This window comes from Triplophysa dalaica, chromosome 19 (genome assembly GCF_015846415.1).
Source record: "Triplophysa dalaica isolate WHDGS20190420 chromosome 19, ASM1584641v1, whole genome shotgun sequence".
NCBI lineage: Eukaryota > Metazoa > Chordata > Actinopteri > Cypriniformes > Nemacheilidae > Triplophysa > Triplophysa dalaica.
The window spans coordinates 10,097,730-10,381,020 of record NC_079560.1 but is presented as its reverse complement, the minus strand read 5'-3'; the positions used below and the strand labels follow the sequence as shown (position 1 = coordinate 10,381,020).

The window sequence follows — 283,291 nt, the reverse complement described above, 5'->3', positions numbered from 1 at the left end:
AACGAAAACATTTTGGTTCCGTTATTTTTTTCAGGTTCTTTAACCCGATGAAGGTCAAGGGACCAATATGTTGCTAATATTATAATAACATTTTTATTATATTTCCTGGTTATTTTTTTGGCAGTGTGCTGTAATCCTACTCATTTATTAATGATGTGTGCTAGGTAACCTGTTCTTTGATCAAAACGTTTCACAAAAGATATCAGTTTTTTTGTTTAGTTTAAAATAAGAAATCTAAAGGTACTGTTAAAAAATAAGAGCAAAGTAAAAAGGACTCTGTAACCTGTGAACTTACAGAGTTCCGCAAAGATTAAACATCATTTTTATCGTAGAACTTACTGCGCTTATATCTTATTTTCTTCTGCCATGGACACATTTTGTGTTGCATAACAAGTATCTGTTGGCCATTTTAGTTTTAACCAATAATACTCTTCTCAAACTTAAAAAATTATAATGGCCAATGTACACTTCAAGACTGTCCAGGCAATACAAACATGTTGAATTTAGTCTCAGAGTTTTTTTCAAATAAATCACAAAGCCAATCCTCAGTGTAATCGTGGACAGAATTTTCCCCAGCAACTAAACAGAAATATCAATATTTCAACAGAAACAAAAGCTCACAGCAGCATCCAGGAAGCACCATGCAAACACAAGATAATGTGTGAGTGTTTGCTGATTCCCTGCTGTGGCTGACAGCAATAACGCCTGACTCATCACAATAGAACTTTGCAGCGCTGATGTTTACAAGAGGACATCTTGGAAGAACTTGATGCTTCCAGAGAGGCAAAAACAGGCAGGCCAGAGAACATAGACTCACGTCTCACGTCTACAGTTTGTCTATACAAGGAAAGAAGGGGAAATGTAAAGAAAAGAAGGCTGGCAGCAAATACAAAGGTTTAGGGGTTCAGGTCAAGAGTGGGCAATCCGAGAAGCTCTTCATTCCCAAGTTTCGTCAGAATGGACATACTTGTATTTATCATGTGCAGAAGTCAAACAGAAGTTTTTGCTGTATGCTGTCCAGAGGAAAATTGACTCACTAGATCATTTTTTATGACTTTAAAGAGAACATTTGGTTTTGGAAAAAGGTAATCAAAAATACAGATTTTTTTTAGTTCGTATTACATGTGAGCTAATCTACTGTAGCATAACTTGAGCCTCTGTTACTAGCATCATTTCTTAGGCCAAACAGATACAAATGTGTTAATTTGCTTGTGATTTAATCACTTGGTGTTTTGGAGAAACAGCTGATATATTAAGTAGATCTCAAGCCAGTTATTCATGCCAGGTCAAAAAAAGTATTTGGACGAAGGAAATAATATAAAAACAGATTTTTGATTGTTGTTGTTGGTGCTGAATTAAAAACAAGAAACGCATCTGTTGTTCCAACACTGAGTTATAATATGAGATTTGGAATCACCGCACGGCATCATTATATCCCAAATGTCCCATTAACTGGATAACTAACCTTGAGCAATAATTAAGCTTGTCTGAAATGGCCTGCTCTCCATATTTCCCAGTTCCTGATTACAGTCATTAGAGAACAGGGATGAAATTGCATTCCCTCTGTCCATAGTGCATACATTTGCTCTCTCCCACAACGTTCACCCACTCGTGTCCCCACACTTGTTTAATAAGTTGGACACAACAAGACCTATGCAGAAAGTGAAGAAAAGTGAAAAAACAATTAACAGAAAAGTTGAATCGCATTTATTGCATTTATGTGAAAAGAATGACACATTTTTGGATATGTAAGGAAAGATAACAACACCATTTTTATTTAAAATTGAATTAATTGTAGACTTGACACAAAACTTTGACTTTCATTCAGATTAAAGTTTTTACAAAAGAATGGCACATCTATTTTACCATGCAATTTTTAATAACCATTTCTGAAGTGGGTATTCATCTTTAGCCAAGCGTGTGAGGCAGGTGTAATGTCACTTTTGTGTGTTTGCCCTTTTCTTCATAAGCGAATCCCTTTTCAAATATTTAAAAAGATTCAAAGCTTGACAGATTGGTGTCAAAAATGACATATTGATGATGAGTATTTATAATGGCAATATGATGCTGACAGACTGTGGTTTACTGTTTAATCTCTTCAACTTGTTCAGGACAACAGCAAAAGATAATTCGATTTGGTGAGTTGTGTTACATGGCCCCAGGATGTTTGTTGATTGGCTCATTGGTGACAACAGCTCCACCCACCTGTCTGTTGTGGCTATGAAACATGTGGCGTAGGCTTAATGTCAAATGAATCACATGTCGATTCGATACACTCCTCCTCAGCTCCCTTTCAAGGTGATGAATTAATTTGAAGAGTTTTGTAGAAGTACACAATGTGAAATGTGTCTGATGTGTTGTATACTTTATTGGTGTTATGTTTTAATTTTCAATTTTTCTTAAAACATACATTTACTATTTATAGGTGTTAGATAATCATTTTTGTTTCATTCTGTGAACCACTAACAATATTTCTACCAAGTTTTAAAGAAAAATATTGTTTCTATTCAGATTTATTTGCAGAAAATGAAAACTGAAGAAACAGGTCAAAATAACAGAAAAGATGCTCTGTATTATTTTAGACCTCAAGTACTGCAAAGAAAACAAGTTCATATGCACTTTTAAGCAAGACAACAGTAATATTTGCATGTATTTTGGAAAACAAATCATGTAATAACCTCTATTTTATCACAGTTTTTGTGTCTTGTCATGCTGTCAGTCTTTTGATTTTGTTGAAATTTAAACATCTAGCCACAATACATTTATCATTAGAAAAACATATCCTTACCGTTATTATGCATTGCATAAACAAGAAGAAAATGTCAAAGTTGCTGTGCAAAAATGCCTTTTTCTTTTCCTCTTGTATGTGCTACTGTCCCTGTGGGTTTAAATGAGCATTAACTGTGACAGTGAGCAACACTGGCAAAACTAGTCCACAAATGTTCTGCTAAATATGGATTTGGAGAATGGGCAGCACAGGAACATATTACTCATTCAGTCGTGGCAGGAAATGTTGCTGAGCGACACTGCATCTCTTGACACAACAAAACACAGGGAGCCCCCCTCCATCTGTGAGCAACGCCGGGACGCTCCCGAAATATTCAGAACGGCACCTTGGGATTATTTGTCATTATATTGTTAAATTTAGCATTCGGATGGTTATTGGCAGGTTCGGAACTTAATCTCCTCGTCTGTTTATCGTGATCTTTTTGGCTGTCGAGAGCTTCGCTGTCCTCTTTTACTTCTCGCTTCTCCTCGGACAGATTTTCTGAGGGTTGGTGATGAAGATGTGTCATGCTGTCAGCAGATGTTCCATTTCCTGTTATGATTTCACTATTTCTGACTTTCCATCACGGGCTTGACGAGACGGACAGAAAGCTGACTCAGCTCTGCTTGAGAAACAGCCAAACTTCTTAAGCTTGAATTTCAGAGCGATTTTATGTGCCACATGCTGCAAGAATGCCAATCGCGTAAGAAAAGCCTGGGGTTTCAAGCCACTTCATGTGCTCCTTAGCCCACACCTTCAGCCAGTGGCCTGTACTTTTAGTAAACAGCAGACCAGTCTTGACACAAACTGTACCAATGACCTTGACATTGAAAGAATCCTGCTTAATCAGGTGGTCTGATTCAGTTAAGGCAAAGACAATTTCAGACAGTTTCTTCGAAAATATTACATGTTTGAGCACGTATAGTATAGTATAGTATAGTATAGTATAGTATAGTATAGTATAGTATAGTATAGTATAGTATAGTATAGTATAGTATAGTATAGTATAGTATAGTACAGTAAAGTACAGTACAGTATAGTATAGTATAGTACAGTACATTATATACAAATAATATACAAATACAAGTAGCATTATTGCATAACAAAAATACAATATTATGATCATTTGCTGTAATTATTTTATCTTTTATGATGAAAAATGTGTAGCATTTATTTTATGTGTTACAAATTCTTGATTTTCTATAATTCCGTGTTGTTCAAGTCTGGACGTTTGTAAAATGTAAAATGGCGTCATAGATCTTTCTTGACATTTGAGGTCGAGTGTTTAGGGCTCTACTGGGGTCTCGGTGGGGTTATAAGCGTTTGCTTTTCTGCATGTGTGCCACATTTTTGCTGTGAAAATTCTTTCTCAAACACCTTCCACATTACGATTCCTTACATTTCACCTAAAGCAGAAATGCACACACATCAGTGTTGGACAGTCTCTGAAATCCAGTTAGTGAACAGTTATAGTATTGAGAATATAGCACTTAAAAACTGAATCTTGTTGTGTAGTTAAAATAGCCCTTACGTATATACAGTAAATATAATTATCAATGATTATACCCATATGTGGCCAATTTACTTACGTTGAGCAGTTCAAAATGGTGACATTAGATTTAACTTAAATCACTAACACTTTCTTTATTGCTTTTCTTTTGTTTAAGATGAAAGTTTGCATCCTTTTTGCAGTGCAGAGCTATATCAGTTGAAATGAAGCGGAGCATGATATGGCCTTCACACTTCTCTTGCTTCATTTATCTTTGAATGTTTGGTAATGGGAGCTTTCTTTGTAGTTGTACTCGCTGTTTAAACACGACCGTGATGTTGGTCACACCAGGGAATGTAAATGGCACGATTTGCAAGTCAGATCTGTGCAATTTGAATTTTGCATGTTAATGAAGCGACAAGGTGTTTGAAAGTTGGGAGTTTAGGAGGACGCGCAGGACAGATTTTTGTGGACGTAAACAGCCAGCGAAAAACAGCCAGATAATGGCAGACAGCGATATGCTAAGAAAGTCCTTGACATCTTTCATTGACTCTCGCTCTGTGTTTGGCACATTTCTGGAACCTCAATAATTGTGAAGAGCTTTTATTTATTCTTAAGTGCTGCACTTGCTTTAAATGTCACACACAGAGGTTGAAATCTTTAGCATTTTGAATGGAAAACAACATCTTTTAAGGTTCAGACTGATAAATGCAGCATGCAGAAATTCACTCAGAGATTACGCTTTATATGTTTATCATGATCATCTGTCAAATATAATTATTGTGAGTGTTTTTGAACAGTCTGAATCGCTTTCTGGAAGACTCACTTCACCATGAAGAATGCATGTGGGGCAGGACTTTGAAGTTGTACTACCTTTGTACTCCATTCAACATTCCCTCACTTAAAGTGAATAATGTATTAAGTAAATAATGCATTTTCTTGTGATTGCTGCAAAGTACACAACCCTGAGTATGTGACACAATACTTCCACAATCATATATGACATAAACAACTGGAAAACATCCATTGTACTGGTGCATGTGTCATATCAAAATGAGATCGACCTAATATGCAATGATCCAAATAATTGCCCGTAATAATTTACATGTTAAATCCGTCTCATTCTTTAAAATGTCCTTTTTTTCCAAATGATTCACAGTTATTTTTAATGACATGGCTTGTTAAGATCAGAGATGATCTTCTCTTCGTGTTCCCCAAAAACAAATTCAGCCAAGTCTCATGGGGTAGAATTGATGTAGGTTAAAAGACTCACTATGTTATTCCTAATAAACTCACCTGGGTGATGAATATGGTACAGAAACTCTGTGAGAGGTATTTTTGTCCAACTCATTACATAAATGGTCAAACACTTCTTTTACACTTTATTAGAGACTAGAGAGCAATATAAACAGCTCATTAAGATTAACTTGAGAAAAATGCCTGATTCATCACTGTGATGTCCATCCCAAAGAGACCAATCACAAATATCAGCCTGAACCCTTAGTTTGCCGACCTACTTTTTCTTATAGAGCTGGAACTATAACCTCCTAGTGTTTAGGTGCTGCGTGAATGCAGATAAGAAGTGGCACATTCCCATACAGTGTGGGCTGAAGATTATCCAAAAATATACAAATATGAAGGGTTTCCTATTTTGTGACAGTAACATGACCAGCTGCCAGAAATCTCGAGAGAAATGTTCTGAGAGGCAGAAGTTGGCACACGGTTGTGGCTCTTTCGTTTGGCCAACTTTAGAAATAGCTCTTTTATTGGCACATTTATGTCTCCAGATGGGAAAGACAGAAGCAGAAACTATACGTGTCTCTGCCCAAATTGAAACTGCTAAGTTCCGAATGGTGCTATTAGCGATAATGACATAATTATTGGCTAGATGGTAAAACAGATACCTTTGTGAACACACACGGCGAACAAATTATCACCCTTCCTACACATCTTAAAATATGTATAAGCGTCTTAGGCAACAGGGCCAGTGACTTGATGAATTCAGTTTCTCTTAAACACGTTTCAGAAGTTGTGTGATAAAACAACAACCGTGTATGAACAACAATGGTACATTTCCAAATTGATAGGAATATTGATAAGCAGCAACATTGTCTTACTATAGCTCACAATAACATGTGTGATGGAGCAGAACCCTGCATGAAAATCCTGAATACCAGCAGGTTTTCTGTTTATATCGGCTTTGTTTGGGGTTTGCGTTTCTACTAATGGCCAATGGTCCTCCCCATTGGTCAGAAAACTGGCATCCATAAAGAACTCATTGACTATCACATGACAACATGTGTTATGACAGGATCGCATGACAGTAGCCTGACAACACATGACCTGACATCCTCACATAACACAAGACATGAGAACATCACATGACAACAGCCTCTGACCATCAACAGTCCATGTTATTGTGGTTCATGTTAACACGACTTCGTGGTTTTAACAAAGGTCTTCTGAAGTGAATCCATGCATTTGTTTAAGAGAAATATCCACGTTGAGAATGCTATTAACATTAATGTCTAGCTTCCGTTATCCCTCGGCTGCGTGTGAACCAGAGGCTTGTTTTTCCGGAAAATGACGGTGAAGAAAACTCCCGCGCAAAGAAGAAGGCGTCCTATTGGAACAAAACCAAAAATACCGTGTTCGTCACCGGAACTTACAATTCGTCACCGGAACTTATGACTTATGAGCCTCAGGTTCACGCACAGCCGCTTCAGAAGACCTTCCTTAAGACGACAGAACCGTTTCGAGACGTTCTCTGATCAATGGATGCATTTTTTGGAGCTTCAAAAAATTGCCCCCCATTCACTCCCATTCAACCGCTTGGAAGAAAAATGGTATTATAACTCTGACTGCATTTTATTCTTCAAGAATAAAGTCAGATTCAGTCAGATACCTTGAGAGTGAGTAAAACATGGGGAAATTTTATTTTGCCTCTGAAATATCCCTTTAAATTACCATTAACCTGATTAAATAAAACAACAATTTATATATTTTTAAACGGAGTCCAAATCTTTTTTTCACCTCATGGTGGTCATGTGGTTATGTCATCCCGTTGGTAATTGTTTAATTGTTTAAATTGATTGTGTTATGTTACAACACCCTATCTTCAATCTTATGCATCATATTTTATAGAATTTATGCAATCATAATGCAGTTTTTCCATTATAACAAAATTAAAACCAATCAATTGCTTTCAATAGCATTTATCATTAGTTGCCAGTTTCTGAAGTGGGCTTATGATCCAATCTGTGCATACATTTAACAAACACATGATTCCACCCAACACTGGCAAAAGACTAATAGTCTTACGTTTAAATTTCTGCTTTGCCAGTTTCAGTCAGAGAAGTGAAGTATGACCCAAAGCAATCAGAAGCATCACATTTGTTCTTGGCACGCACGTAATCTATTTGCCAGTTTGCTTACTCTCCCTCATGTGCAGGGGAAATCATTTGGAGAACATCCTCTTTGGAATTGCTTGGTCTGTAGACAATTTCACACAGGCCTGATTTTGCTCCAACAAAGCTATAATCTTGTTGCAATCGTGCTTTGCTGTCTGTTTCTCTGTGTGACTTGGCTAAGTGAGAGCGAAAGAGAGAAACTGCTGACAATAGTGAATGGGGGATCAAAGCAGGATTTCTTCCTAAATATTCCAGCGGGAAATGGACACATCTTTTTGATCTTTGAACAACAGAGGTGTAATTCCTTCATGTGGGTTAGCATGCGAGATGACAATGAAGTTGTGATGTAGTTGAGCTGATGAGAACAGACACTTAAATGGCTCTGTGAGGAGCATGTATGTCGGTGGAGAAGATTTTGTAATGGAGCAAATGAACTAACATTACATGTACAATGAGACTATCATAAAATAATAATCAGTTTGGAAATACAGTATTATAGTATCATATTAGCTTTACCTTGTAACAAGGTTCAATTAAAAGGAAGGAAGGAGACGGGAACCGGCAAACATTTAAACATTTAACAATGAAAACAAAGTAAAAGGACAGCCGACAGCCGGCAGCCCCTCACGGAAGACTGCCGGCGAATAAAACAAACCACAACATAAACCCAGGCCTGGTCCTCCGTTCTCTTATGCTCCCGATCTCCTCTGTGATACAAGACCGGTGCGCGCACAGCTGACGCTCATTAACACTCACTTACCGGCCTCAACTCACGGTCTCGCTCCGCCTACTCCACTACATGCCTTTTTTATGTTAAGGGTTTCAGAAACCCCAATGCTGCATGTGTCGCATTTTTTATTTCCTTGAGCATCCCTACAATGCAACATTGGCTCAACCAATGATGTTTCGGTATAGGACTATAATACAACCGAAAATTTGGTCAACTAGTGACAACATTTCTCCTAAATTCCAAATTAAGCTATTGCTTTTTATTTGCATTTATTTTCCAAAAATTTAAACAAGACAAACTGGTCAAATAATAATTATTTGCAGAACTTGAATACTGCAAATAACACAAGTTCATATTTATGTTTAAACAACACAATAATGATGAGTTCAAAATGAATATATAATGAAATAAGCCAGATTTCCACATTGCTGTTGGGTGACTTTATATCATTCCTGAGGTTTGTTTCTGTTGAAATTAAACAGACACGATAACCACAACATTTGCAGAAATGCATATTAAAGGAAAAACTGGAGTGGACTCTTAAAGGTCCAGTGTATGAAATTTAGCGGCATCAAACAACGGCTCACTCTAACCCTACCCCTCTCTTGCAAAGCACTACGGGGGCTGACACAGGACTTAGATGTTGTAACGTTTTCGTGTCTTTGCCGAAGGAGATAACATATTTATGAAACACGCTCTGCAGAGCAGTTTGTCAAAAACATCATGAAGAATTCCATGTTTATGTTCTAATGTATCCTTTTACGGACAAATTTAATTTGTCTTTGTCAACTTCTTCTTTCCCTCTATATGGAAATGCGCTAGAGTTATTCCTTTGTACAAAAGTGATAATATATTGTCACCATTTCAGTTAGGCCTGCACGATTAATAGTTTTTAAAGCGAAATCGCAATTTGAAGGGGTGCGATGTTCAAATCGCAAAAACTGCGATTATTTTGATTAAGGGTTTAAATAGGATCAAATGCACCTACAGTTGCTTCTGCAATTTTTCGTTTAACCAATAGGGGGCATTTTAACACTGCACCTGCTATTGAATTAGCAAAGAACGTCATTTGGAAAAGATGAGATGGAGCAGCAGTTCAAATTTGCAACAAAGTAACGTTATGCCTGCTGAAGTCCAGCAGACCACTTGGTACCCAAAAGAAAAAGCAACGCTTATGTTTGGACTATTCTATGATGAATGCATGGCCAAAAAGTCCACAGATGAACCCAGTTGGTCGCACAACCACCACAACTGACATCAAAGCAAACTTCAATTGCTCACACGTTTGAAAGCAGCACACCCTATGACAAATCTTCAAAAAGGTACGGCGAAATAACAGACGTTATAAGCTACCTTACTAAAGATATGGTGCATTAATTCCCCCGTTCTGTTTGGTAATTTTAGTGTCTCATAAATTCCAAACTTCAGTTTTAAACAAAGACTTTATTAAAGTTTTATTCAGTCAATATATTGCCGAAGAGACATCTGTGCTCTTTAAACACCATATAAGCCGATCTGCCACAGGAATATGAAAGCTCAAACTCTACATCTGTATAGCTGCCAACCCACAGACAAGACCAGCTGTTACCGACACAATGCCTGTTTTTCCTACTGTGTTCCGGCAATAGATTGTGTGAGGAGAATAGGACACCCCTGTGGAAGATGCTTCATTTTGAAGATTCTTCAGTAAGGATGTCACATGCCAATTGTAACGTCTTACTGTTTCCTCCTGTCTATCTGTGACCGGCACTGTCCGTGGTGCTGAATACAGCGCTGCTGAGAGCAGATAGCGCTGTGCTTGGCTAAGCTGCGAGGTTGAATCGTTGTAACAATGCACTGTGACTGAAAGCCCACTCAGCTCCGGCCCACATGCCTGTGCAGCATGGCTTTCTCTCCCTGGGCTTCCGCTCGGAGATCTGACTCAAATCAGATACAATCCGTACACGCTTTTTAGCAGGCCGACTGCTGCTTGTTGTTGTCTTGGTAGGCTTACCGTTGTTGGATATTGCAGAGTCTTTTTTTAAGCTACCTTGATGTTGGCTTTTAACATCTGCTTCAAAGTTTGATAGACAGACTGGGAATGTTGAACACAAGATTCAAATGCGTGACATGAAGCTTCTGTATTAAGCAAATCGGGCTTGTCAGAGGTAGACACGGTTATCACGCTTGAATGCAGACGGATTAAATGAAGGTGACGTCAGGTTGATGAGCCAAATAAATGGATAAAAGACATGCTCTTTACGTAGCGTCATCTTCATATACGGTGAATGTTTCGGTCCTGATGGTGCCTTTTAATAGGGTATGGCAGGTATTGTTACGTGGTTCCGTTCAGCCCAGTGACATAAGAGGCATGTGAGAGGATGGAAACTATTACCTTGATAAAATTTACTAATTAGGTTTCTGCTATGAATAAAAGCTAAATTAAAGTGGAAATTTATGCACCTCATCACAAACAGTCACATATGAACAAAACTGTTTTTACTTTGGTGGTTAAAGATGGATTTTATTCAAGAACAGACTTTGAGTGAAGATGCGCCCTTAACCTAATTTAACCAATCTGTTCCAATAACATCTGTTTAAAGCTGACAGATATGAAGGCATCTGCCTCTCAAATTAATTTTCTTAATATGGTTTGACAGGCTTTTCTCTCAAATCACCTTGTTCTTTATGCTAAACAACCCGTGTAGGATGTTTAATCCAACACTACTAACCAAAATCTATATTCAAAGGGCACTGGACAGATACCAGAGAGCATTGAAATCAGCATTTGAACAATTTAAAAAACTTTTACACAATAAATATTCAAATAAAAAATTGTCTGAAAGTGGCTTTTTTAGATAAGCATAGCATAACATTAAAAGTCTATTTTAGGAGAAAACAAGGTAATACAACAAAATAAATACATAAGATGTAGCAAAATGAGATAAATGCATGATAAAGCATTTGAAAGAAAGTTTTAATGTGGCTATTAAAGCAATACTACAAAAAGAAAAAAGTTTGAAAAATCCCTGGAAATGAAAATGCTTTTGGTTGAAGAAACATCTTAAATGGAATATATGTTAGGACAGGATATATTTCTGACACACTATAAACTATTGAAGTTAGTAAAAGTTGAGAGTCAAGAAGAAGAGGGGAAGGGTAAAGAGGAGCTCAGCATGTCATGGAGCCCTGCTGAAAGGGCCACAGCTGGAAGGATCTTCTGCTCTGCCCTGGGCCTTTCCTGAAGCAGTCAGTGCTGCCTTCACAACACACACACACACACGCACACACGGCACTCAAAAAACGGAGTTAGCAGAAAAGTGCCTTTAATTCAGCACCAAGAGCGCTATTCAGTGAGAGCTAATTAGAGTTCAAAGCACAATTCACAAAGCTTCAAAAGTTCTAGTTTTTCTGAGGTCACCACTTCAATTCACAGCTGACCATCGCAAAGGTTGATGAGTGAGTCTATATTTAAACCGCTGCAAACTTCAATTTCCACAGGTTTCTGTTCTTAAAAATTGGAAACCAGGCAAAAACAGAAGTCTATTATACTTTTTTATTTTAAACAGGGATGGCGTTTAATACTTTAATGGGTATCATGTGGTGTATATTACAGCATGCTTGATTATTCTGGTTAATGAGAAGCTTTAAATAAACCATCAATGATAATACAGCGGAGGATAAGGAGATCAGAGAAATAAGATTTAAGATTGGTGAAATATAAACACATGACAGATTGTACAACATACAGGGCGGGGAAAAAAAAGAGATTCTTCTCAAAAGATTTATGTTCTTCTCGTGAAACCCTGATTGTCGGGGTGTGTTCATGTTTTTTTATTGTAAATATAGTAGAATTTTTAAAGACAAATTTCAGTTTTTCTAAATGTATTTACAGGTATGTGTTTAGGTAAAATTATAATTTTTGTTTTATTCTGTTAACTACTTACAATACATCTACCAAATTAAAAAAAAAAGTAATGTAATGAAAAAATTGATAACCTCGAATTTTATCACAGTTTCATGTGTCTTATCATGCTTCCCATCTTTCACATTGCTGTTGGATGACTTTGTCACTCCTGAGGTTTGATTTTGTTGAAATTCATCAGAACTGGATTAGAACGTAAATGTAATTGTAGCAGTAAATGCCTCTATAGCAGAACCGTCAAAATTCACAGCAACAAACTATCTGTTCTCTTTTTCTCTTTTCGTTGTCTCGAGCAACAAAACCTAAACCGTTTCTCAAAAAGCAGCTGCTTGAGACGGGTCCTCCTCCTTAGTGTTTTTTTTCTTGTCCACATAGTGTAGAAAAGCTTTAAATAAATAAAGGAACAAGATAACTTCGTTTGTGTTGCCCTCGTTTTCATCGTGCAAATTGAATTAGATTATACATAAAACATCAGGACATGGGAACCTTCCTTATTGTTCTAAAAGTGCAAAATGTTCCCAATTTTCATCATTATGTAACAGTTTTCATAATCATAACACGAGCATGTTTTTAAAGTTATGGTTTCTCTAATAAAATAAAGCATGTTTCATAATAAGATATGAAAAATTAATAGATACAAAAATGTTTAGACCGAAAGCTTTTTTTAAATGTCACTAAATGTTTGCAAAAATGTACTCAGGAAGAATGCAAAAGTGCAAACAAAGCATGCTCTGTATAAACAGAGCATATAAAGCTGTTATGTGTTCAACCGTAGTACCATTCTTTGTGAGTATGCTCTGTTTAATGTATAATGCATTCACACACTGTATTATCTTCTGTTCTGCATCCTCTGCAAATGTGTGAAAGATACTCTTGAAGACACATTTCACCCATGTTCTCTATACCACCTCCCCAATAGGTTGAAAGGAAGCTTTGATGTGCATTTCCCATTTACATGGAACTTTCTTGAGAGCCCCCCTCCATCTCGCACGAGCTGCGCAAATTTGTTGCTTCATGAATAAAATACCATTAAAAAACATAACTTCAACATGGCCTTCATCCTCTTTCAACCGAGAAACACATTACTAATTGTCAGATTACAAATTATTCATCACGTTATTTAATGCATTATGCATCAGATTTGCAAGTTGAGCAAAAGTTGCTGAGAGGAACCGAGGGGGAAATGTGAGGCTTTTACTGTAGGTGTGCCCGAGCCTATCTCTCTCATGGACAGGCCTGACAGCTTCGCTGGAGGAGGTTGGAGAACTAACCAAAAAAACTCTCAGTAGTGCCATCGCTGGGTTTCTAATTGGACTTACTGTAGGAGACTTAAAGTGCTGTTCTGTATCACTCCCTAGAACTAAATCCCAGAAGCATAAACGCCTGCAGACAGACCAGAAGTCGCCTTGACCGTTTAACTATTTTTTTTAGTAAAAGACTGTTCGTTTAAACATAACGGTGACAGACTTAATGACGGATAACACTGACTAATTACATGTGTTACAAAGTCCATGACTACATAATGGCCTGTCAAATAAACTTTGATAGTTAAAACTAACTCTTGACATTCTCGGTTTCATAACACTGTCTTTAAGCACTATGCTTTGTGCTAATGGTCCAGAACTGATGATTATATAATGATGACCCCTTTAAAGATCTATTAAGCTGGTACACACCATATGTGCCACAGCAAAATCATAGTTTTACACTGCTGGAGTTCATAGAACATTTTAAAGGGGTAGTTCACCCAAAAATGAAAATTCTGTCATTATTTACTCACCCTCAGATTGTTCCAAACCTGAATCATTTTCTTTGTTCTGCTAAACGCAAAGGAAGATATTTGGAAGAATGTCAGTAACCAAACAGATTTCATGTCCCATTTACTGCCAAAGTAGGGAAAATAATAACTATGGGAGTCAAGGGGGGATGAGATCTGTGTGGTTACTGACATTCGTCCGAATACGTCCTTTGTGTTGAATAGAACAAAGAAATTTATACAGGTTAAATTATGACAGAATTTTCATTTTTGGGTGAACTATCTCTTTAATAGATATTTGAACAATATGCCATCTTTTGGAGTTGCTACTAACCATGTCAGAGTTATTTTGCAATTTTAAGCCCTGTTTTACAAGTGGGGTGATAAAAAGATCCTTATTTTGATATAAATGTTAATCCACTTATTAAATTGTCATTAAACATCAACATCAATTATAAGTGGAGTACAACAAAAATGAATTGTACATTTTGTATGGTTTACTATTAATATTAATATTGAAAGTGTTGAAATGAAACGTACAGACTCAGTGGAAACGTGCTTACTGGAACTGTCATAAAAACTTTTAATGGCGTGAGACCAAAATGATTCTATGGCCCCAATGTTGTCTGTTACCAGCATTCTTCAAATTATCTTCTTTTGTGTTCTGCAGAAGAAATAAATTCATAGTTTCAAATGAAATTTGGGTGAATAAACAATGTAAGAATTTTCGTAATTGTACTTTAAGTGTTCTTTTTCTGTTTCTTTATATTTTAAGGTAAATTATGACCTCAACATGCTTAATCTTTGTAATGGTAACTCTAGTGTTGCCCGCTCAGCTCTTTTTCCTGCCAGCAAACCACACCTGAGCTCACATCTTCATTTAAACTTGCATTAATAAGCAGTGAGGGAGTTTGTGAGAATGTGCGCGTGCATGTAGTAATTAGTCTGAAGCAGTTTTCCATTTGCTAATCATTTTTTAATATGATCCATCATTCATTGAATTAACCAAGCTGATATCTTAACACTGAGGAAACTGCTGACTCTCTTCGCAGTATTAATTACACTCTAATGATATGCAATGAGCATTGGGCCTTTTGGACTCCAACCAGCACTTATCATGCATCGCTTTGTAATATTTGTTGTAGGCTTCCATGGTCTTTAGACAAATGGTGGGGCTTAAAGTCATCCTGGGTTTTCTTACTTTCTCTATTGCAAGTGTGCTTCTCCCTTTACCACAAATCTGTATGTCCAGCTACCAAATAAAAAGAATGTGACTTTTCAAATGACATCTTTATTGCCTCTTTCCTCGCATTCTTCCACACGCGGCAGTTGTTCTGCTCATTCATCTATGGCCCCTGATGTGTTATGCTTGTGTTCCTGCACTCCACAGTCTGTTTGTGGAACCATAAAGCTGAGAGTCATTACCCCCCACCCACACCCCAGTTCAGAACCCACAAAAGAACTGCACAGTTGCTATGACAACTGAAATAAAAGCAATTAAGGATGATATAAGTGGGAAAGGCAGATTCAAGTTACCTCATACCCCCACAGTTCTATGAATGCTAGATGTCGATTTTGAACTGATGTTGTATATTATTTCTTATACTTGCTGTTTAAAAAGACGGTATCGCTGATAAACGAATAAGGTTACCGTTTTAGTGGCCTTGTGCAAATATAAAGGAAGACAGAAATGATATAATGCTAAAATGAAGACACATTCTGCTAAAACTGATTTCAAAATAGGTATTTCAAATGAATGGTGAATAGCTCAGATTGAGCCACATTCCCTTTTCATTACCATTTTTCCATTTCAAGCAAAACCAGAAATTGTTGTGAGAGTACATCTGAACATTAGTTACAGCTGCTGTATGTGCTTTTGAAATACATATAAATAGCCCATAGTGCTTGACAGGTTTCACAAAAATAGGTGAGAACAAAGACTGGACAGCTAAAACAAGTCAGTCAGCCTTTTTTATCACAAAACATAGTCAATCACACCAAGAGTAGGCAAATAGAGTACATAGAAATAGAATAGATATTTGGGAAATGCTGAATTGCATGATCATAGAAATCATGCATATTATATTTAGGCTCCAAAAATAATAAATGTTGTTTAATTTTACTGAACTTTTACTGAATTAATTTTAGAAATTTTTTATTCCACATATTTTTGATATACGGTAAAAAGCTGTCAAATTACAGAAAAAGACTGCAATTTTATGTCAAAATCTGTTCTTTTATGGTATTATATGTGAAAAACTGTTATTTATGGTATTAATCTAGCACCGTAGCTGCCAGAAAGTCATTTTTACGCGATTTTTTTTACAGTGTTACAGTACAGTTACCCTATTCATTCATCATATACCCCAGATTGACACCTGTCTTCCTCTACAGGCTACTGGAATAATGCTGACAAAGCTGCATGTGTCCTATTCCATCAACCATAATTTGATGTACAGTACTTACTCTCCTGTTAAGTACACTGTCATCCCTGCTGACTTGTAAAGATTAAAGTGAAGTTTCTGAGGATGTTGAGTAGGTACAGAATATTCCAACAGGAAATTAAAGCATTTACCATCTAATAAGCCCGCGAACTGCTCAATATTTTCCGACAAATATTGCTGCACTTGAATTCTCGTGCAAGGAAAGCCTGGTCCATTATTCTTTTTTTTCTTTTTTATCCAGCTTTAGTTTTGCAACAAAGGTTGAGAATGAATTTTAATCAGCCAATTGTCTTTGATGGCATTACTGGCAGATGTTGTTTTCTTTTTTTATGTAGGAACTAACTCTATTTTTCTAATACTATATAGACAACATAACACAATCAAAGTCTGTTTCATTCTGAGTCTTTGTTCAGAAAAGATTAAAGAATCCCCTTTACTCTCTTTGAGTCAAACACTAGCAACTTCCCTCGACTTAAACGAAAACAGAGCATGACAGTTAAGACACACTGGCAATATTAATTCGAAATGAATGGAGCCTTTCCCCCTCTCTCTCTCTCTCTCTCTCTCTCTCTCTCTCTCTCTACACAGTTTTGTTCTGTAATGATGGTAATGGCCTCAGTGCTTCCTGTTAAAAGACCTCTTGTTCCACTGTCTGCCCCTCAAAGGTGAAAAGCTTTTAAGTTATAAAGCAGACGCAAACGTTACTTTCCAGCACTGCTGAATTAGCTCTGCCTCATCACCTTTCATAACTAATGGAGGATAAAAACATCCTTAACTTTCAGAATAGGTCTTTCAGGGAGGACACGCTCCCACACAAGAACGCAAAATGACAATCAACCACTTTTGTATTAGTGACTTTCAACCAACCTAAATTTATGCTCCATTGCAAAATGTTTAATGAACGTGTAGTTTTACGTTGTAATTGATGGAGACCAACTACAGCAATGGAAAAAAAATGTGTGTATTGCATGTCAAGTGTGTTAAATTTAACAGAATCAAACCTCAGGAGTGACATGGTCACTCAAGAAAGCTGTGAAAAAATTGCTTTTCTATATATGTTCATTTTCAACTGATCTTAAAGTACTAAAAATGTAAACCATATTTTATATATTAGAAAATTAACTTGTTTTCTTTACAGTATTCAAGATTTGTAACACAGTGTAAGTTTGCATGAGCAAACTGTTGAATTTTTATTTGACCATTTTATTGTATTTATATCTAACATTTAGTCATCAAGATGCATCAAGTTTATAATCACAATCAGTTTTTTTACTTACTAATGAAACATTGTTATGTTCTTTAAATAACTTCAGTCAGGTGACTTTCTGAGAAGACATTCCGAAAGAGAAAGAGATGCCAAAGAATGTTCTGTTCTAGACGGAGGACTGTAATCTAAGGTTTAGAGGTATTTGACTGTAACACGATTAGGAAAATGGCAGCATCTTGGATTTAAGCTCTTTTTCAGTGCATATTTTTAGCCTATTGATGTTCTAAGATTTAGAACATCCAATGATTTTCTCAGAGGGAAAAATCGAAGACAAGCAGCCAAATTTGTGCCCGCACTTATGCGAGAAATAGGATATGGATCCTCTTGTAACCAGAATGAATGGAAAGCTGATTCTGAGGGAGCAGGCCCATCTTCACACATCTCAGGAGCGTTTTTCTATTTCTGCCTAATGTAAATGCAGACTTGTAGCACCTGTACGTCCTCAATATTCATATTCATACTTCTCTATACATATAGCATTAGACTTCTACATTTTTGTGCATTATAAATGATAGCCTGCAGGAGCTTTCAAACGATGAAGATATATTTCTAAAGACGTTCAGATGCAGTTGCACATATCACCGTTTTGTAAAAGAGGACACGTTCCTCAAAGCTTTCAGATTCTGAAAGCCACTGAGTTTACAATCACACCCATAGACAAACCCCACTTATTTTATTTAGAGTATTAATGTATTATTTATGGATGCTCAATTATTCATTCATTTATGTTTTAGCTAACGTGCGGTAACTCATGTCCCCAGTCCCCCCAAGGCATTGTCTTGGCACTTACCAGTATAACGTAATAAAGCGTGAGAACACTAGAGAAGTTCCTCCTTCTCTCTTGGTATGCCGTAAGGGACTTGAGCTCCACCACACTGTAATTGGTCTGTGACATGGATGTTAATATCATTACATCCTGAAGTTGCCATTTGTGCTATCTTAATTATACAGGCCTTTGTCACTTGTAATGTGAGCTAATCTCAGTAGACAGCACTCATCATTAGCCCAATGTGATGTTTATATTAAACTACTGTAATTGAGGAGCAAACTTGCATAAATAAATATGAATTAGGTGAAAAAAACATTATATTGACCAAAAATTTGGACAAATTGGAAAAAGAAAAAGTATAACAGCAGCAGTTCTGCATTACAATCTACTTAATAGTGAGTTTACATAGTTGTATGTAGTGGTGTGTTCACAAAGTGCTGAGAGTATTAAGTCTGTTATGCATTACATGTAATATAGATGTGAATACCAGACGCATTTATCTTTTATCAATGTATGGATTTGCGTAAAGACGCAAACTGTGCAATTCCCTGCTGAAGCAATACAATCAAGTTTTAAATCATTATTCTTTATTCAATGAAATAGAAAATAGAGATGTACGGTTAATGTGATTAAAACACACTGACTTGTGAAGAAATAAGCATAAACCATGATCTTGGGTGCGTTGAAACGCATCTCAATGAACCGTAATGACATAACTTTTGAGATTAAACATTTTAATTTGTTTTATGCAGGTTCCTCATGCAATTCTGTCATTAATAAAAATGTATTTAAGATGTTTAATGGAAACGTCAAGAGCTTACCTGTGCTTAAATCGAACTAGATTTAAGGACAATTTTCAGTTTATCTCGTTCGCAACTTTCCCAAAATTGTTTTCCTGATAGCTTCAAACAATTAATCGTTATACTATATATCACTTATGTATATTTATTTATTATTGTAAATAATTTAAAACATAATGCAATTTCTAATTGGAGGGGCAAACATGCTTCTATAATGGTACAGTCTGCGCATGGGTTTGAGTTTATCCTGGAATTTGCTCTTCTACTCTGAGTAGCGCGACTACTGTGCGGTGATGCTTTCAAGAAAGCGCTTAAGATGCTTGTTTTTTCTCTTGCTGACACTGCCGACTCTCTTCATTCGTAAGTAGCGCTGTCGGAGACACGTTTATATAGTCGCTATCGTTACTTTCGACAGGATCGAGTGTCCGCACAGCAGCCAGCGCGGCTCGGATGCACCGTGCGCTCTGCCGCCTTACTGCTATGGGCTCTGTATGAACAAGAAACAAAGACTTTGGGATATATGTTTGGAATTTGGCTTTTCCTCAGTTTTTCAAATGCAAACGGAAATATGCGGCAAAGCTTCGCCTTGGTCTTCACCGGCTTGCTTGGGTTGTGTTCATGCTCAAGTTTCCCAAGTAATATTAATATAGGTAAGTAGGCTACTTCGCGTATTTTCTCCACATACATGTCGAGAGAGTGATTTAAAGTTCCCCTCCTGCAAGTTAAGGTACAATTAGCAAACCTTTCTCATCTGACACCGAAATCACTTGTTTTTCCACTCGACAGGAGGTTTGTTTCCGACCGACTCCCACGAATATGATGTGTTCCGTTTTGCGCTCTCTCAACACAACGATGTCCCCAAACTGGTACCACAAGTGGACATGGTGGACACGGGGAGCAGTTTTGCCATGACATACGCCTGTAAGTTTTTTATTCATTTATACATCAGAGATCTGTTATTCTTCCACAAAACCCAAACCTCTGCAGTGCGCACTCGACCTGTTTCCATCTAGCTTGTTGCTTTATTGAATTTCACTTCGACGACTCTGCACAGATGATTTAAAAAATCAAAACGTGGGAAAACGTTAGACATTTTTTTATTGTTGTTGTAAACGTGTTTTCACGTATACAGTCCTAAACCCAGCTGGATAGCTACTGTAAAGCATAATGTCTGATGTCTTATGTCTAGCAATCAAACGTCTAGAAGCACTTGAGGTTGAGCTGTACTGTGCATTTTTGCATATTGGCATATTTTCATATTTATGATTATGCCCTGTTACATTTTTAAATGTAGACAAAATAGATCTATGCATGCATTATTTCCCATTCGTGCAAAATACTGTATGTATATATATATATATATATATACATTATAGATCCGCTATGTTGCTAGCGCAAACATTTTTATTCAATTCAAAAACACCTCTACTGCTGGCTCAGCTGGCTGTCACTCAGAAATGTCTCCCCCTTTGATGTCTCAGATTGACACAAACAACCTTTCCATATCTGTCCTAACTACTGTCTCCATTAAATGCAGAATGGTTTCTAATGAATTAAGAAAAATATATATTTCAGATATTTACTGGGATACTGATCACCATCATGTTTATGAGTCATAATGGCTGTAGCATCTCCAAGAGAAGTATACATGTGACACAGGCTCATCTACACATCAGTGGTGCCCTTTTATTTGATCTACAGAGCCTCAAAGCGAAGTATGAGGCTGGGGGCTGAGCACAGAAACTGGGACTGTTTGCCATTTGCTTGGACTCCTGTGAGGCAGTTTTATTGGGTGACAGACAGTACAGAGGGTCTTGTTAGAGGTACACTGTCAAAGCAATGTACAACACACAATGCCTGTAACAGAAATTAGATTGAATGTAAATGTTATTATAAGAAGCTAATTACATCTGCAGATCCATCTTACATCTGAGTCCACTCATCAGTCTGATTGTGCATAACTGTTGTTGACTCATTCTCTAATCTGTGTACCTTGAAGCGCATTCCGTACACCACCCAAAATTGAGAGTGGTAGCGTGCCACAATATACAACAAAATACAGAGCTTGATTGTGATTTGATCATTTCCGTCCGCTGTTTCTTCTTTGTTTTTTTTTGATGAGACCTCGCTGCAGGCAACAGAACTGAACTGCTGAACAATGAATGAGGCTTTCAGGAGTAACAAAGAAAATCAGTGTTCATAACGGGTGTGTCTTCAGTGGTTTTTTATTTGGTAAAAATTACTCATCGGAAAAAGTATGATTAGTAAAAGTACTAAAAGTTTCTACTTCAGCATTTATTTGCTTGTATTCAATTATTAAATTAATTTACCAATCAGAGAGACTTTAAAATACATCATTGGTATATTATAATATTTACATTCATGCATTTGAAGGACGCTTTTATCCAAAGCGACTTACATTGCATTATCCTAAACATGTGTTTCTTAGTTTCTGGGATCGATCCCGCGACCTTGGTGTGTTGTTATGCTCTTACCACTGAGCTACAGGAAAGCTATATTATACTATATTAATAACAGATATGTAACAGATTACAGATGTTATATATTAATAAAATATTTATATCTATTCCTTTAGCAGTTGCTTATGTGAAAGGCGACTTACAATAAATATATAAATCTTGATGAGCATACAATATACAGCTTGATGTGCTGTAAGTACAAATTAAGCAAAAAATGCCAATAAGTATATAAAAAAATACTGTACACAGCAACTTATAGTTTACATTATAAAAAAGTCCCGTGGGAAAAGTTCCCGTGTAAAATTACAGTTTTTCTGTTTTCTTGTAAATTTGCAGTCTTTTTCTGTAGTTTGACAGAAAAAACTTTAATATATTGTAAAATTACAAAGTCAGTAAAAAATTACACAAATTCTGTAAAATTACATTTTTACACTGTATAGCAAAGAAAAAAATAAAACTAGTTTTTTTCTGAATTTACTATTTATAAAAGCAAAACTTCTTCTCAGCTAATATTTGTGCTGGCTATATTAACAGCACTGATCACCAGATTAATTTTGTGTTTAATTGTGTTAATGTATATTACATTTCTTCAAACAAACAAACACACACCTTATCTGTTAACTGTAGATCACAGATATTATACACAAGTAATATTTGCGTTTTTAGTTTCTTATATTTTTTTCTAAATAAATTAAAACAAAGACAAATAAGGAAGGTTTCCCATCCTTGACCTCTGCTTTGTATTTTTTTCAATTATACACAAACTGAAGACGTACATTACATAACAGAAACGGCATGCACACAGCAGTAATGTACTGTATCTATAAACAGCAGTTCAGCCCCCTGTGTTTTCTTAGATATGAGCCTGAACAAGTTGCCAAAGTTTCCTCGTCTCTGAGGAGCTACAGTAATCGTTTAGCGCAGCTCAAACAGATTCATGTAATCTATTATTCATTGCATCATAGCCAAAGTGATTATTTTCTGGGGTTTTGATGTATGCATGTGGGAGTAGCAACACAAAGGGGGGATAGTGAAAAATCCATTATGTGGGAGGGAACTGACAATATTTAGCTGCTGTAGGACAGGTGGTCACCTGGGATTGAAAATAGTGTCCCATATTGCCACATGGAGGGTAGTAAGTTTTAAAGAAACAGTTCGACCACAAATTAAAATTCTGTCATTTATTCGCCCATTTTTAGTTCCAAGCTTTTTTTAGTTCGCAGTTCAAGACAAATATGACAAGTCAAGAATACCTCGTAATGTTTGGTGGCAGTGTGCTAAATATGAAGAGTGCAAGTATTGTTTAAAAAGCGCCTTTCATCCTTCATTTGCAATGCATCACTGTTTTGCAGAATGTTCACAGTGTACAGAACATCTTCCTCAGCTCTTTTTTCAGCATCGGCAGGGCCCTCAGATGTTTTCAAAGGGAATATAAGAATGCGAATATTGCTATGCGATAGTAATCTTGACGCATTGACAAAAAATGCATCGACTTTTGATTTGATGTTGAAAAGAGTTGTCAGTTGTGCAGATAAATACCGAGCTACATGCGATACGCGTCCCCTCCTGGAGACGGTTCAGATAACCAGCCAGTGCCTGTCACCATGCAATTTGTCTTGTAGTCTCTCTGGTTTAATAAAACTTTATCATCACATCACATCATATTAAATTTAAACAGGCGTTTGTTCATTATGAATATATTGCAGATGATATACTGTATCTTCTTTAATGGAAAAATAATACGATTCCCTTTTTGTTTCTGCAGTTACACAAGCCTATATGACAGTCTGTTCTGGGCATAAATCCCATCCGCCCCTCGGTCCTACTTTCATCGCGTATCAGCGCTTTCATCACGTTGACATGCAGTTGGGCTGAATGTCCGCAGCATGTCAATCAGACAGACTCCAAAGAGTCCCATTGAAGCTCGTGTCAGCGTGAGTTCAAGAACAAACAGTTTGTTTTGTATGTTCGTAGACCTCTGAAGAGCTTCTACCTGTGTTGTTTCTTGATTTGAAGCTTTATATACATGTGACGGAAGCTTGAATATCAACAGAAGATTGTTCTCTGTGATAGCTGGTAGTGTAACAACAGTGCACTAGCATCAGCTGTATAGCCCATAGCAAGAACACCCAGCCCTTAGACACATTCACAATAAAGCAGTGTCAGATATGAATGTTATATTTGGCTCTTGATAGCAGTTAGCCTCAAATGCTTCTTTGTTGATTATAAATGACAGGAATTAAATTATTTCAATACGCTATTAGCTGAACAGGACTCATTTCAGGGGAAATATTAAAGGTGGCTGAGAAAGGTGATTTCAGGATACGCACCTGTGGGGTTACATGCTGCCCGACCTTTAGTGTGCTTGAATGAAACAGGGATAAAAAATGTTTCTTATCAGCTGTATCATTTTGCAAAGACTGTGGCTTAAAGGACACTGGGGACATAATCTGTAATCTCAGAACTGATCTTTTTGTCCTTTTTCAGGATGAAACTTTGGGTGCTAATGCTACTGGATTCAGCGACAAGTTGCAACTTCTTCGATTTTGGTCTCAATTTATTTGAAGTGTAATTATTTGTAGCACTTACAGGTGCTTTGTGTGATATTTAGTAGGATCCACTGACAGAAATGCAATATAATATATGTGCTATGTCTTCAGAGGTGTATAAAGGTAATATGTTTTTAATACCTTAGAATGTGCTATTTCTGGGTACATACAGTAGTGTGACCATACGTGCCATATCCCTCTCCCAACCACGGACACATCCTGGAAAGGATTACGGGTGTTCGGAAGGCACATGTGTCCACTGCTTACGTCATCAAGGTTTAATTTTTCATGTTTAATAAAAAAAATCAACTGTTCTATTTAAAGGTAAGAATTAAACTACAATGATTATGTGTCTTAAAAGATATAAATGTTAATTTGATCATTTTTGTTCAACTGAAATATAAGAAACCTGTGATCTCTGGAGGATGCACCTGAAAGCCTGGCCAGGACGTGTCCAGGGAAAAAAGTCACATATTGTCACCCAAATATACAGCGCGGAATACCTTACATAGAATTTGACATGTTGTTTCTACAGTTACCCTAAACTGACAAACTGCTCTACAGAGTGAGTTTCGTAATACGATATCTCCTTCGGCAAAGAAGCGTACGGGTGACAACATCTTAGTTCTGTGTCAGCCACCATAATGGTTCGTATGGAAGGGTTTGACTGAGCAGTTGGTTGAAATCCCCAATCTCAATGCTTGATGCTGCTAAAATCTCCACATTTCTCCTTGAATTAGTGTAGTTGAATAATTTGAAAACTTTTTACTGTTATTTGCTCATAATTATGTTGTTCCAACTCATTGTTCTGGCATACACTCTTTAAAATGGGTTCTTCAGAGCGATGGCATAGAAGGACAATTTTTTGTTCCTCAAAGAACCCTTTACTCAAAGATTCTTGTAATATTAGTTTCTTTCGAAGTTTTTTTATAATTTTTAAAATCGAAAGAACCCGGTTACACTTACCTTGAAGCATGCATGTATAATGCATTATAAAAAGTAGTTTTAAAGCATTGTAATGCTCCTTTTAATGCATTGTTATGTCTTACAAATAACTATTATTACAGTTAATACATTATAACACTTAGCAATTCATTGTTACACAGCACATTATAACTTGGTTATAATTCTTTACAACTACCAGTGTTGGGTGTAATTAGTTACTAAGTAATTAGTTACTGTAATTTAATTACTTTTCCCTTGAAAAAGTTAAGTAAGGGATTACTCATATGTTTTCTGTAATTTAATTACAGTTACTTTTGATGTAATTAAACTAAATACTTTGTGAAATATATGCGTGTGCAATAGTGGAATTGACATCAAAATTCAAAGTCTTATTTTAAAATCTGTGATTTTATGTATAATTCTCACCTTTGTAATACTTTGGTCAGTTAATAATATTATTTATTATTAATTATTATATTATTTCATGTCTATCCTTGAATCACTTAACTAATCAAGGTTGATGTAGGATATAGAAAGTACTTAGTAATGAGTAACTAAATACTTTTTGGACAGAGTAATTTGGACAGTAATCTAATTACACATATTGAATATGTTATGAGTAACTAGTAATTAAACCAATCAGAAGAATTGTAATGCATTTTCTCCTTTAATAACTCTTTAGAATACATTATATATACATGGTTCAAGGAAAGTGTTACCAAAGGTTCTTCTGATGATAAAGGTTCCTTATGTAACCATTCAGCCACAAATAGTTATTCTATGGTATCTTGAAGTACCCTAGTTCACCCTAGAATGACATTTTGCCATAATTTACTCACCCTCATGCCATCCTAGGTGTACATGTTTTCTGGCAAACACATTTGGAATAATAATCCAAATCCTGGCTTTGTAATGCGAATGGAATGGCTTTGTAATGCGAAAAGTGAATGGAGACCCATTGGTGCAAAATCTCACTTTGCATGTATCCATCACAAAAGTAATCCACACAGCTCCAGGGTAACATCGCCATGGTTAATACATGTCTCGTGACATGAAATGATACAAATGTGTGCAAAAACGATTCATGTTTTGAGCTAATTTAGTCACGTTTAGATGCAAACAAGATTATCACTGTTGCACTCAAAAGGACCACACGCAAGCTCAATAGCCATAGATGAAAATGATTCCTGTCACCCCTGTATGCTGGTCACACTGGTAGGCAATGCTTGTCTTTTCAAGAGGATAGTTCGATGTTTACAGTGATGTGCTGTCCTCCCTCAGGAAACTTTAAACACTATTTGACTTCAGCTCCTCAGTAGCCATAACCAAAGGCAAGTGAAATCGATACTAAAGACAGGATTACTCACACTGGACCCACCTGTCACAAACATCCTTCGGCATTGAAAAAACTTCAGACAGAAAACTTGTTTCTCCTTCTCAAACCCACAACACATTAATACACATGCTTCCAAGCAAAGCCCCTACAAGAATCAAACCTCAGTTCTTCCTTCAAGCAACGCTGCATACTAATTTCGTCCCTTTTTTCTTTTTTATTATCTGTAGTTGGCCATAAAAAAGCCGATAAAGAAGTTGCACACACAGAACTCCCGCGTTATCTTTTCAAACGACCGAGATAAATGCATTGTGTGGCTTCACATTGCCGTTTTATCGGCCGTTTTTAAAAGATGCATATCTTCAAGTGACAGTAGCCTACATTTGTCAATCCTCACTAACAGAACTGCGGAGGGAAGAATGATGGTAATTATAATTGGAGAATGAAGCTTAAACCGTGCTGGATGTTGTAGATGAAAGATACAGAGAGTGAGGATAGAGGACCAGAGCGGCGAATCTGCTCTCTGAGTTATTCACACAGACACGAAAGGCTTGTTTTCTGAGGTCGGTTTTAAAGTTTTCTTGCCTGAAGGGAAGATTTAGAGTTGAAGTATGTCACAACTGTGACACATCTTTCATTCACATACTCAAAGGCCCAGGGAATCAACATGTCTGAATGCAAATAGCACACATCTTCACTGGAATGTCGTCCCCAATAGCCTGGTGGTTAGTTTAGTTGACATATCGCCATAGTATGCTCGCGGCGATGTTAATGTTTAATTAATCTTGAGAGGCAGAAATCGTTTTCGCGATTAAAATAGATTAATTGATCAACGAACTTGCAAGAAGATGATTTTTTTCCTGTGTTGACATTTTTATTATTGAGGCGTAACACTCCAAAACACCATAACTTCTATTTTAATTTCACGTGGTCTTTCAATTGTCATACATCTGAACCTAGCTTGCATTCTCTCTCTGACAAAGTGAATCTAATCACGTTCTGTAAAACCAACTCACCGGATTTAAGAAATCAATGAATGAATGAAGTTCATATGGTCCCAGCCAAACAGGACACTAGTAATCCTCATCATGTTTAGTTTAAACAAACACAAATACTACTCCACAGTGCTGTTTCAATGCTATAATGCACAAAATAATTTATTGTATTAAGACAGAAAATCGGGGGGCATGGTGGCTTAGTGGTTAGCACGTTCGCCTCACACCTCCAGGGTTGGGGGTTCAATTCCCGCTTGCGACCTGTGTGTGTGGAGGTTGCATGTTCTCCCCTGCCTCGGGGGTTTCCTCTGGGTACTCCGGTTCATCCAGGGTGTATCCTGCCTTGATGCCCGATGACTCCTGAGATAGGCGCAGGCTCCCCGTGACCCGAGGTAGTTCGGATAAGCGGTAGAAAATGGATGGGAATGGAAAGACAGAAAATCAGCTTGCTTTGTTTTCACAAACTTGCAAGATCATGGCAACATTGTACCATGCGACCGTATACGTGTACATTGTATCTTAGAGTGTAAGTCCAGGTGAAAATATAGGATGGCAGTGTTGTTCTCAGGATTGCTGCGAAAAATGTAAATACACTCGGAATTGACTAGTCAACACAGAGTATTCTTGAGCTTTTCATGTTGAGACTCAACATTGACACTTTTTGAAGCAAAGGATTTATATGGAACAGGTTATGTCTTGAGTACTGCAATAAAATCAATGTCCATATCCTTAAGCACATGGGTTTAGCTGGCTGTGAGGGGGCTGAATCAGTAATGATTGGTGGGTGGATGTTTCACTGTCACTGTAATTACAAAGAAGAATACGGGGCACAAGACACACTGAGGTCTTGTTTTTTTACTGGAGGAAGTGCTTTGGGAGTAATCATGAGATCATTTTTAATGGCGTTGTATCGACTGCTGCAGCACTATTGCATCAAGACTGTTTATTGATTGAAGATGTTTGTAGTTCTGTCAGTAAAGATGAAATAAAGCTCTCAGGTGTTTTTAATATTGACTTGATAACCCGTCAAGCTTCATTGTAGTTGGGGCCGGTAACAGCTGTTACTGCAGTACATCAGCAACAAATGCAATTAAATTAAATGAAATCATCTAATAAATTAAAACTGGTTTCAGTTCATGGGAAAGCTTTTCTTCCCGGCTGGCCTGATTTTAAAATATAACTCAACTCTCTCAACTCAACTTTATTTATATAGCGCTTTTTACAATTTTCATTGTTACAAAGCAGCTGTACATGAGACACATTGAATACAAGAAAAACAACTAAAGGCATATACCTGTAAAAACAAGAAAAAGGTGAAAACAACAAAAGACAGACATACAAATGCTCCACACACACAATATGCATACATACTTACACACATTGACATAGACACACACTCGCACACGCTCACAGTGAAAGCACACATGGGAGAGAGAACCACAGGTCAAATATTAAACGGACTGAAAATGCTTATATGCAATATTAATTATGTCTAACTTCTAAATTCTAACTTCTAAATTCTCGGTCAGGCAAATAGTGCAAAACAATATGCAAACGGTGGCGAGGAACCCAAAACTCCAATCGAGAAAAAAACCTCAGGAGAATCCAGGCCGAACCAGGGGATTTCAGTTCCCCTCTGGCAAAAGCTGCTGCCTCTGCACAAGCTCAACAGTGCTTGCACAACAAGGCTAAATAAAAAATAAATAAAAATATTTTATTATAAAAAGTAAAATAAAGAAATAGTATTAGTCTTCTAAACAATTTTTATTATTATTTGGGATCAAAATTAATTTGTACACAGTAAAATAGTTTTGTCAGATATTCTAAAAACATAGGTTTACTCGATAAACTTTTTAAATATAAAGCATATGTTAGTATATACCCTGAAAATAAATCACTTATGTTATTTGTCCGAAGCAACATTAGGTTAGGTTACATAAACAAAATAGGAAGAGTAAGACCTTAAGATTATACGAATAATTTGTTTGGCATTTTCACATAAATACTTAAATATCGTCACTGTGCTCCGAAACCTTGCACGTCCAAATTCACGTTTTTTCAGGAAATGGAAAAAAAAGCACTTGACAAGCACTTTTTAATACATTTTATTGGTTAGATAATTGCAAAAAACAGTTTCAAACATAAAGGATAACTAATAATAATAATTTATGGCAAAAAATAAAAATCACAAAATATGGAGACACACGGTTTCAGAAGGACATCAGCAATATACACTCACACTTAATCTTTTTTCTCTTCTGCCCCTCACAGTTTGTTCCCAGTTCTCCAAAGGAGTCTACGCCATCATTGGCCTGTATGACAGGAGGACCATGAACATGCTCATGTCGTTCTGCGGCTCTCTGCACGTATGCTTTGTGACGCCCAGCTTCCCCATCGACACCAACAACCAGTTTGTGATCCAGCTGAGACCCGAGCTCCAGGATGCCCTCATCGCCCTTGTCGAGCATTACAAGTGGACCAAGTTTGTCTACATGTACAGCTCAGACTCAGGTCGGTTTAATATTCCGCTAACATGCCATCTGTGAATTTTTGAGTCGGTCTACCACAGAAAAGCAACTCGACAACACAGATTGGCTACTGTAAATATTTTATTATTACTTTCTTTACCGGCATTGCAACTGTAGCCATAAAAAAGCAGTAATACACTATAAGACAGTTCAAGATGTGATGAAGATGAATTGTGGGTGATCTAGGGATTTGTGATTTAGGGGGTTTAGAGATATTGCTGTTATAGCTTTCTCATGAGGGGAGATGTGATGTATTTGTCTAATCCTATTGAGGCGCTTAGCTTGGCTTGTAATGTGGTTATATTTTGACACTCCTCGTGCCTCAGGTATAGTAATTTTACTTATGGCTCCCTGATACCGGCAGTTTTTTTTATAATCTATTTGAAGTCCAGTAAGATCTTGATTTGTGACTTGGTTACGGATGAGCACTAGCCACATCATATATCTCCAGCGAGTGTAGACACTTATGTGCCAGTCTGTCATATTTGCCATATCTAATCATTATCAAACTGTCATGATGTCATCCGAAGATAACAGGAAATCATTAAGGCACTGCTAGAGCAATATGCGGCAAATAAGAACATTAGAGTAATGTTTGTATAATGTTTGTCTATTGATTCTACAAAGTTTGTTAAGGAAATCAAACAGTAGACAAGAAACAGACAGGGTAATGAGCATTTCATTGATTCGCGTACCTTATGTACGCTTCGATGTTGCTCAACTAATAACACAAGGTTGCTTAGTGTTTCATACACACACAAACACAACAACTGCCTTAAGAAAGCCATGCTGCTCTCTTGTTGCCTGGATACGGCACTACTTAGTATCTAGGTTATTTTAAACCTTTTAGTAATTCCTCTGTGCGTATATGTGTTTGTATGTGTGTGTGAGGGAGAGAGAGCTTGTGTGTGAGATGTTCATGTCATATCATGTAGAGCTTCTGTTCACACATTAAACCTCAAGTTCACAGTTGATTCAAAAGCAATACAGACTAAATGATAATTAATGTTTAAGTCTAGTGCTGCCATGAAGTTATTTTGATCTTATGGCAGAATTTCCAACCTGATCTCATGGGAATTCGTAAGTATTTTACAGTACGAGATAGCTTATTTGCATAATTTCGTATAATGTGAATTGTACAAATTGTACAATTATTAGAAAGAAGCTATATTGAAGCCCCTCCCCTAACCCCACCCCTAAACCAAAGATCACTGAAGTGAAAGCAATCGAAAGTGTACTTAAGCGTACAAATAAGATCGTACAAATTCATACACATTAGCCACCTCGTAAAATAGTTACAAATACCTGCGAGATGTTTTGGAATTTCTGCATGTAATGTCTTAAATTGTCAATCAATTATAATTTTAAATTGAATGAATTTCTTAATATTTGGATTAAGTAAGTGCATAATTAATATTTGCTTAGAAAAAAAGAAATGGATTTGGGGGATTGGTTAATCTTTTATTCTTTTTTCATTATTAAATGTAATTTACTAATTAAAATGTATTAATATGTATTTGGTTAATATTTTAATTACCAGCTGCATTCATTTGGAGGGACCCAAGAACATTTTGGGGGGGGGGAAATACCAATGAGCTGCCCCAGAATCCGGCTCTGAGGTGTTGTGCTTTATTTTAAGCCATGCCGCACCACTTCTACATTTACATTTAGTCATTAAGCAGACACTTTTATCCAAAGCGACTTACAAGTTGGGTAAATAATGGAAACAATATAAGTACAACAAAAAGCATAAGAGTAATAAAAACATGTCTCACAAAGCCTACTACAGTGTACAGAGCCAAGTTTAGTTTATCTAAGCATGGTTATTGTTATTTATTTTTCACCTACCTGGTCTAACACTACAGTGTTTACTGGAACATTTGTCAGGTGTGTTCAGAGATATCATCTCAAAGCTGCTACAGATGGGTCGGGCATCATCTGTGCAGCTTACAGCAGTTTAGTGGTCACAACCCACCAAATCTGTCCTTGCCAACTCACACAGATGTTTACTGACTCAAGCATAATGAGATGAGCACATGTGCACTCTCCTCAAAGACCCACATAACACAGTCAGGGCCTTTTGAATACAGAGCCAGTTGTGTTGAGACAAAAAGGGATTCGCTGCGAAAAAAATACTTTGATTTTGGAAGAGACGGAAATTCAATTTGTGTTGTCGTGTGAGATAATTGTAGAATGTGTGGCGAGTTGGATTCACAGGTGGTTCTCCTCTTCCAATACAATCCTGCACTCATCTCAGTACCGATTCCTCTCTTATCACCAGTGCTGCAGTAGCGGCAGGCAACACTAACGGAGAAAAGGACAGAACGTGGCATCCGTCTCTCTTCCTGTCTTATCTGAGTTTTAGCACCGCTCAGTAGGAGATAAAGCTGGTTTGCTCTCCGGCACGAAACAGTTTCACAGCAGCTAAGACGGGCTGAGATGCAGGCAACAGGAGCGGGCAAAACATCACCATGGCTAAGGGTGTGGAAGCATTTGTAAATGCAATCAGACACAGTATTTTTAATGAATGCCAGTGAATGGCTCGTCGTTCATTCTTTGAGTGACAAACCTAACTTCGGCATTTGTTATCTATTCTGTAATTATTCTTTTTTTTATTGTACGGAGAGGTGCGGCAAAGTCACAAAAATGTTTCCTTTTGACGAAATGACTTTGAAATGCAAGGAGATTCTTTATTGTGTAAGTTATGTAAAATAATGGACTTTCAATTAATTGTTCCTCTTGGACTTTTTACATTTGCTACAGTCCAGATTTTAGTCATTTAATGATACGCATTGTTAACGTTTTATGCAAATAGAATGCGGCGGGCCAAGACGAGTATCTATATTTATAAGCTTTTAGTCTGCTTAATTTAGACACAGTTGACAATTTGGAAGAATTCATGATAAAGCTCTAGTGTTAACAAAAGTGGAAGACTGTTTTGATACATATTTTGACAGAAGAGCAAAACTAATCATGCATTTTCTTACACCAAGCTTCAGTGTAAGAGACTGGGTAATAATGTACGAGTAACAAGTGTTGAGAGCTCCAATTATGAGCCAAATCTACGACCGAAGGTGCAATCCAGCATCCACAACAAATGCAAATTCATTTAAAAGCGCAAATCGGTATAATCATGTTGTTTTACATTCACTTGAGTTTGAGTTTCAGAGTTTCCGAATAATTTCCTGACCCATTTAAACGTGTCTGCAAGTTTGCATTGAAACATCTCACTTGTTTGGTTAAATTGTGACCGGGCAGTCTGGTATTATTAGGAGGTATGATGAATAATGTAGCGTCAGTATTGATCTAACATTTGCTTTGAAGGCAGCCACGCTTTTTGCCTGAGGTTGGAGATTTTCTGTGTCTTTGAAGTTCAAATTTGCCCGCGTGCAGAATTCCTCCTTGTTGACCGGCAATCTTATCATAGTATAGCACAGGCCAACATTGATTTCTGCATTAAAACGTCACAGCTCCATTTAAATAATGCACAGGCTTTGATCTTGTTTCTCAAGGTAAAGCCTGACAGGCAACTCACCTTGCGTGACTGAGCGAGATTGTCTTTTGAAGTTGGGAAGTGCTGCGTGATCACCCACAACACAGCGCAGTACTCTTGATCGGCATTTTACACACGACTCTGCTAAATGCTGAATATTAAGATTTAACATAATTGTTTTGCCAGTGTTTATTTATTTGAATATAATTAATATACAATTAAATATTGATATCAATTAATATAAATTAAATATAATATAAATTGTTATATGACTGGCCACTAACTAGATCGATAAACCAGGTGTTTATCCATTAAAACCATCTATATATAGCTGTATTCATTCGGATGGGAATTCGAGAGCTGTGAGTTAAATTGATTTCCATACATGAATTTAAAATAAACCTGGAAATGTGGCAGATAACAGTCTAATAAATGGACAATGCATTTTCTTTTATTCTTATTTTTGGCCAACATCAATATACTTGAGAAAGCTATACATGTAGGAAGGTACCGAAAAGATCATTTTTAATTTAAACTATTTACAATGGTGTGTTTATAAAGAGTCATCCTACAGCCGATACATATACAGAATTACAGGTACAGTAACAGGTACCTTGATCAATTGCTCGATGGAAAAGTGAAATGATCTGAAACTGTGTGTTTATTCATACATGCATTTCATCTCTGCGTGGCAAAAGACATCCAATACAATTGGCTGTTAGTTTCTAATGAAATTCACAGCAGGCCGTCCAGAGCAGTAAATTTAACGCCGACTCTCAGTAGAGTTCTGTCTATTAATATCACATTGTGTCATTTTCTCTTTTAAAATTTAGCCGTTCAGTTAATATATTTGGTGGTAAGACTTTGAATCTAGCAGATTGTGAAAGGCAGCATAGTTACTCATTACAACATTTTGTTTTCTTTGAAAAGATAATAAGCACCATAGGAAATGTATACCTGGAAACTAGATGTGTGGTACAGATGTAAGGGAGCTATTGGTGATGGAAGAATGTTGTTGAGTGTAAAAATAAATGCCATCCAGTCTTCTTCTACAATGGTCCTTCAAGAATCTGCTAAATCTGTCATATTAAAAGACTTGAAACACATCCTATAAAAGCAGATGTTGATCATAGCTGAAGCAGAACAGCAGAGACCCCCTGCTGAATATACAGATAGAGCAGGAGTGAACGTGTTTTTTTTTGTTTTCAAGACTTTTCTTCAAGCCACACTAAAGATGCATTTCTACAGAAAGAAAAATAAGTTTGACACATTGGGTGAGATTTGTAGACCTACAGTAAGATGTACAAAGCAAAAGAGCATCAGTATATCGTTTTATATGGGCAGATTGCCATGTAGCGCTTGACAAATTGTTTGCATGGTTCAATGCACTTGGGAGACATTTTTCCAGCTCATAACTTACATTATACTGATATTTTTTTATCTGTGAATTTATATCTGTAAATGTCGCCTTTGGACTCCAATAACGCACACACATAAGCAAATATGCTAAAATGAAAGTGTGCACCAATGAGCACAATGTCGTAATCTATCACTGCTTACTCACCCTCATGTTGTTTAAATCCTTAAATAAGGTAGTTTTTTGTTGTACATTAAAGTAAAGACATTTAAGAGAACAACAGTGCAAGTAATTAAATCATTACTGTTTTAAAATCACCTCTTGTGGTTGTCTTCTTGTGGTGACTGCAAACTGATACTGTTTGGAAAAAGCCAGAAGAAATCTTAAAGGGATAGTTCACCCAAAAATGAAAATTCTGTCAACATTTACTCACCGTCTTGTCATTTCAAACCTGTATGACTTTCTTTATTCTGCAGAACACAAAATAGGATATTTTGAAGAATGTTGGTAACTAAACAACAGTGGTACCCACTGACTTGTAATAGTTTTGTGTCCATAGAATAGAAATGAATGGGTACACCACTGTTCGGTTACAAACATTCTGAGTTTTTGGGTGAACTATACCTTTAACAAGTTTCTACCTTGTTTAATAAAAAAATAGCAGTATAAATATTTAGGGCGATGTGAGGGTCGGTAAATTATGACAGATGTATGTGAGATATTTCTGATATTCATACAGTTGCATCACTTTCTTAAGGTAATGAAATTCAGACACAGATGCTTCAACATATTGTGCTGAAACCAATGTGTATCCCTGCAAGCATCTGTCTGTTATGAATATTCATATTGTATAAGTTTTCGTCTTCTTTTTTCGAAGGTCTGACAGTGCTACAGAAGATTTTGGACACGGCTGCGGAGAAGACCTGGCAAGTGACGTCCATAAACTTTGACACTCTGACAGAAGCGGCGTTCTTGAAAGTCATCCAAGATCTGGACAATAAAAAGGAGTACAAGATCATTCTGGATTGTGAGCTGGAGAGACTCATCTCCATTTTAAACTTGGTAAATACTTTGCAACGAGATTGAAAAATGTATAGTGTATAAATTCAAATCAATCAAATCCCTTTATTGTCACGTGACCATATACACAAGTGCAACAGTAGGTGAAAAACTTGAGTGCAGTTCCGACCAACATAGCAGTATGACAGATATTAATGTATAAGTTGCATGTTTTTTATTATAAAACCTCTCAGTCGCTGTTCAACTGACAAGATCTCGATCAAGTCCAAACTGAGTGAACAGAAATCACCATCAGACACAAGTTTAACCCTTTCAGTGTGCTTTCCAGGAGTCTGCAGGTGTTCCTGCAGTCATGATCTATATAAAGTCATTAAACCCTGAAATTGGACTTCCTATGGTGACAGATGCCAAACCGTTCATTCCTCCCTTCCATCACGCGTTCCGATTACCCCTTCTGATCACAGATATTCTGCGCTCATTGAGCTTTTGAGGGTGTGCAATTAACTCCTGAATGATAGAACCTATTCATTGCTATTTAAAGAAGCGGCCTTAAAATTATACTCTGATTAGCTTTGAATGAGAGAGGGCTGCCATTAGAGACAGCGAGACAAAGGCATGAACGTTTCTACTCACCTTTCTGTTGCCTTTGTGTCCTCTAGATAGCAACGCAAAAAAAGAACCTGAAGAACTACCACTACATACTGGCGAACCTGGTAAGTGAAGCAGCTAATGTCCTACAGCCCTCTGTTGGTCTGCACGAATGAAGCGTGAGCCTTGAGGCTACTTAGGCACGTATTGTTGGTTAATCTGCTGCACATTCACTGAAATCACGATAGAATGCTCAGAAAAGTCGATGGCCGGAGTTTGCGGTGTATAGTTTTTCTTTTTGAGTGGTGAGCATGCATGCTTTTAAAGGCAACAATGCAGACAGACTGCAGATTATCCTTAAACGTGGGAATTAACATTTGCACTCGATCTTAGGCATTAGATGTTTTTTGTTTTTGCACCTGTAGGGTGAGAGTGAGGGTTTGCCTGGATGTGTTGGTCTGGTTTAATATGAAAATGTTATGATGTAGTAATAAATATTGCAAGCTCAATATATAAACGAAAAAACTTTTGCTAGCTCAACAAGCCAGTTTTCATCATTCCTTGTATTCAAGCAGTCTACTGGAGTTACAGAATAATTGTTGCACAGAAATAATAATTGGCCGTCTGTAAAAAAACACTAAACTGTGATTTCACAGGATGCATCGTACATTTATAATTGGGCTGTAATGAAAAGAAAATAAGATATTCCAAACTGCAAGACTCTCTTACCAGGCACATAATCCAATTCAGCAATAATGAAAAAGATGTCATCCCATATTAAATTATAATAAAAACTGCATGAATGTAACAATTGTGTGATGGGACCCCTGGGCTTCATCTCAGTCGGAGCTGGTCACCCGTCTGAACATACAAACACACAGATACAATTAGCTGTTATCACACTGTTGCCCAGCATACGTTACTGGACGGAAATTATTGTATTAGTAAGTCTAATATTAAAGTGTCAAACTATGCACATGACTTGTTGCCATGTCAGCAACTACTTCAACATTATACTCAGAACTGTATTGGTGTTATAAAGCACTGTCTTTTCTTTAGAAATATTTCAAGATTTAGTCTAGGAGGATATAATGATGTCTGAAAAGTATTCTGACTATAATTAGGGGTTCATGTGGTGTTCTGTAGCTGTATTTGACAAAGCCCTGTACTATTTTTCTGTTGAGTTCATCCTGCTCCTGCATGGTGAGATAGATTCAGACACACCTTGTTTTTTTATTTGCTGAATCTAAATTATTCAATAATATTGAAGTTAAAATTGTTTTATTAGATTTTTTCTATGTAATAAGAATATGGGTTGACAAATAAATGTGTAAATGTGTCCTTTGTTGTGACTGCATAAATGTACAAAATCTAACAACGAAAATAATTACTCTTATTCTATTCTATATTGTAAATATCCATTTAACTAATATAAAATAATACATTATTAACAGTTTGTTTTCTAAATTTTTGTTATGTCACACCATATGACACATACAATATATGGTATATTTTTTAACTACCCATATACATTGTACATGTATTGTTCATTTTATCGGTTTTCAAATGCACTTTAAAGCTACACTTAAAGTTCTCTGGGTATGTTTGTTATGTTAGGTTCAGAAGACGTTGTAGCGGGACATATCGATAAAATTAGATTTTGATGTGTTTACTTTTAGGGATTTATGGATCTTAATCTCACAGAATTCAAGAAGGGAGGTGCCAATGTGACTGGCTTTCAGCTCATGAACTACACAGATCCTGCTGTCAGCCGAATGATACAGGAATGGCTGGAGTTTGACAGTAAAGACTTGAAAAGCCCCAAAAGGAGACTGAAGGTAAAGCGAGGTTGTAGTCATCAAAGTATGATTTTTATGATGGAATTTAAAACCCTGTTGGAAAGACCATAAATGTATACCTTTCCAGGGCTATACTGGTAGTGTGCTGGCATTGCCACAATGTTCTCTAGCAAAAGTGGACAGTGCCAAGGTCATGGGTTTAATGCCCAGGTAGCATATGGCTTGATGTGCGATGAGGACCTCTGCTTTGGTCTTTTCAGCAGGACAGACTAATGTTTTCATGTGTTAAAAGAATTTGAATTGCTACTCTTGCCTTCTCATTTGAATCTTCATTGAACTCCTTAGTACACCGGAGCTCTCACGTATGATGGGGTTACCGTCATGGCAACTGCCTTCCAAAACCTGAGAAAGCAACGCATCGATATCTCTCGCAGGGGGAACGCAGGAGAATGTCTTGCTAACCCTCCTGCACCCTGGGGCCAGGGCATTGACATTCAGAGAGCCTTACAGCAGGTAACCTGTGCATTCACTGAATAAAAAGCCACACCAGGCTTCGCTCTGTAACAGCAAACGTTCAAGAAATTTCAAAAATAAATAATAGAATGAGAATTAATATAAGCCTTTGTTTGATGCATGCAAATATGTCACTTCTTTATGATGAATAATATAATTGTGATTCTGTGAATAGGTGAAGTTTGAAGGACTAACTGGAAATGTTCAGTTTAATGACAAAGGGCATCGGACCAACTTCACTGTCAGCGTGATGGAATTCAGCCCAAATGGACCCAAGAAAGTAAGTAAAGTGTTTTTATATATTTGTCAAATACCTGTTTGGAATTGCAACAGTTAATATACTGTAATTCAAATGACTAAACCTCTTGCTAAAGTGAGGTCAATAGTTAAAATGGAAATCCATAAACAATACTTGATAATAAAGAAACCATCTACTGCAGCTCATACGTATTTACCAACATATTTACCAACTTATCTAAATTGATTTAAAGATGTTTGCTCAGCTGGTACATCAGAACAGCCAGAGTGAAAATATGTGAAATATGAAAGTCACTTGAGAAATATGAAAGCAAATATGCACCATTTTTAAATGCGACGCAAAAACTTAATAACTAAGCATCAATTATCATGGTAAATGCTTTAAAGTCCCACTACATTCAATTATTTTTATCACTTAAAACTCATCTTTAAGAATTAAAACAGCATATGTAAAAAAATGATTGTAACTCTACACACTTGCTACACTTTTAGAGGTGGGATTAGGCCTTTAAGTAGCTTTTAGAAACATACCTACTTGTGTGCTTTTTAATACAACACAATGGCAATCAAAAATACATCCGTGCAAGTTGTTTTAGTTTAAATGGCTCTAACATTTATTTTAGTCTAGGTCATAAGCCCTGTAGTGTAAACCACCCCATATTTACCAATATTAATACTAATTATGATTTATTTTCTGAATTGACCTGTCTTTGACAAGTTATTTTGGACAGAACATAGCAAAACTGTCACTTTCAACTTTTCTAGCTTTCACATTTTGTTACACAACTGTGCTTGACATTCTCTTGACATAAATGTGATTGGTAATGATTAACCTGAAACTGCACCTGAAACACACTGATGAAATGGAATGAAGTGTTAATCACAGGAAGCTTTAAAAGCTGTGCACGCATTTCAAGTGATTACAGCTCCTCTTAAGCCATCAATGTGAATATTTAACATTCTAAAAATAGTAAGTCTGACATTCCTCTCCACACTGCTGTGATGTTGCTCTTTCCGTCTGCAGGTGGGCTACTGGAACGAACATGAGAAATATGTGAGCACAGCTACATACACCAGCATCCTCAATGAGACGTTCGGACTGCAAAACAGGACTTACGTAGTCACCACCATCCTTGTGAGTTGATCAATACTTGTATTGTTATTTGTTCATTTCAGAAACACTGATCACCAATAAAAGGAATTCGACATTTTGAAACAAAGGCAATGCTTTTTAACGCCACTTCAGAACAAATACTGTATATTGAACATTGTGAAAAGGCTGGAAAGTTTTAGAGATGCATTATTTTAGTTATATTGCTCAACCTGGTTGTGATTTTTATTTGTTTTTCCTTTGAAGCACAACACAGATTTTTACTATGGCCATAGTGCCTTTATATCTTCTCTCTTTTTCTAATTTTTCCGTTCTGCTGTTCTTGCAAAGTGTGAATTACAAGTCATCAGTGTTGACAAGAAAAAATGCTGTGTGTTATGTGCATGCTGTGTGTTTCTGTACACACCGGACTAATGATTGATAAAGGCGCTAATGATTCAGAGGTGTCTGACATGAAAAGTTTATCTTCCTGTAGTCAAATTTCAAAACAATTTTATTTGGTTCTAATGATGCGCATTTTATGTATATAATACATTGTCACCACAAATCAGTTATTCAGAAGAGGAAGAGTTCTGTGGGGAATCACCGTCCTCTCAGAGGGTTTATAGGTAGAGCGGATGCTTTGAAACCTGCTGGTTTCACTCCTCTGCTCATTACGTGCACAGTTTGCGGTCTCACTCGCAGTTTTGAGTGGCTATTAATCTTACATTACCTGAACTCCAAAAATCCCACAATCCCTAAGGCACGTGGCCTTCAACTACTTTTCTTTGAGGGCCAGATTCCAAAAGTCTAAATAGGATGCGGGCCAGCTTTTTCCCATATCCTAATTTCTTCTGTTATTTTGTATTTCCGTTATTAATTGCATTTTGTTCCTTTTATACTGTTTTTGTTGCTGTTTCTTACAGGTCATATATTAAAACATGTACACAAACATTGCATTCAGTATGTAGCTTTTCATGATATTTATTTAAAAGGGATATTGTCTTTTTAATTGTATTTTATATTCCCTGTAATACGTTGAATGAAATTGCTGTAAATTTAATCATCCCCACTGCCCCGGTACTTCCCAGATGTGGGTGGTATTGTTTTTTTTCAATAAGATATTTATGAAGATATTGAATAATATAATCCCTGTTAAAATGGCGTCTAATAAGGCGAATCAATCGATCTGAAAGCTATTATGGAATTTTTGGGTGAATTCCAATCGCATTCATGTGCCCCACTCACTTACAAGGGCAGATCCTTTCAAGTGCAAGTTCTGAAGGAGATGATTGTTTACGAAAAAAGCTGTTTAAATCATACATAATGAATGCACTAATAATCTTTATTTCCTTATCTGAGACAACAGTTCACGTGGTGTAGTACTTTTCCTGCAGTTACTTTCAAGGGCACAAGATGCCTTTTGGAACTGCCAAAGTTATGCCAAATTATAACATTGCAAATACATAAAGTTTCTTGGACAGACCGATCAAATAGCTTTTAAGACGTCAATCATTATGAATTACTTTAATATGAATACAGCAGCGTTTTGGACTTTCAAAGATCTCAAGATGCGCAATTCTTTAAGCAAACCATTCTCAAAGTCTCTCCACTTATTTAAAATGTTAAGGCAGGCCAGGGAAAGATGATTGGTGGGCCACATTTGGCCTTAAGGAGTCTTCTTTGACTGGGATGGTTAGTTAGGTGTGATATTGACTGGTCTTTATAGCAGAGTACAGCGCTAATAAAACACCCATCTTCTTCATAGCACAGAACACTTTAGGTGCTTCAAAAGGCTTCCTTTGGCAGAATGGTCTTTTGTGGAATCAAAAATAGTTCTCCTATGGTATCGCTGTGAAGACCCTTTTAAGCATCTTTATTTTTAAGAGTGAATGCTTTTTCATGTGAGCACACACAATATAGACGTTTTACCATAGAGATTTCATACATGCACATATATTATTTCATGTTTTTGATGGGTTTCTCTGCATTCTCTACGATTGATCACAAGCGTGATGCTTTTAAAATTTATGAGCTGAAAAAATGCTGGAAGACATTTGATGTAGCTGATGCAAGGTTTTCATACAAGCCCCTTCACGACAACCACTCTGAATCATGCAGTTGTCAAACCATCCTCTCAACCAAAATGAGCCTTCACTAAATTACGTTACGTTCGTCATCCGTAGGAATCTCCGTATGTGATGCTCAAGAAGAACCATGAGCAGTTACAAGGGAATGACAAGTATGAAGGTTACTGCGTGGAGCTGGCTGCAGAGATCGCCAAACATGTGGGCTATTCCTACCGGCTAGAGCTCGTGGGGGATGGAAAGTATGGAGCCAAAGACAGCGAGACGAAGATGTGGAATGGAATGGTTGGAGAACTGGTGTATGGTGTAAGTAAATACTAATACCGTTCGAAATTTGATGTTATGTTTTATGTGTGGTGTATTCAGTTCGCATGAGCCATAGCGTACATTCACTGTTACTTTACCTCAAGGCTGCATTTTCTGGAACACTGACACAAACCCTTTTTAAAAAAGTGCTGAAAAAGGGTGCAACGTGATTTAGGACAAGACAGCGTGTCTAAACCTCAACGCCTCAGGTTGGACAAAAGTTGTCACCTATCACAGATTTTCCCCACTGCCAGGGCATGTCAGAACAGGAAGGATACGTCAGTGACATGTTCGCTTTTAAACAAAACAGGGAACCGTATTACTCAGCTAACAAACAAACACATTTACATGTTCAAGAGGAAAACTGAGGTGAATAAGCAAGGCTTTGTGCAAGCACTCCATTTCCTATTCAGAGCATTCTTATCCTGAGGCTACAGCATTAGTGGCTTTAGAGCTAAGCAGTGTCAGTAGTCTATCTTCATTGGGCTAAAAATGAACATCTCAACTCGGTTCTCAAACGTCGTTGTTTTTTCCGCTCCTTGAAGAAAACATTATTATGAAGGACGGAGAGCGTTGCTGTGAGAGAGGTTCTTTTGAGGATACAGTTGAACTGACTCTATTATAATTAACAACTCTTGAAGTTATTTATATGTTTAGCTGCTTCTGAAATTAATTTTGTATTTAATTTGTTATTTTAACCTTGTTTTAAAGCTAAAATATATTTTGTATGTAACCAATAAGGTACATTAAAGCACTGGCTTCGGATACCTTATCGAATACCTTATATTGCCACAATACAAATCGCTACTGGCCTTCTGAAACCTCCTATCTTCATATTTTGTGATTTTTATTTGTTACCATAGATCATTATAATTAGTAACCCGCACTGCAAATTTGGTTTTGGAAGGACAGCAACAAAGATCAATAAAAATACATTTAAAATCAGAATCAAGGACTGGAACTAAACCTCTGACAATGTTGCGTTGAAGGAAAAGTTTTCCCCAAAATTAAAAGTCTGTCATCATTTAATCACCCTCAGGTTGTTTCAAACTTGTATACATTTCATTGTTCTGTTCTGGCAGATTTCAGTACTGGGACATTATCCAACATAATAGTAGAACAAAAAATATTGTATATCTTTTGTTCTGTTAAAAACAAAATGAGAAATTTGGAAGAATGTAAAGCAAACAGTTCTGGGGCACCTTCGACCACCATTTCACTATGGTAGTCAATAATGTCTCGAATTGAAAAAAATTCACATTCTTCCAAATATCTCTATCTGTGTTAATCGGTACTAAGTATTTAAAAAAAGTATGAAATGAGTACATGATTATCATTTTTGGGTGAACTATCCCTTTAATGGTGTGATCATGTTGTCTTTTAGAAAGCGGACGTGGCTGTTGCTCCCCTCACCATCACTTTGGTCAGAGAGGAGGTCATCGACTTCTCCAAGCCTTTCATGAGCTTAGGCATATCCATCATGATCAAAAAGCCCACCAAGTCCAAACCAGGTGTCTTCTCCTTCCTGGACCCACTGGCTTATGAGATCTGGATGTGCATTGTGTTCGCCTACATCGGTGTGAGTGTGGTGCTATTCCTGGTGAGCCGCTTCAGTCCGTACGAGTGGCAAGCGGATGATGAAGAGGACGGAACGGAACAGCAAAACCAGAATCAAAACCAACCACAGTCGCCGGACCACAACCAGTCACCGAATCAACACGGTCAGAATCAGAATCAGCGAGATGAGAAGCAGGAGAAACAGCCGGAGCACACTAATGAGTTTGGCATCTTCAACAGCCTGTGGTTTTCCCTGGGAGCCTTCATGCAGCAGGGATGTGATATCTCACCAAGGTAGGCGGCAATGACAAATGAGCCTTTTGATCGATATTATCATTATTAGTGATGTGAGTTTTTTGTGATTTACGCCACGCTTTCAAATACAGAATTTGTAAAGCAGAGAATGAGTTAAACAGATCTTAATTTTCATTCTACAATACAATACTATACATCTTACGTGTTGGCTAGAGCTTTTTATTTAATTTAAAGAGACTGGTTAAAAAAGATTGAATGGTCTTATCACTGTATAGGAAAATAAAGTTCAAGGATCAGGCATACAGTATGTTCAAAGAATATTGTTTAAGTTTATAAGAACAGCAAGATATGTTTGTCGTAATAGCTTGAAGTTGATAAACACTGGCAGTTCTGACTCTGTAGGTGGACACATGCTATGGCATGGGCAATAATATAAAGAAAAACAGAACCAAAATATTCTACAAAGGTAATTGTCACAGGCCCCTGACAACCGAAAGTATCGTACAGCAAAGATAAATAAATAAACAAGCAAAATCGTTTTTCGATTTTCTCACAAACCTCTCTCGAGGTCTTGAATTTGCCAAATCCTTCCCCGTTTGTATCACATTGCAGGAAGAGTATTGTGGCTCTACATTCCCTGACCTTTTTACTCCCAGCACCTTATTTCAGGCTTCTTTGACCAAACTGACACTCGTTCACACATTTTTCATTAACATTAGTCATGCGGGAATCACAGGTTGGGCGCTGACACCACTGATAGGGTCTTCTGGCCTCATTATGTGCAAATAGGCCCTGAGCCTCCGGGTGTACTGGCACTTCCGCTAGTGTTTGACATTTTGGTTGGACATGTATATCCCTGACTTGAGGGAAAGTAGCAACATGCTCAAATTAGATTACTGTGCCAGGGAGCTTTCCATGACAGATGTGATTGTCTACACCGGAGCACTCAGCTCGTCACGCGTTTCTAGCCGAGATATATTTTGTGGAAATCTTAAATCATGTTTCCCTTTAAGCTAAAGTTCTTGATGAGCATCATTAAGTATATCACTATTCAGTATTTTGTGTGTATTTTATTTTTTCGTTGGATTTCCTGTTGCTCAGTGGTTAGAGCATGGAAGAGACAACGCCAAGGATGTGGGTTCGTTCCCAGAGGATTGGACATACTTATAAACAAATGTATATAATAATGTTATGTAAATTGTTTTGGATTAAAGCATCTGCCAAATGCATAAATGCAAATAAATGTCATATAACTAGTGAGTCTGTCAGAAAATGCATATGGTTCCATACATAATTAATTTGTGTAATGAATCATAGTTCTTAATTATAATTTGTGTACCTAAATAATGACATCATATTTGCAGTATGTTGTTTTTAAAGTTTTGCATAGCAGTGCCTACCCTGTCAAACTGAGCAGAATGTTTTCTTTTCTATTTTTGTGCAATAATTGCTTTTAATGACCTCCCAGGTTCAATTATCCACATACAAAATGGAGAAAACTAAATTGGTTAAATTGAGCTTTTTCTGCAAATTATTTGACAAAAAATGCAAAATGTTGTGTACCATGACTTTTTTCTTATATCGTCGCTGTTCTTCCAAAACATCAGATGTCCAAATTTACTGTTTTTCCTGGAATTGACAAAATGCTGTTCTTTTTATATTAATAAATAGTGTGTTGTCAAAGTTAAAAAGCTTAAAATACTTTGTACTGGTTAGATATTTGCAAAACCCAGTGACAAACATAGAGATGTGAGTAATAATAATGATTTATGAAAAAAAATCACAAAATATGGAGACTGAAGGAAAGCAGCTAACAGGAAATAAAACATACATTGACCACAGTTTTATTAATAAAATGAATAATTAATCAAGTATATTTAAGTATTTAGTAAGTATTAATATTTTCTTGATTCTCTCATTTTGTCAAAAAGCCATTCTCAATTACATCTATTCTATATTATTATTATTTATAAAAGTATTGTTTGTGTCGTCTTTGTCCCCTACCACATTTCAAAACAAAGTTACGCCACTGGCCACTTCTGTCTGAGGGTAACCAGAAATGCTGGACTCCTCAGGAGAGAATGTTGGTGGGCATTTCTTGTAATCCATGTTTTATTCGTAATACTTTGAATGCTGTAATGTTTGTACTTTTTGTACTAACTTTTCTGAACTTTGAACTTATTTGTCAAACATCTCAGAGACCACAATTGCCAAAAGGTTATTTGGGATGAGTGCTATTGTAATGAGGACTGTGTGGGCCAGAGAAACGACAAGGGTCTGCTTACAGTATTTACCTCTGACAGGAAACTTGTTTGTTCTCGACAAATGTCAACGCTGCCACTCATAGCTCACATTGATATTCACCATATCTCATCTGCTCCGTATGAAACTCTCTCTCCCTGTTACTTCAGCTGGCCTCCCGATTCTCTGATTGGTTTCTGATGAGGTGCTTATATGGATGTCATTAAATCATTGTTTCTCACAAAGGTGCAAGAAACAAAGACTCTTTATTGTCGCTCAGGACAGATCACAAATAGAGAAGCTACACAGTACTGTGAGCACACAGGCAATCAAAGCAATTATCTAGGTTGGAGTGTTGCAGTAATCTGAAGTCATTTGGAGATGGCACAGATGCCTCAAGCTAGTCACATAACGTGAGCAGAGAATTACTGAAGCACAGCAGTCTGACGTGGCTCCGATGGTATACAAATTATAAACTCAACCCACGTCTGCACTTGTTTTACTTACTGGATCATCCAGCAGTGGAAGAGGCGCATTATTTAGTATCCGTCTCACGTCCACTAGCATCACACCATCTCCTGGCACTTTGGAGCGCTGCAGATGAGCATTTCAGGGCACTAATAGGATTTTAAATCTTTAGAATGGATTTTCACGATTATGCAATTTTGTCATACAAATAATTATGAATAATAATTGATACTTTTTATATGTCAATGCCATGTCGTTTGACACTCCAAATAATGTAAGCACTGTGATTGAGTAACTCTCAAAACATTTAAAGGTGTCATGAACTAGCCTATTATATTGTTTTATACTGTATGAGGTCTACTTATGATATTTTTACAATCAAAAACAGGAAAATCAATAAGTAATTATTAATAATTATTAATATCAATAACTATTTTCTGCCCGGGTTTTGAGACCGGTTTGACAAACGCTCATTTTTACAGGGCGTGCCGCATTGAAGACTTGGAAGGAAATTCCGACTACTATGATTGGATAGCAGTTTGCGTAGTAAACTTACTTGGAGCCTGTTTTGAATTTGGTTAGACACCTGACGTTAGGTTATACATTATCTGGACATATCAAGCGACCTTGACCTTGACCTAACAAACCAATAGTGATGCATAAAAATATGTTTTACTCACATAAGATTGCTGCGCCACTCCTGTCGGATCCAATATTGACGGCACAGCATCGCTTTTTGAGTTTAGTCTCTCTGCAAACGCAGCTTCGAACTGGGCCTTGTTCACAAAGGAATCTGCGGTGAAATGACATGAACAAACGCTCAATGATCTACCCACATGAGCTGGAACTTGTTTAAAAGTAAACTTCAACCACGGATTATTAATGTCGGAATCCGAAGGAAGGTTATGCAGTGACTGTATTCTTCCATAACCGGGCGCTTCACATTATTTTTCGATCTTTAACAACAGGTTTATTCCTTTTATCAATCTATCTGGTTCCACCGAACTTGTGCTAGATTCCGTGAGACTGTAAGGGTACACCGGTCCGTGAGTTTATAAAAGTTTTGCGTAAATGTGTGATATGAATAAAAGGTGTTTATAAACGGCTGTTTATATAGTCGCCTAACTTGAAACGAATGGATGCCCGCAAACAGTGTTCCTTAGGTCACAACTTAACAAATTGATTGCAAAACCCAGTGTCCTGAGAATAACCTCTTCTTAATCTCGTGGTATCAAGAGGTCAGCAGAAAAGACGACATGGATGTGACTTCTGGAAAAGCCATCGGAAAAGGCCAGTGAAATTTTAAAATGAGTAAATTGGCCTGCAGTCAAGTGATCTGTCTGTTCTCACCTGCTGAAGAATAATCAGAGAGCGCTTAAGGATCTGTGTGTGTGTGTGTGTTTGCGCATGTGTGTGTGTGTGTGAATGGGGGGTCAGACCATCAGGCTTACAGCGGGTATGACACTTCAACCCCGGCGCCGTGGTGCCCCCCTCCACCCCCAGGCTTTAAAGTGTCACTTCAGCTTTAAACAGATTCCCTTGTCCCTGTATAAAAATACTTGTCCGTTTACAAACACTCACATACACAATGACACTAGCAGGTCACACACGTCGCATTTGGGTCACAGCGACATCAATGTAATCTCACAATACAAACACACATGCAAAGAAGCCTCCAGGGGACTCTCGATCGGGCCTTTCGCACAGTGGAGGTGACCTTGCCGTCTCCAGTGCACAGAAATGTTGTGCATCCTTTAATGGAACTGTGACACCAGAGTGGGAAAAGATGATCAGCATGTCACAACGTTCCCAACAGCTCCCATCGGAAGGGCTATGAGAGAACAGACGTTTTGCAGCACTACAGTATGAAATAACAAGAAGACTTTTATTTGTGTCGCAAAGAATTGTCTCCATGGAAATGTGATCAAGTGTGTTTGAAAGGATCCCTGTGCATTGTGAGAAACTTACTTTTGCTTGGAGTTTAGGAGTGACCCATATTCTGCGGATTAGTTTGATAATTCATCTTGGTTTATTCATTAGGGGAATAAATCTGCCGGGCAGCCTTCAAATGAGCGAGTTATGTGCATTCAGATGCTTTAAATGCATTGTATAAGAGTTTCCAGGTCTTTCTTGACCCATTAAAGAGAAAATATCCTTTAGTATTTTTTGTTTTTGTCAAAATGTAGTAAAACATAAAGGACATAAACTGTCTGCGGTTCTTCTGAAAAATGTATCAATCACAGCACTTACATCATTGGGTATATAAATATACTGCATTTAATCACGATTGCCACTTTATGTTAAAGGTCCAGTGTGTTATTTTTAAGAGGATCTATTTACAGAACTGCAATCTAATATACATCACTATGTTTTCAGAGGTGTATAAAGACCTTACATAATGAAGCGTTATGTTTTTATGACCTTAGAATGAGCTGTTTTTATCTACATACAACGCTGGTCCCCATACACGGTATGTTGTTTCAACAGTAAACGGACAAACTGCTCTACAGAGCGCATTTTCTTGGCAAAGAAGCGAAAATGTGATGACATCTTAGTGCTGTGTCAGCCACCGTAGTGCTTCAAAAGGGAGGGGTGTAGTGAGCCGTTGGTTGCAATTCACAACCTCACGGCTAGATGCCGCTAAACACTGGAGCTTTGGCACCACAGAGATATGAATATCAAGTTTGTATTGATAAATCTGTTTGCAGTGATTAAATACTGCCCGAAATTATAAAGGTGTACTCAGATCCCAAACTCCTTCTGTCGACTGTATATCCCGCTACTAACAGCTGAGTCTGACGAAAGACAAGAGGGAGAAAATGAAGACTGAGACAGTCAAAGAGAGATAAGCTGTAACAGAAGGAGAGAGATACAGTTTCAGAAAGAGGATTGAAATAAACAGACCCTGCTGCTGTAAACACCAAAGGTTGAAATCGTATTCCTCTTAATTTCGCTGGTGTTGTTGTTTCTGATGGGATGTTGCATCGCCCCACCGTGTATTTTTTCTATTCCACTAATGCATTCATTGTATGGGGGGATTGAGGATGAGGAATAGTCAGTTTCTATCCTCATCTGATTTTCATGGTTCTTGCATTTGAAAATAGGTTGATCGTGGTGATTATGATCTACTTGTCAAAATATAATAATGGAATGGAAACCAGTCAGTGGGATGGCAATGGCTTGCATTTTGTAAGTTTGTTTTTAAACAAGTATGTTTGATCTTGTTGAATTTTTACCATTATACTATATAATACTAAAAACTTTTATTATGAAATCAAAATTCTGTTATAGATTGTTATCAACCACACTCGTTGTTTCAACTCTTCAATGAGACATTTTGCTTACCTTTTACAATTCGGAATAGTTTATTGGCCCCTTTCATTTTACTGATAATATCATTGGAAGCTATGAGGAGAATATATTTCCCTTGAAAGAGTGGGAGGCTGTAGCGACGCAGCATTTATTGGAAAGTAGAGCATGCAGAAACTTTAGTGCAAACTTGGCAGAATGGGATCTTTGATTAAATTTGAGAGCTTCATTGAACTCAGAGGGATCAGTGAACGAATAAAAAGGTTTTCAATGTTTGAGGACACCAAGACATACAAAGAGATATGCATAATGTGAAAGATGAAACCTGCTCAGATCTCATTGAAAAAGAGCTAACGGGTTATAGAGCAAAGTTTTCTAAAAGTGTTGAAAAAGTTTTTCTTCTTTCATTTTAAAATCATTTTTGTCGTACAGGTTTAGGCAGGCATGCCTGCCTGAATTTTATGAGCAAGCTGTGCACATCATTAAAATGACTTTCGATGATGGTGTTATTGCACTATTTATTATCTGTTCATTTTCTATATCGCTCAGCCAAATTACACATAACTATATGAAACTATTTCTAAAATTGACTGTCAAATTAGGTAAACGCATTAGCAGTAGATGTAACTTCCAGCAGTGCCAGAAGCGTACATCGTGTTAAAAAGAGACAATTTATTATGAGTCTGACTGCGGTTTTTCAGAGTGGTTTAACCACCTGCTTTATTGCTGTACTTCTTTCAGGTCTCTCTCTGGTCGTATAGTTGGAGGTGTGTGGTGGTTCTTCACACTGATTATCATCTCCTCCTACACAGCCAACCTGGCTGCATTCCTCACAGTGGAGAGGATGGTATCACCCATCGAGAGCGCGGAGGACCTGGCGAAGCAAACAGAGATTGCCTACGGGACTTTGGATGGAGGATCCACCAAAGAGTTCTTCAGGGTAAGAAGTGGCACTTTTGAAAGCAGAGAAGAAATTAGCAAAGATCAAAAATGCTTGTCCTGAATATCCCTAATCCATGCCCATAGCTCAACTAACATGGATATTTTTTTTAACAATAATAGATATCATTATATCCACAGAGATCAAAGATCGCTGTGTTTGAGAAGATGTGGTCTTACATGAAGTCGGCAGAGCCCTCTGTATTTTTGAAGACAACAGATGAAGGTGTCGTACGGGTGAGAAAGTCTAAAGGGAAGTATGCTTATCTTCTGGAGTCTACTATGAACGAGTACATTGAGCAACGCAAACCGTGTGACACAATGAAAGTGGGAGGGAACCTGGATTCTAAGGGCTATGGAGTAGCCACCCCTAAAGGATCTGCCCTGAGGTAAACCTGAGCCTCCTGATGCTCCAAACAAACAAATGCACTTTTCTGATAATTATAACTATTCTTTTTAAAAACTATGAGAGGTTACATTGGAGAAATGTGAAGGATTTTGAAATGACATTTTATGTTTTTAATTAATAATCATCAAGTGAGTAATTTCATTTTACATATTGAAATCTGGACTTGTTTAACTTTTATCTTTGCCTCACAGGTCTGTAGGAATTTGTAAAGATAAATCTTCTCTGTAATCTCTCTTTTTTATGTGTTAATTGAAACCGTCTGTGTGTATGTTCTGCACATCAACCCTCATCAAAACTATTTTAATTTGTTAGCTCTGATATTTTCAATTCATCTTTTTTGATGTTAAAGGGATAGTTCACCCAAAACTGAGATTTCTATAATCATTTACACATGCATGGAACACAAATGTTAACTTTTTTACATAATGAAAGTAAATAAAGTTCAGAAATGACAAAAAAGCATGACATGTTCGCAATATTTGTAGGCTTTTTGAAGTCATATGATCGCTACAATGACTCTGTTTTAAATTATTTTAATACTGTGTACAGACAGAATAATTGAGTTTTATAAACAGTATACATATCAATTGCTTTAATAGCACATATGTGACCCTGGACAATGAAACCAGTTTAAAGCGCCAATCTTTCGAAATTGAGATTTTTACATAATCTGAAAACAGAATAAATAAGTTTTCTATTGATGTATGAGTTGTTAGAATACGACAATATCTGTCTGAGATACAGCTGTTTAAAACTATGGAATCTGAGAGTTGCCTTTGAAGTTGTTAATCAGGGGCATTCTGGCAGGCCATTCACTTCCTATTCATCATAGGAAATTTACAAAATATCTGCATGGAACATTATCTTTATTTAATATCCTAATGATTTTTGGCATAAAAGAAAAATCGATAATTTTGACCCATACAATGTATTTTTGGCTTTTACTAAAAATGTTCCCGTGCTACTTAAGACTGGTTTTGTGATCCAGGGTCACATATGTCATTTTAAACTTGACAGACCTGGGCCAGTTCCCTTTCCTTTCATATTAATATATACGAAAGAGCAGATATTTGGGGCTCAAAAAGAAAACATTTTGAAATGTCATCTTTGGCTGAACCAATTCCTTTCATTTGTGAATACCATGATTTTCATGTTACATTTTTCTGCGCATCTCACCTTAATAACATAATAATTCACAACATTTAGAACTTCTCAAAGAACACATCGTTGTGAATAATTCTGACAGCAAGTATTGTATGATATAGAAACCTAAGTATTCAATACGGTTTAGGACAGATCGGAGACGGATGAGAAGTGATGGATCAATTTGATATGCACCTAACCTCCTGAAACTCTGATACAAAACAAACTTTTTATTGAGTTAAACACCTGTACTGTATGTGTAGTGTTAAAACACTGTTTTACAGGTAAATGGGTGTGGCCATGTTTCCATGCATACCCAAAGATTAAATCCTGCAGGTGCACCTGTTTCTGTACACATAAAAAGTTATTTTTGTTAATTTAACAAAGAGCCAGACGCATATAAAGAATATTCTGGCTATAGCAAAGAATGATATTTTAAGGCAATTGTTAAGTACAAACAATAACAACTGTACTTCTCTATCAGCAAACAGAGCAGTCTCTGAAAAGAAGAACATCAGAGTTCCTGAAAGTATAGATCAATTGTAATTTTACCAGCTTTTCCTAAAAATCACGTAACACCCTGTCTGAGATGTTCTTCCCTTATTATTTGTTATGTCATTGTTGTCTTGTGTACCCTGTAGATTTCAGATTAATGTTCATGGATGAAGTATGGCTTTGTTTTAGTCATCCATAAACACACAGGCCTCTTTCATCCCTCTTCTCAGGGGTACAGAAAGAAGCCTGAGGTTTTACAGAGAAAGACACTGGCGCACAGATGAGGACGGGGCTTATTACATATGCTCTGGGTTTGATGCCAGTCCTGGAATTCCCCAAAAATATGGAATGTAATAGATTACATGGAGCTAATCTAGAGTAATATTAACTTAATCTGGGAAACCTCTTACACAGGCCAGTCGATGACAAATAGTTTAAAACTTACAGCATCGCTTATTCGCCTTCTTTCCTCATCCACCATCTGTGTCTTTTCTGGTCAAATCTCTCATTATTTGCTCACAGTGCATTTTCTTAACACTTTAACGCAACACAAGACAACTAATATCACCTCAACAAGCCCAGCATAGCCAGGCACGCAGTCAGATCAGTTTTTTTGTTTTTTATTTACTTTCTCTACAATTGTTCCAACTCACTTTTATTTGACAAAGCCTCTGCCTCGCCGTATCATATCACCAATGCTGACACCGATTATTTTACTATCGTTTCAAGAAACCCAGTAAACCTGGCAGTGTTAAAACTGAACGAGCAGGGCCTCTTGGACAAATTGAAAAACAAATGGTGGTACGACAAGGGAGAGTGTGGCAGCGGAGGAGGGGATTCCAAGGTCAGCCCCAAAAATGAGCTCTCTAGCGGGTAACCCCGACCCTGGGGGGGTAACCGGCAACTACTGCTAACAAACACCTCGGCGGCACCTCTCTGCTATAAACAACCTTGTACCTCCTGCTCTTAGACGTGAGGTTTATGTCCATGCTTTCAATGCAATCGAAGACCTAAATTGTTGACGTTGAATACGATTGAGTCCAAATTTATGCAAATCCGAGTGTTTCCGACTATTGCCGGTTACCCAAAGTGATATAGTAATACACATCTTGCAGTAGGGAGAAAGGCAACAAAGCTAGATGGAGTATTAATGCATATCACTTTTGGCACTATTCAAACTCTGTGACTGTGCTGTTCTTTGTTTTTCTTTGTATTTGTTTTCTATCTATCTGTAGACATATATTATAAAGCACATCAAAACATAATTATAGGTGTTTGTCTGCTTAAATGCTGAATAACATAAGATAACATGGGTAATGTTATTTATGTTATTTTCCTGGTTTAAGAATCCCCGTAAACCTAGCGGTGTTGAAACTCAATGAGCAAGCCGTCTTAGACAAACTGAAAAACAAATGGTGGTACGATAAGGGGGAATGTGGAAGCAAGGACTCCGCAAGAAAGGTCAGTTCACTCATTGGTCCTTCCCCTCACTTAGAGAACCAGCTTTAGCACTTTACAGAAGGCCCTGTCCTCTTCTCTCTGAAACCCACAAGCCAAGCCAACGCTCTGTCTCCAATCTGCCATTTTTCCAGAAACACACTGCACACTGTCATCATGTTGCTGTCTAGCCTCTATTACTTCCCACATTATAAAATAGACGCGATGCTTGTGATATATTTATAGATATGGGCAATGTGGGTTTTATTCTCACTTTAGTGCTTCACTATTGGTGTGTTGCATGCTGCCTTTCTAAATTATACTTTCCCTCTCTTAGCTGCAATATTTAAATAACATATATATTTAATATTTTAAAGGCTCAGAAGTAAAATATTTTTAGTCTTTAATCTAATTAGTAGTAGAAATAATTTTATTAGTATTATTAACTTTATCATAACAAATATTAACTTGATATTTTTATGTATAATATGTATTATTATTTTTATTAAACGTAATATTAATATTACTTTCATTATTTATATATTAACTATTAATATTTATTTTAAGAAATATTATATACAATATGTATTACTGTTTTATACAACATTTATTCATGTTTATTCTTAATGTCATTTGTTAACTTTAATTTTGACTAGAGGTAACATTTAAAAAATGAAAACTTCATGTTGGTAAGTTTCTAGAAATAAATTCCCCTTTATCTCACATTTTTATCTTCACAGTGTCTGGTTACCCCATAACAACAGCAACACACAGTAAAGCTTAATGACATCCATCCTTCTTAACAGGAGTAAATGACAGTCTGGAGAGATAAGCGTTGCTATGAAATGCCACCTCTAACTGGATTGCTTTTCCCCTTAAGAGCCCTTTAGTTCTGTCTTGTCTCTGTCCAAAGACAATGCGCATGCCAATGGATGAAGCCTCAGTATGGTCAGCAAACAGATGCATGTCACTACTCCCACAACCCCTGGAGTGATGTCTCCTCAACCAGAGACAGTGAGAGACCAAAGGGTCTCTGTTATAACCTTTGGACGAGAAATCTTATGACATGTTAAATAAAGACATTTCATAAACAAAGCAAAAAATGGTTTATACATGTTAAACAAACCACAGGGACAGATTTGACTAAATAAGTAAAATTTATCCAAAGCTTGCAACTTAAGCATGAACTTGCATGACTTAGGCCGTTTTAATCTTACATTCATTAAATGTCTCTTTTATTGCTGACTATTTTTTAATTACGTAATTAATAATCTAGTTTATACATTTTCGTTAATTAACCCACTGTTGAAGAAAGTGTAGTCTATTTGTTGTGACTTACAACAGTAAATGTTATTTTGTATTCAGTGAATATTGTGCTAGCTTTAGAAAGAGATATTTTGTGTTTGTGTAAAATTGTATTTGTGTGAAAGAGCACGTTGCAAGTATTTGACTGTCGTCTTTGATCTGCAGGATAAGACCAGCGCTCTGAGCCTCAGTAATGTGGCTGGAGTTTTTTACATTCTGATCGGTGGGCTGGGGCTGGCCATGCTGGTGGCCCTAGTTGAGTTCTGTTACAAATCCCGAATTGAGTCTCAAAGGATGAAGGTGCGTAAAACCACACGGCAATAAACACGTACAGCCCGGAGCAAAGCGAAAAAAATAGCTCTGTCCACATTTCATTAGGGGTTTTGAATTTGGCACTTTTAAAGTAAAGGCGCTATCTTATACTGACCTCACTTCCTCTGGGATCTGGCAGGAGCATGTACTGGCAGTAAAGTGGTAATTGTGGGTGGGTGTAAACATCATACCGCCCACCGTGCCTCTCTTTTCAATCCAAGAGAGCATTGCTCTTGAAAGCTTACAGAATTAACAAGAATAAGGTGACTTATATAGATTTAATTACCCACAAACCCATGCGGTGACTCATAATTTTCATTCTGTGTCCTTTAAAGGGATGTCTGAAAAGGAAGCGTTTGAGGGGTGTTTTTAAAGCTTAACAAACAGCATCCGCGTGCAGTGCTCTTAAAATCGAATAGATCATCATGTCATAAAATCTATGACACGTTCTCGGTTATTAAAGTGTTGTTTCAAGTGTTAAGGCATTACATTGGTATAACAGCCACATTTAGAGTATCACAGCAACAAATCGCTGCTACTAGCTGGCCAATTAGTCTGCATCAACCCGAGCAACATAATCCCCGGCAATCCACTGAAGTGTGCTGGATTTAAATCATTTATTCGTCAAGGATGCACAAGCCAACATCCACATCATTAGCTCCAGTTTCAAGCCTACAGGGTTTCATTATGTAAAACTGCAGCATGAGAGAGTGGGCTTCCAGTTACTGTGCCACTTTTCTCATCGTTGCTTCACTTGATGGCTGATTTTTGTTTAAAAAATCCTTACAATGAAACAGACCGGAGCGAACCTGACATCATGAAATGTGTTTTGGTGATTTAGGGTCAGGGCTTCAGTTGGATTTGACCTCTGTGATGTTTTTCTCTTAGCAAATCATTGACGCAGCCATGCTCAGTTCCAGTCTGACCAGGATGGGCAGCGGAGGTGAGAATGGTCGTGTGATGGCACATGATTTTCCCAAGGCGGCACAGACTCTGCCATGTATGGGTCAGGCTGCTGCCATGGGCCTCAGCACCACAGGGATGTAAAAGGGCATCAGCTTTTAAATAAACGGAAGACTAAAAGGAAGAACAATGAGAAAGAGTGGGAGGGAATGTGAGAGAGCAGTGCGGTATAGCTCACCTGCCACTGAAGTACTGCCAAATGGATTCATTGATAAAACACTCTGGGCTCCAAAAGAAATTACACAAGGAGGGAGAAAAGTTACTTTTTGTAATATTAAGATGTGGTTGTTTTTTCCAGCGCAATAAGGAGGCCTGTGAGGTTTTTTGTATGAAAGCGTAATTTTTATGTACCTGAGAACACCGAGAAAGCTTTTCTTCACTTTCACAAATTAGTGACAATTGAACTACGCTGGTTCTTTAATGTCTTTTTTCTCCCAACATCACTGATTTACTGTTATGATGTGCATTATGTTCTCTGTGTTGTCTGCTCTGTGCCATATCTTTAAGAGAAGTTACAGTAGTGACAGATTATTATCAGATGGTTAGGTGGATAGTTGACCAAAACATAAAAATATATTATTGTATTTACTAACCCTCATGTTTTTCCAAACCTGTATGAATATTTTTTTTACAAAGATAATTTGGAAACATACAGTATATCATGCTATGATGGGTTCAAAAGGGATGAAAAAGTACTATAGAGGTACAATAAATGTAGTCATGATTTGTGTATTTCAAGTGTTCTGATGCCAAATGATAACTTTGCATAAAATAATGAGTCTGTTATTTAAGTCTGCACCTTGGCTACAACCTAAAGTCACTATGAAATCAAAAAAGTGAATTCTTATTTTTTATTAGTTTATTGTAGTTTGTAAATCATGACAACATTTTTCACTTTATGTGCCCTTATCTTTAATAAAAAACATTGATGTATGTCTCAGTGTGAGGGCCAGACTGCCAACCTCCAACAATCCATTTAATTCCCTAAAGACAAAATTGAATCCCATCCTTCATGTTTCTATTCCAGAAGCTGCTTCACTGGGATGTAGGCTACTTCACAATAAGGAAAAGCCAGCGCTACTTCCTTGTCAAACCAATTTTAAGAGCAACTCTCAAATCAAATATGGCAGCTATGGGGCAGGTTGGATATCATTGAAGTTAATGTGTTATATAGCCAGTCATGACATCAAACCTGTGGTTTTTGGAGATTGACAGGCCTGGTCACTACGAGCTGTCATTAAAACAACCTGCATGAAGCTTCTTCCGAATTGTACTCATGTACTATACTCACAGAAAAACCAACATCATGCGGGTATGGAACAGCATAGGGCTCATAAAATAATGCCACACACTTTATTTTGTCTACAAATGTCTTCCTTTTCAACCAGTTTGATTGACAAGCCCCTCTAGGTTAGAAGAATTCTTCCATTAGGATGGTCTGATTTCTCATTCTATCATTGTTACTGTTGTACTTCACTCTTATCCTTCACTTATGAACACTTTGGATCCATCATCTGTGTCCTGTTCATGCTCCTTAATAGACTTTGAGAGTTACAGAGAAGGTGTGAAAACTACAAATGCTGTTTCACATTTTGTTTATGCCACTTCTATTTATCTTCTTTTTGAGTATATGTCTCTTGCAACTTTCACACATTGAACTGCTAATGATATCTGAGACCTCTCCATCCACAAGACCCCCTGAAAATACAGATCATAATCTTTTTGTTGTAATAGCATTTTGAAATATGGTTGTGTAAACATCAATTCCAAGGAAAGTATTTTGTGGAAATCTGCCTAATAGCTGACACCGGGACAAAAACAAAAATAGCTTGTGCTGTGGCATTAATAGGATGATTTTATTGCCCGAATCTAACAGCCCATTTGAGAAGAACGATGTGTGGTGGCTATTGCCAGTTTATTCGTTTGCCTGTTCCTCCGGCCTCAAATGAAAAGAACACATTGAGATGCATGGACACATTGGGTTTCTCTTATACAGTAGATGGGATGCATTTTGTAAGCACAGAACTCTCATGGAGCTGATCTTTAGATACTATGAAGCACAGAGATAAAACTGAATATCAGTACTCTGTTTAAGCACAGGGTCTTTATTTAGCCATTATGGAAAACTTTCCAGTTAGCATTTGACAAGGGGCTGTGGTGAGATTCTGTCTGTTTGTATCCTGTGGACCGAGAGCTTCAACAGTTTGTACATTGTCTTCAATTTCTTTGTGTTGATTCCATTTGTACAAAGTAGAGAAAATGAGAGAATCAACAGTAACATAATGTGGAACATTTGTGCTGGGAAAACGGTGCATTGTGGCCTTTGTTTTCCATTCAATGGGTTATTTGTTCAGTTTTAATTATTTCTGGTCTTGTATTTAAAGTGAATTTCTGTATTTTAGGCCTAGATGTTTTTTCTTGGGTTCACAATTTTAATTTCAAATTTCGATTAGAGAAATATCCCATTTTAACCTTCACCCCATACCTTTTAGAAAATGGCAGCAAGATGTAACAGCAAGAAACCAACTTGTTGAAAGAGTATTTGGAAATAAACTTTTCTTACTGAACAGTTTTGTATTTCTTGAAAACATTTATCTGACAACATTCAAACACATACAAACATCAACAAGTAAAGGGTAACTTCACTTTTTGTAAAAATGGTCAAGTGAAAATTGAAATTAAGAAGGATGCTAGTGAATGACAGCCAATTGTATGGAAAAAATATTAACGTTTCTTGGAGAAACATTTGTTACAAAACAATGTGCTTGGACTGATAAGTGTTCAGAATGTACATTTTTAGAATGAAACATTATGTTCCACTGTTAATGTTTGCATGTGTTTTAGTCGCATATAGTTGGATCATGGAAATTAATATTACATTTTAAACCACACTGTAAAATAAATGAATTTAAACATAGGCTACCACTGACCTGCACAAAACAAAATTACTTGCTGGTGAAACATTTGAGTTGTTAGTTCTTCCAGTTGACTGTCGGAGAGCTGTATTGATCCTCATAAATGCCACGTTGGTTTTCTTTGTTTTGGTTCCCTTTCTGTCGGTCTCTCGACGTTGTGTCGAGAACGACAGATGGGGTTCGCCCTTGAGAACCAATCAACTCTGACTACTATAGAAAAGGCCAATGAAATTTGGCGAATGCAATTTGCATGCCGGGCTCCGCCCCCGGAAATCCGGTATAAAAGGAGGCCGGCGTGCAGCATTCACTTACCTTTTGTTCTTCAGAGCCATCGCTCATGAGTACAACTCAGGATTCAATCCTCTACAACTACACGCTGGTGCTACGACGTGTTACAGCGGATCGTCCCTTCCTGCAGCGACCTTCCCCTGGGCGTCTCGGCGGTTCCGGAGGTGTTAGAGATTTTTTCTAAAAGTCCTTTTCAGGACTGACTGAGCATTCTCCAGCGCGGCATGTCCCGCTGTTCTCTTGGGTGCGGCACCCTCATCGAGGAGGGGGATGGACACGATCGCTGCATTAGGTGTCTGGGCGTCCAGCACACTGAAGCAGCGTTCGTTGACACATCTGCCTGCACTGCGGGCAGATTGTCATTCAGAAGTTGCGGTCACGGGTGGCTGTCTTCCTACGGGAACCAGCCACCATTTCGTCTGCTACCCGGGCTGTGACATCTGTGGCTACGGCCCCGATGACCACCCACGTTAGCAGCGTTAGTGATACGGGGAACTCTGCGAACGTAAACCCGCCAGCCAAGTGCTCACGGGCCGATCGCACCCCGATTCGCTCTTCTGAACGTTCCCCAACCGGCGGTGGCATACCGTCCGGATCCTCACGCACACACTCGGAAACGATGTGTGACGTAGATGAGATGTCGCTCGCAGCATCGGAGGGAGACTGGCATCCGACTCTGCCGAATCCAAACTCCACCCCCAGCGGTCGAGTTCAGGAGGAAGCAGAAGTGATGTCATCCGTGCTAACCCGGGGATACGTGGTTCCCGAGGTCGGTGCGCGGTGCAAACCGCGCCCACCCCGGGTGCCATGTTTTTCCCGGAGGTGCATGAGGAGCTGTGTAAAACTTGGAACGCTCCACTCACGGACCGTTCCAGTGAAACCAGCTCCGGCTCCCTTACTTCCCTCGATGGTGAGGCAGCCAAGGACTGCGTCGAGATCCCCCGGGTGGAACGTCCGCCTGCGGTGCACCTGTGCCGCGGACGGCTACCACCTGGGGGGGGATCGACCACTCCTACCGTCCAAAGCACGTAAGACTTCGGCATCACTGGTGTCGAAAGCTTGCGAGGTTGCGGGCCAGGCTGCCTCCTCTCTCTATGCCTTGGCCATCCTGCAGGTCCGCCAGGCCAGGGCGTTGAGAGGGCTCCACGAGGGTAAGGCCGACCCGGGTATAATGCAGGATCTCCGTGCCACCGCTGACAGCGCTCTACGGGCGACTAAGGCGGCGGCACGGGCCCTGGGTCGGACGATGTCCACGGTAGTGGTCCAGGAGAGACACCCCCGGCTATACCTTGTGCAGAAGAGTGACAGCAAGGAAGTCCGCTTTCTTGATGCACTCATCTCGCAGGGTGGGTTGTTGGTAACACCGTCGAGGACTGCGCTCAGCAGTTTTTTGACGGCGAAGCAGACAGTGGCAATTAACCACATTTTTTTCACGCCGCGACTCGGCCGCCTACAGGCCTCCGAGATCTCACGTGACGTCTGCTTCCCTGCAACCCAGGACCCTTTCGACATCGGCTCCGGTTCCTGTGCCCCCACAGGCGGCACCCCGGAAGCAGAGGTCGAGGGGGAAACCTCCACCCCGTCAGCAACCTCCTCGCGAGAAGGGACACTGACGGGAAGACCCCAGGGAGAACAACATCGGGCCCGAACCTTCACAGCCACGGCTCTGATCGGTCGGTACGGGACGACTCCTGCCTCGTCACCAAAGCCGGGCCCTTGTTAGGGCTTGGCGCCCACTTACTCACTGAGTTTTCTGTTCTCCCCGGGTTTACTTGCAGCCGATCGCACACTCCACTGGACTGTGCTCGGCGAACCGACCTCACACCCTGGCGAGGCGTGAGGTCGTACACATACGACAGCCGTCACCACTCTCAAACCGACAGTGCGTGCCGTTGTCCCGCCAGGCAGGTAAGCAGGCGGAGCAAAAACCTTCCCTCCGGGGACTCCCCGCGACATGGTTAGCTCTGCCAGCCGACGAACCACCCCCCGTGGGAATGATGAAGCAGACCGTCCCCTTGGTCACCCTGTCACAGTCCCTGGGAGCTCGAGAGCTGCCCACACTGTCTCGCTGGCTAATGAGGGCGGTCCGTCTTGGTTACTCGATCCAGTTCGCCAGAGACTCACCCAAGTTTCGGGGCATCATCTCTCCCTCTGTCAGAGGCAGGGACGCCTCCGTACTTCGGGTAGAGGTCACCACCCTTCTGGCAAAACAGGCATCGAGTTCGTCCCTCAAAACCAAGATGTTCAGTGGGTCACCACCCGCACTTCATCGTTCCCAAGAAAGACGGCGGGTTGCCCCCAAAGGCTGCGTACCCTGAACAGAGCACCTTCACAAGCTGCCATTCAGGGTGCTCTCACAGAGGCGCGTCCTGACATCTATGAGGTGTCAGGATTGGTTCGTGGCAATCGACCTGAAGGACGCTTACTTTCATGTCTCGATCCTCCTCGACACCGGCCGTTCCCACGGTTCGCGTGCGAGAGGCGGGCATATCAGTACAGAGTCCTCCCTTTCGGTCTGTCCCTGACCGCCCTTTCTCCCTGAGAGGAGGAAGGCGAGCGGGTACTAAACTATCTCAGCGACTGGCCTATCTTGGCACACTCGCGAGATCTGTTATGTACACAAAGGGACCTGGTGCTCCGGCACCTAGGTCGATTGGGACTCCAGGTCAACCAAGAGAGGGGCAAGCTCTCCCCAGTGCAGAGCATCCTCTTTCTCGGTATGGAACTCAACTCTGTCACCATGTCGGCACACCTGTCCGCAGTTGTGCCCAACCAGTGTTGAACTGTCTGAAATGAACATTTTAGGCAGACAGCGGTCCCCCTGAAACAATTCAGAGGCTCCTGGGACACATGGCGTCCTCGCGGGCTAATACCCCTCGAGTTGATGCACATGACACCGCTCCAACACTGGTTTCAGAGTCGAGTTCCGAGGAGAGCGTGGCACACCGGCAGCAGGCGCATGGTGATGCCGCCCTGCTGCCGACGCACCATAACCCCTAGTCTTTATGACTTTTTCGACGGACTCAGGTCCCTCTGAGCAGGTTATGAGGCAGGTCGTGGTGACGACTGAAGTCTCCCTGCAGGGGTGCGGTGTAGTGTGCAACGGGCACGCAGGTGGGGTGTTGGACGAACCCCCGCCTGCGCTGGCATATCAATTGCCAAGAGTTGTGGGCTATGCTACTTGCACTGAGCAGGCTACGGCCTCTCGTGCGAGACATACACGTGCTGTTCCGAGGACAGCACTATAGCTGTAGCGAATACAGATCGTCAGGGTGGCGTTCGCACACAGCAGCTAAACACAACTTGCTCGACGCCTCCTCCGGTGGAGTCAACAGGTGACTCGTTCCCTGCAGGCCACACACCCCGGGCAAACTGAACTAGACAGCCGACGTGCTTTCTCGCCAGTTTATGCCTCGTGGAGAGTGGCGACTCCACCCCCGTGCAGTCCAGCTCATTTGGAGGCTGTTCGGGTAGGCCCAGGTAAAACCTGTTCACCTCCCGTAACACCACCATTTGCCCGCTTGATAGTCCCTGCCCTCGGCACGGATATCCTTGCGCACAGCTGGCCGCGGGATGGGCGGAAGCACACCTTCCCCCCCGGAGCCTTCTTGTACAGACTCTGTGCAAGGTCAGGGAGCAGGAGCACCAAGTGTTATTGGTCACACCACACCGGTCTAACCGCACTTGGCCTCAGAGCCGATGCTCTGGACAGCGACTCCCCCTGAACCATTCCCCTGACAGAGGACCTGCTCTCTCAGGGGAAGGACACGTTCTGGCATCCCAGATCAGACCTCTGGAACACCCATGTCTGGTCTCTAGACGGGACGAGAAGATCCTAAGATGGCTACTCCCCCTATACGGCTGAGACCATCACCCAGGCTAGGGCCCCATCTACTAGGCGGTTACACGCCTCTAGACGGTGCCTCTTCTCGTCCTGGTGTCTTTCTCAACGAGAAAGACCCACTGAGGTGCTTGATCAGGATTGTGTTCCCCTCCTCACGAGACTGGAGACTAACATCTCCCTTCCACACTGAAAGTGTATGTAGTCGCTATTGCCACTCATCACGACTCAGTCGGTGGAAAGTTTCTAGGGCAACACGACCTGGTCACCAGGTTCCTAAGCAGCGAGAGGGCGGAATCCGCCTCATCTCCGCTCCATACCCTCTTGGGACCCTAAGTGGTCCTGGGGAGCCTCAGGGCCCCCCAAAGAGCCCCTCGGAGGTTCCGATCTTCCTCATAGAGTAAGACGGCCCTCCTGACGGCGCTCACTTCCTTCAAGAGGGTAGGGGACCACAGAGCATCCTCCGTGTCCCTGGATTGCCTTAAACTCGGCCCTGGAAACTCTCACGTTATCTTGAGACCCAGGCCCGGGTGCGTGCCCAAGAAGTTCCCACTACTCCCTCCGGGGCCAAGTGGTGAACTTGCAGGCGCTCCCCATAGGGGAGGAAGACCCAACCCGATTAGTGTTGTGTCCAGTACGTACTGGACCGCACGCAGAGCTCTGAAGCTCTGACCAGCTCCGTGTCTGTTGGAGGACAGCAGAAGGGGAAGGCTGTCTCCAAACAGAGGCTGGCGCACTGGGTCGTGGACGCCGTTACGACGGCATTCCGATCTCAGAATCTCCCATGCCCATTGGCAGTGAGGGCTCACTCCACACGGAGTTTAGCCACCTCCTGGACACTGGCAGAAGCGCCTCTCTAGCAGACATCTGTAGAGCTGCGGGTTGGGCTATGCCCAAACACCTTCGCAAGGGTTAACAACCTTCGCGTAAACCCGGTGTCAGCCCACGTCCTGCGTGGCGACATGTAGGACTGGCATCCGGGGGGGCGTATGCCTGCGAAAGCACCTTTCCACCCTCTAACAGGTTGGGTCAGTGTGCTATTTACCTTTTCTTCTTACCCGAACACATCGCTAAGAAACTGGTACCTCACCAGCCTCCCTTCTTACCCAGACACTGGTTAAGAATAGGCATTCCATCCATCACCAAACAAGCACCCCCTGGGGGCTGGCTGGGCAGAGCAGCCTTCCCCCTTAGGCCGGGATACCATGTGAGCTATCACAGATAGCTCTAACCGGACCTAGTGCTACCGGACGTCTGTAACACCCCCTCCGTGGGCTGTTCCGTCTGATGTATCCTCATGAGAATGGTTCCCACTCCTGGTAACCCATGAGCTTCCCCAGGTGGGCCTCCACCTCGCGGTTAACTACTCAGTCCGCACGTTCCATGCGTTCTCCTCCAAGGACGAGACCATACCTATATCCACCATATTCCTCCCCACGGGTAGGAGGTGGCCTCTGTAGCGCTTCTCTGATTAAGAGTCGCGCTTACCCGGTGTAAACTGATCTGGACGGCCTCTCGCCTATAGAGAGCTAAGGCCCCGTCCGTGAAAGTTACCGGTCAGGGCTGTACCCATCTTTCTCCAAGAAAGCTCTGGAACCCCCCGACCACCACACTGGAAGGTTACAGTCTCACGAAAGCTTCGAGATGACACGCCCAGGCTTGTTACCGTCGCTTCGCTAGAGATTGTGACGCGATACAGCGTTGTGGCGTTTTCCATAGGCAACCCCATCTGTCGTTCTCGACACAACGTCGAGAGACCGACAGAAAGGGAACGTCTTGGTTACGTATGTAACCTCAGTTCCCTGATGGAGGGAACGAGACGTTGTGTCCCTTATGCCACGAACACGTATCGTATTCTGCTGCAGTTTGAGAGGTCTCAGGCTCTTCAGAACAAAGGTAAGTGAATGCTGCACGCCGGCCTCCTTTTATACCGGATTTCCGGGGGCGGAGCCCGGCATGCAAATTGCATTCGCCAAATTTCATTGGCCTTTTCTATAGTAGTCAGAGTTGATTGGTTCTCAAGGGCGAACCCCATCTGTCGTTCTCGACACAACGTCTCGTTCCCTCCATCAGGGAACTGAGGTTACATACGTAACCAAGACGTTCTCTCTATAGGCCTGGCCTTTCAGTCAATCACAGAAAATGCTGACCTTTGATGTGTTTACAAACTATTCTGAGATGCCAAAATATATAAAGATGGTCAATTTTGTCTTCATTTTAAGTTATAGAAATCATAGGGTATGAATTTATCTCTCAAAGCATATCTATGCTCTATCTAAAGCTGACAGATTTATTAATAAAGGCCAGATATTTTCCTGACTCATTAAGATTTATGGCTATACTTTAATTGACTTTTAAAACTAAAGACTTAAACAAGTCCTTGTAACAGACAGTATACAGAATTTCAACTGTTGAATCACCATAAGTGCACAGTTCTCTTATTGAAATGAAAATGTTTATGGCTTTAAAAACTTTGATTACCCATGTATTACAGGCTATAGCCTTTCTCAAGAGCGCCATCTACCTGCATCAGGCTCATGTTTGGATTCAGTTTTTGAAACATTCACCCTTTTATTTAATAAAGCAGTGTGTTCTGTTTTTTATAATGTAGATATAAAGTTGTTATTATGAAAATGTTGAATCTGACCCCTAAGTACATCAAAGTACAAAAATACATATTTTATTGTCTTAACATCAATAACATTGTTAAATGCACCCGTTGTTACAAAACTCCTCAAATTAGTTTAAGAAATTTGTCAATTTTTTTAATTTTAAAGTCTATTTTCAGAGAGATATTATAAAAGAAGTATTACTATTAATTAAAATCATAGGCCTATTAAAATGACAATAAAATTAGACAGCATTTTGTCATATGTGAGACAGAAAGGCTTGAGGGTTCTCAGAGTTATGAGTAAAAATCCCACATGTTTCATTTCCAATAAATGTATATGGCAGCAGAATGAATAATTCTTAATTAAATATAAAGAGATCCTTATTATAAAGTTAAACATTTTAATGAAGCAATTTGTATATGTATCATGAAAAAAAAACTGGTATATCAGAGGTCAGAACTTTTTTCAGGGCAGGCTGATCTCTATAGAAATTATATTATTTTGTTTAAAACTCATGCCTATAATTTGTCAGTTCCTCAAACACAGTTGCTATGCCAACCCATTTCATCCCTTAACTGCAACTTTGAAGAAATCCCTGATGTTACTCTGTGAGGAGAATCTGTAAATAGTTTATCATTTTATGTATTTCTCTCGTGTAGATTACATTATGGGGAGATATAAGTGGAGTTCAAATGTGAAAGCAAATATCAATATCTCTCCTCAGCATATTCAGTAATGATCATTGCATTTCACTCGAATAAAGTCAGGGCTGGTACACCACACCACATATTTCGAAGTTGCAGTGGATGACATAAACAATGAGACTTAATATTTATTGTTATTAAAATGAATATAACTTGGTTAGTGTAATTAGTCATGTTAAAGAGATCAACATTCATGTTTTTTGTCTGAATTTGAAACACAAGCGCACAGACAAAAGAAAAGGATTACAACTACTGTGAAAGTGAATATGAGCTGTGGCTGTCAGTCATTAACATTCATCCTAACATCACATTTATGTTCCACAGTAGAGAGAAAGAAAGAACTGTGACAAGAGAATTATGACAGAATAATTTTAAGGTGAACTAGTATTTGTCATTTCACGTACTAATAACCTCTTTTTACCAGTTCTCCTCTGTTCATGTTACAGTATGTTATGATGTTTTCTACTATCCTGAAATCAAATTGCAGTTGTATGTCAGGGTCTCTCTGTGTGTCTGTATGAATTGTTTTTCAGAGTTTGTGTGGGAGGCTGTGCGCAGGAGTAGTGCTGTTTTGACTGATCATGGTAATTAGTGCAAAAAAACAACAACTTGAAAATAGAACATGCGTAGACAAATGGAATAGAGTGAGTGAAATATTGTTCCTCTTTTTCTTTCTGTGTGCTTCACTATAATTTGAATAATTTGACATTTCCTCTTTCTCGATGTGTATCTTCTGTTAATGGGAAAAGTTGTGGACAAACCACTACTCAATATCAAGGGTATTTTGTTGTTGTAGAAGGAATGAATAAATAAAATGACAGGCCTAATACTTTAGGCTGTTGTAATCTGGTTATTGATTTTACAAAAGCAATAGATTACACAGAAGGGCTGTGATGGCCTTTCTTTTCTAGATTTGTTGGATTTTTAAATCATCCTGTGCATATAGAGTGATCATGATAGTCCAATCCAATTTAATTCTTTTTTAATCAGAAAATGTAGCGTTCTTTATGATCATGTATAATCCCATCAGGGTGGAAAAGAAAACACGACAACCTGAAGTTTTCCAGGAGCAAAAAAAATCCTATTTCACCTGATATGTGTTATTTATACTTGAGAGACTAAAAATAACAGCTCAGAAAGGAGGAAACTTTGGTCACCTGGTCTGACTTGAGATTCTTTTCAACAGAAATTTGTGCTGTGTTTCCTAAGTCTGCAGTGACATCATCTGGGCTCTTTGTATAACAGAATTTAATAATTCCCTTTCTTTCATTGTTTTTTTCTTGTACACATTAGGAAAGTAAGATCCTTTGTGCAGCTTTTCAACCAAGCATAATGCTGTTATCTTGATTCTATGATATGACTGAAATTACAGAATGTTGTTTAAATAATTGCGCTGTTTGCAGCCTAATGTTTGTTTAGAAAGCCCCACACTCATAATAGCCCATGAAAACCAGTGGAACATGTAGCCCCTGTCAGGGGACTTCTGTGTGCTCAAGGTAACCAGTCTCTAGGCTGTTTGTGACAACCTCAGGTGCTCTACCTAAATTCTAATTTCAACACGCCAGAGCACAACAAAATAACTGCTTACAAATCTTGTTCTAACAGTAACACCAACTATGTTTTTAAAATATTTACTGTACAATCTATAAAATGTTTCATTGATCAAGAGAGTCTCACGAAAAATAGTGACATATTGTCACAAATTTTAGAATCTATTAATTCTGGTTCATTGACACATTTCCCCTTTTTAGATTTACATTTAGCAAATGCACTTACAGTGCACTTATTATAGGGACAATCCTCCTGGAGCGACGTGGAGTAAAGTGTCTTGCTCAAGGACACACTGGTGGTGGCTGCTGGTATCGAACCAGCAACCTTTGATTTACCAGTTCAGTGGTTTAACCCACTAGACCACCATCTCCACATCTCCTTTTTATGATGTCACTCAGCACAATTTTTTTTCTGTTACTAAGCACGAATTTCATGTATTTTAACAGTATCTTCTAAATGTATAAATTTGAAGAGTTTGGTTCCAAAATGAGATAATAAAAGAATTTCAAAATCATGTTTTTTTATTATGTTATCATGTTTTATTGTGTAAATTAGCTGTATTTTTTGGTATTATGGCGTACATCAAAAGAAACAGAGTGTTCTAATTTTGGAACCAAACTCTTCATATATATCAACATAATCTGATGGTAATTCGTACCTATTTTACAAGGTTGCTCATTCGTGTGAATTCCTACGGTCTCATTCATACATCTTGTTTGCTTAGAACAAAGAGACATACAATATACATTTCACAACCAGGGGAGCAAGGCACGAAAAAAGGAAAAGAACCACACCTTTAAATTATTCTAAAATATTGAAAGATAAACATAAGTCGACAGTTTTCATAGCTTTTCTGTTGGTACTAGTTTGAAAGACCACCCTTCCTACATTTTATTCCTTTTCTGCTTTGACGTTAGGTTTAGCGTGGTTAGGGTGGACCTTACTCGTTGCTAAGCCACCTTTTAAGATGTGTTATCTTTAGCTAAATTTGCCTTTGCGCCTGTGATTTTAGGGTTTGAGTGGGGAAGGGGTAGCTAGCCATCTTGTGAAACATATGACTTCATCTGGTATCACGTTATAAACATACACAAGTGGCATGTGTATCAAAAATCGTGCTGATTTGCATTAAAAAAATTAGGAATTCGTGTCCATGAACACAAATTAATTGATTTTAAATTTTGTGATTACGTCATGAACAGCCTTGAGACTGGGATGAAATGATTTGTGTACAGAATATACAACAGAGATGCATTTCAAAGTTCATAATGATGTTGTCTTTCAGCTTCACTAAAAGAATGGACAACATAACTAATAAAATGTTGAAATAAACTTAAATGTCGCTGCTGTCCTTTAATTATTATATAATTCATTATTATTATTATTTATTACTTAAATCATTAATGTTAGTCACCCTTTATGTTTGTCACAGGGTTTCGCAAATATCTAAGCTTTACCTCTGTTTAAGCCCATGAGCTAAACTGGTTCTTCAGCTTTTGATGGAAATCTTTTGGACCAGCACCTTCAACAAGGAGGTATCAGGTAACATGCTATGAGGAACTACATACAGCATGTTTCATTCAATTTTAATGTCTAACTGCATTAGTACTTCTACAGTATGCATTAATCTAAGTTAATATTGATTCAACATAACAATACATTTAAGGTTGGTGCATCTGCTAACATATACGTTATTATACACTTTGAAAACACTTACGTGAACAATTGTATATCTACTGAAAGAAAATAACTGTAAAATGATTTTGCTTATTGTAAGTTCCTGTTAGCTAACACATTACCCCACCTCCCAAAAAACATGGTTTTACTACAGTTATAAAAAACATGGTTACTGTGGTAACTTAAATGGTTTTCCCAATCGTAAACAACAATACTCCACAAAAACAATTTTCCTAAAAGAATATAGGATCTTATTGTAAAATGTTACAATTTGTAGTTTTAGAGTGCAGCTCATGAAAACAAGATAATTCACAACCCCACCCATGCAAAAATATTATTTTTGTGAAGCGTATAAATAGGAAGTCTTTGTTAGTTTGAGTTCCTTGTAATGTCATATGTCACCCTGGACAACAAAAAACCAGTCTGATGGGTCAATTTTTCGAAATTGAGATTTTTAAATAATCTGAAAGCTGAATAAATAAGATTTATATTGATGTACGAGTTGTTCGAATATGACAATATCTGGCTGAGATACTCTGGAATCTGAGAGTGCAAAAAATCTAAATATTGAGAAAATCGCCTTTGAAGATGTTAATCAGGGGCACTGTGGAAGGCCATCCACTCTCTAAAATAAAGTTTTTAGATATTTAAGGTCGGAAATTCACAAAATATCTTCATGGAACATTATCTTTAATTAACATCCTAATGAGTTTTGGCATAAAAGAAAAATCAATAATTTTGACCCATACAATGTATTTTTGACTTGTACTAAAAATGTTCCCGTGTTACTTATGACTGGTTTTGTGACACAGGGTCACATATTTGAAACATTATGTTTTAACCTCCTGACAGAGACTATTTCCGTGCTGAATCAACGCAGGCGCGACTCGGGCGTGGCAGTAGATACCTGCTATGCTCGTGGCCGTGTTATCGTCGTGCACGCCGCACGCAGGTATCAGTAGTGTAAAGTTACACCCGAGAATGGTACAGAACGTCTGTTCTGACGTTTGCAAATGAACCGATTCGCTGTCCATAAGAAACGAGTTTTATTTCTCGTAGATTATTAACGGAGGAGGAATTACTTATATTTCCCTTTAAATGGATTTATTTCTGTAAGAACTATAACTACTTGTTTATGAAGGCAAACGATACGATGAAAGACATACATCTTCCCATCGATTCGTGCATAAATGGTAAGTGTTAATGACTCCTGAATTTAGAAGAGATTCTATTATAAAGTGATTTTTGTTTTTTTGTATATGTCTGGTGTGAGTATTTGTAATTATTTCACACCACAGTATTTTAATACAGTATTTAATTTGAATAAAAACCCTACAAATAGCAAAGATGATAGATTTAATGTTGAATCAATGTCAAATTGGTAATTTTCAACATTTTGTTTGCTATCTAAGGGATTATTAATGCTAGAATCGTTTGTTATATTGTCCCTCATAAATCACATTTGAGGATAAATGAGCATTAATATTACTATTTATTGTCATTATCATCATCAAGTTAACATACCTGTAAAACATCCATAGATATACTCAGATCAAAGGTTCTGACATCTACATAAATTAGTATTATTGAGATATTTTAGGTTTTATTTAATGCTTTTCACATATAATCCTAATGACATACATAAAACCACATTTCTTGTTTTCTTCTTCTGTTCAGGTTCTGTAATAAGACTATCGTGTCCCACATCCATCTTTGTTTGTGTACTTGACGGGTTAACTGGCAACGCGTCTTTAAGCGAGGACCACGCCAGCATAAACTCTACAGACAGTAAAGCAGCTGAGGTCATCGACAAATGGAGCAACTACAATTTCTGGATAGGCTTGACCCTGGCAATACTCTCAGCTTTTCTTATTGGAGGAAGTGTTATTATGAAAAAGAAGGCATTACTGCGTCTAGCCAGAGCTGGAGAGATGAGGGCAGGTAAGGTCATTTACATTCAGATTTACATAATAGAAAGATCTATGTAGCTCCAGGTGGAGCTCCAGGCTCCATTTGTTTCTCTTTTAAACCAAATAACATTCGGACAAAATAATGCTGTTATAATTTTGCAACTTCCTGTTCTCAAGATTTTATAGATGATTGTTAAAACAGTGTCTTCATTGTTTTCTGAATCTTCAAATCTTTAGCTGATGGAGGCCATGGTTACTTGAAGGACTGGCTTTGGTGGGGTGGCCTTTTGACCAGTAAGTTTATTTCAACACAGTTTAAATCATCCTCCTGTGTTATTGTAATATTGACTCCTGTTTGTAACATCCTGTTTTGTTTTTTTGCTCAGTGGGTGGAGGTGAGGCAGCAAACTTCGCTGCCTACATGTTTGCTCCAGCTACAGTGGTGACCCCTTTAGGAGCTCTTAGTGTTCTTATCAGGTAATGGCACCACCCTTATTTACACTTAGCAACAGTTTGCTCCACATGATGCTATGTAAACTTTACAAGCCTAAACCGGTAATTTTAGTTACCATTGAAATGTATTTATAATGCACTTTTTAAAATCTTCCATTGTTTCAATGAAAGTAATAATAATAATAGTCTTTGATGTACACTTAATCACTCAATATGAGCCTAAAAGTATAAGGAAGCACCTCATAATTAAATAAGTACTTAGAGAATACGTGCAGGTCTATTGATCAATTTCAAGTAAAAATCAAGCGTTAATGTTAATGAAAGATATCTCACACAGATTATTCAAACATTATTCTTTTACATTCTTGTAACATGGGTAATTATTCTGTACAGTCTATTGATCTGCATAATCTAACATAATGTCTTGAAAATATGGTAAATCCTAGTTGTTCAAAGAATTAGATTAATACGAAGTCATACGCATAATGACATATCATTATGTGTGTGACTGCTTACTAATGTAATTCACTTCTTTGTCATATCATATGATTACTGTCTCCAGCCAAGAATGTATTCAGGTCATTCCTGTAAAATCATATAGATAAGCTTCTTATTCAAACTATTTTATTGAAAAAAAACAATATACACATTATAGTGTTGTAAATAACCCAGCAAAAGTGATCATGATATTAAAGGGATAGTTCACCCAAGGATGAAAATACCGTCATCATTTACTCGCCCTCAAGTTGTTCCAAACATGTTTACATTTCTTTGTTCTGTTAAACAAAAAAACCTTTTTTTTTAAGAATGTAAACATTGAAAGAAATGTTTAGTCTTGGGACATATTTGACTACCATAGAAAAAACATTGTATATTTGTTTTGTTTTGTTAAACACAAAATCGATTCGACTACCATTTTAACATTTTTAACATGGTAGTCGATGTCCCAGAATTAAAATGGCGAACATTCTTCCAAATATATTCTTTGTGTTCAACAGAACAAAGAAATGAATACAGGTTCGGATAGGGTGAATAAATGGTGAGAAAATTCAAGGTCAAGAAGGTCAAGGATGATAACTGATATTGTGTTAATCCATATTGTAATACTGGAAATAAACATTCTGACAGCTTTGGTTTGACAAGCCAACATTGTATTTAAAAAATAAATACATAAAAATGTACCAGTATGTAATTTGATATAAATGGTGGTTACTATTTTGAATAGAAATGTCTGAATACAAACTTATGTAAGTTTTATCAATGTACATAGTATTGAGGAAAACTGCAATAATACTTAATGAATTACCATCTATTCTGTGCCTTCTTTATTTTTCATATTTATATCTCTTTAGTACTGTAACTATCGCCTAAAGCTGTATGTAAAGCTGCCTTAAACAATGCAGAATTGTAAAAAGTGCTATATAAATAAAATGAATTCAATTGTAAGATCGAATTGAACTTTCCCTAATATGATATATGCATGTCAACAGTCCATTAGTCGTAGCAATAACCTTTTGTGTTTATATCCGAGGTATTCATTTGAACTCAATCAACTGTACTAATGTTAATGTTTGTTTACTGTTCTTTCAGTGCAGTTCTGTCCTCTCACTTGTTCGGGGAAACAATGAATCTGCTGGGAAAACTTGGCTGTATGCTCAGCATACTGGGAAGTACAATAATGGTCATACATGCACCTGAAGAGGAAGAAGTGACGACACTTGCGGAAATGACAGAGAAACTGCTGGACCCTGGTAAGTGTTGATACATTTTGTGTCTTTTTGAAACCAAAAACAGATTTTAATGCGACGCAATAACACTTTTTTTCTTTTCCTGAAGGTTTTATGGTGTTTGCCAGCGTCCTGTTGGTGGCGTGTATGGTCCTCATCTTCTACTTCTCTCCTCGCTTTGGTCAGACGAACATTGTAATTTACATATGCATCTGCTCTCTGCTCGGAGCTTTTACGGTGTCCTCAGTCAAAGGCCTCGGCATTGTGATCCACACCTCCTTCTCGAACCTTTCCGTCTTCCGTCACCCTCTCACCTGGATCCTGTTGCTTACCTTAATAGGATCCATCCTCATCCAAATCAACTATCTGAACAAGTCGCTTGATACCTTCAATACGCTCCTGGTCTACCCCATATACTATGTATTCTTTACTACCGTGGTCCTGAGCACCTCTGTAATTCTGTTTAAAGAGTGGAGAGCCATGTCAGGGGTGGATGTCGTAGGCACGGTCGGAGGCTTCTTGGTTATTGTGATTGGGGTGAGCATGCTGCATCTCTTCAAAGACTTGAATGTATGTTTTGAAGATCTGAGGAGCAGTCTCTGTGAGCCACTAGGTCAGGAGAGCCTTTCAAAGAGGGAGGACAAGCACATCCTTATAGAACACATAGAAACCCTGCCGCCCATGAGAGAGGAAGGCCCTAGAGTTTTCATCATCAGCTGAGCAACTCGGTCCTTGCATAGGATTGTACAGAATGTGCAGTTTATGATCATGTCTTAGCTATTTTATTCACTGAAGGCTGTTGTGCTATGACGCAGAATTGACTTCTGCTGAGCGCTTATGGCAGAGACATTTTCATAAAAAATAACTGCAGTTAAACAAATTTTATGCATTGTTCAAATGCAGCTTAATTTCTAAGACTCCGACAGAAAAAACTATGAAGGGCTTGATTTTTAATATTGTAAATATGTATTTAGAATCAAACAAGTTTAAACTAGTCTTTAGGTGACTTGTATACAGAACAAGATGCAGCTCGAATTGCTGCTGAGGACTGCGTGGAGCATTCCAAATGTTAATATCCTTTTTATTTTCATTGACAACCTAAAATAGATCATTCAAGCCAGTATATTTACATCACTATGAGCTGAGCTTTTAAGTATATATTACATCAAATGAAGTAAAATATACATAACAAAAGACTATGACAGGGTAGTGTTGATTTTGAAATGGTACATGAATATAGATATTATATTTTCTAAGAATTGCTAAAAGTTTTAATTAAGTTTCTTTAAACCATTAAATTGCCATTCAAATTTGCTCAGCTACTACATAGGGTCAAACTCTGGATATTAAAACATTAAAGCACTTTAAAGTGATAATTCACCGAAAAATTTAAATTCTGTTAAGAATTACTCAACTTCAAGTTGTTCCGAACCTGTTTAAATTTCTTCATTTGTCTGAACACAAAGATATTTGGATAAATGTTAGCAACTGACAGTTCTGGGGCACTGTATTTACCTTTTTATCCACTGAACAGAAGAGCAATGCATCAAATGACTCTTAAGTCAATAGAACTGTAGCTCTGTACATTAATATTGGCAGCTGTTAACGTGACGTTTGACAAACCAGAAAAGCTCAAGAGGACTGAAACATGTTTTTACAAAAAAGAAAGTTAGAAAAAAAGAAAAACAGTGAACTACAGCCAATAATCACTAAGATATAATCAAAATCATCAACATGGATTCTATCTGACATTTTTTAAATTGAGTTATTCGCATTTTCCAATTGTGTGACAAGCTATTGACATGATGTATTGTTTTTTTCTTTGGAACTGTGAAGCTCAATAACTCAGTACTGCTCAGAGTGCAGATAGAACCTCAAGGTGGCCAAGGCGATGACATGTTAGGCTTTAATGTTACATGTTCTTTTAAATACAATATAGAAATTTTCAAGACTCTTTCAAGATATTACTCATTTACCTGTATAACGTGTGTGCACATTCTTAATAGCACCAGTAGATGTCAAACTCTGCACATTAAACCCAAATTGCCACCCACAAGTGATCTTTTTTACAAATCTTACAAAGCTCTGCATAGGTTTGCCTAAAAGTCTATTACGCACTTCCTGTTACAGTTGTTTATTTTGCATATATAATTAAGTCTAATAGATAGATCGTTTAAAATTTTAATTCAGTCCTTAAATATTGAGTTGGTTGTAATTTGTTCTAACATTTGTGTAGTAAAACTGAAACTGGAAGTCCTTCCACTGCTGCTTAACAAAATCTATACATGAAAATGCTTACGACAATCATCCATTTCTTGTTTTTTGTTATTTTTAAGCACCTTAGGACATTGGTCCTCTAGAGTCATGACTTTATGCTTCTAGTTGTCCTGGTGTTATGCATTTTGTGCCATATCACTATTAAAAGCTTATTAAAAAACAATACAACAAACTGTGCCTTCTTGGTCCTATGGTGTGAGTGAAATCATTTAATCCAGCTGCAAGACTCAGTACATTTCATTTGTTTAGGACAGCAACATGCATTTAAATGGCCTCTATTGTTCTATTGTGCTCAGTCGCCCACCCAACCACACACAGAGTCAACTGTATGACTGGAAAGCTGTGCTGGATAGTGAATTTGTAGAAATAGATCAAATTCAGCAGAAAGAGGTGTAGCCAACACCCTCTGTGATAACTTTCCTACGGACCTGTTCTTCACCGGCCAATCACTGTTCAGCAAACAGGTATAGTGACACATGCCACACCTATGACAGGCAGCAGCACGTGAATGAAACACGGAGGTTCAGAAACATAAGAAAAGCTTGCACTGGTTTAAAGTATTCTCAAAAAAGAAAAGGGATATTGTTAACTGTTTCAGAATTTGAAGAAATTTATTAGGGCGGTGCTGTTTAAAGTGCATAGACAACGACAACAAGGAACTGTTATCTGAGAAAAGGAAAGAAAAATCCAAGCAGTGGTGGAGGATGGACTCATGGCTGAATCACGTCCAGAAGCATGCAGCCCTCTCTGTATTGTGCTGCTCAGTGGCCTTCAGGATCCTTCACAGGTTACTGCAGACTGTGCCGAGACCCAGCATTGTGACTGCAGACCCTTGGAGGTCATGGAAGTGGAAGAACCTTTCAGTGTCACTCGTCCACTCTTTGCTAACTGGCACTTGGGCTGTTGCCTGGTGAGTTAAGGAGCTCGGTTTATTGACTTTGACTGAATCTTTCATTTCCAAATATTGAGGTACAGATTACTAAAAAAGAAACCATGTTGCTCTATTTCGATTTTGTAACACAGAATAGCAATACTCTTTTTTGCATGGACATTTTGTGTACCAAGACAGCGAGACACACATTTGGGACACTGTGAGGGTTAATAAATGCTGACAGAATTTCAGTTTTGGGAGAACTTTGTAAAGTGTTTAAAGTGACAGCAATAAATATTGGTTGAATAAGCGCTAAAGAATTGAACTGCAACTGTAGCATCTACATTGGAAAACAGGAGACCAAACAGGCTGTGATTTCATAGATCTATATTCATAGCACACTTATTGCAATGTGTAGTGATTCATTATGTTTTGTTTATTGTGACATAATCTAGACTACTGTAGATTGACATTTTAGATAAAGTACAAACTGATAGAAACTAGTACAGTGGCTAATAGTGTCTGTTAAAATTCATACCCACATAACTTTCAGTTAGAGATCTCTCAACGGTGGGAACAGGAAAAACCTGCAGGACAGGCATGAATTGAGAAACTCTAAGTAACCGTGATATAAGATAATTATAGAACTATAACAACTGTCTGTATAGGAATCAATTCACCCCTCAAATCCAGCAAGAGTTTGTATCCATTCATTGTGTAAACATGTTTGACATTAATAGCCTGTATGTTCCTGTATGTCTGTTCCAACAGTATAATACAGCATCCAGTGATGGTGCATGAACTCCGTTCAACCTACACTCCTCCCTCCTACCTGCTAGTCATCCTTTCCTCTGGTTAGTAAACCCCAGAACGTCCGACATCAAAACACAATGCACTATAATTGATTTTGCGTGACACTATGTGACTAGACACAAATAAGAATATGGGAATGATTTCATAATACATGAGGTTAGACACAGCATAGTACATTTTTGTTTACAATTGTTGGAAAATAAATGGTAAAAAGAAATAAGAATAAACAATTCAATAAAAATCAGTTTCCTTGGCCAATAAATATTGAAGTGAAAAATTGTATATACTTAGAAAAATAAAACAATATACGAAAAGTCGGCGCAGCAAAAATATCAACTCAATTTTTATAAACTTTCACAAAATGCGTGACGTTTCAAGCACACAGCCTCTTCATCAGCTTACCAAATAAATAAAATTATAAAATATATTTACAATACGACTAATTTAAGAATTATTTAAATGAGTTGTTTCCAACCTTTAAAACCATTGTAACAAAGAACTGTCTGTGTTTTTGGACTCCCTCAAGTTCTCAGAGCTTCTGATGTCTCTCCTATACTACACTTTTTTTTATCTTGTTTTTTTATGTTTTAGCGCTTTAGCGCTCAAGTCTTTGGAATAATGTTGTGGAAATTACATTATGTTAAAGTCCCAGTGAAATTAAGAAGTTATTTTTTTCATGAAATATTGTAGCGTTTATGGTAATTAGTTTATCAATGTGGGTAATTCTCTTTTAAAAATTCAAATGTGAATATGCACTTCCTTCCTCCATGACTATTCATCTTATATGACATGAGTTAGACAGCTTGGGCGGAGCATCCGTTATCTCCTCCCCTTCAACAGTCAGTCTACTGCCAGCTTAACTTCAAAATGTCACAGCTGTTTTTATATATCTAATCAAAATGCAGAGAATGAAGAAAGCCACGCCCACTATTTTAATCATTAGACAGTCCATTTCACATGGAAATGCATCAAAATCCGGAAGTAAAAACGATCGCAACGTCCGGTTCACCGGGACTTTTAAGCAATTTGTATGTTTGCATATAAAGGGTTGAAATGTAAACTTCCTATTAATCAGGAGAGTGTCACCTGTAGCACTGTAGCACATAATAATGGGAAAAATGTACAGTCCATGGTGAAAAAAACTAAAGATCAACTGGCTTAAGATGCAAGAGAGTTTTGACATCCATATTTTGACAGGATACTTCATTCAGGATGCTGGTGATATTATCTTCAGTGGGTATGCAAAAGCATCTTGGGAATTTCTGCTGCACCATGTTTTGGTAAGTCAAATCATAGATTATTTAACAAACTCTGTTACCACATGGGTTTTATCAGGATTTAAAGGAACAGATTACCCAAAAATGAAAATTCTGTCATCATTTACTCACCCTCAAGTTGTTCCAAATCTGTATAAATATATTTGTTCTGCTAAACACAGAGACACATATTTGGAAGAATGCTTGTAACCAACCATTTCTTGGCCACCAATGACTGCCATAGTAAGAAAAAATGCTTGATTAATTTCTGTTCTGTTGAACACAAAAGAAGATATTTTAAAGAATGTAGGAAAGCAAACAGTGCATTGGGCACTATACTACTATTCCTACTATGGCAGTCAATGGCCAAGAATTGGTTGGTTACAAGCATTCTTCCAAATGTGTTCATGAGAACAAGGAAATTTACACCGATTTGGAACAACTCGAGGGCGAGTAAATAAAGACATATTTTTTTGGTTGTCTCTTAATGTTGTCCTTAAATGGGCTGTGTTTGTAATAAGTCCTCCAATCTCGTTTGAACATAAATTGTATGTACATCCATGCGAGTAATCATATTTCTCTTTACTAGGTGATTTGGTGTTTCCTGTATGCAGTGTTCACACATCTTTATGTGGCAGGTGCAGTTGTGGCCTTGTTTGTGGAAGTGAACAGTGTATTTTTACACGCACGTTTATTGCTGAAACTGGCCAAAGTGGCTCCGAATTCCCTCCTTTACTCCATCAACAAACTGGTTAATGTCCTGACCTATGTGGTCTTCCGGCTTGGAGCGCAGTGTTATCTCACCTGGTACATCGTATATCACTATTCATCCCTGGATCACGCCTTCTACTTCCTAGTAACTATGTCCCTCATGGACATCATGATTCTCATCTATTTTTACCGCCTCCTCTGCACCGATTTCTTCTCGAAGCGCCGTCCAGACAGAAGTTCCTATAAATTTGCTGATGACTAAATCAACGTTTGGCAGGGGTTGATTATGGTTCTTTACAAAAACACAAGGATCTCCATCTTATAGGCTACATGTAAAAATGAAAAAGATACTTGACAAGTCTTTTATTTTAACTTTCAAAAGTATAAAACCTGGTGGTGTATTAGATTGCAAATCTAGATATTGATAGATATTAATTCAACCATATAATTATCACACTGGAAACTTATCTTCATCTTCAACTGATGCTTTTTTAAATGTACTGGATCTCTCATGGATGTCAGCCACAGAGTTTCCTCAAGAAATTGATTTGCACATCCACTAAATTGGCTTTAGTAATTTTACCAATGAATTTTCCTAGTAATACTTAACCGATAAACCTACCTCAGATTCAAAATAAACCTGAAAGGAGCAATGTTACCTCACAAACATGCTGAAAGTGGAATGATGCTGTTTTTTCTAATCATTTTCATTTCCCTTTCAAGGAATATACAAGAGCTTAATGCTAAAAATTGATCACTACATTAAAATGTAGGAATAAAGCTTTTTCTATCAAACAAGATTTGTGCTTGTGTTTTCTTAGTGTGTGAAATGTTAAGTACGATGCAAAGCAAGTTGCTTTGGATAAAAGCGTCTGCCAAATGCATAAAAATATTTAAAAAAAATTGTGTATTATTTTGGCACATGGCACCGCTTGAGATTTGAGACAACTGATTCCGAACATCTATAATTGTATTAGTCGATAGCAGAATATCTAATGTACAACATTTTAAGTGCAACTATAATGTTTAATTCAAATTCAGTAATTCAAAACTAATATCCATAAATTTGCTAACATTCCAAGTCTTCAACTAAACATGGACATCAGGAATACAAACAAAGATCATAACTGAACAGTGTAGAAAGATTCTAATACACAATTCTTAACCAAGAACTTATTTTCAAACCTTATTTTCAAAACAAAAAGCCACAAGAACAAAAGAAGGTTTTTACAAACATTTATTCTTCTGTACATCTGACCAAGAACATTTTAGATGATGCCGATCTGTAAAAACAAAGAAATCATAATCAGTACTTGTCAAACATATTCTACAGTAATAAAAGCAAAGCATCAGCGGTTCCTTTGAATGCATCAGAATCATTCAGAAAGAAAATAGTTTACATTTTTCCCACAGGTTTACTAAATAAAAAGCAATTGAGGAATTCGACAGCACAGGTTTGGAAACTCTAAAATGTTTGCATTAACAATTTACCTTGTTTGCAACATCCAAAGCATCATAATCGGGTGCAAGACGAACGTATGCCTTCTTTTCACCATCAGGCCTGAAGAAAGCAATAATGTATTAAGAACTAACAACATACATCACAGAAATAAACAGGAGTCTTTTTCTTCCTTGTGTATCAGGGGTTCCTTTGAGTGCATCATGTCTCAGAGTGATGATTAAATTAACATCACTACACAGGAATGACTTCACAGCAAAACATTTTAAACTAGAGAATGTTTAACTACCTGATCAGTGTGTTGACCTTAGCCACATCAATGTCATAGAGTTTCTTGACAGCGTGTTTAATCTGATGCTTGTTGGCTTTGACATCAACAATGAAAACCAGAGTGTTGTTGTCCTCGATCTTCTTCATGGCCGACTCTGTGGTCAGGGGGAACTTGATGATGGCATAATGGTCCAGCCTGGCAGGATGCAAGTGATATAAATTTTAACCTCATGAAGTTGTGAAAGCTCTAGTGTACACTAAAATCAAACTATTTTAAGGGGATGCATCAGTGTTTAAAAGTTGTAATCATATAGATCATGCTTTGATCGCGATATTGGCATCATTTGCATCCTAGGAGTTCAATGTACGATTTTAAGACAAACCGGCATTTAACGCCATATACATATATTCCGCATATTCTAAGAATCATCTATTCCAGAGCTGTATGTGAATCTTACTTGTTTCTGCGTGGAGCACTCTTCCTAGGATATTTGGGCTGCCTCCTCAGACGCAGAGTCTTGGGCCGGCGGAAGGTTGGGGAGGTCCTGACCTTCTTCTTTTTAAGGCTGTGGACACCTTTGAGCACAGCTTTCTTAGCCTTCAGGGCTTTAGACTTGGCTTCAGTCTTAGCCGGTACAGCTGTACAAAAGATCAAAACTTACATTACTGTCCGAATGAATGTTTTCTGCAGAACACAATATGATACAAAGGAACGCTGATAACCAATCAACAATGGACCCCAATGATTTCCATTATGTGGCAACAATCCCGGAGACATTTCACAATATACAGGTTTTGAACGACATGTGGGTGAATAAATAACAGAATCTTTATGTTGGGGTGAACTATCCCTAAACTTGACTGTTCTGCACAATGTGCATAGAAATAATATTGACTATGTGTCATTTAATTTTCTGTGAACATGAGGAGAACTGTTGATATTTACTGATATAAGCCGTTAAGTATTTTTGGCTGACTACTGGTTATTACTAAATACATTTAACTTTACACATCAATGGATATTTACAGTCGGGTACAGCTACAAAGTCAGGCTCTAACACAAATTCGCTTTATTCCTCTCAAAACAGTATCGTTTGTAAAGCTAGAAACGAGGGTCCTGCGAAACTCTTAAGTGACTGGCTATTATTTAAAAAAAAGACATCACTAGCCACGTGCGTGTACGTTACATGCTAACGATGACAAGTTAAGGATGCGTCTCTCAATATCTCTCTATAATCTCTCCGAAAAACAAAATTTATCCAACAATTAACATTCGTTTGATTAAACACGTGGCATGTTAAATATAATAATAAATAAGGCGTGTTAATACAGCTCAGCAGTATTAGCTAGCTAACTTAGCGGCGGTTCTGACTGAGGACGTTTCACTCGGCGCCTGCACATGCATTAAAACTCACGTTATATTACTTCCTAGCGCTGCTAAAATAATCCACATAAAACATTACTATCTCATCTACTTTAAAAGTACAACGGTAACGGTATATAATAACAATAACCATCATTTTACACCGTAAAACCTATTAACTTAACGCACCTTCCTTCTTCGCCTTCGGTGCCATTTTGGAAAAGAAAGAACGAGTGGGGTTTCCTTCAGTATATCGCAGGGGTTCACACAAGCAGATATCGCGAGAACTCTGCAAGGCACTCTGGGCCATGTAGTTTAACCGTGCACTGTAAATACACAACACAACCACTGGAGGACTGGGCGGCTGAAGGCACGCAGAGTGGAAAGGGTCGTTTCTTATTATACGATCTTTTGATGTTGATTACAAGTTTCAAGTTTTGCTGAAAGACGAAAGCTGAAGAACCTGCGAATGGATATTTGCTTTACCGTATGTGTCGACTAGCTGACGCACAATTATTAAGTTTGTAATGTAAAAGCTCAATCTTGTATTTAAAGGTAAGATATTTCATATTTTAATTTAGTTTATTTATCAGCTGTTGTATTGGCATGCCAGACGTTTTTAAACTGGTCTTTTGTGTTTTTACGATTTTATTTTATGTTATTTTATCAGAAATAAGTATTTGTGTTTTTTAATTTCAGTAGCCTAGTCATCGTACAGAATGATTGAATGGATTGAGAATGACAGGGAGCGTGTGTTAGTGTTGGTGTGGTCCCGTTAAAGCTCTCACATGATGAGCTCATTACCTCCTGTGAAGGAAGATCGTATCATCTGTGAACTCCCTCTGGTATAATGCTCCCCTTTTCACATTATCACTAAATGCATTTTATTATTAGATATTTTATTATTATTATAAATTATTTTAATACATTATTTTGAATCACTGACTTTCATTTCACCAGTACTTCACAAGAGATGCTGCAGTGCACACTAAAGATTCCTTCAACATTACTGTTAGAGAGGCAAGTCAGGAACAAAAAACAGGGTAAAATTATTTCTCTCTCTTACATCCACCACTGCTGACAACACTTGTAAATAACTTTTGATGATATGGTCTAAACAAGAAATCTTTTACATTTCTTTTATTCTGTATCTTCAGATCAAATGTTGCCAAAGTCATAGTTGTGGGTGATGTGGCGGTTGGAAAAACCTGTTTAATTAACAGGTAAAAGTTTAAGATGTTTACAAGTCTGAAATAAAATTGAAAAAACAAACTTACATAACTTGGTAATGATTGTGGATGTAATTGTGGCCTCAAGATTCTGTAAAGACACATTTGACAGGACCTACAAGGCAACTATTGGAGTGGATTTTGAGATGGAGAGGTTTGAGGTTCTTGGAGTTCCCTTTAATTTGCAATTGTGAGTCGTTTTGTGTTCTTTTGGTTTAAATCCATATAGAATTCGTATGGATTTAGTGTTTGATAGAGTATTTTTCTTACTGCAGGTGGGACACGGCAGGGCAGGAAAGATTTAGATGCATTGCATCCACATACTACAGAGGAGCTCAAGGTATATTATACTTACTATATGACAAGACTATATTATTATTATGTGTTTGATGTGTATTATGTAAAATCAATTTATCTGTTGTTTTTAGCAATCATCGTTGTGTTTGATCTAAGTAATTACGGCTCTTTGGATAATGCAAGGTAATACCAACAATGCTGTAGGTTCGATTTTATGATAAATCTGTGCTGATAGCTTGTGATGAATTGCGCCTTCTTACTTGCCTGTTTCTGTCCGGTTATTGTTTAGAGAGTGGCTTGAAGATGCCATGAAGGATAATGATCCTTCTAGTGTTCTTCTCTTTCTTGTTGGAACGAAGAAGGATCTTTGTGTGAGTTGCTATTAGATCTGTTGTAAAGTTGTATAATATAATTATGTAAAATCTCAATGTCTTGGACAAATGCAGAATGGCTCATTGCTTGTGCGTACAAGGATCATCCTTTAGTATCTCAAATGTATATTACTACACCAAACCCTTTAAGGTTTTTCCTTTGACAAAGAATGAACGGGATTGTTTTGTTGTTACTATCCATAAGCACCCAGATCAATTGGCCCAAATGGAGCAAGAGGCCATCAGGCTCTCAGAAGAGATCAGAGCGGAGTATTGGGCTGTGTCTGCCCTCTCAGGTAAGGTAACAAGTCTGCTTTACTGACCGGTAACAGCTGGATTTTAAATGCCATCACACTAGTTTGTATGTCAGAGCAGAAACCACAAATGCTTAAGGTGTCAAAAACATCAAAAGCAGTTCTGAAACTGACAATACCCTAAGGAAAAATAAAGACATTCTTTACATAAATTACATTAATAACTAATTAAGACACATGTTACCGAGACATTTTTCTTTGTATTCATCTTGTTGAAGCTGATAGGACTTTACCATGCCCTATTGTTGAGATTGGGATTGTTTTTGTAGCCACCACCATAGTATTTAATACAAGCCAAGGTTTTAAACTCAACTCAACTAAAATAAAGTATGGTATAAGTAAAGTAATACTATTGTTGTGCTGCTCAGGGGAAAGTGTCAGAGACTTCTTTCTACGGGTTGCATCACTTACATTTGAGGCCAATGTTTTATCTGATTTGGAAAGGAACAATTCTAGACAAGCTCGGGATATTATCAGTAAGTAAACAACTTCTGTTTTATAACACAAATAGTTATTAAAGATACTTGACCAGATATGTACCCTATATCTCCTTGTCATTTTACAGAAATCTCAAATAATTGTGATGAAGACTTAAAAACTTTAAAGAAGAGGCATTCTAACTGCTGCCGTTAACTGAAATGTCCCCTGATGTTGTACTATCCTAACACACATCTTTGAATGGAAGACCAAATACACACGCAAACAGAAATATTTATGAGAGACTGTTATACAACAGTGGCCAGTTATATAGAGGGACTTTAAAAGGAGTCCATTCATCCATGACAGATAAAATCTTAGTATTGTATGTAAAGATTTATCAATGAATGAGAAAAGCACCCTGTTAAAAATGGACGGGCATATGTTTTACATATTTCTTAACTATGAAGGCATGATTTTCTGAATTTACATGCTAGAGATTTTGTTTTTGTGAACAGCAGGGTTGACGTCTTAATTCCAATAATTATTATTGCATTAAATCCAGTGAGACTCTTATAAATGGTGCTCTTGTCTTTATTGCATCATGAGTTTCTCTGGCTTATGCTAGCACACATGACCAGAGGGTCTGTTTCCATCTACAAGAACACGAGATTCCCACTGTGAGATAAATGGAAGTGTTGTTAAATGTAAAGGGAAGCAGTGAATCAGGCTGCTGATTTTCGCAGTACTGTTCTTGAACAAGCAACCTTACATGTTTACGCCACCATGTTCTGTTATGAAATGTGTCCTTCAATTCTGTTCCATGGCTAAACAAATACAATTGATTATTTTTGATAAAGTTGTCAAAGTGTTCATTTAAAAAGCATGGAAGATGCTGTGGAATATGATCATGTTACACAAGTAAAGAACATCTTTTAGTCCTTATTCACTAATATCTTTGAATTATGTGGTTATCCATGTGAATGTCACATGGAAAACCGTATAATGGAGCCTTTTAACCATATCTCATAACAGTGGTTCTCAAACTTTTCGTTGTAAGGCACCCTTTGTTTAGGGTGCATCCAAATACATAAGATCTTAAACTTAAAATTTCCATTAAACCAAAAACTTGGTTGGTGGCCTTATTTGTCTGGTGTTTGATTGCACAAAATGTATGTTACATTTCCATAAAAATTCACAAAATTGTGCCCCCCGTTTGAGAATCACTGTCTTATAAGTCACAATCGTCTCAAATAAACTAATCTTTTATTTACGAACTGAAAATAGCAATGCCTTTTCAAACAAATAAAACCACTTGAATCATTTTTTTTTTCCTTCATTTTAATAACTTTATCAAAGTAGAGAAATGAAATGGAGTTCAGCACTGAAATACAATGATCAGATGTATATGATACCTTAAGCTCATCAGCCTCTGTGTTAAAGGAACACATGTTTAGGTCAGAAAGTCTTTCGAAAACTCAACACCACTATATGCAAGATTCACTAACTGGTGAAAAAAATCTGGAGCACTAAGGTCTTTTCACCATTTCCATTAATAATGTATCAATGTTTGTCATAGTGTGTGAAAATAGTCACAGTATTAGAAGTCTGGTAAGTTTTCTTTATGCTTAAATGTAACATTTTTTTCTTAAGTGATAGATGGGATTGTACATGATGAAAGGAAAACGTCCTGCAAAACACTGTTATAAACAGCATTTTGTACACCTCTGCACGAGTCTGTGGCAGATACATTTCAACATGCACCATGAACAATCTCTTATAAAAAAAAGTTTGTTAAATATTTCAATACATCATTGCCCATAGTTCAGTTTACTTGTAAAAGCACATAGAGAAGTAATGTTCGATATTTAACCTTGAAATCCAAGAACTTGTGTTTGTCAGATGAATGCACTTTTAAACATTATATACTCAATAAATGGCCTTGGTAAACCCTAAAAACATTGCTTGAAACAAATAATTCAAAATCCAAACACATTCGTCAGTTAAAATTTTCAAGCACAATTTTAACAAGTCTTCAAACTTGTACCAACAAGGGCTGCAAGGTACACTATAAAACATGGTTCTAACAATCTGATAGTCACATACTTTCTTATTTGTGCAGATTAATAAAATGCTTCAAGGTGTTGCATAACAGTTTAACAGAACACAAGATTTAGAAACATTCCAGTGTTACGGTTTATACTGAAACAGGGTTTATTTAAGTGTTTAAGCCAGATACAAAAGAAAAGTTGTTTGGCAAAGCCTGTGTGGCTCTGAACTAATGATCTCATGGTGAATTGAACACCAGACACAATCATGCAACTTCTCATGCGTTAAGCCTTTCCTCTTAAATGTCTGAGTTAAAAAACTGAAACGAAAAAAGGAGGTGTGTCATGCACACACTTTTAAAAGTAAAGAAAACCCCCGTGACAAACTTTTATTATAGGTCCATTTCCAAAATCTGTTTGTCGTCACTACATTTCAAGTGTTTGTCTTTGTATCAGTAGCTCTGAATGACTGCCGTTCTGGAAAAGAAATACTTCTAGCAGCGAGAGTGAGTGATGCGGACAGTGAAAGATGGAGGGTGATGTGGATGGATTGGTTTTGTACGAGATGCCTGGGCACCTCTGTCCCCACTCCTATCGGTCCATCTCGTCCAAGAGGGGCGTGGCGTCTCCGGCGATGGACATGGGCGTGCTCTCGATCATGGGGCTGGGTGAAGGGCGGGGCGTCATGCGGGGCGTCTTTTGCTTCCGCCGCTCGGCTTCTTTCTCCTGCAGCCACTGTTCGGCCATCTTGCCCCAATCCACAGCTGTGTGGGAACTCGACCTGCAGGAATACAAATAGATCACGGTAAAAAAAAAATATATGATTCCAAATGAAAAAAAAATTCAATTATTTACATTGATGTTCATCATAAGTGTTTATTGAGTATATTAATCCTTTAGAGTTATAAGAGTAGACAATGAAAAAAAGTCATATTTCTCCACTCACTTGGGCGTCCGGACTCTAGATGAAGATGATGAAGGAGTTGAGGAAGAATGTGGATGGTGTCCATGTGAGGACTGTGGGGTGCTGCTGGGATACTGGGGCGTGGCCATAGCCTGCTGTTGGCCAGGTGTAGTATAAGAGTAGCTGGGTGTCATCAAGGGCGTGGCTATGGGTTGCTGAGGTGTTGCAAACACCTGATGATCATGTGAAAAGTATTAAATATAAACATACAAAATATTTACATGCACAAAGAATATTTTTACACACTCAATAGATTCTATTCAAATGTTATCATTTTTCATTGTAGTGCTTTTGCTCCAGCCAGTATTAACTTTGTTAAAACTGCGACCACAAAGCCGTGTGTACTCTCATCTGCTCAAGAGATTTTATTGTACAAGATGTTGACTGAACAAACAGGTGTAGGTGTCGTACGTGATAAGCGCTGCTGCTGCCGCCGCCTCCGCCTCCTCCTCCTCCTCCTCCTCCTCCTCCCCCGCTGCTGCCTCCGCTGTAACCGTACTGACTGGAGGCCCACTGGGCCGGTGTTGTGTTGGGGTTCTGGCCCTGACCCGTCACCGCTGCGATTGCGTTGAACATCTGTGACGTCATGTTTCGTGGGAGAGCATTAACCGCTCTGGTCAGGTCTGGAAGGTGGATAAGAAATGTAAGTGTGATTTAATAATAAGATTAATTTAAGAAGGTTCAGATATGACTCTAGTATAAAGAAGAGACTAACCTGCAATGTTAATGTTGGCAGGTGTGGCATTCACTGATGCAGGAGTTCGAGTTCTGCTGCTGGTGGGTGTTACGCCTTTCAGAGAAAAAGATAACATTATAAAAAGAACAATGATAGAACAGAGGCAATGCAAGCAGTACACAGTAGAGAACTACTTACCCGGCACAGGTTCCTGATAGTGGTCTTTAAACCAGCGGAAGAGACCGTTGACTGTAGAGAACATCTGGGAGCGATACCTAAAGCCGTCCGGTGTGATGGTTACATATTCTATCCTATAAACAGAAAGACCAAAGACAAACCTTACTATTACATGAAGAATGTGTGTGGATAATGTATGTTTTCTTACTTTTTGTGTGTAATCCAAAAGCTTTTGTAACCGTGCAATCGACATATTAAAGCCACGGAAATAATTAAGAGACGATTACAAATTATCATTTAAGCAGCATTTCTAAATGTATTTAGGCCATTCCAGTCCAGTGTCTGTTGAATTGCAACAAAACCAAATCTCAGGAGTGACAAAGTCATCCAACAGCAATGTGAAAGACAGACAGCCGGACAAGAAAACTGTGATAAAATGTAGGTTATCGCATAAAATTGTAATTTCTAATATTGTACAAATATTACTTAAAATCTTTACTGCTAAAAATGTGAACGTGAACTCGTTTTCTGTGCAGTATTTGAGGTTTGAAAAAACACAGAGCATGTTTAGTTATTTTGACTTCCTTTACCAGTTTTCATTTTCTGCAAATAAAAACAATATTTATATTTGGGGAAAATATTGCTCGTAGTTCACAGAATCAAACAAAAAAAGATAATTTTCGTGCTGAAACACATACCTAAAAAGAGAACATTTAGAAAAACGTAACAATTATTTTGAAATGGTCTCTTAATTTGTTCCGCATCTGTTTGTTTAGGAAACAGTGAGGGTTACCTTGGCTTGCCTCTAGGCTGGTAACCCAGCAGAAATTTGCCTGGCAGATCTCTACAAGCTGAAACATAGTAGGGGATGAATGTTGGCTTCTCTTTCTTGCTCCTTATAAGGAGCTCCTCCATTTTCTGCAGAAGTGCAAGAAAACATATCCATGTATATATTCTTCTCACAGACAAATGCAACAGCCATAAAAACTGTACATCTATCTCTTCACATCCATACAAGCTATTTTACAAAGGCCTATAACATGAAATAGAAAGAAAGGGAAGAGAAATTGCTTATTGTAACAAACCTTTCTTTCACCTCCATTACACTCTAGGAAGTACTTGTGACCGAGCAGATCTCGTGCAAACGCAGCCATGGGCTGAACATATCTGGCTGTGATTTCATCTAGATCTTCAAATTCCTGCAGACAGCCACAACTACAGTCAAATTCAATGTATTCCACAGTGTTTCTCCACACAATGGGCTCCAAAAGTCTAAAGACTACTTCCATATTCTGGGATTCAATATCACCCCTAACTCTGGATTTTGAGAATAAATAAAAATGTAAACATTACATTATGTATTATGTATTTTGCATGTACACTTAATATAATAAATATTATATTAGATGAAACAATACAGAAGTGTTTTACACTAGTGGTCTCAGATGTTTGGAGACTGTAAGCGAGATGTAGCGGATGCACCAGCTCACCTCATTGTTGATCCAGAGCGTATGTCCAAGACTAAAGGCGTTCTCTTTTCCTTCCTCGCGCACGTCCACATGCTGATAGATCCCATCAGCCACCTTCCATGTGACTGTCAGGTGGTTCTCTCCTTTACTGCTGGGTCGAATCACCACGTCACCCTGGTCCATGGACTCCATCATCTTCTCTGCTTGTTTGAAGTTGATGTTGTGGAACGACGGGTGGGCAATCACGCGTTTGATGTAAGCTGTGGAAAGAGTTTTAGATTAAAAGTCATTCTTTAAACTGTTGTGCAGAATAGATGAGAGTTCCAGCTACTGACTGGTTCTCAGTTGTTTCTTCTTGAGTTCTTCCTCTTGTTTAACATCATCTGTCTCGGCATCAAAGTCATAGTAGGTGTCTTTAGGAAGCTTCCACTCGTTGTTCTTGTCACCCAGGTCAGATGTCCTGCAAGTGAGGTCCACGTTGAACTTCTCGATGTCAATCTTCATGATACGGCAGTGCACAGTCATGCCAACCTAACGGAGAAGAACCATGTATTAGTCAACAAACGTTGAGCTGGATACAGCTAGCAGATGAGTTAACGGTCCAAGACACTGCTTGTATGGTCAAGAGAGAAAATAAAATAGTACCTTGACCCGCTCTTCAGGATGCTTGACTACCTTGTCGCTGAGAAACTTCGTTGGAATGAAGCCCATGACAGCGTTGTCTAACCTTGTTCTAACCCCAATGGCTTGACCAGGGCACGAGCCGCTGTCAAAGTGATTCCAAACCTGAATAAAAAAAAAAAAAGTTAAACGCTGAACTTCGGATGGTTAGCATTTAGCATTGAAAAGTACAAGTTAGAATCCCACCTCACTGAGCTCAGGAAAGTTGTCCTGCTGGCAGAAAGGACACTGCCATAGTCCCGTCTCATCATTACGAATAGCCTGGTCGTAACTCTCACCTTGCGGACGTCTATGAGCGATGCCGGTCACAACACAGGTGATCAGTTTACCTATACGTGCGCATAGATTTAAAGTGTTAATGAAAATTAAAAGGAACACCACACAGAACCACAGGACACTTAACATTTACAACATCTTAAAGTGGTACTTCAGGAATGAATCAAAATTCCCCATGTTTACTCACCCTCAAGGGATCTTAAGTGATATGACTTTCTTCTTGGAGAAAAATGCAGTCGAAGATATAATACTACCTAACCTTTTACTTCCCAGCTGTAGAATAGGAGTGAATGCGGGGCAATTTTTTGAAGCTCCAAAAAGAACGGCTCCCCAAGAGTCATTTAGCGGGAAAACAAGGCTCTCGTTCGCCAGCAGCTGAGGGATCCCGGATGATAGACATTAAAATAAACAGCGTTGTCAGGAGGGATATTTCCCGTAAACGCATGGATTCGCTTCAGAAGATCTTTGTTAAGACCACAGAGCCGTGTCGAGCCTTTCTTTGATCGAAGATTGCACTTCTTGGAGCTTCAAAAAAATGCCCCCCCATCACAGGATACGTCGGATACTAAGACTAGCTTTCCTGTAGCTCAGTGGTAAGAGCATTGCGTTAACAGCGCAAGGTTGTGGGTTCGATCCCAGGGGATTGCAAATACCCATGTAAAATGTATAGGATAAAGCAATGCAAGTAACTTTGGATAAAGGCGTCTGCCAAATGTCTAAATGTAAAATGACTGCAATATTCTTCAAGAAGTAAGATATATTCACTTAAGATGCCTTAAGGTTGAGTAAAACATGTAGAAATTTTGATTCATGCCTGAAGTACCACTTTAACACTTGATTCCATATGATTCCAGATTATGCGATGCAGGAGTTCAGGTCATATTTACCGATATAGAAGCTCTCGGGGGTCTCTTTAGTGAGCAAGTTGAACACCTCCTCAGTGTTGGGGGGTCTGTATGGTGCTCGTAAATCTTTATATCTACAGCTGAGCTCTGCACGGATGTCATACAGGGTGATTCCCTTATTACCATAACCCTGAAAGAAAGCGATTTCCATTCGAATATATATATTTTTATAAGAGTTTAATGATAAACCTTATAATGCTATAATCATTGTACAGTGCTTCTCTCTCACCTGTCTCTCGAGTTCCTCAGCAAAGGCATCCAGATCCAAATCTTTCAGCCTCTCTGGGTTCTCCAGAATCTCCTCCAGAGCTCCAGCCGGGTTGGCATCCTCTGCAGACTCATCGTACTCCAGAGCATCCACTGCCATTTTCCGTGCCCACTCGTACGTTTCTGGATGCACTCGAGAACCATCCAGAACTTCGATGTAGGAGTCAGTGCTGCAGAGCGACACTGAACATGAAACACTTTCTGGCCGCACATATCAAACACCTTGCTAAGCTGGTTAGCTTATCAACATTCCATTTAGCGTTTTACCTGTCTCCAAGAGAAGCCGTATCAATCTTGATGAAGCCGGCACAGTTAATGAAGACTTTGGGTCCCATATGGCACATGGTGACCAACTGAGTCCGGTTCTCTAATCTAGTGTTGTTCTGTTTTAGAATCTGAGAAACAGATGGTAAATTAAATGGTAGAAAACACTATTTCAACATCTAGTTCGTCAAGCATTACAATCATTTTGCATAAATACAAACTAGCTGGAGAATAGCTTACCTTGAGCAGGTGTGAGCCTTTTCTTGATCCAAGACCACAGATGAACTGTACCAGACTCTGGGTGTAGGGGTGGGCAATGGCTCGGTTCACATCCACACCAACTTCGTTCACTCGGTTTATAAACTCGCAATAGAGAGCCCCCAGCAGCTCTTCTTTCACCACATGTTCCTGAAAACATTTCAATACATGAAGATGGACGATTATTACTCCGAGGCCACAATACAGAGTGGGCAGTCATCACTCTAATTTACTTTGTATGTGCAATCAAATGTAAATGGTAAAGAAAGTTCATGAAATCTATGAGTTTTAACCTGTAGGGGATGTAGCTTCAAACATAGGATGTCATCATCGGTGCTGCAAACTTGGGCAAACTCCACCAGTGGGTCCTGTATCTTACGGCCTACAGACACAGCCTGGCGAAGCAGCGGAGGGTAGTCTCGGAAGTCCGCCTAGGAGAGGAGAACATCAAGAAAGGTTCGGAAACAGTCTCAACAATAATTTATGGGTATAAGTGAATTTGATGTCTCATAGCTCTGACCTCAGATCTCTTGCTGTTCATATAGAGAACAGCCAGCTCATTGTCCACCAGCTCTACTGCCACTGCTGGCAAGGAAGAGTCCTGCTCCAGCTCACTGATGGTACGCTTGATGTCTTCCATCACCATCTGAGCATCACTACACACATTCAGATACAAGATCAGGATCCATGAAAACTAAAAGCTTGCATTTGATATTTAAAAAGTGACGAGTATCTTATCTCAACACATAAGAAAAAACAACAAACCGATTTTCCCCAGCAACAGCAACGACATGTGGCTTCTTGCTAAGGAGGAACTTCTTGAGGTTTTCAATGTCTTGAAGCTGCGGAAGCAACAATGAAAACATTTAAAAAGCTACAATATAAAAAAAAAAACAGTCAACTGCTGGATTATTATGAGATTTGGGGGTTATAGTGTTTTCTTTTTTCTCACTTTCTTTTCTCTTTCATCCTCTCTCCAAGCATTTCTTCTCTTTAAGAAATAAGGAAGCCTGAGGAAATCTACGACCTCTCCTTCACCGTTGATGAGGGAACAGAATACTGGTGTGTCTCTATAGAAACATAAGCAAACCCAGTCAAATATCATGCAAAATTATACTGAAACTCCTAGAACTGAATACTAAATCGAACAACATTTGTGTTGAAAGTAATGCATTAACTTTTGAAGACTATGGTGCAACTTTGTTTCCAAATCTGTATAAATGTCTTTGTTCTCATGAAAACTGAGAACTATATTTGGAAGAATGTTTACAATGAAAGATTTGGCCCCCCGTTGACTAGCATAGTAATGAAAAATACAATGGTAGACAAAAGTGCCCCAGAACTGTTTGCTGTCCTACATTCTTCAAAATGTCTTCTATTGTGTTCAACAGATCAAAAAAAGAGATAAATTCATATTTACTACAATAGGAGTCAATACCTTCCTACAATGGCAAGATCTGTCTGTTTACAGGCATTCTTGCAAATATCTTTCTCTGTGTTCATCAGAACAAAGAAATGTATACTCAACTAGGAACAACTTAAATGTGAGTAAATGATGACATGCATTTCATTTTTGGGCCAAGTATCCTTTTAATAGACAATAAAAATGTAGTATTTCTGTCAGTAATAATCACAAACACATACCGGCCAGAAGCAAAAGCCACCCCCAGCACACGGATGCCCTTTCCCTGTGACTCGTCCATTAAATCATCATCCTCCTCCACCTGTTGATCAGGCCGGTATGGGGCCACCTTCAGCCAGTTATACAGTTTCTTGCAGCATGACTGTAGCACAGATACAAGAGAAACGTCAGTTTGCTCTAGACCACGTTTTCTAGAAAAATGTGTGGTAAAATCATTCATTACCTTAACAATATTCTCCTTTGCCTCAGCGATGAGTTTGTTCTTCAGCTCTTTGGCCATCTGAGGATACAGGAACTGTTGCAGGGCGCGCTCAATGGCCAGCGTTCTCTGCTTATTCCACTCCTGCACTTGATGACTGAACTCATCTCGGTAGTAGAACTGCTTGATCTCATCGAAGTAAGTCTGATCTCCAAAACTGCAGCGAAGAAAAACAGAGAATCCTTCATAACTACTGTGTGCATGAGGTTTTAACCCAAAGCTGGTGTTTTAGATGTTTTGAGGACATACCCTTTGACTCCCACAAGGTCAATGCAGATGTCTATGGTGAGCAGGCCTTCCTCCTCAACCATGCACATCTTTAAGAACTGATCTCCGCTGAGCTCTTTCACAGGCTTGTTCTTCAGGTACTTGAAGGAATAGGCATAGTGTGCTTCATCTACGTCCTGGAAGATGTGACAGGCATTAGCTGATGTGCAGCAAACAGTTATTTCTACATCACTTTACCACAGCTGTGCTATAGAATGCCAACCACAAGCATTCCATTTCATGACTGTTCTAGCTAAAGCTCTAACACGACCAAATTCACAATTTATAAGCTAATTTAGCTGGGGTGGGTAGTTGCTATTTTGCGTATACCCTTTGCTTGTTGAGTATGGTTAAGCAACAAAACAGAATATAAACATAAAACAGTTTACAACCAAATAATAGATACAGAATACAGAAAATGCTTACGAAATACACAGCAAATGGTCTCAATATAATTTGTAGCAAACTGCAAGAACCAACCTTCTTGCCCTTCTTAGTTGGCTTCATGTTAATCTTGGCTCTCTCCTGGAAGGTTTGTCTGAGCACGTGCCTGACCAAAGGTTCACGGGCAATCTGCATGGCTACCATGTAACGGGCTCCTTCCAGAACAGCCTCAGGAGTGCTAAACTGGCTAAGAAAGCATAAAGTGGCTGTGTTTTACACAATTTTAATGCATACAACTTGATGACCAAACATGGCTGTTTTGAGTAGTTATTGCAACACTTATAGCTCAGCACATAGAAGACGATTTCAGTTTATAATATTTAGTTACCTGCACACATAGTCCTTGGCCAGCTCCAGAGGCTCTGCAGGGAACTGCTCCGTTTCGTGCCTCTGATAACTGTCTCGCAAATTCTCTCCAAACTGCTCTGGTGACAGACCAAACTTTTTGGCAAGACCGTCTGAGAGGGAAGTTCACAAAAAGGTCAATTGTAAACAAGCCTTAATCTGTATAGATTCAAATTACAGATATTTCATTTAATTAATAATACATCACAATTTCTTTGCACTTTTGACAATTATTTTGTTCCAAAGTACTTGTATTTAAAATAAAAAACGGTTTTAAACTCAGTCAATGTAACAACAGTCATATTGGTGAGATGCACTCACCAAGGCCTGCGCTCTGGCAGATGCTGTACATATCCCTTCTAGAGGCTTGTTTTAGATCTGGCCCCTTTTGCTCCTCCTCCTCTTCCTCCTCTTCAACCTCCACCTCCTCACCTAGTACAACAAGAAACTTTTAATCCAATGGACGGATGGACAGTGTAAGTTACTATTAAATGAAAACAAGGCTGTACCATCTTCCTCCGACACTTCCTTGATCTTCTTCAGCTTCTTCTTGCTTGTTTTCACTGCATTCTGCATCTTGGGAATGTCCCGACCATAGTAGAGCAGGAAGTGGTTGTATACATCGCCCAGCTCATCAAGAGCCTGAACATCTTTGAGTCTATCAACACAGGAAGTAATAAAATGTGACTGCCAATCACACAAACACAAGTATGAATTTACAGATCTGTAGGATCAAAGCAATCCCAGAGTTATGTCCAGCAAGAGACGAGTTTATAAACGCACCTCTCCATATCACCAGTATCTAGAGGACGAGTTGAGTCAGACAAAGGTTTGTCTGGGTCAGCAGAGATCTGCTCAAACTGATAGGATTGCATGCGCTGAAAAAGACGTGTCAGATTCTGCTTCCTGGTCTTCAGCTGGGTCCACTGAGAAAACATCATGAATACGTACAAGTTAAAATGCAACAGAGAAAACCAATCTGAATGCTTTCTTAGAATATTCAGATACTACACTCCCTTACCTTCTCATCCCACTGCCACACCTTCCAAAGATCATTGATGTTTAACTCCGGTTCCACATACTCCTTCCTGTAGAATGCAATGAAGGGAACCTGTAAGGTGCATGAGTGAAGCGGTTAGTTAATACAGACATCGATCAATCAAGACATTTTTAGTACAGCCTGGTTTGTTCAATAGCATTACCTCAAAGTGCTGGTTCCTCATGAAATTCAGGGCCTCTTTGATTTTAGCAATGGTGCTGGGGCCCTTCCTGCTGAAATTAGTCGTCGTTCCACGATCCAGATAGTCTGTGCTTTCCTAGAACACAAGCCAACATCACAATTTGCATTGAACATGAACAGTAATTTTTTTTGTTATTATATGAATACTTTGGTTCTACCTGCATGGAGATGGTTGGTGTGGAAAAGGCATTCCTGTAGATCCATTCAGCTTCCTCCTCCAGCTCATCATCCTCAGCAGGTTTCACAGGAATGGCCCTCAACTGCAAGTCACAAGACACTATGAAACAATCTCATCCCATCCCTAAAGGAAAGTCAATCATAATATCAAGCACAAGTTTCTGGTAGCATTCACAAGCTAACACAAATCCAAACCTGGAATCTCTCCGGCATGTCTGTAGAGCGGATCTCATTGTCCTGATCCGTCATATGGCTGCTCTCTAGCTCACTGGGCTCATAGATCTCAAAGATGCTACGACGGCCGACTCTCCTCTTGGTCTGTTTCTTCGGCCGATCCCATGACTCATCATCCTGATCCTCCTCTTCCTCTTCAGCATTGTCATACGCCTCAGTGTCAAACTCAGCAAAGTCAAAGTCACCGCCAAATATTTCTTGAGCTTCTTGCAAGGCACTGGAAGATCATGCATACAGGTATAAATCACAGAGGCATTGATATGATTTTGAAAACGGTTATATCTCAGAAGGAAGTGAAGAGCTTAGATTCAACAAAACACCCTATACAGTTTACACCACTTACGCATCAGTGTAGCCAGAATATTTCTTTCCCTTCTTTTTTGTGATGGGCTGTCCATCATCATCCACAATGAAATCATCTATATCTGTAAAAATAAAAGCAAAACAAATTTGTCTACAGAATTCCTATAAGCATTTACTGGAGCTGAATAAGAGTAAACATCTTTTCTACCTGATTCCTCATCATCTTCCTCCTCTTCATCATCCCCTTGAGGTCGTGTGCTCACAGCCTCTCCCTCCTCCAACTCTCCATCTCCGTCTCCATCCCCAGTGAAGATCTCATCAGCGATCATGCCCTTCTCATCATCTTCCCCCTCATCATCCATGGTTTTCACACGCGAGTATTTCTTTTTCTGGACACACAAGGGAATGTCAGAAGTTCCTATCTTTTCTCTAAACGTATTTAACTTAAAAATTCTATGAACAAACTTAGATGGGAACATTGATGACTTACCCTCCTCTTGACTTTAACTCCCAGATTCTCCTCGATAAGGTCCAGATCATCATCGTCCAGATAGTCATCATAACCTGATATAATTTTTAAATAATCAATTGAAATATTATTGCAGATTTTAGAGATGATGCGTCTTGATAGTTTGTAACCGGGTTTGTCCTTACATTTATATAAAAAGATTCCACCAATAAGTTGCTTTTTAAACTTACTCCGTTTCCTGCGGCGATGACGGACCTCTTCATCAGAGTCACTTGCCTCTCGCCCACTTTGCGGTACTCTAACTACTTCCTCCTCTTCTTCCACATCACCATCATCTATAAGTCCTCTCAGGTTACCGTGTTCGTCCTGATCTTCAGTATTCTCTTCTTCTTCCTCTTCTGAAAAAAACAAAGGCATGTAATGAATTATGTAACTTAAAATACAAAGTGAATTTTTTTTTTCTTTAAAGTCTTAAGTGGAGCGTCTTACCATCATCTTCCATAAATCTTTGTGTCTTCTTGGGCTTCAGATCCTTCTCCTCAAACTCTTCCTCTGACTCCTCAGCCTCACTCTCGATGAAGTCAGACATGTTTGCAAGGTCTGCGTAAAAAAAAAAAAATGAAATGCCACTGATGTGCCTACAAAGCCCTTCCCTAATAGGAAATTGGCTATTCTTTGCAATCAAATTGCTATACACATAGATGCTACGTACATTAAATACGTTTCTACAGGAAAGCAGAAAGACTTCATGTGGTTAAAGTGTCACTGACACATTAAGATCATCCTAAAATATAATTTCAGCCTGAGACTTTCATTACAACAAATTAATAAAGATAACTGCCATTGGAAACTGATTAAGCTATACAATTACGAATCTCTTGTCCTTAGCAGCTATACTACGAATATGACCAGTAAAATGTGACACATCGCTCGCAGTAAACAAAGAAAGGACTCGATCACAACATCATAAAGATCAGGTTCGGTCACCTGAACGATCTTTTTATTGCAAATAACTAACTTACATGTTTGAGACGGCATTTGACAAACAAATATCAGCAAACGTTATTAAAACCACAACAGGATAATGAACTTGAAACATCGGACTAATTTTGCGAAATCAACTATCTTAAAAAAACACAAATATAACATCTACATTACTGTTGTGTAATGATTAACCAAAGAGTAAATAAACAAAATGTGTTGCCGCACCATCTATCCTTTAACGTTAGTCACACAGTAAAAAGATCCAGGGCCTTATGCTAACAGCTAACCTGTGAGCTAAAATAAAGCAACCAAAGGTAATGCAGGCAACTTTTTTAAACACAGCAAAGAAATTAAATATCGATCATAAAATCACACTTACGTTCCCTTGCGAGGCTGCTGGATTAAATACGTGAAAATAAACGCGGAGATGAAGAAAGAAGCGTCACTTCAACACAGCTTGCTAGTGACAACAAAAAATGGCTGAGGGATACAGCGTTGATTCTGCTTCCTGTATACACAGATTTGACTTCCGGTCCATAATAGTCCGTGGATGTGTGGACTGCGCAGATTGATTATTAAATGACACCAAAGTACCGCGAGAGCAGATTGCTTATTTTGCTTTCGAATCAGTCTCGCGGGACCAGCAACGACGCAGCGTCGACAAACACACCCAAAACGTATTTTAATGATACGTAGAAATTATTATCTTGTCGACGTTTATGATATAATATTACGGAGTGAAAATTTTATTAACATTTTATCACGAAAAAATGAAATATATTAATGTATTAGTTATCTGTAAATTTGTAAAAAGCTTTGTACAGTGTGACTCCAAACCAAAAGATGGCGCTCTATTCTGCACTTCTTCATGCGCCGGGTCCATATGACGTAATGTAAGGGTTTTAAAGATTATTTTCCCAAGGACTCGGCAAAGTTCAAGCCATGGATAGATTTGGGTTTATTCGGGTCAAGATACCAATAACAGTGTTATTATCGTGTATGTTTACATTGTCCTCCGGCAGCGAAATGAATTATGTGACGTGCGGGTCAGTGGTAAAGCTGCTTAATGTAAAACACAACGTCAGATTACACTCTCATGATGTCCGATATGGATCTGGTGAGTTACTCTCATGAACTAACTGTATATAATCTTATTTGTGTTTAAGGTCGTGGAACTAAAATGTGCTATTTAGGAAAGGAATTTAATGCTTATACAAATATCCCCCTTTCAACTATTAATTATTAGATACAAGATCTAATTTAGAAACGTGAACAAAATTGAATTTTGTCATAATTAAGTAACGCACTGGCAAGCAACAACAGGAAATTATAACAATAAAATAAAGTGCTTAAAAAGGAAGTCACTTTTTCTTGTCCTTTCTCAGGGGCTGATGAAATCATTGTGACTTTTTTGTAAAATTATTTGTAATTTACAGAGTAAACATTCAGTATAACTGGCCAAAAGTTATCGGCCGTACTACATTATTGCCCCAAAATGGTCTCTGTGTAGGTAGCTCACTAGGTGCCAGGACACATTGTCTGTTTGGAGTATTATCTTTGTTTGGTAGCTGTCAAAGTGATTGTGTTGAATTCCAGGTAGTGGTCAGCAGTCAGTGACAGGTGTGACCACAGTGGAGGACAGTAACAGTTACTGGAGTGTGCGGGGCACCACTCAAGCTGTATGTCACAGAGGGACTCCTGTAAAATGTGATCAGAACATTCGTTTCACCCACGTCAACACTGGCCGCAATCTGCACAGCCACTTCTTTACCTCTCCACTTTCTTCAAATCAGGTTTTAACACCTAAACTTCTTAATTTACTTTACTTTGCACTTGAAAAGACAATGAAACTCTTTGTATTTACAAATCGGCTTAAAGGTTACTAATCTTTTCACTTTCAGGAGGTCAGTGCGTTTGGTGAGAATGGCAAGGGTGACAATCTTGATGAGTGGACCGTTCTGTGCTCCGGCTCAGTTTGGAAGCGTGAGGAGTCTGTTCGGTTCCGCCACACAGCCACTGAGGCTCTGCTGTCTGTGACCGGTGAACAGTACGGCAGACCTATTCACGGCCAGAGAGAAGTGCACGGAATGATGATCAGCAGTCCTCACAGCTACTGGAGAACAATGGAGGGCATCTTTATGAAACCAAGTGAGACTGGATTCAGGGATTTCACCAGCCCACAACACACAGAGTTTTAGAGGAATAATTTATACAGTTCAAGACCTACTGGACTGTTTGTTTCATTGAGTTTTGTTATTTAACTTTAAAGTAATGGTTCACCCGAAAAGAAACGTAGTTCATCAATTCACTCACTCATCATCTGTACTGTTACTGTATGCAGCATAGAAAAGAAATTGATGACCAATGTTTTATTATTGGGTGAACTGTTTCTTTTATGTGCAAAGGTTGATCAGATTGTGCCTCATTCTTATTTTAAAACTTGAATTATACAACGTTATATTGTAGGCAACATACAGTCTAAAGCAGGCTTATGCATTTCTTTCATTGCTTTAAGCAAAAGTTGTTTGGTCTTATTTTTGAAAGGTGCTGTTATATTTTCAAACTTAAAAGATTTTTTAATCACAGAGCGAAAGTTCAATGTCAGTGTTTTAGCCTAACTTGTGGCTTGAACATATTGTGCTCATCTATTAGAATATTTACTGATTATTATAATATTTCATAAAAACCATGGCCATCTGTGTGTACCTCATGGTAGCCTAATATGTTTGCACACAGAAACCACCTAATGTATTTCACTTGAAGATTACAGGATGTGCTTAAAGCTAGATTTCCAGGAGCAGAATTGAGCATTCTTACTCTATGCTAACCTCAGATTTAGAGGAAAATCTATAAAACTGTGCTGGTAAAAGTATTTCATAAGACGTGGTGCTTATGTTAGACTGGTTATGTTTTTTAGCTAAGCTTGTATCTTTACAGAAAAGTAATAAGGTAATATTTAGAATGTACAAGTATTAATTTTTTGAGTGGCATTTAAATTAATGTCTGGTTCTCAATGTATAAACCAAATCATACTTTAAGAAGTGCCTTTTATTGAGTATATATTTACTCTAATGGTTACATATAGTCTAGGTGCTGTACATCTTAAGACACACCTTTAATGCCATTTGCACAATGTGGTTTTTTGATATAACTATTATAATATATTATAGAATAAGATGCCATGTAAAGCATTATTCTGTACATAGTAAGATGTTTTCAGTGTACAATTACAAACAGGGTTAATTTCTACACATTTACAATGGAGAACACAGTTAAATCAATAAACATGTTCATGTATATTTGAATGTTTATGTTTTCTCAAGAATGGTATGTGTAAAAATGCTATTTTTTAGATGCTTTATTTTATGGAATTTATGACTCCTTTATTGTCTTTTATCTTCACATATCTAATCTGCAAGGATTAGTGTAGAAAAACGGTAGCTTTATAAAACAATATTCATCTTTAATATATATTTACATAAATTGTTATTTGGTCAACTTTTACATTTTCAGTGGTTTTAGTTCGACTCAATTCATTAACTGCATTCTAAATGTAATAAAGCAAAAACGGAAGGAAAAACGCTATTTAAATTACATCACAAAGTCATTTTATGCAGCGTGGAAGATTATTGAAATTGTTTACACATTCTGGTTTGGGTTTAATATGCTGTTTAATAGTATTTATTGAATGACATGATATTTACCAGCATGAAGTCATCCAGGTTATTCAGAGTCTTGTTTTATCTGCAGGGTTACTGTAAAATGTGTTAAAAAAAAAAACAGCAGCAGAAGCAGGATCGACATCATCAATCCAATCAAAACACAATTTTAAAAGTATTGTCAGATTCAATAAAGAATTTATTTCTTCATATTCTTTGTAATTATACATTTTTGTTTAGAAACCATATTGCTGTAATCTGTCAATTCACATCCTGCATGCAATGTGTGTATACAAGTTTGCATATTAATAAACATCCCTTTGATATACTCCATAAAAATAGAAAATTTTGTTTGGCATGCTTCAAATCAGATGTAGTTAGGATATGGGTTAATTTAAATTATGTGTTCTGTTAACCTTTACAAGATAAAAACAAAACACCGAAGTAACAATAAAAAAACTAAATAAAAATATTACAATTAACAAAATAGAAAATATACCAGCAAAAACGATATATTTCTGGGTATAAAATGCCCAGAAAATATAATATAATATAATAAAATGCCCAATAAAATATAATATTAGAGTGCAAATTTTGAATATTAAAGTTTTTAAGTTTTTAATAAAACATAATAAATTGACTATTACAAATGCTGCACAAGATTATTAAACTTTAGTTTTTGTGATAACAAAAATACTATAAATAACTAAACAAAGTCTAATTACAGAGAATATATTTAACGTAAATAAATAAATAAGGTTAAACATAACACATGGCGTGTTTATAGTACTTTAAATTTGAGTTTTAGAAGTGAGTTTAGAGTGTAATTTCATAATGCTGAAAAAAATGTCCTTCTTTACTTTACTACTGTAAATCCACAGTTTACACATAAAAAGATCCCACTAGATGGAGCCATTGATTTAAAAGGTTTACCATTCCAAAGTTGAAACAAAAACCACAACACTACTAATTCATCAATGTGGAAAATTGACAGGAACTTTATCCAATAACCCATTATTTATATTTATTCCCTGTGTTTTTTTTTTGGCACAAATGCTGGTATGTTTTGCTTACAGGAAAGAAACAGTAGGATATCAGAGAATGAGAATGATGGTCCCAGCTAATGACAGCAAGCAGTACGGACCCTAAACAGCACTAGACTATAGTGTTCTGAACATGCAGACGTGACAGTCAGACATCCTAAAGGCAGTTCTGTTGTGCGACACTATTTGCATAAATACACATGCACTATACAGGGGAACAAGACAAACCTTTGTATATATTGAGTGTATAGGAAAACGTGAGGGAACTAAATGAGCACAGACATTTTAAATATATAGACCAACAAATAGACAAATATTTATATTACACACAGGGTTTCAGAGTGTAACTGTCAAAAGAAAGTCCTTATTTTAGAGATTACCAGTTTGCATTCACCAACTCTCTGAGCCTGAGAGGGAATAAAATCTCAAAATGGACCAAAAAGTCCAACTATGTAGCGTAGACACTTCCGCAGAAGTTCATTGTCCTATATTTTATCCAGACAGTAAATACAGAGATTGACAAGACCATGATACATATTTAAAACCGGAAAAGAGTATTATACTCTCTTCTACACAACTACAGGTGAAACTGAGAAGTACAACAGCACGGAATGAAAGAAATAGACATCATCCATTTTAAAGAATTATGTTTACCCATGATGCACAGGGTGTACCACAAAATGGAATTGCGTGGAATTGTAATAATCCCACTTATTTTGCTGATTGTGAAATGTGTTAATATACAACCATAATGCATTTACGAATCAAATTGAATGGCCAACAATGAGTACTGTATCTAGCATTCTTTAAACTACACATTTGGAAAGGAATAAGAGCTACTTAATACTGTTCAGTATATACTGTAAGTTTCATACAATTCAAAATAGTATGTGAAGAAAAACACAGCAAACATACTTTGCTGTTTTGTGACTTCACAGTTTGCACAATTTATTCAACAGGTAGTGTATTTATTGTATACAACATGAGTAGTACGTAGTATACTGAAGGGTCCCTTGCAATACTTGTATTTTCTTTAGTTTACTTCTATTTTACTGTCTGTGCCACTTGTAGCACCAAATGGAACGGAAAAAAAACAGGTTTTCCAAACCACAGCTGCTACTGGTCGGCCAAAAGATAACCCCACCCACACTTACGCCATTGGTTGAGCCAACGTTGCTTTGTCAAGCTAGTTGGTTGGCTGGTTTTTATAATGCCACAAAAAGTGTACATTTGCATGTTTAACTGGTATATGAGAAATGACTTAATCTTAAATTATTTTGAGAATCACCTTTAAACGTTAAACCTTCAACAAATTCCATAAATACAGAGAAATGCTTAGCAAGGAATGGACAGTTTACTTAAAAGTCAGTTAACCCAAACATTCTGTCATCATTTATTACCGTTACATATGTCCTTCAAAATCTGTATGAGTTTCTTCTCTTGAACATAGAAGATATTTTGAGAAATGTCTCTGTGGTTTTGTATCCATACAATGTAATTCAATGGGGTCCATAGTTGCTTGGTTACCAACATTAATCAAAATATCTCTTCCGTTCCACAGAAAAAGAATGTCATATAAGTTTGGAATTACATAAGGGTGTGTAAATTTTTGGGGTGAACTATCGCTTTAAGATGAATATGGACAGACTCTCATGCACACAGACGCGATGCCAGACATCCTGTGGTGGCTCTGTTGGCAAGGCTGCCAATCACTGTACTCCTCATCATTCCATCTGACACACTTTGGATTGAGATAAAGTACAAAGACAAGTCGATACGTCTGGGAGAATGAGAAAATCACAGCGCAGAGGGGCACGGGATGTTATTGCATTAAATGGTATCCGAAGAGCAGCCCTTGCATGTTGCTTTTAAACTGATGGTGGAGGAAATCCTTCACTGCTGTTTCCATCAATCACATACTGTGCAATAAAGAAACAGGAACGTGTTCTTGGGCTTTATAGTCTGATGTTTGTTTAGTAAGAGGGTACAGTCCAGCAGAGGTCAGATCACCCAGGATTCACAGTGCGTGGGGCTACTCCATGCCATTTCGCAACATCTGATTGGCAGCGATTAACATGACGCTGATGATGAAGGCCATTGCAAAAGCACAGATGAGGCTCTTGCGGACACACGTCTGACGGTTCTTCTTTTTAGAATGCACTGATGGAGTAGAACAGAGAAGATAAGAGAGAATAGAGCAGAGGAGAAGAGACAAGCATTTAACATTTATAGCGATTCAGATATTATGAGACGAGATGGGAGCACATACAATAATATTGTGAATGATCCCGCAGTGTTGTTTGTCACTACGCATAATGAGTCTTTGAATAGACACAATAATGAAACAGAAGATGTAGCACATACAAATCTCTTAAGCTGCCTCACTGGACCTAGTACACACAAACTATAATTGCTCGCTCTCTTTCTCTTTAGCTCCATCTAACTCACACACAAACATAGTGTAAACGATTCTGGAAAAAAGGTTTAGGGCAGTTTACATAGTGTAATGTTTCAGCATTACAAAATGGGTGGCACACCGAGGGCTATTAATCCCTGTGCTTCAACCACTGACAGACTAATTGGATTTGGAGGCATGAAATTGTTCCATTTTCTTCACCTTTTGCTCTGGCCATGCATATCAAGCTGATACCTTTCAAATTCATCGAGTTTCTCTTGTAAATCTGGGCAGTTGCCTGAGAATGAACTAAGTGTTTTGATGAGATTTCACTGATTATTTAACTTCAGGCAAATCTAAAACTAAATTAGATACAAGTCTTTATTTGGAAGCCAATGTCACTGTTTTTTAATTTCATTCGTTGCCCTTATTGTCAAGTCATAGAAATAGGCTCAAAATCAGTAAATATAGATATAGGCCTACAGCTGCAGAAAGAATAAAGAGACCATTCAAATTTTTCATTTAAACAGCTTTTCTAGATGTATTGTGGCCATTCCAGTCCCGTGTTTGTTGAATTTCAACAAAATCTAACCTCACAATGTCATCCAACAGCATTGTGAAAGACTGACAGCATGCAAAACGTGGTTAACACATAAAAAGTATTTTTAACAGATATTAGCCTACTGTTGTATTGCTTAAAAGTGAATCTGTTTGCTTAACAGTATTTGAGGTCTGAGAAAATACAGAGCACCTTTTATGTTATGTTGACCTATTTGTCCGGTTTAGATCTTCCTCAAATAAATTTAAATGGAAAATATATTTTTATTTGATATTTGGTAGAAATAATAATTTTATCTAAACACATATCTATAAATAGTAAATTCAGAAAGACTTAAAATAATTTTAATTTTAATAAATTTGAATACTTTCTTCAGCTGTACACTATATGAACAAAAGCATTTGGACGCCCCCTTCCAATAAAAAATGTTTATCTCTTCCAGTTATTCCAAATAAAAACAAATATTAATGCTATACCATAAAATACTATATTAAAAATTGTTTTGGAAGGGCCTTGATCTGTTCTGAAATGACTGTTTGGGTGATGAGTTTTTGAGTCAAAGCGGTTCAACTGGGTTCAGGTCAGGACTTTATGCAGACCAAGTTCTTCCACACTAGACTGAATCAATCATTCATTTTAATCTTGCTTTTTGTATAGTGTCATTGTCATGTTGGAATAGAAAAGGGTTATGCACAAACCCTTTTAAAATTTGAAGCAAACAATTCTCTAGAATATCATTATATGCTGTAAGATTAAGATTTGCGCACACAGAAATGACTAAAGTAGACAAAACTTTTGTCCATATAATAGATTAAAATGTATGTTTAAAATAGAAATGTCTTACAAATTAAATATTAAACATTATAACTGGTGTCTATACACAATTGAATTTCAAACTTACTGGCAAAACTTGACAAAGCAACCGGCAAGCAAGTTTTCTTATTGTCTGTGCACCTAAAATGGAAACCTTTAAAAAATCTGTCAATTAAAACGAAATCTGATCGTTCTCTTTGCTATTTACCTCCCTGATATTCAGTCTGGCAGTTTCCTGAGTTCTCCTTCAAACTCTCCTCCTCTGTGACAATAATGTTCTCGATGTCCTTCATGGTAAGATGGTCTCTGAAGGCATGGAACAGGACGTGTTTGAGCTCCTCCAGGGACATCTGTTGCATGTCAAACTACAGGGTGGAAACACAAGAGGCCTGTCGTCAGATCTCGGCACGGCTAGCTTGTCACAGCTTCTGTGTGGTGCGGTTCTCAGATCACAGAGCGTGTGATGCATTATGGGCAAGTTCAGAAGAGAAATTGAAGCCAGTAGGGGGAATAATGACAACGTGAGCTCTGTTTACTAGTCAGTGAACTTGATTGAAAAACCACTAAGCTAATCAGTTGTTGACCTGTTCCATCACACATTCACTGTTTTGTTCCCTTGGTCTTCACTTTTTTCGAAACCTAAATCAATCAACACACACTGGAAAGCAACAACGCGAACATAAAAATCGATCAACGCTGTGCTACATTTATCTTCACTTGTGTCAAACCAAACCAAAAGACAAACGATAGTACAAATATGAATGAAGATGCAAAATGTTTTATACTCTAAATGACTTGAGATCTTGTGTTCAAAAGCAAGACATCATAATAAGACATTTAAAAGATAAATTGAAAACCTCTGCTTTCATTTTGTTCTTTACAAAAGTTGTTCTCAAGAAGTTGGGCGAAAGCTGAATAAAGGAAGAGGAGGGAAACAATTTGGGCTGGTTCAATAATTCAGCAATGGGGAGAGAAAGTCCTGAACTTTTCCAATTTACCAGGAAAGTCTGTGTCAAGGTTCCTCAGAGAATCCTCGAATGAGCTTTTGGTGGCAGGAGAGATAGACAGTCTTTGCAGACTCAATACATTATTGAACTGCATTACTGTCCCTAAGTATTCCTGAGAATTATGTATTTGGACCCATCCCACATGCAAATTATGCTAAAGACTTACCTGCATTATTGGCACATGTCGTTTCTAATAAACGAACCCATGACCTTGACAATCTGCCTGTTCTTGCCTGAGCAACAGGACAGCATTTAAAAACGCAATCTTTCTTGTGACCTTCAGAAGCCCATGAGAATTTGTTTTTTGCATGCACTTGTGCCCCCTAGAGGCCAGAGGGAAAACCAAACATTGATGTTATCACCTACTCAAAGCCTCAGCGAGACTGTCTCTGCTTGGATTGTCTCTTTTAAGGAGCAAGATGGCAACACTAAGCTTGTCTCTCTGTCATTCAGATATTCGCTCCCATCCAGACACATAGTCCCATGGGATCCTTTTAACTCCAGACTCAGTTCTTTCTCATGCACTCATCTATTTTCTCATTTTGAAAGGAAGCTATTTGTCTTGGTGAAGGATTGTTATATCACAGCATATTTTAAATCAAGCTTGGTTTTCTTGCATTGTCTCTCGTTTCAAGTGAAAATAAGTCATTATGCATGGAATGGGAAAGAATATGGTCAATGTAAAAGTATATTTACAGCCATAGTGCACATGCTATCGTTCATATATTTATATATTCAATAAGAATGCTCTTTTATCTAAACCTTTAGGAAAAAACCAGCATATGCCGGTTAAGTAGTTTTTGAAGCATGGCAGCTGGTTTAAGCTGGTCAAAACCAGCTCCCATGCTTCAAAACCTACCTTACCAGCATATACTGTATTTTTCAACAGGGTGACTTACATATAAGGGCATCACAAGCAATTGGATATAAAGGCCAACATTACCAAGTAAACATTACTTCAATGGATTGCAGTGTGGTTATCAAGAATGGATTAAGAAGTGAAAGACGCACCTATCAATAGAATGGCAAAAAGGTAAAACACAAAACGGGTATAAAACAAAACCGTTACCAAATTAAATCCCTTTTGTGTCAACAAGGGATATTGATCTCATCATTCATATAAACAAGGCAATTTACTCCATGTTGATTCTTGGTCATTCATGTCTTCCATCAACATACTTGTACGTTGATGTTGAAAGCAAAATGCTGTCTGCGTTCTAGCGTATTGCCTCTATTCATTTACAACAAACTGCACAAAATCTAAATCACTTGATGATTCAATAAATCTCAATAAAAACATTCCTTTTTAATGCTATTTTAAAGGTTCAGTGTGTAATTTGTTTTGGAGGATCTATTGACAGAAATGCAATATATATATATACATAACTATGTTTTCAGAGGTGTCAATTTTTCGAAATTGAGATGTTTACATATTATGAAAGCTGAATAAATAAGCTTTCTATTGTTGTATGAGTTGTTAGAATAGGACAATATCTGGCAGAGATACACCAGTTTAAAACTCAGGAATCACAGAGTGCAAAAAATCTAAATATTGAGAAAATCGCCTTTGAAGTTGTTAATCAGGGGCATTGTGGCAGGCCATCCACTTTATATATTTAAGGTAGGAAATTTACAAAATATCTTCATGGAATATGATCTTTACTTAATATCCTAATGATTTTTGACATAAAAGAAAAATCAATAATTTTGACCCATACAATGTATTTTTGTCTTTTACTAAAAATGTTCCCGTGCTACTTAAGACTGGTTTTGTGATCCAGGGTATAATGAAACGTTATGTTTTTATTACCTTAGAACGAGCTGTTTTTATCTAAATACACAGCGGGTTCCTTTATATCGTATTAGGCACAATTCACATTTCGCTTCTTTTTCGTAGGCGTATTCTTTACTTTAAATGAGACACGGCAGGCGCACACAAATAGGGGGCGACGTGGGTCATTTGAAGAGATAAATGTGTATCGGGCCTTATGCAGTAGCCCTAAGCTGACAAACTGCTACAGAGCATGTTTTGTAAATATGCAAAAATCTCCACATTGCTCCTTTAAATAAAGAAAGCTAAATTGACCATCAAAACCCTAACGAAACTTTCCCTAATATAAAGACCCATTAGATTACCCAAAAGTATTACCCACTCAATCTAAAGCAAATGGTTTAAGGAATAAGTAGCATCAGATCATGAAATTACATTTCATGCAGTCTGTTATGTTGCCGTGTTTGAAAGTAAGCAGTCTGCCAAATTGTAAGTCCGAAGGTGAATGAATAAAAAAGTTATTGGCTTGTAAAAAAGGCAGTCGACTCTGAATCACGCAAACGACACAAGACCTAGTCCGAGTCTCTAACCGCCGCGTATCTATGTCACTAGAACTCCACACCTACGTTTTGCTGGGACTGCCGCAAAAAATTCACTCCCCTCCCCAAAGACTGTCGCTCATTCGTGATACATGTGCATCATGTCTAGAACCTGTGTTCTACGTTGTGAAACTAAGTCTGTCTTATTTAAACTACCAAAGGAAGAACCTCGGAGGAAACAAGGATTACAATTCTTTTTTCAAACGATATGTTAAACGACCATCCTTGAAAGAGGGGGCAATACCAACTTTATTTGGACCTGTTAGCTCCACTGAATCACAACCTGTAAGTGTGACTATTTATTTTTGTCTAAACTTCAAGAAATATTTGTGTACCTTATGTATGTGTTTAACTAATGAGTTTATCTAGCTAACTTGTCTAATTTAAGTGCCTTCAGACTCGGGCTCAAACTCGTAAGGTAAAATTCCTGCCATCTCTGTCTATACAATCACAGCAGACTCCCGTAATGATGATAGGCATTCCTTTTGCGCCACATGCTGAATGTGTTTGACCAATTACAACAGACTACACCATCTGACTAATCACATGACACTAAACTAGCAGATAGGAGGGGATTGGACGGATGAGTCGCGGAATAAATCATTTAAGAGTCAGTCAAGAAGGTAGGTAAGAATAGCTGCCTATTATAATAACATAATAGTGTTTTTACACCTTCTATGTAAATAAACTTGCTGTTAGACACTCCATAAACCAAAGTAAGACCTTCAAATTCACATGTTACTTACTCTTTAACATAACACTGTGAAATTAAATTAAAATTAATAGAATAAAAATTGTACAGAAATGATCAAATACATTGCCTCATGATACATCCCTTTCTCTAGTTGGATTTGATGACATCAATAAAGGAGTGATGTTGTAGGAGGTCTGCACTGGGTGAGTAAATGCTAATATGAGTGTGTGTGAGTGCTGGCTGTAATCCATGCAGTCTGTTTGATCTGACAGGCAACTGATGGCCTTCTCATTCTAACAGATTTACGGCCTTGCTTATTTTGTAGCGGTGAGCTGAAACCTCGATTCCCATCTCTGACCATCAGTCCCAAAGACTCGCCCTGCAGAGCAGGTGATTAATGTTTCAATTATCCGAGCGTTCTCTTTTAATGACAGGTACTGTACAAGATTAATCTGAGAATGAAAATGAGTAAAATGATTTGGGAGTGTTCTTTTAAAGTAAGGAGCGACAAGAAAATCCTAAATAATAAAGTAAATCAGAGAGTTGAAAATCATTTGTGTGCTGATCTGACGTACTGCAACTTCTTCCAGAACCTAAACCTGGTGTTAAAAGTGTTTCTATTTTTTCCTAAGCGGATGTGCAGGCCGGGGGAGATGGTCCATGAAGAAATCTGTCAAAGGCTGATGTCTTTGGTTGACCCACTGAGCAAGGGATGAGGGAAGTTAGTGTCATGCTGAAGGTGTTCAGACACATTTGTCACAGTGAAAGAAGAGCTCGGCTCTTTCCTTCCCATTCCTGTATATCTGTTTCCTCCATAACTCACAGCAGCGTTACTGTCAGTATTTAGAGATAAGCTACACGGATGTCATAAAGAGAATTGTGAAGGACTTTATCAATTCACTTGAGTCTTCAAGTGGCCTTGCAGCACAGTACAAGTGCTGGTTTGCATTTTTCTATTAGTTTTAAATCTTATTTTTAGACCTATATTTAATTTTTATATCTTATCTTATCATTTTTACTACTGCTGTCAAGCAATTTTAATGATTTTAACTGCTGATCAATATTTACTCTAATATTTACAATTATTAAGCCCCAAATGAAGAGAATGTATAAAATGTAAACAAATGCAACTCATTGTAAAATTGATGATTTGTGAATAGATGTCAGTATTTAAGGATTAGCCTAGTTCTCATTTCCTATGATTGATAACATGAAGAAATTCAACCCATTATTCTATTATTCAATTCATTAATCCCTATAATTATAAGTCACTCTTGTTGCTTTCATTTCTTTGTACTGGTAGAGATTCATATTTAGAAAATGAAAAATGTCTGCGTTAAACGTCTATGGACCCTTACAATTATCTACCTATAATAATTTGTGTCTTCATCTACAAAGCCTTTATGTAATCCATGTTGTCACTGTCCTTCTGGAGACTCGGATATCCAAATTCGCTGTACTTTTTAAATGATAAATACTGTGTTTTCAAAGCTGAGACTAGGGATCTAGTCTAGAACCAACGGCTCACTCCACACCCCTTCCTTAGCACTATGGTGGCTGATACAGGACTAAGATGTTGTCACGTTTTCGCTTCTTTGCTAAATGAGATAACGTATTTGCGAAACACGTTTTTTAGCAATTTGTCCGTTTAGGGCTACTGTAGCAACAACACGATGAATTATATATAAGGGGACCCGTGGTGTGTGTAGATATAAATAGATATTCTTAGATGATAAAAACATAACGCTTCATAATGTAAAGTCTTTATACACGTCTGAAGACACAGTTATGTATATTATATTGTATTTCTGTCAAAAGATCCTTCAAAAATGACACACAGCACATTTAATGTTTTGGTTTAGATATTAGCAAAACCCATTAATAACAAACGTAACGGGTGACTAATAACAATGATTTATGCCAAAAAATTAAAATCATAAAATAGAGAGATGTTAGTGATGTGAGAGGATGTTGTGCAAACATACAGTATGAATGTCCTCAAACATCAATACCCATGATACTGTTGCCCATCAAAAGTTTATATTTTAATATTCATAAAGTGCCGACTTGTTTATCTTATTTCGTTGGGCTGTAAATCAGATGCCCAAATCCCCTTTCTGGTCCCCACGACTCCTTTCAATCGTATATAACCCCCCATTGAGAAGTTTCCTTAAACTTGAATTTCTCTGATGGTAATTTACAAGTCAGGGGCTTTTTATCGCATCATAAAAATGTACTAAATTAACATCTTATGAAGAGAGGCCTTCCTAAACCAACAGCGTGCTCTTGTGTTTATATCCCAATGGCCCCTCAAAGCAACAGATGAATCTAGTAAAGCTGATCTCTAATCAGGACATGATGATACAGAACAACTCACAGAGTCTGCCAATCGATACAATATCAGTGGGGACCGTCTGTGGTGTGTTATCAGAGACTCTGAAAATTCATTGTGCCAAACAGCACTGAAAAATCATTTGAGGTACTGCAGCGATCCGCCTTACTGTAACATGATATATGGCCTTGAACTACAAACACACACATACACACACAACAGTTCTCTATGAAATCATTTCCAAGACACTAACAGCATGTAATTCATCTGCCAGTTCGGCAACTGTCACATTGGGAAGTGTGAATTGAACAGATGGCATTTGGGCGTAAATGGTGCTTCTGGGATCAGGGCGATTGTAACAGGAGGGTATGAAGTTTATCAACCATCCATTATCTTTCATGGTCTCACTTTCATTCAGCTCCACAAATCATAGACGATTATTACCTCGACTTTACTCTGCCTCCAGCTATGGTAGATCAACTCCTTGCACCATGAACCGCCAAATTATTGGTTTAGACTTCATTGCGACACACATATTCAATTGTGCATGTGTGTAGTACGCAGCATTATTCAGCCAAACAAACTCATACAAACAAAATCGTCAAAGGCGTTCAGGCAATTATGAGATTTAAGACAAACTAATGCAGTGTTTCTGTCGCAAATTCCACGTGACATTTGACATGGTTGCGACCCATCTGCTCGCAGGCCTGTTTGTTTTCTCATCACATTAATAACTGGGAGTGTGAAAGTAGTTATACAGTATATCTGTTCTCTCATCCACAGTTCTGTGTGTTCCTGTAGATCTGGACTAACAAAAGTCAGGGTTTTGATTCTAGGGATATACATGGACAGATACAAAAATTTATACCACAATAGACCGCAAGTGCCTTCCAATTCAAAACATCCCCCAAATGTGTGAATTTATTGTGTCTTAAAGGAACAGTTCACCCAAAAATGAAAATTCTGTCTTCGTTTATATACCTTCAAGTTGTTCCAAATATGTATACATTTCTATATTCTGATGAACACAGAGAAAGATATTTGGAAGAATGATTGCAACAAAACCGATATTCGGCACTATTGACTACCATAATAGGAAAAATGACTTTATACATTTCTTAGTTCTGTTGAACACAAAATAATATATTTTAAAGAATGTAAAAAGCAAACAGTTCTGGGGCACTACCATTGTATTTATTCCTACTATGGTAGTCAATGGTTACCATGAATTGTTTGATTTAAAGAATTCCTCCAAATATCTTTTCCTTGTTCATCATAAAAAAAATTACAGATTTGAAACAACTCATTAAATGATGACAGAATATTTTTTTGTGAACTGTCCCTTTAAGGGGTGCTCACACATAAAGCAAAGCAACAGTCAGTCATTCTTTTTAAATGGAAAGTACAGTGATGGTGATGGATTTCACTTTTCTTTTTGACTTAAATACGGAAATTTGACGGAAATATTTAAAAAATGATGTGTGGAAAATGTTGTCAGAGCAGAGCGCCATTCTCTGTGAGTGTGATTTATGCCTTGATAAGCATTCATCTAGTTTATGCTGTGATGCAATACACACTGATTGAATTTGTATTCAAACACTTTCCTCTGTAGAATATAAATGTGTAGAAGCAAGAAAACGGATTCCTTGTCTAAATAAAATGACATGGTAGCACTTTACAATAAGGTTGTATTTGTTAACATTAGCTATTGCATTAGTTAACAAGAACTAACCATGAACAATTCTACAACATTTATTAATCTTAGTTCATGTTAATTTCAACATTTACTAAGACATTTTCAAAATCAAATTGATGTAGTTTTATCAATTAGAATTAGTTAATTATATAAAATGAACAAAGATTAATAAATGCTGAGAAACTATATACACGTTGCCTTTTCAAAGTGTCAATTTTTGACTACAGTCAGCACTGCCCTGTAAAATAAATATTTGTGTATCCAGTCCTGCTGAGTTTGACATGCAGCTCCAAATGCCTCCACATTGGTATTAATTTGCTATAACACTGTTTGGCTCTGCCACAGTATTGATGCCGGTGGCTATACAAACAGAGGATAGCAGAGAGAGATGCTGGTATCATTCATTTGAGCTGAGCATGTAGGAGGACAGCACTGGCTGTATCACAGTTTAATTGAGTTGTCAGCTGTGCTGGTGAAGAAAAGACCCATACTCCCTAACGCTGTATTGACTGTTGGGGATACTTTCTAACCCAAATGTACTTTTTGCAATTTTTTGGATTGCTGCATTTTTGTTCTCTCTGAGTGTTTCTCTCACTCTCTAGTTACCAAGTTTTTACTTTTTTCTCCTTATGGTCTAAAAAAAATGTAACTTCAGTTTCAGGACCGGACACTAACAGTATTATTGTCTTTTTTATGCTTGCTTGAATACTAAATAGAGGGCCCAAATACTGGCCAAACGGCCAGTATTTCATACTCAAATAAATTAGTTATTCCCCCTTATAATATTATTAGAACAATTTTCTACCCTCACTTAGAAATAAATGATATGTACTGTATGTCTTTCCTTTTGATTTTTTTATGTTTTCCATAAAGATCTCTATATTACACTCTAAAAAATGCTGGGTTATTTTCAACCCAGGGTTGGGTAAAATTAAGTAGAAAATTGTATATTTGAACCAACACTCGGTTAGAACAACCCAGCTTTTGGGTTGAAACAACCCAGCATAGGTTAAATTACAATCCAACTGTTCAGTCCCTTTTTGACTAAACGCTGGGTTAAAAATAGGGTCAGCTGCAGGGTTGAATTAACCCATAAAATTTTAATATTTGACCCAACACTGGGTTTAAACAACCAAGCATTTTTGGGTTGAAACAAGCCTACCCAGCGGTTGGTTTAAAAATAACCCATATTTCTTTTACTCTAAAAAAGGGTGGGCCATTTTCAACCCAGTGGGCCTGCAACGATGTGTCATACATTCTGACTTCTTTACCATGTTAAACGTGTTGTCTTCTCATGGTCAACTTGTCAAAAAATGAGTTGGGCGTATACAAAGTATTTCTGTGCTCGATACACTCCCCCAGCGATCGTTCAGGTTTCAAAATGATTTTTTCGAACATATAAAACTGTTTCTTAATCCCTTATGGGACAATTCTCCCGGTAAAGCATGCGGCATGCCCACACGACAGCAAGGAGAGCAGGAGAACAAGAATGCGCAGACGTCACATTCACTTGTTAGCAGGAGAGAGAGAGAGCATACGATCGCGAAGTTCAGGTGTTTGTTTGTTCACTGCATTTGGGTGATGAATGTTATATGGTGGATATAACGCTGGATTTGGAGATTGTTTGAAACTGATATATGGAGCCGTCCCAGCGCTAAAGGATGCCGGACATGACCAGCATGCGGTGAGTGAAACTGATGTCTGTGTTTTGTTGGCAATGGGTGCGCATGTGCCTTGGTTCAGCCTACCCCTCCCCCCCAACACGCACCGTATGATTTCGGAATCAGTCGTTAAGCTGTATCTATCTTTTACAAATGTGATCAAACTAAATACTCTTCGAAGATACAAAGTATGCAATACTACTCTATAGTAACTCAAGATCAACATGAGCCGGTTAAATGAACCTAGAAGATGTTTATATTTCAACCAACAATGGGTTAAAACAACCCAGGATAGGTTACAACTCAACGGTTCAGTGCGTCCCTTTTTGACCAAACGCTGAATTGAAAATAACCAATATTTCTTGTAATATAAAAAAATTGCTCATGAACCTAGAAAATGTGTATATTTCAACCAACAATGGGTTGAAACACCCCAGGATAGGTTAAATTACAACCCAACTGTTCAAATACTGGGCCATTTTTAACCCAGTGTTGAGTTAAAAAGGGACAAACCCAGCCGCTTGGTTAGATAAACCCAGAAAATCTTTATATTTGACCCAACATTGGGTTAACACAACACAACCCAGAATTTTAGGTCGAAACAACCCAGCATAGGTTAAATTACAACCCAAAAGTTCCGTTTGTGCATTTCGTACCAAACACTGGGCTGAAAATAACCAAACATTTCTTACAGTGTAGTAACGTTTTGCATTATAAAAAAATGAACAAATACATAGCACATTGCTGTGCTATTACGAAGCACAACGTTTACATGTAAAATGAGCAAAGTGCTATGCCCACGGACCGCCTTGCGAGTTTGCTAGCGTGCCAAATATAGTTTTTACCACCCCTGCACTACAATCCGTACTAAAAATGCACTGCACAAGCTTTTAGTATCGGACTGAAATGATGAGGGTCCCTGTTAAAAAACAAACCTGAGCCACAGAGACAGTGGTGATTGCTTTAAGACTGCACAGACCTCTCTTAACATTTCACCGAAATTGCATCAAAGTCCTTCACCTGGCACATCTACTGGCAAGTCTCCAGCAGACGGGTTCTGAAACAACCGTTATGTCTGCGAAATATGCATGTGCTTTATACATTTGACACATCTAGAATGCTACTGGTTAATGCTGACTAGTTGGTCTCAAATTATTTCCACTGTCAAATGCTGGCAACACCAAGCAGATACTATATCTATACTCTTTAGAGTAGGGAAAACAAGCTTGTTTATGCCTTTGTGTTCCAAATAATCCATGATGGCCTGTAGCTTTTGGCTCCACGCTGATGTGGCTATTGACAATCTTGTTAAGAACATTTTGAAACACCCCCACTTATACGTGCTTAGCATTTCACAAAACAAAAAGGCTTTTTAGGCAGGAAAACATCCCAGTCAGCATGCAAATTAAAACAAAGATGACATCCCGATGAGTACACAAGCACGCACAATTTCTCAGTGCTGACAACAGGTCGCGGCTAACTTGCTGTGACTGCTTTATGAATTCACATCTGCGGCACAGATTTGTTAATCAATAGCTTGATGGGGTGATTCTGGCTCCAGTGCATTTCTCTCCAAACTATGTGTGACACTTTACATAGAAACCATCAATGCCATGCCTCAATGTCATAGAGCCAGTCCTTTAATATTTATTAGGATAGATTTTATGATGCATGTGGCTTATAATGTATTTGACAGAACCCTCACAGGTCAGTTTTCAACTAAGCAAACAGAATCGGCACAAGCATGTATTAGGTGCTTGACCTTGAGAAAATTTCATTATGTTTTCAAAGGGATAGGATTCCCAAAAATCATTCAATCATCCATTGACTTGGATTGGTTTTGTGTCTTTACAATGGAAGTGAATGACTACTGCCATTGTTCGGTTAACAATATTCCTCAAATTATCTTCTTTGTGCACTGCGGAAGTCATACCAAAAAAAATAACAAAAGGGTGAGTAAATGATGACAGAATTTTCATTTTTGGGAGAACTAGCTCTATTACTACATTACATATGCATTCATAAAAATGGTAATTTATGCAAATGTTAAAAATGCATTAGTGTAGGAAAGTAACATTAAACGCACTTATAAAATGCTGTAAAAGTGTTCATTGTTATTTTATGTCAGCTACTGCATTAACCAATGTTAACCTTCAGAACAATATTTTAAAGTGTGTATACTACTAATGTGGCGGCGTAGGTGTCTTAATCTTAGATGCTCCGATTTCTTTAGTAGGAAATTGTGAAATTATCCTGATAATGTTTCCTCTCTCAAAACACAATATTGTTGAGGAGGTTGTGTCACTGTGTCATTAATAAACCAGCATTGCCATCATAATACAATCAGAGCCGGCAGAGGTGATTGTTATGCAGGTTTGATGTTACACGGATTACCGATGCAGTAGTGACTCACTGTGTCCCACGAAAGGTGTGTTGAGATGAGCATTTAAAACTCCCCAGAGACAACCAGGGTCTGTGACCTTGCTGTTACTCATTCCCACACACACATACACATACACACAAAGAAACACACACACACACACACACACCATTCAGTTTTGTCTGAGGAAAAGACATATTAACTCAGACATTTTTCCCCTAAGGTCACAAACATATTATTTCATTCTAAATTCTTATTTATCAACAGCATAGATGAAGACCCAGTCAGTAAAAACCGTCTCCGAGCCCCAAATGGTGTGATAACTAATTCACAGATCTATATTTTCCTTTCAAGTGCCGAAACGTTCAATTAACATGCTTTCCTCGACGCTCTGTAAAATCTCATGCCAGTGGAACTGGGATTTCCTGACCCTACTAACTACTGTTTATTTAGAAATGGCCAGATCTCACTTTGAAGCTCACAGTCTGGGAAGAATCACATTCGCCTGCCGTCTTGGGACAGAGGAAGCAGGTGGGGAGGGCCAAGTATGACCCATAATCTCATACACATGCTCGGAATATAAATGCTCAGCCAAAAAAGGGTTGAAATATAAATGCAGAGGAAGAGGAGATGAATGTTTTTACCTGCCAGAATATGCTGTCTATTGTACTGCCCAGGAAGCCCTCCCTGGTTTCAGAAGAAAGGAGTTTGGGTCCCAATATTGTCATGAATTCATCAAAGTCCACCTGTCCGTCACCTGCATCAAGAAAAGAACGTTACAGTCTTACAAAAAGAAAATTCTCATTTAAATTGTTCGACGTCCACTGCAGTCAACTCAGCAGCTGTCAATGTGATGAATTAAAAACAACACTGCCTCTGTTATTAATGTATCTTCTACGTGTTAAATGATTAACTACAAGAGTTTTTTCAAGGAATGACAACCTTATTCTGCAACCGAATTCACTCCTAGAATTTAGGTAATGACAACAGTATTAACATTCAAACTGTGTTGTGTGTACAAAGTGTCTCTCATCTCTAGAGAGAGCACAGTGTTTAAAAACAGCTGCTTAATGAGCAGAAACAAAGCATAGCTGTTGAGAGCAGTTTACTAAAAAATGCACATCTCAGTTCATTAATATTTCTTTTGTAAAACAGTACATAAAACCAAAAAGCTTAAAAAGTTAGCATCCTTGTTTGCAGCTGTGTATGCTTATAGCAGAACTTTAACTTTAGAGTTCTTTTACTTTCATACGACCTGCAGTATACTGATTGCTTTGTGTCATTTTTTTACTGGTGTTGCTCAGCTTAATGAAACTGTTCAGGGTCTCTGAACTTAGTAATAGGCTACAATTGTGAGGCCTTCAAATTCACTTGATTTAACAGTTATGGTTGAAGTTAACAATGTTTCTTGTCCATGCACGGTTTTCTGTGAAGCAGCTTTGAAACGGACTTTGGAAAAAGTGCTACTAAAATAAAGCTAACCTTCTTCTATTGTATTTTTATTAAAATTGTATAATAAATGCGGTTAAAACAACAAAAACAAATGCAGTTAAAACAATGTTACGCTTCAAATGTTACATCTCATGAGGTAGAATGCAGCCACAAAATGCTTTTTTTAAACAGAATAAAATTAAAGGAACAGTTCACCCAATGATACAAATTCTGTAATCATTTATTCACCCTCAAGTTGTTCCAAATCTGTAGAAATTTTGATATTTGTAACCAAACAGTTCTTGGCCACCATTGACTACCATAGTAGGAAACATTAATTATATATATAAGGATATATTGTGACTCCGGTTTCTCCCCTGGTCCAAAGACATGCATGGTAGGTTGATTGGCATCTCTGGAAAAAATTGTCCGTAGGGTGTGAGTGCGTGAGTGAATGAGTGAGTGTGTGTGCCCTGCGATGGGTTGGCACTCCATCCAGGGTGTATCCTGCCTTGATGCCCGATGACTCCTGAGATAGGCGCAGGCTCCCCGTGACCCGAGGTAGTTCGGATAAGCGGTAGAAAATGGAATGGAATGGATATATTGTGGAATTTAGGAAAGAAAAACAGTTCTGGGGCACTTTTGACGACCATTGTAATTTTTCCTACTATAGTCAATGGTAGCCAAGAACTGCCATCAATCTCTTTCATTCTCACTTTCTTCCCTTCCTGAAAGACAATTGCTGTTTCAGATAGACGGTTAAAGAGGCATTAAACACCAGTGGAGAGTGACAGCGGAACTGAAAGCGATAAGTCAGAGAGCGCTCTTATCACACTACAGCGTTCCCACTTTGCTTTAAACTCCAGCGTAACCTCCTCCCCACTCTACCAATGCATTGTGAAAATTTATCACTGCAATACAATGAGGTTGTTCCAAGAAAATGGGCGGCAGTAAAGAACATCTTTCAGTTGAGGAGTTTTGTCATACCTTGTCAAAAAACTGGATATGCAGCCCAACCAATCGTATACAAAAAAATTGACACAGATGGGTACACAGAAGTCTTTCTATTTAAGCTGCCTTTACAGTAAATTAAAATCAATAAATAGATTAATCGATGATGTGTAAAAAAATCGCTTCAAACGGGAGTTATATCAGAGTTACTTTGGCATTTCATGCAAAAAGTAATTGTGAGAAATTCTGGGCTCCCAACAGATGTCTGGTTGGCTTCTTGATGCCCCGACTGTCCTACTGTCACACAAAATGTGTGGATCAAGAATGCCAACAACCATAAAACTGATAGCAGCTGGACTGATTGATGGGCCAAATCAGCAGATGTTTCAAACAAGTCAGTCAAAACCGACCCGTCCTTGAGGGACCTACAGAACCGGACACACAGAGACACACATGTTTTCCAGAAATCAGCTTGTACAAGGGTGTCTTTACGGGTCCCCTGTGCTGGATAAATTGTTGAATTCTGTGATCGCTGTATCATAAACTGTTCATGTGATCATATATCTCTCCGAGGAGAAATTGAATGGGGTCAGTGAGAGATTGCTCATCTATAAAAAAATATTTTGCACAGACGCTCCTTTGTTTCTGTGCACTTATACCTATGTAGAAATTAACCAGAGAATTAAAAATCTATAGAAAGAAAGAATGAGAATGATTGACTCACCATCCATGTCCAGTCTCTGCATGATAATAGCCAGCTCCACCTCACTGGGCATGTACCCCAGAGAGCGCATGGCCATACCCAGCTCCTGCTTAGAGATGAATCCATTCCCATCCCGGTCTAGAACACGAAAAGCTTCTCTGATCTCTGCAGACAAGATACACACAGAGAAATGGAAAATGAATGCGAAGTAAATATTTAAATTCACGAACCAGGTTGACAATTCACACTCACAATTCATGTTATATGCAAGCATGACACAAGAACATGTTTCATATAATGCATGCTTTTCTCGTCGGTACCTTGCAAAACTCGCTGCCTTTTCGTACACAGCAGAAAATCTAAATGCAGCTCATTCTGTTTTAAAGCGGTGTATTAAGTGTGCAGTGACTGAATGTTTTCCACCGTTTCTAAGTGCATCAGCCCTGGTTTTTTTAGATGTTAAGAAACCCACACCAAGTCTGGATCTTCAATAACAAAAATAACATGCGTATAACGCATTAGTTATGAGTATTGCTTTTCCGCTGTCTTAAAAAGCCATCTTGATGTTATTCTGGGGTAAAGTCAGTGATGTGCTGTGTGCTCTCAGATGTGTCAAAAAGAGCACTCCCAGAATTTAAGAAATGGCTGCATGTCTATGCGCTGCTCTAAAATGGAATATATTTAACCTTCCATGTTGTGTTCGGCATCTGCGAGATACAAAGGCCTTTTTCTGTTCAAATGAAAATACCAAATTTCTGGTAAAAATGCTTTTTTTGTCAGAGAAACAAATAAATACTATTTCACAAATAAAGCATTGGGGTCCCTAAAACCCCAAACAGGGTGTAAATTCACTCCCATCAGATCATGGGGGTTAATGCTTGTTTCTCACAAACTTTATTGTCTATAACTTAATGACATTTATCTTCGTTTCATACATGACTGAGACAAATGTCTAAAGGTTCATTAAATTAAAGACTAGACTTGATTCAATATAAGTCTCTAGCTGAATAGATAAGACGACTCAGACAGTGCTTCATTATTTAAGGGTCCTTTTCATAGCCAAAGTTTTTCTTTTTGCAAAGGCAAGACTCAATGATTCATCTCAACTTACCACTTACACTTCATACTAGATCAGCTCATGAATATGAAGGGCATTGAACCACCCAATGTGGATAACCCCCCATGTCTAGTCTGTCAAAGCAGGCGTTTGCAGAGCGGTACTTTAATTCCATCTGAGAGCAATTTCACTGTCCAGGGTTTCAGAGCTTAAAATCCAACGTTGTATTCACAACACTTCCAAAACCACAAGCCAGACCATCAATTATCTTTTCGTGTGCCCCGAGGCTCTGTCTCAACACATTGCAGAGACATTTCAGATGAGATTTACAGTTGCAGGCACCATGGTGGGGCAGCATCCAAGAACAGAGGATGTTTCTAATGTTTATTTAACTGAGACATACAGTATGGAAACCCTGAGGATTGTCCTGCTACAGTCCCTAATTAACAAACATAACATAAAAAGTGAAGAAAGCACACAAAGAGAAGATTGTTTCCTTACTATATCGCGCAATATAAATTCTCAGGGAATGATCCCCTAACCAATAAATTAAACCAAATCTATACATGTTATCTATTTTGAAAGAGGGATACATACTCGGTTATGAAAGTGACAGAAAAGGACACATTTTTGAGAGAAAACGCATTTAGAAACTCTGTGAATTAAAATGCACAAACCATAAGCAATAGTATACCAAAAAATGAAAAGGGCTTCTTTCTTCTATAGAAAATAAAACCGTTTAATTTCGTGTGTGCATTTATGAAGAAACAATTTTATGGAGTTGACCTTTTCTCTGTTACAGGAATACTAAAAGCTGCATTCACTCTAACAAACACATCGAATGGGTATTTAAGTAAACAAGCAAATACTGACATCATTGTGTGAAAATACCCTACATAAAAAATAATTATCTTTAAGGAAAAAAGTTTAGTGAATTTTGGTCTGTTTCTCCTATGGCTTTAGAAAACTGGAAATATAGCACACAATTCATTCAGTATGACCGACACTTATTGTTTCTTTATTTATCCAATATTTTTTCCACCGTTAAAATTCATAAATTCTTTCATTAAATTCATCAAAACTATAGAGAACAACTATAACTGTGCAAATAAAAGCATCTGAATAAATGAAAACGATGTTGTATTTAAGCATCTTCAAAGTAACCACCCTTTGACTAGGGTTTGCAAAATCGTTCTCTTCTGGGATTTTGAGAAATTTGCATCGATTCTTATACAGTTGTGCTCAAAATTATTCAACCCCCACTGAAATTGATTGTTTTGGTCGGTTTGACATTTATTATGATCATTCAGTCATCCTGCTTACAATTAAATCCAAGTGGCACGTTTAGGTCAGACAAATATAACATAACATTTATTATGAAATAACCACAAATGTCTTTTCTGAGCTCACATCATTATCAGTTTTATTCAACCCCCAAGTGACATTCAATCTTAGTACTTAGTACAACATCCTTTTACAGTTATAACAGCTTTTAAACGTGAAGCATAGCTTGACACAAGTGTCTTGCAGCGATCTACGGGTATCTTCGCCCATTCATCATGGGCAAAAGCCTCCAGTTCAGTCACATTCTTAGGCCTGCGCACTGCAACTGCTTTCTTTAAGTCCCACCAGAGGTTCTAAATCGGATTTAAGTCTGGTGACTGCGATGGCCACTTCAAAATGTTCCAGCCTTTAATCTGCAACCATGCTCTAGTGGACTTGGAGGTATGCTTGGGATCATTGTCCTGTTGAAAGGTCCAACGTCTTCCAAGCCTCAGGTTTGTGACGGACTGCATCACATTGTCATCCACTATCTCCTGGTACTGAAGAGAATTCATGGTACCTTGCACACGCTGAAGCTTCCCAGTACCTGCAGAAGCAAAACAGCCCCAAAGCATGATTGACCCCCCGGCATGCTTCACAGTAGGCAAGGTGTTCTTTCCTTGTTCTTCCTCCTCCAAACATAGCGTTGATCCATGGGCCAAAACAGTTCTAATTTTGTTTCATCAGTCCACAGAACACTATCCCAAAACTTCTGTGGTTTGTCCACATGACTTTTGGCATACTGCAGTCGACTCTTCTTATTCTTTGGGGACAGCAAGGGGGTTAGCCTGGGAGTTCTGGCATGGAGGCCTTCATTACGCAAGGTGCGCCGTATTGTCTGAGCAGAAACTTCAGTACCCACATCTGACAAATCTTTTCTCAGTTCCTCAGCAGTCACACGGGGACTTTTCTCCACTCTACGCTTCAGGTAGCGCACAGCAGTCGAAGTCAGCATCTTCTTTCTGCCACGACCAGGTAGCGTTTCAACAGTGCCCTTTGCCTTGAATTTGCGAATGATGCTTCCTATGGTGTCTCTTGGTATGTTTACCATCTTTGCAATCTTCTTATAGCCATTGCCCTTCCTATGAAGAGTTATCACCTGTTCTCTTGTCTTCCTGGACCATTCTCTTGACCTCACCATGTTTGTAACCACACCAGTAAATGTCTAGAAGGAGCTGAGTATCACAGTCATTTTAAAGCTGCCTAATTGGTGCTTATAAGGCTTTATTGCTGCTCCCTGATATCCACAGGTGTTTTCAATACCTGATTGAAAACACTTCATTGAACCTCTGTTCCTCAGAGTTGTAGTCTTTAAGGGGTTGAATAATTATGTCAATGAAGAATTCACAAAAGAAACATTTACTAATGTATTACAAAACTAATTGATGTAATTTTAGTTGCATATGGTTCTTTAAGAAGTCCTTGTAGGATTTCATTCTGAATTCAATTACAAATGTACACTAAATTCCCTAAAACCCTTTACAGCATTGGGGGTTGAATAATTTTGAACACAACTGTAGGTTACGTTTTCTTCATTATTTGGTCCAAGTCATCAATTTCAAAAATATATTTTTTCAAACCTTTTTTATTCTACAAAAGAAAAGGATATGTTGGCCCGATAATATATTTTATATTTCATACACTGCTTTTTTTCAGTCACTATGAACCGACGTTAACAACTAAATGGGTTGGGAACAATATGAGAGTGTGTTGATGATGCTAAAAAATGGAAGTTTGGATAATTTGTCCAAATACATGAATTATAAAGAACAAAAGAAACAAATTACAGACAGAAACAACTGACACACACTCACCACCAAGTTCTTCAGTGGAGATGTTGGCGAGCTGCTCTTCACTGGTTTCAGAGAGAGAGGTGCTCAGAAAGTTGTCTGTGTAGAGCAGTCCTGCTCTCACATGGTGAAAAGGCATCTTCACCCTTCAATGAGAACAGCAAACAACATAAATCAATAAACACACAACCTGTGCCTGTAGCCTTAACATATACTCTCTACCTGTTCCTGAAAGAAAGGAATCAGAATCAATTTTGAATGAAGACTGACAACCAAGGGAACACATCTTGGTTTATAACAACTATACTGGAAAATGAGGAGTAGAGAAATGTGCATAATTTAGCAACTTGCAAGTGAATGATAAATCTCAGTTCATTTGATAAGGTCACCATTCAAATGAATACTGCAACCCACACACACACTGACACATTGTAAACCCACGACCACACACTCACCCGCCTTGCTGCTTTTGTAACAGGTCACACAGGATTACCAAGGTTGTCTGTTAGGAGACACCTTCTATATGTCCTGAATGCAATTTGACCAAAATATTATAATATATCAAACCTCTTGTCACTATCCATCCATCCATTTTCTACCGCTTATCCGAACTACCTCGGGTCACGGCCTCACGGGGAGCCTGCGCCTATCTCAGGAGTCATCGGGCATCAAGGCAGGATACACCCTGGATGGAGTGCCAACCCATCGCAGGGCACACACACTCACTCATTCACTCCCGCACTCACACCCTACGGACAATTTTTTCCAGAGATGCCAATCAATCTACCATGCATGTCTTTGGACCAGGGGAGGAAACCGGAGTACCCGGAGGAAACCCCCGAGGCACGGGGAGAACATGCAAACTCCACACACACAAGTCGGAAGCGGGAATCGAACCCCCAACCCTGGAGGTGTGAGGCGAACGTGCTAACCACTAAGCCACCGTGCCCCCCCCCCCCCCCCACTTTGTCACTATAATTTATATAAAAACATTGGAGGAGCATTTTATTAAATGCTTTAAAATTCCTGTCAATAATGTCAATATTTCTGTCAAAAGGACTGAACGATACTCCATCTTAGTGAGAAATAAATGTGTGTTTCTGAGACATTGTTGCGTAAATCCATCAATTCTCCTTTATGTATCACAGTAAGGCTTTTATAAAGTAAAACAATAATTATATCATAAAAGATAAGTTGCCTGTATAATGTGGTTGCACAATTGTTCATAGATAATCGCTACAATGCTTTTTCAAGCATTTAGGTTTTTGTATTGTTGTAGTGCGAACACATCATTATCCTGTAGTTCAGACAGAGCATTATACAAGTAAGGCCGATGTTATGGGTTTGATTCTCACATGACATAAGAACACAAAAATGTATCTATTTCCTTACATTTACATTTAGGCATTTGGCAGACGCTTTTATCCAAAGTGACTTACATTGCTTTATCCTATACATTTTACATAGGTATTTGCAATCCTCTGGGATCGAACCCACAACCTTGCGGCTCTTACCACTGAGCTACAGGAAACCTTCAGTGCAGTGCAAGTCACTTCGCACAAAAGTATCTGCCTAATGTGTAAATGTACTTTTCTATAATCACTGCAAAGGCTTAAAACAAACTTTGAGTGTCTGTTTTAGTCATTTGGGCTCTGAGATGCAGTTACAATAGTGCGCTGATGACCTGAGAGAGTTTTTCCAAGACTGCAGACACATTCAAAAGCCAGGACCAGAAAAGAATGCGGCAAATGTTCAAGAATTCCCTCCAGGTATCGCATTTCCAAGTTTGGCATGATGGGGAATCCTTGATTAATTCCACTCTGAGACTCCATGTGAATGAAGGGAAATTCCGAGGAAGTGGCAGAGGACGGAAGCAGCTAAATTGTGGTGATGATGCTCACCAAGGACAAACCCTGGCTGTAAATGAGGGTTCTGTGTTACTGTTATTACCATAGATATTAACAACTGCTTTAGCTAAAGGCAACTTTGGGTAGACTTTGATCGATAACTGGACCATACATGAATATTTCAAGGAGCCATTGACGAGTCCTTTGGTCCACTTAAGATTATATGTGACCGGTGTTGGAACACTTGAAGCTCATAATGAATGAAAAATGGAAGATGGCATAAATTAATTTCAGAGTGTTTAACAAGGTTACTTTGGCAATATGCTGGACTTTAGAAAGTGATGTCAGTTCAAACTGCATTTGATCGCTTAGCATTTACTTGCTAAAAGACATTCAAATAACCTAGTCTGAATTGCATGTGGTTGCTTTTGTAACAGATTCTGAAATACATGCAGCGGTTGACCTTGACAAACACTTTTAATTTATTATTCCAGTGAGCCCCATATTATATGTAAATAAATACATAAATAAATAAGTTGTGACCCTGGATCACAAAACCAGTCTTAAGTAGCACTGAAAAATGTGGGCCGAACAGTGATGGCAGCCAGTCACTTGCATTGGCTTGTGTCCTACAATGAGTGCCAACGCGGTTTGGTTATCAATATTATTCAAAATATCTTCCTCTATGTTCTGAGGAAGGAAGGAAGTCACGCAGGTCCAAAATGACGAGAGGGTGAGTAAATGATGAAAGAATTTTCATTTTCGGGTGAACTATCCCTTTAAGATGGTCTGACATGGCTCTCATGGCATCACATCTATTATCACCAGAAGAGGTGTGAGGCTTTTACCATGAGTAGCAGGTGTTAGCTTGGCTCTTGTGTCCTCACACTTGCTCCTGGCTATGATCCAGGACCTGTTTAAGAGGGTTTTGGGCCACAGACACTGGCCCAACCAAGGACAATTGTTCATTAGGTGGCCACAAACACATAGGATAGTAATGATAATGAGTCACAACAACAGGGATAAACCTTCACAAGGTCAATTGTTGTATCTATCCTCAAGACAACAAAAACGATCCAGCTCAAAAGGCATCAATCAAGAAATGTGTGTCAAAATGTGAAACCAAATATGAATGCCAAATAAATATGAGATAATTTATATATATTTTCAAGAAGACTTACATGGTAATTTATATGGTTTAAATAATGTCATACGTCATGAATGGTATTAAAAAAAGATAAATAGGAAGTGAAAGATTTTCATCATGATTCCTGTAAAGGCACTTCATGATGCATCTTTACAACATAATATTATGTTTTAATAAAGACTCACTGTAAAATCGGAAAGGTTGGAAGTTGGTTGATCCAACACTTGCTAGCGACTTGCTAGTGTAACCCAAATCAAACAAGTTATTTCACAAAAAGGTTTTGTATAAATACTTATTTTTTATAAAATATTCATGAATACATATTTATTAATACATGTGTAAATAAAAGGACTAAAATAACACACGTCTGTTTCAAAGTCATGAACAAGCGAGTGCACCCACCCTCTGTGCAGAGTCAATCGGATCGGGGACGCAAGTTTATACTGTTAAAATTGTAAAGCCGTGTGTCCACCGAGGCATCGAAGCCTACGGCCGGCGTGTTTTTTCAATTGTTTTCAATGGTTACACCGCGCTTTAAATAAAAGCCACCAGTTGACGTTTTTATACGCTCGCCGGCGTTCGATTGTGCCCCCAGAGTTGAAAAATGTTCAACTTTGGGCAGAACGCTGCGCCTGCAGCGGGCGTTTTCAGCCGAGCTCCTGACGTTTTCAGCCGCGTAAATGCGCCTCGGTGTACACAGCCCCTAACTGATCAAAAGTTGTGTGCGTGCCATAAAAAGAAAGCTTATATTTCCAGCGTGTTTTTAAACGTGTATGCCTTGTCATCATTCCGGTTAGTTTTGTAATCATTCCCGTTGCTGATGTTTTACTATTAGAAATGTATATAGGCTACTTATACGCATAAGACATTTTATCATTGGTTCAGACGACATTATTAATGTGCCATTTTTGTGTTGTTATAAGATCTGATCACTGTCATGACGTTTAAGGCCCGATTCACATTGCGTCTAAAACCGCTTGTAAAACGCGAGCTAAACTGCATTTTCCTTTTTTCCAAAGCGCCTGGACATTGCTTTCTCCTGGAATCTGTCGTCGCTAAGCAACCATGGGCCAAGATAGCCGTTGAGACGATAAGGTAAAAACAAAGGATATATGGATCATCTGCCCTGGAAATAAGTTGCATTAACTCTGCTACTAGATTTAGTTATGCTGTGATCATCTTTGTCCCCATTTCCATCGAGCTTGTTTATATTGGCAAAAATTTTCAAAAATGAAAAGTTGAATTTTTCCTATTTCCGCGCGGGATCTTCGCCCTATGCGCGCGTTAAAGTCGCGAAAGTGTGAGCGCGTGTTTATTGACGCAGCAGGCTTAGCGGTTTCGCCCGTTGCCATGGTTACTGCACCGGCGCTTGCATGGAGTCAAATTTTAGTTGCTCAGTGTTTGTTTTGGTGGCGCTATCAGCCGATATAAAAGCACATTTTCTCATAATTATTGTGTAAAAAGTAGGGTTGTGCTTGAAATGTTTACTGGTTGATATTTATTGCGGTTATTGACCGTTGTATAAAGCCTACTTATATGCCTTTATCAGGCCTATACTTTTTCTTATAGAAAACCACACATATACGGATGCAAAGAGTGGGACTTATAGTTGTAGATACCATCTGGTCCCTAACCGGACAATCTGTAGTGGGTCTATTATCAACTGCCAACATGCTAATTTAGCCAACTATTTTCCAGGAATGTAATGTAGTCAGATTGATTCTGTCATATTTATAAATACACATTTTGACTCGACAAGTTTATTTAGACTTGACAACATAAAGCATATTATTTTGGTTAACCCTTGCACTTTTACACTATTCAAAAAACGACTATATAGAAAAAATGGCTGTAACACTCGAATAAAGTTATATTACACCTCATAAATGGAAAAAAATGAATTTCCATGAATAATGTAAAAAGTGATAAATTGCATTTGTTATCTCATCTGTAGGATATTTTCCTATTTGATACTATAAAGGCATTTAAAATCATTAGAATTTGAGATTCTTGTTATCGCTATTCTAAACCATTCTTTCATTCTTTCCCGCTGCAGGCCTTTATCACATTAGCTGGGTGAGAAATTTTCTTCTACGTAGCCTGTTACGCTGAATCCTGCAACAACTTGAGACTGATGTACGGGCATGTTTCCGTCCCATGTGGACTAAACTGATAGCCTACCTCATGACTCAACCATGCCATTCATAACCAGTCTCTGAAAAGGTACTTAATGGTCTTAACATGAACAAATTCACCGCTATTAAAACAAACGTATACGCAGATTTACAATGGCTGGCTAGTCTTAAACCAAACAAATGAAACGTTCAAGATGTACAAAATTAATCAATGTGAACTTTTCGGGTTAACGAAGAGGGGACAAAAACTTTTTGCAGTTTTTTGCATTCGTTAAAATGACAGTCAAATGCTTGGTAAACGCGTGATATACGTCGTCTACCTCGCTCCCTTCACAACAGGTGCCGCAAGGTTCTGAAACACTTGAGTCATATAGAGGGTATTTTTAACACTGTTAAATACAAACAATCCACTCACCTCCTCAAAGACTGTGTTCTGTTATTGTCGAAGTCTCAGGGTGCTGAAATGCAGGTGTTGCGAAATGTGCACGTACAGAGTTACAGAAGTGTTTGGTCTCATATGTACTATATCTTAACAAAACATTAAATCTGACGGTATCAAGAAAATAATGACATTTTCAATTGACCCAGTTACCGGTCCTGTTGGCATGTGACAGCCCCATTCCCACCGAAGCAGAGTTTTGTGAAAATCCATCAGGTCAATTGCTCCAAAGCCATCGTCGTGTTTTTAAAGTTCAAGCATTTCGGTGATCCTTTCTGAAATTCCCCTGTCTCGCGCTCGTCTCGTGCATAAAAGACGTCCTCCGCCACGCGCCCAAGGGTGTGTTGCATTTAAAGTCCTTGCCGAATGCACCCAGTCAAATTGGTAAGCATTCTATAAACCAAATCCTCTTTTGGTTGAAAAACAACTGTTCGGTTGCTTTCTGTAAATCTCTTCCGCTGGTGACGTTAACCCATTTCTTGCGCGTCTGAGGTGGGCACGCTGCCCTGTAGCCATTGAACGGCTGGAGTCATGCAGCCGATCTGCTCCTGAATGTTTTGCCTCCTTCAGAGATCTAGCAGGTGTGTCGGTGAGAGGGGTGTAGGGTGGAGTTAAAAATAGATAAAGGCACGAACAATGCATCCACATGGCAGACAGTTCTTTGGTTAATTTACTGACTTTTATAACCCGCGTCAAGATTGTTTCAATAAAATACTGTGTGGACATATGATAAAGAGGTAAAGCCTCTCATAATAATTCAGAAATAACATACCATCTCTGCAATGAAAAATACATGCTGATTGAAAGACAATTCACAGAAATGCCAGTTACCTGCATTAGTCTACTTCGGGTAGTTCAGTTGCAAATGTGTCCCTATGATGAATTGACCACTATAAGGTCCGTTTTTTAGTTTGTCATAGAATTTGTTGTTGTAACCTATACCTGTTGAGTTTGGACCATCCAGATGACACACCTGACACCTGACACACAAAGAGTATTTTATTATTTTATCTCATAATTGCATAACTGATTTCTGAGACATATTATAATCAAAATCAAATCTCTTTTATTGTCACTCTAGTAGGTGAAAAGCTTGTGTGCAATTCCAGCCAATAATGCAGTTCTTACAGTTACAGGACAATAAATACAATAAACATATCTGTTACAATAAGACATGTTCTGTACGTAAAACAAGTGACAAAGTTAGCAATTCTCTATACATGTAACACATAGTAGCAATATAATGTGTTTTTACGTACGTGAGGTAGCAGAATAACAGAGCGTGGCTGGCAGTTGTGGTAGGTTCAATTAATATATTATATGAGATGGGTTATTAATGTGTTATGGGGTAAAGTGGAGTGCTTGTGATAGATGTTATTCAAGACTTCAAGAATCTGACAGCTTGTGGAAAGAAGCTGTCACATAGTCTGCATAGGCTGAGGTACCGCTTATAAGACATTTATTATACATTTTAAGTCACAATTCTATTTAAAATTTTCTTTCATTTGAATGTAGAACATTTACATAATAATTCCCCTTTTATACTAAACAGGATGGTTTGCGTAGCCCAAAGGGCCAACGTTCATGCATTTCCAATTGTGTTGTATTCTTACTAATTAAAAATAGGATCATTAACAGAGTCTCAAAGGGTAAATATTCTAAGTCTAATAGTTTGGGATAAAAAACATATTATAGAAGTTTGGATGAACATCAATGATAATAACTTCAGTTCTTCAATCTGAGGTTTATACGAATATCTTTGAACCTCTGAGAAACTGAAAGCAATATATGAATTCAATCATTACTGTGTTTTCAGTTCTAACAGCTTTTTATTAGCAGGTGAAGCTGTATTGAAAAACAATATGACAGCAGCTCCACAAATGACCTTGAGATGGCATCGAGGACATACTGTTTTGAGATTTTAAAATGATTATTGTCTACAGAATGAGGCAAGTTCTCAATGATGTAATGAAATAAAACTTTACAAACAGTGGCTATACATCACATCATAAAGCTGAACTGGAAGAAGAGAGAGACAGAATAACCTAACAGTGGGAAAATGATTAGGGAATTTGTCAATGAAAAAGTTTATTCTGCATATTTAATGAGGTAATTTAAACATATAAACTGACTAAATGGAGCTCTGTAATTGAAAGTTACAGTTGCTGCTTCTTGCAATTCTATTCCACTGCCATCACACAGACAATAAACACTAAATGATTTTGATTGATAGGTTACATTTAGATGCTCAAGGCCCTGTGAAATAAAGATGACTTGACTTCTCCCAGCAAGTGTGGGAGAAATATTTCACAAATATTTGTGAAAAATATATTCCATTCTTTCCCTTTTTACGCACACACACACACGTGTTGGGTTTCCATGTTTTATGGGGATATTCCATACGCAATGGTTTTTATACTGTAGAAACTGTAAAATACTCCCTCATCCTACCCCTAAACCTAACAATCACACTTATTTTTCTGCTCTTTTAGATTTTCAAAAAAGATAATTCTATATGATTTATAAGCTTGTTTCCTCATGGGGACCAAATTTTGGATATTGCCATCTTTGTGGGTACATTTTGTCCCCATACCGTACCAGGTAAACACACGATCTTTGTACAGAAATTGGCTTATTAAATTGAATATTTTATGAATAGAAAGACAACAAGACATTATTGAAGAAATTACAAATACAATAAAACTTAAAGATGCTGTTATCTTAAGGCTAAAATACACTACAAGATTTCTGCTCAGATTTTGCCCAGATTTTCAGTCTGGAAAGTCTGTGCCAGTCGGCAGATTTGATCAGTTTGTGTGTTTCTGTCTGAAACTTTCAAAAAGTCTGCAAGTATATGAGGTTAGAGTTAAAGTACTGCAATGGTCAGGTCTCACTCAGATGAGCACTAAATGAAATGTGGCTAGTGATCAATGGTAAGTAATGTGACTTAAAAAGGTAAAACAAACACATACAGCATCTCCTTATATCCAAGTTAAAATTGTCCATTCCTTTTGCATGCTGATACCACAACCAGCAAAATGATGGAATATTTGATAAAAACAACGCTTGCTATAGAGCTCCTTTTATCTTTTGTAAGTGACTCTTGTTACAATCTCTTAATAAAAGTGACACAAACCCACTGCAAAAGAGAACAAATGACAGTGTTTAGGAGCCCTCCAGAGATTCGAATGGGCAACAGAAGAAAAAGAAATAAGACTTTCACGGAAGTGAAGATATTTTTTCTTTCTGCATCCTATAACTTTACAATGGTCCAAACTGATTTAAACTCAAACTCTCAGAGGGAAGCTTGCTGGGTTTACCAGTTAATAGTCTGGTATGAATGCTAGCCAACATACCAACAACATGCTTTGATCAGCATTGTGGGTATTTTCAATATACTAAACAGACAGCAGCCAAAAAAAGCAAATCTCATGACTGTCATATCCATCAACATGTGTGAAATGGTTCCTTTTTCATTAAGTGCTTTGAGCCTGTTTAAAACAAAGAGCCAATGTCTTCCTCTAAAATACATTTAGAAAAGACAACCCAATTTAGTATTATATTATAAGTGCTTATTTGCTGCATTAGGCTACTTAAGTTGCCTCTCACTTATTGACTTTAATGTCTCGAAAGACCAAGGAAAACACAAAACGTAATTAACCTGAATAAATACAATTTAGGAGAATAAACATAAGGGTTTTTCTCTGCGTGACATGAATGATTTAGTTGGTTTTTGATCATTTAGGTGATCCAAAGCAGGTGCAGTACACTTAAAGTGATAGTTCACCCAAAAATTAAGAACATTTTGTTATCATTTACTCACCCTCTTGTCATTTCAAACCTGTATGACTTTCTTATTTCCGCAGAATACAAAAGAAGATATTTAGAAAAATGTTGTTACCTGGGCCCCATTTACTTACACTGGTTTTGTCTTCGTACATAGAAGTGAATGGGGTCCAGTGGTGTTGGTTACCAACTTTCTTCAAAATATATATATTTTTGGGGTTCTGCAGAAGGAAAGACGTCATAAATGACAAGAGGGTGAGTAAATGAGGACAGAATTTTCATTTTTAGGTGAACTATCACTTTAAGGTACAACAGTCCATTTGGCATTCTCCTATAGACATTAGCATCTCACTAAATCATGAATGGCTATTCCCAGGTTTACAAATACCACCTTTGTATTATAAGTTTTGGTATTAAGAACCACTACACCCAATAAACTTTAAATCAAATTCAACAAAAAAGTGACAGAACATATCCACAATTGCTATGTTGGAGCAGATTGAAGGCTTGTGAAAAAATAGATAAATATGGTGACATCACAGAGACACACATGCATGCTCTGTCTTTACCAATACTTTGATTAAACAGGGTTAGCATATAATCCCTGTGAGGAAATTGAATGGGCCCTGGTGTCAATGGAAAATTTCATATGCAGACAAATTGCTCTATGAATGCAAATCACTAGATGGGACATTGTTTGGAATGCTTGTCAAAAAAACAAAGAACTGATCATGTTTCAAGTATCTGCAAGCTTCATATTAATCTTACATCTTGATCTAACCCGGTTTGGTTTGTGTGCACTGCGGTGGTTCACTTGGTGGCAATACAAATTGGTTTAGAAATTTGGTAGTATAAAGTCTTTGCAAATTAGAACAAACAAACCCCATGAGAACTTCTCTTCACTTGCTATCGAAGCAAAAAGGCCTCCCTCCTTGTAAATATTCCACTCATGAACATCTTCAACATCCGTCTGTTTATTTACTTCTACTACTTCAACATCATTTAAATGAATCCGCCTGGATTCAGCACAGAAGAAATTGTGCTGGGCTTTTGCCCTTGAACCAGGTATTTGAATTGACTTCCTCCAAACCATGTGCATGATAAAATGAATTATGTTTCAAATGTTTAACTACGTTTGATTAAATATAATAAATATCAAGCAAACAAATAAATAAGAAACTAAATATAGACTCATTATAGGAGAATGAATCATAAGATGAAAGTTACATGTTTCCAATAAATTGGACATATGCTTATTAACATAAGTAATGGTTTGATAATACATTACAATACTGCCACCGATGCCCTTTAGCTGCGAACATTAAAGATCAATGCAGACCCACAACACCATGTTAAAGTCTGCTTCATTAAATCTAAAATAGGCCCCTCTGGGATTGAATAAATGGATGGGCAATGTGCTTATATGACACACTCATATGAAAGCGTTCAGGCTGTAATGTCGACAACAACAAGTGACATAGTATTCTAGACACCACTTGAGAATCAGTATCGAGATGCTGCACGACCTAGAAAACTGGGTCACACCCCAGGCCTCCAGAATGTAAATGCGATGTATTTCAGGGGACTAAAGAGAAAGCGATACGAGGGAAAACAAGGTAAAGAGAGATGAAAAAATAAAAGGTTTGAACAATTTGGAGTGGAATGGAAATTGGAGTAAATGAGCACAAACATTTTGTTACAAAGTGTTACAACAACAAACACCTGCATAAGCAGCTGCAATATAATCATAGATGACAGCAATCTTTACAAACTTTTTCACTGTTTACAATCATTGCTTCCTTGTTAACAAACAAACATTGATCAGTTTGTAATCTGTTTTCTTATTAATAATAATAAGCTATTGTTAACAGCACAGTAATCAGATAAATGCCTGATTTAATACTTGAGTCACATATAGTTCCACTTCAATACCTGCTTCATTTGAATCTCATCAATCCCAGAGGGCAATAACTCCCACAGAGAATTTAATATGAAAAACGGAATTAATTATCTACTGCAAATTTATACTCATGATGCCCCTAAACATATCCCCTAAACATTTTCGACCACTGAACATGAAAAAAAAATACCCCATTGTGTTAAATTCGCAATGAAATATTATTGAAAGAAAAAACAAACATATAATAAATGTGTCATAAGGTGTAACAGCAGAAAAATACCTCTCTTAAGCTGTTTTATATTGTAAATTTAGGAACAGCAGAACAAACCCGCACATCTATCTTGCAACTGTAAAAATGTATTTGAAGGTGTTGTGAATTAAGACAAGCTTTTGTTACATAGGACGCAATTGGATTCAAGCGAACATCCTGTAAGTGTCAAAACCTTAAAACGCCCTTGTTACTGAAATTACATAAAGTGCACCTATCTATGACATCATTGATACTGTTGGTTGAACACAGAAGAATATCAACGACTTTCCTGTAGCTCAGTGGTAAGAGCAAGGTTGTGGGTTTGAACCCAGGGGATTGCACAAGCCTAAGTATAAATGTGTAGGTTAATGCAATGTAAGTCGCTTTGGATAAAAGCGTCTGCCAAATGCACAGATGTAAATGTACTTCTCAAGCCCCGCCCACTGGTTTGCGCATGACATTACTGAAGTAATGTGGTATGGAACCAGATAGAGCGAGCAAGCAATAAACATGTCATTAAAGATCACAAAATACCGAGCAGTGCCTGGTTATGGAAGTACACAGTCGCAGCATAAACTTCCTTCGGATTCCGACATTAGGATTTTTTTAAAGATTTCCCAGCTCACGTGGGTAAAACTGTAAGAGTTTGTTCGCATTTTACTGCAGTTTCCATCACTGACCTTCATCAGGTATACTGCAAATATATATTCATATATATATTAAATATTATATATGAATGTACAGTTTGTGTACACATGTGCTTTGTTTGTCAACCCCTACAGTATGTTTTAAAATGCTAAATTATTATAGATGTATTTGAATTAATCTCTTTAATGGGCTTTGCATGCACATCTTTGGAGGATAGACAGATATTTTAATCAAAAGTAAATGAACCGCAAAGTGAAGAAAGTGGAATTGACTAAAATGAAAAAACTGCTATTTATTTACTGGCCCAAGAAGCGCATAGTTAAAAACCAATTTATTTGGCTAAATAACACTCTAAGGAACAGGTTTGTTACAAGATTAGCTATGCATTATTATAAAATTTAATTTATAATCCTGCATCCAGTTAAAGGAAAGATAAAAACGTACAATGACTTGCCTCTGTAAGTAATTAAAGCAGCACACCTTTATTAAATATGAAACAGCTTATGCTTCTTTTGCATCTCAAGCCTTCTGAATTAATAAGGACCCTCTAACGCCGTTTGTTCATTTTGAGGTGGCAGATGAAGAACGCTGCTGACAAAATGGCTTTGCTTGTCAGGCAAACATCTTTAAATCTCCTCTGAGCCTTCCCGTGTGACGCCTCCACCTAGAGAAATGAGAAGCATAACATATGTGGAATGAATTTTGGGCATGTGGTCGTGTTGGTCTCAGAATTATATAAATAGAGTATCATGGGACTGACCATATCTTAAAAGCTACATTAATATTCTATTATATTTGTTAAATGACCCTTCCAAATAATTAAATGCAATCACGCAACATTACTTTTTTATTCACATTTGACAATCTATTTGTCATTAAAACCACAATAAAGGTTTTGCATAGATGGTTTGTATTCTTTATAAAACCTCATGTTAAAAACATTCTATAAAAATAAAAGGCTGAGGTTCACATTTTCTACGAAAATTTGGAGGTCGTAAAACAGCACACTTCAAGAAAAATGTGACCTTGAAAGCCCAACGACATCCTTGACCATTCTGCAACAAACGACCACAGAGTGCATTCTGTACTTGTCCCAGCAGTCTAAAGTAACAGCTTCAAAAGTGGGAATGTACCATCGCTGTACATTGTACATGTGTGTAGTCCCATGAGGAATGATTCTCCGCTTATTCTGTACATCAGAGGCAGCCAAGATGGGGCCAAACCTGCCCTGTGATTGTTGTCTGATCTACAGGCGTGTGAGCCTGTGGATTGATGGTTCTGATGGTCCTTAGCAGAATAATGATCGCTCACAAAGGTTACCTGATAAATCAATGTTGACTAGGCAGAGGCTCTCTGATTGTGTGCACAGACTATGAGGAGTCATGTAACTGCCTTTAGGCCAATACTCTCTCTCTCTTTGCTGGCCTGCATCATGTCTACCAGCTCATCTTTCCAAAAGAATCCCCAATCCAGACTACTCCTGGAGAGAGAGTGAAGAGAATGAAGGCACATTGGAAAAATAGAGGAATAGACAGAAAGACAGACATGGTGCAAATTATGTGTCTGTGTTGCTTAAAGTCTTTCTGACACTTTCTTTGTATGTTTGATTTATGGTGGAAAAAATGATGAACATATGCTCCACACACCACGTCAAAGCAGTGGAGGATAAAATACATTTATTTTCCGACTGTAAATCAAGTAATACAATTCCTGTCATTGGGAGAAAGAACCCTAATAGAAAAAAGTAATAAACAAATGCATTCTATACTTTGATATTATACTGTATAAGTTATGAACAAATCTTAACAGCACACAGCCCATTTAATGGAAGTAAACCAATTCACATGGGATTTATTAATAATTGGGCATTGAAGTTGGATGGGGGATGCTGGGACATGTATTAGAGAATGCCACACAGCTGTTTACAGCTGTAATTAGCTGGATTATACTAACATGCTCTACTCACAGTTTTGCCAGGATTCATATTTTTCTTGAGCCACACCTGGACTAACATGAATCAGAAAAAAACAAATGTATCACTGGGGCAATGATGAGCTTCAGTAAAAAAATCAAGAAATCTCACATGAGCTACTTTGTCCTGTACGAGAGGATATTCAGAGCAATAAACAGCAGGACCTCTACAAAACACACAAACAGTTTGGGACAAATGCAGAGACTGACATGTGTGTTAAACATACAGTAAATGTCTGTTTTCTTCAATTTCAATATAAATGAATCAAATGAACACAGGAAACACATACACCAAAGTAGCTAATACTGTACCGGCCATACATAAATCGAACATGATACAATCTCCTTTTAACTAATGCAGTCTATTGTGTTAGATCATCTGAATCATTGATGTGAGCATCCCCTCCCCTCCCATGTCCGAAAACACAACACATCCATTAACTATTAATGCGACGAATCAGAGTTGACCTCACCCCCCAGAACTGCTGCAGGTGAAGGACAGGACGAGGAAAGACAGAAGGTTCTGTCTTTAGGGAGCTATGAGCTCTACATATGTGAGCTGGGATAGCACACTTTAATAGCAAAACAGCATTGTATCGATTACAGCAGTTTAAATAACTTCAGCGCTCAGAAAGAGTGAATTTAAAGATGTGGGGCAAAAGTGGAAAGCTAAATCTCTCTTGATTTATAGATGAATATGCGAACATTAAAAACTGAGCAGTGAAATTGCTCGGATGATCAGAATGCAAAAGAATGCAATGTTTTGACATCGCTAAAGGGAGGTCACCTTCAAAAATCTGTTGAAGGTCCAGTGTTCATATTTATGAATATTATATTGTATTTCTGTCAATAGATTTGTCAATAGACAAAACAAGTATACAAGTTTAGAGTGATTTCCCACTTGCTGATGATCTATTTCAAGCTGTTTGTTTAAGCATCAACATTTTTTTTTTTTTAAATCCTTAGCTTTGTTTACTGTGGTAGACTATATGAGACCAGTTTTAACTGCACTTATGCTTTTTGTTGTCTTTATGTTGTTCCAATTGCTTCTATAGTTTACCTCATTTGTAATTCGCTTTGAATAAAAGCGTCTGCTAAATGACTAAATGTAAATGTTAAGCCTCCATTAACGTTTTACTCTTCATTACTAACATATCATTCAACTGCAAAGCAGTAGTCCATGTCAAGAATTAGTCTTGCCTTCCTTCTGGACACCTCTTTTCACACACCATGACTGAATGAGGCCTGAGGAAACAAAGCAGTCCCCAAATTCACCATCACCCCAATTACAAGGTCAAAGAGACGAAGGCAAACGGTTTCAATAGTGGTTGCTTATCAGTTGAGCATCCATAATGGATTGCATAAATCAGACCAGTGAAAGTATTGACGAAATGAGCAGTGTGTGGTGTCAGGAAATTAAGCTCTTTTAATGTAGATGGTTAGTGCACATGCGTCATCTTGTCTTTCAATATTCTTCACATGTTTAGACAGAGAGAAGAGGTAAGTTTAACAGCTCTGATTAAGATCTCTGAATGATGAATGAGCAGGATCAAAGCATGAAGAGACGAGAAATAGCCTTGAAGAGGAGCGAAAAAGAAACAATGATTATGTTATCAGCCAAGGTAAGAATATATTCAAGAGAAAAACTAAATAAAGTTATAGTTGGAATTTAGTTTAAATTAACTTGTATAGCATGAAGGGGTTTGTCAGAGACAATAAACAAATGACATATGGATAACTACTCTATGTAGAAGAGATCGCAAGATTTAACAGATAAACCAGATGATGGGGTGAAGGTCGTGACTAAAATTGTGGGTCTACTGACTGCATTGGGACCCTCAAATCAATCCTACCTTTCACCCTTATAGCTACAGTATGGTGAATGGGGCACAACAGGGGGGAGATGAAAACAGACAGAGAAGACAGAAAAAGAGAGAGACTGTTGCTAAGGGCAGGATTTGATTCATTAGAGCATTAGTGAAGGAGTGAAATCAAGGACAATCGTATTATGGAGGAGAGACTCCCTTGATCATGACACCAAAAAGAGGAAGAGCAGATTCATCCACCAACAAATATCTATCAGCAGGCGTTAATGGCAGACATCAATACACTTCAGCGACTTATCAAAAAGTCACAACTATAGTTGAAGAGTTTGGTTCCACAAAGAGATAAACTTTTTTATTGTGCATTACAATTAATCTAAATCAAACTGCAATTGGTTTGTTTTGATTAAAGCCATAATAACTCAAAAATACAGCTTCCTAACACAATAAAAACATGATAATATGATAAAAAACATGATTTCAGAGTTCTTTCATTTTGGAACCAACTCTAAACTTGCATAATGGATTTATAATTTTAACAAAAACTGATGTCAGCACCTAGATTTTATGTTACAAATTCAGATTTTTGTACTGTGCAAATTACCCAAACTTTGAAGCAGCACACTTCCTGTTTTCCCCCCAATACACACACACATACATCCCCCTCAGCTATTTCTACAAATAACAAAGAACACAACCTCGATAAAGAGGAACACCTCAGGGTTTTGAGGCACCTGTGGGTCTCCAGGTTTAATCACAATGTTGCTGCTTCCTCCTCGCATGTTCCGGAAATAGTACACGGGTGGAAAAGGGCACCTGAGAGTTCAGCTCTAAGTAGTCACTGAATGAAAAATGGTGTGTATTTGTTTACAAAGGGGTGTGGTCACAAATTATAGCGGGCATTAAAGTGTGCAGCCTTTGTCACCCCGTTTATATTGTCATTCCTTGCATTGCACAGTAAGTAACTGCATGCAAGATTAAGTGTGTTTGTTGCTGTTGAGAGGAAAAACTTTCCAATCTAGCCTGTGAAGAATAAAGAGTAAGAATCAGGAAGTGTAATGAGGGAGTGCATGGTAAAGATGGTGAGACGGGTAGCATGCAGACAGAAAATAGGACTAAGGCATATTCTTAACCATCTGGTGGTAATTTGTAGATATTGTGGCTTCCGGATTTGAAATGCAATATGAAAAAGGTGACCTTGCACAACAGAATGTTTCAATTAAATCAAGATCAAATGGTTTTGCATTAGATGTTCAGTGTTGTTCGGATGCAAAGTGTGTATGAATTTTTGCATTTTTACGTCATATGTATGTTCCTCAAAAAAATTGAAAAATAAGAAGTAATTATAATAAAGTAATTAGTTTTATATTGATAACAATAGTACCTCTCAAAGCATTGCCACCTCTGTCAATCTGAGGCTCCTTAACTAATATATTTTTTTATTTAAAAACTTGTTTGAATAAATAAATAAGCTAAACAAATCACAAGTGTAATACTTTCTAATCTTTTATCTATGATAAATCATATTAAATTGGTTAAGAAAAACAGTTCTTTTATGGATAAGAGTCCAGTCCACCACATATCCCCATTTAAAGATATGCTTAAAAACGTGGTATTTTGGGGTAAACTCGACATAGTACCGTTTGAATGTATACCAGTGGGATTCAAAGTTGCATGAAAACAAACAAACCTTCAAGTTAACTGGTCATCGGAGACAGTCTAACAGAGGCAGGCCATGACCTGGAAATTTAGATCAATATTGAATTATTTTCACCATGGTTTTCATAAGAGATATGCTTTAAAAAAGGAGTGTAAAATGAAACACCACATTCATCACAACAAGTCCCTCTAATCCAACAAATATTGAATGAGCATTTCAATTACATTCACAGTTTTTCCCCAAGGTTGATCGAAGAAACAAATCAAAACACGATGTTGGACGCACGTTCCAAAAATAATTATGGCTGAAAATAAATATGCTTCCACAATTTTGATACACAAGATTCATATCAAGAAAATTAAGGATGACACTGTAAATTCCGTTATGCTGTTTTAACATTCTGGTAAATTGTCACTTGCATCTCAACCACAAAATGTGTTGAATAGTTTAAACCAAAGCTATTGATAAACATGCATTTCACATTTTAAAAACTTAATAAATATTGAGTTTAACCTTTGACTAAAGTGATGTCATTTTACTTCCTCAATCATTAAAATATCCAATCTGCCTGCAAAATAATCTCTTATTCATGTCAAAGACGTGTTTTAAATTCATCCAGGTGAGTCAAATGCAATAAATTTTACATCACCGGGGACTTTTACCTGACAGCAGAATCTCCCGTTATATATTCTTGAACAGAATATAATGTATTCCTAATGTTTAAAGCATTTCACATTCAAACTAGCAGTAAGGATAGTTTCTGGCTGGCTAACTATATTGAACTTTCATTAAAGTAAAAACTTTTGCCCTAATTCTGAGAATCATCACGTATAAGACTTTAGCTCTCACATGTAGAGACACTAATGAGGGGCCATTAGAAGCATTCTCTAAAGCCCCAGACAGGAGAGCCAGACCAGCTAGGCTAGCGTTCATTAAGAAATTACTATGCTGATGATTCTCCGCCAGCAGATGGAGAAAACTCATTTGGTAAGATGTTCTCAAAAAAAGTCCAGTGCTATGAAATGGATGTGCGCATCACAGTCTTTCAAGGTAAATTATGATTGAAGAATTATTGGAAAAGTGTAATCCTTGTTTGAGTTAAGGGTGCTTTGAGTTGGCACTGTGTTGGTTCCAAATTGTAAAAAAAATTATACTCAAGCATCACAAAAAGGAAGATACTTGGAAGAATGTCAGTAAACAAACAGATCTCATCCTCCGTTAACTTCCATGTATTTATTTCCCTACTATGGGAGTCAATTGGGGATGAGATCTGTTTGGCAAAAATCTTCATTTGTGTTCAGCAGAACAAAAATCTATACTGATTTGAAACAACCCGAGGGCGAGTAAATGATGACAGAATTTTTATTTTGGGTGAATCACTGTATCTTACAATCGCTGTACCCCATAAGGTTACACATTTCATATTCATCACTCAACACTGCAGGAGCACAGAAGCATCTGGTGGCTACCTCCCCATCTCTTTCAGGAGAGCCTTACTGCTGCCCAGCCTGACGGATGCTGAGGGTGAATCTCTCCACTGTCACAAGCCCCCTGCAAGATGGATGTATTTTTGGCTTATATCTATCAGGAGTGGAGATGACCCCCTGGCTCCAGGGTGTAAGGTTGTTCTCTAATTCACACTTTCCAATGAGGTTTTTGGAGGTATTTAACGAAAGACAACCTAGGATCAATAAAGGAAATTCATCTTCTGTCTGTTTGCTTGAACGTTTTACAAATGCAAATCCACCTCCTCTTGCTAATGGAAATCTTTTTGGCCCTTTAGGACTTATATGCCTAACAGCTTTATGTTTTAATACACAGCTATTATCAAGCACGGTTGACAGCAGCAGCATTAGGTACATGGCTTTGATTTATAAGGCTGTAGGTGAAAACAAGGCTATGATAAAGTGTTGACAGTATGACACAGTGTGTTTACATGGAATGTATTGATTTACATTTATGCATTTAGTTGAATGTAGCTAACAGTTTGTTTAAGATTCTGTGCACTTTATCGTGCAATCAAAGCCATGTTAGTAGCATGATGCTCTACATTTGTGTAGTTAACCTAAAAGTGAAAATTCTGTCATGAATTACTCACCCTCAAGTTGTTCCAAACTTGTATAATTTAATTTTGTCTCTTGAACACAAAGAAAGATATTTGGAAGAATGTTAGCAACTGAGATTTCTAGGGCACCATTGACTGTTTGTTTGTTTTCCTTGATAATGTTTTCATTTTGTGTTCAACAGAACACATTTTTTAACAATAATTCTTTCTTCTATGGAAATCAATGGTGCCCCAGAAATGTCAGCTGCTAACATTTTTCCAAATATCTTACTTTCTGTTCAACAAAACAATTAAATTCATACAGGTTTGGAACAACATGAGGGTGAGTAATTCATGACAGCATTTTCATTTTTGGGCGAACTATCCCTTTAATATAGCACAACCTTGGCAATCAGCCATGCTTTTTCAAATAAATCAAATATTTTGTAAGCAGCCATTGAAGGTCATACAGTCTTTAAAGGCAGTGTTATTTTATATTGCTGTATCACTAAATCCAACACAGGTCACGATGAGAGAGTGTGTTGGTCTTTAAATAAGTCATTTTCTGCCCTAGATACACTTTAGTAGCCATGCGGCTGTCTGACAAAATAAAAGATAAAAGCATGAATTATTCAATGATAAAAACCGAACGCATGGGATTTAAAAATGATTGCAGACCTAGTTGAACCGGCCTAGCCAGACTGACCTACACTGACCAATACTAGGCAAGGCATTCATTAAACAGTCCCAAAACTTTTCTACTAAAATCAGTCATATTATCATCTCAATATATCAGCCCCCGTAAGGGGACCCACAACATCTTTTATTAGGCTACCGCTATGTCTAAAATCTTTATCTCAGGCCATTTAAGCATATTTTTCAAAAGCACTATTCAGTTCTCATGCATAAAACTTTTTTAATGAGCAAACATTACCGATTGTTCCTTTAAAGCTCGACAAATATATGAGCTTATTAAATCTAATATATTTAAGGTCCATGAATCATTTATATGCACCTATCAGGCTAAAGTAAAAAGCATGCATTATTAAATTGTTAGGACACAGTGTGGGTTTGTTGGGTCAAGTGCCAGCCCGTCGAAATTAGTCTGTATGTAATAACTCTGATCTTTAATCGTGTTATTTATATACGAAATATGAGCTTTTAGTGCCATTATAAACAATCATTGTCAAATTATGAAAGCTACAATGATGTGTTTACAATGTAATTGGCTGCACATTATTTTTAATAAGGTCTGCGATCATCTAAGATGAACGTTATTTTCTACCTGAAGGAACAGCATTTCTACCACAATACAAAAAATGTGGTTTAGTCAAAACATTTAGAAATGTGCCACAAATATGTGAGATTCAGTATTTTTTGGTTGAAAGCTATGACTTTGAGGCTTATAAATGAGTTGTGCAGGACAAGACGGTCCTTACTGAGAGAGCTCCTGATTTGCATTACAATGACAGATGTGTTGGTGCCAAAGTGCCTCTTGTTAATAGTGCCTTACGGGAACATCTCAACATTTGTCCAAGGATTTATTATCCAATGCAAGTGCTTCTTTACCAGACAGAATATTTCCTTTGCTGGTCTCAGTGACACAAACCCCAAATACATACACTCCTGAATAACCTGTGTTGTAAAAGCATTAAGTCACATTGTGTTGTGCCTCTGTCTTTCTAAAGCCATGACAGTAGAGAAAAGCACTGTCTCATTTGTTTGGCTGGAGAGTAACCCGCTGCAGCATTCTGATTGTTTCCAGTACGCAGCCAGAGGGACCTTTCAAAGTTTAGCGGGATTTATCAGCTCACAACACTTGAATAACTGGCCCTTTCCTCTACTGTGAAACAACATTGAGATGACATTGGGAAATTTCACAATGGATGGGATGATTTACAACGGTGCATGATGCTTTAAACACTGTCTGTTGTCTCTGATACCCAATTCATTTCATCTGTTGATATGATGAAAAGTGTAGATTCTTTAGTTTACATTCATAAGCAATGTAAGATCCAATCAATTTAAAGACTTAATGCTGTAATTTGTAACTTTATGTACTTTGCCGCTATAACACAAAATAAGGACCGACAACCATTCTGTATGCTTATTTAGAGATGAATGAAGTGAATTCTGAGTGAATTCTCAAGAGATGGTGAAGATTTCAGTCATAATCCTTTTCTGCATATCTATAAATCGCTTTAACAAAAAAACAGGATTTGGTGGGATTAGGCCACTGTGAGACCTTGTTGTATGAATGAGTTTTCTGATGTGTGGGTGTTTGTTAGAGGCCAATCTGTTTATAAATCTTTCGCTCTCTTGTGAATTTTCCACACAGCATTAGACTGTTCCACTAACCAGTATTGAGAACTCAAGGGAGTTAGGAGAAAATCAACTCATCCATCTTAGATATGTGCTCTCCTGTTATAAAAACAAGAAAGACTATTGTGATTTTGAAGTACATTTTTTTCATTTCTCTTAAACCGTTTTAATTTATGATTATTCATTATAATTATTTAGACCACTGATCCGTTACTTACTAACAGATCAGATTTTGGCATTTAACGATAATACTTAACATAAAAATAATAATGATAATAAAAACCTGTAAATAAACATTGTCCTTAAAGGAGCAATGTGGAGATATTAGCAGCATTAGCAGGAGAAACAACATGGCGAATCCCATGAAAGGGGAACCGCGGTGGGTGTAGATAGAAATAGCTCATTCCAAGGTAATAAAACATAATGTAAAGGTCTTTAAACACCTCTGAAGACATTGTTATGCATATTGTTTTGCATTTCTGTCAATAGATCCTCCAAAAAACAACACAGTGGACTTTTAATATTTGTATTATCTGTAATCGTTTTGAAATGCAATTCAAGGCCTTGTTATTTTGTGAATATAGTCGCACCTTTTCATATATACTACTTTTAAACAACAGATATCAACTTATTGCTTAGGTGTATGTATAGTTAAGACAGATGCAGCCTTAACCTCAACCTGTAGAGCAATAAGATAATGTATTTCAAAATAAATAAATTCTCTTCAACTTATCCCTTCTTTGAAATTGAAATACAAAGCAACTTGACCCAAACAGCTTTACATCTTGTCCAAAATTTTCTTGTCGTGAAAGGAAAAAAAAATTGCCGTTGTTAAAAACACACAATGTCAAATAGATCCCTAGTTAAAACATTGATGGACAGTTTTCAGTGTATCTAAAAACTATTCCTCCGTTTTACTCCATCACTACAGTGGAAATCGTCCTTGTGAGTGTAATAAATAATTTAGAGTACAGTTCACCTCTGATCAAGGTTCTATTATCTTACAGTTTATGGAAGCATCTGAAAGCTTCACGATGCTAACTGTGTCATCACAAAAAATGCAATTTGCAGTGTCTATATTTATTTGTCCAATTTTTTAATTAAAACATCACTTTCGTGCAGTCTTTAAATTTGTCTTCATATAAATACATGTTTTAGTTTGTTCAGTCTTTCTTGTTTGCATGACCTTCATGGGCTCCCCTCCATCACCCTAGTACCCCCTGTCTCAACAACCATCTTGACACCGGCTGCTTTTTTCCTCATTACGTTTGTGTAAATTGCTTGGCAAAGCACTTTTTCTGTGACTGCAATTATGTTCTTGTTTGGAAGATCCTTTGAGCACTGCTTTGGGGTTTAAAACAATCTGTGCCAAAAAACTTGTGATGTTCTTTTTCTACAACAACCGAAGACCCCATTGTTTAATAATAAGTCTAAAATGCGGACGAAAGGCATTTGGCCGATAGCTAATGTATAGCATTATCGATCTCTGCTGTGCTAGCCGACATAAAACAAAGCACCTGAAAGCCCCTGCAGTCACATTCACTGTATTGTGTTTCAGAGATCATTAGCACAGCAGACACAATAAATGAAAGGTAATTAGCAGATTGTAATCATTTGGATAAGACAGATGTTATGCTAATTACAATGAATAAGTAAGTTGCGGTTAATAAGATTTGAAGCTTTAAATACAACATTTTTAACTTACATTGTTATTAATAGTGATTATAATTTGTCCCCATAGTAAAGCCTGTTATTGTAAATCCAAGACATTAAGAAATATTTTAATAACTTGATTACAGGATTTCCAAAGATAACGATTCCCACACATCCCAAAGAAGATGTGAGAGAGAATGACCTCAAGCTAGGTTGTATTTCTGCCATGCTTGACAAATCCAGATACATAAACTATGTGAAGGGCAATAAAGACAGACATTCTCAAGCAAGGCATTGTACTAATGTCTTTCACACTGCATTTCATTTTCATACCTTGAGGTTATAATGTACCACATATGGCCATATAATATAGAGTGGATTAAACTTCTTCAAGGATTACTTGAGAAAAGAAACAAAGATAACAATAATGCTGAAATGGTAAAATTAGATGAGCGATGAATTTTCATTATGATTGGTTGGTGATGTTGTGTGTAGCTCTGGTTGTAGATATACATTCTTGATAACATGTTACCAAACAACAATGTTAAGATGTGATTTGGGAAATCTGTCCTATCATTCAATGTATCAGTTAAATATTTACAAACCACCAGCTTTCCGACTCAAAATGAATCACATCCTGTTGAATTAAAAACCTTTTCAGAAGCAGAAGGGGAAATAAACATGTTCGAATGAAATAAATTGTGCAACAGTAGATGAGTGTTGTGAATATAAAATATCCCTCATCTACATCTGCCTGAAATGCTGGCACACCACATAGTTTCCAGGGACCTTTTGGAGAACATAATGCCAAGCACTGCAAACAAACAAAAAAATACCTGCAAAGGCAAAAAGTTTTTTAAGGTAATATGGGATGTAATGAAAAAACATCAGGGATGGAGATGTGAGGGTACAAATCTGCATACGTTTTTAACAGGCAAACCACGATAGACCTGGATGGAAACAATGTGCCTGCGGTGTGAGGTAACAAAACGCTGGTGACTCATCACTTGAACAGTGAATTAAAGACCCAACCTTCCCTTAAAGATGTACACAATTGTGACCTTGTCCTTCACTGTTTGATTCTTGCCTTGTGTCTAAAAGCCCCAATCCGATGTTGAAGAATAAAGATAAAGTAAAAAATATGTTTCAATACATCATAGTTGTATGTTAGATACAGTTATTTTAGATAAAAGTAATATTAAAAAGTAAATAATTTTTACGAGGTTGCTTATTCATATGAATTCGAACATTGTGAATCCTACAAAAAGATACGATTAGAAAAAGCAAAAGGCCTACTGAAATAACGTCACTGGTGTGAAAGAAAATTGTACCAAAATGTAGGCTACTAATGAGATTGTACGAATATTAGCAACATCAGGGATAGTGCTGGTCCAAAACGTGTTTGTACTCCAAAGAAGGAATTGTTAATGATAGATTTGTTGGGTCTACCACTTTCAATTAAAGCGTGCATGGAACATATCTTTGCAATTTTAAACAAGAGGTAGGTATTGATATATAAACTTCAAAAGAAAGTATGAATGCGTTATATAATATATATAATAGGGCAGTTTTCTGTTTCACTGTAATGAAATATGGATTATTTTATAGTACACAAATGGTATTAAGCACTTATTGTTCAAAGCCGTCCTTTAAAACAATCCACACCTGAAACACAATCTAATCAGAAAAGGTTATTTTCAATAGTAACGCGATAAACTTTAATCCAAAAATGTGTTTTTCTGAAGTCACACAGATTTCCACTTTTGTTAAAACTCTATGCCAGATGGTCTTGAATGTGTAATGTATGATAATGCATGACAAAATATACAGCTTTAGACACATCCATATTTCACTGTACATTAAATATCTGTGGGTGGAAACTGATTACTGTTATATCATAAACCAGAAAAAATACAACCTGTTTTAGATGCATCACTGAAGTGTCTTATAAATCTATCCATAACTGTTTAGCCTGAAGAGGGCAATTTCTTTCATTCACCAAGCACTAAGCGCCTGACAAAATACAAATATGCTAAACAACGTAATAATGGAACTCAAAAAATGCTCTTTATTCTGTCATCTAGAATTTGATTCTGTAGGACGTGCGATGCAAGTTACAATATAATTTGAAATTACCTTACCAAAATATTTTTTTTAGTTGAATTTACATGTCATGAATTTCAATTAATACAAGCGTAAGTGGGGCTGTTAAGTGTGGCGTTTTATTTTACTTCCAGGAACATTTCTCCAGAACTTTCTTCTGGCTGATAATTGGACCCATTGGTTCTCTGTTTTCTAAAAAGGCGGATCAATTAATCTGGAATATAAATATCAATAAGGTTCTCCATATACAAGTCTTAGCGGAGGATGGTCTCAACTGATCAACCTCTTGGAGGACCTACATTCAGCAAACCCACCTAAGAGAAGAAACTAGTATATCTAGTCCATTACAGTAGATATACCTGCATTCTCAGTAAAACGTGTAGATTTTATCTATCAAGTTATCAATTTTATGCTACAATAGAGAATCCAAGAAGGGTGATCATCTTCAATTCACACTCTCAGTGAAGTGTGAAATTATCAGTAGACATATAAGATTGTGAGTCATCCATCCTAAATTGTTGCACCACGCCATCTTTAGGAAGTGAATGGTACTGATTCTGAACATTAACATTAGCTCTCTTGAGACTCTTTCTACCTTTTACTAAAACCACAGGAGACTCTGGATGTACTGGATGTTCTAAAGTGAAACATTAGGTACTGGAATGGTCTGACCTAGAAAATAAAGTTTTGATGAAAAACATCTACAGCATTTGCAAGTACAAAGCACAAAGCACAACACAGAATTCCATATTTGCAATTTATTTGTATGTTGGTTTACAATTCACCGCACATACGAGGTTCCTGTATGACCGCTTCCATATGAACCATCTGTGTCTGTATCCATGGCACGAATAAGAAAAGGCAGTAATACTGTGATCTTATAGATACTCAAACCAAACATGAAGTAAAAGTTGCACATGTGGTTACGAAATTCAAACTTAACAAAAAGTAGTAAAGCAGCCGAGTAAAAACAACACAGGGCAGGACTGGCAGATGGTTGTGGCATTCATTAAAACATGAACAGTTGCCTGGTGAAGTTAGTTGCCTGGTGAAGTTAGCACACTCAAGCTAGTGTGCAAATAGACAGGCTGGTGATAACACAGGAATGTTTATAACTACTAGTAGTAAGACTTTGCAATAAATGTGTATTAAGCACAAACATCGCTCCAAAGTGTTATACAAAGAATTAGATAGCACCTTCAGCTTAAAGTGCTGAGGTGTTGAAATAGGGCGAGATGTCAGAGTTCTGTCTGCCATTTCTATATCTTAAGGATCAAGGCAAATCTAAAGTTTGAAATGTTCACCACTCCAGGAAATATATTTGTGTAGTGTGCAGAAATGTCCACATAGCTCATAACCCTTCAACATTAACCCCCCTAGAGTCAGACTTTATGAGCACAAATGTTAGCAAAAAAACAATAAGAGCCCTTCTGTATTACGATATCACACACACTATAAAAAATAGTCAGCCAAAATTGATAAATAACAACACATATAAACAGAGAGGCCATCAATCTACCTCTGTTCTTGCATAAGACAGAAATATTACAGCTGGCACTGTTGCAGAGCCTCATATATCACTAGCAAAACAGGACCCATACTGTGATAAAAGAATGTACTGGTAGATGATAATTTGGCTCATTGAGTAGTGCAAGCTTATCTAAAAGGCACAAGAGTGTTTAGGCGAATGTCAATCACCTACACAAGTATACATTCCAAAACATGCAAACGCTCAAAATCAATTGACATTCTCCGAAATATCACCTAAAACCATGTGTTGGGTGCATTTCTTAGCAAGGCACATACTTAAAGGAAGCTAGTTGTCAAGTTGTTCAAGCACCCCACAATTAAAAAAAAGTGTTGTGCAAGATGTAGTATTTCAGGTGGGATTACAATCGTCCAAAAGCAACCAAGCTTGATTTGTTCATTCTGAAGGCACTACTACACCATATGTATCCAAAACATCCCTTTACATCTGCAATAATATTAGGCATAGAAAGAAGTCGCATACAATTTTCCAAACCATTTGTGGCATTAGTGAAAGACGACTTGTGTACACATAACCAAACCTGAACTTTTGAGATATAAGAGGAAATATGAGCAAGAAATATATTACTTTTAAAGGCACGTGAGGTTGTGCTTGCATTTTAATGTAATGTTTGGTGCTCCAGACCCTCCTGCTTCGAAATGAAAAGATGGATTGATCTTTCACACTTCCTCATAGAAGCCCATTTGAGCCATGTAGGCAGAATTTCTCTGTAACAGACAGCGAAGAATAAATCAATCCAATCTTTGTGAGTTCTGCAATTGTTTTCTATTATGGAAATTCTAAACATGTAGCAAACAGGTGTTAAGCATGGGAATAAATATATAACCGCAGAACAACATGTAGAAAGATTTAGTTGAAAAATATATGTGGAGTAAGCAACATGAGTGTCTCTTACATTGCTGTGGGAAATATACTGAGGGTCAGTGTAATTCCTGTGGCTGTAGATTCCAGCTTGCTGCTGTTCCTCCAACTTCAGAGATTCGATCTCAGATTTCAGCTCCTTTAGCTGATCTTGAAGATGTTTGCTCTTCTCCATGTACTCCAGCCTGACACACAAAAATGCATCACATAGATTCAGCTTTGCCTTTTCAACAGATCTTCACACACCTTCTGACACCGTCAAGTGCATACCGTTCTCTCTCAATCTCCATCGAAAGTCTCTTCATATCAGAGTCTTTGAAGTCCAATCGCATGGAGCTGCTCATGTCTGCAGGCAAATCCACATTTTCTGGCCCAGTGGGTGGAGGAGGGCTGGAATATGGTGCTAGCAACTAATCACATGACCCAAATTACATTTTGAATGCATTGTAAGTACAATAAGAAGCAGAATGGTTGTTAAAGGGATAGTTGACCCAAAATTGACAATTCTGTCATTAGCCAGGTTTCCATCACTCTGGTGTTAGGTGCATTTTGAAATGCCACATCAGAAACAAGTGATTGAAACCCCAAATTCCAAAGTAAAAATTAAGCTCTCTTGGGGTGTTTTTTCTTTTCAAACCTGTGTGTGTTTCTTTTATTCTGCATAACACAAAAGAAGGTATTTTGAAGAATGTTAGGAACCGAACAATGGTGGTACCCCTTTGACTTGCATTGGTTTCGTTTTTATACAATAGAAATAAATGTGTACCACCGTCGTTGGGTTGCCAACATTTTTTGGTTACCAAAGCAGGCCATACAGGTATGAAGAGAGTGAGAAAATAATGACAGACGTTTTACTTTCATGTGAACTATCCCTTTAAGTTTTGTAGAAAAAATTACAGGATATGTTGTTTTCGTGATTTCCACTAATTTTTGCTTAGCCCTTCGTTCTGCATCTTTAGCCTCGTTCAGGTCCTGTTTCAGGTGGTCGGCTTCTTTCAGTCTGGTGACAAAAATGAAATGTAAATCATTTTTATGCATCAAGTCAACTCATACAGACTGGCAAAAAGAAAAGCATAGCTGGATAGTCTGGTCACTTAATCTTATGCTTGAATTAGTATCATTCTAGGTTGATAGAAATGTTGCGTTAACACAACAGTGTTTACACTTTTTCCAACCTACTAATAGCTATTCGCATTCCCTGCATATTAAGCTGCGTTGGAGAAACTATTCTCTAAAAGTTTCCAGGTTAACTAATATCACACCCACCGCCTCTCAGACTGCTCAACTAGTTTAACCGCCATGTGTTCTGCTTCTCTCATCTTCTGCTCCATCAGCCTCTTCTCCTCTTTAGTTTTAAGGGCTGTGACCTCCAACCTCTGCCTGTCCTGTTCTGCCTCCGCCGCTTTGTGAGCCAGCAGTTTGGCCTCCTCCTCTGCGATCTGAGCTTTCTCTGCCAGAAGGTCGGCCGTCTCTTCCGAACGCAGCTGCAGAAAGACAGATAAGACAGGTTTACAAGATCAAACTCGGGGAGTCTCGGACCATGAATGGAATTCTAATTTGAGTCCAGAACAATGGTTTGCACTTTAATACCCCTGCATTCCATTTCAAATTTTTGTCTGAACAACTCAATCCACATACTTTATACTGCTCTGAGATAATATATCAAAAGGAATGTTTTTGGCAACGTTCAATTTTGAGAATGTCAAAACTCACCAGTGCTTCATTGGCCATTCGAGCCTCGTCCTGAAGTTGAAACAGACGACGTTCCATCTCTTCTTTTGCTCGCTCGGCATCCTCCCTCATCTGCTTCTCCCGAGCGAGAATCTGACGCTCAACCTGAACGCACACATTTGACCAGAACCAATCGGTTTAACTGCTGTGCTCGAACATCAGTGCTTATCATTAGTGTAATGTTCATTAGCTTTAATGAACGCTCATAACAAAACATTTTAAGAAAGAACAAAATGTGATTAAAGTAACAGAGACCTCTTTAATGAACAAGGTTCATAAAAACAAACATTATGTTAATGAAAAGTACACCTTTTTCCTAGCCTTCTCTTCTTTGGCCTGGGCCTTCATTTGTTGCACCTCTATGGAATCCACTTTCCTCCTCCGCATAAACAGATCATGGTTCCCAATACACAGCTGCAAGATCTAAGAAACACAAATGACTGAATGATGCGTCTGTTTGAGCATTTTTTTAAAACAACTCCAATCCGTTTCATCAAATTAACTCACCAGTTTGTTTACTCTGAGCTGAGATGAGTAGAATTTAAAAACCTCCATTTTCTTGTCTAATGGCTTGATTGTAAACTGATCAATAGGAAAGAGACACAGAATATTTGAATAATTGTATCTTTTTTGCAGTAAATGTTGTTGTTCAAAATGTCTCAGCTGTTTATTTACATGCATTAGGTTTATATACTGTACACATGTGGGCTCAACAAACCTCTTTCTCGCTGTAAGAGATGTTACGGATCCCACTCCAAGGGAAGGATTTGTTGGGGCTGAGCTTGTTGTTGGGGTTGTAAATATGAAGACCTTGGGCATCAACTCCAAGAAGCAGCTCTGTGTCCCTCTTATTTTGCTGTAAAATATCAGAATACAAAATATTTCTTATACACCATCATCTCCAATATCGTCACTACAAGAAATCTCGACAAAGACAAACAGGGAGAAAAACTGTTTTGTCAAGCAATCTCAAAGCCTCTGATTGGAACTTAAAAAAATACATTTTGACGCTTATAGAGCAAAGCAACAGATCATATTTAATGATGAAAAACATGGGATTTACCGTGATAGAAAAGTAGCTAACTCCGTACATTTCCAGATCCTGTGCTATTTTGAGATATTCCATCTCTGCCTCATCCCTGCAAACACAAATGCATTTTGGTTACAGGGTAAGGGTGAAGGGTGCTTAAAAGATAAAATTGAATTTTTCTTACCTTGTGATGTTTCTGTGCTCAGCATACCAAGCTGTTATCTTCTCTTCCCACATGTCTGCTGTCATCTGATACTGCATCAGCACCTGGACATCACCACAAAAGAGCACAGAAATCCAAAAGATCAGTTTAATGATTGAATTCAATGCGCAAATGTAAATGATATCGCATCAACCCACGACTCACTCTTTTGGGCAGGAGCTCATCTTGAGCTAGAAAGCCTGGCTTGTGAAAGTTTGGATCATAGTCTCCATACTGCAAAAAACAGACAGTTATATTTAACATAAGCTATATATGAAGAGTTGATGAGTTATTCCCAAATGTGATAACTACAGCTTTTAAAATTGTTCTAAAATCATGTTTTTATATTGTGCAGTCCAGTTAATATCAATCAAACTACAGTTGGTTTGTTTTGATTTAAGCCATAATAACTAAAAAGTTATCTCATTTGGGAACCAAACTCTTCATATGTTTTTTATAACGAAAAGCCTAAATCCAAATACTCAAATAGAAGGGTACCTTGGCTTGAACAGCATATGATGCCAAAAGAACAGAGGCCTCAGGAGAACAAAATATCTCCTCATCTAAGATCTGCTTTTTTACCTGGGTTAAAATAAAAAAGAATTGTAAAACAATTTTGCTCATAGAAAGAGAATCACTCACTGCAGAAGTTATAGCGGAGCATAAAATACCATTACGAAGAGAAATGATGCCAAATTCACCAGTACAACTCCCACATACTTGTAAGAAGAAAAGGTGTTGAGTAATTTCCTGCACAAGCTCATCCTCGACTTTTTCGGGGAAGAATTTGGCGAGAAAATGAAACGTTATCGGAGAATCCTTTGGAACCTCTTGATCCAAAACCTGTATGGATTTAATCCCAACAGACATGTCAGTGTATCTCTATGTTAACTGGCAGACTGTGTTTACAGTGAACCAACATCTCACCCGTTTATCAGGCTTCAGCCAGGCATACGTGTCTTTCACGATATATCTAAGGCCAAAGAACCATGTTTCTCTTAGTCCAATGGTCCGACACACCAGGTCAAACAGATCTTTCCCTTTCCATTTTACCTGGGAGACACAGATCAATGTGAAAGCATGCACATATGGAAACATAGGACACAGAAACAAACAAACAAACACAGACACGTTGTTTACCTCACAGCTAAACTCCATTTCAGCATCCATTGTGATAACCTTGACTTTAAAAGTCTTCGGTTGTTTCTTTTTCAGCCCCAAAATGGACATTTTCACTTTTAAAGCACCTAAAACAAGAAAGTGTTGATGTAAAATGTTTGTTTATTTACACGTTAACAAATACTAGTAACAATGACATTTGTAGTAAAACAGTGGTTATACAAAATCCTCCTCTAGTCCACCTTTCGTTTTAAATATTTTTTACTTTTTACCGCGCTCCTACATCGTACTTTCAGCAATACCAGATATTTCAGATTACTTAAATTTTTCGAGTTACGTGTACTATAACATCACAATCTTATTTTTAACTGAGGTGGATTTGAGAGGGTTTTGTATTTGAACAAACATTAATCAATCTGTAAAATACAAATGGTTAATACACTTTTACTATAATAACACCATGGTCAAAAATGTGAACAAGGGAAGTCTAATCAATAAGTCCATTAGAACAAATAAATACAAGAAATAGAAATAAATTGAAAATTTATAGAAAAATTAAAATGAAAGCAGTAAAAATAATATAAATATATGTATCAATAAATATACACAAACAAATCGAAAGTAACTTCAATTTAAGTCGTTTTCAAGTGAGTGAAGCAACTGTGCACTAATGCTGCTCACAGATTGCAGATCGCAGGTCAACTGTATGGCGTCAGACGACTAAGACTCATTCACATGCATGCAAAATATTACTTTAATGCCGTAAATAATCGCTTATTTTCCTTTATACAGACTTTTTTATCAATCTTACAACGCCTTTGGAAGGTAGGTAGGCTGCTACTATGCAACATTAGTACGTTGCAAAGTGATATCCAGTGAGTAAGAACACAAAGCTTGTCTTTCTATTAGAAAACATGACATAAAACTGAAACTGTATAACCTTGGTGCCCTTTAACATGTAACGATAACGTCAAAGTCATATAAAGATAACTGGTTATTTCAACATCTGATAAACACTTTGTAAATGCGCTGTTGATCTTTAGCATGTTGCTACATCTACTCGGCTCTTTAACGTTATCTCTCTGGTCAATATTGCGAGGAATCAAAACAATTATTTTAAACATTAAGGATCACAGAATACAGTTAGATGAAGTTAACGTTAGTTACCTTGTGTACGTGTTGAGATAGGCCCGATCCACGGGCGATGAGTCTCGCCGCTAAAGCACAACAACACAAAGTAAGTTAGACTCGATTCGTTCCCCTACATGAACACCGCTGTCAAGTAAGTAGCAAGCTACAGTATGTAATACTCTTAAAAGGTGCCCATATTGTTATTAAATCATAAAATGGACGGTTTTTGCATACAAATCTGACGTTATCTTGAAAACAATATGTTGAGGAGGCAGTTAGCAGCACTTTGTTGTTGATTCTATTTGTCGCCCTCTAATGGCAGGAAGGAGAATGTAAGGAAAAGTTTGTGGAATACAGGACAGTGATTACATGCAACTTCAAAATAAGGGTTTTCATTTTTTTATTTAGTTTTTCTATCTATCTAATAATCTTATATTTAATGGAATCGTGTCTCTGAAGGAATGGCTAACAGTCGAACCTTTTCTGACGTGAGGAACGTGATCCTGTCGGCCCATAAAAACACAGATACCCAGGATAAGGTCGGCTTCTACGATACCTGGGCTGAGAACTATGACCAGGTACATTTTTGTAAATTTTCTTTTTTATTCATTTCCCTGCAACTGTTAAATGTGTCATTTTTTGCCTTAACAGGATGTGGCGATGCTGGATTATCGTGCTCCTCTTTTAGCAGCCAGGTGTGTCAGCTCATTTTACAAAGGTGACAGAGAGAAGATAACTGTCTTGGATGTAGCCTGTGGTACAGGCCTGGTCTCTGCACATGTACGCATTGCTTTATTTGAATTCGGATAGACGTTAGAATGTGGAAGATCTGAAAGTTCAAAGGTGATGTTTTCTCTGCCATTTGATTGAGGAAAGTTGAAGAAAATGGGGTTTCAACACTTTGTTGGAGTGGATGGAAGTTTAGGGATGCTAGAGCTGGCTAAGAAAACGGGACTCTATGAGCAGTTTAAACAATGTCTGCTTGGGCAGGATTCCCTCCCTGTTGAAGCTGGTAAGGACTTTAGTTCAAAATTGCCAACATCTGCGTTTCTGTATCAGAAATGTCTGTTTTGGATGCCAGATAACAACCATTCTAGAGTTTTTATTTCATAATTTAGTTTTTACAAATAGTCAGAATTATTGAAACAAAACAAGTTTGATAAGCAGCATGACATCTTTAACATCATTATCTTGTCCTATCAGCGTATGAGATTGTTATCATTGTTGGAGCTCTGAGCGTTGGCCAAGTGCCATTGACAGTCATCAGAGAGATGTGGGAAGCTACAAAACCAGGTAACGTATCTTTGCCATAAAGAATTATTGTAATGTACATCCGTGTACTTTTTAATCAACTGTATGTTAAATATTTGTTTATTTTATCCCAAAAGTGACTTACAGTTTATTAAGGGTGTATTGGAATAATGGTATATAATTGATCAACCTTATAGTTGTATTTCTTGTCTTTCATATGCTTACAAGTTTATATATACATTAATTGTATACTTAACTAAATAATACGAACAAAGAATTTCTTTATTTTCTGAAATAAAATAATGTATGTCTACATTTACATCCAAATGTATAGGGCTAATGTAAATGTCGAATGTTCTTAAATCTCCTCGCCCTTTGTAACAGGTGGCTACGTGTGCATGACCACCAGAGGAAATGCAGATAACCTGGAGTACAAGGTTGAGCTGGAGAAAATGATTAAAACACTTGAAGAGGAGGACAAATGGAGACGTGTGACTGTTGTTGAGGTGGAGGAGTGGGAGAGGGCAGTTTCACAGCAGGACGATGGGTACATTCCAGGCACCATTTATCTGTATCAGAAAACTGTTTTAAATGCACTCCATGAGTACATATGACCCAGTATGGCTAACCTTCTGGTGTCACAGTCTGAGCTGTGTGTCAAAGAGTCAACCAGCAGGTGGTGGTATTATTGCAGAAATTGTAAACACTTGTTGAGAAATTACTCCCCCAAAGAAGCCCCCCAGGATTTTTTGTTTGTCAAGTCAAAACATAATCTGATGCAGTTATTTGAAAAACCACAAGGGGGGTGTAAAAACGTTGAAAGGACTTGGAGAGAAGAATTCTGTGTTGGAACTCTCCCGGTTACATCTAACCTTTCTCTTGGCCACTCCTCGATACTCCAGCCTGAAAAACTTCAGAAGCTTTCTCTTCCACGGGTGTCATGTGACATAAATCAAACACATTGTTTGGTTTGGATATTTTTCTGAAGCATTTCAAAGAAATTATTTTCAAAGAGAACTTCTATTTAAGAGTTTCTGTTTTTGTTGTTCCAAAATCCAAGGTCATGATTTTTGCCGAAAGATTTAATTATGTATGTGACTACATCCATAGTCTTTTTAACATACCGTAAAGAGATCAATGTAAATGTGTCTGTGGGCTCTCCTATTTTGGCCAAGTGGTTGATATCCTTAGGAAAAAATCATTTTGACCCTGGGACAACATTTAAATCAACCAATCAGATTTTAGAAATAAGTTTACAGTTTATTTAAAATTTAATCTTCTAACCAAGATTAGGAGCTTCTAGACAATTGTTTTTCACCTATCATTTCCCTCTGATTTTAGGGCTAATTTATGGTTAAGGTTTGGATTTGGTGTGGGTTTACGTTTTGTTCATAAAAATGTTGTCCTTAGGCCAACAAAATATGTTGTCATGATGACATCAACCACTTGGCAAAATCAGGTTGAGCGTTTCTGTGTTAATAAAAAAATTACAAACATACACAGTTAAGATTTATTACTCTTATAAAAGGCATTCAGGAAGTGGCATTTTATACTTTATAACTTATAAACAAAGTGCACAACTACAAAACAACTCAGAAACAAAGTGTTATCCCCCCACCACGTACTGAAACTCAGTTTAAGTTCTTTTCAAATGACCACATGCAAATGCTTTCATGAGATGATACTCTCTGTTAAACCGGTTTGGTCTGAATCTGCTGTTTCACGCAGTGCTCGAGTTGACACAGAAGAAAGACAAACAACGAAGAGAGTGTTCTTACCCTCCCTTGAAAATCTGAACTAAACCATTGTCCAGCATATCTGAAGGACCACATGTGTGGCCAAGAATGTAAGAGTGCTTTTATGGGGCAATTTCAACCAGAACTTTCTACAACTAGCTCCCAAACAAAAAAGACATGAGATTTGAATGAAACTGACATATTTCCATAAATTTGTTAAAGAGGTGTTGGGTCTTTACTTTAAAAATGACAAAAAAAACTATGCTAACAGATCTACTATTTTAGTGAGGGGGGAAAACATTTTACCACATACAACCATGAACACAGTGTGAAACTAGACAAATGATTGACATTACACCGCTGAATCACAAGATAATCTTTACAACCTGACACTTACTCACCCTCTTGTCATTTCAAACCTGTATGACTTTCTTAATTTGATAATTTGAAGAATGTTGTTAACTTGCCCCCATTCACTTGCATTGGTTTTGTGTCTATACAATAGAAGTGAATTGGGGACAGCGCTGTTCATTTACCAACTTTCTTCAAAATATCTTCTTTTGTGTTCTGCGGAAGAAAGAAAGTCATACAGGTTTGAAATGACAAGAGGGTGAGTAAATGATGAAAGAACTATCACTTTGGTTGAACTATCACTTTAAGTCTCTGTTTAATTAACATTATAAATCTTCATCTACAGCATTATTTGCACTTAAGTGCAGTGTAAGTAAATTAATATAGTATCTAAGCAATAGTGCTATCGTTAATTTTTTTTAAATAGTCTAAAAATGCTTAAAATAACAATAACAATTCTACATTTTCTTAATAATGCTAAATTCACAGTGCTACGGCAGATATATGCTTGTCCAAGTGCAAGACGCTGTTGCATTCTAATAGGGTCAACTCAAGGTATCAAGACCTTGAGTATCCTTGAGTATCAATTCAAGGTTTCTTAAATCAAATATATGTCTTTGAAGGATCTTCAGATGTGTCTCTTGGTGCAGCGGATGTCAGGGTCTGATTCAAACTTTTCTTAATCCGCTGAGAGTTTGTTGACGCCCCCTCACTCTGCTACTGACTCAGCTCTTGCAAGCTGCGACTTTGTGGTCGATGGCTTGCTGTGATCTGAACCTGTGGAGGGTAAACTGTTCTGATGATTCAAAGGTGCTTTCTGACTCCACTCTGACCTCACAGAAGGAGCACTGTTTGGCACAGACCTCACGGAGACCGGCCGCATTCTCTGTGAACCTGCCATTCTGGACCCTGCCAGCGAAGAACGCACAACCAAGTATTTCACAGACGGACCATCGTCATCCACTGTGTTCCCTGTGCAGATTGAGGTGCACAGCATTCCTCCGCCTAAAACCAGTAGGATAGATGCACCCCAGCCTAAATAAATGGCTCCCCCAATCTCCCTGCGCTGCGAATCCGTCAGTAGTGGGTTGTAGAATGCCTTCACTACAATGCAAGCCGACCATGACACTGGAATCAAGCAAAGAATGCCAGCGACGATCAGAATGATGCCAGCAGCTCCCACGACTTTAGCTTTGGTGCTTTTGGTTCGGCTCAGGAAGATAGTGCACTTTCCTCCAAGAAAGGCCAAAATCAGGCCCGCCGCTCCCATGAGAATGGACATCACCATCAGGGCCCGGGCAGCCTGGAGATCCGTGCTGAGTGCGAGCATGGACTCATACGGTTTGCACTGGATCTGACCTGTGCTCTGTGTCACGCAACTCATCCAAATGCCTTCCCACATGATTTCTGAGGTGACGATGGTGGTTCCAACAAAGGCCGTCACACGCCACATGGGGAAGAAACAGGACAGGAGAGCTCCCACCCAACCCAAAAGAGCCAAAGAACTAGCCAGCATTTGCATGCCCAGGGAAGCCATGACTAACTCAAAAACTTTCAATAGTAAATGTCCACACAGCTAAATCTCAGTTGGTTTTTCTGTAATGATGTCTGGCTTTGATCTGCTTGGCTTTCCTAACTTAATGTGCAATGCCCTCCATTCTTTTCTTGTAAAAAGATTCCACACAACCGGTCCTGTGTGAGGTCACTTCCTTCTGTTCACATTCTTAGCAAAGGCCTCTTCATTACACTCTCTTGTACCTTTCCTGTGTGCAGAGTTTTCACTCTAGTGATGGTCATGAGGTGTTTATGTATTGTAAAAGAGAGAACTTAGGAGGAGGCGTGTGCAGTAAATGAGACCAAGCCTCCATTGAAGTTCACATTACCAGCCTAACCAGATTTCTATTTCTAGGTTTAGACAATGTAGGCGGATCACGTATATATTGATGGTCTACTGTGTAGTTGGCGATGGGGACTGGTTCAGGTGTTTGTACCTCACTTGTTTTCATATCTATTGTGTTCAAGTTTGTTTTGCAGGTCATGTGTCTTGTGTTTTATGTCTCATGCCAAGCATTTACCTATTTTTTGAAAAATACAAACATTAGATTCTAGGCGATTTTTGAATGATAAACAGCAAAATAACAAGAGTGAAAAATATTTCATGATGTGAATACCTAATTGTTAAACAGCATTGTTGTCAATTTTGTCTAATTTTTCCGTCAGTTTACCATCTATTAAAAACGAAATATGAGTCACCAAATTTTTTATTATTTATTACATAAGACACTTCTCATCAACTAGAATGCTGAAGTTACCCATTACATATTTGTCTTGTCATATCTAAGAAATGTTTGTTACGTATTGCTGGTCATAGCTTGTTTTCGCAAGAGGACAAGGGGGAATATAGAGGAAACTGGTTTCTAGAAAAACACTCTAAAAAATGTTGGGTTATTTCAACCCACCGTTGGGTCAAAAATGGACAAATCCAACTGTTGGATGAATTAATCTTTGTTTCAACCTAAAATGCCGGGTTGGCAAATATAAACCCTATGCTAGATTAATTTCACCCAACCATCGGGTTTGTCCATTTTTGACCCAATAATGCTGAGTTAAATTACCCATTTTTTTAGTGTGTACTGAGGTTGTGTATATTGAAATATTCAAACAATAACAGGAAGTGTTAGGGTTAGGGTTGGATAAACTATATGAATAAAACGTATTAAAACGTTATTTAAATTATTGACTGGAAATTAGTTTTTAGTTTGGTTTCAGTTTGGTTTAGTTTTGTTGAATAATGATAATACATTTCATAATGTGGTAAAGTATTAAATATGAATATAATCAGTTACACAAAGTTGAGATCTTTCAATTTTTATGTGTTTATTAAAAACAATGACACTTTATTTACATAACAAGTAACATTTTATAGTCCAATTATGTATTAAGCAATCATAAAGAAATTAGATATTTTGGAATATAGCCTACAGTTTACACATAGTACACACACTGTTCAAACAATTAAAACCACTTATTCATTACTTATTAATATTTTCTAGATTGAAGGGTTTAAAATAAAATAAATAAAAATATCAAAATAATATCAAAAACAATACCTGATGATGATAATTATTTTGTGAGAAAACTTGAACAAATCAAAGCTATATGTTATTTTCTACAAAGTACAGGTAGCTACCAATTGCCATGAATTTTCAGATTTTACATTTTAGCCAATTTCGCCAAAGTCAATTTCCTCAGGTCTCAAACTGAGATGCTTTTTAAAAAGTATAGTTTAAACGTAGTAGTTCCCATATGCTGGGCTCTTATTGGCAGCATTTTCTTCCATTTCAAAATGTATATTAAATAAAATGTTTTTTTCCTAACGAAAAAAGATATTTTTATATTTAAAAAATTTCAGATATGTAATTAAATGCATTTAGATCAATTAATATTTAAGATCATGAAATACATTTGAGTCAAGTGATTGTAAACTTAAACAGTAGTGTAAAACACTGTATTAAGCTGTATACATGCACACACACACACATTTTTTCTCTTCATATTTTAGATTTAGATTTCCATATGACAAAAGCTTTTTACTGGTATTAGCTAGTGCACTTAATGCAGAGACAAACCCCTGGGGGTTGTGGGTTTCCAGAATAGAGACACAGCAGTGATGAAGATGACACGATCACCGTACTATACAACAGTGACAAAGTCCATATATACTGCAATTTCTTTTTACAATTAAGGTACAAACCACATAATGAACAATTTCAATGTGTGTATTTAAACATTTTGTTCACTACTTTTTACAAAATCAATTGTCCTCAGAGTTTCCTATCAATTCCTTCCCGACTCACTTTCATTTAGGTTCAGTTGATCTTTCCTTTTCAAACATAAGCTTTGCTGCTGTTCACGGATCTGGCCTGAGAATATTTCACATTGTGCGGAACGTCATCATTTGGAGGACACGAGCTGCAGAGAAGACCTCCGCCCAGGAGAAGCAAACCAGCAGAAGCCCAGCCGAGGTAAAGCGATTCGCCAAGCTCTCTCCTCTGGCCGTCAATTAATATGGGGTTATAAAAGTCTCTGATTATGCTGTTCGCTGTCCAGCAAACTGGAACAAGAACAAGAACTCCGGCAATAATAAAGATGACCCCGCTGGCGATGGCAACCTTTGCCTTAGATGCCTCGTCTTCCACAAAGTTGGTGCACTTCCCTCCGACGATACACATCATGATTCCAAACACGCCGGCAATGATGGCAACTATAATCAATGCTCTCGCACCCTGCAGATCTGTAGGAAGGGCGAGAAGAGAGTCATAGACCTTACACTGCATCTGCCCTGTGCTTTGAACCACACAGTTCATCCAGAGACCTTCCAAAACGTTCTGCGAGGTCACGATGTTGGCTCCAATGAACGCCGACACCCTCCAGTTGGGCAAACCACAGATGACAATGCTTCCCAAAAATCCGAGGATGGCCAGGGAAATGCCCAATATTTGACGTCCTGAGGACACCATGACTTTCAGTGTCGTATGGCTATGAAACAACAAATTCAAGAGGACAAAAGTTGCTGTTTGCCTCAGCGACTGTTTGCAATGTTTGTGTTAAGTGTCACCGTCAATTGTTGGTTAGGCTGCAAAAAATAGGGCAGGGTTTGAGTATGGAAACCAGTTTACTTAGTACTTTTACCTGTTAGACTAGATTCCTTCTACTGGTCATTGTTAATCTTCAGACCAAATCTGTCCGACCTGTTTCGAGTGGACTGTTACTGGAAACAAAAAAAAATGTTTTCTTTTAAGCTATTGTCTTCCTTCTCAATGTCTGGTCAAAAAATGTATTCAGATCCTAGTGTTTTTGTAATGTCTGGTAATACACGCTGCCACAGAATTAAATGAATAATAAATAATTAAAAGCATAAATCAAATAATTTAACATAGGCTACACTTTAAAAACAAGTGTGTAATTTTTGGAGGATCTATTGGCAGAAATGCAATATAATATACATAACTATGTCTTCAAAGGTGTATAAAGACCTTACATAATCAAGCCATGTGTTTTATTTACGCTACCAGATTGAGCTACTTTTATACACCACGTCTACGGATGTTGCTTAAGAATGTGTAGTTCTGTTAACCTTAAAATGCCAACAAACACCAAAATCCAGCAACATTGAGTTTTGCTAGATCATTCTGTTATTGAACATGAGTTTGCTCCCTCACAATGCAATATTGCGATTACACTTTACCTCATGTAAACGCAATCATTAGATCTAAATAATGCGATTAAACTAATATAATCGCAGTAAGCATTATCCAAGTAACATACGTCGAGTAGGCCAGTTTTTAATCGCATGCAATTAAACACCCTAATCGCATTTTGCTGCTTTGACCAAGGTGCGCATGTGCACTTCTGTCACGCACCTTCAAATTCATGGTAAACATGACGATCTAAAGTTTTGCCGTCAACACAACTCCCTGCCCAACCCTGCCAGCAGTCTCTGCTCCTTATCTTCATACAGAAACAGCGCGAAGGTGCTGACAGCGTACAAAGAGAGACATTTTCCTCATATTTCTCTTATCACATCGCCTAAAAAAAAGAAAGGAAAAAAGAAACACTAACCCGTCTTTCGCTCAACAGGTAGTGGTCTAATTTTTGTTGAAACTATTAACTTTGTATAGCACCTTACTTAGTCCTGTATGATATTAGAATTAAGTCGCTTCGGATAAAAGGCCTTTGCTAAATGACTAAATGAAAATGTGAATGTAAACATGTTCCTGCGACTAAGTCCTTACTCTGATTATTGGAAATAATCGCATTATTGGTGCACATGTCAATGTAGTTTGTTGGGCCACTGTGAACCAGCAATTATTTACAGAGATGCTGGAGACAGACTCAAATATTCTTCACTGAATGTTGCAATCTTGGTATTGTGAAACAATTCATTTATTTTAAATGTAAACATTTAAAGGAGCATTTAAAGCAGTCTCTATTATTCAGCTCTGATACATAACACAAATTATAATCTTGTATTTTACATGTAGAATAGTAGCAATGCACTTCTAGTTACTACAATAAAAAAGGACATATTAAGTGCAATTTTTTAGAACAATAGCAAGGAAACATTCTTTATATATATATTGAAATGATTCATTGGATTACACATGAGTGAGTGCTAAAAAAAATCAATCTATAACACAGAATCAATTTGGCATATTTGTATAAGCATGAAGCAGTCTTTAGATTTGGTGCATCATGAATATGGAATAAGTCCACTGAGAAAAGACACGAGACCATCCCACGTCACAGTAATCTGAAGTATCTTTCGGAGTCACTTGAGGTTTTTCTCACAGATGTTTTCAGCATCGGTTGGAGTATGTGCTGATGAGCAATCCACCACCTACGATTGGGAGAACACCGGCCACCCATCCTACATAGATCGAGGCTCCCAGTTCTCCTCTTCTATCCGTTGCCAGAGGATTATAAAACTCCACAATGATGACATATGCCGACCAGCTCACAGCAATGAGACACAACACACCTGCGATAATAAATACCACCCCAGCTGTTATTCCAATTTTGTCTTTGGTTAACCGCCTGTCTCTGTAGAAATTAGTGCACTCAGCCCCAACAACTGTCAATCCAATGGCAACCACGCTTACACCGATAGAAGCACAGATTAGTGCTCGAGCTGCTTGGAGATCTTGAGTCAGAGCCAGGATGGAGTCAAATGCTTTGCATTGCATGTGACCGGTGCTCTGCAGAACACAGTTCATCCACAAACCCTGCCAGTAAACCTGTGCCGTCACAATATTGGCTCCCACGAACGCAGTCACTTTCCACATAGGCAGAGCACAGACCAGAATAGTTCCACACAGACCCACGACAGCCAGAAATACAGCCAAGAGCTGTCTTCTCTTCATGTTTTATAAAAGACCACTGCGCATTTCGATAGAAAGGTAGCACTACGCATGCAGTTATAAGAGCGAAGGACTGTTGACAAAGTAATTGTTATTTTCCGTGTCCATCAGGTGTTGGTATTTGAACAAAAAGTAAAGGGAGGAGACATGTATATGGTTTCCTGCTCGACTTGTTTTCAACACAGCATTGCCACAGAAGCTACAAGGAATTAAAAAAAAAAACATCTATAAATTGAAACAAAAAAGTCTGAGTCTACTCGATCAAAGAAAATAATTTTCAGTTTGTGTCGAGGTAGTGTTTAAATGCACTGCTTTAACCAAATAATTATCTGTTAAAAATCTGTTCATCTTTCCATGGACAACAAAACAAGGTTTAGGAGTTTCAGTGAAACTACCCCTTCAATATACTTTTTAAGCGAACTGAAACTTTAACTAGAAAACACACTCCACTCTTAAAAAATGCTCCCAATAGGTTTTGGGAAGGATTGTAAAGGCATCAAATAAACACATAAACCCAAGGGTGAAATTTAGATTTTGACATTGGTTGGGACATAAATGAAATTGGTCTGCAGAGCCGCATATCACAACAGTTTAGTGCAGTTTCTTTGACTTATCTTAACAATATCATATTTTAACAATTTTTGTATATTTTTTTATATTTTGTTATCTGGGGTGAGGTTGATTTGGCTTGACTTCAAAGTCCAGAATATCTTTAAATCCACTCTGTTCTTCATTGGTGTCACCCTGTTCTTCATTTCTTTCACCCTGTTCTTCATTTGCGTCACTCTGTTCTTCATTTTTATCACTATGGTGTATATTTCTTCCTACAGCTGTTTCCTTAGAAATACACCTGGATATACAATTAGCCAATCAGCCACTACTGCATCTACAAAAACTACTTTGCATATACATAAATATAAAAATACATTATTAAAACTACTGTATGTATGATTGAGTGCTTACTTATATACATATACAACAGTGAAACCTTAATATAATCCAAAACAAATAACATGTGCTTTTAAAACCCCGTTTTTAAGCCTAATCACATGTGACCCTGCCTGTGCCTCTTTACCTTGGCTACAGCTTGGCAAGGCAGCTTCTGCCATCTGATAAAATGATAAAACTGTTGGTGCATGGCATCTAAATAATTCAAAGCACTCATTTTATACACACACTGACAATCTTTACTGTAGATTGTCAACCTAAAATGTTTCACTTAACAGAATTTCACAACTAACATCTACTATGTCACAGTTTGACCTCACCTGTGACCCTGCCTCATCACAACAGGACTGCTTCTGTCACCTGACCTGACAAAATAATGCATTCCATATGAACACGAGGAAACATGGCACAGAGATGTTTAGATTACTATAATCATAAAACATGCCATAATTAAACATAATTAAATGTTCTGGGCTTGGCTTACTTTGGTTTGTTTTAAAATAGCTTTAAATGTCTACTTTTCTTTTTTTTTGCTTTCATCCTTAGCCTGACTTCAAAAGGCCAAATTATCAAACACACACACGTCCAGTTTTTATATCAGGTTCATGATTCACATTATGTTGTTTCCTAAAACATAACCCTCACACAGAAAAATCGAGCAAATAACTAGATTACATAGGAACATGATTTGCATCATACAATTTCAAGTTTTAAGTAATGAAAGGCAAATGAAACAGTCCAATGTCACGCATTGGGAAACCAATGTCCTTGACTCAATATAACTTGTCCCATATTTTGTCGATAAAACCCAAGATTCCTTTTTCCTACCGGTATTCTGAATAAACATGCACATTGCATAGTTTTATTTTTTAATGCTTTATCAAACCAATGCCATAAGAACAAGAGTATTACATATCCAAGTCACATTAACATTAGCTGCCTCAGAGAAACGAAGTAATTACATAAATTAAATGTTTTCAGAGCATTAGCTAAATGTTCAGTGCTTTTTTGTTTGTTCCAAGAAATCTACATACAATTTGAATTAATAAAATGTGAAAGAGCCCACTTTTTGTTATATGGAATTTTCCTAATAGAGTAAGAAAATGTATAATTAGTTCACGGTTCAAATTTTCATTTTCTGTATAAAAAAAAAAGCACAAACATACAAATTTCTCTGACATCCCAGTTCTGTTCGTTGCATGGTGTTGACCGAGCTTGGCGCTTCGTTCAAACGAAAGCCGCTTAGGTCGCACGTTAGCGAGAGAAGTCAAAGGCTTAAAGCGATTAATAATGCGACCTGGGTTAGAGAATGAGATTCAATCATTGGTGTTCCACAAACAGTGGTTGTATAAGATGTTTAACTTTAAATTATTTCTGGACAAATAAATGTTGAATAAAATAAGTGTTAGGTAGAAAACGCAAGAGACAGATGGCATCAGTGGTTATATAAATGTGAATAAATTTAGTCGAAATTAGGGACAAAGTGTTGCCTGGATATTGGTAGGGACACGCAAATCGACGATTATACATAAACCTGTTGAACTTGAAGTGATTCTTCTTCCCCAGAGAACAAGTTTGTGGTCAAACAGAATGAGCAACAAGTTTTAAAACTTTAAGACATTTATTTCGATTTAAAAACTCATGAAAGAACATATCAATGCACACAATTCAATCTCTTCCCTTCATAAAAGGAGAATTTTAAAGTCTGGAAAGTCCGATTTTCACACATATGCGCCCCCGTGGGCAGCAGACCTCGGAGCAGAGTACTTCGCGGAATAACCACGACCTTCACCTTTCGGGCAATGGCAGCAGAGAAGCGCGCCTCCGATGATCATAAGGCCGGAAGCACCCCATCCGATGAACAGCGACGCTCCCAGTTCACGCTTTTGTGCTTCACTCACAATGGGATTGTAGAAGTCTCTGATGACAGTGTGTGCGCACCAGCAAACCGGGATCAGGCAGAGCACGCCAGCCACAAGAAAGAAAACACCTGCCGCCACGCCCACTTTGGCTTTTGCGTCTCTATCCTCAACGCAGTTGGTACACTTGCCTCCTGCGACAGCCAGCAGGATTCCCAATAAGGCCACGAGGATGGAGATGATCACGAGAGCGCGGGCAGCCTGGAGATCTTGAGGAAGCGCCAACATGGAGTCGTAGACCTTGCACTGCATCTGACCCGTGCTCTGCTGCACGCAGTTCATCCACAAGCCTTCCCAGAAGATCTGAGCAGTCACTATGTTGTTGCCGATAAACGCCGTCACTTTCCACATTGGGAGCGCGCAAATAATAATGCTTCCCAACCAGCCGATGACTGCAAGCGCGGTAGCCAAAATCTGAAGCCCAGCAGACGCCATTGTTTTGTTAGGTGATAGATAAGACTCTATCGTACCATCCTCAGACGCACTCATTTATAGTCAGATTTAGAGCCGGGAGGGGTAATTATTGTGATTAGAGGCACCTTGTGACGATTGCCCTAATTGCCTTCAGATGGTAAACTTACTCAGGCGATAAACACAATAATTATTAGGCTACAATATTACAGATGTTAAAACAGCGGGAAAAGGGAAGATATGAAGAGTTAACCTTTCCTAAGATGGAATATGGACTTGATTTTCGGCCCTTTTGTTGTAGCTGTTCTAATTCTTATTAATATAAACATTTTAACCATAATTTTAGCCTACTTTAGTTGACATTTACATTAGTCATATGTTAACATATCAAAAAATAAAGTACACAAGCAATCAATAAACATGTAATTTCCCCATGAAAAACGCAGAGAAAAACATCTAAAATGATATAGACTTATGATTTCAAGAGCCAGTATGCGTTGAAGCAAACTCGGAATGCTTATTCCCATATACTACTTGGAAATAACATTGCAAACTACGCTCACTGTCGGACGACCTATGCACTAAGATCAATCAAAGCTCGAGCGCAGGGAGACGCGTTGCATCCAAAATGCTTGCAGTGAGAATAGCGCGGAGCTAAATAATGTGAAACGTTAAAAGTATTTGACTGGAACGCTGTGAGCTCGGAAGTGGGATGTTTCAACTAGACTTCGCATCGAACGAAGTCTTGCGCTCAAATGTGTCTCACTCTTGCATTGGCGCAGCTCAAAACCTTAACCGTTTCAAAAATTCTGCTCGAATATCTGAGGTAAGACTTAAAAAAATACTATGACCTCTATGAAAACATGAAAATAAAACAAATGAAATGTAACAAGTTGAGACGTGGTTACGTTAGCCTATCAAAAGACTGAAGCTGTCAGTTAACCTATTTTAAAGTGACCTTTTATCTATTTAGAGAGATTTGAAAAGAGAGATTCATAGGGCTACAAAGGCAACATTTGTATAAATTATTTCACCCATCGCTTTCCTTTAAGTAGAGAAAACGATAAACCTATAACTGAAAGTGGAAAGATGCTAAAATACGAGATCAATCAGAAGTACTGAATTGAAATAATTATCAATTTTTTTAACGTTAGAGATAAGTTAACAGAGAAAGTTGTAGTCCTCAAGGCACAACAAACATACACCTGTTCTAGCATAAATACATACATCTCATAACATAACATAACATAACATAACATAACATAACATAACATAACATAACATAACATAACATAACATAACATAACATAACATAACATAACATAACATGTTAATATACGTGTCGATCAGCTGCAAAAGTCAGCAGTAATCTATTGTCTTAAAGGTGTTGGGTCTCGGGTCTAGCACTTCCTGTTTCTCCGTGTTGTCCTCTGTTTTTGTTTTGTCGGACAAGTGACGCTGTTTTGACAGCTCGCCACGTGTTCGGAGTGCACGTGCTTCACTGCTCCCCTCTCGTTATCTACTCATTAGATTTTCCCCGCTTTCATCTGGATCTTCTCACTAATTCTCTCTCCACGGCTGGTTTCTTTTTTCTGTTCTAATCTGCTCCCCTTTATATTCCTCGTGTTATCATTCGTCGCGTGTCAGACCTTTAGAGTTTATTCTCTTTGGGATCGATCGCCTTACCTAGCCTTACCTAGCCTTACCTAGCCTTACCTAGCCTTACCTAGCCTTACCTAGCCTTACCTAGCCTTACCTAGCCTTACCTAGCCTTACCTAGCCTTACCTAGCCTTACCTAGCCTTACCTAGCCTTACCTAGTCTTCTAGTCTAGCGTTTGAGATGACACTCAACTTGTTCCGGGTGTCTACAAATCTTGACCATTCCACCCAGCCATCGCCTCCTCCTCCCCGAGTGGTTTCTGCCATGTTGTTCCAGTTTGGTTTATCTTTTGCCAAGTGGAATCTCTCCGGTGTCAGGACTCTCTATTAAGTGGATTACACTCACCTGTGGGGATCTTGTCGTTTCAAATGTTTCTTGTGGATTATTCTCATCTCAAGTGGATCTCTCTGTTCGCGAGTTTTGTCACCAAGTGGATTATTCTCCTCTCAAATGGATCTCTCCGTTTGAGGGTTTACACCCAGTGGATTTTATTATTTCTTAATAAAATAAATAATTGTCGGTTTAACTGCCGTCGACAGTTGCACCTTTGCAACACCTCTTGGTGCTCACCTCCCATACTGAATAATCCAATTTGGCAAATCCACAAATTAATCCTGAACCCATGCAGCTGGGTTGTCTACGTCTCACCCCACAGCAGAAGCAGTTACTCCAGACTCAAGGACTTTGTTTATACTGTGGCAAGACCGGTCACTTCGCACTACATTGCCTGTTAAAAGCAAAGGCCCACCCATGAACCAGAAGATCTGGGTGGGCACTATCACTTCATCTTCCTCACCTCTCAATCGCACCTTGCTACAGTGCCGACTTCAGTTCCAGGGAACCTACCACACCGGCCATGCTCTGCTAGACTCTGGGGCAAAAGGGAATTTCATTAGTTCCAACACAATCCGGGAATGGGGCATTCCTGCCATACCGCTTGACAAGCCCTTGGACACAAAGTTGCTGGGGGACCGACCTCTCAACCATTTCTCATGTCACCCCTAGCGTAAGTCTTTGAGTCTCTGGTAACCACCACAAGAACATTGTGTTGTTCATCCTCGATGCACCAGGAACCAGGTTGATATGGGGAGTCCGTGGCTTGACTAACACAACACTCACGTGGACTGGCAATCTAGTTCTGTATTCATCTGGAGCCCATCGTGTCATGTATCTTGTCTTGGTCTTGCTTCCTCTCCTGTTTCTGTATCTTGTCTTCCTCAGGTGCAACTTGGTTGGCGTCCCGGTGGAGTATCATGATCTTAGTACGGTCCTCTGTAAATCCCGTCCCCCCTCTCTTCCTCCACATCGGCCCTACGAATGTTCCATTGACCTTCTCCCAGGCACTTCTCCGCCTAAGGGTCGCTTGTACTCCCTTTCGGTCCTGAAAGAGAGGCTGGGTTCTTTGTTGGGAAGAAGGACGGCTCCCTTTGTCCTTGTATTGATTATGGAGGTTTGAATGACATCGCTTGAATCTTCTCACTAATTCTCTCTCCATGGCTGGTTTCTTGTTTTCTCTTCTAATCCTCCCCCTTTATATTCCTCGTGTAGTCATTTGTCCTGTGTCGGACCTTAAGAGTTTATTCCCTTTGGGTTCCACCGTTCCATAACCTTGTCTACTCTTGCTACTTTTTGAGATGATGCTCACCTTGTTGTGTCTTGTCTTGGCTCCAGTGTTTAGTTCATTTCTGTGTGTCTACATATTTTTACCATTCTACCCAGCGATCGCCTTCTCTTGCCAAGTGGTATCTCTCCGCTGTCCGGACTCTCTATTAAGGGGATTACACTCACCTGTAGGGATCTTCCCTTGTGGATTATTTGCATTTTAAGTGGATTTCTCTGTTTGAGGGTTTTCACCCAGTGGATTTTATTTCAGTGGATTTAGTTGCCAAATTCTGATCATTGGAAAATTAAAAACTGCCACTTTCAAGGACTGTCTCACACCTCTGCCAGTCACAGGTGCTTCGTAAGGCTGTCCACATAGACCATGTGAGACTTTATATTTTCTGTACCCTCGCTGCAGGGCTGATAACCCCTTTATTGAATATTAAGACTCTCTTGTGCTTGCCACTTTGCCCCTCTCTCACGGTCGAGCGCTCAAACCCATTTATTAGTGACTGCCTTGTTGTTAGCTCTTGTCCCGCTACGGCGGTTGTGGTGATTCTCTTTGCACCGGCAGACTCTTCGGGGTTTGTCTGAGAGTTTCAATAAATTGTCTGAACCCTGCAGTTGACTCCATCATAATGGTATTTTAATGGAAACCACTAGAATGTATGTAATGGTTTCTGATTTCTTAGCAGGCTGTGTTTAGAAATAGGATAATCACAAAACAACTGGGTTTTCACTTGGTTTACAAATGTGGACAGAATATGGCCAGCGGATAAAACCTGTGCTTTAGGTATTGTATACATATTTGCGTTTAACTTTATGCATTTGGCAGATACTTTTACAAAACGACCTACATTGTTGTGCATTGTACTATTATGTTTCTAAGTATATGCAATCCCCTGGAATGTACCCACAACCTTGGCGCCATGCTCCAACCACTGAGCTACATGAAATCTCCATCTACCTCACAGACAGGACTGATTGGTCTGTCCAAGAAACGTAATGTTATTTACAACGTTATAATAATCAATTTGGTAAACCAACTGTACGGTTTAGCGTGTTGATAAAATGTGTATATGCTCTTATTTGTAGGTCGCTTTGGATAAAAGCGTCTGCCAAATGAATAACGTTAAATGTAAATCCACAGCCACCGGTAGTCGGGATGCGCACGCGATAGGTCACGATCTAAAATGCGTCTTGTACCCTTGAAAGTAGGCTAGCTGCAGGAAGGGTACACCACGTGAACTGTTGTATCATATATTTTAATTACGGCATTCCTTATGATTTAAACGGCTATATTTACGAAAAACTCTTGTTCATCTCCCTCCAGAACTCGCACTACAAAGGATCTGCCCTTCTGAGGGCGTGGGGCACATGAATGTGATTGGAACTCACCCAAAGATGTCACCAATTGATTCGCTTTATAAGACGCTAATTTAACGTCACACAGTGCAGGGATTGCTTTTGTATTTGCGTTTTAGACATTTGTTTTAACTTTCAATAATTCAACCAAATAACTTCTTGAAAAAACAATGCCACCCACATCTTGGATGTACTGGGGGACTGTGGGTGAATAAATGAGCAGCAATTTTGGGTTAAAGTAACGCATTATAAAATACATTGAAAGAGACAAAATCCTTTTTAATTTAATCTCATGAAAAGACACAAATACATGATGCAATATTTGTGTGCAACAAAACTGTATAAAATGAACCAAAACGCAATAAAGAAAAGAAATACAAAATAACAGAAGAAATGAGGATCTTATTAAGACTTTTGGATCTGGCTCTAAAAGAAAAGTAGTTGAAGACCCCTGGCATATACCATCTAAGGCTAAATGTAACTCTTAACTGGCTTTGTAAGACAGTGATTAAGGCAAGGCAAGGCAAGTTTATATATAGCACATTTCATACACAAGGGCAATTCAAAGTGCTTTACATAAAATGATTGACAGAAAGAAATAAAACATATCTTTAAAATGCAAATGGTTTAAGATCACAAATACTTTAGATTTTAAGAAACAATAAAAGCAATAAAATTGATTAAAAATGTGAGTGTGTATATATAAGAGGAATAAGAGCAAAAATAAAATAAATTAGAAATAGAAATAGAAGTGCAGTTGATGTAAACCAGCACAGTACTCAGGTTGTGAATGCACAGCTAAACAAGTGTGTTTTTAATCTAGATTTAAAAGTAGCTACTGTTGGTGAACGTCTGATGTCTTTTGGAAGCAGATTCCAGCTACGGGTGGCTGATTTTTTAACAAAACCAGCAAGTCACCCCAGCTGTCATTGGCTATTGATTTTTTAAGTTTGCCTGCTTAAAAAAGAAATGAAGGGTCTATAACTTTTTTGGTAGGTTTTTTTTAATGATAGAGAAAGAATATAAACAAATTCAGGGTAATTTGTTTTATATAAAGGTTATACATTTATTTAAATTTCCGTAAGTAAAATAAGTATTTGATCCCCTTCCAACTAGCAAGAATTCTGGCTCCACAGATCGGTTATGTGTTTATATGGACCACTGATTAGTCCTGTCACTTTAAGAAAGTACTCCTAAGTCAGCTTGAATTGTGACCTTTACAGTCACTTACATTCTTCCAAACTTCACCCATAAACATAGAGGAAGTCCATAAACTGATATATGCATTGCAGAGCTGTGTTGTGTGATCCTTCAGTACGGCAGGGTGAAAGTTTCAGGACCACAGTTTGTTTTTTGAGAAAGTGCAATTACAAGTACTACAAAGACAATACATTTTTTTTTCATTAAATAATTAAATTCTATAATTGACATTTAATATTAAAAGTCAACCAGTGTCATATATTTGATTACAGAAAATAAAGTATCCAAATAAAGAAGTGCAAGCAGGCTGTTCTTTCTGCATACAGGGATTTGTTCGACTTCGCAACCCTGTTATGGCCCCAGTTCAGGGATGCCAAGAGACAAAGGGTTGTCTCACATTTATCTGCCTTGCAGTCCCTGTCTCATAAAACTTAAAATCCCACCCCGAGCAGTTGAGTATAAACTTGTCCTCCAGTTGAGTTAAACGAAAAAAGGATTTTTATACAAGGCACAAACAAAAGTCATGGCATCTTTGGGGCTTCAGATTTTAGGAATTGCTCTCGCGTTCTTCGGGTGGCTTGGAGACATCCTCACCTGCATCCTTCCCATGTGGAGGGTTACAGCCTTTATCGGCAACAACATCATTACGGCGCAGACTACCTGGGAAGGACTGTGGATGGCCTGTGTCGTACAGAGCACAGGACAGATGCAGTGTAAGGCGTACGATTCAATGCTCGCCCTGTCCCTGGACCTACAGGTTGCGCGGGCTTTGGTTGTCATATCAATCTTGGTCTCTGTTATCGGCATCCTCTTGGCGGTCGCAGGAGGGAAATGCACCACTTGTATTGGGAACAAAATCGCGAAGGCAAGAGTTGTCGTATCTGCGGGGGTGTTTTTCATCATAGGTGGACTGCTGTGTCTCACACCTGTTTGCTGGTCAGCACACACCATCATCCGAGATTTCTTTAATCCGCTCCTCCCAGATGCGCAGAGAAGGGAACTCGGTGCGTCTCTCTACATCGGCTGGGGTGCAGCGGGGCTTCTGCTCATCGGGGGCGCAATACTGTGCTGTCAGTGTACAAAAGAGGAACGAGCATTAGTGGCCAAATACCCTGCACCAACATCAAACTCAACTGGAAAAGAGTTTGTATAAAGAACTTTTCGAAGAGGATCTTTGTTTCATTTTAATAGTCACCTATTAACTGCATCTTATTTAAGTTACAAAGTATATTGTAACTAAAAGTTATTAACAGGCTTTGAATATGTGATGAGTGAAAATGAGTTGGTTTCATTGTCAATGTTGAAATATAACACTTATGAAAGCTCTTACATAAATAGTTACACTTAATTTGTCATAAGTAAACACGTTATTTTCATGTTTCTAGTTAAATTTTTCTAGGGCAGAATTGTCACAATATAGTTTTTTGTAATTTTCCAGTGCTTTGTAATTAATGCCTTTGGTTGTTTACTTTTGCACATTGGTTGGAGTGCAGAGGTTTCTCTATGACAACGCTAACTGCTTATCCTTTGTATGGGGGACAAAAGAAGTGAACACAAAACTGAAGCTGTGAAGCAGAAGTGTGTACCTCAGAGAGAACGTGAAAAAGAAAAAAATGTAGATAAATGTCTTCATGTGACATGATAGGATGTTCTGATTAACCATACTACATTTGATTAAATAAACACACATTTGTTTGAGCTAATACATTTTTATTGTTAGTAAACAAATTTGAAACATAATCATCGGTTTTTCCAAGGATTTACAGTAAGTGACAAAAACTCATGGTAATATGACAATGATGTTTTTACAAATCTCAAAAACCTCATCCGCAGTCATTTTGCACTGTCAAGTAGTTGCCACATCAATAAAGATTGTTATCATATTACGATTCACACATAATCCATCGCCGGGGTCACAGATCTAGCAGGAGCGTATTTGCCTACTATGTAGGGCCTGTTTTCATCAGACGGGCAGTTCCAGCAGAGAAGTCCACCACCTAGCAACATAAGACCTCCAGATCCCCAGCCTATATACAGACAAGCTCCCAACTCCCGTCGCTGGGCAGAAATTAATAAAGGGTTGTAGAAGTCCCTAATAAGCAAATGTGCAGACCAGCACACAGGCACTAATATAAGAAATCCAGCAATGATGAAAACTACCCCGGAGACAATGCACGCTCTGGCTTTAGCTGCTTCGTTCTCCAGACAATTTGTGCATTTTCCGCCAACCACAGCCATCAGGAAACCAAAGACACCCACAATGATGGAGATGATGGCCATAGCTCGTGAAGCCTGGAGGTCCTGCGGAAGTGCCAGCATGGAGTCATAGACCTTACACTGCATCTGTCCCGTGCTCTGCACAACACAGGTCATCCACAAACCCTCCCAGATGATTTGTGCCGTGACTATGTTTGCTCCGATAAAGGCTGTGACCATCCACATAGGCAGGCAACAGGTGATGATGGTTCCAAACCAGCCTATCATGGCAAGCATAAAGCCCAAGATTTGGATGCCCTGAGATGCCATAACTGCTAAAAGCGATTGTGGAAAGTGTCTGAGGGGATCTAGTTGTCTGTTTTTATAGTCTTCAGGCAATGGGTGGAGTTTTTGCTGAAAAAGACACAAAAAGAGAAGCAGACATTTGATATTTTCTGAGGCTCTTATTTCTTAGTCCATTGTTTGCTTTTTATGAAGACATACAATTTTTTTTCAGCTGAAAATACATAGCAGTCGTCAGTAACAATGACAAGTTTTAAAAGTCTGATAAATAAAAAACAATGAAAATATGTATTTGTTTAAAAACCTTTAACTCTGACGCATCAAGCAGGGGCGTAGCTACAGGGTGGCAATGGGTGGCCACGGCTACCCCTGAATGATGGATGGCCACCTTTCTGGCCACCTCTGTTGTGCGAAGCAGTTTTAAGATGTGTCGGAGTTTACGGAGTGCTGCGCAGATCATTTAACGTATACACTGAAAGTAATGCTAGAACATTACTCTCGCGTTAATATGATATCATACACTGACGCACTGATGCAAACAGTCTTAGCGCAATAGCTTAAAAGCTGCTAACCGCTTCATGACAGTGTACTGTCTGTGTACTGATATTTTCAAGAAATGCAATGATTTCATTTGATTTATATAATTCAATTCCATGTAGTCTTGCAAAGAATTAAGGTGTTAGATTTTTCTTGATTTGAAAAAGTGCATATACAGCACTATAATATATGTGTAATTGATAAAAGAATGTACATGGGGTTGATAACAGAAAATGACTTCAGTTTCTTGTTTTACACACTTTGTTTCATTTAATCCCTTGCTAATGTTCCTGTAATTTGTAACATCTTATCTTTTTGTAATGTTCCAAGTTTGTATGGCAAAATTTTTATTAGCCTAACAAAAAAAACATGTTTAAGAGTAAGCAGGAAAATACTTATGAAAGCATTGCAAATAAATTGTTTACTTTACATTCTTTTTGTATGTTTTTGACCAGCAAACTATGTGTAATGAAGAATTGGTGTAAAAGGTAGAAACAAAAGAATTTCTGTCTGTAAGGATTTTTTTGGCCACCACTATAAAAATGTTCTGGCTATGCCCCTGGCATCAAGGCACTAAACCATATAAATATGTGGTCTGAAATCCATCCATCCATTTTCTACCGCTTATCCGAACTACCTCGGGTCACGGGGAGCCTGCGCCTATCTCAGGAGTCATCGGGCATCAAGGCAGGATACACCCTGGATGGAGTGCCAACCCATCGCAGGGCACACACACTCACTCATTCACTCCCGCACTCACGCCCTACGGACAATTTTTCCAGAGATGTGGTCTGAAATGTCCCTGCATATTTATTTAGGTATTGTAACATGGTTTTATTATTGAATATGTATTTCTTTGTTTCCGTGATTGTTATTTAGTGCCCAAGCATTAGGAGGAAGTGAAGGAAGTGACCAATTTGTCAGTTATGGTGTCCCATACCCGAAATGTGACCTCTGCATTTAACCCATCCAGTGATAAGTGAGCACACACACAGCAAGTGGTGAACACAAGTACACCCGGAGCAGTGGGCAGCTATCACTGCAGCGCCCGGGGAGCATGTAGGGATTAGGTGCCTTGCTCAAGGGCACCGCAATCATTACCCGCCGACCCTGAGGATCGAACCGGCAACCTTCTGGTCACGAGTCCGACTCTCTAACCATTAGGCCACGATTAAAAGTATGAAGGCTTATTTTAATGGTAAAATTTAATAATACATTTGTATTTGTTAACATTAGTGAATACATTAGCTAACAACATAGTTTTTCAGCTTTTTTTAGTCTTTGTTCATATTATTTAATGCCAATACGGTTGTTTGTGTTAGTTTACATGTGCATCACTGCAACCTTTGTTTAAAAAAAGTATTAGGACAGGCTGAAATGAACATAAACTACGAATGATAAAACCTGTAGATGTTTTGATCATTATTAGTATTAGCTAATATGGTCACCAATGTTTACACATGTACACCCATTAAAACATTATACATTACAACTCTAAGGATTTTTCTGGTTTCAGGGTTCGAAACATGTTAGCGTCACACGCAATGCTAAAACATGCTAGCTTGCTATTTATTGTCTATTTAATCTTAAAACTATTATACTACTACTATCTTAATTTCCCCAAACTTCCACATTTTTTAATTTTAAAACGCTATAGTTACCGTCAGCCAATTTTAAATTTTGTTTGGGCTGTCTCTCACATTTTCTTCTCACTCACACAAACACATTTTCTTCAGCAGAAATATCTGTAGTTTCCTGTGAGGCACACACTTGCATACTTTTTGAAAGTTTCATATAGTAGTAACAAGTAAACTGATGGAATTTGCTTTCTGCACCAAGTCCAGACTGAAAATTTCAACAAAATCTGAACAAAAGTCTCTCATTAAGATTTGAGACATACAGTCATAACGCTGAACTTTAGAAGCCATCACAGAGGTCTTTAGAAATATCGATCCTGCGCTAAAAAACACATGCCAAACCAAATCATGTTTAGCCCTGTTCTTATAAATTTATTTTACATAAGTTCTTATTTTCTTGTTTAAATACCTATTCTGGATTTACAGTGTGAGACAATTGCTTTTGAGAACGTTTGCATACATATCTTATTAATAATGTTTCTGAGGGTTTTGCAGTATTTGCATTACGTTGTGCTATAAATGTATTGTTCTTTATTATTAAAAAAATATGTCAACATTTTCATATTTAAATCAGGGGGTTAATATATAGACTTGTCACTTTTTTTGCCAGAGGGGAACTGGAATCCCCTGGTTTGGCCTGGGTTCTCCTGAGGGTTGTTTTCTCCTTTGGAGTTTTGGGTTCCTCGCCAACATTTGTATACTGTTTGCCTGTCTGGGGGGGCTGCTTTAGAATTAGAATTTTAAAGTTAAAATTAATATTGCATATACTGTAGGAATTTATAATATTTGTCTTGTGTTTCTCTCTCCTTTATCTTTAATGTGTGCCTCTCAGATAACCATTGTGTGTGTGTGTGCTTGTGTGTCTGTCTGTGCGGTGCGTGTGCAATAAGCAACCTCAGCACTAGATGCCACTAGATTTTACTGCCTGGTCCATTAATAGTGGTTTGCACCAGAGCTGCTATGTATCTATGGGGCTGTAACTTTTGAAATTTACCAGTTTAATTTTAATTAACTTGCTGATCAAATTTAAAAGTAAACATAGCGCATTGCACTGACAAAACACATGCCTAAACCACTAAGCCACAAATCCTGTTCAGCCATGTCATGTGCATTTTCATGTTGTAGGACCTGTTCTGGAATACCAGAATAAGACAACTCCCTTTTGCATACAGTATAGGCTAAAGGCAATCTCTTGAAATCTCTTAGGTGTGAGAGGGATATAATGGAGGATTGCATTATGACACCTGCATGTTAACTCCCATACACACAGATTTTCATACAATTAAAGGACACTCCTAGTTCACAGGTGCGATAGCAACATATTTTATTTTTCCATACGGCATAAATTTAATTCAGAAAACAGCATTTTGCGGTTTACTTTACAAAACTGAAATATTTACAAAATCGACAGTTGCAACACTTGAAAAATAAAAAATAAACGTTTAAATGTAAAAACACAAAACATTCATCGCAAACATTACATTGTATGAAGAAAATCTAAATAAACTCGATGGCTTAAAATACAAGCATTCATTAACTGATAAGAATAAAAAACGTGGTTCCCTGTTTTCCTCTTTTTGTCTTGCCACAGTAAATATATAGGCAATATATTTGGCAAACCTGCATCATCAGTATTCAATTACTGCTTTTCAAGTTCATCTTGGACAAACCAAGATAGTAAACAGAATCCATTTTCAGAGTTCTACACAGTTTCACACAAAGTTCTTGCTGGTGGGTGCAGAGGCGTCTGATCGAGGAGTAGCGTTATATTTGGCCGTGTAGTTTCCTCTTTCTTCCTTTGGTGGGCAGTTGCAGCAAAGCAAAGCTCCTCCGATGATCAACAGGGCGGCGGCTCCCCATCCAATGTAAAGCCCCGCTCCCAACTCTCTCTTCTGTGCCTGATGTACCAGGGGGTTGTAGAAATCCTGAATGATGACGTGAGCCGTCCAGCACACTGGGACCAGACACAGCACACCAGCTAGGATGAAAATCGCACCTGCAGTTATACCGATTTTGGATTTGGCGCCCTCGTCCTCAACACAGTTGGTGCATTTGCCACCGGCCATTGACAGAAGGATGCCCAGGATTCCAATCACAATGGAAATGATGATAAGTGCTCGAGCAGCCTGAAGATCTGAAGAGAGGGCCAGCATGGAGTCGTAGACTTTGCATTGCATCTGTCCGGTACTCTGCACAACACAGGTCATCCATATTCCCTCATACGAGATCTGCGACGTGACAATGTTACTGCCGATGAAGGCCGTAACCTTCCACATGGGAACAGCGCAGACCACGATGACACCGATCCATCCTATAATTGCCAAGGCAATGCCCAGCATCTGAAGCCCAGCAGACACCATGATGCTTCTCTGTTAAAGTCTGTTCTTTGTCGCTTGAAGTGACTCTCTTTGCAATGCTCTCAAAGGCGTGTGCAGATACTTTAAAAGAACCTGAGAGGTAGGGGGAGGAGTTGTAACGGATGAGTAGTTCTGCTGGTTTTTTGGTTACTTCATAGGGTGCGACAGGGTAAGAATGTACGTCAGTATCTTGAACTTTTTCCACTGTAGACCCAGAACCATATATGGGTTCTTTAACATACTTTCTTCTCAAACTTCAGGTTTCTATGTGAGAAATATCACATGGGGGAAAGGGAGAGAAATAGATCACGGACGTGAGTGTTGTGTTGCTAGGAAAAGTGTGTGACCAAAAGCATTTCAGAGATTAAAGGCACAGTTCACCCAAAAATTAGTTTTAATTTTAATTAGTCCTACTATGGTAGTCAATGAAAACAGTCTTCCAAATATCAACTTGGTTTAGTACAAATTGAGGATGAGTTAATGATGACAGAGATTTCATTTTTGTGAACTATCCCTTTAAGAGAGGACAGGAAGTGACCACGTTGAGTTTTTTCCAGAAACCAAAACAATGAACTGTTTCTGTGAGGTCATAGATTACTAAATAAAAAATGTTTTCTGTGTTTTACATGAAGGAAGATTGGTTTCAGTAAAACACAAGGACCATTGTGTCGAGTTACAAAGAACAAGTACAAAGTAACAAGAATGATGCTGATTTGTTTAATATACCACTGTAGAGCAACATTAAACATTATTTCCTCTCACTTTGTTCAAGGATATTTCAAGAAAAACATCTGTGTTGGATTAGATGACACATACAGTACATAACAAACACGATGTTTACTTTACATCTTACGCAGCAGGTTTCTGTGGTATAGCATAATCTAAGTGTTCACATGTAAGCAGTGCTGCTTCTGAGTAAAAGGGGAGGAAAACCCTCATGCACCTGTTCCCACCTGAACTGGTCAAACCAGTTTCTGCTAAAAACACAGGTGGATCGCTGGGCAAGACTGAACAACAAAATTCATTAACTGACAATAACAGGAACATAAAAACAGGTCCATTTGTTGTAGAAAGAGTAGCGGAAAAAATAAATGAGATAAAGGAGAGACAGTTTCATCATCTTTCGTTCTCATCCATAACAGGAAGGTTTAAATAAAGAAGTGAAAGAATGGTTATTGTTTTGCAACAACCAATTAGACATGGTTTTACTTGAAACCGAACAAAAACCAAAGAGTTAATTTGCAAAAACAGATTACTCTGCTTTTAAATGGTTTGAAATCATGTTTTTTATTCTGCATTCCAATTAATCTCAATCAAACTAAATTTGGGTTGTTTTGATTAAGTAATAATAACTCAAAAATATACAGCCAACTAACACAATAAAACATTGAACATTTCTAAAAACAGAGTTATCTGTTTTGCAAATAAACCCTTCAAATTTTAAGCAACAAAGAAAGAAGAACATTCGGATATATTCTTTATTCTTAAGAGGTTCCATCTATCAATGCCTAAACCTGATGAAGCAACTTGTCCCCACACGCTTAATAAAGATAAAGATGGGTAAAATCCCACGAGACTTCATGGACATTATGGCGCAGAGCCAAAGGTGGCATAATAAATATCTCATTTGAATGTTTCAATGTGATCAGTTCACACCCTACTGGCAGTTACGTTTAGGGGTGGAGCTTTGTTGTTTACGTTTAAACTAGTAAGGTGTTTTGCATATGAAACAAACTATATGAATTCACACAAATCTAGCTATTAATAAAATCATTACTTCAGCTCTGTTAAAAAAAAACAACAGAAAGCACTACTGACTGAAAAAAAAAAGCGGGTAGGGTGTTCAAATCTTTGCCTGTTTAAAAATATTACAAACATCAAATGTCATAATAGATGTGGCATTTGCATCCTTTACAGAGGCTATTTGATTTTGACACAGGGTTTGTGGTTGGATGAGAAACCTGTACCCTGGTGAAAAAATAATATGCCAAGTATATTAAGTTTTGGTATACTAAAGTGTACTTACAATCAGACTAATAATCAGTATACTTTAAGTATGTTAATGATTAGTTAACTTAAAGAGTGCTATTTTGGGAATACTAATTTTGTACTAAATATATTTAAGTTGAATTTTAATTGTGATAAAGCACAATTTCAAGTGTATTTAGTGTACTTTCATGTGCTAAAGTGGAACAACTTCAAGTATGTTTAGCATACTTTAAGCATATACCTTTATATACGAATTAATTATGTGCTTGATTAGTGAACTAAAAGTGTGTAAAAGTACATTACAATTGCATTATGAGTTTGTTTCAAATGTGCAATCAGTATACCATGGATATGTTTATTTTGCAGTAACAGTATACTGTATGATTGTTATATTTAAATACAAAAAAATGCACAATCTAATAAAAACAACATTTTTTTATTTGTAAAAAAATATGTTTTACAATATACTTGTAACATATTACATCGTATTACACAATATATATTTAATGTTATAAGTATACTGAAGGCTAAACTACGTAGGGGGATTTTTTGATGGAGGGTACCTTAATGCTGTTGTGATGTCCATTATAAATGAATAAGATCATTAATGAATGGACATATTTTATTCACATATTTAAAAGTTTATTTAAACTTACAGTAACATGGTTTCAGCAAAAAAACTTGAATGATATTACACTAAAACTTGAAAAAACAACGAATTTACTTTGTTTTTCATTACAATAACACTGAAAAACTTCAAACCAATGACCGCACCAACCCTCTATACGTAAACATATTCAGAAATGCATATTTAAACATTATGATGTTTCTGGCTGAACTGATCGTTATTGCACTTGCGTCTGATAGCTGCTCGCACTTCAGAAGCTGTTGTTTGTGGAAACTCCAGTAGAACAGCATCTGTTAACAGAATAGACAATAGATAGCTGAACAGTATAGCATTTTCTGTCATAAACTGTCGAAAACAAATACTTTGGGGCCTGTATTTTATATGCAGTCTTTCTTAAAGGGGTGCTGCAACTGTGTTTCATGCATTCTGACTTCTTTACAATGTTAAACGCGCTGTCTTCTCATGCTTAACATGGTCAGCTTGTCAAAAAACGAGTTGAACATATGACGTTGTATATCTGTTGTTGATACACTCTCCCAAAGTTCGTGTAGGTTTCGGAAAGTTATTTTCGACCATGAAAATTTGTTTTGTAACATCTTTTCTTAGTTCCTCATTGGACTACTCTCCCAGAAAAGCACACCCACCAGTCAACCAAGGAGAGCAAAGAAGGAGCATGAGCACAAGTCAACCAGCTGGACAGAAACTGTCTGACTTACGGCCGCCTTAAGTAGAAACTCGATGCCACAAAAGTGAATACATATATGATCATCAACGTTTTTCTGTAGCTCAGAAGAGCATTGCGTGAACGAAGTGTTTAACATACATATACATACATATACGTACGGCACTTTCCCACTGCTGACACAAATGTTACTAAGAACCGTAATAAAAGATTACATGTATGCAACCATTTTGAGTTACAATTGCAATAAGTGACATGTTAGTAAGTACATTTCAAAGAGCACCAATACCAGCTCCACAGTGGAAAAAGAAGCCGTATCATGGGGTTTCTACGTCAGTAAAGGCGGTAACGCAAAATGACACCATTGATAGGCTACTGCACAGCCCCGTGTCACTGTTTAGAATGGTGATTTTCTCACGATTTACAAGTAGTTGGAAACATTTTAGATATTGTAAGTACTCAGCAGAACAAAATATTGACAATGGCCTGTAGTTTTTGGTTATCTTGATGCAGAATTGTTCCAAAACTGCACACTTCATATGTGTGTTAATCAAAACAGATTAAATTCGACACATTGAAACCAATTATACATTGGTCCACTTAAAGGGTATGTTCATTTTTGGTCAACCTCTACTTACTACAAACCTGTTGACATTTATTTGTTATGCTGAACAGAAATAAAGATATTTTATTGAATGTTAGCAACTACCACGTTTTGGGTCTACATTGACTTCCATAGTAGTTTTAGAAAATGACCTTTTCTACTAGGGAAGTCAATGTAGACCCAAAACATGGTACTTGCAAACATTCAATAAAATATCTTTATTTCTGTTCAGCATACATTTTTTTTATAGTTTTTTTTTAAAACTAACGCAAATACAGTGAGGAGTGTCTGTTTAATTTTATTTAACCTGTATTTGCTGTAGAACAGAGGTTTACTCTAGGGATGCACCGAATGTTCGGCAACCGAAATTATTACCGAATAAGTAAAAAGGCCGAATAAATTTTGCCGAACAATGACGTTTTTAATGACGCGATCAAATAGTAACCCGCGTAGAGTGAGAGGCGCGCGCTTTATGCAGCAAACATGTCAGCAGTGTGGAAGCACTTTAAAGTGTCAGAGAAAGAGGCAAAAACGGCCGTTTGCAGACACTGTTCTGCTGAATTGTCCAGAGGGGGTGCATCTGCAAAAACGTACAGCACTTCAAGTTTAATTTATCACTTAAAATCAAGACACCCCGAACATCATGCAGAGTACGAGAAAGACACGGCGGCGGCTACGGCAACAGCAGCAGCGAAAAGGAAAGTAGCTCCCCCCAGTCCTAGAACACCCACTCCATCTGTGGCTGACTTCTTAGAAAAAGCAAAAAAGTTTGCCAATGACAGTGCCAAAGCTAAAGGTATTACTAAAAGGATAATGGAATTCATCGCATTGGATGATCAACCATTCTCTGTTGTAGAGGATGTTGGATTTCGCAGGCTTATAGACCATATTGAGCCCCGTTACACCATCCCTAGTAGACGGTATTTCTCAGACGTGTGCTTACCTGAGATGTATAACGTCGTTTCAACTCACGTCCATGAGCTCTTGGCTACAGACATTGCAGCCCTCAGCTTCACGACTGATATTTGCAGCTCGGATGTGAGCCCCACCAGTATGCTGAGTTTAACTGCGCAGTGGATCGACACAGATTTCAAGCTACAAAAGATTGTGCTTCACTCACAAGAGTTTAGAGGGTCCCATACAGCTGTAGCCATATCCGAGGCGTTCGCCAACATGTTTGACACTTGGCGTATCGACCGATCTAAAGTGCATGCGGTAGTCAGTGACAACGCAAGAAATATGGCTAAAGCCATGGAAGATAGCGATCTGAAAGGCATACGGTGTATGGCACACACAATTCAACTGGCGGTCAACGAGGGATTGTTGAGTCAGCGCAGTATAGCAGATGTGATAGCGATAGGCAGGAAAATTGTTGGCCATTTTAAACATTCACCACTTGCCTATGCGCGCCTACAATCTATCCAAGAACAGTTCGGAATGCAACAAAAACGTTTCCAACAGGATGTGAGCACAAGGTGGAACAGTACATATTATATGCTGGAAAGCCTTTTTGCGCAAAAGCGAGTCTTGGCTACATACATAGCAGATCATGACCTGCCCGCGACATTCACCGCATACCAGTGGGTGTTAATCGAGAACGTTCTCTATCTTCTCGCCCCCTTTGAGCAGATAACAAAAGAGATAAGCTCATCTGATGCATCTGTGGCAGACGTCATACCCTTACTTGCAGCACTAAAGCGTCTTTTAAACAAAGAGGCTGAAACAGACCACGGAGTGAAAACAACTAAAAGTGCGCTCTTAGAAGCTGTCAGCACACGATTTAGTCAGGCAGACTCAGAACCCCTGTACTGAATCGCGACTGTGCTTGATCCACGATATAAAGATCATTACTTGGATGTGGGGAAAAAGCTGCGCACACGAGAAATGATCCAGGCCGAGTTGGATTTGGGAAAGCCGCTAGGTGATGGAGACGGTCAGGTGATGCACAGCGCAGGAGATGAAAACAGCGCAGAGAGTAAACGCGCTCGTACTACAGATGAGCCCCGCACAGTCTCGCTGTCTGACATGTTCGATGAGATCCTCCAAGAGAATAACCCATTTGCAAGACAGAGGACAAGCTCAACCGCTCAACAGTTAGATGGTTATCTCTCAGAAGTCCCCATCCCCAGGAGCAATAACCCTCTCGAATTTTGGAGGACCAATCAAGGCCGCTTTCCCGACCTGGCGCAGATGGCACGCAGGTAGGCTACTTGTATGGGAAATTAATTTAAGATTTTACTTATATTTTGGATTATGGTAACACTTTATATTTCTATTTTTTTTTAACATTAACTAACAATGAAAAACTCTTATTAAAAGCATTTATTAATCTTAATGTTAACATTTACTAATACAGTATTAAAATTAAGTATCACATTTTTAATTTTTGAATTAAAAAGTATCAAAAGTGGTAGGCCTATTTGTTAAAATTGTTAATGCACTTATACTAACATGAACTAAATATTTTTTATTATCTTACATTAACGAAGATTAATAAATACCATAACAAATGTATTGTTAATTGTTAGTTAAAGCAATAATGTTAACAAAAGGAAACATTGTAAAGTGTTACTACCTATATTTTATATTATGTATTTTGTGAAAATTTTACTATTTTCAGTGTAGTAAAATAGTAGGCCTACACTGGGTTTCAACCATTTCATTATCTTGAAGACATTTTTCGTTTTGAAATGAGCAACTGTCAGAAAACTGCAATAAAAATGTCAACTATTCTGCAGGTACTTGTCTGCTCCATGCACAAGCACCGACAGCGAGAGACTGTTTAGTGCTGCATCTCATGTCATCAATGAGAAGAGGAACCGACTTTCATGTGAGAAAGCAGAGAAGCTACTTTTCATAAAGAAGAACCTGCCACTTTTCCTGAAGAAGTAGGCTAAGTAGGCTTATGTCTAGGACAGTTATTTATTTGTTGTGGGTTCATCCACATTTTTTGCACTATTCAATGCACATTTGTTGTTGTAGACATACAGAGTTACATTCTTTCAGCAGTCAGTTATAGGCCTAACATAGGCTATTCAAGAAGGGGGGCTTCAAAGATGGCCAAATAAAAATATATTTTTTATTTTACTAATTTATTTATTTTAAGTTATATTGTGCTTTGTTTGTATAATATCTGCTGGAATGTTAAAAAAATGTTCTGTGTTAAATAAATATTTTGAAATTATATTTTTGTTATTTGCTTTATTTCTCTGAAAAGCAACACAAAATAGTAAAAAGCTAATTTTTACTATTTAATTATTGTAATGGTGAAAAAATTGGCAAAATAAATGGAAAAAATGCGAAACACCGCGTTCGGTATTCGGCCTTCGGCCAAGCATTTCATTATTATTCGGCTTCGGCTTCGGCCAAGAATTTCATTTCGGTGCATCCCTAGTTTACTCACTTCTGCTTATACTGTATTTAAAATGTATTGTTTTTAATGATCATGCACTTAAGGTGAAATGAAGCTCATGGTTGTTTTATTGCTTTGTAAGTGCACAAAACATAACTTAATAATAAGACAATTACACACCTGTTATGGCCTGCACTTTGACAAGATCGAGCTGTGCTTTAGGGGGGGCCCCTTTTCCAGATTTCCCTGACAGTGTGGACTGGGCAAGGACATCTTTTGTGAACACCAGAACTGCCAGCTCCTGGGCAAAAATGGTCATTCGAGATCGGTTCAGCCGCTTGAAGGCCCTCTTTGACACTGTTACTTCACTTCCAGCCAAGGGGTGCTGTGTAGAGAAAAAGTGATGTATGATGTACTGAGTGGTATGACCAGTCATGTACAGGTTCCCATTAACAAGATAATTCTCATGATGTAACCTATAGATGCATTTATCTTTTATTCTTTAACTGTAACATACCATCTCAATGTCACTGAAAGAAAACGATTTTGTGGATGAAGGAGTCCCCCCAGATGAGGGCATCAAAGCCTGTACACACTGCACACACTCCTTCACTACTTTAATCATTTCTGGAAGTTCTAAGTGAATATAAAGAAAAAACAAATTTTATTGTTTATATTAACTATGGCACAGGACAGTTGGATGAATTGTAAATGTTAGACAGAGATTTTGGTACTTCAATCCTGTAAAGGGCAATGATGCAAATTGAGGAACAAACTGTGCTTTAATGTCAACCCCTGTAATACAAGCCTAAACACCTACCACGAAGGGATGCCATGATTTGATCCATCTGGTGAACCATTGGCTGACTAGTGCTATTATCCACCATCTGCTAAAACAAACAATGAAATGCATATTTTAACATATTGTAATTTCTTCTATTAAAGTCAAATCACATCAACTTATAATAGACATTTATATTTTGTCGCGTTGAGGATAATCCTTCATCCATGTCATTGCCCTTAAATGTAACAAATAAAATAAGAGATCTGTTAAAAGCAATGAAAAGGAATGTGTGTCTGGAAGAATATACAAAATATAGCCAAACAACGTATAACTTACAACGTCAGGTTGACTTTGACTCCATATCATGGTGGCATCATCAGATCTGGAGTGGTGATCTGAACATGGTGGGCTCCCTATGTTTGTGGCATCATCTGAATTTGTGTGATGATCAGGAGTGGGTGACTTAGGCCTGGCAGCCTTTAAAGTCTTTCTTTGCTTTACCTGGAGAGAACAACAATGAAGGAAAAGTGAGACAATGTTTAGGAATGTAATAAAAATTGGGATTTGTAATTATACTAATGACAATACAGTTGATAAAAAAACTGTATAATATGACAGCAGATCATATTTGTATTAACTGTAGACTGTACACTTAAATTGTGGTTGACTTAAGAAATGTAAATAATAAAGTATGACCAAACAACTAGTCTGGAGTGCGTTTCCCGTACAACAACATAACTCTTTGCTTAATTTCTTCTTGACTAATTCCTGAAAACATTTTAGCTTTGTTGCTCAAACCCCACTGGTTCAACAACATAGTTAATGCCATCACATAGATTGTGAAGTAATAATGTCCAATAATTAATTCATTTGTGATTGAATAAATGTCAGATTACTGCTCCAAATAACAAACATGAAATCTGAAGACAACTGTCATCTATGTGTTCTCTGATGTTACGTTTTATTTACACAGTTTAATTTAATTTTGGAAAAAATGATTCAGGTTAAGACAAGAATTGTTGAACTATGCTGGCAATGATGGAACATGCAACAAAAGATGGCTTAGAATACTTAAGTAAGCGCACCCCTGTTCTCAATAAGTCAATAACCAGCACGTATAAAGATGGTGCTATTTTTAGTTAATAGAGGGTATGAATTCTACCCCATTTTTTTTAAAATTAAGTTCAGCATATAAAGCACACTAAAACAAAAGGAAAACTTCATCCCTCACACAGTGAAGATGTTGTGGAAATTCATCCTCAGAACTGGTGTGGTGATCTTGTGTGTCTTGGACCCTTTTTTGGGAAAGGGAAATCTTTAAATTTTCTAACATCTGGTTTCTGGCTGTGTCTTTGATCTTGGTTGGCTTTGCCTGAAGACAATGTACAATTAAAGTTCTTCAATTTAAGAGTTATTTGGGCACGAGAAGATTCTGTAATTGAATGCAGGTTGTAGAACTGTGTTTAGGTAAATTGTAAAGTTCTATAATTCATGTAATGATAATAAAAAAACATGAAAAAATGCGTATTAAAGAAAGTTAATGTTTTTTTATATACTGTCAATTATAGTTTGTGGATATAAAATCGGAATCGGCAAAAATCGGAATCAGCAGGTTTCACAGGTTTCATTCGGCAAAGAAAATTGCAATCTGTGCATCTCTAATATATACCTCACTTTTTATGATAGCACATAAGCAAGTAGTAAGCTATGTTTTAAAACACAAATGCAGTTAAAACTGCATAAATAAAAACTGTGCAAATTCAATTTTAACTCACCAGCCTGGCTTTTTTTGCCTCCACCACATTGGTCTCCAACATTTTCTTTTGTCTTTTTTTTTCACCCATGCTTTCTTCCTCGGTCCATATATCTTTCCCCAAAATGAATAAATTCTTTTTGGTGACAAGGTCTTTAAATGAATCTGATGTAATGGGAGAAACAGAGAAGTTTAGCTTACACCAGCATGCAAACCAGAATAGTATTTCAGTGTTGGGAAGCTATCATGAAACTGTGCTTAAGATACATTTAAGCTACATATCAACCCAACCATCTAGTATCAGTAGGTACCTACACTACAGTACAAGTAACAATAAAAAGCACTCCATCAACAGTTTGGGTTTATAACAATGCAATACAATATTCACAAACCCCAAATATATATCTCAAACGCACTGTTGTCAAAGTACACTCCTGTATATCCTTTTTATAATCATCATACACACTGTAAACATGCAAAAGCTTGACATAATAACAACAGATAATGTTTATACACAACGACGACACTCTGGACTTTCAGTGCATTGCATGTTCATCAAAATGGAATGTAGCTTTTTGGTAAAAAATATCAATTAAGGGATTGAAAAGTTTAGCCATAAATTTGCTCGATTTTCTAAACTTGTTTGACACTGCGCATGCGCACAGAATCTAATCCCACGGAATGTTTTTTGACTAATCTGTTCCTAAATTGTTATTTTAACGACTATATCAACGCAAAGTTACATACACGTAACGCTTATAAGGTCAAATAAATTTATTTCGCAAAAACATTGATATTTCTTGATTTTCTTATCGTGTCTGTGATTGCTTACTACAATGCAATCAAACGACACTATTAAGCAAAACAATAGTAGTGCAAACGGAAACTAACTGGTAAATTTAAACTCACCTCCAAATAGCAGAACATTAGCTGCTACTGTCTTCTCCGGTTCTTTTCGTGTGGGCCATTTTATTTTGAACCAGTCATCATCGCTATCAGGGTCAGGCTGCGAAGTCACTTGATTAAACTGGTCCAAATTTCCAACAATAAGAGATGTACTTTCCACTTGTAGTGTTTTGTTAAACAAGTAATAAATAGCGAACTGGAACGACATCGTGACGGCAATTTTATTCACCTGCAGAACGCTGGGGCCGAGTAACTGCCTGGGGCCGCATGCATGAAACGTGCACCGTCAGACGTCAGCAGCTCTGATTGGCTCCAGTGAGCTCTAAATCTTATGCACAGAATTTAGCGCCAAATTCAAATTCAATGTAAGTCAGAGTTGTAAACGGAACACATTGAAATCATCATGTCATCAAAAAGAAAGATGAAGAGACATTTGAATTCCGATGATACTCAAGCAGAGACCCCAAAAACAACAAAATACAGAAAACTTCAAAATCAGGTAAACAAAAATCATAATTAATAATTAAACAGCATTACAGTTAATTGAAGTACTTTCAACTGTACTGTATATTAGTCAATATACTTTGTTAAAATCTTATTACAGTAATATAGTATTTTATAGAGTTAAATCTTGTAAAAAATTAAATAAACGCAATAACAAATATAAGAACATTTTACAATTAAATAAGTGTATAGTATACAGATATTATTTTATTTTGTATATGATGTGTTCCTTTTCTTTTCTGATAAATATTTCATATAAATATCAATTTGCAGGATATGAACAAGATGTTTTATTTCATATAAATAACAAGATATACAGTAGGTGGGTTATTGCCCTAGATATAGGATTGGGCCAATCTGATGGTAAACATCTTGATTAATTTAATTTAATATATTTTTTTATTAAAGTAAGGTTTAATTTACTTGTATTATTTTTTGTATTATAAGTATTAATTAGACTCAAGACTATGTCATATAATGTAACTTTTGAGGAAAAAAGAACACTTTGCTCTGGCAAAAGTTCCATGTTGTTTCTAAAATGTGTGCTCAAGCTCACTTAAATTTAAGTTAAGGTTACTTAATAAAGCTTACTAAAGGTTAAACATGAAACATGACACGTACTTGTGGATAAATATATCTGTTTAAACTAAAGTTAATGTTGTTTGTACTGTGTTTGCAGAAACCAAAAAAATTATTATACAAGAGATTTCTTTGTACATCTCCAGTTACTACCTCATCTTTATACAGAAGAAAAGTTTGTGAAAAGGTATGCTTTTTAGAGAAAAATGTTTATGCATAACAGAAAGCATGTTTTATTTAATCAGAATGTTTAGACTGTATAGGTCAAGCCTAGCACAACTCAGAGCCACAGACTATGTTTGTAGGCTGTTTATTAAATTATTTTATATTTTTGTCCTATTTAAATACTGCTTTTCTGTTGTAAGATGCTACTGCTGTTTCATTACTGAAACTGCACTTTTTTGCCATACATTTGTCTCAGATTCCTAAAACACCTCCTAATGCAAATACTTGCAAAGAAAAAAAAGATACCAGCAAGACTGTAACAAAAATAAGCATGGAGAGAAAGAAAAAAGGACAGAACATAAAAGCAAAGATGATGATGGAAGTGCACAGGAGGACAGAGGGGACGCTGATGGAGATGAACATGAGGACAGAGAGGAAGATGACGAAGATGAACATGAGGACAGAGAGGAAGATTACGGAAGTGCTCATGAGGACAAAGAGGAAGATGATGAAAATGAACAGGAGGACAGAGTGGAAGATGATGAAGATGAACAGGAGGATAGAGATGAAGATGATGGAAATGAACAGGAGTACAGAGAAGAAGATAATGAAGATGAACAGGAGGATAGAGAGGAAAATTATGGAAATGAACAGGAGTACAGAGAGGAAGATGATGGAAATGAACAGGAGTACAGAGAAGAAGATAATGAAGATGTACAGGAGGATAGAGAGGAAAATTATGGAAATGAACAGGAGTACAGAGTGGAAGATGATGGAAATGAACAGGAGGACCGAGAGGAAGATCATGAAGGTGAACATGAGGAAAGAGAGGAACATGATGGTGAACAACAGAGAGTCGGAGAGGAGAAAAGCCAAGATCGAGATAAAGACTCAAACCTATTGAAGGTACTGTGTAATTACAGATCTGTGCATTCTGCTTTTGAAAACTTTTTAATAACCCCTCTGTTACCATTACTTAACAAAGCTAACAGAGTCACAACTTTTAATCTCATGTTAAATTCAGCATTTACTAATACATCTCTAAAAGGAAACGTATCTGTTAACATAAGCTAATGCCCTGAACAAACAATGTTCAGTTGTATTGGTTAAACAATTGTAAATGTTGAACGATTTTTTTAAATAAATCTCTGATTTTAAGTTGTTGTTACCATTTTGTCTACGGCATTTACTTAGGTTAAATTCAGTGATTACCCTGTGGCAGTGTAAACTGTCTGTATAACAACAACAACACTGTCAGTGCCACTGCATTGCTGTAGGTGTAAATATGATACATTTTCTCTTTTATAGAAACAGCAAGATGACGATCCTGTATACCCTGGTGCTCCTCTCACAAAGGGACAGAGTCTACTCCTACTCATGTCATATGTTCTGAGGCACAATTTGACAGGTGTAGCACTTCAGGATCTTCTTACATTGTTTAATGAACATTTCCCTGGTTTAGTGCCAGCAACCTCATACCTTTTTCATAAAGCCCATGGACAGTTTGGCCAGTATGAGCCCCATTTCTGTTGCATCTACTGTGAAAACTACATGGGACCCACTGGGATAGCACCAAAAAACTGTTCTTCTTGTAATGCTGAATTTGACATTGAGAACAACCTAAGAGTTGGTTCTTACTTTCTTGTTCTTAGCCTATCAGCACAAATAGTGGACATTTTGGAAAACAATGAAATACATTTAGATAGAAAGGAATCAAATCCTGGCATACTTTCTGATATTCAGTGTGGGGTAGAATATCGAAAAATCAAGCAAAGTGGAAAACTGGGGGCTGATGACCTTTCAATCTTGTGGAATTGTGATGGAATTCCAGTTTTCAAAAGTAACAATGTTCAGATATGGCCAATCCAGTGTCAAATTATAGAACTGTCTCCAAAAGATCGTCAAGCAAATATATGCATTCCATGCTTATGGCTTGGTAACAGCAAGCCAAATATGATTACATTTTTAACTGCTTTTGTTGCTCAGCTCAAAGAGCTAGAACAGGTTGGTATTAAATGGAGGGACTCTGAAAACACAGAGCACACAAGCAAAATTAATTCACTCCTCTGCTCCGCAGATTCAGTTGCCCGTCCCCTCCTGAAAAATACTAAACAGTTTAACGGAATATACGGGTGTGACTTCTGCCTCCACTATGGTGGTGGCCCATACGTATGGGAAACCCCAGAATCACCTTTAAGGACAGAGACAGATCATTTCCGTCATGCAATGCTGGCAACCCCTGAGAAGCCAATAATGGGTGTGAAAGGCCCATCCCCTCTCATGGAACTTGAGACTTTTAACATGATCAATGGATTTGTTCCAGACTACCAGCACTGTGTTTGCCTTGGTGTTACTAAACAGATTACATCTCTGTGGTTAGATAGTAAGCACCATAAAGAGGAATGGTACTTGGGCTCCAAGATCAGTGACATAGACAAGGCGCTGTTGGCCATTAGCCCACCTGTGGAGGTCACAAGGGCACCAAGATCAGTTAAGGACAGAAAATTCTGGAAGGCATCTGAATGGAGGTCATTTTTGTTGTTTTATGCTTTGCCTGTTTTGAGTGGCATTTTAAAAAAGAAGTACTGGAGTCATCTTTTTTTATTTGTTTTTGCAATTCACACTCTTCTGCAGGATGCAATCAAAGTGACCGATGTGGATAAAGCAGAAAAAGCTCTTCGGAAGTTTGTGCGTAATTTTGAGAAACTTTATGGTGCTAGAAATGTCTCTTTCAATGTACATTTGTTAATGCACTTGGCAGCAAGTGTGCACAACTGGGGACCATTGTGGGCAACATCCACATTTCCTTTTGAATCATTCAATGGGACTTTGCTTAATTTTTTTAATGGAACAACTCATGTGTCTGATCAAATAGTAAAGAGATTCCTTAGGTGGAGGGGTCTTTCAACAAAAGCAAATACTATAATGGCAAATGCTAATGACAACATAAGAAAATTATTTGACCACTTCCAAGGTAGATCTGGCTCAACAAAAATGTCAAAGGAGTTTCCAAATAATGTCAAAGCTTTTGGTTGCCCAAAGAAAGCCAGAACAACTGTGCTGCAGAGGATGGCTATTTAACATTTCACAGGAGACATTGTACAGTTAGGTTTATTTTATGACCGTTTCGTTTGTAGCAGTGTTATTTATCATTCATATAATAACACGACTCTTAAAAAGAGAAATAATTCTGTAGTACAGTTAAGTGATGGAACATTCTGTGAAATTATGACACTGGTGGCTTACACATCTGTGGATGAGGACTCTTCTGCATCTACTACAAATAGATTCTGTGTTTTAGTTAAGGAGCTTGCCAAGAGTGGAAGACAGGTTTATAGAGATGTTCAGTTAAATATACCCTGTACATTTCTAACTGAAGTGTTTCACACTAATAATGTATTTGCTGTACATCCTCAGTCATTACAGCGTAAATGTGTAATAATTAGGTCTAAGGACAAAATGTATGTCAGTCCTCTTCCAAACAATATTGAAAGAGACTAAAAACAGATTCCTGTACAAACATTTACCAGTGAAAAAGAGGTAACTGTTAATGATCCCAAACATATTTCCATAATTCACTGTGTTTCTTATATATGGCATACCATTTCAATGTTTCTTTTTTTTGTATGTTACATACTTTACGTAAGTACTGTTATATTGTGTTTAATGACAAAAGTTGTGTTAATGTATTTCTGTGTATGACACTGTGCACAATACAGTATTAGCATTGACGCAACTTTCCATGGAAGGATTAATGAATGTAACATGATTCTTTGACAGTATTAGCAAAATAAACATTACTGAACTTAAAACGCCTTTACAAGACACATTTGTGCATTACATATATTTAATTGAAAATACAGTATATTGTAAAGGCAGGCTTTCAAACTTTTTAATACTTTTTTGTGTTTTTTTTAAATATACTAAATTACACCTTTTAGAAGTATATTTGAAGTTAAATGGTAATAATTAAGTAAAAGTATGTTACTAATAAGCTTTTAATTTATTTAAAAGTGCGCTATATTGTGTTTGTATATTTACAGTGTATTGTTTAAAAATAAAATATATTTAAAATACAAAAAAGTATCTTTTTTTTCACCAGGGTATTCTGCTCAAATGATTGCGTTCTGTGCTCTGCTTTACAGTTATTAAAGTAATGATCAAAGGGGGCAACACAAACGTATATAAAATATACGCCAGGGAATATTCTGAAGTGGCTAACAAAAATGTGCTTCAAAACTATTATAAAAGAGTATATCTTAACACAAACAAACAGCTCAATGCAAGTTTTCATTTCCATGATTAACATGTTTACATTTGGCTGTCAGTTCAGTTTTTGGTGTGTTGAATTATGCCCCCTACTGGTGGGTGCAGAGGCGTCTGATCGAGGAGTAGCGTTATATTTGGCCGTGTTGTTTCCTCTTTCTTCCTTTGGTGGGCAGTTGCAGCAAAGCAAAGCTCCTCCGATGATCAACAGGGCGGCGGCTCCCCATCCAATGTAAAGCCCCGCTCCCAACTCTCTCTTCTGTGCCTGATGTACCAGGGGGTTGTAGAAATCCTGAATGATGACGTGAGCCGTCCAGCACACTGGGACCAGACACAGCACACCAGCTAGGATGAAAATCGCACCTGCAGTTATACCGATTTTGGATTTGGCGCCCTCGTCCTCAACACAGTTGGTGCATTTGCCACCGGCCATTGACAGAAGGATGCCCAGGATTCCAATCACAATGGAAATGATGATAAGTGCTCGAGCAGCCTGAAGATCTGAAGAGAGGGCCAGCATGGAGTCGTAGACTTTGCACTGCATCTGTCCGGTACTCTGCACAACACAGGACATCCATATTCCCTCATACGAGATCTGCGACGTGACAATGTTACTGCCGATGAAGGCCGTAACCTTCCACATGGGAACAGCGCAGACCACGATGACACCGATCCATCCTATAATTGCCAAGGCAATGCCCAGCATCTGAAGCCCAGCAGACACCATGATGCTTCTCTGTTAAAGTCTGTTCTTTGTCGCTTGAAGTGACTCTCTTTGCAATGCTCTCAAAGGCGTGTGCAGATACTTTAAAAGAACCTGAGAGGTAGGGGGAGGAGTTGTAACGGATGAGTAGTTCTGCTGGTTTTTTGGTTACTTCATAGGGTGCGACAGGGTAAGAATGTACGTCAGTATCTTGAACTTTTTCCACTGTAGACCCAGAACCATATATGGGTTCTTTAACATACTTTCTTCTCAAACTTCAGGTATCTATGTGAGAAATATCACATGGGGGAAAGGGAGAGAAATAGATCACGGACGTGAGTGTTGTGTTGCTAGGAAAAGTGTGTGACCAAAAGCATTTCAGAGATTAAAGGCACAGTTCACCCAAAAATTAGTTTTAATTTTAATTAGTCCTACTATGGTAGTCAATGAAAACAGTCTTCCAAATATCAACTTGGTTTAGTACAAATTGAGGATGAGTTAATGATGACAGAGATTTCATTTTTGTGAACTATCCCTTTAAGAGAGGACAGGAAGTGACCACGTTGAGTTTTTTCCAGAAACCAAAACAATGAACTGTTTCTGTGAGGTCATAGATTACTAAATAAAAAATGTTTTCTGTGTTTTACATGAAGGAAGATTGGTTTCAGTAAAACACAAGGACCATTGTGTCGAGTTACAAAGAACAAGTACAAAGTAACAAGAATTATGCTGATTTGTTTAATATACCACTGTAGAGCAATATTAAACATTATTTCCTCTCACTTTGTTCAAGGATATTTCAAGAAAAACATCTGTGTTGGATTAGATGACACATACAGTACATAACAAACACGATGTTTACTTTACATCTTACGCAGCAGGTTTCTGTGGTATAGCATAATCTAAGTGTTCACATGTAAGCAGTGCTGCTTCTGAGTAAAAGGGGAGGAAAACCCTCATGCACCTGTTCCCACCTGAACTGGTCAAACCAGTTTCTGCTAAAAACACAGGTGTGTTTTATATCTCATATATTTACAAAATAAATGAGATAAAGGAGAGACAGTTTCATCATCTTTCGTTCTCATCCATAACAGGAAGGTTTAAATAAAGAAGTGAAAGAATGGTTATTGTTTTGCAACAACCAATTAGACATGGTTTTACTTGAAACCAAACAAAAACCAAAGAGTTAATTTGCAAAAACAGATTACTCCGCTCCCCTCCTTGAACTGCCACCTTACCGTGGTGGAGGGGTTTGAGTACCCGAAAGACCCTAGGAGCTATGTTGTCCGGGGCTATATGCCCCTGGTAGGGTCTCCCAAGGCAAACAGGTCCTAGGCGACGGGTCAGACCAAGAGCGGTTCAAAAACCCATATGATGACTACAATTTCGAGGACCGTGACGTCGCCCGGTATGGCGCAGCCGGGGCCCCACCCTGGAGCCAGGCCCGGGGTTGGGGCTCGTATGCGAGCGCCTGGTGGTCGGACCTTCCCCCATGGGGTCTGGCCGGGCTCAGCCCGAAGGAGCGACGTGGGACCACCCTCCCGTGGATTCACCACCTACAGGAGGGACCGTAAGGGGCCGGTGCAAAGTGGAACGGGTGGTAGTCGAAGGCGGGGGCCTCGACAACCCGATCCCTGGACGCGGAATCTAGCTCTAGGGACATGGAACGTCACCTCTCTGACGGGGAAGGAGCCGGAGCTTGTGCGTGAGGTTCAGAGATTCCGACTAGAGATAGTCGGGATCACCTCTACGCACACCTTGGGCTCTGGAACCACACTCCTCGAGGGAGGATGGACTCTTTACCACTCTGGAGTTGCCAAGGGTGAGAGGCGGCGGGCTGGTGTGGGTTTGCTTATAGCCCCCCAGCTCAGCCGCCATGTGTTGGAGTTTACCCCGGTGAACGAGAGGGTCGCGTCCCTGCGCCTCCGGGTCGAGGATAGGTCTCTCACTGTCGTTTGCGCCTATGGGCCAAATGGCAGTGTAGAGTACCCGGCCTTCTTGGAGTCTCTGGGAGGGGTGCTGGAAAGCACCCCGACTGGGGACTCCGTCGTTCTGCTGGGTGACTTCAACGCCCACGTGGGCAGCGACAGTGACACCTGGAGGGGCGTGATTGGGAGGAACGGCCCCCCTGATCTGAACCCGAGTGGTGTTCTGTTATTGGACTTCTGTGCTAGTAACAGTTTGGCCATAACGAACACCATGTTCAAGCATAAGGGTGTCCATCAGTGCACATGGCACCAGGACACCCTTGGCCGGAGGTCAATGATCGACTTTGTTGTTGTTTCATCTGACCTACGGCCGTATGTCTTGGACACTCGGGTGAAGAGAGGGGCGGAGCTGTCAACCGATCACCACCTGGTGGTGAGTTGGATCCGATGGCGGGGGAGGAAGCTGGACAGACTCGGCAGACCCAAACGTACTGTGAGGGTCTGTTGGGAACGTTTGGCCGAATCGCCTGTCAGAGAGATCTTCAACTTCCACCTCCGGCAGAGCTTCGACCAGATCCCGAGGGAGTCTGGAGATATTGAGTCCGAGTGGACCATGTTCTCCACCTCCATTGTCAACGCAGCCACTCGGAGCTGTGGCCGTAAGGTCTCCGGTGCCTGTCGAGGCGGCAATCCCCGAACCCGGTGGTGGACACCGGAAGTAAGGGATGCCGTCAAGCTGAAGAAGGAGTCCTATCGGGCCTGGCTGGCTTGTGGGACTCCCGAGGCAGCTGACAGGTACCGACAGGCCAAGCGGACTGCAGCCCGGGTGGTTGGGGAGGCAAAAACTCGGGCCTGGGAGGAGTTCGGCGAGGCCATGGAGAAAGACTATCGGTCGGCCTCGAAGAGATTCTGGCAAACCGTCCGACGCCTCAGGAGGGGGAAGCAATGCCCCACCAACGCTGTTTACAGTGGAGGGGGGCAGCTGTTGACCTCGACCGGGGATATCATCGGGCGGTGGAAGGAATACTTCGAGGATCTCCTCAATCCCGCCGTCACGTCTTCCATTGAGGAAGTAGAGGCCGAGGGCTCAGAGGCGGACTCGCCCATCACCCGGGATGAAGTCACCGAGGTAGTCAAGAAACTCCTCGGTGGCAGGGCACCGGGGGTGGATGAGATCCGTCCTGAGTACCTCAAGTCTCTGGATGTTGTGGGGCTGTCTTGGCTGACACGCCTCTGCAGCATCGCGTGGCGGTCGGGGACAGTGCCCTTGGACTGGCAGACCGGGTTGGTGGTCCCTCTTTTTAAGAAGGGGGACCGGAGGGTGTGCTCCAATTACCGGGGATCACACTTCTCAGCCTCCCCGGGAAATTCTATGCCAGGGTACTGGAGAGGAGAATCCGGCCGATAGTAGAACCTCGGATTCAGGAGGAACAGTGTGGTATCCGTCCCGGTCGTGGAACACTGGACCAGCTCTATACCCTCTTCAGGGTGCTGGAGGGTTCATGGGAGTTTGCCCAACCAATCCACATGTGTTTTGTGGATCTGGAGAAGGCATTCGACTGTGTCCCGCGCAGCATCTTGTGGAGGGTGCTCCGGGAGTATGGGATTCGGGACCCTTTGCTAAGGGCCATCCGGTCCCTCTACGACCGGAGCAGGAGCTTGGTTCGCATTGCCGGCAGTAAGTCAGACTTGTTTCCGGTGCATGTTGGACTCCGGCAGGGCTGCCCTTTGTCGCCGGTTCTGTTCATAATTTTTATGGACAGAATTTCTAGGCGCAGCCAGGGGCCGGAGGGCGTCGGGTTTGGTGACCACACGATCACATCTCTGCTCTTTGCGGATGATGTCATCGTGCTGGCCCCATCAGACCAGGACCTTCAGCATGCACTGGGACGGTTTGCAGCTGAGTGTGAAGCGGCGGGGATGAGAATCAGCACCTCCAAATCTGAGGCCATGGTTCTCAGCCGGAAAAGGGTGGCTTGCTCACTTCAGGTAGGTGGAGAGTTCCTGTCTCAAGTGGAGGAGTTCAAGTATCTGGGGGTCTTGTTCACGAGTGAGGGAAGGATGGAGCGGTAGATTGACAGACGGATCGGTGCAGCTTCTGCAGTAATGCAGTCGCTGTACCGGTCTGTCGTGGTGAAGAAGGAGCTGAGCCGCAAAGCGAAGCTCTCGATTTACCGGTCAATCTACGTTCCTACTCTCACCTATGGTCATGAGCTGTGGGTCATGACCGAAAGAACAAGATCCCGGATACAGGCGGCCGAAATGAGCTTTCTCCGCAGGGTGGCCGGGCGATCCCTTAGAGATAGGGTGAGAAGCTCGGTCACTTGGGAGGAGCTCAGAGTAGATCCGCTACTCCTCCACATCGAGAGGGGCCAGCTGAGGTGGCTCGGGCATCTTTTCCGGATGCCCCCTGTACGCCTTCCCGGTAAGGTGTTCCGGGCATGTCCCACCGGGAGAAGACCCCGGGGAAGACCTAGGACACGCTGGAGGGACTATGTCTCCCGGCTGGCCTGGGAACGCCTCGGTGTCCCCCCGGAAGAGCTGGAGGAAGTGGCTAGGGAGAGGGAAGTCTGGGCATCCCTGCTTAGACTGCTGCCCCCGCGACCCGGCCCCGGATAAGCGGTAGAAAATGGATGGATGGAGATTACTCCGCTTTTAAATGGTTTGAAATCATGTTTTTTATTCTGCATTCCAATTAATCTCAATCAAACTAAATTTGGGTTGTTTTGATTAAGTAATAATAACTCAAAAATATACAGCCAACTAACACAATAAAACATTGAACATTTCTAAAAACAGAGTTATCTGTTTTGCAAATAAACCCTTCAAATTTTAAGCAACACAGAAAGAAGAACATTCGGATATATTCTTTATTCTTAAGAGGTTCCATCTATCAATGCCTAAACCTGATGAAGCAACTTGTCCCCACACGCTTAATAAAGATAAAGATGGGTAAAATCCCACGAGACTTCATGGACATTATGGCGCAGAGCCAAAGGTGGCATAATAAATATCTCATTTGAATGTTTCAATTTGATCAGTTCACACCCTACTGGCAGTTACGTTTAGGGGTGGAGCTTTGTTGTTTACGTTTAAACTAGTAAGGTGTTTTGCATATGAAACAAACTATATGAATTCACACAAATCTAGCTATTAATAAAATCATTACTTCAGCTCTGTTTAAAAAAACAACAGAAAGCACTACTGACTGAAAAACAAAAGCGGGTAGGGTGTTCAAATCTTTGCCTGTTTAAAAATATTACAAACATCAAATGTCATAATAGATGTGGCATTTGCATCCTTTACAGAGGCTATTTGATTTTGACACAGGGTTTGTGGTTGGATGAGAAATCTGTATTCTGCTCAAATGATTGCGTTCTGTGCTCTGCTTTACAGTTATTAAAGTAATGACCAAAGGGGGCAACACAAACGTACATAAAATATACGCCAGGGAATATTCTGAAGTGGCTAACAAAAATGTGCTTCAAAACTATTATAAAAGAGTATATCTTAACACAAACAAACAGCTCAATGCAAGTTTTCATTTCCATGATTAACATGTTTACATTTGGCTGTCAGTTCTGTTTTTGGTGTGTTGAATTATGCCCCCTACTGGCTACATATATAGCTGGAAAGACTGAGTTCATCATCAGTGAGTCAACCCTATACAGCTTGCTGTACAGTAGTAAGTTACGTTTTATCGTAAACATCACAATTAATCTAAATTATAATCTCTCTCCCCCCCTCTCTCTCTCTCTTTGGACTTGCTTAAGATAAACTAAGGATTAGCTAAACAAACTACATCCTAGTTTATATGACTCTTCCAGCGAGGCTACTCCAGCAATAAGACACACCCTCGCTATGATGATTACCTATATCTAGAGCCAGTATTGCTTTCTATTGTATTATTTTGTTTCTTGTTTGCAGCTACGGTGCTCAATGTGTTAATGTCTCTTCCTACTGCTTTACATTAAAATGTAAACATACAATGTGATGTAACTTTGTACATCAAGAATGGTAACTATAGCTTTGTGGTGTAGACATGGTGGCAATATAAATAGAATAATATAAGACTTTATGCCTGCTTTTTCAAATCAGGTAATGTAGTTTTGGGGGATGATAAGGGATTGAAAGATAAATCACAGACTGCCATCAACACTATGCAAATCTTTTATTCGTTGGTTGTTGCTGACAGATCCTTTTCCCCTGTGGCCTTTTGTCACTTGAATCAGGCAGCAAGTCAAAAACACACGATCGAAGCTGCTCACCCGGCATGTTGTGGAGTGAGGGCATCTGCTATGCTCCACCCATGGTTCAATAGAACAATTTCTTCCCAACTTAGTCATCGCCTCTTGCTTGCTGAAACTCATTTAAATAGGATGAGTGTTTGATCACGAGGGAAGTAGAACATAATGATGTCTCACCTGTCACATGTTTACTGGTTTCAGGTGGTATTGTGTAACCATTTCCTTTTCTGTTTACAGTATATTAGGAAAGTAGACGCTAATTGTTTGATCATTATCAGCAATTAATGAAAAAACAATAGATCCTATGACAGAAATGCAATTGGATTTAGTGGTTCTAATGGAAATTGTTTGGTTGCTTTCTATTGGTGGGATTGAATATTGCAGAACTAATAACATTAAATAATTTACTGGAAAGAGGCCCAAAATATATTACATAAAGGAATTGCTTATGTTGTAATGGAAAACAACTGGTGATTTATAATGATATTTGCAATGGAATCCATAATATTTTCATAACTGCTATCAGTTAAATATTATAGTTTTACAAATTTCCTCGGTTTGTAATGTATGACAAGATATGTATATGTTGAAATGTGTACGTTTTATATTATTTTAAACCAGAGACATAAAAAATACACAGCAAAAGTGAACTTCATTCAGTTTTCTTTGTCTTGTTTAAAAAAAACATCACAAATAATATTTTACTTAGGTAAGTTACTGCATAAACAAGAAAAATATCCGCCAGTATAGTTAAAAAAATACACTTGAATTAGGTTTTAACTTTTGTTAAGTAATTATCTCATTAGGTTTATTTTGTCAGATAAAACAGCCCTGCTTTGTTTCATCAGTTCTGATACATGTTTTGCTTCTATCGTCGTCCAAAATGTACATCTCTAATTTATATCAGAAAAACAACAAGTTGACAGGTCCACTTATAAACACTTTGGTCTCTCTATCAGTGGTTGAATCATAAAAATTGCAAGCTATGTAGAAAGGCAAAACAAGATTTCAACACAGATGTGCTTGCTTGCACAGAAATACAACTTTTCAGAAATACAACAAAATATTTTATATAGTGCATCTTTAAAATGTTATATTTGTTTTAGCTAAAAAAGCTTCAACGTTTCAGTCCCACTCTTTTATCAACTTTATCACATGCATTTTTTTGCTCGGTTCGTGTTAACCCATCCACATTTTTCCAGTCATATAGTTAGAGAAGTGACCCCTCACCACAATCTTTTCTGGGTAATCTTATCAGGGTATGCATAATTATTTAGTGTTGCTTAGCAAACACACAACACCTGTATCAGAGGCCAAAAGATAATACATTTAAACATTAAAGATAAAATCAGTATAAAGAACAAACAATCTATCAGATTAAGGAAGGCTGTTTAATGAAATGTAAATTGAAAAATTGTTTAATCAACATGAAGGGGAAGTAAATAATGATAAAAGTAATGGTAAAGTCAATGTTATACACTATGCTCGTAGTGAAATACTAATGATATGCATTTGTGCTTCAGGTATGAATAATAATTTGATTTCCACGCATTTGTTTCTGCTCTGTTGATTTATATTTTGTGTAGTATTATTATCAGTAATAAACTCCTAAAAATGAAAATGAAACATTTCCACACCTGTGATTCAACCTCTGTTTACTCTACTTATGATATTAATTGGTACTGAAGTTTGTAGGGATGAAGTTTGAGTACACCGTTCACCTTTTTTTATTAAGGCATAAGTAGAATTTCCCACACGGGTCAGAAGCATTGCCCACCCTGCCTCAACCAAGTGCCGTTAAGAGAGGATCCATGTATTGGCATTGGTGTGAAAAACTGCTTCAATGCAGTGAAGGGAGTTGGTGTGACTCTCTCAGCAACTCTGCATCCACCCTTGCCCCCAAACCACATAACAGCCAATCACAAAATGAATGCGATATATATGTCAACTCCAGATATTTTTATTTTCTGTTTTCCTTTTGTATGGCGAGACAGTTTAAATATATATATATATATATATAGTTACACCCCTCCGCCCACCTGGAAAATCACTCGGTCCACCTTTAGTCTCATATCTGGAGCCCGGCCTGGCTAGAGAAAAAAATTCTTACTTCAATATTGCCACATTCTTCTGTCTTTATAAGTGAGTTTATTTCTATAAAGTGAACTAAGCTTGAGCTGGAATGTTTATTCAAGGTTATGCGACCACAGTTTTGTTTAATCTGTCATGAGGTTTTGCATTTTTTGAAACAGAAGCATTCAGTTTTTAGTGAGGAATATTTATCCTAAATAGCACTGTCTCGTTAAGTTATATATGGCCATAAATATGGACATAGCCTATCATTTCCTTAGTTTCTTTTTTAGGGTTATGATGGAAAATACATTTTAGACCAGAAGGAAATGTACTTTTTTATTACTCAAGTTTGACATGTTTTATGGCCTTTAGCCAAAGGTGCTACCAGGACTTTGATATCAATAAAGAGTGTGTTTTGTCATTTGATATGTAGGTGAAATTTGTAGGTCATTGTAATTTCTGTTTCATTTATAAACAACAAAATAAGTGTGTATTAGATTTCTGCATCGTCTGTGAAAGTGGGCCCAAGACTGTTAATCAAACAAAGCTAAGGGTAAAAGACACAGTTCACCCCAAAATAAAAAAATCATTTACTAACCTCGTTCCAATTCTGTATAAATGTATTTGTTCTGATGAACACAGAGAAAGATATTTGCATGGGAGAATGTTTTTAACTAAACAGTTCTTGGACCCCACTTACTAGTGACATTGTAGGTAGTTTGTTCTGTTGAACACAACAGAAGATATTTTTAAGAATGTAGGAAAGGAAACAGTTCTGAGGCACTTTGAACTACCATTGTCATGTTCCTACTATGGTAGTCAACGGGGTCCAAGAACTGTTTGGTTACAAGCATTCGTCCAAATATCTTGCTCTACATTCAACCAAACATACTACATTATACAGGTTTGGAACAACTTGAGAGTGAGTAATGTCCCTTTAAGATGCAGGCAGCTTTGAAATGATTTAGAAGATGGCTTAGATATGGTGTGGTGTTAAAAAATAATGGATATCACACTTTAAATGTTTTGAAAATGGGTAGCATGAACAGTCTGCTCATTTTAAATTCCAAGGAAGTAAAAGTCAAGTGACATAAGTAAATGAGAACAGAATATCATATTATCCATTTAGCAATGTTTCGTATGTTAGGCAAATGAGTAAGTTAGACTAAGGTGTTCACACTCACGTTGTCAATGATTGTCCATTAAAGAGTGCTTTTGAAAATCTGACTTATGCTATGAGTTATCTATTAACATCAGCAAACAATCCCAACCTTTAAACAATCCAATATCACATTGACGAAAGGGTTACAACAGAACCAGCATTTGCCTTTTTATGAGGACGCTAACCAATACTCACATTGACTCTTATCATCAGAGTCCAGGTAGGTCAGCCCTTTTCCTGAACATAGGTTTTAAAGGAGGAAGTTTCTGCTAAGACAGAACATTCCAGCCGTCCTTGAACACAGGTGGACATTCAGTTAGTCAATTGCTCAAGCGGTTACTTTGTGATTTTTGAAGGCTCCTGATGTAAGTTTCTCAAGGACTCATACAGACGCCGACTGCGCCTCACCGAGCAGAAATTACAAGAGACAACAGAGTGAGTTTAAAAGCAGAAAGCGAGACATGGCTGCCTTCGGACTGGAAATAGTGGGAGTCAGTCTTTCAGTTCTCGGCTGGATTCTCAGCATCGTGTGCTGCGCTCTGCCCATGTGGAGGGTAAGCGCGTTCATCGGCAATAATATCGTCACGGCTCAAGTGTACTGGGAAGGAATCTGGATGAGCTGTGTGTTCCAAAGCACAGGGCAGATGCAGTGTAAAGTCTACGATTCAATGCTTGCTCTTCCTGCCGACCTGCAGGCGGCTCGCGCCCTGGTGGTGGTGTCCATCATCGTGGGCATCCTGGCGCTCCTCGTGTCCGTTGTTGGGGCCAAGTGCACCAACTGCATTGAGGATGAAGCAACAAAAGCTCGTGTGATGATCATCTCCGGCACTGCTTTCATAACCGCTGCCGTCTTGCAACTCATTCCTGTGTCCTGGTCGGCCAACACTGTTGTTCGGGAGTTCTACAGCCCAGTTGTACCAGAATCCCAGAAGATGGAAATAGGGTCGTCACTGTACCTGGGATGGGCTGCCGCGGCTCTGTTGATGGTTGGGGGGTCAATCCTGTGCTGCAGTTGCCCACCTAATGACAAAGCAAGGTACCCACCCCAAAGCCGAATATCCTATTCAGCTCACCACTCAGTGGGCCCAAGCACCTACAACAAGAGGGACTATGTCTGAGGAGCTCAGAGGACAAGATGTTTGTGACTGCGTCACAAATTTCTGAACTTAAAATCTAGTTTACGTGTGAATGGTGAATATTCAGTCAGTACAGCTCTGTGTCAATGTTTCTACGTGTTTTTTTCAGTAAGGTATGTTTTTGCTTTGTGCGTCAGTGCCTGTTGTCACTCCACATCTGAATCTGTTAAATTAGTTTTGTATCTTGTATGTTATAAATCAAATTGATTGTGATTTGTGGAGGGTAATCGAATACATTATGTCAGAGCAAAGGTCAGTTAAAGTACGATTTGCTTCATTTTTGTAGTCTTTTCTGTTTTTTATTTAGAAAAGGTAAAATATTTTCTAAAATATTCTCTAAATTATTCTTTAGGGTTTTAACACTAACTTTTAACATTGTATGAAATGTTTCAAGCCAAATGCTAGGCATAAATAAAAAAATATAAAAATGGTTGCTGTTAAAGTATATTGCAGGTACTAATATCTTTACTTTGCTTGGATTGTAATACATGTAAATATTAAAGTTTTTACACTCTGTAAATGTGTAATTATATCCATTGACCTTCTCATTCTTATTCATTGAAACACTGTTGCAGACATGAAACATTTTCCACTAAACAGCCCTTTAGCCTTGACTTAAACATCAAAGCTGGCAGAGACTTTTTAGTACGAACATCCCCTTTCTTGAAGTCTACTGCTACTTCTACACTGAAAATAATTGTGTAGTGAGTTTAGCCACACATAACCCAATCATTTCAAAATCATTAAACTTGAATAAAATTCAATTGTTTAAAATGATAGCAATATACAGTATGCTTTGTACATGATATATGTGCATCACATTTATGTTCAGTGCTCCTAATACTATTTAGTCACCGATAAACAGTATGTATGCACTTTGTTGCTTTATATAAAATCTTTTATGCTTTTCTCTCACTCTCTTGAGTTTAAAGGTGTGTTATTGACATAACAAATACATTGTATTGCCAAAGCACTAACAGCTGAACTGCATACAAACAAAACGGTTCCAACCAAAAACAAAGCAAAATTAGATAATGTAAAGATAATAAAATAAAAAATGAAAATATATTTATATCTAGTAATAAAAATAGTTAAGAAATTGAGAACAAAACTGACAGACATGCCTCAGTCATCATCTGATGGTGCCCCAGGACTGTTTGGTTAAAAGCATTCTTCTAAATATCTTTCTCTGTGTTCATCAGAGAAATTTATACAGATTTGGAACAACTTGAGGGTGATTAAAAGAAGATTTTTGGATCAGCTGTTCCTTTAAGACACTTCGTTAATTACACGCTAGAATAGTTTCTTGTTCATGTCATACAAGCCGTTTTTTGTTCCCTGTGTTATGCCACGTTGAAGATAGTGAGAAGAAGGAGTGTTTCTTATTTGAAGAGAACAATAGCAGAGTTCAAATAGATTTTTTTGTTAAAACTACAATTAAATAAGGTTTGCCATAATAAGTTTTTCACCCATACAAAATGGCATAAAATCAACAACCTTTATTGCCTTAATAAAACATCTTTAGTGAAAATAAAGCGCTTTTTCCCCTCAATGCAACCTCACAATTTTAATGGTTTAGATGAAATATTAGTACTCCATTCCATCCCCCTCATTACCGAACAGTCCCTCCAGGTGCCTTATCCCAGCCGAGCCTGTTTCTCTACTTCAACAGGCATCATATTTGTATGGATTGAATTACAAGGGAAAGCCAATACATCCGCATAGCTCTTTTCATCACACTGACCATAGAGGGCAGGTGTAACACATAGGAACCAGTAGCACATCCACCGTCATCATTCTCCACGCTTCATACTCCCAAAGAGGCAGGTCCACCGCCAGCCGCACCTGCCTGTTTCGGAATATAAAGGCTGCTTTGCTTCACAGCAGAGTCACAGCCTACACAAAGAAACAAAGGAACACGACATTTTCATCACATCCTTAATCACAGCTCTTGGTAAATTTCATTTCTTTTTATATGAAAACCTTACTATTTTGGTGTCTTTTACTCATCAGTGTCTCTTTTTAAGGTCAGAAGTACCAGCCAAAAAAGACATCATGTCGATGGGAATGGAGATTGGTGGGATTGCCCTGGGCATCATTGGATGGATCATTGGCATTATCGCTTGCGCTATGCCCATGTGGCGTGTGTCGGCCTTCGTTGGCGCCAACATCGTCACGGCTCAGATTATCTGGGAGGGTTTGTGGATGAACTGCGTTGTGCAGAGCACCGGACAGATGCAGTGTAAGGTCTATGACTCCATGCTTGCCTTGTCGCAGGACCTTCAGGCGTCCAGAGCCATGTCCATCATCGCCATCATCTTGGCCGTTCTGGCCGTCCTGATCTCAGTCATGGGAGCCAAGTGCACCAACTGCATCGAGGATGAAGCTTCCAAGTCAAAAGTGATGATTGTTGCCGGTGTCCTCTTCATTCTCGCCGGCCTCCTGCAGCTTGTTCCAGCAGCCTGGGTGGCACACCAAACCATTCGGGACTTCTACAACCCGTTGCTGAGCAATGCTCAACAGAGAGAGCTTGGGGCGTCAATCTATATAGGGTTTGCAGCTGCTGCTATGATGCTGATCGGAGGAGCGATGCTGTGCTGCACCTGTCCCCCGAAGGAGAAGAAGTACAATCCACCGAGAATGGGCTACTCCGCTCCACGTTCTACCAGCGCTGGATATGACAGGAAGGACTATGTTTAAAACATAAAGGATGAAGGAAGGATAGACATGAAGGAAAGATGAAGGATTTGAAGATCTCATAGGCTGAGATACTTTCGAGAGGACTCCGAAATGAAGGGTCATGTGATGCTGTTAATATTTGCTTTTCTTCTTAATGAAGCTGGTGTGTGGTGGGGTTTCGTGGGGTTTTGTACCTGTCAGGGTGTTTGAAAGAGAGTTTGATGTGTTAATTGCATTTCCCTTTTAATATTATTTTTATATTGTTTAAAGAATTTTTAATTCGTGTTTTTCTACGCCTGTAAATTTCAGCAGTTACATCAGTTTTTCTTTGTTCTGATGACACAAAGCTCATCAATGACTTAACTGGTTAAGTAAGTTTTGTTTTTAAGCTTTAGTCTGATGCCTTCTATAATAACATACTATAAATACTGTAGGCTGGAAGAGGAAGACTTCAGCTCTTTACATGTATTTGTTTATGAAAATTTTACTTGACACAGAAACTGAATATGATGTTCACTCCCTTTTGGTCTCAGTAGAGCCTGATAACCGAGATTGTCAACATATTTAGTTTCCAAAAACCTTTGGACGACTATTCCACCATTTGTAGATAGTTATTTGATACAGATATTCAACAGTTTAAACCCTGATTTTCATAACTTTTGAAATGCCATGTCTGATGTTTGTATTGTCTTCATTATTAAATTCAATTGTGTTATTTTGTCAAACAAAACATCGAAGTGGTCATTTACAGCATTTACAATCGGTTCCTGATTGTACCTGACTGAACAATTTACATTGCTTCTTTATTCTACAAATGGAGTAGAAGTGTGAATACACATTCTGAAAGAGACCAGTAAGCATACAAACTTTAGAAAGAGTTCACTGTTTGCCATAGGTGGTGGCAGACAAATTCAACGAAAACCAGTTTAGATGACCTCGGGTGGGGGAGAGGTGTAAGGCTATATTTATCAGACACAAATCAGCAAACAAAACAAGAAACTACTTTCTTTTTCTTTAAAGTAAAAAATTCATATTGCTTTAGTATGTTAAATTATTAGGGAGATAAAAGGAAGATTACAGTATCTCAAACATTTACATGTCCACGCACCGGACAGACATACAGTGCATTTGAACCTGGGACTCTAGGCTATGAACACTATTTTCAAAGGCAGGCAACTGGGTCATGAAACCATGGTGAAAGGAAAACACATAACCTTAAGGGATATTAACACACATCAGCCGCTAAGATTTCGTTGCCTGTGGTGGCAAGATGTAAGGTACGCTCTAAAACATTGTTGCCATGGAGACAATTAAATCCCCAGGGTGACGCCCTGTTCACCTGTCAGAGGGGGAGGGGGAAATACAAGAAGAAAATTGTGTCACTCAGACAGGTGTGTTTGAAGTGTAAAGCTTCTTTCAATTGTATCTTCTCTGTATGATACAAAGCAATTTAACCTTGTTTAAAGTTCTGTGTAATTTAAATCTGAATTATAATAGTTTCTTATTCGTTTTCAATTGTTATTATTACTTAGGGATAATATTATACCCAACATGTTTTTTTATTTCTTTACAAAAGTCCATATCACTGAGAACAAAGGAAAAAACTAATCTAATTATTTAAATTTGATGTTTTATGGCAGACTGAATGCATTGTTGTTATGCTTAAATGAGGAAGAGTTTAAAGGTCAGAGACGTAATATGACACACAGAGATATGTACAGTGCCCCGAGACACTGTTCCTATTGCACGTATGAGACACAAATAAAAGGAGGAATAAACTGATGTACTTTTTCACAAAACATTTGTACTAAAGCAATCTACAAATTTGTTTGTTAAACAGGTCACTTCACCTAATCGTCTTTTTGCATTTACAGCCATTTAAATAATGCCAGTGCACATAATATTATCTGTTCATTATCTTTACTTCATTGCCATGAACCAATGTGTACGTGCCATTGATGATTTGATTTTTAAAAATCTTTGCGTCACACACAACAGTGCCAAATTGTCAATGTCTGCATGAGTATTTCATAGTATATAATGGTAATTCATTAGTTTGTTTGGTTTAATATTTATTACTGACATAATGTAGAAATTAGAAAACTTAGAAGTATGTTGAAAAGGATTTACAAGACAAACTGATTCATGTTTTAAAAATCGATTGTAAAGCTTTGGCAATAAATAATGAAAAAGTTGTTTGGGCATTGTGTTGTAGCAAAGTGTACAGATTTGTTAGACCAGACCGTTCAGAAGCACTGCAGTTTTCATACAAGTGGGTTTTAACATCAATAAATTATTTTATTATAAACTGATTTTTCAAGATCCAGATAAAAAGGAAACAATGGACACATAAAAAGCAAAACAATAAAAAGACATGACACATACCAGTGGATTGCTGCTGCTATTAAACTACCCAAAAGAAATAGTTTCCAAAATCTATTTCCCAAAGTCCCATCACAATTTACTATTCTTATTGAGTTACAAAAAGTTTCCATTGACTTTCAAAAGCTTCCTGTGAAACCATAGCTGTGAGGAAACATGAGATTTACAAGAAATGTTTAAATAACACTTGTTTAGAGCTTAAAAAGCATACACATTTGAATTATTCAATCTCTCAAATTGTAATATTTATTTGTGAAGCATGATTAAAATAAATCACTTGCAGAAAGTATTATTCATATCACAAAGCCGTGATGAAAACAAATCTCTGCTTCATAAAACTTTATCACATGCATTAAATAATTTAAGAGTTTGCTCATAAAATATCAAAAAGCAATTTCATGGAAAAGTTATTTGGCTTCCCTCAGCATGTAGAGTTTATTATCTCAGGAATGCGAGCTGAAGAGTTACTCCTCTCTCTAAAGAGAAGGTCAGAGAGATATAGGGATGTGTAGCACTATTCTTTTATTTGTGTGAGTCAGCAGACTGGGCCAACATTGTAAATGTAAGACACACTTTGTGTTGACTGTCATTCTCACGTAGGCAATAATACTGCAATCATCAACACGGCAAGATTTATACACAATGAAAAACTATTCATAATTATTTGGGTGCACCCAATCGTTCAAACATCAAAGCAAAATATGCAGTGGATATAATATTAGGATTTTCCAGACCCCTGCATGCTGACCTTAATCTGTTACTTATACAAATGTCCCAGTACTGTACGAAAATATCTGTACACAGCCTTCACTAAATGATGACATATCCGCACCAATAACCAATGACAATATGAATGTGTTTGACTAAAAACAAAGGTTACACTTAAAGCACAGCACAGCAGTATTTTACATCTCATATTTAATTAAACACTTGTTATGTTTTAAGTTACACGTAAAAGAAAATTATGGAATGTTCATAGTGATTAGAATGTTAACACAATCTCACTTTTGCTAGATAGGTCTGCCTATTTCCTCTCTTATCATTGCAGAATTAACCGTGTGTTCAGTTCCTACTAGAAAAAATTAACTCTTTGCTCTGTGTATTAAACACATTTAAATGTATCCGTTTGTGATCTTCTTCAGACAAGATCCAACAGAGCAATGTATTTTTCTGTGAAACGTCATAATACGTCACGTTACTGTAACATTAATAATATATTCTGATGACTGATTTCATCAGATTTTAACAATGAAAGATACAAATTCCATGGCTTCTTAGGTGTAACAATGTAAAATCAATATGTCATGACTATGTAGTGAATGTTTGAAGAGAGGGAGATCAAGCCGGGTGAATTCCGTTTCGCCGGGTTGTTCCAGTTTATTTCCAGCCTCCGTGTCCATAAAGAAACCAATGAAATGTCACGTGACCGATACCACAGGTGAGGAAGGTCATTTGCTTAGCCTATGTTTACTGAGACTACCTGGCGGAAGTCTGCCACAGAGATGTTTTACGGCTTTGGCTTATGCTTTGCTTACTTTCTGTTTTTTTCCGTACTTCTTTCTTTTTAAAGGCAGAAAATGGTGCCACAAACTTTTCCCTTGTGTGTTATAAACACATAAGTAACATTATAATTTATTTCCATGAACATTTTCTCTTTCTTTCTTTTTGTCTTGTAACTTGTTTACGTACTGCATGTGACGTCACCATGGCTACCGCGATCGTTAGCGGGCTTGCTTTATCCCCTCCGCTGTGTCCCCTAGGCACCAGGCCGTTCATTTTGTCAGAAGCCCCTGTTTACTTCACATCGACAAAAGCCAGTTGGCACTGATAGAGCAGAATAAACTTCCAGAAATAAATGACAACTACTGTGTACAGCAAGACATCCTTAAGTTAACCTTAAATACACTTCAATGACAAAATGGCAAGTTTAAGTACAATGTCTGCTGAAAGTGTGGAAAATGTTTATTTATTGGTTAGGTTACTTATTTACCTGTCTGACTTTAGTGTAACTAGAAATTCCTTCTTGAGTTCATTGACAGCTTTTACCTGTCAACAATGTAAGTATTGAAGGATCTCTGCTAACATTATGCTTTTTAAATTTACATTTAGTCATTTAGCAGGCGCTTTTATCCAAAGCGACTTACAAGTTGGATAAACAATGGAAGCAATTGGGTCAACATTAGGACAACAAAAAGCATAAGAGCAATAAAACATGTCTCAGAAAGCTTACTACAGTGTACAGAGCAAAGTTTAGTTTATATAAGCTTTTTTTAGGGTATATTAGAAAAGAGATAGAAATCAGAAATGATCAGTCAGGTGTTTGGAAGAGATGTGTATTCAGCCCATTCTTAAAGATGGCCACAGAATCTGCTGATCTTGTAGCAGCAGGTCATTCCACAAATGTGGAACTGATACAGAGAAGGTTCGTGAGAGCAATTTATTTACTTCTTTGGGATGGTACCACAAGCATTGTTCATTTGCAGCGCGTAAGGATCTGGCGGGTATAAGTCTGCATAAGTCAATGACGATAAGGGGGTGCCAAACCATAGTGGTCTTGTAGGCAAGGAGCAGAGTTTTGAATTTGATGCAATTTTTGTTTGTCTTCAATTGTGCTTTGGAAAGTCAGACAATAGTGTTATTTCCATTTAGACAGCATGTTATGTGCAAACTTCCTCTTTAATGTACAATAATCCATAACAAAATATTTCCTCATCTGAAATGATAAATTCCAAGAAATCATTCATAAAAGGAAACTTCTGTTCTCTTTTGCCGAGTCAGATGTGTTTTGGCATTATTCTAACGTGACTTAAAATAATTTATGCGATTAGGCTACTTTGCTTTTAAGAACCATCTGTTACATTATTTTAAAGAAATATGCAACCCCAGAATACTGTGGCCCATATTTTATTGCAGATTTTAAATCGTTCACATTTTTTTGTGACTCTTCACAAATAAATGGTCGTTAAAAAGTAACTTTAATTTCCCTCTGTAGTTTCTTTGTAGTTTCCTTTGTAGTGCATTATCTTGTAAGCTACATAAAGAAGTCCGTCTTCGTGGTCTGTGGCGCCACTGTGTGGCAATGCCTGCTCGCAAGCTACATGCTGCTAATTTGTCTGAATATGTGTTCCTTTCTGTTTCTGTTTCTATTTTTATTTATCTGTTAACTGTACTGTCTTTCTTATTATTTCTGTTAACATTATTATTATTTCTGCTTTACCTAAATGCTTCTCATGCACACATTGCACACGGGCATTTCGTACAAAGATGTTCACCGCTCTGGTCTTAGACAAAGTCTCTTAAACCTAAGTCACTTCACTCGGTGGCAATATTTTGCATCGTCTCCAGGCAGCTATTTTAGTCATACTTCTTATGAATGTGACTTATTTGTCAGGTATAGTGACCCATACCCGAAATGTGACCTCTGCATTTAACCAATGCAGAGAGTAGTGGACCCACGTACACCCGGAGCAGTGGGCAGCTCTCACTGCAGCAATTTTCCAGTTGCTAAAAATGCTAATGTAGTGATTTTTCTATTTCTGTTGCTATGGCATTTATGTGTTGTTTTGGAGATTTTAGCGTGTCTCTAATAGGATCGGTCACAAACATCTGCGTTGTGTCTTATCTCACTGTCATTCACTTCAACGTAATTTGGATTGCATCAAAGCAGACAATCAAATGTTGAACACAAACTAACAAAACAATTACATAAAAATCTGATAAACCTTAATATGGAAATAGTCTGGCATTGTAAAAACATTTCTTCTCACTTTTCGTGTTTCGTCCATTCTGCTGCTAAAAACCCTTACGTCTCTTAAAAGTCCTCATCGGTACTCCTAAAATTTTGAATAACCTTAACCTTGGGATTAAGATCCTGAATCACTTTTTTCTTTACTAGGATCTTTCTGTAATTCTTATGCGAAATGCCCATATTTCTAGAATTGTCTTGATTTTTCATGAATACGGGCCCTGGTCTTTAACGATTGGCTCATTTTGCTGGAAGGCGGGACTTCCTTCGCTACAAGCGTGCACTTTCGCCCATTCATAGTACTTCCACTGCATTGTCTGTTAAATCTCTGGAGTCTTTGGCTCAGATCATTTCCAAGCAGGTAGTTTTGACGCACGGCGTGATGACGTCACCACGATGGGGGCAGTCGCGTCTGTCTCCAGTACTAGCTAAACACCACCACGACCTCTGAAGTACACAGTCTGTGATTGAATGAACCCGCATAGGACGCAGGTTTTAGCATGTCACACTTTATCACGACCGTCCTGTGCCGTGTTTCTACACGAGTGTTGTTTTCTGGCTCGGCGTCATGTTCATCGGTAACGGGACTTCGAGATTTTTGCAGCGGAGTGTCGCGACTGGACCGTGTCGGGAGTGACAGCGCGCATGCTGCCAGGTGTTGCAGCTTATTATTGCTGTTTAAGTACAGTTATAAATCACAGAACTGCTTGTTAGAAGGCTTTTGCAGAAATTCCCTTTATGTCTTTTTAAAGTGTTGGTTTGTGCTGGGTCGCATTAGCATATTAGCCACTTGTAGGCAGTATTAAGCAAAAAGACTAAAGTGAATATGTATTGTGCATGATCATGTTGATTTGACAGTTGTTGTTCTTATTAAAGTCAGATATTGTATAGATCGATTGTTATCATTTGCTAAAGAAGGCCTTCAAAACACTTGTTATGGTGTATTTTAAAAACACAAAGAGTCACTATTGTCATCATACATGATTGTCATGTTTTGTGTGAACTGCAAGTCTTTTTTTATACATCATCATTTCTCATGCTTGTCAAACTTTGTTTTCTCCTAGCCCCATCAACTTGACATATGATGTGTATGATGGCAAGGGAGATGGCACACCATTGGTGTTTCTTCATGGTTTATTTGGAAGCAAATCAAACTTTCATTCAATAGCCAAATCCCTAGTACAGCGGACAGGCAGAAAGGTATGATTCTAGTTTCTCTGGTGGTTCAGAGATGACATGGACTTTTAAGAAGAGTGTTTGCTAGTGTCCTGACTGATCTTTGTCTAGTTAGGTGCTGACAGTAGATGCTCGTAACCATGGCAAAAGTCCACACAGTCCCATCTTGAACTATGAAGCAATGACCCATGATCTGACACATCTGCTTGGCCAGCTGCACATTGGGAAGTGTGTCCTAATAGGACACAGCATGGGCGGCAAAGTTGCAATGACGACGGCACTTTCACAGGTATCATGTGCCACTCCCTGGCATTTCATCGGTGCATTCATTCAATTTGTAGCATGTTCATTCTTGTGTCATTCAGAATAAGGTTATCATTGAAAACAAACAGCAAACAGTGACGTCTCGTATATTTGCTTCCCTTTGTAATTTAGCCTAGTTTAGTGGACCGTCTGGTTGTTGTGGACATTAGCCCATCTCTGACTACAGTGCACACCAATTTCAATGCCTACATTCAGGCAATGAAAGAAGTGAAGATAGCCAGTGATATCCCTCGCTCTACAGCTCGTAGACACGCTGAGGACCAACTCAGAAAGCAGGTTAAGGTAAATATGGCAGCAATGCTAATTCAATTTACTTTGAGGAAACTGTGAGCAAATATATGAGCGTTTTTGTGATTTTTATTTATTTTAATGGTGTTAACAGGAGCGTTCAGTACGTCAGTTCCTCCTAACTAACCTCGAAGAGCAAAATGGTAAGTATGGCTGGAGAATTAACCTGGAGGCCATCTCAAACCACCTGGAGGACCTCAGGGGGTTTCCTAAATTCAACACCACCTATGAGGGGCCTACCCTTTTCCTGGGTGGGAGTAATTCTTCCTACATAAGGTACAATTTTTTGAACTTCTCTATACACATGATTCAAAATTTGAGTTACTGCATTTTCTCTCCGTGTCAGTATTAAGAGTTTTTCCGCATGTCCTGATCTCTTTGGTTATCCTCTTAGCTCTGACAGTTACCCTGAAATCGAGCGGCTATTTCCCTGTGCAGATATCCAGTATATCCCAGATGCCAGTCACTGGATTCATGCCGATAAGCCTTTGGATTTCATCAGCTCCGTAATAACTTTCTTATAGTCATAGTCCTTGTGTCTGACACAGGACATGTGCATGTGGGCCCAATGACAAATGGACCATCACTAGTGTAAGATGCGGACCGTTCTGACTTTCATTCAGTTAGGTCTAGTCTCTTACTTTAAAATGCACAACTGGACCGTTTTATTGTTGTGGACAGTTATGTGTTTTTGTTCGTCTGTGTCGTATTTGCACTGTGGCTAACATCGTACACTGAAGACAGTTTACATTTAGAGCATCTATTGAAATCGCAGACAACTGTCCATTGCTTGTTAATATGGACGTTTGATTGCGGCTCACAAATTGTGCGCTCTGTATGTTACAAGATTCAGTGGACAACGTTAAGGTAGTTAATAATATAACATTTTTTATTTGTTTTTAATGTTTATCTAATATTTTATTTGACATTAATATTAGATTTTCCTTATTTTGAACAGCATATTGTTGACATGGACATCGTGTGTCTGTGCTTTGTTAAGATGTCTATGCAACAGTGTGTGTAGTTTTTAATAGTTTACAACACAGTGTCATCTATAAATCCATTAAGGGCACAACTCTTTGATGTATATTCTAGGCAGTGTGTCTTAGTAGGGATGTAACTATATCAAAATCTCACTGTAAAATGACATACCCCGGTATAACGGTCATGGCACATTTCTTTTCTATATTTAATGATGATCAAATGATGACTAGGAAAGTGCCATAAGCATCCTTTTCATTGTCCTCTAATAACTGTTGCAATAACTCAAATGATATAAAAATCCCTTTTAGAAAAAAAAAATTACACCAGATGGACCTTAACAAAGGTAAGATCCATAAATATTTTTAACATTCTCTATGTCAGGCCGGGAATACCTATCGTTTCATACAGTCATGTGACCACGGAAATTTTGCTAATTGATAATATTGTTACATCCCTATATCTTGGATATTATTGAATTGTTTTCTAGAAATGTAATTGTCTGTAAGATGTTTTAAGTAAGTAGTATCATTCAGAGCTGTAGTGCACTAAATGTGAAAAGTGTGCGTGTTATTTGTTTTTGTTAAGGTTATTGTTTAATCAAATAGTTTTCTATCCTTTTACAATTAATGATGCAAAGATGCTGCAATGTAAAAAATACACACTTTAAAGCACCAGGACTTCAACCGGTCTTTTGCTGTCGGGTCTAACAACACTGTTTTACTAAAAATGTTCAAGCAATGTTGAGCAAGACGCAACTTTACGGCTTTCGTTCCGTTTTAAAAATGAATATGTATTTAACAAATGGATAAAAACATAAGCATACAGTAGTAGCCTACATACGAACAAATAACTATATTGTTGCTTTTTAAACCATACCAGTTGTGACTCTTTGTAACATGTATGTTAGTAGGTTAACTACAGAGAGTGCCTACCTCTGCACAATTCTTCATTCTAGCTCTGTAGGTTAATATTCCGTTGGTTAGCTCTATGTACAGCTGTTAAAGTACCAAAGCAGGGGTGTATCTGAAGATTTGCCTTGACCAGTGGTGTGTTAACATTATGTGTTGCATAAATTGAAGACATTAGTCTACAAATATGAAATGTTCCACTTGTAATTGTTGACTTACAGTTGGTGTATATGTTTTGAGCAGTACTCAAGCTGCTCTTATAGGGGGATATTTTTGTGAAATGTGGAAATAGTATTTTGAATATCTATGCCCTGGTAATATATAAATGTGGATTTATGACTATTTTATTGACTTATAAAACAAGAAATATGCTGCATAACCACTTTAAATGACATTAACCTTGAATGTGTGTTCTCGCATGTGAAGTTTTCAACTTGTGTAATAATTGTATTGAATGTGTTTGGTGAAACCGTGTAGCACTGCCATTACTTTTTGTCTCTGCCAAGACAAACTTGTTATGTGTATGTTTATATGGAACTGTATTTTTGAAAATTTGGATTTCAAAACTAAACTTTACTGCCAATCATAATAACAATGATTGAGTTTTTTCTTTCTAAAGCTGGCAAAAGGCTAAATACGGGGGCTTGGGTATTTTTAACCTGTGAAAAGTTAATATTGTTTTTTGTTTATTTTTAATATTATACATTATTCTATAATGGAAGATTTCAAATAATTTGGCTTAAAGTCTTAGCAATTCATTAGACTGGTAGGGTTCTATGACATTAAAACTTTATTTCTATATGGTGTTCCTGTTGCTCAATTGGTATCGTGGGTTTGATTCCCAGTGTAAGTGTCACATACTTAAAACAAAATGTATAACCTGAATGCCCTGTAATTTGCTAAATGTGACATTTTAAACGTATTCAATATTAAAAGAGACCAGTCAGTTAAGAATGTAATGCACAGATATCACTGAAGCATTGTATTTTATAACTATTATTAATACAGTATCTGTTTAGCTTATTTACAGAGTACAAAGAAATTTATATATACAATTGTGATTTGTTATCTTGACAATCACCGTATTTGATATTTGTCATAGTACAAATACTTATATATGTTTATGTATCCATATACAGTAAATGAGAAAGTAAACACTATACTTGTGTGTCCTCATGTAGTATCGCTCATTTGAAAGTGAAGTTAATGTTACTGATAGTATTGTGTCATACTTATTAATTCTGTGTTTTGTTTTGACATGTACAGAAGTCATAAATGAAAGTGAAATTTTACAAGCTTTACTAGTATGAGGCGTTCTTTTGAGCACTGTGAATGGGTGTATTGTGTACATGCCAGAACATATCTCTGTGCAAACATGTTACTAAATAATGTTTTAAGTTTTTCACCTGATCATGTGATTTGTACTGCATTTACATATTTTTTGCAACCTCTTAAAAAATGATATTTCCCTTTTTTCAGAAGGATGTGTAAATCCTCACCAGTGCTTTCTTCCAAATATAAATCTTTATAAATTTAGTCTTGAATGGTGAATTGTTTTTCTTCTTTGCTACAAGAACATTCTGAATATGTCATTCAAAACTGCAGGTCCACAGAATTCTTAATGTCCAAAACACCATCTATCAAAACTCGGTAATTATTGCAGTGGAGCAAATCAAAAACATGGATCAGATTTTTCTTTTAAATATTATTATGATGCAAATCGATGGACACATATTGTAAAATTGTACAGCAAAGAATAATCCAGCAGTTATTATCAGTGAACCAGCTCATCAGTCCAGAGAAACAACCTGAAAAGTGTCCTCTCTGTTGGTCCTTTGCTGCTGAGACACAAGAACAGGATCCTGCAGGCTGATTTTGCCACGTTTGAATTTGTCCGTCCACCTCTGTGTCCCTGAAGTGTTGGGAGATGAAGATCGTGGACTAGACTCGGGGGTTGGCACGGTGGGAACATTCGGCTTTGGAGGAAGGGGCTTATTTGATCGCCGCAAAACGCCAAACCTAGACTTCTTCTGAGCCTGTTCATCCCTCTGCTGTTTGAGGAGCTGGTGGTGAAGAATTGTCTGCACATCATCCTGTAAGAGACATGACATTTCAACTATGCACAAAATATTTCAAGGACATCCGCAGGGAAAATAAACATAGGGGGTCAGATTGATGAAGTAAGAATTCAGTCTCCTGTGTCTTCCAGATAGCCACATAGACTTCAGATCCCGCATCCCTGCTGAGACCCAGATAGACACAGCTTCAAAAATTACACCTACCCATTTTTTAAAAGTTAAAGGTATGTCGTAGATGCAAGAATGTCTTTGGCCCGGTTTCACAGACACGGCTTAGCTTAAACCAGGATATGCCTTAGTTAGATTAAGATATTTATGTCGCTTTTATGAAAATGCCTTACAAGAACACATTACCGGTGTGCATCTTGACACAAAACAATGGCACTGATAGATTTTAAGATATTTCTGGGCAAGTTATATTCCCTTAATACAGGTCACATATTCCTTTTAGTAATGTATTCTAAGGTATTTTAATTAAATCGACAAATTAAACCGGGCCATCTACGACAACCCTATCTTGGATTCTTTAAAAAGATAAGACTGATGGAATCTTGTCGTGCAAGCAAAGTGACAGAGAACATGCAGATCCAAATTTATCTTGAGATAACCTAATATAAAATTAGTCTGCAACAAAGTTTTGATTTTTTGAGGAGAAAATTGTGTAGTAACAAAACACAATTTGTTTTTCTTTGTTTTATAGTGTTTGCTGTGAGAATACATATAAACAAATCCTTAAAGTCATAATTATTTTTAAGAGGACAGAATATTTTTATATTTATATTCAGTTAAGAGAGGTCATACATTCCTTTTAGTCTGAGACTACGCTTAAGCCTTGTCTATGAAGAGAAGGCTTTACAGCATTTATGAAATTTATATATCCAAGAAAAATTTACTTTTTTTCCTTAAAGGTTAACTAATAACATTTATTTTTACCAAAAATACTTTTATGTTGATTTATTGTTTTGTGTTTAGGTACATATATCTCAAAGTTGTTCAAATGTCTTCCAGTGAGGTAAGAAAAATAAATGAAGTACTTAAAAGAGAGGTGAACCATAATTTAACATTATTTTTCTTAACCAATTTGGTAGTTTTGTTTGTTTCAAGTATAAATTCACTTCATTTTGAATATGCTTATATATATTTCTTACTAAGTATCTTAGTGTCATTTTGGTTTAGGGTAAAATAATAAGAAATCACATATTTTGCAATGCACAAAAATACAGCAAATATCGTTTGTTTAAACATACTTTCCAGGCTTCCAGCTCAATGGCGAGTTCAAGTCGATTTTGAACAGCCTCTAAAAGTTGGTTGTTCAGTGTCATCATTTCATTTTTGCTTCTCAATAGTTCAGTCTCCATTGCTTGTTTCCTGCGATAAAATAGTAAAAATCGTGTTTTAGAAAATCCACAGTTTATCCGCTTATATGGCAAAAAATACTTTAGCAATTTTTAGTCAAAACCTCAGTCCAGCTTACTTTGCAATGGCCTCGTCTCTGTCTCGTAGAGCTTGCTGTAAAATGGCTGCATCTTTCCCTGGCTTTCCTCTTGCCTGCCAATGGTAGCGTGCACAGAACAATGTATTAAAGACATGTTGTGTAATTGTTCTTAAAGTTATAGAACACGCACATGAATGCAATAGCTCTCACAATGGAGGGATGTGTACATCATGAGCTCAGAATGAGGCGTGCCCGGCATGAGGTGATGGGCGTGTCTAAATCTTACCTGACTGAGGGCGAGACTACGGGCCACATTCTGCAATTGTCTCAATGCAGTGTCTAATGGGTTTGCCTCAGAGGGCAGATCCGAAGCCTCCAAGTCTGTCAGAGGGAGCAGCAGCTTTACAACAGAATCAACCTCCTCTGTGACCTAATTATTTCACATAATCAGAAATAAAGATTATGACAATCCCTACTTGCATAAATTGTCCAGTTTTAAATTCCTTGCATTAGTCTGCAATTATGCTGCCATTATTAATAGGGTTTTGCCATGAAAATGCTGAAAGGTTATGTCATTGTTTTGAATGCAAGTTAAAGACTCACCCGGAGTTTGTTTTGACTCCATCCTGGCCCGCTTTCATTTTGCTGTTGTAGTCTATCCACCTGAGCTTTAAGCTTCAGACTGCGTCGCCGAGATAATTCTACCTCCTTTTTCACATGCTTCAGCTACAACCATTAAAAAAACGTTAGCTAAGAATGCTCATGAGTGACATGAATCAATATGGCCACAAGTAACTGCATTTTCCATGGATACATAAATCCACTTAGCAGCCGGTAATACACTTTCTGTCTCAAACCTGAAACATCAAGGCCAGGTTTCACAGGCAAGGCTTAAAAATAGTCCCAGACCAAACTGAATGTGTGATCTGTCTTAACTGAATATAACTTGCCCAGAAATATCTTAAAATATATCAGTGCCATTGTTTTGTGTCAAGATGCACACCGATAATGTGTTCTTCTAAGGTATTTTAATAAAAGCGACATCAATATCTTAATCTAACTAAGGCATATCCTGGTTTAAGCTAAACCGTGTCTGTGAAACCGGGCCAGAGACATTCTTCCATCTACGACAACCCTATCTTGGATTCTTTAAAAAGATAAGACTGATGGAATCTTGTTGTGCGAGCAAAGTGACAGAGAACATGCAGATCCAAATGTATCTAACAAAGTTTTATTTTTCAAGGAGAGAATTGTGTAGTTACAAAACAAGCCAAAATGTATATATTTTTTCTTTGTTTCATAGTGTTTGCTGTAAGAATACCTACAAACAAAAACTTACAGTCATAATTCTTTTTATAAGAGGACATAATAAATGAAAAGCAAATCTAAGAATCCTGTCAATGTTCTTCAGCCCATTTTAAGTCACATTTTAATTTCTTTCTCATTTATGTATATATGATTATGTTGCTGTACACTTGTTGATATTGAATGTCTATGACTCACCGTGGCAGACACCGGACTGGACACTCGTCTGCGCAGAGGACTTCCACTCCGCAGCAGATCAGGTAGCGCCTCATCCATGAATGAACGATTCGGATTTCTTGTCGAGTCCGGCTCAGAATTTTCAATTTGAGTCCTCTGTCCCAGACCATCATGACTGCCCGTCTCAACAGCATCATCATCGTCCCCTTCCACCTGTTCTTGTAGCTCACCCAGTGAGGACAGTGATGCCCTGCCGGTGTCTCTCTCCACAACGTCATTAACTGACAATGAATCTTCATCGTCGGTGAATCGTTTGTGGATTTCATTAATGGTCACCGGTGAATCCCGGAGGCCTCCGATCGTGTGTAGTGTGACAGGTGTTTCATGTCTCCTGTACGTCTCCATTGCTCTTGAACAACGACCAGAGATGAATAGCGTGATTTCGTCAGGGGAGCAAAGATTAAAAAAGACGAAACTGCCGAGAGATAATGTGAACGGACCGGTTTTTCTGGCCCTTTGACGCTCTTGTCATGTGCGTCAAAACACCTCATCAGGGTTTGACATCATAGAGCAACACGTATCTATGGGACTGATGCTTTTGTGCTTTTGTTTACCTAAATTAATATATAAACATCGAAGTGCCCGTGCATGCTGAGATTCATTAAAAAATCAACGCCTTGTACTTATGTTCATCTTTTTTAACAAGAAAGTGCATGTATAATATACAGTATAAATATAGATTACATTTTTTATTATCATGTGTTCGTGCTGTGTGTTCCTTTTGACCAGCCCTTAAATTAAATAACAGCGGGTCTATTTATAGTCACGCCTTTGAACCAAATCCAACATCAATGGATATAAAAGCAAGTGGAAAAGAGATACACGTTTTGTGTTTAAATTCTTACATTTTCGTCACGTTCGTGTTTTTGTAGGCTTATGGGTGAGCGAACTCATGAGAGATTTCACTGGAGCCCCTGAAGGCTCCAGCCTATACTGAAGGACAAACCGAGTAATGTAGTCTAGGTGAGAACAATAAAAATAATTGTGTTTTTTCAGGAAGGTAGTTGGCCTGTTTTTCCATTAGATAAAACAAAAGTATTTACAAAAAAAAGCTTACAACTTTTTTACAGGCTATGCACGACTTTTGGGATAAATCCTGGTTTTATTATATAAACGTGTTGTCCTGTTTTTGGCAGATTCATTGCCATTTCTATTAGGTTTACTTCAGATACCGGTTGATTTATTTTGGTAAGACCATATTAAATTAGCTATTTCTACAGATCAATGCAAATAAATATGGTTAGTTTAGAAAAGATTATTTAAATTTTTGTGAGGGGTATTAACAACTCATCTATTTAAAAAGCATGACAGTCCCATTCACGTTTTTGTCTGTGATTAACTTTTTCTTAAAGTTACAAGGAATTCCCATCCCTGTATATCGGATTCTTCGTCACGACAAAAGAGGAGGATAATCCTGGAATGATGGTCAGTAATTTTATGACAAATATGAACCAAAGGAGATCCTAGGAAGGTACATTTGTGAACTCAGATTATCTAGAAAAAGACGGTGTAAACAAATTCAACTGGAAAAAACACTGTACACATTGTGGTCCATATGTTTCTTTGATAATGTAAATGATACAAACCTATTGTAATGCTTCTTTACAGCAAATTAACATTTGAATTAGGAGATACTGAACTGGCTATTCTGGTTCTGCAAAAAAAATTCATTACAGTTCAACTAAAGGATTGCTTTGAATCGAAGGCCTACTTTTTCTTGGTGTTGGATTTGTGAGTATGGCCTCTCCTTTTTTATAGCATACAAACCTCATGGCTCATTTGAAGTGCATTTGAATTGCTTTGCCCAAAACTGTGCCTCAAGCATGCATTAAATATGACTCATACTTAAGTATTATGAATATTACACTCAGGTATTTATTTTGTACTGCACAATTGAGGAACAGACATAAATGGTAACTCATGCGGTTAGTAGAGAGTTTTGCAATAACTTTTATAAGCAATTCCACTTCAAACACATTTCAATGCCCCGACAAACGTGCAGCCCCTTTAAAATTGTGGTGAGAATATTTTACAGATACAATCTATTCACATGTTCTTAAAAATAAACATTCCAGTGGAGGCATAAGATTTGTTTACATTGATAATTTGCTGTGTGATTTGTGTGTCTTAACTAAACTCAGATTTCTGAGAAGGTTTCCACATGGACATTTATCTATTGGTTGACACTCCACAGCATACAGATAGGACATTTGGCTATTGAATGTGCCTACAAAGGGTTCATTTCCAAGACGAGAGAGCCGCAGCCAAGATTTTACTCTCAGTACGAACATGTAAACAAAAACTCTCTCAAAATGCTTTCCCACCATTCTCCTGTTCCACTTTTTTGTGAGTCTCTCTTCCCCCCAACTGCTCCTTCTCCAGCTTATAGTCGGCACAGATGTAGTTAGTGTTTTCGAAAATCTATGTGCCAGATAGTGTTTTTATTTAAACAGACACACTGACTTGTATTGCATAACATTGTTTGTTTTCAATAGACATTTTTCAGCAATGTAATGGTATTACGTGTCTGCTTTTTTAACAGGATGAGGAAAGGTGAGCTCTTCGATTATCTTTTATAATTACAACATTACAACACATATAAAAAAGGTGTAATATGATGTGTTATATAAATTTACATTTACATTTAGGCATTTGGCAGACGCTTTTATCCAAAGCGACTTACAGTGTTTGTAATCAAACTTAACTCTTGGGCCTGCTGCTAGAGGACTTTCTTTCTTTGATAGGAAAATCATGCGAGCTCTCTTGGAGGATGTCAAGTATGTTCATCCCCAAAACATGTAAAACACATTATTAGAAGAGGACATGAACATCAAACTCACTAAATGTGGTTTCTGAATCCAGATCGAGCCTGGACAAAATCTGAAAGGTAGGTTCTTCAATACATTCAATAGAGCACAAACTGTTTCTTTATGTGTTCACCTGTAAAGGAAGAGAATGCATACAAGTACCTACAATACACCCTCTTGTTTACTAGAGGCTTGTGGAATTCTGGCTCAGAAAACAATAATGATGCTCCGAATGTGACTTCAGCAGTCCAGAGTGGGATGATCGTTTAAAGAGTAACTATTACAATGTCCTTAAAATTATATTTCATGCAGTGTAAGGAGGGAATTAGACAGATTATTCGCCAAATGAATCATTTGAGTCAGTCAAGAAGTGAGGTAATAATAACTGCCTATTATTAGAAAATGAAATCATTTTTTAAACCGTGTATGTATGTAAACTTGTTGTTGGACACTTGATAAACCAAAGATGGACCCTTACAATACATTTTTTACATTTAAATACTTGGTATGTACCTAAGTGCATAGTGTATAGAGTATTTCTGTATGGTGTAATTGCATATGACTATATAATATGAATTGCCTTGCCAACCATCTAACATGTGACTTAAATGTTTTGGTCTTGTTTTCCTCACTGTATTTCCACTTTATTAGTTCCTATCAGACCCTGTTTGTTAGTTTATCAGACCCTCAACCACCAACAAAAACAAATATGCCATCAAACCTCCGTTCACATCATTGATGCTTTGCCTTTAATATCTATGGGCACTAGATGAAGGAAGGGCAGTCTCAGAACAGAGCAGCGTTATTTGAAAACACTTGACACACCAACAGCCATTCTGCTTTTTATTGCAGCTGAGGAGATGTATGTTTCACTGAGGACTTGGTGAGGGTAAATCATCTCCAGTCACAACCAGATGTCTGTAATTTACCTCAAGGGTAATTCAATTACAGTTTCAAATTAAATTTGAAACGGGTTCAGAAAAGTACCACACTGACTACCGCTATATATCTATTATACTCTATTTTTACACTTTTACACAGTGAGATGAAAGTGGTATTTTATTTTTAAGGGCTTGTTTTGTCTTTTAAATCCTAATAACAGTATTATCTCAAATAAAACTATTTCTAATATAGACGACTTAAGCAACAACATAAACAAACGAAGTAAGCTTTCACAAAAGTTTGGACCTATATTTGGGGGGTTACCAGTTGAAGATCCACTTGTCTGAACCTAAATGCGACAAAGTTACACAATCCATTCAACAAATTGATTACTTAATAAAATGATCATACAATAAAATAAAAATTAATATAACATAAATAGTTATATTGTTAGCCACTAGCCAGACTGATCAACAAACACAGACCGGAAGTTAACTGCGGGCCAGGGGTGTGCATCCGATGAAACCGTCTATATGATGTTGTTTCAATATCTAATGATGGTCATAAAGAAAGTAAAAATAAAGACAATTAAAAGATGTATCTGAGGCTATTATTACTATATTAGTACTGTAAAGAATTATGAAAAAAAGTAAACGCAATTCCAAAAGTTAATTTCTCCACAGGAGAAATGTACTATTAATTTCATAATAAATCACTGTGTGATCAATCCATTCAGTGGAACAAATTTATCTCTTAAAGCTCAACTCGTGTTTTGTCTTTCTTCTTTGAGTTTGAGCTCACAGCACAGCGGAAGCCCAGGTTATCAGAGGCGGAGTCTGGTGTGTTTCCCATCCTGCACACAGAAACACATTTTATTCATTATATTATGCACTTTTGACAACAGCCATAGCAAAATGATAGTAAATATTAAATAGCAAACACACAACATATATGCAATCTAGGAGTTGTTGTACTCTTAGCACGTATGCCGTGAAAGCAGGGTAGAGTATGACAGACCTTGTGGTGACACGAGCTCTGTGATTGGCTGAGCCATCTACTGTATCAATCCATGACGCACCACGCAGGACATACATGGTCTGAGGACCAGGAAACCGTGAGGACGTCCACTCCCAGACATTACCTAGCATGTCGTATAGACCTGGAACAACACGGGACATCATTCTCTCATTTCAGAACAATAAATGTTATATTGTGAATTACATTTAAAAAAAGCTTTGTGAGGAAGATGTGATATTTTATATTCACAGATATTTTTGGATAAAGCATTGTTGACCAAATGTGTAACACATAAGGAATTGTTTCACTGTATATCAAAAGTACACTAGAAACATACCATAGTTATTCTGTGGAGGAAAGGCAGTTACAGGAGCTGTGCCATGATAGCCATCTTCTGCTGTGTCCCCATCTGGAAATGGGCCCTTCAAACAAAGTAATTAGCAGTTTAAACATAACAAAAACAGACTTTTTTTATGTACACGTTCCCCATCACATCATGGACAAACATAAACCTCAACTGACCTGCCAAAGGTTAGTGCAGTTTAGCAGGAACTTGTTTCCCCATGGGTATGTCCTGCCTAAAATGCACACATGCTGACTATGAATATTATTTTAATGAATGATTTCATTTTAAATGACAATGTGGATATCACGAATAACGAAGCAGAGTGTTTAGATTATAGGAGGCATATGGCTTTTTTGACTTACCTTCAAGACCTCCACGTGCAGCCATTTCCCACTCCTCTTCAGTCGGCAGCCTTTTCTGTTTCCATTGACAGAACGCTCGTGCATCATTCCAGCTAACCTGGACCACAGGGAATTTCATCCTGTCTTTGATCCCAGAGCTTGGACCTGCTGGCTGCACACATCACACTATAGATGTTCAAACACCTGGGTCAATATGCTCCTCTATATTTGTGAAAAAAACGACTATACATTATATAATATTATAGGCACTATTACATTAGCATTGCTGGGTGCAATTACATCAGCAGAAATATTTCTTTTTGGGGTTAACAATTAAAACTATTTTCATGCACATAGAACACTAGGTAAGTCACCTGTCTCCAGTACACCTTCTCCACAGGTAACCACCAAGGAGCAGACTAGAAAGAAGAAGAATTTTAGAAAGAACAGATGATGAGGATATATGTACTGTAGTTATTTGACTTTGCATTAATGAGTAAATGACTCATGCTTTGAGCGGGTAGTGCTGTACCTCAATTTTCTGAGTGACTTTACTTTTTAGTTCATCAGAAACAAAGTCCTGGAACACAAAACTCCAACCAAAATTTTCAGCCTCTGTTATATATTTCTGCGTCCTGACAAATTCCCTGAAAAATACAAGCAGTTTTACAAATCAGATGTGCATTCCCAAAGGTAGGGAACTAGGTTTTGAGACAAAGGCAACATCGTTTGTGACAAGCACCTGAAGTCAGAGTTAGTAACAGGATATTTGTCTATTTTAAATGGTTGGACAGTCACAGCTTGTGTTGGTGATTCCCCGTCTCTCCCATCACCTGCATTGGTTCCCATCATCATTTTCCCACCAGGAATGACCACCATCTCATCAACTGTCAAAACAAAAGTGCTCACTTAGAAGGTTAACATACAACAGGGGGGTTTTACAAGTATGTAACATGGTAAAACTTATTTTCTGCTAATACAACAAAAAAAGCATCTCTCAAACAAGAGCCCTTGAAAGATTTAGTAATTTTGTATTATATAATTTCATGGCAGTGATTAGTAATACCATAGTTTAACTGTATAATAGGGCATCTTCTAAGAATCTATGGTTACTATGAGAAATTTCAAGAGTGTTACATTCATATTATGTTTTAAAAGCAGGTTACTGCAATACTATTTGTGTTAACTCAAGCGTTCCTTACCTGTTGCACACGATGTGATCCATAAAAGCAAAACGTACAAGGTTTTCCAAAAAAACATCTTGATTTAGAGTAACAAATAATGGGCGGATTCTCGTTCAGGATCTGAATCATCAAACAAAAGCAATAAACACACTAAACAAATTAAATGTCTAAAATCACGCAACAGAATTCATTCATTGAACATGCACAACAACAACACTGTACAAAAGTTCATTCATTCAGTGTCCCTCTACTCCGTCACCGATGCTCGTTGCAAAGTGTTTAGCGCCACCTAATGCTCTGGCGAAACAGTGTAACATTAAATAGACATAATTGCACTAAACACACGGTTAAAGAAAACTGTACAAAAATATATTAAGAAAAGTACAATTCATGTTTTAAGTAGAAAACAAAGAAGGTTTTATGCATGTTTTGTTGCATGCTTCAGTTATTCTCTGCTTGTGGTCCAGTTTCACAGGTTGTCTTTTTATAGAGTTGAATCCATGACTGTGGGGGTGTGCACACCTGCCTCTTATGTCTTTTGTACTGTGGGTGTGTGTGAAAACATCATGTGATTTATTTATTTACCTCTTCATGGTTTTCACTTCATTCAGTTTTTATTGAAACTATTCTCATGCTATCCTTAGTTTTGAAAGATATTTGGGATATTGATGTCTGTAACTCTAAAATGTTGCAAGAGATGTTAGCTAAAAGTGTCAGCATGATGATATTGTAGAGAAAAAATCACTCCCATAAAAGTAGGCATGCACCCTTTTTGGACTATGATGATCATGAGAAATTCAATCTGGTCTTATTTTACGAAATGAATGATAATTATTGACAGGGATAAATGATGTTGAAGATAAAAGCAAATAGAGATTTGCTGTTGGCAAAATAACTTGACATCGCAACTCTCTTGAAATGAATACTTGAGGTTTCTTTTATCTCAGTTCAAGTACTTTATGTAGCAAGTATGCTATTATGCTTGTAAATGTCCGACTTGTAGCCTATACTTTTCATATTTTAGTTTAAAAGAAGTATACTATTAGCACGCTCAAACTTTTTTTAATGGGATGCTCAGTTATCCACATAAATTTATGTAAAGTTTGCCAGAATAATAAAAGCTTCATAAATGTAAACAATATGCAATATTGCAACATGGTATGAGCATGCAGTCCATGAACTTTGCCCTTTCAATGTGAGTGACGTATGGAAAGCATGCCATGCATGCACTGCAGGGCTTGTCTGTCAGCATCGATCAGCAAGTTTGAAATATTTTTGCCTCCACTTTTTTGTTATTTAGGTCATGACGGAGGTTCGTGGTTAAATCAGCAATGTGTTGTATAATAATAAAGGGTATCTTAATGTAACCTTTGCCATGGTTTTCTGTTTATAAAGAAACAAGTTTAAAACCATATTTGTTATATATGGCAATTTATGATCTTAATACCACACCATATGACTCAGACTGGCTTAACGTTTGCCTCGACCTCAATGCAGTCTTTTAGTATAACTAATAGCAATGCTTTAAAATGCTCTTGCCCAATTGTCAAGAATGAATGTGAAAGACAACATTGTTGTGAGGACAGAAGATGCTTCAGAAAAGATTCACGTTGCCACAGCAGTTTGAAGAGAGAATGACTGAGGCATTCGACTCCTGGACTCTGTGAGACAGTAACATTTAGAACATGTTCATGATGGCACTGCCCTGGCTGTTAGTTTTGGAGCTTGTCCTTTATGCTGGATGCTTTATCTGTGGGGTAATAGCTGCAGCCTGGCTGACGCTCACTCAGGTAAAACTAGTTTATTATTTACAGAAAGATTTAAAGCATAGCAAGTCCTCAAAAGAGCTGTGAATACATTATCTCTTAAATTTGTTTAGAGTTTTATGTATCAAAATGGTCATAACAAAAGTTTTGCATGTAGCATGCATTCGGTGTAGTGTTGAGATGTCACATAACATGTCATCATATGTAATGTTAGGATGATTACTGAATTGCCCAAATGTGTTTTAGCATTTACATTTAAGTATTTAGTAAGAGATCAATCTTTAGATCCAACTGTATGCCTTTTCTTTTCTATGAATGTAACATATTGTTTATATGTGTATACAGTTGCTTTATTTTGGATCACCCAACCCTCTGAGCCTTAGATTTGCAATGCTGTATTAAGCAGGCATCTCGCAGCACATTATGTCTTATTAGAGTCATATGATACGTGGTCTGCGAAAACACTTAGCACAGCACGCTGTTAGGAGCCTGCAAGAGTGATCTGTGTGTCATAGAAAAATATGAATCCTCTATATAGGACAGTTTACCGATCTCTCTATATTTCAATGCATTATACGGCAATTTGAGTCATTGTGTTTTGGTTGTGTTTTAGGGCCACTTTGACGGACAGTGCATTCTCTATGGAAGTGTTCTCTATAATATTTCAGACGAGAGTCTGATTCTAGAGGGCAGCTCTTCATCCATCTGCTATTTTGTATCAGCCATCGCTGTTTGTATGGCCATTTACTGCTTTTCTCTTATTCTGTACTGGATCTATGCCAGCTGTGTAGATGACAATGTGAGAAGGTGAACGCTATGATTTTTCTGTTTCTGTTTCTGTGTTTCTTTCTCAACAAATCTGGTACAATGTCATTAAAATCCGTTTTGTGTGATTCATTTCTTTGTGCCCGACACCATCATACAGTCAGATTTATTTTTTTGCTCTTTACGTGTATGTGCTTTAGGGGGACTGGTTCTCTCAACACATCTATAGGAGTCTGTGGCCTTCTTCTGTTTTTTCTCTTGGTATCAGGATGTATTCTTAAGATCGGTAGAGACAGCCTGTGTTCCTCTGTACTACACATCGTTCCTTCCATTTCCAGGTAATTTCATGTCTGTTATACATTATATGTAATCAGTGTTCAGTGTTCATGAGGTTTTATAATGTGTTCATGTAGTTGTGAAGATGCAGAGAATAAGACCTGGGCTTCTCCTTACAATGGAAATCAGTTCTACAAAGGACTGAACAACACTGAGGTTAGTACTTCGACAACAACATTTAGGCAGCTTTAACTTTTCTATTGGTAAACTTATTAAAGGTGCATTCACCTTATTTACATACATGTGATAAGAGAAAAAGAAGTACAGAAGACATTTGTTTTGAATGGAATGGTGTCTTCTGTTTAAGCAAAATTCATCCCAGCGTGTCTCAGTGCGTATGGATCGTTTTATTATTTTATATATATTCTGTTTACTGATCACAATCCTCTTCTTTCATAGAGGTCTTTGTGGGTAAGCTTCTTCTTCTGGGTGTTAATAACTGCAGTGGTGATCATTCAGAGACGCCAGAGCTCGAGGTTGAAGGTTTGGGGCAATGATGAGTGGAGTCGTGCTGAGACAGAGCCTTTTCTGCACCGCCCGTCTCGCCCTTAGGATCAGCATTCAATATACATTAAAATACATTTTATTTTACAATTCAAACATTTTACATAATAAGGATGACCGGAACTTCTGTGTTACTGCTAAATACTCACCAGTTGACTCAGTTCTGTATGCTTTTCAAATAAATGAAAACATGTTTATTTGAATTGAACTTATTATGCAAGGGGCAAGTTTCAGGGGCAAACAGAAAATTCTGTTTAAGTTGTCATTTATTGTACGAAAAAACCTGTATAATCCTATATGTATAACTATGATGATCATTTTGAAGCAATAATTGTGTAATTGTAGCTTTTACTACCTTATCTATTTCTGTTATATGAATTAAATGTGAACAGTTATTATAGCATATTAAGGAATACGCCTCAATGTTAACAGTGTGATACCAGTAGAGCCAGAAAGGCTTCTAATCTCAGAACAGAAAGAATAGATGCCTTCAAGCATCAACAGTACCATAACGTCATCTTGTATAACAAAAAATGTGAATTTATTATTTGTGACAAAATTGTGAGAAATAAACTTCTTGTCTGACTCTGCATGCTTATGCAAGTGACAAATGTGAATGCTATCGAGAACATAAGTCAGAACCGAATTCAGATTTAACTAAAACCAATCTGTTGTTTTTCAATATTCCTTTCACAACTTTGGTTGTGAATGTGTACGCGCATTTCAAAGCTGCTTGCTGAGTTTACGAGCCTGTCTCTCCTTGGCTTCAAATGCCACTTTAGTGTCCATCAGAGCTTCCAACCATTTCTGCATCCCAGCCATGTCCTGTTGAAGCAGGGCACTTTGCCCGTGTAGATTCTGGCTCTCCTCTCTTAGTTGCTGAGCTAGAGTGACCAGCTGGGCCGTCTCCTCTTGCCGCTGAACGTGCATCTGAACGGCCAATGAGAGCAAACTCTCAGCATGCTTCACCACAGAGTCCAGCTGGTCCTTCGACATCCTGTTGGTCTTAACTTCACAGCTGCTCTTTGCAAAGCCAAGTTGGTCAGTGGCGTGCTGCAGGATATCAGATCATATTGAGTGTTTCTGTTTTCAAAATAAGCCCCCCCATTGACTTTCCAGAGAAATTCGTATTCCGACTAAAGTCAATAGGGGTTTCATTTAAAGTGAACGACTCCTTTAAGTACCATTCTACATCCATTAAAAATAATTTGAAGCTATTAAGGACATTCAGGTTGAATCCACATGCAGAAACTTCAAAGCAATCGTGTACCTGAAAGTGGTTTGGTTCTCATCATTGTCACTAGGACAACTTGCTCTGAATTCCCTATGACCTAAATCTCTAGTGGCAGCACTAGTCTGAATCATCAGGCTCATGGGAGGTAACAAGCTGCTTACTAAAAGCTTATCTCAGCGCTTCTCCTCATTACAAACACTATGACAACACTTCTGTTAAAGTAAGAAGGGGACATTCAACAGTGAATGCAGTTAAACAAAGCAACTATTGTATTTCCATTGCTAGTAATGGTAACGGAATGCAATGATTGGATATAAATGGATAATACAATTAAAAACAAGAATTTGTTATTTTCTTATTGGGGTTTACTAAACCAGTCATTGTAAGTGTCATCTGGATATGCTCACACTTGAAGATTTAAATCTGTAATGAATTATGTTTTATTATTTAATAAAAAGAAAATGAACACAATTTCTATCATTATTGACTCTTTTGTTACATATGATCACAGAACGCTCGGTGTGTTAAAGCCTCAGACAAAATTAACACAGGATCAATAAATATATAAATTTGTTTTGCACAAAAACAAACAACTTGGGGATGGATGGGTAGATAAAGAAAAATTATGCAAAAAAGCAAGGTTTAAATGATTGACTTACTTAAATCAGACTGGTTTGTATCCCTTTACATCCACCAAACACACAGAGAAGAAATATTCTAGGTTGTCTAATTTGGTTACTTCCTACTCCTGCACCCTCCTTTAAACCCGGATTACATACAGAACATGGGAGAGGATGAAGGACGTTATGATTTAACAACAGCATACTTTCCCTTTACTTGGTAACCAAATCAGAAATATAATGAAATTATATTAAGAAAGAAATTGTTGTTTAAATGGTATTTTAAATAATTTTTATACCTATTCGATGTATTACATCTTAACAAATTCATTCACACTACAGTCATTACACCACTAGGTGGAACCATTGCCATGTTATGAAACCATTATATTTGTACGCATTGGCATAAAATAGTGCTTAATATGTGTTTAATCACGCTTTATACATCTAATACTTGTTAATCTGCAATGACTATATAACATGTAAGTATAAACTTATTGTAGGCAAATGCAAAATGTTGCAATTCACAACTTAGAGAATACATCAGAGCAATTCCACTGTCAAGGGCTTCCTGTATTTATTGATCCGATCCTAAAAACAACTTCTGTCATTGTTCTAGAGTTACAGAGATTAAATCTGGAAATGTAGAGCATTATTAATGAATCCACTTCAAAGTCAAATGAAGTAACTTTCAGGTTCATAACACTACTGATTGGACTGTGCACGGTGCATTAAACACATGCAAATAAACCCTTTTTGTTGTGGTAAGGACCAGATGTACCATAAAACAACATTGTTCTTTATTAAACATAAAGAACAATAATGAAACAGTCACAGAATACATTGTTCATGATTTGACTTTATTAATAAGAGTTTCATGGCTATGACCACTGTATCATTTCCTCATCACTGAGATATGTTAGTGCTTATTGACACAGGAGCAATAATCTGATCGGTGGAAATCCTACAAACAACACAGGGATGCTCTTGATGTGTGCTTTGGATTTTACATATACCTTTTTTTTAGAATAACATCCTGTGAATGTGCAAAGCTGTTTCTACATTCGTTCCATCTGCCCATTAAAATTACAGTATTTCCCCCCATATAAGCCCCTGCATTGTTTGTAAAGTGGATGACACTTTGTGCTTGACTTACATTTGATTTATTTAACATTTGTATGCAATTTTGCACATATCACAGATGTGACTACATGGGACGGTGGTTTGTTACACTAATCGTGTGTCGTTCATTTCTTCTATGAGTAATAATACTTGTATCAAAACGAAACAGGCCATATTTGAATGTTTCTAACAGTCTATGGGAGAAACGAATGAGAAGACTGTTCTTCTCTTAGGCATCAATCAGTCTTTTGTTCTATGTGTTTAATTGGGTGTTGGGATATAAAAAGAAATACATTTAGCTGCTGCTGAACAGATCTACGCTCATTTGGCTGCAGTAGAAATGAGGCTGACATTAGACACCTCTAAGGCAGACATGAGTGAAGTCATAAGCACCGTGCTTCTACCAGGCAATTAAAAAGATCAAGAGATTAAAAGAAGTCAATACCCAGGACAGTGGATTAAAGCACAGTGAAAAACAGTGAGGTATTACCATTCGCCTACTACGCTCACCTTCATCTTGTTAGTTTTTACCATCCCACACTTATTGTTTTGTTTTACATTTTTTTTATAAAATCAAATCAAATAAAACTTACTTTCCCCCTGAGAACCATTTGGTTTTGTTACTGTCTGTTCTGTTCTGTTCTGTCTTTTCTAAAAAATTGTCATTTTTCCTTCCTCCGGATGTCTTTTGAAATACAGTGTGCATTTAGTGCTATCACACACCCTTCATCCAAACGCTGCATTGCATGTTGTTCACTAACACATTTACAGAAATACACCAGCGTATGTCCCAAAATTCCCACCCCTTAGTATATTGCAGATGCCCTATTTTTCACATCAACTACATTATGTTCATGGTCAAAAAAAGGACACTGAACTTTTTTGTCTGTTATGGACATGATATGCCAGAGATTTTAGGAATGGAAAATTCAGGACACTGATGTTCGTGCCTATTATATTTTTCTACTAGGTATTTACTACTATATGCGTATTTAGGGTCAGTCTGTCTCAAACCATAGCTCTTGACATGAATTTGACATGGCCGACGAATATTATTTTCATTTCGATCCTCACAACATTGTACACGTGAACGAATTTATGTTCTGCAATGTCACACATTGACACAGATCGGTCTTTAAGGCTCATAACTTGAGCATTTTACGCTTTACATTTTAATCCGCCCATAGCTACTGGTATGTTAATAATTCCCCTTTGCATCTTCAATCTGTTTTGCAAACATGTCTTACATTCTTTTTTCTTTAAGTCATAGGCATTATTTTAACCCGTGTCAATGCCACGCCCCCCATGGCAGCTCTCCTCCCCATGAATGATTAACACAGGAAAATGGAGAGCATCCTGGTAGGTGGGTGGTCTGTCTCCCTCAGTCTCCCTGTGCTCTTCATTCTCTCTCTCTTCCCCCTCGTCTTCCAGACCTTCGCTCTCTAATACGCCTCTCCTCTCCTCATCTGGCACTCTAAACCCGAGACCGAGAAAACCACCGCCTCCCTCTTCTCCTCGTCCGCCCATCCCTGCTCCGAGGCTTCTTGAGTGAAACAGGCAGGGGTGGCGGCTTCTTGCGGTATGTAAACGCCCAAGAGAGAATCCGCTGCGACTGAGTGACAGCCTACCGCTAGGCCTAATGGGAAAAGAGTTAGTCCCTGTGACCACATTACCCCTTATCCAAGAAGGCAGGGAGGAGCTGCTCGTCGACCTCCGGCACCTGGGGCAGCTCTGAAGGAAGTAGCTAGAATTGCGTCGCATCTGTGCTGCCATAGCAACAGACAACGGTGTGTTTGTGTTCATATCCAAATCCATAAGCAAGGCCTCAGAGTAGCTCGGCACCATCTGCTGGTTACAGCGAATGTGCCATTCCAGTTCTGTCATATCCACCGTGTTGACCCTTGATATTACACGCAGGGTGGGACCGCCAGTGCCATGTTCAAAACCTGTGCAATAGTTCCCCGTCTCTGTATTGTCGTTATCATTGGCATCCTCGTTTTCACCAAACAGTTTCTCAACGTGGTAGTGGACGTATGCTGTGCGGTACTCTGCAATTACACGAAGAGGCCATGACAGCAGAATTGCAGAAGCCAGCCAGTACACCCAGCGTCGAGTGTACCAAGGTGGCCGGGATGGGTTGGGGAAAGCCAACATGTGTTCCCGAAAGTCCACGTTTTTAAGATGCATGCCCTCCCGTGCTTCCATGTAGTCATCCAAACCCTCGTTTTCACCAAAGAAGCGTGCTCTCTGTGTGAGGTAGGCAGTCTCTGCACGGGCACTGGCAAAGCTGAAGCACTTGGTGAACCGTAAGCGTGTGACGGGATGCTCCAACAGGCCCTGAAGCTCCTTAGAAACATCTTTGACTCCAAGGCGCGAGTAATCAAACTCGGAGCTCGACGCATGTGTGTTAACTCTTTCGTGGTACACCTGCGTGGTGGTGTAGGCGTCTCCGTTGCGGTAACGCGTCACCTGTCTAGTACGTCGTACGTAATGGTAGCTGATGGCTTTCCACCAGATGCAGGGCGTGGCTTGCTGTAGCCGCTGTATCCTATCATACACTTCGCTGATTTCCACCTTGGCAAGGTTAGCTGTTTTGGAGTAACAGTGCCAGCACTCTACCAAGTAGACCACGTAGAGCATTGCCAAGAAGGACACGGGGATGTACACATAACCATTAGAACACGGGCTTTCGTAGAGTGGGACTTGGTCTCCGTAGAAGCCGTGGACACTAGAACTCATAACAGTTATGCGGTACAGGGAACACCAGCCTAACGTGCCGAAACAGCCATACATGAGCAAGGTGAGCAGCAGGCACTTCCAATGGGACTCTCGGCACAGCGAGCCGCTCAGGGACTGCTTGAGGGGACGCTGCTGTAAATGGGAAAGAGGGAGGGTGGGTATGGAGGTGATTTGGATGGGAAATTGAAAGAGCATGGGACAGAAGGTTGGAGAGGGCAGCATTGGTGTGCAGATGGATAGGAAATTGAATGGAGGCGGGGTATGGATGCACACAGGGAGCACCAGTGAATGAACGTTTGGGGGTGTGGTTGGATGGGTAAGAAGGGAAAGAAAAACAAAAGAGAAAAATCAGTCATGATTACAATTTACATATTCAATGCATGATTCAAAAAAGTCTATTGTCTATTGTGTAGAATTGAGTGGAGAGCAGTCGGCGCAATTCACTGACATACAGTATAGAGAACTCAGTAATAGATCATTCTCCTGAGGGCTGAATACATTTCCTGGATGCTCGTAACCCAAACCATGTCTCCTTTTAAAATGCTCTGTATGAGTGAGGAGGGAAAGTCTAGAAGCTTTTAGACATCATTGAGTGCATCATCTGGAGAAAATGCGTATGGCTCTCTACTGCCTAGTCTGACCCCAGTGGTGGCTTAAGGTGTTGTCGCCATATGGGCAAAAATAAACAGATTCCAAACTACAGTGGGAGGTGGAAGACAAGGGGTGAGGCATACAGACCCCCTAAAAATTAAAACACAAACAGGTAGCAGAAATAAATAGATCTTATACTGTACTAGTATATAAGCCTACACATAGTATACACATGTCTTTAACTGTTACCTCATCTCTAACACTCTCACTCTCTCACACACACACACACACACACACTTATACACATAAATCAACTAATAGCACAAGCAATGCCCTTGCTGTGAAAAACTGCAGCACTAAAAGCAGGCTACAGCCCAAGCGTGGTATGGAGGCTGTGCTCCTCTTGGCAGGAGTTTAATTGTGCCTTTTACAAGGACAAGAGACCAAACTGCGATGGGAGACAGAATCCATTAGGACCTGCAGTGACCTTAAAGCCTCTTTTATTATGTGTAATCTGTTGCAGTTACAATCTAACCATGCTTTTATAGTGTTGTAAATTACAGAGTAACATTACTCTTCAAAATGATTATAATCTATGAAACATTTTAAATAAAGATAATGTAGAGACAAATGATAATTGGGTAGAAGACAAATAAATCGTAACATGTGTCCTATGGTGTGACAGCAAAAATGTATATATATATATATATATATATATATATATATATAAATAATATAAAATAGCATAAGAGATATATATCTTCATAGCTATTTTTTTCTCAAAATGTTCTTGACTGTGCGCTTTACTTGTCAACTACCCATATAAATTAAATATTTATTTAAAATAAATTTGAAGCAAAGGAGGGGAAGATAAGAGGTAAAAGAGATTAATGCTGGCGGTACATTATGACAATGTGTCTTAAAATACGTGATGATCTGAAAGTGTGATCAGTGTGAAAATATTTTGGAGCCTGTGAATGCGACTTCAAAAACACTTAGAACAAAATGGCATCTATGTATAAATAGTGGATAAAGTCAGCGTGCTATTTCAAAACCACTCAAAAAGGTTAAATTATTTAGACGCCCAAGAATGTCTGGAGTCGTATGCATTTGAATGCATTTCACATTTGTGGAATCACAGCAGCTGGCATAAACATTTTGAGGCAAATGGAGTGCTGTTTTTACTGTATGTGTGTTTCTAAGGGAAAAAAAATTCAGCTAAAGTATTATATGTCCTTTTGGGAAAGAGGATGAAAGTGACTGAATATGTTTGCCCTCTTCACTTGTCAGCTGTGGGTGAACAGATTTTATATCTTATTATGAGCAGAGAATTTAAATTGAAGAACAATGGGATCGAACGAATATTCAGTCTGAACAAATGACATTGAGAGATGCGTTAAGGGAAATACAGAACCTACAAATCAGTGGATAGATAATATACGGGGGGGCTAGTTAAAGAGTGGTGGAGAATGGGATGGCCATAAATTAAAACAGAATGATCTGAGTGCTCTCCTTAAGACTTGATTGCCCTGTCAGCATATTTATCCTATTCTGTCTGACCGACGGAGCACTCATGAAAGAGATGTGCTAGTCCGTCCACAAAGCAAAAAAAGTAAAAAGAATACAGACTCACGTGCAACATGCTGTGCTGTGCAAAGGTTATTTAGAAACAGTTAGTTGTCACTACATGGAAATATCTGCTGTTCAACATATTTACAAGTCTAGTCAAGTGACAATGTGATAAAACACTATGAAAAATCAAAAAGGTTTGCAAAAAATCTCCATCCCCCACTCTGTCTCTAATTCTATCGATCTGTAACATAATATGGGGGTAAACTCAGCAACTGAGGGTGAGCGTCAGATAAAGGGGTGGAGACAATGCTTATATTTTTGATGAGGAATACTAAAATCATGCTATGAACAATTGCTTACTGAAGAGTATGTTTATTAATGGATTTCTGTAGACAATGCATTTAAGCCATGCGGGAAGGTCAAAATGAGGAACTAGAGAAAGCCAGACAAAAAGTCTCAAATGTGCAAATTTGGGAGCAGCAAAGCGTGCAAAAGATCTAAAGGAGCAATGCAAATCCAATGATCATATGTGATTCATGACTTCATAATCTTTTAAATGTGCAAATCTTTAAAGCATCTTTGGAAGATTTCCATTTAGGAGGTGTGTCCTCCTACATGATAAATGGGCTGTGGTTTTGTTCACTTTTGTTGCAATTAGTGTTTGGTTTATTGTTCAAAGCAAGTCTCACAACTCTTAGAAATGAAGACTGCTGTACACAACTTCCCCTATACAGAGCATCTTAACTGTTAAGTTGGGCAAGGTAAAATCAGGATCTTTATTTCAGACAGACCAATAAATGAAAAGCAAATCTACAGCCAGGCAGATTACAAGATAAACTGACCACATTTACTTGACTCTTTTTCTGTGAGCCATCTCTATAAGAGATGCATGATTTCATCCCTAGATTAGTGTAAAGTATTCAGATGTGGACAATTAGATGAAAAGACATATTGGGGATGCATTTCTCTCAATAGTTCTCATTCGTGGTTCCTATGACGACACTGCCTAAGGGCAGGTTGCAGGGCCCCTCCCCTTTATAAACAGGCTTTTCCAATCCATACTAAACATTAACCTTTATGTCGAAAAGCAAAGGTGGGCACTGAGAGCGCATTACATCAAATTTAAAGTAAAACAAGGTTTTGGGTTTAATCGCATTTGCTTGAAATGAATCTAGATTCAAAATAAGGCAACAAACATAACACAAATTGCAAGCACTACGCATACCTTCTATTTCAAATATATAATAAAACCTTTCCTTACAGAATAGTCAATAGTGTATTTATAGGCAGTACACAAAAAGAAAAACGACACAAAAAATAAACACCAACGTTTCAGTCTACGGATGCGCACTGCCTTTTAGACGTTAACAAGATATGTACGTAGACATTAAGTAACAAAAAACAGACTTTTTGTGGCAACATTTACACGCCTTACCTCCTCTCTTCCACCCCCATTCAGTGTGGGCGCTTCTCCCGTCACCGTCACCCCTTGCATCTTTCACTAACATGTATTACCCCACTTCACGTCAAGCCCAGGAAGGAAAACAGCGCTGCGGTCCGCCGTTAGGACCTCTCCGTAACCTATTTCACCCCATCAACTGCTTGTACCACCGCGTTTCTACGGTGGCGACGGTCACGGCGCGCAAGCATCCCCCTAAAATGTGTCCGTTCCTTGTGGCGTCTCACAAAGGTTATAACATCACATATTATCCAGACGGCTTTTGTGTTTCTTCTTGTCCCAGATCAAGAATAACTAGTAACTGTTGCGCTCGATTTCCTCTCAGCTCGAATGACAAAACCACCGCGAGCTCGAGACACAACGACGTTTGGATATGACTGCGCGCATCATTATCGTGCGGTCTCTATCGAATGTTGATGTCGTACTAATCTGCCGCGAGGTTAATCCCGTTTTACGAATATTTGCAACATTTCAGTTCAACCAGAGACATGGAAATAACAATAATCCGACTCTCCTTGCCGAGCATCTCGTGTTTTCCACCTCAACCTCTTTTCACCTGAACGTCTCCTTGTGGACCTCACACACTGACGTCACCCTGAAACGCGCCTGCGAATTCTAATAATTGGACGATTCATACCGACCCACAGAGCGCGCGCTCGTGCAGAATGTTACGAGCACGTTGCAAAGTCAATACTCGTAGTTTTTAAAGATTCTGTTTTAATTTATCGCCAGTGAGTCTACGCGTGCAAAAAGGGCGTGTTTCATTAAACAGACATCACAAATGGTACTGAGCCGTGTAACAGTTTGTAATTTATAAATATCCCAAATGCACACAATGCGCAGGGTATAGGAATGTACAAAATAATTGTTATACATCTCAAGACTTAAAAATATCATTATCCTTCAGTGTAGTCATAATTAAATGGATCCAAATCATATTTAGTCTGATAGACACTGTTAGGGCATAGGCATTATTCTCAGAATTAAGTATACAGAAGTGCAAAAATTAAGTATAACAAAATGTGTCTTTATCAAAACTAGTTTGTATAACTTCCCATTTTTTAGCTGTCATTGTCATTCATTTTTTCAGCTAACTTCTTGCCTTCATTGCAGTTTATGGTATTGGCCACTATAAGTCTGCTCTGTGGATGTTGAGCTTGAAGATGATTCCACAGGCTGTCCTGCGTGGGGGCAGTCAGGCCACACTCCTCACATACATACACTTTGTCCCTGCGTTCTTTGTAGCCATACTGTTGAGTAATGGCATGGATCTTCTTTTGGTGAGATTCTAAAGAGCATCGCTGGGTGAAGGCTTTAGCACACAAACTGCATTTATAGGGTCTCACGCCTGCATTAAAAGAAAGAGAATAAAGATTAAAATATATGTACCTTTAATGTATAAACAAAATGTACTAAATAATACTAAATACTCTTGAGCTTACCAGTATGTGTGCGGACGTGCCTCTTCAGGTCAAAAGTATCATTAAATCCTTTTCCACAACTCTCACATAGGAATCTCTTTGTTTCACTGTGACATTTTGCATGTCGTTTCAGCATACGTGCTGTACTAAATACCTTTTGGCATGCTTTGCAGGTTAATACATATGCATCAGGTGGAGTATTTGCTGATGTGCTTGGAATATCTGAGACGACGGAAGCATCCGAAGGTAAATTACCTGTAGTTATCTGAATGTGGAAAAACAATATAGAGAATGTTGTGGGTTATTTATTTATTTATCCGTACAGATAACATAATGTGCAGTTCCTTTTTTCAAAAATGTCTAACAAAGATATTTGTACATATGCATAATGAAAATAAAAAATATATATTTCCCCCTATAATTTAAAACACCAAAGCAGATTCTACCCACCAAAAATAAAAAATAACTGTGGGCTCACCTTTATCTTTGAACGAAAGTATGGCAATCTCTGAGTTCTCATGCGGCACTCTGGCCTCTGATCATGTTGACCCTGTGCAGTAGTGGATGGTAGCTGTGCAGACAGGACTTGTGTTGGAATCTGTAGAAACGTGTTGCTTTTTCGTGGAGTTGTGAAGCCAGAGTGCTCTGCAAGGCTGCCTTCAGATACCTCATTTACATATGATGGAAAAAGAGACACTATGGGAACAGACAGGAAAGATTATGTAAAATGTAAATATCCATTCGTTCAGAAACTGCCAGTACGTTTATTTTCTACCGGTACTTGTATTACCTTATCACGATCTTTTCATTCATAAAGCATAAAATGAATGTCCAATAAAACATTTACATAAAGGTGATACTCACATGGTATGTATATGTCCCCACGCACAGAATCCGGTAGCTGACTCCAGTTTTTCTTTGCATTTGTGATGTTCACTTTTTTGACCAGGAAGGCTCGAGGCATTTTCGAGGATATGATTTATCTCCGTTTTCCAATGGATAGTATTTACGCAGGTCCTTCCAACAACGGCCAAGTGTTGACTATTCACTCGTATCAATCGTTTACGTTAATCGTCGCATTTAAAACTCCTGTTTACAATTGTCGACACCACATTATAATACACTTCTTAAATTGTGAAAAATCAACCACAGTTTGTAATGTAGCAGCGTTCAGACTTCTTCTGCCAAGCAAAAGTTTCAACTCAAACGGATCAGGAACCACCAGGTGAGACCGCGCATGCGCATACACATAACGGCGAGGCGCAGGTACCAGTAAAACCGGTTTTCTATCTCTCTCGCTCTCTCTCTCTCAATTTTCAATTTCAAGATCCTTTATTGGCATGATTGCGTGTTCTTACAATATTGCCAAAGCATTGAACAAAAGATATACAACAACATCCAGCATTAGAGTAAAATTAAAATAAGCTGCTTAGGGATAAATATAGAATGAAATATAAAATAAAGTAAATGTAAGTAAACAAATACATATAAAATAATAATATCTCTATCAAATGAACATTTCAGACAGAAACATGAGAATGGAAAAAGAGAAAACAGGGTATATGTGCATTGATTGTTTCTGAGGGTGTGCAGCTGATAAATGAATCTCTCTCTCTCTCACACACAAAACTGTACCATAATATATCATAATAATGGTACTGTAAAAAGATAAACATAAAAATTATTGTATTACTAAAATATTTTTTGAGCTTATCATAATGGCATTGTAACCGATTTGTCAACAATGGCACGACTCAATGTCTTCTGTTGGGTGTGGTTGTTTTGCTTTGTGTATTAAGGTGTGTTGTATGTATGGAGATGAGTGGGTGTGTTTGTTAGTCGGCTCTGACGGTAGGCTATCAGCAGGGGTCAGGCGTGTCCCGTGGCATAAATTACTTCAGATTTACACAATTGTCATGCCTACATTTTCACTTATAAAGATAATAAAGTTTCAAACTGTTCTTTGATTTGCTGCACTTTTTACAACACTGGATTTTTGACACTCCACTATGGTGAAGATCAAACCTTTGTTTGCAAATCTGGATCAGGCTGTTGTCTCACACATCTGATAAGAGTAACACGCCCTCCATACACACAATAAACACAAACCCCGTTATCTCCATCATCTCAAGTATCTTGAGAAAATGAATACAATGATCTTTGTTTTATATCTCAAGCGTGTTTGTTGATACTAAATAAAAAAAATAAACATATGTACTGTGTATGTTTTAACTCTAAAGAATGTAACTCAATATTTGGAAAAGTGGCTAGCTGTCTAATTTTAAAAATAGAGTATTTGTTTCCTGTGATTTTAATTTTTAAAATAAAAACATATATTCTTTCATATTAGCATTAAACTTAAATTAAAAAAACTAAGTAAATAAGAATTATAAACAATTAGTACTTGGAAAAAAAACAGAAATAATGTTTCGTTTGTTTGTATATATGCAATCTATTCTGAACAAATGTAAAACGCAAAAGTAACCTTTTTGGTCTAATGCTGCATCCGTAGCACGGAGAACCAATATGGCGACGTCCTTATGTTGCAGTATTCTGTCAGCATTTTAGATGATATTTGAGTTGTAAACAAAATGTTTGGTGTTTAAAGTTAATCGCAAACTTGCTGATAACACTATAAGGTAATATTTTGAGAATTCTTGCCAATTAAAGCATGGGTTCTCAGTGTTTGATATTTGGTGCAAGGTCCTGTCGAACATTTATTTCAACGTATCGAATAACAGGTATTCAGTCTTCAAAAACTTTCGTATCCACATGGACACGGTTTGTTACAAATAGTGATATAGCAACTATTTTGAGGCCACTACGTTGCCATGTGCGTGTCAATCCCAAAAATTCCACTTCAGTCAGGAATGTATACTCCTTCACCTCCGCTGCTGTCGTAAAGGATGTGATCCTCTTCGAGCACGATCGGACCCGCTTTTTCAGACTTTTGGCCATATTCTGTGGAGGCCAGTTTGTGTTCTGGGCATATCTGGCCCATTTTGCTTTCACAAGTCTTCGAGATACAAGAAAAAACGGAGGTGAGCCTCCAAACGTCAGAACTGAGTTAGGGGGACTTTTCAGTTTTGACATGAACCTCGGATCAAACGCCTGGAGGTATGGGTTCACACTTGGATGCCTTTTTATTGGTAAGCCACAACACTATATGCTTACAGTAGTGCCATGTTTAACGTGTTCTAGTTATCTCAAAACTTTACTTGTCTGTTGTCGCAGGTGGAGGAATCATGGGCGTGGCGACATTGTTTAGCCGTCGTTCTGTCAGTCGTGTAATGTTGCACAAGGGTGGTGGAAAGGTTACAGTGTCTACTCAGTCACCTTTGGGACCTCTGAGAGCTCATCATTTAACTGTCCCTTTGAGTCAAGTGGCATGTCATGCACACAGGCAGGAATCGGCTTCATTTATTCCCCTTAAAATGAAAGGCTACAAGTTCTACTTTCTTTTGGACAAAGAAGGGAAACTGAACAATCCTAAACTCTTTGACATTACTGTGGGCGCATACAGACCCTTGTGATAAACTATCTCTGTGTGTATTCCCTCTGTTATATCACCTGAACACGTGTGTGATCACTTCATATGTGCTATCATTGAATAAAAAAATATGATTTTACAAGTATTGCCTACTTGTTTTGATCTGAATTGCGATACAAACCTTTTCAAATTCTTCTAGTAGTTTATCTGAACGTGACTCAAGTTGTTCATTTTTGGTTATGCGTAATTTTAAGCCTGGGATATTTACATGATAGCTTTTGTAATTGTATTATAATGTACATTCTTTGTCAAATACGAATAAAAGTCATAGATCTGTTATTTGTCTTTTTTAATATGTCAATTCCACTTGGCGCTCCAAGCTTCGTGATTCATGGATATCCGACCAGTTCGGCAAAAGTTCGCTTATTCATACATATCTAACCTCCACGTCACCTATCTGGCTAAATATGCCTGTAATTCAATTTCAAGATGTGTAGGGTGCGAGTTTAGGAAATCTGCATCTCTCAAACCACTTATTCCACGTTTACGCGCATTTCTAGTGTAATTTTATGAGTGAAATGACTGTTTTGGTGCCGGCGAACAGACGCCTAGAGATCGTGAGCAACGGTCGTTTGTGTCTATACAAAAGAAGAGGCGATATTTCCCCTAAATGGGGAGGAGAGAGAGCGTGCGTGGGTGTGTGTGGGAGTAAGGCGGTGAAACAATTTAAGAAAAGTTGTAGCACGTGTTTTTGGTTTATTTGTCCATTCCCTCTGGTGGATTTTTATTTCGAAATGTCTTTTGCCATGCTAACCGCAATTGGGTTGTTTCTCAGAGAGAAATGGATTTGATCTTCACGTTAGAAATATGAACTAATTGGATATCTGTAGATTTTATCATGGCGCTCTTAATGGAACTTTGGGAATGCAACATGGAAATGTCTCGTAATGAAGGTAGGGAAGAAGCTTATCGTATGAGTGAATCCGACTTTACACCAGCATGGATGGGACCGGATAACGCATTGGCTGTTCAAATACAGCAGGTGTGTAACTTTAAAAAAGTGGATAGTTCAATATAAAAAAATCAAATAAAAGCATTGGGTTTTTGTAAACTGTTCAACTTTTATGGCATTTTAATATATTCCAAGTTTGAGCAATTTTCTTGTTAACAACTGAGATCAGACAAATTGTGGAGCTATCCAAATCTATTTCCAATCTGCAGTTCTTACAGTTGTGTGTGTTTTCTCCCAAAATCACAGAATGTTATTGAGGGGACAACATCCAGTCCAAATCTTGATGTAATTACATCCAATCCAGATCTTCAATGGTTTCTGCAGTCTTCTCTACTTTCCCAGTCGGAAACAACCTCATTTTCCTCATGCATGCCCAACTGCCCAACCTGTTTGTCTCAGTGCTCCAGTCCTGACCAGTCTTGTTTAGGAGTAGTAGAGGACAGGACAGTAGGACACACCGATAAGCATGTAAGTTATTCATATTTTCAAAGAATAGAATGCAGAATACAGTGAAAGTGGATTTAATGTGGTTCGTTGACTCACATTCTTATGGTAAAGAAAAAAATGAGTCACACCTGAATCACAAAGGGGCATCTGCGGTGAGTCATCATTGCAGTATTTGAGCGGGAATCTTAAAGCGCAGACTCAGAAGACACACCACATTGTGAACAGTGCCAATAGATGAATAACAGGACAGAAACAGCATATTTGGAAAAGGGGAGAATTGCTCTCCGGATGTTTTCTTGATATCAGCCATAAGATGGCAGCACCATCACCCATGTAGACATTAACTTTGTTCTCACATCAAGGTCCTCTGCTCCTTTCCCTTTATAGATGTCCTCTGCAGAACTTGACAGAATTAGGATCCGCAGGGAAAGAAACAGAGTAGCAGCTGCCAGATGCCGCGATCGTCGTCGTGTGCTCATAGATACCTTACAGAATGTGAGTTTGAAAACATCACAAATTTCATAACATGATTTGGGTTTACAGTATAATCTCTAGAGATCTAGGCAAATGTCCTGACCTATCACTTTCTCTTTCAGGAGACAGATCATTTGGAACAAGTGAAGACAGAATTAGAGGAAGAGATTGCTGCACTTGAAAGGGAGAGAGAAAGGCTAGAGTTGGTATTTGAGGCACATATGCCCATCTGCAAGCTGGATGACCCAAACCCAGAATAAGCAATATTGCTGATGTGTGTTTACTGCTGTGTCTGCTGGTTCAGAGCAGCTCTGTATAATTTAACTAATAGGCCTATATTCATTCAAGAAATGCTTAAATATATTTCTATGTTACCTTGAGAATCATTATTATGCATGAACAATTTGTTTTACATGATTTAATTATAAACCACAGATTCAAAGGATTTTTTTTTCAAATATCTTTTTCCAGGACTAGTAATGGAAATAACTGGGTGAACTAGTTTCTATTTTTAAACCATAGATGCCACTTTATGTTCAGTATAATGTGCATAGCGTTTGGGTAAAATAATCTCTACATTCTGAGTAGGAACTCCATCCCTCTTAAATTTAGTCCCTAGATTCTGTACCCCCGCACCCCCCCTCTCATTTCCAGCCCTGGTAATGCCTTTGTGCCCATTCATGTTTATGAATGCCTTTTCATATAAAACTTAAACAGAAACAAAATGTTGCTCCTGTGGTTACAGTGCATTTTAAATACCTTTGCATTCCATCTTGGGAATTCTTTTTTCTGTAATGCAGAATTGTAGTGTTTGAAGAATTTCCAATTTTGCCCTAAAAGTCAGCACATCGATATTGAAGTAAAACATTTGTTTTATTTACCAATAAAAGTTCTCAATATATTTGAAACATTGTTCATTTTGTCCTTGCAAATTTCGTTATTCATGTTAAATATAATTCATTTTACCATCTTAATTATGTTATCTTGTTGTTGCGATATTACGCACGTTGCTGAGTACTGAACCACAAGTCTGAAATGATAGTGCAAAATTCCACATCAAATAGTGCGATGAAAAGGCTTGAGTTATTAAATTAAAACATATTAACTCAATGTTTTCTTTCAATTATTTAATACAACTCCAAATGGGATCTGTCAACAACATTTTTTAAGTATTCTCTTAGTTTGCGCTGAGCTTTGTTCTTTCCCCAGCAGCAGGTGGCGGAGACACATAATAAGACTTAAGAGTTGCGCATGAGCGGTGGCAAGAGGGCAAGGTCTGTGGTCAATGTAGTTTCTCCAGACTTTCAAACTGGAAAGCGTTGAACTGAACTCTGTCCACACGAGTGACAGGAGACTGTGAGCATTTCTGCACTTTTCCACCTAAACATTTAGAGTCCGTAAATAAAGAATGCTTAGTTTTTATTACTAGACCATGTTCTGCATAAAGAGTATAACTGCGCAATATTATCAGTTCGCAGATACCGATGTCGGAGACACCTCTTTCAGTATTTAAGTATCCCCTATGCACTTAATAACCGTCTGCACTGACTGTCAGCTTCCAGTGGAGGTGCCATTAGAAAGCTGATACGGTAAGTTTAGATCATCAGTCATATTTAACTCAGTAAACCTCTAAAGCAGACTTCTCACTAAATCTCTGCAAAAGCTGGATGCTGTTTAGTAAATGCGTCATGTAGTTATATCCTCTTAATAATCCATTCAAAATGTGTATTCCATTTATTAATGTTATTTTATTTGAAAGATAATGTCTAGGGAATTATTTGTGTAATTATTTAGGCAATAACGCCTTCCTGGATGAATAAGTGTACCAGCTGTACTATAACATTTTATATAGTCACGGATACAGTGGGAATGCGGGAGGAAGCAGGAGCATTGCTGAGGTGTAAATAGGATGTAGAAGTTCTGCACAGTGACACTATGGGACCAGTTCAGAACTTTAGTGGAAGAGCTAAAAGGCCCTCTGGTGGAGAACATACAGCATCACTTTCTCCTGTCTGATACTCTGGCAAGTAAGGAGTCTTATTTGGAACCGAATGAAGCATGTCATTCCTTTACCATTGTTACAGAGTAGTATGAGTGGTTCAAATTGGATATGTACAATAACAAGTGTTACCTGGTCTGCTTAAACAGGGTCCTTTTTAGGACTGCAAACTGTTCATGGGGTGCTTTTCACTACCATTGTATTTTTCCTACTGTGGTAGTCCATGGGGGGCAAAATCTGTTTGGTTACAAGCATTTTTCAAAAAATCTTACTCTGTGTTCATTCGAAAAAAGGCATTTATACAGATTTGGAACAACTCGAGGATGAGTAAATGATGACAGAATTTAATTTTTTTTGGTGAGGTATCCCTTTAAGAGATGTTTTAGTGTTACTCTTATTTACATACTCTTACTGTTTGCTCATTCTGTCATCTCTACTCATTCTTTTGTTCATCTCCTTTCTGTCTTATCACCTTTAACTCTTCTCTTTTCTTCTCTAATTGAATCAGACATGTCTCTCTGCAGGGACTATGCCGCCGTTGTGTTTTTCCTATTAGCCGTTTTGAGACGGGGAAAAGAAAGCTAAAGTACTTGTCTTTCCAGGACTTTGCCTTTTGCGGTGGTCAGCTCACCAGCTACTGGACTCTGGGAGCAGTTGGTAATATGTTTCACATGTAAAATTGTTGATTTTAAAAGACACTTCACCTAAGGATGTGAATTCCATCATACTTTCATCCTAGTTACATTCCAACCCAATCGGATGTTATTTTCATCTTGACTTCATTTTTTGTTTGTTTTTTCTCAGCATCCAGTGTCATATGATTCGAGAAATGTTTGGCTTGTGTATAATAAAAGAGCAATAGGACTTGACCAAACAAATTTTGAAAAGTGAAGCGCAGGCACTAGGTTCTATAGACTTATGATAAGGACATGCTGGATCAACACAAAAGGCATTCAAGTTAATGCAAGTTACAGATGATTATGTGTAAAGCTTACAGCAAACGTGCCATCTGTGATGTTCCTCCCTTCTTTTCACAGTGTAGTTTGGTGTGTGCACCACTTTGTGGGAAAATTCAAGCCTTCAATGAGATGGAGGCCAATGTTAAGGTAAGAACAGATATGTATAGGAGGGGCCAAAGGTGATATCAGGAAAGCATTTTGTATATTTGCTTGCAATGCCCCCTTAGGTTAGAATTGGTTAATTGGAATTGGAATAGATTAAAAATTGTTACAATACATTTTAATATATTTAATTAAAAGGGTGAAGATGAAGATTTTCCAAAGCTGGACATCCCTTTGGCTGCGACTATTTCATAGGCTTAAATGCTATTGGATAGAAAATTAATTGGGCAAACGTTCACAGAATTTGTCGCAAGCTCTAGTTAACATCGCTTCAAAACTCACACACACCAAAGACGTCAAAGATTTGTTCATCGACCTTGTGGAGAGGGTAAAATACTGACACAATAGATCAAACACACACAAAATGTGGTAAAATGAAACATTCGCTATTGAATAATAGTCACAGGTTGAATGTGACAGAATGATGTTGGTTCTCCTCTCAGTTCATTGAACCGTGCCGGTCAGATAAATGGACAATTGGAGACCTCAGACGTTTCCTAAACCACTTCAGCAGCAGGGCTTAAAGCTTTCCGGCACCATGCCTGATCACCGGCTTGCAGCTTTTGACTATGGAAAGAAGATGTACTTATTTGTTTTGTTTTTAAAAAGTAGGATTTTTATTACAATGAATTTGGTATGTTAAGCTATGTTTTTATGTACCATAATTGCATAAAACTGGTTTTGTGGGTTATAATTATGCCCCCACTTCTTTCTAGTCATTCTGTGATCCATGGCATAGCATCAAAGTTTATGAAACGTCTGTCTGAGAAGCTCAAAAACAGCATGTTACTAGTTATTTTCAAGTGAGGTAATGTACAAATAATGTTCTATTTTGTTTGACAAATAACCCTGCGTTATGTCTACTCTCGCAACCCTGAAAAAAAAGTTCAGGCTCAGTATTTTGTTTTATTTTTAACCTCTGTGCTCTGCGCACACCCTTGAAGCTTTCAGATTAATAGAAAGGCATTTGTGTGTCGGTTTGTGATTCGGAAAATCTTTTTGTAGGCGTCAACCAGTTTGGGACAGATACATAGAAGTCATCAAAAGCTAAATCCTGAAAATTTACCATGATTAGAACACGACTTTCATTTTAGCCAGACCAAATTTCTCTTAATTGTTTAAAGCCGGTCACTTCTGTGTCTTTTACTTCTTAATGTATTACTACCTCAGCTCTGTTTATATATTTTCTGCTTTCTTTTTATCTTTAGTAAAAAACAACGTCCAACATCTGTTTTATTTGCAATGTTTCATAGGTCTTGTTAGTAAGCGGTCTGTTATCCCCTATTACAGTTAACAAGTGATCAGTGTTTTCCCACACTGAAACTGCTACCTGACTGTGTTTCTGTGCGAGTATGTGTGTGAATGGGGGGTGGGTCAGCAGCAGGGGGCTTAAGTTGGCTCTGGAGTTGGATTGATGGGGAGACACTTTTACTACCTTATAAAATTCCAGAACTGTGACAGATGTCACCCCCACGGCCCCTACAAATGGTCGTGGAAAGTGCCTGTAAATTTCTGCAAGAAATGTCCACCTCTAGTACCCCTGCTGTTTCTAAAAGCTGTTGTTTCCATCAGATCCATTGTCTTAATGGTGCCCAAACCTTTGTGTAATGAAGACACATGACATTCCTCGCAACGAGTGGAGTGTTACTGTAGAATCTAAGCATTTGGCTCCCAATGGCATTTAACCCCATTATTTGTGTCTGCATTCCTTCAGTCCAGAAGGAGATCTAAAGAGGCAAAGCAAATTAAAATAGGAAGTAATTACAGAAACAACAATAAAACACGACCAGCAAGGCCCAGTGCCCAAAAATGGAAATACCCAGGGCTGTGTAACAGGGTTTGGCATATAAACCCCAGGTGTGTTTTGTTTTTGTTTCGCTTGAGTGATGAATTTTTGATTTGGCCTGGAAACTAGGAATTTGAATCCTCGGGGACTAAGGGAAAACAAGCGGGAGGCTGAAGGGTGCCAGAGATACGGGAGCTGTAAGTGGGTGGAGGGGGAAAAGTGGGCCGTCCTAACCTCCTTTCTATAGCTTGCACACCAGCATTGCTCCCTTACTCACATCCATAATACACTTTTCACATTGGTACAACAGCTCCCACGGCTCTGAAACAAGCTGCAAATCTGAAGAAAAAAGCTACAAAAGAGGAAAAAGTTTTATCTCCCTGTTCAACTGGACGTTAGAAAGTGGATCAAGTGATGTGAGTTCAAAACCATGATTGTCATCTGTTTTTTTAGTGTTTTGAATACAGAATGAAAAATGTTTGTAAAGTTATTCTGGTATAACCTGAACAACCTTAGTTGGATGAAAAACTATGAATCCCACTTTATTGTTGCCTTTTGACTTCTATGATAGGATGCTTCATACAAATTGATCAGTACTATGGAATAAGTCAATGGAGAGCAAGGGTGACACTAATATAAAATGCTATCAGGTATTTTAGTCGGTCCAAACAAAATCGTGCGTGATGTGACGGCAACCTTTAGTTAAGCAGTTGTAGTTAATTCTTAGGGTGTTTTTAGAAAGCTTACAATATGGTTCATGTAGTCATATATCCTGCAGAGCAAAGACAGCAGACATGTTTCTGCTCAAGAATAAACAGTAGAGCAATGCTATACAAATCAATGGAAACCCCGCCATTGATTTTCTCCCATGCGGTATCTGATTATATGCACCAACTTGTTGTATCTTTTCCTTTTCCAAGCTCTGACTTGTTGCTTTGATACATCAACATCACTTTCTGTACAGTATTATAGAGCAGCGTTTAGAATTCCATCTATATTGAGGTAAACATCATGTTTCCATCCTGTTAAAAAAGACCACCTTAGATACCTTAGATAAACCAGATAAAGACTGGTTTATGATGGTTTATTGCTGTTCTAGTTTGAAAACAAATGTGCGAGTGCTGTTCTCGGTAACTGTTTATCTCCAATTAGCTTTATTGTTGTTGTTTTACAAGGCATGACTCACCTGCCTGTCTGTCTGTCTACCCCCTCCATGTATTTCCAGAGCAGAGAGGAAGTAAACCCCCTTGACCTCTTCGCAAGGATCCCCTTGACTCGAGATTGTATAGTTTTTAACGACATCTGCACATTTGTTCATCTGTCCAGCTGCGTGTGTGTGCATCTCTGTTAGTCTTCTGAACCCTGTTACTATGAAGGCCACATATGTGCTGCTTTGCGTGGGTCTGGCCGTTCTTCCTGCTACAATCTGTCAATCCCCTTCTGAACGAGACACAGTAAGTAATTTTGACGATTTGTCTGTGTTCTTCATCCGTCCCCCGCCCTCCTTCTTTCATACAGTATATTGTACACAACTTAACTCCCAGATTGTGTGCTATTGAATGCGGTCAGACGTTGTTTGCATTAGATGATGTTCCTGTAAATCAAAGTCGGTGTGACTTCTCAGTGTGTGCTAATGATTAAATATGACACCCGCATAGTAAACTGCTTTCTCTGCCAGGATTGTACAGATGGCTATGAGTGGGATGCGCAAACTCAACTCTGTCGAGGTGGGTGGAAGGTCATGTGCCAAAGATGATGAGAAAGTGATGCATTTGTCCCCTGATTATCTTGTGATGATTAAATGTCACGTACACAATTTCTCTGTCCTGGTTCTACCCCTACAAATCCCCCTTTTTTCACATAGATATAAACGAGTGTGAGACCATACAGGGAGCATGTCAGGGAGAAATGAAATGCTTTAATCACTATGGTGGTTACCTATGCCTTCCTCGCTCTGCTTCGGTTATCACCGCCCCCGAGCCCTCCAGCCAATCAGAGACCAGTCTGACAGTGGAAACTAATGAGGCATTTAACCCCTGCCCTGTTGGCTACACTGCCCAAGGGGACACTTGTGTTGGTGAGTTTTTAAGAGATGGGTTTGAGCAGAAAGATGCACATGCAAAGGGTTTTCTATTATATAGATATGTGTTAGTATAAGAGAATCTGGATCATTTACATGTATGCAGCTTTGCATTTATCAGTATGTGCATTGCATGGGAATCGAACCCATATTCCTGCATGGCTAATATATGTTGCGTTTGATGGATTTCATGTATGTATGTGTCAAATAGACATCAATGAGTGTGAGTTAAACCTGCATGACTGCCAGCCCAGTCAACAGTGTATCAACACAGTGGGAACCTACACCTGTCAGTGTCCTGATGGCTACAACAAGATTGGCATAGAGTGTGTGGGTGAGTGATCTATCTTAAATGTGTTTAAATTAAAAGCTGTATCTTTAAACAATCGTTAATTTGTCAACTCTGTTATCTGTTAGATATTGATGAGTGCAGGTACAGGTATTGCCAGCATCGCTGTGTTAATGTGCCTGGATCTTTCTCGTGTGAGTGTGAACCTGGGTTCCAGCTAGCAGGAAATAACCGATCCTGTATTGGTGAGTCCTTAAATCGGCGATATTTGCCCAAATCTGTTTACACATCACCAGTGTTACAGTTTTAAAATATCATTTTTAAGGAATTGCACACCCAAGAATGCCTAACATCGCTGTTGTTCCTTAGATGTAAATGAGTGTGAGATGGGGGCACCTTGTCAGCAAAGATGTTACAACACCTATGGTACATTCCTGTGTCGCTGTGATCAAGGCTATGACTTGGGATCAGATGGATTTTCATGCAATGGTTAGTGTTTAGGGACACTCACCTAATACCTTTGGACCGTTTGGAGATGGACTGAGTGGAAGATTTCTTTCTTTCCAGATAATGATGAATGCAGTTATTCCAGTTACCTTTGCCAGTTTCAGTGTGTGAATGAGCCCGCAACATTCTCCTGTGTTTGTCCAAATGGCTATGATCTACTTGGAACACGACTCTGCCAAGGTCAAAGTCTCACATACTGGAAAATGTTTTTTTGAAAAAAAGTTGGACACTTTTTTTACTCTTAAGTGCAAAGCTTCTGCTGGTTTTGGTTTCACATTAGGTTGTAACCTGTATTAAACTATATTTTACCAAAGAAAATAGCACAAAAAAAACATTGCCATTTGTTTAAATTAATAACTATGAATAATATTAAAATATATCAATACTTATACACTAAAAAAGCCTTTATTGTCAACGACAGAAAAGGTTGGTAAAATCTTACCCGATTTTGAAAGATAATACAAATAGAATTCCCTAGAAAAGAGCTGTGACTTCATAAAAACTCGTCATTGAACACCAATGTTAAAAAAAGATTTGTTCTGACTTGTGAAAGGAATATTTGATACAAATAGCGACAAATCTGCTACAAACAAAGCATTGAGCATTAATAGCCTTAAAATCACACATGACTCACATTTACTCACACAGTTTCTTCAGTTTCTGTTACTCGTAATAATTGTGTGTGTAGATGTAAACGAGTGTGAAGCCGGCACTCATCAGTGTGGGGAGGAACAGATCTGTGTGAACATTCATGGTGGGCATCAGTGTGTGGACTCCAACCGCTGCCAGGATCCCTACATTCAGGTGTCAGAAAAGTGAGCAATGTGGATTTGTTTAAACACACACAAACACTATAGAAATAGTAACAAAATTCTCTTTAATATGGTATTAAAGATTATATAAGTAGGGTACATTAAGCTACATTAAAAATGTATGGAAATCACAATGGATAGAAAAATGTTAAGCCATGTGGTATGTATTTTAAAGTGAGCACAAGCACCATTTTCATTCAAAAAAGTTTTAAAGAATAAAGCAATATTATTCAAATATAGGACAATATTTGGTCACTTTCTTTTTCTCAGAATTATCTGAGAAGTCTTTCATACTATAAGTGTTAAAAGAGTTTGAATACTTTTTGGACCATTGTATACAACCTTCTTACGTAATCTAAATCAAATCAGAGAACTTAATAATATTGAACACCCTTTTTCCCTTTCCATTCATGTATTTTCTCTCTTTCCGACTAGTCGCTGTGTGTGTCCTGTGGTAAAGCCAGAGTGCCAGGATCAACCCTTCTCAATCGTGTATCGGTACATGAGCATCACCTCTGAACGTTCAGTTCCCTCAGACATCTTCCAGATCCAGGCCACCAGCGTCCACCCTGGAGCCTACAACACTTTCCGCATTCGCTCAGGGGATGACAATGGAGAATTCTACATACGGGTCAGTCATAAACTTATTACAATAACTGATTAAAGTCATTTTAATAATAACATATTCACTAAATCCAAATAATCTCTTGTTTCTAGCAAATCAACAACATCAGTGCCATGTTGGTTCTGGCCCGAGCAGTGTCTGGACCCAAGGAGTACGTCCTTGATCTAGAGATGGTGTCCCTCAATCCTGTCATGAACTACCAGACCAGCTCTGTTCTCCGTCTTTCTGTTTATGTTGGGCCTTATGCTTTCTGAGGAGTGAGAGATAATGTAGAAAAACACTGAAGGACAGCAGATATTTTTGTTCTCTTCAATATTTTATTTTTATTTTGTCTGATTCTGCTTTTTGTGACTGCTTTGTAATATATTGAAAATTGGCAACACGTTTCCAAGAATTCACGTTGAAATCATCTTGTTTTGTAGCTGTCTTTGGCATGGAAATGTGCGTCTATTCTTGGAAGTGCCGAAGCTGAACGTGCTGAACATTTCTTCTTCTCACTTGGTCACCGTAGACTCATTATCACACATACTTTCAGCATACAAACACACGCACATGCAAACAGTGAGACTGATCGAATGTTTTGTCACGGGAAGGTTCGGAAAGAGCCTTACATTGTTACATAAATGTTCAATAATAATAAAACATGATTATCAAGCCTCCATGCAATAAATATTCCAAAGAATTTTTGTATTTACTTTCGTAACACTATAATCTTGTAAAAACACTAACAGATCTCTTTGACACGTCAAGGCCACAGAAATTGTTTGAAGATAGATTTTTATAATCATTGAAAATGTATTTTTCTTTACATAATTACCAAATAAAATTGGATCAATTAAATGAATATTCATTTTGAAACCTTCCTTCGTTTACCTTTGATATTTTCTGGTCCAGGTGAGTAAGAGTTATTTATTGTTGTCTCTTGAATGTTTTGTTTTCTTTTTATATTCATTCAAGGCACTCTCCTTAGTACTAATGTACTGAACTGTAAGCTGGAACCTTGAAAATGTTTTCTGGACTGATGTTTGTGTTATGGTGTGTTAGTCAATGACATCCTCCTGAGTGTGAGTAAATAAAATGTATTTCTCAGGTGTCTCCACATGGTGACAGTGTAACACTGATACACACTGTGAAATGTATTTTTATATACTGTACAGTATATATTTTAAAAGAAAGCCAATAACAAGATTTCATAACTGTAGTCAAGTTACACAAACAGTAATTCAATATGTTTAGATGTGATTTTTAGAATCACTGTATGGCTACTTTGGAACAACTGTCATTCCTATTGATCATTTTATATTTTTAAAATCCTTTTCATACAGATGAACCTAAATACAGAATAACTGAAATAGTTTACAGATAAAATCTACAAAAGAACTACAAATTAAGTAGTAATGAACTGCATCTTTAACAAAAATCTTTAAAAGTACCAAGTGTTTGTGTTGTTTGCTGGCCAGTTAATTAACATTAATTCATTAATGGACTGGTCATCTCACAGTTGAGTAGGAAGTTCAAATTGACTCACTGTCTGATTTGTTGCCGCTATGGGTGTGTGAAATTATTTGTGTTTATCATTGTGTGTACTTTTTATTGTTAAATGCTACGTGTGAAGTCAGTGCTGTTCAGATACAGCAGGGAAGTGATGAGCTCATTGATGGTCAGTGTTGGCACAGAGGGCTTGTGGGTTGGACAGCAGATGGATGTAGGTGTGATATGGTGTAACTTTAAGACTGAAGCGTTCACAGCACAATGACAAATATTAGTGTACATGATAAAAGAATGAATGCTTTATCATATTTATATACTCCAGTCTTTTGTTTCCTCTGAAGTTAGCTAAAGGCCTTCATTGTTGATAGGAGTGTCACAAGAACATACATTTGCCTTAAGAGTAACATTGGTTACAAGTTCTTCACTAGTAATTTAAGTGTGATTCTTTGGCCATAAGAGAGAAAACACAAGATAATCAAAATTAAAGATACATTTGACCAGTAGTAATATTTATTTATTACAGCTGACATTGTAATAATATTGCTACTGTATATTATTTTGGCAACAATAATAGTGAGTGAGCCCTTACATAACATAAATAATAGCCTATCTGTATTTTTCGGTCTTTGATCTATTTTTAGCTATATCGCCTTATTACCTGTGATTAAACTAAGCAAATGTTTGAATGCATGTCCATAAATAGCTAAATTTAGATTTTTTTTATATTAAGGCTTGTTATTTTCACATAAATAGCAGGTAAAAGGAGTTTTGGTTCTATTTTAGAAAGCTTAGTGGGGTCATGTTACACTGGGTAAAAGGGAGAGTCGTTTTCCTGCCACCCCCTCAAAATACACGTCACAATCAGGCCATTAACAAAATGAAAAAATGTATCTCTGATACCCATGAATGACTGAAAAAATGTACGAATTCACCTCTTAGGAGATATGCTTTATTTGCGAAAAACTTTTCTAAAATGCTGTTTACAGTTTTCTTTCCATTTTCCACCACTTTCATGAAGACGACAAAAGTGAAAAAGGTTCATTAAGACCATTAGGCAACTTGACCCACCAAATGTTTTAATTTGCTCTACGCAAGTGATGGCTATCACACGGTGAGCTTTCAAACAATGTGTTGATATGTTAGTGAACAGAAAGCTGGATACAATCCAAATATTTGTAAGTACATGTAAGGAAGGCCTGCATAAATGGAATGGCAATAGTCATTCACTTTCACTCTACAGTATATTGATCACCTCCTTGAAAAAGATTTCAATTTCACTTTATTAGGACAGGTTAAATGTTACTTGTCCCCGGGGGGTTCAAATTGGCGCGTTTGAATCATCATTTTGCATCTCTTGCAATGCGCAATTTTTGTTACTAAGTTACAGCAGCTCAGTTGCCATGGGTGCAGAGATACAGAGACGGTCAAGTATCAGCTCATGTATAGACCCCAAATAAAACAAGAATTTTCGCCAAAAAGAGATGCAATTATCTGTCTGAAAAATGCACTTTTGCATTTGTGTCTATTATGTCCAGATGGCAATTAACCACTTATGGATCTGTTTTGTTCTGGTTCAGAGATGGAAATTGTTCACTGTGTGCACTAAGGAGGAATATTTAGAGGTATAAGAAAGTTTACCCAGTGTCACATACATTAAGCTGACCGACCATGTGACGTTTGTGGAATACACTCATTTTCGAAAATAAGATAACTATCAGGTGAACAGCTTTTCTCAAGGAAAAGAAGTCATTTTACATAAAACAGACATACACTGGCACTATTATTCAGATTTCACCAGATGGCTGTGCCACCCACGTAATAAACAAAAAAGTCCAATGGGAACTCGGGGGTTAAGGTGGCAGCTTCCTCTCTGCGGGGCTCTCTCTCCCAAAGATCAGGTCCACAAAGCATCCAGCAAAACTTTTCATCAATATTGATACCACATGTTCTGAACTATGCCAAATGCTGGGGTTGTCCAACAAACACCAAAGAGTCTGCACTGGCAAGTCCTTTTGTGTCATTGTACTTCCTCCCATTTTCAAAATTATACATTCATTACAGTTCAAATGGTATCCATAATGGCCATAATTGCAAAGGCTGAATAGAAAAAAACAGGGGAAAGGACAGTATTGATGCAGTTAATGGCTGACAAAGAATGTAAGATATAACAAACAGGAAATGTGACTCAGTCTTATTTAACCCCAGGACGAAAAACCTGACACATCACCTTTGCAGATGATGGATGAGCAGGATACAAACTGCATGTTATCTTCTATTAACAAGACATACAATATAATGTCATAAATGTTAGTCCAATGAATACATATTGATCTATCCGTCCTGAAGAATATACAGAATTTGGAATATATGAGAAAACTGAAAACAGTTTGAAATAAATGAGCACTGAGCTGGTAGTTAAAAATAGCCTGTCCAATGAAGGAAAAGAGAAAAGCAAGCAGAGTTACAAGGTTGTCGTTTGAATTAGCTTTATCAACGGGAGGAGAGAGTAGGGAGAGATGCGTGGGCGAGAACTTTCAGCTCACGTACAATGTTTTAAACTTTTGTTTATACACAAAAATGTGCATACACATTTTTCCCCATCGATTTTGTGCACTTGTTGCATTTAAAACAAACATTTCTTTGAAATATGTAAGAGAAAACATAGGCTATCACAGTGAGGTGCAAAAGAGTTCTGCAAAAGAGTATGTATTTACTATATTATACTTTATACTATATTTTTTTACATTAATCATGACATGGACATTTGTAAGTTTTTTCGATGTATAAAGAACAGCAGTTTTAATCTTCAGCATCCTCAGCACTGTCCTAACTGAGGATTTTATAAGGAGGGTTGCCAAGCAACAGTCATTCATTTTAAAAGATTAAAGACCTTGATTTATTGGTTTAAAAAAACATGAACATAAAGAATGAGGTATTATTGAACCAGACATGTGTCCTTCAAACTGTTCCTTTTCTCTTTCTGTCTTTAAACGAAACCCATAAATAGGAAAGTTTCTGTTTTTTTAAGATTTCTAGAGAAAAAAGGAGCTAAATAAATCAAATTAAATAAAGTCTAAATACTGTCACGTAAATTTGGGTTCTGTCCACTTGGGTTCCGACGTCACTTACCGGACAAAAGTTCAATTATTTTTCAATTATTTCATATAGGCTTTTCAGTAAATCCAAAAACTTGTAAATAATAATAATTGACTTAATCAATCAACATCAGGTGAAATGCATAGGCAAACTGGCTAAAAGCATCGTGATCTCGGATCAGTTCTATTAAATGTTTAAAATTTCGTCCGTTTTCTTTCATATGAAATCAAATTCGTATGTTAATTATATCGAATATATGAACATGACCCCTGACTAGTTTAATTAGTTGGCTGTACATTTTAAAGGAGGGATCTTGCAGTTTGCTAATAATCATTGTGTGTGTGGGTAGTCGTGGGATAAAACCATTATTTTCTTAATTGTTTGTTTTCTATTTTTAATGCATGGGTGGCACACAACGTTGTTTAATGTAACGTCGTGAGTTCTCTCCCTCCTCCTCTTTATAGAAATGCACGTTGAGTTTTTTTTAATCATAAAAAGTAATTTATAAAAAATATACTTTCTCACAATTGAAGCAAGCGCTGCATAACATGCCTAAACAACACATTTTCCGAATGCCAAGCAGAAACATTTTGATACAGGAACTCTGTGAACGCAACAGTATGAGAGTTGATGCCTCTTAATATTTGTCCAAATCTGGCTCTGTGCGTTGAAAGGGATCCCATATTTACCCTATACGTCATCATCATAGAAGCAGTGCAGGGATACTTGGAGAACAGATTCAAATCTATTTATGCACGCCCCCTCCCATCATTTTTTCATGTTTGCTCTCTATATAAAGGCTCTGGATGCAATGTTTCAATCAGGACCTTCTTTACACCAAACCAAGCGAGAGTGACAGTTGGCCAATTAGTTAACATCACCAATTGTAAAACTTAGAGGATATATGGACAAGGGAAAGCTTTATTTTTTCAAAGATAGTATCCTGAATGGTTACAAGAAGTAGCATATGCTCAAATGATGCCTAAATAGTTCTCACTGCACGCAGTCAAGCAAAACGGAATTTCGACCCAATTTTTGTCCATTTCAAAGTTTCGTGGACACAAGAGAAAATGTACCGGTCAACCAAAGGAGCATCAAAAGCTCGGAGAGATCAAATCAACGCAGAGATTCGCAATCTAAAGGACCTGCTCCCTATCTCCGAAGCCGACAAAGCTCGACTTTCATATCTTCACATTATGTCCCTCGGCTGCATTTATACAAGAAAGTCCGTCTTCTTCTCACAAGGTATGATTACATCATTTTTAAAGAACATTAGTGATAAATTGTGACTGGTCTTGTTGAGAATGCACACAGGTCATATCTGAGGCATCTTTGACTCTGTCCAGAGTTCTGAAAGTAGCTCGTCTCTGTCTATGGTGCTGATGTTGAACTATTCATATTTCTCTGGCTTTAGATTATTATTATTATTGTTTTATAGCTGCAGGTTGAGACAATGTTGACATTGTATATATTAAAGTATTTATTCTGAGGCTTAAGCTCGAGTTTATAAGTATTTTTGTGGTTATCCGTAGCGGCGAGTCAAGAAGCGGGCGCGCTGTCCTTGCCGGAACTTTCGGAGCTCGTGCACACTTTACCCGGCTTCATGCTCGTTCTGACGAGTGAAGGAAAACTATTGTATCTGTCGGACAATGTCACGGAGCACCTCGGCCATTCCATGGTGAGAGCAATACAAATATTTTAAAATAAAATCATTTAAAACGTTTAATTAATTTGTGTTACCAGTTACGCAATTTGTGTAACAATTATTTGTGATTCGTTCAGGTGGATCTAGTCGCTCAGAGTGACAGTGTGTTCGACATTATAGACCCTGCCGACCACTTTATCGTAAGGGGAAACCTTGTGCCAACCACTACACCTGACACTGGTAATTTACTCTACATGTGACATTTATTTATTTACTATTTCTTTTAAAGCTGAAAAAATCAAAGAGCAAAATATTAAAACATTTAAACCCCCTTTCCCCTTCCAGATCGCCTCTTTCGCTGCCGTTTCAACACTTCAAAGTTTGTAAGGAGGCAAGGATCAGGGAACAAGCAGACGCTTGTCCGAGCACGCTGTGTGCCCTCTCCCTACCAAACATCCACATACTGGACCTCTAACCCAGTGTGGGTGTGTTTTTGCTCCCCGCTGGAGTCCCATGTCCCACATGTTTCTTTGGCCAGGAATCCGCTCCCCACCCCACCGGCTGAGCAGTCTTTCCAGCTGTCTTGTTTCCAGTCTCAGCACAGCCGGGACATGAGAATCCTTGCGGCACAAGACAGGTGAGTCCTCTGAATGTGCATTTTTCCTCGTGGCAAATGATGATGTTGTTGAGTGTGATTGAATGATTTGCATGTTTTTCTTTTCTTTCTCTTGCAGTATAAGCATGTACCTCGGCTATGACCTAGAGACTTTGCGCCATCGCTCTTGGTACAGTTTGATTCATCCTCGTGATCTCTCCCACGCCTCTGCACAGCACTGCGCCCTGCGTGAGTACATCGATATACTATGACACATTTTTGTTGAGTGAAGTTTATGCCATGCACCAAAAAGCTTATGTTGAGTGCTAATTGGTCATTGTGTCCATTTTTAGTGCAAGAAGGAGGGGAGAGACAGGTGGAGATGGTGGTCCAAGTAGAGGCAGCTGATCACTCATGGATCTGGCTATATATAGTTCTTCAGCTGGAATCTGGAGAATTTCCCATCAACAGCCACAACTACGTCATAAGGTACATCATTTCTTACATTCAGTTTTAGTTTTTCAGTAAAAACACACATTTTTAAAATAATGTCATATTATGAAAAATGGTAACAGTCTGCCTTCTCTCCTCTATCCCTCAGTGAGTCTGAAGCTTGGTCGGTGCGTCAGCAGTTATATTCAGAGCATAACCACCTAGCTCTCCTGTACCAGGAGACACGTCAATGCTCTGACCCTCTGTCCAGCCCAGACCAAGTCTTCACTCCAAGCAGCAGTGGCCTGTCATCCCAATCTTTTGACTTCAGCTTCACAACTTCTGGGCGTAGCTCCTCTGAGGAGTTCCCCGGTACCTCTGCCCCATCCAACCTGCCACTTGCCCCTGATCCCCTTCAAGAGTTTCCCCAGGATGAAGAAATCAATCCTCAACAGCATGGCAGTCACCAGCTGTGGCTTGCAGACTCATCAAAACAGGCTTCTAGACCAGCCTTCCCTATACATCTGACCAACCCGAACAGCATCCCAGGTCTTTCTTTGGTTCCCCAAACCATCACCCCATCATTTCCTCCATTCAAAGCTCCTAATCACCAAAACTCAGAAGAGTTTATTTGTACACCCCCCTACACCCCTAGAGTGGGAGGGGGGGCTTTTATATTTGGTGATGAGCCATTTCAATCAGACCTGGGTCCTGTAGGTAATAGAAGACAGTCTATGACATCAGTGTCTGTATCTGCTGGTTTGGGGCAAACAACGGCAACCCAACACTGCCGGAAACGTCTTTACGAGACACTGCCACCAACTCCGGACAGCCTAGGGAATGATGAATGCATTCTCATGGCATTGCCAGAAATCAGGGGACCTTTATTTGTAGACATCCCTCATCTCCCCTTCCATGGTCCCCCTGAAGGCCTTTTGACCCCCGAAACCTCGCCCACTAAAAAACCCTGTTTGAGTTTCTTCTCTCGAGAGGAGAAGAGTGAAATAGAAAGAATGGAGATCTCTCTCCTAGCTCAGTATATTAGCACTGTAGCTGAAGGTTTCTGTCACAACCACCCACAAGCCAAATGTAACCCTTTATCGGCTCCCCCGCATCACGCATCTTCCCACAATCCCGCTCCATCCGTTGAGGGGCCGCACTCCTCCGTGGCTCACATTGATGTCAGTATGTTTGAGGAGAAAGCAGTCGATGATATCCCTTTGTCATCCACCTCCCCCATACCTCTCTCACCTTACTCATCTCCATCGACGCTCACCTACGCTCAGCGCTCCACTCCTACCCCTACGAGCCACTACTCTCCTGTTCACACCCAAGAGGAGATCACTCTGATCGGTGTACACCACCGCTGTAGCGTCCATTCGAAGCAGTGTAATTGCACGGGTGGGGTGCGGGAAGCGGAGAGTCCTGAGGGAAAAGCTTTCACAGATAGTGTGATGGACGTGGAGATGATACCTCCAATGATGTCCAATACTATTCCAGCCTCCCTGGGGTCCATCCCAGCTCAAGCACTTCGAGCTCCCACCCCTGCTCTGCCTTGTGCCCAGTCCCTCCTAGAGGAGCTGGTCAGCATGGAACCTATGTTTGGGGCGACTGCCCCAATGACTTCTGCCAAGAGGCAACAAGATGAGTTGTATCAACTCCCTTATCAAGGCGGTCAACAGATCTTCTACCAAGGTAAGAAAACAAAATGTAATCATTTTAAAGTTGAGATAATATTTTAAGGGGACATAAAAATCAAATAATATATATTAATAATATACATAAATATCTAAACATGAAAAAATGTAAACATTTTCACAATGTCTAAACCTTGCTTTTCTCTCTTTTTTTTCTACAGATGGAACAAGTGATCACATGTTTTAACATAAGTCTGTGACTTAATTCAAGTATGGCATATTGTCATCTTTTACGAAACAGTTTTTTCTGATTTTTTTATCATTTTAATCAAAGTGTAAAAAGACAAGCAATCAGATATATATGTCTATGATTCATGAAATCACATGAACATGTATCTATTCACTAGTGTCACTTTGGGGAACAAAATACTTAAAATGTACCTGATAAGGCAATTAAGCAAAGTGCCGCTTTGTATTCACTTATAGTGAAGATTGTGCTTTACAAATCAAAAGAAATATGTTGAATACTAATGACTGTATTGAAGCCATCGTAGAGTTCTACGGTTAAGTAGAGGATTGAATCCTTCTCTCTTTTCTATTTGCTTTTCATTGAGCTTGTTTGCAAGACGTGTTTGTGTCAGTACATCCTTGCAGTCCATAAATATATATAGATTTATAATGAATGTTTTATAAATTGTATATTACAATAAATGCTAATACAAATATTTATTTACATTTTCTCCTTTATACATAAAAACAAGTTGTATGGAGATCTAGAAGTTATGTTACATAGCATTTTAATGTATCATATTTTCTTGTTTCCAGAAAGAATAGCCTTGAATGATGCTCTCTTGTTATCCAAATATGTATATGAGAGTCAATTAAATGCATCAAAGTGAGGTGTATCAGTGTCTGTTCATTGTTGCTGCCACCTCTATTGTACTCCACTCTCTCTCTCATTCACTGCATTTTTACTGTGTCTCCATGGTTTCCTGAGACTGAGAGCAATGACTGACGCAGATGATGAGGTGCTATCTATTTTTCCTGACGTAGCCTATGCTCTTGACTCACGTCGGAGACAATCAACCTCCTACTCAAACATGCACACGCATAGAAGTCCGCTGAATACAGTACATCGAATAGCCAGCCCACACTTTCCCATTATACCTCGAAGCTCATGGCGCATGATAATACCCTATATGGCCTTTCCTGCCTGCCCGACACTCTCTCAATCTCTGTTTCCATTTTTTCTCTTGTTGCCGGGTGGATGAGAGATCTTCCTTTGGCAATCTCCAACGCCCCTAAACCATTGTTATTTATGCACCTTTTCATTCAGTCCAATGTCCGGCGCTATACTGACCCTCCCACACAAAACCAAGGACCCAACGTCCAAAAATATCACACATCTGTCCCCCCACCACACTCTTTGAAACTCTCTGCTTCCTGTCCTTGTGAGGATGATGTATCCTACCTTCAGCAGTGAAGAGGAATAAAAATAGACAGAACTCAAAAGCGAATGCTTAGAAGGTGCACTAGCGACATAGGTGCTTATTCATTCCTCTTTCCTCCCACTCCCTCAATCAGTCAGCTGAATTTCTTTTCATCCACCCTATTTCACACATCTGTGCTTTCTCATTCATATCGGCCTCTTCATTAGTACCCCATCTCTCTTTCCTTATGACTCAACCGTACCTCTTTAAATCATCTCTTCCTTCACTGCTGCCTCGCTCTTCAGCGGCCTTCAGATACGTCCACACAAATAGCTCTCGGCCACTTACATTATCATGAAAATGCAAAAATGAAGGCGCTCTTCTCATGTTTTCTGAGATGCACGATGAAAACAACCACTTACTTAAGATAACCTAAATATCTCCATACTAAAGCACGGATGCAGTGTTTGAAACAACATCAAATAAATCACGTTCTTCATAATAACAGAATATTGACCGAAATAAAGATAGAAATGAAAGCTTTAAAGAAGTATTAACTTGACAAATAATTGTACCAAGCTAAAGTGCACTTTTTGCTTTGAAATTATTTATTGTAGAGAGTGCTCAGTGAGTCACGTTCAGTGGGAATCAATGAAACTGATGTTGATTTATTCAGCAAATGTAAATTCTGCACATCTGCTTTATTTTATAGAGTTTTTAAAAATGCTTTAATCAATAATAAATCTTAGGTTTGTATCCTTATCACCAAACAACCCAAAATATTAAATGCTCTCTTCTTTGAAAGTCATTTTAAATAAAAGCAATTTTCATCCACCAAACAACACCCCACCAACAGATTACCAGTAGAGAACCAGTGTCCATTAAAAGCAATACAATTCCCTTCACCAAAATATATCTGATTTTTTCAGCAGGGTGCACTTTGCTTGGGTGAGCATCAGCTGAGTATCTCTGCAGGACCCTACAGTTGAAGGAACTTCTGTCTTTACTCACCCTCAAGTTGTTTCAAATCTTCAATCTGTTTGGTTACAACAAGAACTCTTCCAAATATCTTTCTCTGTGTTCATCAAGAAATCTATGCAGATTTGGAACAACTCGAGGGCGAGTAAATGATGACAAAAAATATTTTTGGGTGAACTGTCCCTTTAAGCCTGACACCCACCACAGGCCCTGACCCCATACTATGGCATAGAAACAATACAATAGCACAATAATTACAACAATTAGACCCATACTGCAAATTATACAGTCCTCCAAAACCGAGGCATGCAGTGAACACAATGGTGGGCGAAAAAATGTAGACTGCTTGAAATGTTCCTGCTTTGAATGGCACCGTATACTGTATATGAACCAAAATCAGAGGCTCTTTTATTTGTGTTATATACTGTGGTTTTGATTGCAGTGATAGAGGAATTGTAGATGTTGTGTAATTTGATATAAATGTATTCAATTGATAGACAGTGCAAACTCATCCGCTAGGGGGCGGTAAGAGCAAATGCAGACTTGAGCGCGACATCGGTCTTGGAAACAGAGGAAGATTCTTCCGGGTCGATGTGTATTCAAAATGGTGGCGAGCATTGTCGTTTTAAACTATAAAGGTTGAACATTTCGTTCACATTTTTTTTTCTGTCTTAGAATTTTTAAATATTACAATTTCGGGAACGTCTGTGCAGGTACTGTAAATACGAGTCATATAATTTTGCGTTCTCACAGTTTACTTATTTGCCTATCACTGTGATATTGACATGAAACACATGTTATGAACTGCGAAGTGATTTAACTTTGCAAATGTTTTACTTGCAGAATAAACAGGATGGCGTTTTTAGGGACCATAAGACCTATGCTGTCCTCTGTTCTGCAGGGTGAGTCTTACAAACATCTCTGTCGTTGACTAAAAAATAATGAATAAATAATGTTAATTCTGATTATTTGCTTGGCAGCATCCCGTTCTGTATACTCGTGGCCTGGACCTGTGTTCACCAGGACAATGGCCACACTTAACCAGATGCATCGTAAGGGAAAACCTTCCCCACCTCCTAAAAAGATCAGTGCCACCTTTGGACGGCCACAGATGAAAGCTGTAGTCCTGAAGACTATGATCAGGAAGCCAAAGAAGCCGAACTCTGCAAACCGCAAGTGTGCGAGAGTACGTCTCTCCAATGGTAAAGAAGCTGTCGTGTTCATACCAGGAGAAGGTCACAACCTCCAGGAGCATAATGTGGTGTTGGTGCAAGGAGGACGGACACAGGACTTACCGGGGGTCAAACTTACTGTAGTCAGAGGGAAATATGATTGTGCACATGTAGTCAAAAAGAAACAGTAATCAACTATAGATTAAAGTAGTCTGTTAAAAAATGACATGTTAACTTAATTTTCTTTTTTAAAACAACAGTGTACATTTGATCTACATAACTTATACAGTTGCATATGTGATACATAAAGTGTAATATGACTTCAACAATGTGACGAGTTGTCGGTCCTGATGGAGAAGGATTCATACATATACTTTATCTCAACAGTCCTATATTGTTGTTTTGGCAGTCATCTTTTGGTTCTGATTTTTTAGAACTTTTTCTGTTTAAGTGCGTGTTGTTTTCATAAAAATTCATTGATGAAAGTGAATTACGCTGTGGCTCTTACTACTTACTGATATAAAAAGACAAGATTCCTTTTTGTCACCTTGTACTATAATTGTTTAATACCTTAAGAAGGCAGCTACTGTAATCTATTACACCTGTCACTTTTTGTTTTTCAACCTTAGTTTTAGTGAAGTAAAGATTACTTCACCTAATTAATATTCATCAGTCAGGCTGATATGATTGATAACAAATGAAGGAAATCATTTTCCCAAGAAACCAAATTTGTTGTCATAGAATAAAACAGTCGGGAAATAAACATGTTTTAATCTAGTGTATGAATAGAGTGTGTCCTTTACTTTAATGGACCCTAAGTAAGTATTTGGAAAATAAACAATGCAGAATTTCATGTTTTGGTACAACCCGCATAAGTTCCAATCCTCTTGCACAATAGTGGCCTGAACTCTTTATTGGAGAATGAAAATCCAATTTGGCGGCTCCTGCTGGGTCTTAGGTTTTTCTCAACTAAACAACAGTGTGAGCATTTGACATGGAGCACACTACTTTTGCATTATATACTTTTTAAACAAAAACAAACATCTAAAAGAAAAAAAGTGGACACTTGAAAGTACATTAAAGGTCCAATGTGTCATTTTTGACAGAAACGTCATTTAACATGCACAATGACCTCACATAATAAAGTGTTTTTTTTACCATAGAATGAGCTTTTTCAATCTACACACACCGGGGGTCACCTTACATGGAATTCATCATGTTGTGTCAGCCATCGTAGGGCTTTGAAAGGGAAGGGGTTGGAGTAAGTCTTTGGTTGCAATTTGCAACCAAAGCGCTAGATGCCGCTAGATTTCACTGAGTGGTCCTTTAAAAAACGTGTAAGTGACCATGAAATCTCTATGCTTATTTATATATCGCAGTGTTAAACGAATATCGCTGTGTTTTTAATATATGATTTGTCCATGCGGGACATTTTTGTAATTCGTGTGCCTTGATAACCTTTAATCTGAAACTAATCCTCCCCTCCAAACATCATTTCTTCTTTGCATGACGTATGTCTTGGTCTGAGCAGGACTATATTTGATCAGGCTTCTAACTGGCAACAATCCAAACAAATCCCAAAGGATAAAAGGAAATTACTCAGATACTCTGAAAATAATTAAATTCAATAATAGTAAATTCCCCAAAATAATCAGCTATATTGATTTATATTAA

At 38.1% G+C, this 283,291-nt stretch overlaps 32 protein-coding genes and 1 non-coding gene across 48 annotated transcripts; 17 read left to right on the top strand and 16 right to left on the bottom strand.

Annotated features, from left to right (window-relative positions):
- Positions 1-19,618: 19,618 nt before the first annotated feature.
- Positions 19,619-60,077, top strand: gria1b (glutamate receptor, ionotropic, AMPA 1b). 5 transcript variants are annotated; one of them, XR_008904668.1, is made up of 16 exons: positions 19,619-19,986; positions 20,123-20,257; positions 29,910-30,149; positions 35,894-36,078; positions 36,696-36,749; positions 38,304-38,462; positions 38,769-38,936; positions 39,112-39,216; positions 40,219-40,329; positions 42,471-42,677; positions 44,062-44,528; positions 51,249-51,447; positions 51,588-51,835; positions 54,223-54,337; positions 54,840-54,954; positions 56,401-56,535. XR_008904668.1 is itself a non-coding variant. In XM_056730832.1 (16 exons), exons 1-16 carry the CDS (start codon positions 19,857-19,859, stop codon positions 57,592-57,594), a joined length of 2,817 nt encoding a protein of 938 aa, XP_056586810.1. In that variant the 5' UTR covers positions 19,619-19,856; the 3' UTR covers positions 57,595-60,077. The 5 variants fall into 5 exon arrangements, 4 of the variants coding, with proteins under 4 accessions (XP_056586810.1, XP_056586809.1, XP_056586812.1 ...); XM_056730832.1 differs by lacking the exon at positions 54,223-54,337 and adding an exon at positions 57,436-60,077; XM_056730831.1 differs by lacking the exon at positions 54,840-54,954 and adding an exon at positions 57,436-60,077.
- Positions 60,078-72,032: 11,955 nt separating this feature from the next.
- Positions 72,033-77,603, top strand: nipal4 (NIPA like domain containing 4). The gene is made up of 6 exons (XM_056731309.1): positions 72,033-72,288; positions 72,773-73,036; positions 73,243-73,299; positions 73,392-73,482; positions 75,049-75,209; positions 75,295-77,603. Exons 1-6 carry the CDS (start codon positions 72,231-72,233, stop codon positions 75,903-75,905), a joined length of 1,242 nt encoding a protein of 413 aa, XP_056587287.1. The 5' UTR covers positions 72,033-72,230; the 3' UTR covers positions 75,906-77,603.
- A 319-nt stretch (positions 77,604-77,922) lies between these two features.
- Positions 77,923-82,182, top strand: tlcd1 (TLC domain containing 1). Its single transcript, XM_056732063.1, has 4 exons — positions 77,923-78,372; positions 79,105-79,187; positions 80,344-80,426; positions 80,992-82,182. Exons 1-4 carry the CDS (start codon positions 78,167-78,169, stop codon positions 81,373-81,375), a joined length of 756 nt encoding a protein of 251 aa, XP_056588041.1. The 5' UTR covers positions 77,923-78,166; the 3' UTR covers positions 81,376-82,182.
- A 153-nt stretch (positions 82,183-82,335) lies between these two features.
- On the bottom strand, positions 82,336-84,519 carry rpl23a (ribosomal protein L23a). The gene is made up of 5 exons (XM_056732064.1): positions 84,395-84,519; positions 83,301-83,481; positions 82,862-83,038; positions 82,605-82,674; positions 82,336-82,396 (listed from the first exon to the last, which is right to left on the bottom strand). Exons 1-5 carry the CDS (start codon positions 84,513-84,515, stop codon positions 82,382-82,384), a joined length of 564 nt encoding a protein of 187 aa, XP_056588042.1. The 5' UTR covers positions 84,516-84,519; the 3' UTR covers positions 82,336-82,381.
- Positions 83,123-83,193, bottom strand: LOC130408551 (small nucleolar RNA Z17). The gene has a single exon (XR_008904766.1). It is a non-coding gene; the product is annotated as a small nucleolar RNA Z17 (small nucleolar RNA).
- A 52-nt stretch (positions 84,520-84,571) lies between the features above and the next one.
- Positions 84,572-87,627, top strand: rab34b (RAB34, member RAS oncogene family b). 2 transcript variants are annotated; one of them, XM_056731417.1, is made up of 11 exons: positions 84,572-84,760; positions 84,908-85,050; positions 85,166-85,248; positions 85,363-85,428; positions 85,523-85,624; positions 85,710-85,774; positions 85,863-85,914; positions 86,021-86,102; positions 86,308-86,398; positions 86,785-86,892; positions 86,982-87,627. In XM_056731417.1, the coding sequence occupies exons 2-11, from the start codon at positions 84,994-84,996 to the stop codon at positions 87,047-87,049; spliced, it is 774 nt and encodes a 257-aa protein (XP_056587395.1). In that variant the 5' UTR covers positions 84,572-84,760; positions 84,908-84,993; the 3' UTR covers positions 87,050-87,627. The 2 variants fall into 2 exon arrangements, with proteins under 2 accessions (XP_056587395.1, XP_056587394.1); XM_056731416.1 differs by having other exon boundaries at positions 84,905-85,050.
- A 1,205-nt stretch (positions 87,628-88,832) lies between these two features.
- Positions 88,833-101,680, bottom strand: supt6h (SPT6 homolog, histone chaperone and transcription elongation factor). Its single transcript, XM_056730569.1, has 37 exons — positions 101,562-101,680; positions 100,688-100,798; positions 100,429-100,596; positions 100,220-100,293; positions 99,938-100,118; positions 99,770-99,851; positions 99,388-99,643; positions 99,174-99,275; positions 98,978-99,091; positions 98,797-98,886; positions 98,559-98,701; positions 98,285-98,433; positions 98,097-98,207; positions 97,759-97,888; positions 97,467-97,617; positions 96,969-97,123; positions 96,684-96,876; positions 96,463-96,602; positions 95,771-95,888; positions 95,584-95,660; positions 95,339-95,474; positions 95,112-95,249; positions 94,801-94,968; positions 94,564-94,691; positions 94,259-94,466; positions 94,012-94,159; positions 93,035-93,177; positions 92,813-92,953; positions 92,503-92,698; positions 92,189-92,427; positions 91,784-91,897; positions 91,492-91,616; positions 90,720-90,832; positions 90,561-90,635; positions 90,257-90,468; positions 89,828-90,018; positions 88,833-89,662 (listed from the first exon to the last, which is right to left on the bottom strand). Exons 2-37 carry the CDS (start codon positions 100,785-100,787, stop codon positions 89,473-89,475), a joined length of 5,199 nt encoding a protein of 1,732 aa, XP_056586547.1. The 5' UTR covers positions 100,788-100,798; positions 101,562-101,680; the 3' UTR covers positions 88,833-89,472.
- A 319-nt stretch (positions 101,681-101,999) lies between these two features.
- sdf2 (stromal cell-derived factor 2) lies at positions 102,000-105,051 on the top strand. Its single transcript, XM_056730570.1, has 3 exons — positions 102,000-102,299; positions 102,779-102,975; positions 103,084-105,051. The coding sequence occupies exons 1-3, from the start codon at positions 102,125-102,127 to the stop codon at positions 103,378-103,380; spliced, it is 669 nt and encodes a 222-aa protein (XP_056586548.1). The 5' UTR covers positions 102,000-102,124; the 3' UTR covers positions 103,381-105,051.
- A 1,838-nt stretch (positions 105,052-106,889) lies between these two features.
- On the bottom strand, positions 106,890-135,167 carry caln2 (calneuron 2). Of its 4 annotated transcripts, none has more exons than XM_056730567.1 (7): positions 134,747-135,167; positions 134,591-134,633; positions 129,071-129,192; positions 124,898-125,041; positions 122,436-122,548; positions 109,860-110,016; positions 106,890-108,044 (listed from the first exon to the last, which is right to left on the bottom strand). In XM_056730567.1, exons 3-7 carry the CDS (start codon positions 129,183-129,185, stop codon positions 107,917-107,919), a joined length of 657 nt encoding a protein of 218 aa, XP_056586545.1. In that variant the 5' UTR covers positions 129,186-129,192; positions 134,591-134,633; positions 134,747-135,167; the 3' UTR covers positions 106,890-107,916. The 4 variants fall into 4 exon arrangements, with proteins under 4 accessions (XP_056586545.1, XP_056586544.1, XP_056586543.1 ...); XM_056730566.1 differs by having other exon boundaries at positions 134,768-135,167; XM_056730565.1 differs by having other exon boundaries at positions 134,591-135,167.
- Positions 135,168-155,517: 20,350 nt separating this feature from the next.
- nf2b (NF2, moesin-ezrin-radixin like (MERLIN) tumor suppressor b) lies at positions 155,518-162,731 on the bottom strand. 2 transcript variants are annotated; one of them, XM_056732046.1, is made up of 18 exons: positions 162,632-162,705; positions 162,434-162,483; positions 161,288-161,394; positions 161,075-161,200; positions 160,868-160,990; positions 160,646-160,729; positions 160,313-160,381; positions 160,130-160,212; positions 159,979-160,054; positions 159,634-159,771; positions 159,423-159,497; positions 159,225-159,338; positions 158,898-159,020; positions 158,451-158,668; positions 158,082-158,184; positions 157,455-157,594; positions 157,219-157,369; positions 155,518-157,030 (listed from the first exon to the last, which is right to left on the bottom strand). In XM_056732046.1, the coding sequence occupies exons 3-18, from the start codon at positions 161,375-161,377 to the stop codon at positions 156,983-156,985; spliced, it is 1,761 nt and encodes a 586-aa protein (XP_056588024.1). In that variant the 5' UTR covers positions 161,378-161,394; positions 162,434-162,483; positions 162,632-162,705; the 3' UTR covers positions 155,518-156,982. The 2 variants fall into 2 exon arrangements, with proteins under 2 accessions (XP_056588024.1, XP_056588023.1); XM_056732045.1 differs by having other exon boundaries at positions 162,434-162,731.
- mettl27 (methyltransferase like 27) lies at positions 161,928-165,144 on the top strand. Its single transcript, XM_056732047.1, has 6 exons — positions 161,928-162,091; positions 162,857-162,975; positions 163,049-163,177; positions 163,274-163,409; positions 163,601-163,690; positions 164,033-165,144. The coding sequence occupies exons 2-6, from the start codon at positions 162,859-162,861 to the stop codon at positions 164,260-164,262; spliced, it is 702 nt and encodes a 233-aa protein (XP_056588025.1). The 5' UTR covers positions 161,928-162,091; positions 162,857-162,858; the 3' UTR covers positions 164,263-165,144.
- Positions 165,145-165,146: 2 nt separating this feature from the next.
- On the bottom strand, positions 165,147-170,341 carry cldn30 (claudin 30). Its single transcript, XM_056732048.1, has 2 exons — positions 169,775-170,341; positions 165,147-167,274 (listed from the first exon to the last, which is right to left on the bottom strand). Exons 1-2 carry the CDS (start codon positions 170,253-170,255, stop codon positions 166,445-166,447), a joined length of 1,311 nt encoding a protein of 436 aa, XP_056588026.1. The 5' UTR covers positions 170,256-170,341; the 3' UTR covers positions 165,147-166,444.
- A 1,322-nt stretch (positions 170,342-171,663) lies between these two features.
- cldn28 (claudin 28) lies at positions 171,664-172,752 on the bottom strand. The gene has a single exon (XM_056730931.1). It carries the CDS (start codon positions 172,656-172,658, stop codon positions 172,095-172,097), a length of 564 nt encoding a protein of 187 aa, XP_056586909.1. The 5' UTR covers positions 172,659-172,752; the 3' UTR covers positions 171,664-172,094.
- A 2,572-nt stretch (positions 172,753-175,324) lies between these two features.
- On the bottom strand, positions 175,325-175,957 carry LOC130407509 (claudin-like protein ZF-A89). The gene has a single exon (XM_056730441.1). It carries the CDS (start codon positions 175,955-175,957, stop codon positions 175,325-175,327), a length of 633 nt encoding a protein of 210 aa, XP_056586419.1.
- A 6,279-nt stretch (positions 175,958-182,236) lies between these two features.
- Positions 182,237-182,977, top strand: LOC130407511 (claudin-like protein ZF-A89). Its single transcript, XM_056730443.1, has one exon. The coding sequence runs from the start codon at positions 182,285-182,287 to the stop codon at positions 182,912-182,914; it is 630 nt and encodes a 209-aa protein (XP_056586421.1). The 5' UTR covers positions 182,237-182,284; the 3' UTR covers positions 182,915-182,977.
- A 674-nt stretch (positions 182,978-183,651) lies between these two features.
- On the bottom strand, positions 183,652-184,287 carry LOC130407508 (claudin-4). Its single transcript, XM_056730440.1, has one exon. It carries the CDS (start codon positions 184,285-184,287, stop codon positions 183,652-183,654), a length of 636 nt encoding a protein of 211 aa, XP_056586418.1.
- Positions 184,288-187,741: 3,454 nt separating this feature from the next.
- cldnb (claudin b) lies at positions 187,742-188,857 on the bottom strand. Its single transcript, XM_056730439.1, has one exon. It carries the CDS (start codon positions 188,792-188,794, stop codon positions 188,147-188,149), a length of 648 nt encoding a protein of 215 aa, XP_056586417.1. The 5' UTR covers positions 188,795-188,857; the 3' UTR covers positions 187,742-188,146.
- Positions 188,858-191,272: 2,415 nt separating this feature from the next.
- Positions 191,273-199,759, bottom strand: LOC130407504 (uncharacterized). Of its 3 annotated transcripts, none has more exons than XM_056730434.1 (8): positions 199,493-199,759; positions 198,606-198,748; positions 198,062-198,202; positions 197,167-197,331; positions 196,867-196,936; positions 196,564-196,682; positions 196,227-196,431; positions 191,273-191,698 (listed from the first exon to the last, which is right to left on the bottom strand). In XM_056730434.1, exons 1-8 carry the CDS (start codon positions 199,695-199,697, stop codon positions 191,592-191,594), a joined length of 1,155 nt encoding a protein of 384 aa, XP_056586412.1. In that variant the 5' UTR covers positions 199,698-199,759; the 3' UTR covers positions 191,273-191,591. The 3 variants fall into 3 exon arrangements, with proteins under 3 accessions (XP_056586412.1, XP_056586413.1, XP_056586414.1); XM_056730435.1 differs by having other exon boundaries at positions 196,867-196,933; XM_056730436.1 differs by lacking the exon at positions 198,062-198,202.
- LOC130407512 (zinc finger BED domain-containing protein 4-like) lies at positions 194,470-195,838 on the top strand. The gene is made up of 2 exons (XM_056730444.1): positions 194,470-194,895; positions 195,433-195,838. The coding sequence occupies exons 1-2, from the start codon at positions 194,579-194,581 to the stop codon at positions 195,584-195,586; spliced, it is 471 nt and encodes a 156-aa protein (XP_056586422.1). The 5' UTR covers positions 194,470-194,578; the 3' UTR covers positions 195,587-195,838.
- A 4,625-nt stretch (positions 199,760-204,384) lies between the features above and the next one.
- LOC130407505 (claudin-4-like) lies at positions 204,385-205,793 on the bottom strand. The gene has a single exon (XM_056730437.1). The coding sequence runs from the start codon at positions 205,728-205,730 to the stop codon at positions 205,062-205,064; it is 669 nt and encodes a 222-aa protein (XP_056586415.1). The 5' UTR covers positions 205,731-205,793; the 3' UTR covers positions 204,385-205,061.
- Positions 205,794-215,275: 9,482 nt separating this feature from the next.
- Positions 215,276-217,167, top strand: cldn3d (claudin 3d). The gene has a single exon (XM_056730438.1). It carries the CDS (start codon positions 215,578-215,580, stop codon positions 216,232-216,234), a length of 657 nt encoding a protein of 218 aa, XP_056586416.1. The 5' UTR covers positions 215,276-215,577; the 3' UTR covers positions 216,235-217,167.
- Positions 217,168-218,050: 883 nt separating this feature from the next.
- cldn3c (claudin 3c) lies at positions 218,051-219,671 on the top strand. 2 transcript variants are annotated; one of them, XM_056731612.1, is made up of 2 exons: positions 218,051-218,206; positions 218,285-219,671. In XM_056731612.1, exon 2 carries the CDS (start codon positions 218,308-218,310, stop codon positions 218,950-218,952), a length of 645 nt encoding a protein of 214 aa, XP_056587590.1. In that variant the 5' UTR covers positions 218,051-218,206; positions 218,285-218,307; the 3' UTR covers positions 218,953-219,671. The 2 variants fall into 2 exon arrangements, with proteins under 2 accessions (XP_056587590.1, XP_056587589.1); XM_056731611.1 differs by having other exon boundaries at positions 218,280-219,671.
- A 5,800-nt stretch (positions 219,672-225,471) lies between these two features.
- Positions 225,472-229,566, top strand: abhd11 (abhydrolase domain containing 11). Its single transcript, XM_056731903.1, has 6 exons — positions 225,472-225,713; positions 226,123-226,258; positions 226,350-226,523; positions 226,670-226,840; positions 226,941-227,122; positions 227,241-229,566. Exons 1-6 carry the CDS (start codon positions 225,559-225,561, stop codon positions 227,368-227,370), a joined length of 948 nt encoding a protein of 315 aa, XP_056587881.1. The 5' UTR covers positions 225,472-225,558; the 3' UTR covers positions 227,371-229,566.
- A 139-nt stretch (positions 229,567-229,705) lies between these two features.
- Positions 229,706-234,210, bottom strand: bicdl2l (bicaudal-D-related protein 2-like). Its single transcript, XM_056731902.1, has 6 exons — positions 233,755-234,210; positions 232,855-232,977; positions 232,538-232,681; positions 232,291-232,364; positions 232,064-232,184; positions 229,706-230,831 (listed from the first exon to the last, which is right to left on the bottom strand). The coding sequence occupies exons 1-6, from the start codon at positions 234,136-234,138 to the stop codon at positions 230,529-230,531; spliced, it is 1,149 nt and encodes a 382-aa protein (XP_056587880.1). The 5' UTR covers positions 234,139-234,210; the 3' UTR covers positions 229,706-230,528.
- A 3,220-nt stretch (positions 234,211-237,430) lies between these two features.
- sumf2 (sulfatase modifying factor 2) lies at positions 237,431-240,602 on the bottom strand. Its single transcript, XM_056731599.1, has 9 exons — positions 240,389-240,602; positions 239,929-240,073; positions 239,719-239,833; positions 239,561-239,605; positions 239,208-239,358; positions 239,022-239,077; positions 238,837-238,921; positions 238,500-238,641; positions 237,431-238,335 (listed from the first exon to the last, which is right to left on the bottom strand). The coding sequence occupies exons 1-9, from the start codon at positions 240,444-240,446 to the stop codon at positions 238,236-238,238; spliced, it is 897 nt and encodes a 298-aa protein (XP_056587577.1). The 5' UTR covers positions 240,447-240,602; the 3' UTR covers positions 237,431-238,235.
- A 1,459-nt stretch (positions 240,603-242,061) lies between these two features.
- Positions 242,062-243,869, top strand: tmem179bb (transmembrane protein 179Bb). The gene is made up of 5 exons (XM_056731601.1): positions 242,062-242,160; positions 242,750-242,943; positions 243,102-243,239; positions 243,315-243,393; positions 243,637-243,869. Exons 1-5 carry the CDS (start codon positions 242,062-242,064, stop codon positions 243,787-243,789), a joined length of 663 nt encoding a protein of 220 aa, XP_056587579.1. The 3' UTR covers positions 243,790-243,869.
- Positions 243,870-246,443: 2,574 nt separating this feature from the next.
- Positions 246,444-253,752, bottom strand: LOC130408127 (transmembrane protein 151B). The gene is made up of 2 exons (XM_056731598.1): positions 253,055-253,752; positions 246,444-249,588 (listed from the first exon to the last, which is right to left on the bottom strand). The coding sequence occupies exons 1-2, from the start codon at positions 253,112-253,114 to the stop codon at positions 247,996-247,998; spliced, it is 1,653 nt and encodes a 550-aa protein (XP_056587576.1). The 5' UTR covers positions 253,115-253,752; the 3' UTR covers positions 246,444-247,995.
- Positions 253,753-253,870: 118 nt separating this feature from the next.
- On the bottom strand, positions 253,871-255,702 carry ovol1b (ovo-like zinc finger 1b). The gene is made up of 4 exons (XM_056731600.1): positions 255,364-255,702; positions 254,978-255,195; positions 254,521-254,764; positions 253,871-254,426 (listed from the first exon to the last, which is right to left on the bottom strand). Exons 1-4 carry the CDS (start codon positions 255,461-255,463, stop codon positions 254,140-254,142), a joined length of 849 nt encoding a protein of 282 aa, XP_056587578.1. The 5' UTR covers positions 255,464-255,702; the 3' UTR covers positions 253,871-254,139.
- A 1,317-nt stretch (positions 255,703-257,019) lies between these two features.
- On the top strand, positions 257,020-258,328 carry tmem223 (transmembrane protein 223). Its single transcript, XM_056731533.1, has 2 exons — positions 257,020-257,648; positions 257,734-258,328. The coding sequence occupies exons 1-2, from the start codon at positions 257,171-257,173 to the stop codon at positions 258,030-258,032; spliced, it is 777 nt and encodes a 258-aa protein (XP_056587511.1). The 5' UTR covers positions 257,020-257,170; the 3' UTR covers positions 258,033-258,328.
- A 455-nt stretch (positions 258,329-258,783) lies between these two features.
- Positions 258,784-260,746, top strand: fosl1b (FOS like 1, AP-1 transcription factor subunit b). Its single transcript, XM_056731846.1, has 4 exons — positions 258,784-259,031; positions 259,248-259,469; positions 259,836-259,943; positions 260,045-260,746. The coding sequence occupies exons 1-4, from the start codon at positions 258,888-258,890 to the stop codon at positions 260,180-260,182; spliced, it is 612 nt and encodes a 203-aa protein (XP_056587824.1). The 5' UTR covers positions 258,784-258,887; the 3' UTR covers positions 260,183-260,746.
- A 444-nt stretch (positions 260,747-261,190) lies between these two features.
- On the top strand, positions 261,191-269,985 carry LOC130407817 (EGF-containing fibulin-like extracellular matrix protein 2). Of its 4 annotated transcripts, none has more exons than XM_056731091.1 (15): positions 261,191-261,278; positions 261,394-261,511; positions 262,524-262,578; positions 262,959-263,027; positions 265,139-265,244; positions 266,054-266,282; positions 266,507-266,555; positions 266,693-266,905; positions 267,120-267,242; positions 267,326-267,442; positions 267,567-267,686; positions 267,765-267,884; positions 268,393-268,519; positions 268,952-269,147; positions 269,234-269,985. In XM_056731091.1, exons 6-15 carry the CDS (start codon positions 266,199-266,201, stop codon positions 269,393-269,395), a joined length of 1,311 nt encoding a protein of 436 aa, XP_056587069.1. In that variant the 5' UTR covers positions 261,191-261,278; positions 261,394-261,511; positions 262,524-262,578; positions 262,959-263,027; positions 265,139-265,244; positions 266,054-266,198; the 3' UTR covers positions 269,396-269,985. The 4 variants fall into 4 exon arrangements, with proteins under 4 accessions (XP_056587069.1, XP_056587070.1, XP_056587071.1 ...); XM_056731092.1 differs by lacking the exon at positions 265,139-265,244 and adding an exon at positions 261,775-261,949 and having other exon boundaries at positions 266,155-266,282; XM_056731093.1 differs by lacking the exons at positions 261,191-261,278; positions 261,394-261,511; positions 262,524-262,578; positions 262,959-263,027 and having other exon boundaries at positions 264,495-265,244; positions 266,155-266,282.
- Positions 269,986-274,601: 4,616 nt separating this feature from the next.
- Positions 274,602-278,762, top strand: npas4b (neuronal PAS domain protein 4b). Its single transcript, XM_056731636.1, has 8 exons — positions 274,602-274,973; positions 275,273-275,406; positions 275,511-275,613; positions 275,719-276,010; positions 276,108-276,217; positions 276,322-276,457; positions 276,570-278,095; positions 278,259-278,762. The coding sequence occupies exons 1-8, from the start codon at positions 274,799-274,801 to the stop codon at positions 278,282-278,284; spliced, it is 2,502 nt and encodes an 833-aa protein (XP_056587614.1). The 5' UTR covers positions 274,602-274,798; the 3' UTR covers positions 278,285-278,762.
- Positions 278,763-281,018: 2,256 nt separating this feature from the next.
- On the top strand, positions 281,019-282,399 carry mrps12 (mitochondrial ribosomal protein S12). The gene is made up of 3 exons (XM_056731498.1): positions 281,019-281,158; positions 281,289-281,347; positions 281,426-282,399. The coding sequence occupies exons 2-3, from the start codon at positions 281,299-281,301 to the stop codon at positions 281,806-281,808; spliced, it is 432 nt and encodes a 143-aa protein (XP_056587476.1). The 5' UTR covers positions 281,019-281,158; positions 281,289-281,298; the 3' UTR covers positions 281,809-282,399.
- Positions 282,400-283,291: the final 892 nt, after the last annotated feature.

Coding starts and splice junctions, on each gene's coding strand:
- LOC130407512 (XM_056730444.1), top strand. CDS start 194,579: ATGATCCAGGCCGAGTTGGATTTGGGAAAGCCGCTAGGTGATGGAGAC. Junction 194,896..195,432: donor CTGGCGCAGATGGCACGCAG/GTAGGCTACTTG, acceptor ACTATTCTGCAG/GTACTTGTCTGCTCCATGCA.
- fosl1b (XM_056731846.1), top strand. CDS start 258,888: ATGGCGCTCTTAATGGAACTTTGGGAATGCAACATGGAAATGTCTCGT. Junction 259,032..259,247: donor TGGCTGTTCAAATACAGCAG/GTGTGTAACTTT, acceptor CCAAAATCACAG/AATGTTATTGAGGGGACAAC. Junction 259,944..260,044: donor TCATAGATACCTTACAGAAT/GTGAGTTTGAAA, acceptor TTTCTCTTTCAG/GAGACAGATCATTTGGAACA.
- LOC130407511 (XM_056730443.1), top strand. CDS start 182,285: ATGGCATCTTTGGGGCTTCAGATTTTAGGAATTGCTCTCGCGTTCTTC.
- sdf2 (XM_056730570.1), top strand. CDS start 102,125: ATGGATAGATTTGGGTTTATTCGGGTCAAGATACCAATAACAGTGTTA. Junction 102,300..102,778: donor TGATGTCCGATATGGATCTG/GTGAGTTACTCT, acceptor GTTGAATTCCAG/GTAGTGGTCAGCAGTCAGTG. Junction 102,976..103,083: donor CTCCACTTTCTTCAAATCAG/GTTTTAACACCT, acceptor TTTCACTTTCAG/GAGGTCAGTGCGTTTGGTGA.
- cldn3c (XM_056731612.1), top strand. CDS start 218,308: ATGTCGATGGGAATGGAGATTGGTGGGATTGCCCTGGGCATCATTGGA.
- LOC130408127 (XM_056731598.1), bottom strand. CDS start 253,114: ATGCAAGGGGTGACGGTGACGGGAGAAGCGCCCACACTGAATGGGGGT. Junction 249,589..253,054: donor ATGGGGGTGGAAGAGAGGAG/GTAAGGCGTGTA, acceptor TCCCATTTACAG/CAGCGTCCCCTCAAGCAGTC.
- nipal4 (XM_056731309.1), top strand. CDS start 72,231: ATGAAGGCAAACGATACGATGAAAGACATACATCTTCCCATCGATTCG. Junction 72,289..72,772: donor CATCGATTCGTGCATAAATG/GTAAGTGTTAAT, acceptor TCTTCTGTTCAG/GTTCTGTAATAAGACTATCG. Junction 73,037..73,242: donor AGCTGGAGAGATGAGGGCAG/GTAAGGTCATTT, acceptor TCAAATCTTTAG/CTGATGGAGGCCATGGTTAC.
- nf2b (XM_056732045.1), bottom strand. CDS start 161,377: ATGTCCATTTTGGGGCTGAAAAAGAAACAACCGAAGACTTTTAAAGTC. Junction 160,382..160,645: donor CATATGCTGTTCAAGCCAAG/GTACCCTTCTAT, acceptor TGTTTTTTGCAG/TATGGAGACTATGATCCAAA. Junction 159,498..159,633: donor TCTCTTACAGCGAGAAAGAG/GTTTGTTGAGCC, acceptor CCTATTGATCAG/TTTACAATCAAGCCATTAGA.
- sumf2 (XM_056731599.1), bottom strand. CDS start 240,446: ATGTTTTTTTGGAAAACCTTGTACGTTTTGCTTTTATGGATCACATCG. Junction 238,642..238,836: donor TCCTCCACAGAATAACTATG/GTATGTTTCTAG, acceptor GTGTTGTTCCAG/GTCTATACGACATGCTAGGT. Junction 238,336..238,499: donor AGAGCTCGTGTCACCACAAG/GTCTGTCATACT, acceptor TTCTGTGTGCAG/GATGGGAAACACACCAGACT.
- tmem223 (XM_056731533.1), top strand. CDS start 257,171: ATGGGTTCTCAGTGTTTGATATTTGGTGCAAGGTCCTGTCGAACATTT. Junction 257,649..257,733: donor ACTTGGATGCCTTTTTATTG/GTAAGCCACAAC, acceptor CTGTTGTCGCAG/GTGGAGGAATCATGGGCGTG.
- ovol1b (XM_056731600.1), bottom strand. CDS start 255,463: ATGCCTCGAGCCTTCCTGGTCAAAAAAGTGAACATCACAAATGCAAAG. Junction 254,765..254,977: donor ACTTTCGTTCAAAGATAAAG/GTGAGCCCACAG, acceptor TTCCACATTCAG/ATAACTACAGGTAATTTACC. Junction 254,427..254,520: donor GCACGTCCGCACACATACTG/GTAAGCTCAAGA, acceptor CTTTTAATGCAG/GCGTGAGACCCTATAAATGC.
- supt6h (XM_056730569.1), bottom strand. CDS start 100,787: ATGTCTGACTTCATCGAGAGTGAGGCTGAGGAGTCAGAGGAAGAGTTT. Junction 92,954..93,034: donor ACTTTCCTGAGCTCAGTGAG/GTGGGATTCTAA, acceptor TTTTTTATTCAG/GTTTGGAATCACTTTGACAG. Junction 90,636..90,719: donor CTATCAGGAACCTGTGCCGG/GTAAGTAGTTCT, acceptor TTTCTCTGAAAG/GCGTAACACCCACCAGCAGC.
- tmem179bb (XM_056731601.1), top strand. CDS start 242,062: ATGATGGCACTGCCCTGGCTGTTAGTTTTGGAGCTTGTCCTTTATGCT. Junction 242,944..243,101: donor GTAGATGACAATGTGAGAAG/GTGAACGCTATG, acceptor TATGTGCTTTAG/GGGGACTGGTTCTCTCAACA. Junction 243,394..243,636: donor AAGGACTGAACAACACTGAG/GTTAGTACTTCG, acceptor CTTCTTTCATAG/AGGTCTTTGTGGGTAAGCTT.
- mettl27 (XM_056732047.1), top strand. CDS start 162,859: ATGGCTAACAGTCGAACCTTTTCTGACGTGAGGAACGTGATCCTGTCG. Junction 162,976..163,048: donor GGGCTGAGAACTATGACCAG/GTACATTTTTGT, acceptor TTGCCTTAACAG/GATGTGGCGATGCTGGATTA. Junction 163,178..163,273: donor CAGGCCTGGTCTCTGCACAT/GTACGCATTGCT, acceptor GATTGAGGAAAG/TTGAAGAAAATGGGGTTTCA.
- LOC130407817 (XM_056731091.1), top strand. CDS start 266,199: ATGAAGGCCACATATGTGCTGCTTTGCGTGGGTCTGGCCGTTCTTCCT. Junction 266,556..266,692: donor GCAAACTCAACTCTGTCGAG/GTGGGTGGAAGG, acceptor TTTTTCACATAG/ATATAAACGAGTGTGAGACC. Junction 267,885..268,392: donor TGGAACACGACTCTGCCAAG/GTCAAAGTCTCA, acceptor TTGTGTGTGTAG/ATGTAAACGAGTGTGAAGCC.
- rab34b (XM_056731417.1), top strand. CDS start 84,994: ATGATGAGCTCATTACCTCCTGTGAAGGAAGATCGTATCATCTGTGAA. Junction 85,625..85,709: donor GTTCCCTTTAATTTGCAATT/GTGAGTCGTTTT, acceptor TTCTTACTGCAG/GTGGGACACGGCAGGGCAGG. Junction 85,915..86,020: donor GGCTCTTTGGATAATGCAAG/GTAATACCAACA, acceptor GTTATTGTTTAG/AGAGTGGCTTGAAGATGCCA.
- gria1b (XM_056730832.1), top strand. CDS start 19,857: ATGTTTGGAATTTGGCTTTTCCTCAGTTTTTCAAATGCAAACGGAAAT. Junction 44,529..51,248: donor GGATGTGATATCTCACCAAG/GTAGGCGGCAAT, acceptor TACTTCTTTCAG/GTCTCTCTCTGGTCGTATAG. Junction 54,955..56,400: donor GCAAGGACTCCGCAAGAAAG/GTCAGTTCACTC, acceptor TTTGATCTGCAG/GATAAGACCAGCGCTCTGAG.
- LOC130407505 (XM_056730437.1), bottom strand. CDS start 205,730: ATGGTGTCTGCTGGGCTTCAGATGCTGGGCATTGCCTTGGCAATTATA.
- LOC130407509 (XM_056730441.1), bottom strand. CDS start 175,957: ATGGCGTCTGCTGGGCTTCAGATTTTGGCTACCGCGCTTGCAGTCATC.
- tlcd1 (XM_056732063.1), top strand. CDS start 78,167: ATGGACTCATGGCTGAATCACGTCCAGAAGCATGCAGCCCTCTCTGTA. Junction 79,188..80,343: donor GCTAGTCATCCTTTCCTCTG/GTTAGTAAACCC, acceptor ATATTTTGACAG/GATACTTCATTCAGGATGCT. Junction 80,427..80,991: donor TTCTGCTGCACCATGTTTTG/GTAAGTCAAATC, acceptor TCTCTTTACTAG/GTGATTTGGTGTTTCCTGTA.
- abhd11 (XM_056731903.1), top strand. CDS start 225,559: ATGTCACACTTTATCACGACCGTCCTGTGCCGTGTTTCTACACGAGTG. Junction 225,714..226,122: donor GACAGCGCGCATGCTGCCAG/GTGTTGCAGCTT, acceptor GTTTTCTCCTAG/CCCCATCAACTTGACATATG. Junction 226,259..226,349: donor TACAGCGGACAGGCAGAAAG/GTATGATTCTAG, acceptor TTGTCTAGTTAG/GTGCTGACAGTAGATGCTCG.
- npas4b (XM_056731636.1), top strand. CDS start 274,799: ATGTACCGGTCAACCAAAGGAGCATCAAAAGCTCGGAGAGATCAAATC. Junction 275,407..275,510: donor AGCACCTCGGCCATTCCATG/GTGAGAGCAATA, acceptor TGATTCGTTCAG/GTGGATCTAGTCGCTCAGAG. Junction 276,458..276,569: donor AGCCACAACTACGTCATAAG/GTACATCATTTC, acceptor TCTATCCCTCAG/TGAGTCTGAAGCTTGGTCGG.
- cldnb (XM_056730439.1), bottom strand. CDS start 188,794: ATGGTGTCTGCTGGGCTTCAGATGCTGGGCATTGCCTTGGCAATTATA.
- cldn3d (XM_056730438.1), top strand. CDS start 215,578: ATGGCTGCCTTCGGACTGGAAATAGTGGGAGTCAGTCTTTCAGTTCTC.
- cldn28 (XM_056730931.1), bottom strand. CDS start 172,658: ATGAAGAGAAGACAGCTCTTGGCTGTATTTCTGGCTGTCGTGGGTCTG.
- caln2 (XM_056730565.1), bottom strand. CDS start 129,185: ATGCCTTTTCACCATGTGAGAGCAGGACTGCTCTACACAGACAACTTT. Junction 125,042..129,070: donor CTCCACTGAAGAACTTGGTG/GTGAGTGTGTGT, acceptor TCTTGTCTGCAG/AGATCAGAGAAGCTTTTCGT. Junction 110,017..122,435: donor TAGACAGCATATTCTGGCAG/GTAAAAACATTC, acceptor TCCACCCTGTAG/TTTGACATGCAACAGATGTC.
- rpl23a (XM_056732064.1), bottom strand. CDS start 84,515: ATGGCCCAGAGTGCCTTGCAGAGTTCTCGCGATATCTGCTTGTGTGAA. Junction 83,482..84,394: donor ACCGAAGGCGAAGAAGGAAG/GTGCGTTAAGTT, acceptor TCTTTTGTACAG/CTGTACCGGCTAAGACTGAA. Junction 83,039..83,300: donor AGTGCTCCACGCAGAAACAA/GTAAGATTCACA, acceptor GCATCCTGCCAG/GCTGGACCATTATGCCATCA.
- bicdl2l (XM_056731902.1), bottom strand. CDS start 234,138: ATGGAGACGTACAGGAGACATGAAACACCTGTCACACTACACACGATC. Junction 232,365..232,537: donor GTAGTCTCGCCCTCAGTCAG/GTAAGATTTAGA, acceptor TACCATTGGCAG/GCAAGAGGAAAGCCAGGGAA. Junction 230,832..232,063: donor TTGAGCTGGAAGCCTGGAAA/GTATGTTTAAAC, acceptor TGTCTCTTACAG/GATGATGTGCAGACAATTCT.
- mrps12 (XM_056731498.1), top strand. CDS start 281,299: ATGGCGTTTTTAGGGACCATAAGACCTATGCTGTCCTCTGTTCTGCAG. Junction 281,348..281,425: donor GCTGTCCTCTGTTCTGCAGG/GTGAGTCTTACA, acceptor TTTGCTTGGCAG/CATCCCGTTCTGTATACTCG.
- LOC130407508 (XM_056730440.1), bottom strand. CDS start 184,287: ATGGCATCTCAGGGCATCCAAATCTTGGGCTTTATGCTTGCCATGATA.
- cldn30 (XM_056732048.1), bottom strand. CDS start 170,255: ATGGTGTCCTCAGGACGTCAAATATTGGGCATTTCCCTGGCCATCCTC. Junction 167,275..169,774: donor CGGCCAGAGGAGAGAGCTTG/GCGAATCGCTTT, acceptor TTTTTGAGTTAG/TCATGGCTTCCCTGGGCATG.
- LOC130407504 (XM_056730434.1), bottom strand. CDS start 199,697: ATGTCGTTCCAGTTCGCTATTTATTACTTGTTTAACAAAACACTACAA. Junction 198,749..199,492: donor TAATGTTCTGCTATTTGGAG/GTGAGTTTAAAT, acceptor CCATTACATCAG/ATTCATTTAAAGACCTTGTC. Junction 196,432..196,563: donor CTTTCAGTGACATTGAGATG/GTATGTTACAGT, acceptor TTCTCTACACAG/CACCCCTTGGCTGGAAGTGA.